General features: G+C 54.7%; 6 protein-coding genes across 13 annotated transcripts; 3 read left to right on the top strand and 3 right to left on the bottom strand.

Moving 5' to 3' along the window:
* Positions 1-3,654: 3,654 nt before the first annotated feature.
* Positions 3,655-7,613, bottom strand: NMUR1 (neuromedin U receptor 1). 2 transcript variants are annotated; one of them, XM_008259306.4, is made up of 3 exons: positions 7,512-7,613; positions 6,186-7,057; positions 3,655-4,860 (listed from the first exon to the last, which is right to left on the bottom strand). In XM_008259306.4, the coding sequence occupies exons 2-3, from the start codon at positions 6,988-6,990 to the stop codon at positions 4,481-4,483; spliced, it is 1,185 nt and encodes a 394-aa protein (XP_008257528.2). In that variant the 5' UTR covers positions 6,991-7,057; positions 7,512-7,613; the 3' UTR covers positions 3,655-4,480. The 2 variants fall into 2 exon arrangements, with proteins under 2 accessions (XP_008257528.2, XP_051704057.2); XM_051848097.2 differs by lacking the exon at positions 7,512-7,613 and having other exon boundaries at positions 6,186-7,489.
* A 46,118-nt stretch (positions 7,614-53,731) lies between these two features.
* On the top strand, positions 53,732-55,109 carry TEX44 (testis expressed 44). Its single transcript, XM_002712450.5, has one exon. The coding sequence runs from the start codon at positions 53,828-53,830 to the stop codon at positions 54,950-54,952; it is 1,125 nt and encodes a 374-aa protein (XP_002712496.3). The 5' UTR covers positions 53,732-53,827; the 3' UTR covers positions 54,953-55,109.
* A 47,130-nt stretch (positions 55,110-102,239) lies between these two features.
* LOC127491831 (uncharacterized) lies at positions 102,240-117,912 on the bottom strand. Its single transcript, XM_070071569.1, has 4 exons — positions 117,851-117,912; positions 116,717-116,787; positions 107,776-109,042; positions 102,240-103,393 (listed from the first exon to the last, which is right to left on the bottom strand). The coding sequence occupies exons 1-3, from the start codon at positions 117,910-117,912 to the stop codon at positions 108,093-108,095; spliced, it is 1,083 nt and encodes a 360-aa protein (XP_069927670.1). The 3' UTR covers positions 102,240-103,393; positions 107,776-108,092.
* A 20,953-nt stretch (positions 117,913-138,865) lies between these two features.
* On the top strand, positions 138,866-141,878 carry PTMA (prothymosin alpha). The gene is made up of 5 exons (XM_002712451.5): positions 138,866-139,128; positions 140,484-140,555; positions 140,822-140,915; positions 141,032-141,105; positions 141,191-141,878. Exons 1-5 carry the CDS (start codon positions 139,084-139,086, stop codon positions 141,236-141,238), a joined length of 333 nt encoding a protein of 110 aa, XP_002712497.1. The 5' UTR covers positions 138,866-139,083; the 3' UTR covers positions 141,239-141,878.
* Positions 141,879-153,957: 12,079 nt separating this feature from the next.
* Positions 153,958-218,252, bottom strand: PDE6D (phosphodiesterase 6D). Of its 6 annotated transcripts, none has more exons than XR_001793659.3 (5): positions 217,981-218,240; positions 159,809-159,897; positions 159,116-159,241; positions 158,315-158,479; positions 153,958-154,505 (listed from the first exon to the last, which is right to left on the bottom strand). XR_001793659.3 is itself a non-coding variant. In XM_002712452.5 (5 exons), exons 1-5 carry the CDS (start codon positions 218,028-218,030, stop codon positions 154,424-154,426), a joined length of 453 nt encoding a protein of 150 aa, XP_002712498.2. In that variant the 5' UTR covers positions 218,031-218,252; the 3' UTR covers positions 153,958-154,423. The 6 variants fall into 6 exon arrangements, 5 of the variants coding, with proteins under 5 accessions (XP_002712498.2, XP_069926169.1, XP_008257530.1 ...); XM_002712452.5 differs by having other exon boundaries at positions 158,374-158,479; positions 217,981-218,252; XM_070070068.1 differs by having other exon boundaries at positions 158,374-158,479; positions 159,809-159,907; positions 217,896-218,189.
* Positions 218,253-218,596: 344 nt separating this feature from the next.
* COPS7B (COP9 signalosome subunit 7B) lies at positions 218,597-253,743 on the top strand. Of its 2 annotated transcripts, XM_070070064.1 has the most exons (8): positions 218,639-218,801; positions 222,851-223,077; positions 225,380-225,557; positions 229,834-229,909; positions 232,329-232,417; positions 235,076-235,278; positions 240,284-240,389; positions 252,390-253,743. In XM_070070064.1, the coding sequence occupies exons 3-8, from the start codon at positions 225,396-225,398 to the stop codon at positions 252,546-252,548; spliced, it is 795 nt and encodes a 264-aa protein (XP_069926165.1). In that variant the 5' UTR covers positions 218,639-218,801; positions 222,851-223,077; positions 225,380-225,395; the 3' UTR covers positions 252,549-253,743. The 2 variants fall into 2 exon arrangements, with proteins under 2 accessions (XP_051704059.2, XP_069926165.1); XM_051848099.2 differs by lacking the exon at positions 222,851-223,077 and having other exon boundaries at positions 218,597-218,801.
* Positions 253,744-278,227: the final 24,484 nt, after the last annotated feature.

The raw sequence follows: 278,227 nt of genomic DNA, 5'->3' as shown, positions 1-278,227 counted from the left end.
TCCATTTCCGATCCAGCTTCCTGCTATTGTGTCTGGGAAAGCAGCAGATGATGGCCCAAATGCCTGAGCCCCTGCCAGCCATGTGGGAGACCGGATGGAGCTCCAGGCTCCTGGCTTCAGCCTGGCACAGCCCTGGCTGCTGCAGCCATTTGGGGGGTGAACCAGTGGATGGAGGATTGCTCTCTATCTCTTCCCTTCCCTCTTTGTAACTCTAACTTTCAAAAACATACATCTTAAAGAAAGGAAGGTCAACCAACACCTTTCTGTCCAGCCTGGCTTTGACTGAGGCCATACTGACTGGCAGGGTAGCCTGCAGCAGGAGTCACCCTGGGCAGCCTGAGGCCGGTCTCCTTGCTCACCACCTGCATTGTTCTTTCCTTCTGCCAGAGGTTTAGGCTGTTATTAAAAAAATAAAGTATGTTTGTAATGATCAAATTCCTTAAATCTGTCTTCATTTTTCCTGCCTCTGAAACACTGTGTCCCTACCTTTTAAAAACAGAGAGAGAAGAGAATGAGAATGATTGTTAAGTGTTACGGACGGTAGTTGGGGACTTTAAAAAAAGCGATGATAGCATCTGCTCCTCTCAGGCGTGTGTACAGATAACCATTAGAGCAAACAGGATGTGCAGCCCTCACACCAGCGGCAGATGGAGCTGTTAAGGTTCTTGGGTGCAAACGACTTCAGCTGACTCGAGCAGAAAAGGAGTTCATCGAAGGACTGTGGGTAGCTCTGCTCAGCCACAGGGCGGCTGGAACCAGGGCTGAGAAGACAGCAGAGCCGGGGTGGAGGGGCGCAGGGCAGGATGCTGCTGGCTGCCCCGACACACCTAAGCCTAGAGCCATGGGCCTGGCGTCACCTGCTGCAGATACAAGTTCTGTGTGGAGCCGAGTCCAGGTCACGGGCCACGTGCTGGACATGGGTGACGGGTGTTTCAGCGCCTGTCGGGGGCTCCCAGCTGCCAGGAGTGATTTGGAAAGCCCACCAGCTACGCAGAGAGCAGAGATGATGAAGCACCACACAGCACACGTCTCTGCGCAGACGCTCGGCAGACGGGAAGCTGGAGGGGCCCATGGCCTAGGAGGAGGAGGAGGGCTGTGACGACTGCCATCATGAGGGGAGGTGACTTGAGCCCAGGGAGACAGACACTTCCTTTCTTATTATTTACTTATTTTCATTTCACTCTCCAAATGTCCACAACAGGCAGGGCTGGGCCAGGCTGAAGCCCGGAACGCCATCTGGGTCTCCCATGTGTGTGGCAGGGGCTCGAGTGCTCGGGCCATCTGCTGCCCCGCAGGTGCACATTAAGAGGGAGCTGGAATTGGAAGCTGAGGTGAGACCCACACCCGAGCATTCCTGCATGGGAGGCAAATGCCCCAGGTGGCAACCTCACCGCCCCTCCGCCAGATAAGAAAAGCTGAGGGTTCCTGGTCTAATGGGGACACTGGGGACCCAGGAGGACGCTGCCCAACCCTGACCAGTGCAGAGGAGGGGCAGCTCCACCAGGTGCCGGACAGGCAGGCTGGGCGCAGGCCCTCAGCTGAGCCTCACTCCCTTCCTCTCAAGCTAAGCTCAGAGCTGCAGTTTCTGTTTTCCACGGGCACCTGTGACCCGAGACAAACGAACATACGCTGGGCTCATGCCCAGGGGCTCCCTCCTGACTGAGCCCGGACCTCCCCCGCCTGCCCGGCGTGGGTCACCTGTGACTGCAGGTGCATGGGAGTCCAGGGCTGGTCTTTGAGAAGAACTTCAGCCAGAAGCCTGGGGTCTGGCAGCCCCCACCCCAGCCCGAGGCTCCCTGGGAGTTTGTTTCGGAGCTGGCCTTGGGCACTCCCAGCTCTGCCCAGTCCCCTCCCACCAGCTCCTTTCTCCCCACAGTCCCTCCCTTCCCTGTGGTCGCTCCCCGGCCCCCGAGGCCCTCTGCCGCTCAGGCCCAGGCTGCGTCCGTCAGGACAGGCCCCGGGCCTGCTCTGGTGCAGATGTGGTTGGACATCCCCCACGGGTTCCCACGTAGGAAGCACGTCCCCGGGGTGAAGCGGCAGCTGAGACGTGAGGCGAGTGGGAGGTCTCTGGGGGTACTGTCCTGGGAGGGGGTTAGTGTCGTCCCTCCAGGGACCGCGGTCAGGTCTCGAGAGGCAGCTGTCAGAGGAGCCCGGCACCGCCTGCCCCAGGCTCTGCTTCCTGTCTCGCTGCGTGTTCTCCCTCTCACCATGCGCCAGGCCCTGGGCTCCCAAGACCTCTTTCCTGAACACTACCCAGCCTCTGGGGCTCCGTGAGCGATGGAAAGCAGACCAGTCCGCTATCCCCCGACAGCCAGCCTTCCCGCAGCTCTGCCTCTGTGAGACCCCGCTTCTCCCCTTGATCTCAGGGTCTCCCCAACCCCAGCCTCTGCTGCTCTCTGTCCCAAAGCACCCATGCCTCCCCCTGACACGTACTAGCCCCAGCTTGTCTGACTGGCAGCACGCCTCCTCCTTCCCTGACAGCTGGGGACCTGCAAGTAGACAGCACAGGGCCCTCCTTACCCTGCACCCGGGAGCCACCCACCGTGGCTTGTGTGAGACCCAGGGCCCTCTCGCAGGGCTGGCCAAGGCCCATCGGCATGAGAGCCACCTTGAACTTGGATAGAACGTCTGCTGGGGAAAAGGAGAGATGCAGAATTGTGTGCAGAGCATGAACACAACCACATAAATCATTAGAAGAAAACACGCCAAAAGCAGTGGTGACCTCCGCAGGGTAAAGTTATGAGTGGTTTTAAGTTTTCTGTCTTCCTTTAGATTCAGTCCTCACAATACATAGAATATAAAATTTACTGTCAACCATTTACATTCTACACTAAGTATATTTGCATTGTTCTGCAACCAAGCTTCTGGGTTTTTCATCTTGCAAAAGTGAAACTGCCTGTTAACTGTCCCTTTCTCCCCTCCCTGAGCCCCTGGCAAGGGTGGGTCTTGGTTCTCTAAGTTGTTTTCACTTGTGCTCGTTTGCATTTTTCAAATTTCCCACAAGGAGCATGCATCTCGATAACTGGATTTTTGAAACAAAACGACATCACCTGCAATGCTGTCCCACATCCTCCACCTTCCGGGTGGGGAACCCGGGCTGTCCGCAGGGACCACCTCGGCCCTCACCCGCCAGGGTGCCCCCTACTTGTCTCTTCTCAGCCAACCAGGGACTCACGGCAGCATGCATCTCGTTCTTCCACTGAGTCCTGACGGAGCACAGAACTGGTCCCCAGGGATGGACGTACTCATCCCCGTTCCTCTCCTCGCTCATAAAGCCCAGCAGAACGGTCCCCAGAGGGTCACTCGCTGACTTTGGCCCAAATCTCTTGGCTCCCCTCTCCCCCAAATCATCTGGTCAGCTGGGCCCAAGGCTCTGCACACTTGGCGTCCCAGGGCCAGCCTGCATGCAGGTGAGGAAGGCGGCAGGCAGGGGAGGGCCCTGCTCGCAGGACTGGCCGAGAACCTGCCTGGTAGCCGGCGGAGGCGGATGTGGGGGCCGGGAGGAAGCAGGGCTCGGGGTGATGCGGGCCTGGAGAGTCATCACCTCTGCGTTAATCTGAAGGCATCAGTCAGTTCTGTGATGAGCGGTGACTTACAGACTCACAGGAGAGGGGAAACCACAGCTAAAGATAAAATAATATTTATTTATTTGAGAGGCAGAGTGAGAGAGAGGGAAAGACAGAAAGAGAGAGAGGTCTTCCATCCACTGGCTCACTCTCCAAATGGCAGAAACGGCCGGAGCTGGGCCAATCCAAAGCCAGGAGCCAGGAGCTTCCGCCAGGTCTCCCACGCAGGTGCAGGGACCCAAGCACTTTTGTCATCTTCTTCTGCTTTTCCAGGCCATAGGAGAGAACTGGATGGGAAGTGGAGCAGCCGGGTCTCGAACTGGCGCACATATGGGATGCCAACACTGCAAGTGGCAGCTTGACCTGCTACATCACAGCACCGGTCCCAGTGGGGCCTTCATTTTGTCAACCAGGAACCAAGGCCCAGAAACTGGGGCTGGGGGCTGCGTTTGCTTGAGGCAGCAGGACTGGGACTGGAACCAGGTCCCTGAGTCCCCAAGAACCCTGCCCCCAGCAGCTCCGCAGGGTGACGATCCCAGAGCAGAAGGGTGGCCAAGGAGGGGTTGGGTCAGACGTGGGTCCCAGGAACAGGCACAGAGTGGGCCAGAATTCAACAAGAAATGGGGAGGCCAGCTGGGCTCCATGGGACCCCTTAGAGACAGGGGAAATGGTCCCCAGGTGGAGGACGGCCAGGCCCAGCCACCTGTGCTGTCCCTGCAGGGGAGGGACTTCAGCTGAGGGCCCTCAGAAACCAAAGTCCAGTCTGCTTTCTCGCGCCCTTTCCCTCAAGCTTGGAGGACACAGGTGGATACAGGAATAACTCAGGTGCTGTTCTGAGATTCTAGGTGGAAGTGTGAGGTCCCCTAGTCCCCACCCCCCACTCCTCTGCCGGCAGAGGCCACTTCTGGGTCCACTCAGGAGAGGTTGGTCTCCTGCTGCCCCTCTGGGCCACCGTTCCCAGCCAGGGGGGCCCTGTTGCCCGGGCAGCCCAATTCATAGAGGGTGCTGCCCACGGTCCCCCTGCTGAGGCTGTGGGAGCCGTGCTGGGCCCTGTGGCGGTGGCGCCAGGCCCCCAGGCCCAGGGCTTCCTGAAAGGCCTCCCGGAAGCGGCTGGACATGAGGCTGTAGAGCACCGGATTGGCAGCCGAGCCGAGGTAGAAGAAGACGCCGGAGACGACGTGTAAGTACTGGAAGGCCAGGACCAGGTCGTCCGTCCACTGGAACACGAAGCTCCACATGAGCCGGTCAGCGTGGAACGGTGCCCAGCAGATGGCAAATACCACCACCAACACAACTGCAGGGACAGAGAAGGGAGGCCTGGGTGCCGCAGCCTCTCTCCTCTGCCCACCAGGCTCCCTCCTCCCATCCCACAGGCCATCCTTCTGGAAGTTTCTAGAAGGTTACCTGTCCTGCCTGCCTGTTTCAGAGAGACTGCACTTAGCTCTATCACCAACTGGACAGAGAGGGTCACGTGCCCTGCCCTGGCCACAGCCTATTGGATCAGGCGTGGATCCCTGAGCCCAGCTGGTCCAACCAGATTCTCCTCCGTGGGATCTGGAACGGGGGCCTCCTAGCCGTGGCTGCTGAGTTCCAGTAAGACACAGACTGTGGGCTAAGGCCCACTCTGGGGGTCACTCTTGCTGACGTGTTCAGTGTAGGGAAGCGGGCAGCCAGTGAGACACACGCGTTCTTAGACGCCTTCACACGCCACGCCGTGCTGGCCTGGGCCCTGGGCCCTCCCAGCTCCAGCCCCAGCTGAACAACCTGGGCTGACACCCCTTTCCTTGAGAGGTTTCCCCCACCCCTGGCCCAGCTAAGGGCAGGCTGGGCTGGCCAAGTCCTCCTCCCAAATTCCTTTCTGGCCTGGTCTTAACAAGTCATGCCCTTCTTTGGGGCTCTGCTCCCAGGCACACTTCGATTTTTGCTGCTTGTGTCTTATGTTTGCTTCTCCCCTGCAGTGTCTTCTCACCATACCCTAGCGTGGTTTTGCTCACAACCCTGGATTCAAGCAGCATGTTGCTTGCAAGAGGTCCCAGCCCTGGCCTCCCTGGCACTCTCCTGCCCCTCCTTTGAGGACTCGCGCCCTGAAGATTCCACTGCTCCCCTAGGGGTTGCATCAGCATGCTGCCGCTTGTGGCCCAGTGGTGGGCCAGACTCTGCCTGGGACTTTTCAGGAACCTGTAAGGGACCAGGCCAGCCGTGCGTGGCCAGCTGCTGTGGGGAGAACAGAGCTGGGTCACGTTTAGGTGAAGATGAGCGAGCTGGAGGGTCCGGGTCCCTGAGTCTGTGCCGCTGCCCCTCCACAGTTTGGCCCCACGAGCCAGGGCCAGCGTCACGGTCCCAAGCTTGGCGGGGCCCTGGGCTTGGCTTATGCTCTGCTGTTGCTGTCTTGACACTCTTTTGAATCTCTGAACCAAGAATCCCGATGATTAGTTTAGCAGCGAGCCTCACAAACTGAGCCACTGACATCTTTGGCGAAAGCTTCCAGCTGGGAGAGCTCAGATCGCCCAGCCCCGCAGGGCAGAGCAGGACATGGGGGCATGGGGTTCCTCCAAGCCCCTCCCCCAGGCCTCATACCCCAGCTGAGCCCGGCCCCTCCCCGCCGGCGGAGACACTTACACAGCATCTTGGTCACCTGTCTCCGGCCCCTGTCCTGCTGCTGAAGGCTTCGAGCGTTGCCGGCCCTGGCCCCCTTTCCCGGCGTCAGCAGCAGCCTCTCCCGGCGCAGCCGCAGCCCGATGAGCAGGTACAGCACGCTGATGGTGGCCATGGGCAGGCAGAAGAAGAGTAGCGCCGTGGTCTGCACCACCAGGTTGTAGAGGGTCTGGGGGCGCACCAGCACGCACATGGCCGAGTCGGGCACAGGGCCCCTGCAGGGCACGTGCAGCTGCCGGATGCCGTGCAGGCTGGTGTTGGGCAGAGAGCAGAGCACAGCCAGGCTCCAGATGACCCCAAGCACACGGCGCACGTGGGCGTGCGTCACCACGGACCTGGCCCGGAGTGGGTGCACCACGGCCACGTAGCGCTCCACGCTCAGGGCCGTGACGTTGAGCACTGAGGCCAGGCAGACCGTCTCGAAGAGCAGCGTGCGGAAGTAGCAGCCGCCGGTGCCCAGCAGGAACGGGTAGTTGCGCCACATCTCGTAGAGCTCCAGGGGCAAGCCCACCAGCAGCACCAGCAGGTCGGACACGGCCAGGCTGAAGAGGTAGCAGTTGGTGGGCGTGCGCATGGCCGTGTGGCGCAGGATGACCAGGCAGGTCAGCCCGTTGCCCACGGCTCCCACTGCGAAGATCAGCAGGTACGTGGCACAGATGGGCACGAACAGCTCCGTCTGCTGCGGCCCCAGGTACTTGAGCCGCAGCTCCTCGTCGGTCAGGTTCAAGTCCTCAGAGAGCCCCCTGGCCTCACTGCCATTGCAGAGCATGGGGCTTCGGGCACCCCTGGGGCACAGGTCTCCAGGGAGGATGGAGCAGTTGAGGCCAGACAGGGTGCTGTAGGATGGAGGAGAGAGAGGCCCCAAAAGTCCCTTGGGGAGCCCTGGCTCTGGGCCGCGTCCTCTCCCCGCCGACGAGCGGCACTCCTTTAACCACGGGGAAATCAAAACCCAGCCATGGGGTGTGCGTTCAGGCTTTCAGCGATGTGCAAGGGCCCATCTCACAAACTGGAGCCCTGACTCCAAACGTCCCCAGCTACTGAAACCTTTGACCTGATGACACACCCTGTCCAGCACTGGCTTGGCCGACAGCAGTCTCCCCCTTAAGCCACGGACTTTAGGAGAGGCCCTCAGTTTGGGCATCTGTGAAATGGGGCCCAAGTGCCTTGTCCCTGGGTCCTTCTGCGCACAGGGCTGTGTGAGCTTTCCCGGGTGACTTTCCCTAAGGCTGTTCTGAATGAGGCAGCTCCGGGGAGTTTAAGCCCAATCGGAGTCGCTTGGTTGTCACCTACCTTGCTGTGGGACAGCGTCACCGTGGCGGCCGGCGGAGGCGGTGGGACGGCTGCTCACCGCAGAGCTGCATCGGAAAGTCGGGGCTTGCGTTTTCCGTCCCCGGAACCGCTCCAAACCTAAATATCCCGGGGCTCCCCCTACCGGGCTCCTCCTCCGGCTCCTCCCGCCGCCCCTCGGCAGCCCCAGCGCGGGCGCGCCGGTGGGGGAGCCGCGGGGTAGGGGGCGGCGTGCGTCCTCTTCCACCCGGAGGAGCCCGCAGACAGACACAGACCCCCCAGCCCGCGCCCCTGCCCCGGGCCCGGCCCACCCTCGTGCCAGCCCGCGAAGCGCTCACTCGCTGCCGCCCGGCGCCGGGAGCCGTTCCCCTGGCCGGCAGCGCCGCGGGCCCGGGGACCTGCTGGCCCCGTAACCTGCACAGCCACGCACCTCCTGGCTGACCGGAAGTTCCCAGGGACGCCTTCATTTCACAACCACCCTGCGCAGAGAACACTGAGCCCCAGGAGTGACCCAAGTCCTTGTCACCGGGTCCTTCCAGCCCCTGTCGCTCCTGCTTGGCATTTCAGCCACACTCCCGTGGACGCCACACTCCAGTGGACACCACACCGCATGCTGGAAGTCCGGGGGCCCAAGGGCTCACGCCTTGCCGTCCACACTTGCCCTCCCACCTCCAGCCCCAGGGCAGTCCCCAGCTGTCCCACCTGACTCAGGTCCACTCCTCCCACGGTGGGGTCCCCTTCCTGAGCCCCACCGTGGTTTGGTAGGTTAAGCCTCTAAATGGGGCATTGGCATCTGATAGAGGCGCTGGTTGGTGTCCTGACTGCTCCTCTTCCCATCCAGCTCTCTGCTGTGGCCTGGGAAAGCAGTGGAGGATGGTCCAAGTCCTTGAGCCCCTGCACCCGCATGGGAGACCCGGAAGAAGCTCCTGGCTCCTGGCTCCAGATCTGCACAGCTCTGGCTATTTGGGATGTGAACCAGCAGATGGAAAAATCTCTCTCTCTCTCTCCCTCTCTCTCAGTCTGTAACTCTGCCTCTCAAATAAATCATTTTTTTAAAAAAAGAACACCCCAGAGTCCAGTGTGGGTTGGACCCTGCACCCCCTGCATGCCCCGGGGGTTCCCCTCCTCTCCCTGTGTTCCCTCAGCACCTCCCCAGTATCCACTCAAACACCTTGCCTGCCCCTCCCCTCACCAAGGGGGCTTACAGGCAGGGATGGGGGGGTGTAGGGACGAGCCAGGAATGCCTGCCCAGCTCCCTGCTCCCCCAAACAGGGGCGCCTTCCGACTGGCACTCAACTCTTGGAAGGGAGAGCCCACCCTAGCTAACATGCTGGCCCCTGGGCCTGCCTCTGGAGTCTGATGCCTTAGTCTGAGTGAGGTCCAGGGGCCCTCCTGTCAGCTGATGCCCTGCAGAGAGTCCCTGCACCAAGAACCAAGCCCAGGACCCAGGAGGCTGCTGGGAGCCGTGTGACTGAGCTGCCCTTGTGAAGAGTGAGCTAACCATCACTACCACTTCAAACGCAAAGATTTAGCACAGGGTCTGGTAAGGGGCCGGCACCCAGGAGGGGGTGGGTGGGATTGTCACCATACAATGGCACCTGAGGTGCCACCGTCTCCTCCAGGCTTCTGCTCCCTGCTTCCCGCCCTCTGCCTGTGAGTCACGGTCTGGCCTTGGAGACAGGGAGTTAGACACTTGAGGAGCCTCCACCAGGCAGGCCTTCCCAGGAACTCCACATGTAAACACAGTTGTGCATTGTTCTCAGGGTCTTGGGAGAAGGATTCTGGGGCGCCCTGGGAGTTCATAGCCTGAGATGAGCTCGCCCACGTGGAACCTTCCAGAATGGGGCTGCTGTCCTGTGGGGTCAGCGTCAGCCTTGCACCATCCCGGGAACACATGAGCACACGCATACTCTACCTGCCTGGAACCCGCTGGGGACACTTTGTTGGTGATCGGAGTCCCGGCAAGGAAGGGGCCGATGCACTCCTGCCTTCAGAGGCACACAGCTCCCAGCAGCAGGAATTCTGACAGTCAGCTGCATGGTATGGCCAATCATAGACTACACTGGACTAAGGGCAGCGTCTGAAAGGCGAGAGCCAGTGATCGTCATGGCTGTGGCCCCCACCGCTGCACTCACTGTCCAGAGGACCCTGGTGCCCTGGCCTCTGGGCCTGAGCTCCAGAGCAGCAGGGCAGGTGCCCCCTAGAACCCGGTGACTTCCTGCTGCTTCCCTGCCCCGTCCAGAGGCAGCTTCCCCAGGTCTTGTGAGTGGACGCAGCCAACTCCTGGGCTTGGCAGGTGGGCCTCAGCCCAGGCTGGGGTGCCAAGGACCCAGCCTGGCACAGAGTGCTGCTGGGACCTCCAGAGCCAGCCAGGAGACCTCCTAGGTCCCAGGGCTCCCTGGCCTCTCCCTACCCTTCCGACTCCCTGACAGCCACGGTGGGCAGGTGCCCTGGGCCAGGCCCACAACAGGATGTCCTCAGCTTGGGCTGACCCGGAGCTCCTACTGCATCCGCCGCTCCCCATCTCACACTGCTTCCCTGCCTGCAGAGAAGAGACAAGGAGGAGGGTGATAGGAGCTCGGGGACCCTGAGGCGCTGGACGGAAAGCAGGGGCTGTTCCGTAGCCTGGGCAGTGGGCACAGCCCAGGACCTGCCATCAGGGGGCTGCACCAGGCAGGCTGCAAGGACGGCTGGGAACAGCAGGCATAGGAACAGGGGAGTTGCCCAGCTCCTCTGGGCCCCACTCCAGGTCAGATCTCTCCACCTGGCTCTGCTCAGCTGGGCAGGCCTGGACCGTGACAGGAGAGAGAGGAGGTGGTGAGGGGATTCCCACTTTGGGGGCAGGGACTGTGCCGCAGGGAGCCAAGTGGCAGGTGTGTGATCATCCGCACTCGTGCACCCAGGCCTGGCTCACTCCCAGAAACTGGGACCCCTAAAAGAGAGATGGTAATGGCAGACGGGGCATGGCAGATGCAGGGTGGGGTGGGGGGTGATGCTGTCTGCCCGCTGGGTGGCCTTGGGTAAGTCTCTCTACAGCAAAGCCCCGCTACCTCCTCTGTAAAACAGCAGAAATAGGTCCTGGCTCCCAGGAATGCCGTGGGAACTCAGCGAGCTCGCGTGGGTTCAAGTGCTCAAGAAATGGTGGCTGTAGCCGTGCTTAGGAGTCTCTGAAGGAAACCAGGAAGCTGATGGGGATCAGAGCTGGGTGAGACCTGTGCTAGCAGGGTTGGCAAGGACAAGGACCCAGCCACCTGGGAAAGGGGAGCTGAGCCCCAGTGGACAGGGAAATCCAGGCCCAGACCCGGGATGGGGGACCAGCAGCGTGGGAGACCGGCATTGGTCGCCTCTGGCTGGCCTGCCCGTGGAGAGGGCCGCTGGAACTGCCTGACCCCTGCCCCTCTGAGGGCCTTGACCTCTGTTCGGAGAGAGCCCAAGGAGCCTGCGGGCCTCAGACTGGGCAGGGGAGCACAGGGAGTCTCCCGCCTCCCTGATCAGGGCTGAGTCTGTGCACCTGGCCAGGTGACCGACTGCGGGCCGCAGGATGCATGGTCCGGAAACAGCCTGGTTTCTCTTGTCCTGGGGTTGGGGTCCATTCTTACGGGGTGCCCACGGGGTGCTCCTGCCACCTGTTCTTCCAAGGCGACAGATGCTCCTCTCTTGTCCCCCCAGCCCTCCCGGGCAACCCAGCACAGGCACGTGTGCTGCAGCAGCTCCTCCAGGCTCTCCCAGTCACGGATGCGGCCGCCGTTGCCATCAGAGCTGGGCTTCTGACTGGTCGGTCAGGGTTCAAGAACTTGTTAGACGGCAACGCTGCTGTGTCCGGTTTGGGGCTTTTGATGGAGCAAGGAATAAAGCAGACCCTTGCGTTCTTTCTCAGTCAACTCAACGCCACCTGCTGCACTCTTGAGACGTCTCCCCTGCTATCTCCCTCAACCAGCTCAGTTACGGCATCCTGCACACGCGACTGAGACCCCCAGTCCTCATGCATCCCTCCCCAGCCAGCCCCCGGGAAGGCAGACCCAAGGAGTTGGAAAAGCCTGTGCCGGCTAGCGTCGCAACTCACTAGGCTAATCCTCTGCCTGCGGCACCAGCACACCGGATTCTAGTCCTGGCTGGGGCGCTGGATTCTGTCCCAGTTGCTCCTCTTCCAGTCCAGCTCTCTGCTGTGGCCCAGGAAGACAGTAGAGGATGGCCCAAGTGCTTGGGCCCTGCACCTGCATGGGAGACCAGGAGGAAGCACCTGGCTCCTGGCTTTGGATCTGCGCAGCGCCGGCCGTAGTGGCCATTTGGGGGGTGAACCAACGGAAGGAAGACCAGTCCCTCCTCACGCCCTCCCTGCCCTGCCGCAACCCTCGGCTGCTTACGCCACACACACCCAGCCTGCAGGAGGGCTCTCGCTGTCTGCCGTGTGTTCTCTGCTGTCTGCTGCGTGTTCCTCCCGCGTGCACGAAGGCAGGGAGCCCCTCTCAGGTTTACTCCCTGAGTAAGCTTGTTCTGGCCTTGAGTTCTCACCCTGTCTCCTCTTTGTCCTACTCTTCTTTCCTTGCAGTTTTAGAACTTTTTTTGTGCTCATGACCTACATTCAGACCTACAGAGAGTAGTACTCAAGAATTCCTGTACCCCCCACTCAAGAGTCTCTGGGTATTAAATGTGGTGGAATGAGGAGGCCATGCCAAGATGGCCACTGATAACGGAGCCTGCCTGGCAACAGGCTGTGATTGGTTAGGGCATAGACTGCCCCTTGACCGGATTGGCTGCCTTGGCTATATAAGCTGCTGTACCAACTGAAATAAATGAGTCTGCAGGCTATTTGCCTCTGGCCAGCTTTCACCCGACTCCCGGGGTCTGTGTGGTGACTCTGTGCCTCTTGCCCCCACCACGCTCCTCCTCTCAGAACGAATCCACCTCAACAGTTACAATGTTATGGCATTTTTGCATTGTCTGGGCATTGTACACCTGTGCATGAATACATTTTTGCATGGTCTGGACTGTAAGAGACTCCATTGCAGACACGAGGCCCATTCTGCTTTAGTTTCAAAGTGTCTTGTGATTATCATTAATTCCACCTGTCTGGTAGCCAGCGGTGTACCAAGGGGTGGGTGCTGAGGGGGCCGCCAGCTGGGCCGGAGAAGTCCTTGGTCACTGACCATGCTGAGCAAGGCCAGCACACGGTGATACCACACAGGCAGACCGTGTGTAGCTGGTCTGATGACTGCTTTACAGTTCTTCCCCATGACAGCCTGTCCCCACGGCAGGCTGCGTCCACGGCTAATAGGAACAAACGTTGACAAATAAAAGGAGGTTTAGAATCACCAAGGACATAGCACTAAGCTGGAGAAAATAAGCATGCGGAAGCCGTGACAGGATGGGATGGCAGGTGTGTGCACGCATGGGAGACAGATGAGACCTGTTAAGGCTACAGCGTTCTCAGGAGCAAAACTGAGTCTAAGGTAAGCAGAAAGCGCTGAGCTTGCTACTAGCAGATGCTAGACACAGGCACGAGGGACCAAGCCAGGAACCCTGCCCATGCAGTGGGCAAGCAGGCAGCAGCCGGGGCACAGCTGGCCTGCAGCTTAGCGAAAGCCAGGCTCTGAGAATGGGGATGCAGAGTGCCAGGGCATGTCACTGCTGGAATTTTTGTCACAAGCGATGGTGGCTACCTATACAGGGTAAGGATCTTGGCTTGCAAATATCAAAACCGGCCCTGGCAGTTCTAGGCCAGGTTTCCTGAAGAACATTGGGTGCTTAGCGAGGAGGCTGGAGGAGGGGGAGACCGCGTGGCTGCAGCTCCCGCCTCATACCGCAGCCAGAAGAGCCCCTAGCATGGACCTGTGTCCCCTGAACACCACTGCAAGGCTGCGACCGTGTTCCTGCTTCTTTGAGGCACTTGCCTTGGACACCTGCCCCAGGTGAAACACAGGACACAGGGCTGCATGGGGTGGGGTGCTGGCCTCTGCACCCATGGGTCATCCATAGCCCCGAGCAGACAGCCCAGGTGCCAAGCAGCCAGAACAAACCCCGGATGTCCCTGCTTTTCAGAGGCTCCAACTTTGTCAAAGGCACCCGAGAGGGGGTGCACAGTGAGTGTGGGCACCACAGAGCCAGCAAGCATGCTGGGCCACACGTGGGATCCCATGCGGGGGGCAGCTTGTCCTGGCAAAGCCATTGTGATACAGGTGCCTGTGAGGAAGAGAACAGAGCCCAGATTTTATTTTATTTTTAAGATTTATTTATTTAAAAGGTGGGGAGGGAGACAGAGAGAGAGAGAGAGAGATCGATCTTCCATCTGATGCCTTTGCTGGTTTACTCTCCAAATGGCTGAAACAGCTGAGGCTGCTCCAGGCCAAAGCCAGGAGCCGGGAGCTTCTTTTAGGTCTCCCACGTGGGTAGCAGAGGCCCACGCACTTGTGCCGTCCTCTGCTGCTTTCCCAGACACACTAGCAGGGAGCTGGATCAGAAGTGCATCAGCCCCAAGATAACCCAGATTTTAAAACCCTGAAAAGCCAGTCTGCACTCCTATTCATACAGCTGGGAACCGGAAGTTTAGACCCTTCTGGGTCCATTTGGACCCACAAGACTCCCAGAAGCAGGCGTATAAATAGCCCGAGACAGCGTTGCTGGGGGACTGGCTTTGAGCCGGAGGAAGCAGCAGGTTCGCAGTGTCAAGTGGCTTGCCCGAGGCCTGACACAAGGCTGGAGCTAGAACTCCACCGTAAATCTATCTGGGAAAAGAGCATTCCGCCTTTCCCCCTGCAGCTCCGACCCTTCTTCCCCCGTTTCTGAAAACGCTCAGGTCTCGAGAGCTCGGCGCCAGGTGCCCACCCAGCACTGTCGGAGAGCGGGATCGAGACCGCACCTGGCCTCATCTCTCTGAAGCTGCGCTCGCTGTCTTTCCCCCTCATTGTGTTTCGCTGGCCTGAGTTCTCCCCGAGAACTCTCTGTGAACTGCGTCGCCTTCCATGGGCTAGCCTGGAACCTTTCAGCCCGGGACAGCCGCTCTGCCGGGACTAGGGAGTTGGCCGTTCCCCAGGGAGCTGGTGCTGCTGGTGAATTTGCTCTGGAATTTTGGGCGGAAATCCCGGAGCTCCTTCGTTGGAGCTTAGTGTATTCTAGAAGGCAGCAGTGTGTGTGTGTGTGGGGGGGGGGGGGGGTCGCAGTTCAGAGAGGTTGCGCCGTGAGTTTCCACAGTGGCAGTGGTAACCTTCTTCACCCTTCGGGGGCCTGCTCGCGGTGGGCAAGCGGCTTAGACTTTCTCTGCCTCAGTCTCCCAACCGAAAAATGGGCTGACTGCAGAACCTGCTCCGCAGGGCTGTGGTGAGGAGCTAGCGAGTGCCCCAGTGGCCCTGGCAGGCTCTCCCCAGCTATTTTCCAAATAAGCGAGAGGAGGTGCGCGGCTCAGAGGCTGGGCACATTTCCTGAATGAAAGGGTGTGATCTTAATACCTTTCGTCCCAGGCTGCAAGCGAAGATGACCCAGGGATTGCTCCCCGCATCCCCTGGGGAGCAGGCACAGAGACGGACACTGCACGCATCGGCAGAGGCCCTCCTTGTCCCACTAGGACCCCGCCTCTGGCCACTCACATTTGCAGAAAGCTGTCAAGTGTGTTTGTGCGGACAAGCCATAAACAAGGAGGCCCGAGGGGGTGGCCCCTAACGGGCCGGTACTAGGGCAGAACGACGGACACAGGCCTGTGCCACCACTGCTGTGGGAGAGGGTCCCAGCCTCTCGGGCCCAGGCAGGACTCTGCGCCTGCACCTGCGCCTGCACCTATGCCTGCACCTGCTCCAGGCCCTGCTTTTCCCTGGAGCAGAGGGGACCTGTGCCCAGGCCAGGCCTCTCTGCAGTGAGCGGGGCAGGCCTAAGCCACAGAAAGGACTGAGACGCAGGCCAGCCCCTTTCCTCCTCCCACTCCTCACGGAGCTGGGCAGAGGAGACTGGCTGCAGCTGGCTCAGTGGCTGTGCCGTGGCCTGGGTGCCATCGGCCAGACTTATTCCTAATGCCAGGTAGACCTGTGGGAGGAGCGGCTGCCGTCTCTTTGGGAGTCTGATTCCTTTATTCATAATTTTTTCCACTTTATTTGAAGGGGGTGAGAGAGAGAGAGAGAAAGAGATCTCCCACTATTTATTCAATCTCCAAATGCTGGAAGGACCCAGGTATTTGAGCCACCTGCTGCAGGAGGCTGGAAATGGAAGCAGAGCTGGGGCTCAAATCTGGTCTTTTTTAATTTTTTTATTTTTTGACAGGCAGAGTGGACAGTGAGAGAGAGAGACAGAGAGAAAGGTCTTCCTTTGCCGTTGGTTCACCCTCCAATCGCCGCCGCGGCCAGCGCGCTGCGGCCGGCGCACCACGCTGATCCGATGGCAGGAGCCAGGTGCTTCTGGTCTCCCATGGGGTGCAGGGCCCAAGCACCTGGGCCATCCTCCACTGCACTCCCTGGCCACAGCAGAGAGCTGGCCTGGAAGAGGGGCAACCGGGACAGAATCCGGCGCCCCGACCGGGACTAGAACCCGGTGTGCCGGTGCCGCAAGGCGGAGGATTAGCCTAGTGAGCCGCAGCGCCAGCCTCAAATCTGGTCTTAACCATTGCATTGCACACCTGGGGTCAGAGTCCCAAGTCCAGAGACCAGGCTGCAACCAGGGGAAGTCCTTTTGTTTTCAAAGTGTTTTGTTTACAAAGTGTCAATAGTCAGCATCTACTCCCCACCCCGACCCTCAGGGTCATCCCAGGGCACCTGCGCCCCGATCCTCCAAGAGTGGAGTGGCGCTGCATTTGCATGGAGCCCACGCCCATCCCCTACCACGCACTTCCAGTGACCTCTGGGTGACATCACATCAAGCACTGATTTTGTTTAGGGAAGAGGGACAAAGACGAAAGTTGGTTTATGCTCACACAGCCTCGACTCTCAGTGGGTTGAATCTGCAGACGCGGAGCCCGGGAGCCGGAGGACTGGGCGGATGGAGAAGTGGTTGTCTGCTTCACGCCGCCAGTCTGTCTCTGGGCAGGGTCTTTCCTGAGCCCAGCACTAGCTCCAGGCCTGGTTTGTTCTGGAACCTCCCAAGGGTGGCCCAGGAAAACGAATTCTAAGACACGCTCACCACACCACGCCTCCCTCCCTCTCCTCTCCACAGGAATGCCATTTATTAAAAATAGGAAATTTTTTTAGATTGATTTGTTTATTTGAAAGGCAGAGTGACAGAGAGAGGGAGAAATGGGGACAGGAAGAGATCTCCCCTCCCCTGGCTCACGCCCCAAATGCCCTCAACGGCTGGGCCTGGGCTGGGCCGAAGCTGGGAACCCAGAACTCCATCTGTGTCTCCCATAAGGGTGGCAGGGACCCAAGCACTTGGGCGTCATCGACTGCCTCCAAGGACGCATTAGTAGGAAGCTGGATTGGAAGCAGAGCAGCCAGGACTCAAACCGGGCACTCCAGTGTGGGATGCCAGCGTCACGGGCGGTGGCTTTAACCCCCTAGCCACGACGTGTGAGAAATGAGCGGCTGTGTGACAGCCTGCCCCCCTCCCCCCGCCAAGTGTCCTGCCCCTCTCCCAGGGCTGTATGGAACCAGACTGGGAAGCCCAGGCCAAGCACGGGTGCCTCGGCTCTTGTCCCTGCTGTGGTCCGGGGCTCTGTGGGCACGCCAGGCTTCGGTGCTGTGTCAGTTTGGCATGAGAGGAGGGTGGGTGGTTCTCCCCCACTCCCAGCCCTCCACTCCTGCTCCCACTGCAGAGTCTGCTCTGGGCCACGCCCCCTCTGTGAGTGACCAGAAAGGCCAACAGAGCATGAGCTGCTTTGGGGTCAACACAATCCCTGCTGGACCCCCCTGGGCCTGACTGCCTGTGTGAGCTGCAGGGCCCAGGCGCCCTCTCTGGGCCAGCCTTAGCTTGTAGCTGTGATGAGTACATGAGACTGCTGTGACATCCGGGCACCTGTGGTGTTTTGTCTTTTTTTTTTTTTTTAAAGATTTATTTATTTACTTAAAAGACAGTGTTACAGAGAGAGGAGAGGTAGAGAGAGAGAGGTCTTCCATCTGTTGGTTCACTCCCCAACTGGCCGCAACAGCCGAAGCTGCGCAGATCCGAGGCCAGGAGCTTCTTCCGGGTCTCCCACGTGGGTGCAGGGGCCCAAGGACTTGGCCATCTTCCGTTGCTGACCCAGGCCACAGTAGAGAGCTGGATCAGAAGTGCAGCAGACAGATCTCGAACTGGCGCCCATATGGGATGCTGGCGCTTTAGGCCAGGGCATTAACCTGGTGAGCCACAGCGCCGGCCCCACCTGTGGTGTTTTGAATGACAAAACCCGCTGCAGAAAAATGGCACAGAATAGCACACATACGTTTTGGTCCTGAAGTGCTGATGAGTGAGTTGCTGGCGTGAAGCCCCAGGCTCCCTGAATAGCGCAGGGGCATGTCCTGCGTGGAGCCCTCTGCTCCATCACAGGCCGGCTGTCGGCACTGACCCTGTCAAGTCTGCTGCCTGACCCGATCCGGAAGCGCTCCCCAGGCTTCCCCGTCGTCAGTGAGCTTGGTTGGTTCTTCTCTACGACTACTGGCCTGTTTCTTGTAGGGTTTCTCCCTCGTGGTTTTGCCTACTGCTTCCTCGGGATAGCTCGGGCTACGCGTTCTTTGGGGGAATATCGCAGGCAGGGCTGTGCATTCTTCCATTGCTTCTCGTGAGATGGCCCAGCTGACTTCTCCCAGCGCTGCAGACGCTGCAGACATTAGCTTCATCCCCTGGGGCACGGCGGGACCTGCCAGCTGTCTCCTCCTCCGTTATCACTTCCCCTTTGGGAATTAAGATGTGTGTTGTTGGTGGTACTTTGAGATTACGTAAATCTCCCATCTTCATCCCGTTTTACCTACTAGTTTTAGCATCCATTTATGATTCTTCACATTGATTAGGTTTTTTGTTTTGTTTTATTTTGTTTTGACAGGCAGAGTTAGAAAGAGAGACAGAGAAAGGTCTTCCTTCCGTTGGTTCACCCCCCAAATGGCCACTATGGCTGATGGCTGGTGCACTGCGCCGATCCGAAGGCAGGAGCCTTCGGTGTTTCTCCTGGTCTCCCATGTGGGTGCAGGGCCCAAGCACTTGGGCCATCCTCCACTGCACTCCCAGGCCACAGCAGAGAGCTGGACTGGAAGAGGAGCTACCGGGACAGAACTGGTACCCCAACCGGGACTAGAACCCGAGGTGCCAGCACCGTAGACAGAGGATTAGCCTAGTGAGCCGCGGTGCCAGCCCACATTGATTAGTTATTACTCTGATGGTTGCAAATGATGACTCTAATCCCAATGCATTTATTAGCTGACATTGACTCTGAAGAAACGCTTTCTATCACTACCATGTTTTTATACTGCAACTCAAGATTTCTTATTTTATTCAAGGGGTAATAATTCATTATCATTATTGTTCCCAGGTTTGACCAGAGGGCACCCTTCAAACTGACTCTCTGAATCCGTTTGCTATGTCCTCAGCATGCATAGTTCTGTATTCTCTGTCACAGTAAATATTCTAGCCCATCATCTGGGCAGCCTGGCGTGAGCCGTGTTTCCAAGGAGCACTTGGAAATGGTGTTTAGAAACCAAGATCTGGATGCTGGGTGTGCTCAGAGCCAACGGGTGCTGTCAGGGGCAGAGCTAAGGACCCTTTGCATGAACAAGCGTAGTAGATGTGTATACACACATACGCAGATATCAATATAGGTAGCCACACATTTATATCCATATTTTTATGTCTATCAGTATTAAAAATCACGAATTGGCATCAGTACCCCTCGTTCCAACCTGGAACACAAGCTTCACCCTCACCAGCTCCCTGAGAGTGGGGCGCTTGCCTGCCGTTGCCCATGTGTGGTGCTTCAACCCTGGAATGTGTGGGTCTGAAACTCAGTCCCCAAAGCTGGAGTGAAGGGTGTCTGTCTGGGTGAAGGCGTCTGGGGCCTTTGGCAGACTCATAAGTAGGGTTAGATGAGGTCATAGGTGAGCTCCCAAGGTGGCATCAGTGGCTTTAGAGGAAGAGAGACTGCACAAGCTTGCTCCGTCCTGCCACAGGACGTCTCCGCCATGTCCCGGCCAGCAAGGAAGTCCTCACCCGAGGCTGAGTTGACCCCAGCACCATGCTCCTGGACTTCCGGGCCTGCAGAAGCGTGAGCTAAATAAACCTCTATTCTCTTCAGTTATAGCAACAGAAAACAGACCAAGCCAGTAACCGATCTCCCACTGCCCCCGTCAGCACCCAACACCAATGTCCTCCTCACCCACTCGGAGTCCTCACCATGAACCCACCCCATCCCCTGTGTGGACTCTCTCCTCTCAGCACCCTGGCTCCCAGAGTGAGAGAAACACGCGTCCTCACTGTGGGTGCGAATGACAACAATTCTGGGAGACGAGTTTGGCAACAGCTACCAAAATACAGACGTCTAGGAGAGGGCTTTGGCTGTAGTTGGTTAAGCCGCTGCTTAGGACGCCTACAGACCATATCTGAGTGCTGGTTCTGGTCCCGGCTGCTCCGCTTCTGACCCAGCTTCCTGCTAATGCACCTGAGAAGCAATAGATGACGGCTCAAGTACCTGAGCTCCTGCCACCCACGTGGGAGACCTGGATGGAGTTCCTGGCTCCTGGTTTCAGTTTGGTCCAGACCTGGCTGTGGCTATTTGGGCAGTGAACCAGGAGGTGGAACACCTCTCTCTCTCTTTCTCTTGCTCTGTCTCTCTTTCCCTCTCTGTCACTGCCTTTCAAATAAATAAATAAACATTTGAAAAAATGCCTAGAGAAATCTATTACTTTGGTTCTGTGGCTGTAACTCTAGAAATGAGTGGAAAAGAGTAGTAGCTCAAATATCTAGAGATGAGTAAGAGAGGATACTAGTTACAGCCTTGCTTTGTGATACTGAAAAAGTGGAGACCACCTGGGTTTTTTGGAGATCCCTAGAGTCTTTTCCTTGTCTTCAGTCTTGAAAGCAGAGCCTGTTGCATGCCTTCCAGAACCTTCTGCCTGAAGACTCTCACAACTGGCGGGTGACTGGCCTCCCCTAAGGATGTGAGCTCTCCAGCACTGCCTGGCTGTGTTTGTAAAGGGCCCGGAGAGCTTCCAGGTGGCAGGGGAGGCACCGGGGTGAGGCAGAGGAAGGAAAGCACGTGTTCTAGGAGCAGCTGGAATCGGAGACAGGGAGACGCTGGATCCCGAGGCACCTGCTGCCTCCATGCGCAGGGAGTGGCCAAGGATGGGGAAAGGTGCGTGATGGACAATGAGCCACATGTGTTGCCATAAAAGACCCGTGAGGAGCGTGTCCACATGCGGCGCTGGGTCGCAGCACGTGCACTGCCATGTTGGGGGTCACGCACGGAAAAGCGGCGGTGACATCTGTCCAGCAGGCAACCGTGGTCACGCCCACAGAGTGGGATTACAAGGTCCAAGCTTTGACCTGGACCAATCGCAGTCATTGTGATCATTTGAGAAATGAACCAGTGAGTGGAAGATCTTGCTTTCTCTTTTTCTCTCTCTCTCCTTCTGTGTTTTCAAATAAATAAGTATTTAAAAATAAATCAGAAACAAACAAAAAATAAAACACGTTCAGTGAGTGCTTGCAGAAGTCCTGTGGCATCAACAGAAAGAGTTGCTGAGCAGTCAGCAGAGAAGCAGGTTCCAACCAGAAGACCGGAAATGGAGGCTGGGAGGGGACGGGCACTGGCGTCAGGCAGGGGCGGGTGGTGGGGCCTCAGCTAGGAAGGAGGAAGGAGGAGGCCTCCAGTGGGCTCCGTGTGAGCGTGGGTCGGTGCCCTGCCCGCAGCTCCTGGATCATTCGCAGACACGGCTCCTGCGGGCTGTCAGCTTCTCCCTGCCTGAGGTGTTCTCCAGGGTACGGGAGGGTCTTCACTGTGTGCTGGCCTGGGGCAGCAGTGCCTGGGAGCTAACAGGCCAGAGCGAAGCTTGTTCTGAGGGATGGGAGTGGATGGATCAGTGCCCCATGTTGTAGCCGGCACCCATGGTGGCCCCCAGTAATTTTGCATCCTGGTATTCACACTGTGTGGGGTTGCCTTCCACACAGAATGGGGTGAAGCAGTCTATGGAATGCTGTGGACATGGAAGTGCACGCCATGCGAGGCTGTATCATAGAAGCACTGCGAACAAGCAACCCATACAGTGGGGGTTTGGTTTGGATGTCAAGTCACTACTCCAGACACCTGCATCCCACGTTGGCGCGCCTGGCTGGAGTCCTCACGGCTCCACTTCTGGGCCAGCTTCCTGCTCATGTGCCTGTGGGGAGGCAGCAGATCATGGCTCAGTACGGGGTCCTTACCGCCCACATGGGAGACCCGGATTGAGTTCCAGGCTCCTGGCTTTGGTCTGGCCCAGCCCTGCCTGCCTATTGGGGTCATTTGGCTAGTAAACCAGTGGCCAGTGGATGAAAGACATCTCTCTCTCTTTCTCTCTCTCTCTCTGTTGCTCTGCTTTTCAAAGACATCTTTTGACCAAATACATAAAAATAAAATAAAAACAACCAATTTAAAAATTTCCAATGTGCTTGAATGAGCAATTTTTCACAGAAGATATACAAATGACCAGAAAACACAGTAAGAAATTCTCGCTATCACTAGTCATTATGGAAATGCAAACTGAAACCACAAGGAGACACACATCACACCGACTGAGATGGCTATTAAACAAACAGAAACAGTGCTGATGAGAGGTGGGAAAATTGGCACCTCCTCATGGGGAGGTGACATGATACCACCGCAATGGAAAACAGCGTGGCAGCTCCTAAAAAATAGTAACAGAATTGCCATGTGACCCAACTATTGCGCTTCTGGACATTATCCGTGAAAGATCTGAAAGTAAAGATTTGGGGCTGGTGTTATGGCGTAGCGGGCAAAGCCTCCACCTGTGATGCCGGCATCCCATATGGGCACTGGTTCCAGTCCCGGCTGCTCTGCTTCTGATCCAGCTCCCTGCTAATGCACCTGGGAAAGAAGCAGAAGATGGCCCAAGTGCTTGGGACCCTGCACCCACGTGGGAGACCTAGAAGAAGCTCCAGGCTCTTGACTTTGGGTTGACCCAGCCCCTGCCATTGTAGCCATTTGAGGAGTGAACCAGCAGATGGAAGACCTCTCTTTGTCTATCTCTCCCCCCTCTCTCTGGAACTCTGCCTTTCAAATAAATAAATACAACTTTACAAAAAAGAAAGAAAGCAAAGACTCGAAGAGGTGTTTGTGCACCTGTGTCCACAGCAGCAGCCCAAGGTGGAACGGACCCAGGTGTCCACGGACGGGAGGGGCAGGTACACACGTGTGGTCTGCACACACAATGGGACACTGTTAAGCCTTAAGTGCGAGGGCGATTTACGCACGCGCTACAGCGTGAATGAGCAAACACCGCGTGACTCCACTTCTACGAGGTGCCCAGCGTGGTCAGGTTGAGAGGCCAAGAGCAGAATGGGGGTTTCCAGGGCAGGGGAGGGCAGAGTGGGGGGCAGCTGTTTCGCAGGCACAGTTTCGGCAGAAGACGAAGAGTGAGGCAGTGTGAATGTGCTCCGTGCCAAGGGATAGACACTTCAGGATGGCAAGATTGAGAGCAGGTATATTTTACCAGATATTAAATTTTTTTTTTGACAGGCAGAGTGGACAGTGAGAGAGAGAGACAGAGAGAAAGGTCTTCCTTTGCCGTTGGTTCACCCTCCAATGGCCGCCACGGCTGGCACGCTGCAGCCGGCACACCGCGCTGATCTGAAGGCAGGAGCCAGGTGCTTCTCCTGGTCTCCCATGGGGGGCAGGGCCCAAGGACTTAGGCCATCCTCCACTGCGCTCCCTGGCCACAGCAGAGAGCTGGCCTGGAAGAGGGACAACCGGGACAGAATCCGGCGCCCCAACCGGGACTAGAACCCAGTGTGCCAGCGCTGCTAGGCAGAGGATTAGCCTGTTGAGCCGTGGCGCCGGCCCAGATATTAAAATCTTGAAGATAAAAGCATCTCAACTCTGCCTTCCTCTCTGTTGTACTGCTTGCTGATGTGGAAGGCGGCTGCCATGTTGTGAGGCTGCCCAAGCAGCTCTGTGGCAAGGGGCAGGGACAGCCACCACCCGCAGCCAGCACCGCCTGCAGGCCGCGTAGCCAGAGCCCCCTCACCCCACCCCCCACCCCCCGCCCTAGTGAAGCCTTCGGAAATTCCAGCCTCTTAAGAGATCCTGAGCCAGAACCACCCAGTCCACAGCCCGCAGCTTCCCGACCACACGGCGTGAGAGTGGGGCGCTCTGGGGGCAGCTTGTTATGCGGCATGAACAGTGAACATTGTCACATGGTGTGGCCCCCTGGGCAAACAGGCTGCCGACCTCAGTCGGCCACACACAGCCACTGTGCGATCCGGCACACGCTCGCTCGCGGGCGATGAAGAACCTCCCGATGTAAAACGGAAGTGATGCAGACGTCCCCAGACCCAGGACCCAGGAGAGGATAAAGACGACGTGGGGGGGTCTGTAGGCGGACCAGCGTCTGCCCAGAGGCAGGAAGGCGGCGCCCACACCTGCTGCAGCTCGGCTGGGCCCGGAGGAGCCGGCCACAGAAGCGCACGTGGCGTGTGGACCTCCTTCTAGGGAGGGTGCAGAACAGGCACCGCCGTGGTCGGGAATGCAGGTCAGCGTCGCTTCCGGCTGAGGGAGGGGGAGATGGCAGGTGATGGGGAACGGGTGTGTGTGTGTGTTTTTTTTTTTTTCTTGAGGGGCTGAAAATGCCCACAGTTTAGTGTGGTGTTGGCTGCACATATCTGTGAAAATATTGAAAGCAACTGTTGGCGGCCGGCGCCACTAGGCTAATCCTCCACCTAGCAGCGCCGGCACACCAGGTTCTAGTCCCCGTCGGGGCGCCGGATTCTGTCCCGGTTGTCCCTCTTCCAGGCCAGCTCTCTGCTGTGGCCCGGAAGTGCAGTGGAGGATGGCGCAAGTCCTTGGGCCCTGCACCCCATGGGAGACCAGGAAAAGCACCTGGCTCCTGCCATCGGATCAGCGCAGTGTGCCAGCCGCGGTGCGCCGGCCGCGGCAGCCATTGGAGGGTGAACCAATGGCAAAGGAAGACCTTTCTCTCTGTCTCTCTCTCTCTCACTGTCCACTCTGCCTGTCAAAAAAAAAAAAAAAAAAAAAGCCACTGAGTTGGACACTCCACAGGGGTGTGTCCTCTGGCGTGTGAATTAGATCACCCAGCCACAGCCTCCAGCCCCCAGTCTGAGTGTGTCCTCAGGGCTTCTCAGAGAGTTCCCGGGGGCCCCCCTGTGGCCCCCCAGTCCACGTGCACTTCCCTCCTCTCCTCACCTCTGTGCCCCGCTGCCACCATCATGCTTCCTGGAGACACAGAGCCAACAACTCAGCTCCTGCAGCCCTGCCTCCAGGTCAGCTTTGGGGAGACCCCACCCCAAAGCAAGCACCCTTCCCAGAGACTAAGCCCCACCTGCAGGGAACCCGGGCAGGGCTTGTCCCGAAGAATTCAAGAACGGCCAGAGAGCCGGCATCAGGCTGACGCAAGCTGTGTGCGCTCACACATATGCGCACGTGCACTCACAGGTACACGCATGTGCACATACGTTGTCAGAGCTGGAAGCAGCGGCAGGGACCGTTAAACCGCCGAGCCGCTGTGGCACCCTTTACCCCGGAGCCGAGAAGCAGCCGGGCCGAGCCGAGTTGTCCTTTGGTTTATTTTGCTTGCACCTGCGGCTGGGCCTCCTCTGACCACACAAACCACGAAGGAGGGGAACAGGAGGCCACAGTGGGGTGGGGTGGGGCGAGGCCAGCACAGCCAAGAGCCAGAGACCAGCAAGGAGGGCTGGTCCATGCCGGCCTCCAGGCCCACGCTGCGATGTGGACGCGGGATTTGATTCACTCACAAATTCAGTCCTGCTCAGCCCCGGTCAAGTGCCCCCATCTACAGCCCAGGACCCTGGGCTGATACGAATGTCCCCAACCTTCCTTCCCCGCAGGGGTGGCTGGGGCAGCAGGTGGCTCGGCGGTTCCGTGAGTTGAACAGAGAGTAGGAACTTTGATTTTGGCTTAGATATACTTGACTGAGACGGTTACTTTGCTGTGTCGACTTGCTGGTCGGCTGGGCCCACTTATGAACTCTAACCCCAGCCTAGGGCTGTGGCAAAGCTAGTGCATACATGTGGTTAACGTCCACAGAGAAGTGACTATCGGTTTTAATGTTTGTTTATTTATTTATTTATTTATATTCCATTTGCAAAGCAGAGAGAAAGAGAGACCTTCCACCTGCTGGTTTACTCCCCAAATGCCCATAGCAGGGGATGGGCCCAGCTGAAGCCAGGAACCTAGAACTCAACCAGGCTCTCCCACGTGGGTGGCAGGGAAACCCATCCGTGAGCCAGGAAGACTGGAAGGCAGAGCCCAAGAGCTGACACAGAGTCCCAAAAGCAACATGGGCCATTGCACCTGCTGAAGGCTAAGAGGTGCTTCTGAGATGAGGCGGGGGGGGGGGGGGAGAGGGGTACTTTACTGTAGTATCAGCTGTTGGGGAAGAGCTGTTTTTACGTTCTTGCTAACTCCTGTCTCCTATTTCCTTTCTGGGCTGTGGCTGTGATGGCCGGAGCTCCAGTAGCCATCAAGGAGCCTGAAGCAATCTGGAAGCTGGGAATGGCAGAGCTGAACGGCAGAGCGGAACGAGTCTCTGGTGGTTCTGCGGAGCTTCGGCCAGCTGTGGACAGAGGAAAGGTTTATTTCTTTCTCAGGAACAAAAGGAACGTTCTCACCTCCAGCACTCCGAGACTGATGCCGACGGAACCACGGCCATCGCGGACACTGTTTTGTTGTGGGCATTTGGGGAGTAAACCAGCGGGTGGGAGATCTCTCTCTTCTTTGTCAGGGTTCCGGAGGGTTTCACACTGCCTTTAAGAACACAGCTGATGCTGTGGCATAGTGGGTAAAGCCGCCACCTGCAGTGCCGGCATCCCATATGGGTACCGGTTCAAATCCCAGCTGCTCCACTTCCGATCCAGCTCTCTGCTATGGCCTGGAAAAGCAGTGGAAGATGGCCAAGTCCTTGGGTCCCTGAACCTGCACAGAAGACCTAGAGGAAGCTCCTGGCTTCAGTTAGGCCCAGCTAACGGCCAATTACGGCCAACTGGGGAGTGAACCAGCGGGCGGAAGACTCTCTCTCTCTCTCTCTCTCTCTCCCTCTCTCTTTCTCTCTCTCTCTCTCTGCCTCTCCTCTCTGTGTAACTCTTACTTTCAAATAAATAAATACACTTAAAAAAAAAAAAAAACAGAACTTACCTGGGCGTCACTCAAGTCGCTTCTGCTGTTAGCCAGAAGTAGTCACAAGGCCTTATCTGATCCACTGCAAGGAGCAGAGATGTCCCAGCCCAGGGCCCAGGGACAGGGAGCTGGAAAAAGATGACCTAACTGTCGGTAGGCGGTCGGAGTTCACCGCTTACTCTTCTGGATACACGAGGAACTGAACACACGGGAAACAGTCAATGCCTTTGTGTTCTTCCAAACAACACGAGGAATGCAGAACCTTTTAATGCCGGTCTCCTCTGTCCCCAGGCGGTCATTGCTGGAAAGTGAGTTAACTTGCAAAGTGCTTACGGCGGAGCTGGATGCCGCGAGCGCCATGCTAGCGTTTTCTGCTATAAGTGGCTGCATCCAGGTCACGTCAGTCCTTTTCCTCGCTTGTTTTCAATGATCCAATACTTGCTTATATTTATTTAGCGCCGCTTCGCCCGGTTCTAAGTCCTCAGACGAGAATTCTCCCCATTCTCTTATTCACTCCCTCTGGACCTCGGTCGATGGGACTGTGCCATTTTGTTACGTCTTCCAATGCCATTTCTTTATCTGTTGGTTCTTATTTATTTTTATTTATTTATTTATTTATTTTTTTGACAGGCAGAGTGGACAGTGAGAGAGAGAGAGAGAGACAGAGAGAAAGGTCTTCCTTTGCCGTTGGTTCACCCTCCAATGGCCGCCGCGGCCGGCGCGCTGCGGCCGGCGCACCGCGCTGATCCGATGGCAGGAGCCAGGAGCCAGGTGCTTTTCCTGGTCTCCCATGGGGTGCAGGGCCCAAGCACCTGGGCCATCCTCCACTGCACTCCCTGGCCACAGCAGAGGGCTGGCCTGGAAGAAGGGCAACCGGGACAGAATCCGGCGCCCCGACCGGGACTAGAACCCGGTGTGCCGGCGCCGCTAGGCGGAGGATTAGCCTAGTGAGCCGCGGCGCCGGCCAATCTGTTGGTTCTTTATTCTAGGAAATGTCACCAACCTTTTTAAAAAATAATTAACTAATTAATTAATTTGAAAGAATTAAAGAGAGAGAGAGAGAGGGAGAGACAGAGGGAGAGATCTTCCCCCTACTGGTTTACTCCCCAAATGGCCACAATGGCCAGGGCTGGACCGGAGTGAAGCCAGCTTCATCCTGGTCTCCCACACGGGTGGCAGGAACCCAAGCACTTGGGCCATCTTCCGTTGCCTTCCCAGGCACATTAGCAGGGGCCTGGGTTGGAAGTGGAGCACCTGAGACATGAGCTGGTACCCATATGGGATGCCGGCATCACAGGTGACAGCTTCACCCGCTATGCCACAGCACCGGCCCCGAATGTTGTTTTCTAATTCACTAATTCTCTCTTTGGCTGTATTTAGAACCTTGTCTAACCCACCCAATGAAACTGCTTCATTTTCTTTTCCATAACTAATTTTTATGGCTATAATTTCACTTGATTCTTTTTAAAATCTGTATCTTTTTTTTCCATGTTATTCTGTCCTTGCCTTCATGATCTAGAGTCCTTTTTAAAATGTTTGTTTAAGATTTATTTTATCTATTTGAAAGGCAAAACAACAGAGAGAGAGGGAGAGGGAAAGAGGGAGAGACGAGAGAATCTTTTGTTCACAGATTCACTCCCCAAATGACCAGTGACTGGTGGTGGCCCAGGCTGAAGCCAAGAGCCTCATCCCCATCTCCTGTTGGGGTGCAGGGACCAAGTACTCGGGCCATCTTTTGCTGCTGTCCCAGATGCATTAGCAGAGAGAGCTGGATCAGAAGTGGAGCAGCCGGGACTCGAACCAGCATTCTGATGCTGGCATCCAGCGACACAGGCGGCGATTTAACCCTCTGCGCCATAATGCTGGCTTCTTTCTTTAAACAAATAAAAATAAAAATAAATCTGTGATTATTTTGAACATTTGAGTTAGGGTTTTTTTTTTTTTTTAGATCTTTCTATGAATCTCTCCCTTGGGAGGCTAGCTTCCTGTTTCCCTCAGTGAGCTCCGGGCAGCCCCGCCAGCCCTGCGACAGCTTCGCCTGCGCCTGCCCCCAGCGCCTGAGACCGGCCAGGTGTGCTTTTCTTGGCTCCTCACAGGCATCGGAGCCCCTGCCTGAGCCCTGAAGGCCAGCCTCGGCTCCCTGGCCCCTCCCCGAAGCCTCTCCCTGCGTTCCCCCAGCATTCCTGGCACCCGGGACTTCCTGCCCCTGCTTTAACCCTGGCTGGGTGCCCAAAGCCGTCTTCAGCCTCTGACCCCGAGTCTCCACTGGAGCCACTTTTTGGGCTGTCTGACTTTCCTGTCTGTCACTGCACATACCCCGCGTGAACGTTTGTCTCCAGCCCGCGTGGGCACGCGCCCTGTGATGGGACGTGCCTCAGGGCGTGTGACCGTATGGATTACAGGAGGTCATTGGGTGGGCCTGAATCCAACAGGACTGGTGTCCTTATGAGAAGAACAGGGTTAGGGGGCTGGCATTGCGTGTGGGGTCCCATATGGGTGCCAGTTCGAGTCCTGGCTGTTCTACTTCTGACCCAGCTCCCTGCTAATGCACCTCAAGGTGCTCCAGCGCCTGGCCCCTGCACCCACGTGGGAGATGCAGGTGGAGCTCCTGGCTCCTGACCTTGACCTGGTCTGGCTCTGGCTATTGCGGCCATCTGGGGAGTCAAGCAACAGGTGGCAGATTCTGTGTGCGTGTGTGTGTGTGTGTCTCCCTCTCTCTGTAACTCTGCCTTTCAAATAGATAAATATTTTTTTTTTTTAAGGAAAGGAGGACAGGAATAGGACAAAAACATACACAGAAGGAAGAGGGTGTGAAGACCCATGGGAAGACAGCACCCAGAGGAAGCCGGTCGTGCTAACTCCTTCCAGGTAAAACCAGTGCCTGCTGTTGGCGCCCCAGTCCGCGGTGCTGCGCTGGGGCGGCCTGAGCCCACTCGTGCCCTCCCTTCGCTCGCTCAGTCGGCTCACACGCCCACACTGAGTACTGCTGCCTCAGCTCGCTGCCCACCCCCGACCCCCAGGTCAACACCGTGCACACAGCTGCTATTTATGGGCACCCAGGGCCCCTCCCCGGCTCCCCTGCCTCAGCCCCCTAAATAACACACTCAGCTCTCACTGCCACCAAGGCCCCCGGCCCCTCCCCGTGGGACACCTCCAGGTTCCGCCCCTGCCACCAGCCCAGCCCTCCTGTGCCCACAGCCCGGCCTGCATCACTCTCCACACGCAGAGAGCTCTGGGGACCGGCCGTCCTCCTGTCCTCACCTTCCGTGAGCCCCCGGGTCCTCGCCCCGGCCCCGCCCCGGCCAGCCCCTCTCCTATGAAGGTCCTCTGGCCTGCGTTCTCGGGAGAACCTGGAGGGGAGGCAGCAGAGCGTCAGCCTGGAAGCATCCGCCGCCCCCCCCCCCCAGGCAGACGAGGGGAGGCCAGGGGAAGCGGGGATGAGCAAGTGAGTCCGAGGGTGGGGGCCCCCGTGAGAGATCAAAACGAAACAGGCACAGTCTCCACATCAGGGGCTCGACCTGCAACGGCTGACACAGCCTGCAGAGATGCGCTGATGGCTCCAACATCCGGGGTTTGCCTCCCGTGACCCCGTGGGGGGACCGCCAGCTCCAGCCTCCGTTCCTGGGTGGCTTCTTCATGTCTCCACCTGGGAGGGTCCTGGCTGTCCAGCAGGGCAGGTCCTCTGTGGTCTCCAGCCCAACAGACAATGCGTGGACAGAGGGGCCGGCTGGCCCAGGCTGGGGGTGGGGTCACCTGCCTTCTGTGTTGCCAGGAAGCTACACTAGTTCACCCAGAAAAATCCCTTCGAGGGACAGTCCTCGGGGCTTCCCCTTGACTCTGGGTGCTCCTTCCTCTGCCCCCCCACCTCTGTCCCTTCCCCGAAGTCTGTAGCCCAGGCTCTGACCTCCTAGGCCTCTCTCTGACTCCCATTCCTCCTCCTCTAGCCCCAGACCTTGCAGTACTCACACAGCTCCCCCACTGCAGACCAGGGACCCTGTGACCCAGGGGCTCTAGACCTTGCACAGAATATTGTGTGGTGGCAGTGGCATTTGGCGTGGGCCCCTGAAGCTGGGTGGGGCAGGGGTAGCATCTGGTCTGTGTCCAGCGGGCAGACAGCACACCCCTCGACCAGGGGGGCAGGGGTGGCACAGGGCTCAAGGCACCTGCCTGGTCTTGCAGGGAGATGGAGCAGGCTGTCTGGTAGACCAGTTGTCAGTCTTTAGTGTGTCACAACTCAGAGTACCGGGCTCAGCCCCACTGAGGCCAGGGGCAGGCCTGAGAACACGCGTTTGTGAGAGGTGTCTCGGTGGTGCCAGTGCAGTGGGTGGAAGACCAGCTCTGAGAGCACCTGCCAGAGGCCGGGGGTTTGCTTCCCACCTCGGGCCTGGTTGGGCATCCTGGGTTCTGAGCCCATGCCTGCCCCCTGCTGGCAAGACTTCAGCCTACACCTCGTCTCCAGCAGAAAGAGAAAACGGGCTTAGCTCCTGGGGCAGCTGGAAGGGCTCAGCGAGATCATCCCAGGAAACTGTCCAGCACAGCTCCTGGCACTGCGTAAGGCTGGAGAAACGCGCTTTAGCCACTGACGGAGCGCGGCGACTTGAGTGGGAAGAAGCTGCTGTTTGTTTCTGCGAGTTATAAAAACACCTGAAATGCTAACCGCGGTGAATCTCAAGGCCTCAAGGCACGGAACCGAAGGGCGTGGTTATTTTCTTGATGCTCCTGGGTGCTTCCCAAGTGACAGGTGCTGCTTTCACCTTTGAGACAGCAGTGACACTGTGCAGGCGTGGTTGACAGCATTAGAGGGGAGGTAAACGTTCCTGTATCTCCCAGCAGAGTGCCTGGACTCAACACCCAGCCCTGGCTCCTGACGCCAGCTTCCTGCTCATGCAGACCCGGGGAGACAGCAGCCAGGGCTCACGCAGTTGGGTTCCTGCCACCCACGTGGGACCTGAATTGAATTCCCAGCTCCTGGCTTTTGCTCTGGCCCAGCCCTGGCCATTGCTGGCATTTGGGGGGTGGGAGTGAACCGCGTTGGGAACACTGTCTTTGTCTCTCTGCTTGCAAGTGAATTAAAAAAAAAAAAAAAAAAACTTCAAAAGGAATCAAGATTGTGGGAAAAAAAAAAAAGAAAAAGACTCAACTGTCGATGGCAGTGCGGAGCAGCTGGAAGCCCGAGGATGGTGGGGCCCAGAACCCACAGCACCTCCTCAGGAGGGCAGAAGGGGCTCCCCAGCCACCGTAGATTCAGGTCTCCCGGGCCCAGACCTACAAGCAGCATCGTCTTAGGGTCCTGGGAAAATGGTTTGACTTGAAGAAAATTAATTGGTCCCAAACATAAAAATCAAAATGTGGGGGGCCTGGGGCTGGCACTGTGGTGTAGCGGGTAAAGCTGCCACCTGCAGTGCCGGCATCCCATATGGGCGCTGGTTCGAGTCCTGGCTGTTCCTTGTCTGATCCAACTCTCTGCGATGGCCTGGGAAAGCAGTAGAAGATGGTGCACGTCCTTGGGTCCCTGCGCCCACATGGGAGACCCAGAAGAAGCTCCTGCTCCTGGCTTCTGGCTTCAGCCTGGCTCAGCGCTAGCTGTCGCAGCCATTTGGGGAGCGAACCAGCAGATGGAAGACCTCTCTCTCTCTGCCTCTCCTTCTCTTTCTGTGTAACTCTGACTTTCAAATAAATAAACAAATAAGTCTTTTTTTAAGAAAATGTGGGGGCCGGTGCTGTGGCATGGCTAGTTAAGCCGCTGTATGCAGCTCCGGCATCCCATTTGGCTTCCAGTTTTGAGTCCCAGCTGCTCCACTTCCGATCCAGCTCCCTACTAATGCACTTGGGAAAACAGCAGAAGATGGCCCAAGTGCTTGGGCCTCTGAACCCACATGGGAGACCCAGAAGAAGCTCCTGGCTCCTGGCTCTTGGCTCCTGGCTCCTGGCTCCTGGCTCCTGGCTTTGGATTGGCTAAGCTCTAGACGTTACAAGCCATTTGGGGGGTGAACCAGTGGATGGAAGACCTCTCTTCTGTCTCTCTCATTCCCTCCATAACTCTGCCTTTCAAATAAAATAAATACATCTTAAAAAATTAAAATTTAATATCAAAGTTAATAGGTGCTCAAATGACTAGAAATTGAAACCTTGTCAAAAACTCAAACACCAAGTTGGCTGAATGGGTAGGAACGCTGTGTGGGGTGGTGAAAAGTTCTGGAACAAAACCAATGCTGATCGTACAACATTGTGAGTTATGCACTTTACTACGTTTAAAATGAGACGTTTTAGGTTATATACGTTTGACCACAAAAAACAAAACAAAACAAAAAAAACACACCCAAAACACAAAAACAAAACCCTCAGTTGCAATGCAAGTAATCTCTTCTGTAATTACACAGAGTTCACTTTAAAAAAATATTTTCTTTATTTATTTGACAGGCAGAGTTACAGAAATGAGAGGGAGAGAGAGAGAGAGAGAGAAAGTCTTCTATCCGCTAGTTCACTCCCCAACTGGCTGCAATGGCTGGAGCTGGGCCAATCTGAAGCCAGGAGCCAGGAGTTTCTTCCAGGTCTCCCATGCAGGTGCAGGGGCCCAAGGACTTGGGCCATCTTCCTCTGCTTTCCCAGGCCATGGCAGAGAGCTGGATGGGAAGAGGAGCAGCCAGGACTAGAACTGATGACCACATGGGTTGCTGGCCCAGCAGACAGAGGATTAACCTACTGCACCACAACGCCAATCCCCGGAGCTCACTTTTAATGTGGGATTTGGACATGGTGTTGAAGGAACCCTGATCCATGTCCTACTGTCCCTGGACGTGTTGTGGGAGATGGTGACCGCACACCTTCTGGGGTGGGGGCATAAGTGATGGAGAGAGCACAAACCCTGGGCTCACCTGGGCTCGGGATCTGGGACTCAGACCCCACCCCACAGTTCAGTTGTGCACCACACAGAACCAGCACTAGGGGGCAGCAGAGAGCTGGGCTTCTGGGTACTCTCAGCCTGGCCAGGACGCCCCTCCAGCCCCCTGCCCTGGCCGGAGGGCTGGCTTTCAGAAGATGGTGCCATTTCTCTGATGGAAACTGCCAGGAAAGCCCGGGTGTTTCTCCAGCTTATTCCAGCGGGACAGTCACGGCAGCTCAGTTTTTACGTTTAACCCACTCCATCCTCTGAAATGTGTCTTGAGTGTCTCTGTAGCCAGTCTGTGGCTAATAAGGGGATAATAAACTCAAATCTATTGTAGCAAAGTATCACTTTAAGACTTTCACCAGTTGTTCATCATGCTGACATCTTTGAGAGCCTAGGGAGGGGCCGACGCTGTGGCACAGCAGGTTAAGACCCCAGACTGCAGCACAGGCATCCTTTATGGGCGCTGGTTCTAGTCCCAGCTGCTCCACTTCTGATCCAGCTTCCTGCTAACGTGCCTGGGAAAGCAGTGGACGATGGCCCAAGTCCATGGGCACCAGCAGCCACGTGGGAAACCCGGAAAAGCTCCTGGCTCCGGGCACTGTGGCCATTTTGGGGGTGAACCAGCAGACTTGTGGAAAGACGGAATTAACAGCTAAGTTTAGGGGTAGGCGTTGGGCTTCAACGGTTAAGACATCGAAGGACACCCACGTTCCGCACCGGAGTGACTGGGTTGGGAGTGGAGGCTTCTGACGCCCTGAGAGGCAGCAGGTGATGGCTCAAGTACTCGGGCTCCCACCACAAAGGAGACCTGCACTGAGCCCCAGCTCCTGGCTTCAGTCTGGCCCAGCCCTGGTTTTGCGGGCATTTGGGCAGTGAACCAGTGGATGGGAACTCTCGCTGCTTCTTTTTCTACTTTTCAAATAAATAAACAATTTTTGAAAAAAATGTTAATTTGGATGCCAAAAAATTTTGAAATCCATGTAGTTTTTCATAAAATGATTTTCCATGAACTTTTTGAAAACCCTTCAGATATACATATTTCAAAATATAATGCACCAAAATAAGTTTATCTTTAAAAACTCTTTCTAGAAGAGTAAATAACATGGTTTTTAGAATATATATTTATTGCATTTATTTGCAATGATGAGTTACAGAGAGAGAGAGAGGGAAAGAGAGAGATCTTCTACCCACTGGTTCATTCCCCAAATGGCTGTAACAGCCAGAACTAGGTCAGACTAAAGTCTGGGTCCTAGAACTTCATCTTGCTCTCCCACATGGGTGGCAGGACCCAAGTACTTGGGCCATCTTTCCAGGCACGTTAGCAGAGAGCTGGATGGGAGAAGCTGGGTGCTCATACGGGATGCCGGTGTCACAGGCAGCGACTTGGCCCACTGTGCCCAATGTTGGCACCCACGTGGGTCTTAGTTGTATATTTATTTGAGAGGCAGACTTACAAAGAGCGAAACAGAGAGCACTCTCATCCACTGGTCTGTTTCCCAAATGCCCTGAACCTGGAGCCAGAAACTCAATCCAAGTCTCCCCTGTGGGTGTCAGGAACTCAGTTACTCGAGCCACCACTGCTACTTCCCGTGTCCACGATAGCAGGAGCTGGAATCCAGAGCCAAGACAGACTCCAGCACTCTGGGAAGGGCTGCAGGCACCTCAGTGTCCTGCTAGACCAAACAGCTCCTCTCTGTGAGCCTTCTGCAGAGCCCTCTTGCTGAAAAGGTTACATGGTACAGATAGGAGCAACCTGAGAAGACCACTCTGTACAAAGCAGTGACAGTCACAGGTCTCCCCTGAGATGCTGGGTACAATTAGCCACCTCTGTGTAACAGACACCTCAAAACCAAGCAGTTTAAAGCAGCTGCTATTATTATTCTATTTGGCTGTGCTCAGCTGGGTGGTTCTTCTGCTGGTCTCCCCTGGTTCACCCTGTGGCTGCAGTTGGCTGGCAGGTGAGTTGTAGCTGACTGGTCCAGGTCCCACATGACCTCACTTAGAGTTCTGTGGTTGGCTGGGCTGATGGGGACACTCCAGGCCATGTTACTCTCACCATCAAGTGGGCCAGACTTCTTCAGCTGACAGCTGGGCTCCCACAGGATCACGAGAGCCCAGGCACCAGTGCACAGATGTTGTTAACGTCTCTGTCCATATTGTGTTCTCTAATGTCCCCTTCACCCAAGGGAGTCACACAGACAAGCCCTGACTCAGGGAGTGGAGGAAATAGACTTCAAAATGAGCAGCAAAATGTTCTGGGCTTCAAAAACCATAGCTAGGGGGTTGGCACTGTGGCATAGCCAGTTAAGCTGCTGCCTGCAATACCAGCATCCAGATGGGCACCAGTTCAATTTCCATCTGCTCCACTTCCAATCCAGCTCCCTACTAATGCACTTGGGAAAGCAGCGAAAAATGGCCCATGTGCTTGGGCTCCTGCACCCATGTGGGAGACCTGGAAGAAGCTCCTGGCTCCTGGCTTCAGTCTGCCCCAGCTCTGGCTGTTGAGGCTATTTCGGGGTGAACCAGTGGATGGAAGACCTCTATTTCTGTCTCTCCATCTCTCTCTTTGTAACTTTTTGTTTCAAATAAAATAAATAGATCTTAAAAACAAACAAAAAACTGAGCTAAGAGTGGGTGTTTGGCCTAGTGGCTAGCCACTGTCCCATACCAGAATGTTGGGTTGAATCCCAGCTCCAACTCCTGGTAATATTTTCTTAAAAAGATCTATTTTTTTTTATTTGAAAATCAGAGTTACAGAGAGAGGCATAGACAGATGGAGATCTTCCATCTGCTAGTTCATTCCCTAGATGGCTGCAATGGCCAGCTCTGAGCCAGGCTGAAGCCAGGAGCCAGGAGCTTCCTCCAGGTCTCCTACATGGGTAGCAGGGGCCCAAACACCTAGACCACCTTCTGCTGCTTTCCCGCGCCATTGGCAGGGGGTTGGATCAGAAGCAGAGCAGTTGGGACTTGAACCGGTGCCCATATGGGACACTGGTGTGGGCGCAGGCGCAGCAGCTCTACCCACTATGCTAAGACACCAGCCCCTGTATAACAGCTTCTCGCTAATGCAGACGCAGGGAGGCAGCAGGTGAAGCTTCAAGTAGTTGGTCTCTGTCATTCATGGGTACTCAGACAAAGTTCTGGGCTCCTGGTTCTGCCTGGCCCAGCCCCAGCAACTGTGGGCATCTGTGGAGGGGAGAGCTTTCTCTCCTTCTCCCTGTGTTCGTCTCTAAACTTGGAAAAAAAAAAAAGGCAGCATCTAGAATGTGCTCTCTCCTCTCCTGCCACCTGCCACTGCCAAGGACATCGTTACAGAGGCAGAGAGATGGCAGGCACTCGCCAGCGAGCACTGCCCCCTCGCCGCCCTGGGGCCAAGCTCAAGACAATTAAACGTGTTTCCAGGGCCAGCATTGTGGTGTAGCTGGCAAAGCCACTCCTGTGATGCCAGCATCCTATATGGGTGCTGGTTTGTGTACCGGCCGCTCCGTTTCTGATCCAGCTCCCACTCAGTGGCCTGGGAAGAGCAGCGGAGGATGGTCCCAGTGCTTGAACCCCTTCTGCCCACATAAGAGACCTGGAGGAAGCTCCTGGCTCCTGGCATCAGCTTGACTCAGCTCGGGCCATTGCAGCCATCTGGGGTGTGGACCAGCAGGTGGAAGATCAGTGTGTGTGTGTGTATAAAATTCCGACTTTCAAATACATCTCTTCTTTAAAAATGTGCATTCCCCAGGTATGCGAAGGAGTGCACACCTTGCAGCTGATTGTTTTACATTATAGGAGTTTCGCAGCAAACGCTGGCAGAGGTCTCCTCCTCTCTTCTCCGCGTCTGCCCAGACTCAGCAGAGGAAACAGTGACCCGAATCCCTTCCCCAAGCTGAACTGAATTCATACCAGGGGAAGAAACGCTGGCACCTGTCACAGGCAAGGCGGACTTCCACCACACACCATCGTCCTCTGTCTTGGAGAGTCATTTGCAATCCACCGTCCCTTCTGCAGGCCCGAGGGACTTTTCCCCACACCTGGGTTTGTTCTCAAGCCCACTGAGTTCCTAAACGTAATTTGCTGTGGCCTCCCACTCCTCTACATGGACGTGGGGCCTATCCGCTTCTAAATAATTTGGGGTAGCCTGTGATTCTCCTCTGTGCTGTGATTTTTCTCCTTTTGCACCTTAATAGGTTTGTTCACCTTTTCCCCTATTCAATGTTTTCGTCAGTTTATTCCCGCAAGCTTTCAGAGCGGGCAGAGGGAAATTTCTGGGGGAGCATCAGTCCCCCAAAGTAAGGTGCTGTGGACTGAACTGTCTGCCCCCTACAACTCAAACTTTGCCGCCTTAGCTCCCAACGTGACTGTATTCAGAGATGGGGTTTTAAGGAGGTAGTGAAGATTAAATGAGGTTGTACAGGCAGAGCCTTAATGCAAGAGGATGGGTGTCCTTAAGAGAAGAGATATCAGGCTTGGACAGGTACAGAAAAAGCACCCCACCCACCCACCCAGGATAGTGAGAAGGCTGTAGCCTGCAGGCCAGGAAGGAAGGCCCCCGCAGAAGCCAGCCCCGACGGCGCATCCTCACGCAGCCTCCAGGACTGGGGGAAGATGCCCGTGTGCTGTGTAAGCCCGGGTCTGTGATGGCAGCCCAGGCTGGACAATGCACAGGGTCCCTTGGTTCACTAAGTCTGGGAGACACCGAGGCTGCCCTCCCCACCTTGGGAGCTCCAACGAGCGCTTTGGCCCTTTAAAGGCTCTGCGAAGGTCCTGAGTAAAGGCACCCACAGTTTGACACGGTGCTCCCCAAGCCTGAGGTAGGAAGCCGGAGCGGTGTCCGGCGAGCTGTGCACCAAACTAGACACTCAGTGCTGGGTCTGCTGAGGCCTGAGGCTGCTCACTGTGCGTCTGGCCTTCTGGGCTGTGTGGACGACAGGGCAGTGACGTGGCTCTCAAATCCAACGACACTTTTTTTTTTTTTTTTTTTTTTTGCAAGCAGAGACCTGTCTGGAATCTGTTTTGGATTCTATCTGAGGGCTCCGTCTGGTGCTTGTAGACTCCCAGGGAAGGAGAGAGGGAGGGACACAGCATCACTGTTGCCAGGGCCACTGTGCGGCCAGCCCAGGGCTAGGCAGCTCCGCGAGGGTGGCTCACAGCCCCTGGCAGGCAGAGGTCAGAGCGGGCCCTGGCGTTGGGGGCGGGCTGGAAAAGTTGACCTTCGGGCTGGGGCAGTCAGGGGGTGCATACGCATACGTGGCGTGGGGAGGGCTGAAGGGCCCCTTTGTTTCAGAAGGCGGAGGTGGGAGAGAGGGGCTCCTCGCTCTACTCACTTCCCCACTAGGGCGGTGTTGGGGTGGCCCCAGGAATCTTATTTGCATAAGGAACACGGGCTTGGGGAGGCTGGGAAGAAGGAATGTATTTTAACTTGCAAATCAGTTCTTTTTTTTTTTTTTTTTTTTTTGACAGGCAGAGTGGACAGTGAGAGAGAGAGACAGAGAGAAAGGTCTTCCTTTGCCGTTGGTTCACCCTCCAATGGCCGCCGCGGCCGGCGCGCTGCGGCCGGCGCACCGCGCTGATCCGATGGCAGGAGCCAGGAGCCAGGTGCTTTTCCTGGTCTCCCATGGGGTGCAGGGCCCAAGCACCTGGGCCATCCTCCACTGCACTCCTGGGCCACAGCAGAGGGCTGGCCTGGAAGAGGGGCAACCGGGACAGAATCCGGTGCCCCAACCGGGACTAGAACCCGGTGTGCCGGCGCCGCTAGGCGGAGGATTAGCCTAGTGAGCCGCGGCGCCGGCCGCAAATCAGTTCTAATAATTAAAGTAATATTCACTCCTTGCAGAAACAGATACATGGTCTAAGTTTTAAAATGCACAAAACCCCAAAGAGGAAAACTCACCACGCATCCCACATGGCTGCAGTCTCCACGCTGGCTCCTCCTCTCTTGCTTGACAACTTCTGTCATTGTCTGATTTCAGCCAGGAGCGTCTTCCAGGTCTCCCACGCAGGTGCAGGGCCCAAGCACTTGGGCCATCTTCCACTGTTTTCCCAGGCCATAGCAGAGAGCTGGATCGGAAATAGAGCAGCTGGGACTCGAACCAGCACTCCTATGGGATGCCGGAGTCACAAGGTGGCAGCTTAACCCGCCGGCCACGACACCGGCCGCATGGAACTTCTTTACCAGCTTTTGTATTTAAAAAGCATTTGTCTTGGGTGGGCATTTTGTGCAGCAGTCAAAATGCAGCTCACCTTCTGACCCAGCTTCTTCTTTTTTTTTTTTTTTTCAAAGATTATTTATTTATTTGAAAGGCAGAGTTACAGAGAGACAGAGGCAGAGAGAGAGGTCTTCCATCCGCTGGTTCACTCCCCAGATGGCCGATCCAGATCTCCCATGTGGGTGCTGGGAACCAAGGACTTGGGCCGTCTTCTACTGCTTTCCCAGGCCATAGCAGAGAGCTGGATCGGAAGTGGAGCAGCCGGGATTTGAACTGGCGCCCATATGGGATGTCAGCACTGCAGACTGTGGCTTTACCCACTACACCACAGCGCCAGCCCCCCCCCCCCCCAGCTTCTTGCTGTTGTAGAATTTTGAGAAATGTTACAGCTCTTTTGTGTTCTAACACTTTCTCCCCACTGGGTTCCTGGTCTCCCATCCACGAGGACTTAGGTACACAGCAAGGAAGTGTTAGGTAGGAAGTCAGAAATGTGTGTGACAAAGGCCTAAGGAATTGACATCTGCAGGGGTCCAGCATCCTTCTCAGAGTCCCCATAGCCTTCCAGGTACAGCCCAGTGTCTGCACTTCAGAGGTCCTGCCCAGACCCTGATGACCTTCCAGGGGGTCCTGGCCCTTCTACCCAATAACCATCCTTCCTCTAAGGCAGGGCCAGCCAGGCTTCCCCTGTCTGATAACTTCAGGGGGAAAAGTATTTACATCCAACAAGTCCTTTGTTCTGGGAGGAGAAGAAGAGGCGGGAAGGCAAGACCTATCCCCTTAAAAGCCCCAGCCTAAGTGTGAATTGCGCACTCTCTCTTGTGGCTACATTTTTTCTGTTTTCAGATGGGGGAGCTTTCCCAGATTATATGCTAATAAGGTGAAAGATCTGGAAGCCACTCCGGAAGCAGCTGCCAGAATCACATTTTTTGCATAGAAGCAGCAGGAGGGAGTGAAGCCGTTTTGCCGCGGGAGGTTCGCACAGCGCTCAAACAAGTCCGCAGTGGCCAGGGCCTGGCTGGTGCGACCTCATCCGGTGACTCGGGGGATTGCCCCGGTCCCTCTCCCCCTGCGTGTATCAAGTGTCTCAACCACTGCTGACTTACACCCTGGAAGCAGCAGGTGATGGCCCAGTAGTGGGTCCCTGCCACCCACGTAGGAGACCTGGACTGAATTCTGGGATCCTGGTTTGGGGGCAGCTGTTACAGACATGTGGGGAGTGAGCCAGCAAATGTAAGCGCTCGCTCGCTCTGTGTCTCTCTTCTCTCTTCTCTCTCTCTCTCTCTGCGCTTCTTAAATACAATGAAAATATATTAATGAAATTTAGATCAATTCCAGAGCCAGGTGTTGTGTGCAACAGGCTAGCCCACACTGGGAGCCCCGCACCCCACATCAGAGCGCCTGGCTCGGGTTCTCACTGCGCGGCTTCAGATCCAGCTTCCTGCCAGCGTGATCCTGGGAGGCAGCAGGTGCTCAAGTGTTTGGGTCCCTGCCACCCACACGGAGACCCAGTAGGAGTCCCAGGCTCCCGGCTTTGGTCTGACCCCGCCCCAGCTGTTACAGGCATCTGGGGAGTGAACCAGGGTATAGAAGATCTCCTTCCCTTTCTCTCTCTCTCTCTCTCTCTCTCTCTCTCTCTCTCTCTCTCTCTCACTTTCAAATGAAATGAGAAGAGAAAGTCCCTCTCCTTCCTGGCCTCAGACGTGTGTGTAGTTTGCTTCCGTCGCCCTCTCTCCCGCTGTGTCTCTGCTCGCCCACTCTCTCCTGCTCTCCCCGCCTTAATCTGGAGGGGAAAGTGAGAAGTGAGGCTCAGCACCTCCACCGTTGCCCTCTGTGTCTCCAGGGACCCATAGGGGAAAACACTCCCTGGGGTGGCGGGCGGTTCCGCCCGCCGCCCCAGGACACCTGCACTTACACCAAAACCCTGGCAAACATGCTGCACGAGGAGTGAGGGGTTTACCGCGGAGACCGCAGCACAAACAACCTGAGCCGTCCCCGGAGGCGCTCCTGTTCTCCTCCAGCCCCGGGGCGCCCCGCGGGACGGCCGGCCTCTCCCCCAGCTCACTGCTCCCCTCCAACACTCCAACACGCAGCTTCCAGGGACCCGGGCATCTTCACCGTCACTGCGCCCAACGAGCGGACTCCACCTCGCTCCGGCCCCAGCCCTGCCCCTTCCCGACAGAGCCCTGGCTCTCCTTAGAGGGCAGGGTGGCAGCAGCCTCTGTAACCCGAGAATGCCTTGGGGTCCCAGCCTCTTCCCCCGGGGCCTTATTAAGCGGTTTCTTCCAAACAAATCCAGGGGCTGCTCCAGGAGGAATTCCTGTGCCACCTGCTCCTGCAGCCCTCGCTCTCCTTCCTCTCTTGACGCGGAAAGTTCCAGAAAACATGGAGTCAGGACTGTGACCCCTTCGAGGGCTGCCCTGGGCTCCCAGGGCCCTTTGAGGGGCCCTCCAAGAGGCCTCAGGGGCAGGCAGGAGCCACAGGCATTGCCCTCCACCAGGTGGGCGTGGCCACGGGCTCCGTGGGCAGGGAGGGCCCGATCCCTGGACCTCCCTGGGGTGGCTGCAGCCAGAGCTAGGACCCGTCACAGCAGCTGCAGGAAGAGGGGACCGCTGGGGGAGGGGTGCGCCCCAGCTGTGATCACACGGTGTGTGGAAGCCCGGGTCTGAGCTGGGTCGGCAAGAGTGGGTTGTGCCACGGACGCGGCAGTGGTCGGGCTGTGGCCAGGTGGCCCGGCTCCGAGCCCCGCCCTTCCCACAAAGCCTCAGAGTCCGTGCGCTTGTAAAATAGGATGGCAACAGCACCGGGCTGGGCGCGGCTGCTCAGGGTCAGCCTGGCTGGGTGAAGGAGTGCCTGGGAGGAGTGCCCAGCATGGACGTCTGAGCCTGGGTGCGGTGGCCCCATCATGGCCTGGGAGCAGCGGGTCTCCTGCCCCGAGAGCTGGCCTTGGGCATCGGTCGCTGGTCTTCGGAGTCCGGGAGAAAAATCAGTGCCCCCTCGCCAGCCTCAGGTTTTCAGCCCGAAACTAAGAGCTGCACCCTTGACTTCCACACTCAGCCTGAGCCAGGCTGCCGGCATCTTGAGTCTCAAGGCTTCTCTCCTTCTAGGATCGCATGAGCCAGCCCACCTGAGCCACCCCCCTCTTCCAGCCGTATCCACACCGCGGTGCTGGCTCTCTAGGGAACCCTGACTAACACCCTGGCGCAGAGGGAGGATTAAGCAGGATAGTGGGCAGGGCTTCCGGCTCAGCAGTTGACACACCACTTGGAACACTTGCGTCCCAATATCAGGGTGCTGGGGTTCAAGTCCCGGCTCCTCTCCTGCTTCCAGCCTCCTGCTAAGGCAGCAGTGACCGCTCAAGTGCTTGTGTCCCTGCCCCTCACGAGGCAGACAGAAACGGAGTTCTGGGCTCCTGGCTTCGCCCTGGCCCGGCTCTGGCTGTTGCAGCCTCTCGGGGAGTGAACCAGCGAATAGAAGATGTCTCCCTCTCCATGTGTCTCTTTCTCTGTCTTTCAAATAAATAAATGAAAATTAAGAAATAGAACAGCACAGCGTTGGTAGCGAGGAGCCAGTGGTTGGTCACCGTTGTCATGAGCTATCAGCTCCCTGGGGCTGCAGCAGTGAACGCCCACGGGTGGGGGGATGCACACAGAGGGACAACAGAGGTGGACCACAGCGGGTCTCCCCCACAGTTCTGGAGGCCGGAAGCGGAAATGAAGGCACCGGCAGGGCTGTGCCCCCACAGAGGCTCCACTCCCACCTCCTCTCCTAAGACGCGAGTCATCAGATCGAGGGTCCGGGTTTGGGGCGATCTCTTCATCAGGTTCCTTAACCACTTTCCCTGGAACAAGGTCGCATGCGCAGCTTCCGGGGTTGAGGACACGGGTGCATCTCTCGGGGCCACGATGCCGCCCATCTCAGACGCCAGCTGACTGGGTTGGTTCACCAGTGGGGGCGGGGGGAGGGGGAGGTGATGACAGCTGATGCCCTTTAAAGTGAGCGTTTCAAGGCTCAGCCCACTGGGACGGCTTGATCTGTGGTTGAGTGGCTGTGCCAGGGAGGAATCTGAGGGCAGGAGTGGGAGGGAGCCAGTGGGCGGGATTTGTGGACTGATATGGGCGGAGGCCGTGGGATGGAGAGGTCTGAAGCCCAGGGCAGCAGGGCGGTGGCCCTGGCAGCAGAGGAGCTGGGTGCAGAGCCCCACGGCTCAGCTTCCCTAGTGATTTTCAGGCTGGGGTAGGTGTTTGTTTGTTTGTTTGTTTTTCCTTGACAGGCAGAGTGGACAGTGAGAGAGAGAGAGACAGAGAGAAAGGTCTTCCTTTTGCCGTTGGTTCACCCTCCAATGGCCACCGCACCGCACTGATCCGAAGCCAGGAGCCAGGTGCTTCTCCTGGTCTCCCATGGGGTGCAGGGCCCAAGCACTTGGGCCATCCTCCACTGCACTCCCTGGCCACAGCAGAGAGCTGGCCTGGAAGAGGGGCAACCGGGACAGAATCCGGTGCCCCGACCGGGACTAGAACCCGGTGTGCCGGCGCTGCAAGGCAGAGGATTAGCCTAGTGAGCCGCGGCGCCAGCAAGGAGTAGGTGTTTCTTCAGGTGCCTTGTACTGGAGGGAGCAGAAAGCCTTGGCTCACCTTGCTGAGAGCACTTGGAAACAACTCCCCTCCCATCACAGGACGTCTGATGGCTTAGGTGGCTACAAGTGCAGGGATCACGGCTGGGGTGGATTCCTAAAACCGAAGTCTGAACGCCTGATGCGCAGCAAGCCGATTACCGACACCCCAGGTGGTGGAAGAAGCTTGGCTTTATCTGCAACGCTCTGAGCGAGAAGTCAGGCAGCTGTCGCTCAATTTCCAAACTCCCCGAGGAGTAAAGAGTAAAGTGGGAGTCACTGGCTTGTGTGAGAGTCGCTGTCTGGCCCACAGTGCTCATGGCCCTCGGCTGATTGGCCTGGGACGGGCCAATGTGCTTCTTTTGTAAGGGCAAAGTGGGCTCTGTCTGGGGTCTGCCTGCAGATGGGTGTTAGTTGTTTGATCAGAGTTGTTTGATCGGAGTAGTTAGCAACGGGGTGATGTTAGCAGAACAGGGGTGAGTGTTGGGGCACAGTGAGCTAAACCACCTCTGGGCACGCCTGTATCCCGTGTCAGAGTACCTGCGGTTGGGTCCTGCTAACAAGACTGGGAGGCATCTGTTGATGTTGTGGCTTAGCGGGTAAAGCCACTGCCTGAGAAGCCATCATCCCATATGGGCATCGGTTCGAGTCCCGGCTGCTCTACTTCCGAGCCAGCTCTCTGCTATGACCTGGGAGAAAACAACAGAAGATGACCCAACTGCTTGGGCCCCTGCTACCCATGTGGGAGAACCAGAGAAGTTCCTGGCTTTGGCCTGGCCCAGCCCTGGCCATTGCAGCCATCCGGGGAGTGAACCAGCGGATGGAAGATCTCTGTTTCTGCTTTTCTCTCTGTAACTCTGACTTTCAGAATAAATAAATAAAACTAAAAGAGAGAGAGAGAGACTGGGAGGCAGCAGGCGGCTGCTTAAGTTCCTGGGATTTCTGCCTCCCATGGGGGAGACCCGGATGGAGCTCCTCCAGCTGCATTTGAGTAGTGACCATGGAATGAAGACCACTGTCTCTCTGTCTCTGTCTCTCTGCTTTTCAAACATAAAAATTAATCTAAAAAAAAAAAAAAAACAGGAGTGATCGCTGAATTCTGAGTCTGTTTCGGGCTGGCCAACGTCACTCCCTTAATTTAGGGAGTTAATCTTTAGCAAAGGGAAGACAGAGAAACTGGAAGTGAGGGAGACCAATGGGCTGATAGAGTTGACGGCAAAGGCATGGGGGGGCTCCACTTCCTTTCTCTGCTGCCTCTGGCTTCACTCCTCTCCATGGGGGGCTTCTTCTGGGGGCTTGGGTGTCTTCGTGGTCCCAGGAAGCCCAGCTAGCCGTGACTGTGTATAGCTGCAGAGTGGAGGACCATGTCTTCCTGGGTCTGCTAACGTGAGAAAGCCCCCAGTGTCCCCAGCAAACCCCGTCTTCATCTCATGACTCCGTAGCCGGGAGCGCATCAAGGTCTGAACCAGTGACTGCCCTGAAAATGGCTTAGTCCACTGGGGCCCACCGGTGGAGCTGGACTGGCGCCAGGTCCCCTGAAATGCTGGGCCACTAGTTCAAGAAAACCTGGTGTTTAAGAACTGGATGAGAAAGGTAAAAGGGGGGGGGGGGGCGGCACTGTGGCATAGCAGGTAAAGCCACCACCTGCAGTGCCAGTTCCATAAGGGTGCCAGTTCAAGTCCCTGCTGCTCCACTTCCCATCCAGCTCTCTGCCGCGGCCTGGGAAAGCAGTAGAAGATGACCCAAGTCCTTGGGCCCCTGCACTCACATGGGAGACCGGGAAGAAGCTCCTGGCTCCTGGCTTCAGATCGGTGCAGCTCCGGCTATTGCTGGGGAGTGAACCAGCGGATGGAAGACTCTCTCTCTCTCTCTCTCTCTCTCTCTCTCTCTCTGCCTCTCCTTCTCTGTATAACTCTTTCAAATAAATATTTAAAAAAAAAAATAAGAGGTAAAGGGGCTGAGAGACCAGAGGAAGAGGCAGATAAACCTAGGATTACACAGAGTATCAAATATCAGAGGTGGGGGGGGAGGGACAGAAGTGTAGTCTTGGGCAGTGGAAAGACGGAGGGTTCCCCACACCCCAAGGCAGTAGGAAGAGATTTATGTGCTAAGCTGGACAAAGGTGGCGTGCGCGTGGCCAGCCAACTCATACCTGGCCTTGCTCAAGTAGTGTTACATTCTGAACAGCAGCGCCAGGACGATACGCTCGGCCAGCCACCTTAACTGCTTTGTTTATCCCATAGGGTTTGGGATGGGTGCCAGGGTCACCTAGTGGGCCAAGATGGTGATTGCAACCAAGGTGGCTGTGGTCGCATCCAACTGGGCCCCCGGCCACAAAAGTGGGATTATGTGCAGGGAGGACAGGGTATGGCTTGTTGCTGGGCACCCAGGCCTCTGAGATGGTGGAGCGGCAGCACGCGGGCTCGGCGTCCGCAAGGCCAGCGCCCAGACTGTTGCCCGGGGCAACGCCGGCTGGAGTCTAGTGAAGTTTCTACCAAACCCTGACGTAGTTTCCCTTTGAGAACGGAATTTCTGACCCAGGCCCACTGGTTTAAACAGGTGAGATCCAAGATGGCTGCCAACATGACCTCTACTCTCCTTGGAATCTCATTTCTGTGCAAACACTCACTCCACTGGCACCATGACAATAGACAGGTGTCACAACAGTGGCAGAAGAGACCATAAGACTAAAAGAAGGCAGCTCCCGGGCCCCAAGAAGGACACTGAGCCTCCTGTGGAAAACCATGACTGCTCCCCCCATTCCTGTTGCCCCCCCACCCCCACACGTGACGACTCGTCTCCAGCACGCGGAGAGGTTGATTCACCTGCTGGATTCTCGCCTCTCCGTAGCTCGTGCTGCTTACGCTCAGCTTCAGCTTCATCATTGGCTTTGGGACAGCAGATAGACAAAGGACCAGCTTTTGGGGTCCCTCACCCCTAAGGAAAGTGGGTAACAAAATGAGAGGCCACACGCTCAGGGGAAGCCTCCCAGGAGTAGGTGGGAGGGCTCCTGTGCACGGCCAGGCCATGGTAGCTCCATGGAAAAAGGTGTGGTGAGGCCTAACTTCCTGGCCAGGGTTGGCATTCAAAGGCGGGGACTGAGTTCGGGTCTCAGACACCCACTACATCCTGTCCGGGAAGAAGCAGTGCCCAGGAACCTCCTCCCCGCCGCCTGTTCCCCTCCCCCATTCTCTGATACGGGTGCTCGTAAGTGTAAGAAACTGTGATGGGGGGGGGGAGGGGCTGGGGGAAGCAGCCTTCTGCTGGGAGAATCTTCTGCTCAAACAGCGTGCGCGGGGTCCAGTCCAGCCTCTGCCCTGACCACTCCAGGTTCCTCTGTAAGATGGGGGTGAAAATGTTAGATCTCTAAATCCCCTCCTAGCTCTGGAGAGCAGATGTTTCCTTCAAGGGAATCCTGAGCTCACTTGGGGAAAAAAAAAAAAAAGCCCTTGAAAGGACAAGTTATTCATAAACCCCGATGGCAGGCAGCCTGCCACAAGACAGATCATCACCATCATCACTATCGTCATCCTGTCCGTGACCATCACCACCATCTTCATCCTGTCCATCACCATCACCATCACCATATCATCGTTCTGTCCATCATCATCACCGTCATCATCTCATCCCGTCCATCATTATCACCATTGCCATAATCACACTATGATCCTATCTCTCACCATCACCACCATCATCACCATCTTCATCCTGTCCGTCACCATCACCATCTTCATCCTGTCCGTCAGCAGCAACACCATTGCTATCACCATCATCACCGTCTTCATCCTGTCCGTCACCATCACCATCTTCATCCTGTCCATCACCATCACCATCACCATCATCACCATCACAATCATCATATCACCATCATCACCATATCATCATTCTATCACCATTTCCATCCTGTACAACAACCCGAGGGCACTGTTGCATCAGAAGAGTTCACCTCCACCATCTCCTTGTCTTCTCACCTCAGTGCTACTGGTAGAGTTTGGTTTTCCTGGACAACAACCAGTTCTCCAATTCTCCACCACTAACTGGGTGCCCAAAATCCCATTCAGAGTTAGTGCAGTCCCCACAGGTTAAGGGCTCAGCCCCACTTCTGCAACCAGCCCCAGAAGGGGTCCCCTGACCACCTGCCCTTCTATCCAGCCATTCCCAAGTTGAATAATGTGCTATGATGACTCACAGATCTCAGGAACTTCTACTTCCAAGTACAGGTTATATGAAAGATGCAAATGAACAGCCAGATGAAGGGGTGCACAGGGCCAGGCCTGCAGGGATCCTGAGTATGGGAGCCTCTGTCCCCTATGGAGTCATTGGCCACCTCCCAAGACACAGAGGTGTGTAGCAACCTGGGCACTCGCCAGACCGTGTTTCTTGAAAGTTTTCATTGATGTTTCGTTATGGAGGCATGCCTGATTAATTACAGGCAGGGGCAGGAAGGTGGGGAGGGGGCACTGCAAGTCCCACCAACTCCTGGGCAAGTGGTCCTTGCTTCCTCACTGACCAGCCCCCATCCTGAACTCTCTGGGGACCCTGCCACGAGTCAACCCCATCAGCCTGAGCTGAGGTTGGGCCAAAGGGATTTCTGGTGCAAAACAAAGGTATTCCTACCACTGGAACATCCCCGATTTTAGGAGCTTTGTACAGGGAACTGGGGACACACCAGATAAACACATTTTATTCTACTGCAGGCAGGGGCTATCGTTGGCTACATTTTTCAGGTGGGAGATTAATATCGCAGGCACAGAGATGTTAAATAACTCACCCTAGGGTGCACAGCTAGTTACAGCAATAGCAAAATTTGAACCCAGACAGCCCAGCTCCAAGGGCCACCCATTAGCCAAGGACACCCCATGGCCTGGTGTGCAGGACTCTGGGGAGGGAATCATGAGCACAGCCTTTCTCCAAACGTGGCCCTGAAGTGTCCCTGCAGAGGGCAAGGCACACAGCCCCCTCCCCAGGACAAAGAGTGTCACTGGACTCAGCTGGGAGCTGAGAAAGCTCTGACCGGGAGCTGCTTCCTGGTGCCAATGTTCCCACCAAGGCTGACGTCCCCGACTGCAGCGTTGGAAGCGTGGGCACAGTCAGCCGGTGCCAGCCAAGTGCACCACCCGGGGGCAGCCCTCTCGGCCTGCAGGGTTCCTGGTGCTCCGGCAGGTCCGCGGTGAGGAGACAGCTACCTCCAGCTTGGGTGCCTGATTCCAACAGCAACACCCAGCCAGGCAGAAGCTTCCGTCCAGGGGATTGGGCTTGACCTAGAGCCCGGCCTGAGCAGATGGCCTTGTGTCTTTCCAGCTTGGTGGGCAGACCACCTGTGGCTGCCCATGTCGCACCCTGAGGCCACAGCTCTGTCCTCACCAGGAAGCCTCGCACCTGTTCAAGCTCAATCAAAGGCATCTGCCGTTGCTCCCACCTCAGCTGTGCATTTAACCTCCTGGCGGCTAATTTACTACTGTTATTTTTAAAAGATGTATTTATTCATTTGGAAGTCAGAATTACAGAGAAAGAGGGAGAGAAACAGAGAGAGATCTCCCATCTGCTGGTTCACTCCCCAGATGGCCACCACGGGCAAGGTTGGGCCAAGCCAAAGCCAGGAGCCAGGAGCCAGGAGCTTCCTCCAGGTCTCCCACGTGGGTGCAGGGAACCAAGCACTTGGGCCACCTCCCCTGCTTTCCCAGGCATTAGCAGGGAGACTGATCAGAAGAGAAGCAGCTGGGACTTGAACCAACGCCCACATGGGACACTGGCTTTGCAGCTTTACCCACTGCGCCATAGTGCTGGCCCCTGGGGGCTGTTTTATCCAGCATCTCTGTGTGTTTCAAGGATCTGATTGTGTGTGTGTGTGTGTGAGAGTGTATGAGTATGTGTGTGAGTGTGTGTATGTGTGAGTGTATGTGAGTGTGTGTGAGTGCACTGTGTGAGTGTATGAGTATGTGTGTGTGAGTGTGAACATGTGTGAGTGTGTGAGAATGTGAGCATGTGTGAGTGTGTGTGTGAGAATGTGAGCATGTGTGAGTGTGTGTCTGTGTGTGAGAGTGTATGAGTGTGTGTGAGTGTGTATGAGTGTATGAGTATGTGTGTGTGAGTGTGAACATGTGTGAGTGTGTGTATGTGTCTGTGTGGGTGTATGTGTGTGTGAGTGTACTGTGTGTGACTGTATGAGTATGTGTGTGTGTGTCTGTGTGTGTGAGTGCACTGTGTGAGTGTATGTGTGTGTGTGAGTGTGAGTGTATGGGTATGTGTGTGAGTGTGTTTTGTGTGTGAGAGTGTGATCATGTGTGAGTGTGTGAGTGTGTGTGAGAGTGTATGAGTGTGTGTATGAGTATATGTGTAGGTGTGTGAGTGTATGAGTATGTGTGTGAGTGTGTGAGTGTGAGCATGTGTGAGTGTGTGAGTGTGTGTGAGAGTGTATGAGTGTGAGTGTGTATGAGTGTATGTGTAGGTGTGTGTGTGAGTGTATGTGTTGTGAGTGTGTTGTGTGTGAGAGTGTGATCATGTGTGAGTGTGTGTGAGAGAGTGTATGAGTGTGTGTATGAGTATATGTGTAGGTGTGTGTGTGTATGAGTATGTGTGTGAGTGTGTGAGTGTGAGCATGTGTGAGTGTGTGAGTGTGTGTGAGAGTGTATGAGTGTGAGTGTGTATGAGTGTATGTGTAGGTGTGTGAGTGTGTGTGTGAGAGAGTATATGAGTGTGTGTGTATGAGTGTGTGTGTGAGAGTGTATGAGTATGTGTGTGAGTGTGTGCTGAGACAGCAGGCTTCCCACTCCATCACCAGCACGCTTAGGGGAATTTGTTTAAAGGTGCTTTTTTAATTGTATTTTTATAATTGTCGAGGTATTTATTTATTTACTTTTTGAGAGAGAGAGAGAGCATCCACCCACAGGTTCATTCCCCAGCTGCAATGACTCCGGCTGGCTCTGGAGCCAGAGCTGAGAACGGAGTCGGGTCTCCCCCAGGGCGGCAGGGACCCATCCACAGAGTCACCCTCACATGCTGCTTCCCAGGTCTGCGTGGCCGGAAGCTGGAACCAGGATCAGAGCCAGGCATGGAACCAGGTATTCCAAGACCCAGAATACCAGTTAGGAGACTTAAACAGCCAGTCCAAATGCCCACCATGGCAATATTTACTTATTATTATTTGCTTATATCTATTTTCTGGTGTTAACAAGAATCTGAACCTCCTCTAAACATTTTTTCCCTAAAGATTCATCTATTTTTTTAAAGCAGAGTTAAAAGAGAGAGAAGGAGAGACAGAGAGATCTTCCATCCACTGGTTCACTCCCCAAATGGCCATAACAGTCAGGGCTGGGCCAATCCAAAGCCAGGAGCTAGGAGCTTCTTCTGGGTCTCCTACTCAGGTGCAGTGGCCCAAGCACTCGGGCCATCTTCCACTGCTTTCCCAGGCTCATTAGCAGAGAGCTGGATTGGAAGTGGAGCAGCCGGGATGTGAACTGGCATCTGTATGGGATGCCAGTGCTTCAGGCCACGGCTTTGACCCACTGAGCCACAGCATCAGCCCCTCCTGTAGACACTGGGCCGCATTTCTGCCGGGCTTTCACCAGGAAGCCGAGGTTCGTTCACACTTCTGCAGTCACCGTTGGAGGACTTTGCTTCCCACCCAGCATCTGGTTCACCTGTTTTGGGAACAGCAGCACAGCTCTCCTTTGGGAAAACCACGCCCTCTGCTGGCGGGGGGGGGGGTGCATCGTGTCCCCACGTCCCCACTGCAGGGGAGTGACTCAGGCCTGAGCACTCGGGATGGTGTGCCCCAGGCTGCAGGGACGCGTCACAGATGGGCAGCAGCCAGAGAGCCTGTCCTGAGATTTGCTGTCACCACAGAGGACCAAGGAGGGCTTCCAGTGGCTTGAAGCCACTAGGCTGTGTGTCTGGAGCTGTTAGCCACCCCTGTATTGAGGAAATCTTCCCGAATATCCAGCCGTCAGTGAAAAAGATGAGCAGAAAGATAGAGACAGACGGAGACGGCCAGTGAGAGAACTGACTCTTGAAGGCATGTTTGGGAACCCACAAGCAGAACCTGTCCCCTGGACCTTGCAGAGGGACAGGCTGCGTGGGGCAGCGGCTGGGAAGACAGCCTTAGCATGAAGACAGTGCCGCCGACGGCACAGAGCTGGGGCCTGGGTTAGTACAGTGGGCCTCAGAACCCCGTTAACCAGCCAGTCAGTGTACTGAAAATCCCTCCTGGGTGTGAGAGAGCACTGGAGAGCTTAATCCAGACTCAGGGCTCAATCACAGCAAGACCGAGAATTAGCTCCTTATTCCCTCAGCTTCCCCAGGTGTAACATGGGCATCGCAGGCATCGCAGGAGATCTGCAGCTCCCTGGTGCCGTTAGCTGATAAGCCTGGAGGAGCACAGACACAGAGCCCGGAACCTTCCACTGCAGCCGGCTTCTTAACAAAGGCCATCACGCAGGGAGGTGTATGCGGGCTTTTCTGAGCCACACAGATCTTTCCCGGCCTGGTTGAGCAAAAAGAATATGGAGAGGGTTGGTCCTGTGTCATAAGGGGCTGACCCCACAGCCAAAGATGTCCAGGGCTAGGAGAGGCCCAGGCCCTGGCCTCTACAGCTTCCTACTCATTGCCGTAGGGGGACACAGCCCCTGCAGAAAGAGCGGCTGAAGTGGGGTCCGGAAGCCTTGGTGTGGACAGAGAGGTGCTGGTGTGGTCCCTTTATTTTTTATTTTATTTTATTTTATTTTTTTTGACAGGCAGAGTGGACAGTGAGAGAGAGAGACAGAAAGGTCTTCCTTTTGCCATTGGTTCACCCTCCAATGGCCACCGCGGCCAGCACACCGCACTGATCCGATATCTGGAGCCAGGTACTTATCCTGGTCTCCCATGGAGTGCAGGGCCCAAGCACTTGGGCCATCCTCCACTGCACTCCCTGGCCACAGCAGAGAGCTGGCCTGGAAGAGGGGCAACCGGGACAGACTCCGGCACCCCGACCGGGACTAGAACCCGGTGTGCCGGCGCCGCTAGGCGGAGGATTAGCCTAGTGAGCCGCGGCGCCAGCCTGGTGCGGTCCCTTTAAACACGGATTCAAAGCCAGCACCTGTGTCATTTCCTCCCTCGCCAGAGCCACAGCCCCCGTGACCCCTCACGGCTGCACCTGCACCAGCATCCACACCTCCAGCTGTCCCAACACACCTGTTTCTCTCTCCACATTCCTGCAAACTCACCTGCAAAGCGCCCCGCAGACTCAGCCCTCTTGGGCAGCGGCCCAGCAGGTGCATGTCCTTGCTCTGAAGGTACCTGTGACCTCACCGGCTGCCCACAGCCTCCTGTGACCTCACCGCCTGGCCAAGTCAGCCCAGCAGAGCCATGGCCACTCCCCTGAACCACCACAGCTGGCAGAGGGCATAGATGAACACCGAGGCCCCGGGAGAGGCCCAAGCTGCCATCAACCCCCACCATGGCCCTCCCGAGGCCACCCTGGGCAGCGCGGCACACAACAGGTCTGCAGATGGCCCAGCAGCAGGGGCCCAGGGCCAAGACGCCGCCCGTGCAGATGGCTGGTCGGCCCGCAGCGCCACAGCACCCGACAGCCTGCAGGATCTAGACCAGCCCACTTCCCAGGCCACGTCACCATCTGGGGACAAAGACAAGAAGGGAGCTGCTCCAGGTGATGGACAGGAGCCTGCACAGGTCACGTCTCTGCTTCCCCAAGAGCCTGGTGCCCTGCAGGTGCCCGGGAGCCCCCAGAGTCCGGCGTGGGACCAGCTGCCTGAAGACAGGCGGGCGGCTTGGAGTCCCGCGGTCTGGACAAGTGACACCCAGGGCGAGGAAAGGACCCCGCAGACGGCGAGTGTCCTCGGGCAGCTGGAACCGGCTGCAGCCACCCCGGGAGCTAAGGCTCCTTCCGCCCCCGATGCCGACGCTCAGCCCCTGCAGGCCAACAGCCCCAAGGCCTTTGACCCGGACAGCGGGGCTCTGCTGGCCAGTGAGTCCCAGCTGGTGATGGAGGAGGACTCGACGGACAGCTCGAGGGACCTGCAGTTCCAGTCGTTCCCTCCCTCCCCGGGGGGCAGCTCCCCGCCCTCGCCGGGCCCCCGGCAGCGGGGCCTGGGCAGGCCTCTGGACTCGGACCTGTACGAGGCGGACGAGGAGAACGACTACATGCGCTCCATGAGCAGCCTGCTGGGCGGCGGCGAGGGCTCCATCAGCTCCCTGGCCGACCTCCTGGTGTGGTCCGAGTCCACCATGGGCATGGGCATGGCCGTGGGCTTCCTGGCCTCGGGCCACAGCTCCCCCACGGACCTGCTGCACAGCACGGGGCCCAGCCTGCGCTCAGTGTCCAGCATCCTGGGGAACGCCAGCTCGGCCTTCTCGTCCGGGCTGACTTCCGGCACGGGCTCGGCTCTGCGCTCCGTCACCCACGTGCTGGAGACGGTGGAGCGGCGGACGATGGAGGGCATCCGATCCGCCATGCGCTATCTCACCAGTCACCTCCCTCTGCGCCGGGCCCACGCCGGCCCCAACGGCGACTAGACTCCGCCCACTAGACCCTGCCCACGGAACCCCAAAGGACTGGCACACGGCTCTGCACCTCGGACAGCCCTGGGGCCCTGCTGCCTGGCCCGCCCCTGCCCTGGACGGCTCCCGCAACACCCAATAATAAAATCACCGGAGAGCGTTTATTTTCTAAGCGCCAGCCTCACCCGGTGTCCATGCGGTGGGCAGCAGGGCGGATGGACACGAGGGGCTCAGCTGTTCAGGAAGCAGACTGTCCCCTGGGGACTTACGCGTTGTACAAATTTAGGAGCCAGGGGCAAAGCTGCAGAATTAAGAGTGTGGCAGGGCTGGGGGGAGGGTGTTGGGGTCTCAGACCTGCAAAACCCATCCCAGCTGGACCACCACCAGGTAGGTTCCGAAAGAACCCACACCTGGGCCTGCCCCAGGCTGAGCTGGCCCAGCAGGCTGCGGTCACCTCGGTGTGGCTCTGAGAGTCAGTGGAGGGTGGAGGGTGGAGGCGCCAGGTCAGACGGGCGTGTGTCGGGACCTGCGCACCGCCACTTGCCCTATGCCGGCGCCTCACTCTCTCTCTGAGCCTCTGTTCCCCAGCGTGGAACAGACAAGCTTCCCATCCCAGCGGTGCTAGGAGCCAGAGGAGTGGCGCATGCCCCGCACGGAGTCTGGCTCTTTATGAGCACCCACACCGCAGCTGCTGTTATCACCACCCTCCAAGGACTGGAGACGGTGGGACAGTGACCCATGTGAGGGCCACCAACCAGGATGCCTTGGACTAAGGGGGTTCCTGGGATGCAGGGCTTTCAAATTGAAAACTGGGGCTGGCGTTGTGGCCTAGCTGGTTAAGTCGCCACCTGCAATACCTGGATCCCATTTAAGTGCTAGTTCGAGTCCCAGCTGCTCCTGATTCCAGCTTCCTGCTAACACGCAACCTGGGAGGCACCAGTGATGGTTCGGTGGTTGGGTCCCTGCCGCCCATGTGGGAGACCAGGACTGAGTTCCTGGCTCCCGGCTTCAGCCTGGCCCAGCCCCGGCCATTGCAGGCATTTGGGGAGTGAACCAGCAGGGAGAAGTGCTGCCTGTCTTTCTCTGTCTCTCTGCCTTTCAGATAAATAAAACAGAAAACTGCAAACCAGATGAGTTTAGACCTAGGTCTCTTCTTGCAGTACTAACTGTTGTCTTCAAGTCTTGGTATCTCAGAAAGTACTAGCAAAGGCAAAACGTGAGCGCAGGCGAGGGGGAAGCTGCTAGCTCACTTCTCTGAGAAGAACAGAGGGGTATAAGAGAAAAACCGAGGGGCATAAGCTGTTCGGGATCACGGGCAGCTGAGCCGCCACCCTGGAGGCACAGGCTCACTACCCGCCCCGCCTCGCCAGCTGTGTTAGTGGCTGACGTCACCAGCCTGGCCCTTGCTGCAGGTGGCTCACGTAAGGAAGTCAACGCCAGGCCCCAGGGGGCTGTGGAGATGAGCCAGGTGTACCCCGTTTCCTCCAGCAACTGCCACTTCCTGTGGGTGCAGCAAGGACCCACCTCGACAAAGCAAGTTATTGAGGGGCACAGGATGGAGCTGGATCCCAGCAAGAAGGGGCCTCCGACACGCAGAGGCAGACCCCAAGAGAAGGGAGAGGATGCCCCAGACAGAGGCGGCAGCGGGCTGGACGAGGGGCCTGCTGGGCGGCCGATGGGGGAGGGGAGGGCAGACTGGGGCCCCCTGCAGGGCACACAAAGCTGCCAGGTGGACCCCGAAATGGGCTCGTCCATACTTCCCGCCAATATGTTTTGACATTTGCCACATGCCAGGTACTGCTAGACACTGAGTCCACAAAAGGCGACCCGAAGGTCAGAAGGCACAGAAACCAAATCCAAGCCATGTAAGGAAACGGATGGTGTGGCGGACATTGTGGTCCAGCCCGTTAAGGTGCCGCTTGCGACACCAGCATTCCACATCTGAGTGCTGGCTCCAGACCCAGCTGCTCTGCTCCCAGTCCAGCTCCCTGCTCGTGCACCTGCGAAAGCCGCGGAAGACGGCCCAAGTGCTGGAAGCAGCTCCTGGCTCCTGGCTTTGGATCGGCGCAGCTCCAGCCATTGCAGCCATTTGGGGAGTGAACCAGAGGATGGAAGACCTCTCTGTCTCTCCCTCTCTCTCTGTAACTCTACCTCTCAAACAAATAAATAAAACCTTTAAAAATAAAAAAATCAATCAATCTCTTTCTCCATATCACTCAAATAAATAAATCTTTAAAAAAAGGGGAGGGGATGGCCCAGCTGCCTAGCGGGGGTGTGGCTGGATCCAGGCCCGCCCATCTCCTCATCTCCTCTCTCCTCGTCTCCTTGTCTCCCGGGACTTTGTCTTTCCTGCTCTGCTCACCTCTGCTGGCCTCTTCCCTTCCCAGCTGACTCGGCCAAATTTCTAGAAAAGGAGAGAAGCTGCTCCCGCACCCCCGCCCCGCCGGCTCTGGTAGAAGAATCCTCAGGGCTGGCCGGGCCCTGCCCCCCAGCCAGGTGACAAAGTGCCCTCCCAGGACCAATCACCGAGGTGACAGGAACACAGCACCTTGTCACCTGCCTGGGGCAGGGCCAGGCCTCCCCCCCAGGCAGTCCTCCTGGGCCAGCAGAGGGTGGACGTGCTCTGCTCCACAGGGCCTGGGCTCCCTCTCTGCGTGAGAAGAGGGAGTCAGTGCCCCTTGGGAAGCAGCCCGGTTTTCCACACCAGGAGGGGGAGCACAGCGGGGTCCCCCTGGGTCTCCCAGGAAGAGAGAGACTTCACTAAGCACCCCTGGTCTGCCATCAGGGCCCCGCCCTGAGCTCAGTCCCTCCCCTTTGCCTTTCTCTATGGGGTTGTGCTTAGAACGGCACCAAAGCCCCGCAGCCCGGCCATGTTCCTCCCTCCGCAGCACCTTGTGCGTATGAAACATTCAACGTCAGAGAAAATTTGTCGGCTTGTTGTCCAGACGCAGTGCAGTGTTGGATTTGTCCTCCCATCGTGGGAATTCAGAGCTTAGTCCCCCAAGTCTTACACTGATGCACCAAGGGGGTGGGAACTCCACATAATTGCGGGGTTCAGAGGGAGGGTCTGGGGGGGTGATTCAATTCCATTGCTTGGCTGGGGCCCCCAAGGTTGAATCCTGGTGATCCCAGAGTTGAGAGTCCCCTGCATGGAGGGGACCGAGCTGGTGCTGAGAATTGAGGTGCTGTTAGGTAGGAAGTCAGTATGAGCTTATGCGTGTGTGACATAAAGGCCTAAAGAGAAGACGTCTATGTCCAGCACATGCATCTGCTGACAATGTTGCAGGGGCAGCCCGGTATTCACATCCTGCCCTGCCCCCTTCTACCTGATAACCTGCCAGGTGGGGGTCCCCGCCCCTCTGCCTGACAAATCTTCCACAGCCCCCCAGATGCAGCCCAGGGTCTGCATCTCAAACACCCTGCTCCGATCCCCATTCTCCAGGGGGTCCTGCTCACCCTTCCTCTGAACCCAGGACGGCGCCAGCTAGGCTTCCTCCTGTCTGATACCTTCAAGGGAAAACTCAGATGGGAGCTTCTTAGTATTTACAGCCATAAAGTCCTTTGTTTCAGGAGGAGATGTGTGAAGACAGACCCATCTCCTTAAAAACCCCCGGCCTCAACCGGACTGCGCGCTCAGCCCTCTGCCCTCTGCTGAGCCGCCCGCCTGGTCTGGCCAGGTGTAATCTCTCCACTCAACCATGTAACCTCCACCCCCCCGCCAGTGTCTCCCCATCCATCCTTACGGATGTCCCTTCCCTAATAAACCTTGCTATTTTACCTCCCACTACTCTCTGTATCACGCCTGAATTCTTTCTTGCACGAAGACAAGAACCCTACAATTTCTCTGGTAACAGTGCCACACCTTCTAGATCCCCCGCCCAAGCCTGGGGCCTGCTCACCACCCCACCCCCACTGTGTGTGAGCAGGCAGCCTTTCTCTAGGCGGGACAGCCATCCCTGCGGACGGCCAGGAGTCCACGGCAGGTTCAGGGTGCTAACACCCCAGCTCGCCAGGGCTCGGCTAGCCCAACATACCAGCAGGGCCTGGCAGACGTCACGAGGCACCACGTGGCCTCCGCCTCCAGTGTGGGCTGCCAGACCTCCGTCAACAAAGGCCTTGTCCCCTAGTGCTGGGGGGGGGGGGGTGTGGAGCTGGCAGGGGTCAGCTCAGAGCAAGCACCTCGCCCAAGGCCGTGCTGCCCCGTGGCGCCAGCAGGGGCCGGCGTTGAGCCTTGGCGGCAGGCTGCACGTCCTCGGCCTGCCCCTGCGGCACACTCCTCCTCCCAGGGTGTGATGGGAAATAAACATTTTATTTAAAAATAAAGCACACCAAATCCTGGCTCAGGCCCTGTGCTCCAGGAAACCACAGCTCCGAGCAGAGGCAGAGAGGTGTGTGCTTGGGGAGGAACCCACGAATTCACATGATGGGAAAAGTTCAAAGAATTTTTTTTTGACAAAAGGTAAGAAAATTGAGGCCACTTGGAGGATGATAAAGGCCTGAATGTCTGTCACTGTTTGTGCGCTGGAGGGACCGTATTCTTTGACCCGCTGGTTAAAATCATCAGGTGACCATGGTCCAGTTTACAGATGTAGGCGCAGGCTCTGTCAAGGAAAAGAAACAAAAAACCAAAGTGATCACAGATAAGAGCAGACCCCAAGGAGGGTGTGATGAAGCGGGAAGGTAAGTTGAGTGACATTTAAATATTCAGATGAAAGGTGGGAGACCTCCCAGGGCTACCGAGAGGTTCGGAACTCAGAGGCGCCCTCTGCTGGAGGGAGCAGCTCCACGCAGACGGGCAGCAGCACAGGCCGGGACTTGAGGGGTCACCTGCTGGTCCTCTGGGCTCTATTCCTTGTGGAAACTTCTTGAGGCTCCTGGCCCACAGGCTCATTCCGAGTCCAGAGTGGAAGGCGTGCGGCAGAGGCTGGCCCAGGCTCCAGTGCCTCTCCACCTGGAGCCTGCTCCCCCCCACCCAGGAAGGAAGGGCCAGGGGCAGCCTGACCCCTTGGCTCCCCGGGTCCCTGCTGCTCCATCGCCTTTCTGAGCAAAACAGGCCGGGACCCCCGATGGGGTCAGCCAGACGGCGCCCACTCACAGGCCCTGGGACAGGAAGCTGGGCCACAGCTCTCTCCAGCCACGTGCTTGGGCAAGAGCCGAGTTATTCCGATCTTCGGGCGCTCCCCCAGACTTCACGGCTTGACAATGATTCCTGCGCAGCGCTGAATTTCAAATGTCAACCAATGAGGAAGTAAGTTTCTCCTAAAACACTCGCTTTGCTACCAGCCGCCTGTATTGCATTAGTGCTTCTCACAATGCAATCCTTGGCGAGGAAAGACGCCGCCTACAGATGGCCTCCGCCGCGTTGAACTTGGACAAGGCCGGCGAGGTCCTCCCAGAGCGACAGACTGGCCCCCGGCCCCCATGGGGTGGTCAACTCAGGCAGAGCAGGACAAGGGCCCCTGCCACGGTGTGAGAGGGGCAGGGAGACGGGACACCCTGAGCACCAGCAGCGTGGCCTGGCCTTGAGGAAGTGAGGGGCACACAGCACAAAGAGCGGCCGCCCAGGTGGCCAGGCCCAGGAACTTCCTGAGTGACCCGAAGGTGTGCTGCCACCTGCTCCGGGCAGCATGGCAGGAACCCAGGCCGGCGAGCACACGAGGCTGGAACAGAAAACGGGGCCATCAGACACGGGCCGAGGGCGAACAAAGACCTCTCTCTGAGACAGAAATCCCGGCTGGTGGGGGCGGGGGGGGGGGGTATCGCTCAGGCCACAATGGGGCTTTCTCCGGCCAGCCTGGGGGCAAGGCAGGGTGTCTGGGCTGCAGCGGCCCAGGCGGCGCCGTCTCCTCGGAGAGAAACCGGTCTGGGGGTCCCGGCTGCCGCTCCGGGGCGCGGGGGTCCCGGCGGGGCCTGCGACGGCGACAGCGGCCCCCACCGCCCGCGGCCCCGCCCCAGCCCCGCCCCGGCGTCTCCATGGCGACCGTGACCTCAGCGCCAGGGCGGGGCCGGCGAGTCGGCCCGGTTGCTGCGCAACGGCCCGGTGACGTCAGTCAATTGAGTTTGGTTCCCAAGGCAACCGGCCCGGCAGCTGGGCCGGGAACTATTTGTGTCCGTCCCCCGAGGGGCCGCGGAGCCTCCGGGGTCTGGCGCAGCTGGGGATGCGCGCTCCCGGCGGCCCGACACAGAGGCTCCTTCAGCGCCCGGGGCCGCGCCCCACGGAGGGGCTGCCCGGCTCTGCCCCGCGGCCCCCGGGCTCCGTCGGGGAAGCCCCTTGAAGAATGGGCCTCCTGTCTGCAGCTGCCCGGCCCGCACCGCCCCTTAGCCGACACACAGTAGGCGCGCAGCGCGGCGGTCTCGTGGAACCCAGCGTGTTCGCTGCCCCCCGGGAGCTTCCACGCGCCCCGAGCACCCCTGAGAGCGAGGGCCCGGTCACCTGTCCTCGGTGCCCTGGGGAGCGGGGAGATAGAGACGCTGGGGCCACAATGCAGAGAGAGCCCCTTAGTTCACGAGGGTTAGAGACGTGCTAGAGAGCAGGCCGTAGCCCTGCCCGCTGCGAGGCAGGGAAGACCCACAGGTGTGGGACCATAAGCAGTGACCAGTGACGTAAATTCGGGCCTGACCCACCACTGGGTCTCCAGCGACGCGGTGTCCTGGGTCCCCCTGGCTTGCTGTCTCCCGGCGCTGCCGCCACCTCCTGCAGCCCAGGAAACCGAGCACCTGTCTTCCGACCAGCCACCTGCCCTGGCCTTGGCGCAGGCGCTCTGCCCCTCCCTGTGGTCAGGGACTCTGAGCAGGGAGGGTGCCCCGCATCTCCCGGGCAGCTGCTCTACACAGCTGGATCTGCAGCTGGGAACACTCCCACTCTGGGCGGACCCGAGCGAGCCATGTTCCCAGTTTTGTGCGCGAGGACATCAAAGCCCAGGGCTTGGCCAAGGATGCACCTGGGACCACCCCCAACCCGGGTTCCCCAGACTCTGCCAGCCAGTCCCTCAGAAAGCAGCGCTGGGCCTGGGACTCAGAGCCAGCGAGCAGGACCAGACGCAGAATCTGTGCGGCCCAGTGCACGATGAGAACGAGGCCCCTGGTTCACCAATCAAAAACGTCAAGACAGTGAGAAGAGGGCATTAAAGGAGGGTTGGGAGGTGGGGGCGAGGGTTGAGGTGCAGCTGGCTAGGCGTGCCCAGAGTGGCGTCCCATCTCCACTTCTGATCTCACCTTCTGCTAATGCAGCAAGTGACAGCTGAAGTATGTGGGTCCCAACCACCCGCTTGGGAGGCCCGAATGGAGTTGCAGGCTCCCAGCTTCACCCTGGCCTAGCCGAGGCTGTGGCAGGCATCTGGGGCATGAGCCAGCAGATGGAAGATCCTCTCTCTCTCTCTCTCTCTGTGCATATAGGGTGGGACCTGTACAGTGGACCAGCTTGTGCTGCTGGCCAGGGTGGTGCATGGTAGACACCAAGCCAGCCTCCTTCCCAGACACATTCCACCTGGTCCCCCTCTCGGTGTCCATCTACTGGACTCTCCCAGGCGGCGGCTGCTGCCATCTCCCGCTCCACACGGCCAGCCAGGAGGTCCTCGGAGCAGCCCACTGCACATCACGTGTGGGGAGGTGCCAGTGCTTTTCCGACATAGGGCCTCAAACAAAGAACACTTCCAGAAATGTTGACCCTTGGCTTCCGTTTCCAGCCGCAGGGTACCTACATAAAGTGATAGAATCCGAGGTGTAGTATCTAACTGGTGAGACTGGGACATCCATTAGCATGTAAACAGCAAGAGTCAAGGCAAGGAATGAGCCTGGCGGCCCATTGTGGAACAGCTGTTAAGCCACCACCTTAGATACCTGCATCCCATAGGGGCACCAGTTCGAGTCCCGGCTGCTCCACTTCCAATCCAGCTCCCCCCTATGGCCTGGGAAGGGCAGCGGAAGATGGCCCGAGTGTTGGGGTCCCTGCCACTCACGTGGGAGACCCAGAGGAGGCTCTTGGCTTCTGGCTTCAGCCTGGCCTGGGCAGGGCCACTGCGGCCACCTGTTGTGGGCCAGTGGCTGGAAAAGCTCTCTGTGTGTGAATGCCCCTCTCTCTGAAGCTCTGACTTTCAAGTGAATGAGTCCACTTTAAAAGACAGACACCCCCAAAATCCCAAGGGCCTGTTTGAGGCCTCCTGCCGTCTGCATCAAGCCCATGACCCGTCTCACTCTGGCCTCCAGGAGCCACAGGAGAGAGCTTCGGCCTCAGCCCACCTGGGCTCCTCTCCCCCTGCCCGGCCCCGAGCCCTCCTTCAGCTTATCCGAAGCCCACCCTCCTGTCCAAGGGAGCCCCCCACAGCAGGCACTGAGCTGTGCCGGCCAGGTCCCTGCAGGCCAGAGGCACTGAGCTGTGCCGGCCAGGTCCCTGCAGGCCAGAGGACCTGCCCCAGTGCGGCCGACCCCAGAGCAGAGGGCTGTCAGCCCCCGCTGGAGACGGGCTCAGCTGCAGAAAACTCCTGCCTTGTGCTCACGCCTTCCCTTCCTGGGGGCAGCCCAGGAACACAGGACAGTTCCCTTGCTCCACTGGGGACGATGACAAAAGATGGCCCCGGGGCGGCTGCTGAGGCGCAGTGGGCTGGGCGGCAGCCTGTCCACGGCTCCACTCTGCCTTCCCCCAGGCTGCATCCGGCCCCACTTTTCCCTCCGCAGCGCCGGCTGGCTGCCTTCCGGCGCCTTCCACGGCTGCTGGCCCGCGAGCACTTCCTGCCAGAGCTGTGTATGGCGCCTCCCGGCGCGGGCGGCCACGCTGCGGCCACAGAGCCTCCTCTCGCTACCAGAGCCTGAGCCCTTCGAATGCCGTGGAACCGTCACTCTTCCATTCCGCAGAGCCTCGTTGAAGGCCCTACTGTGCAATGATGCGCTGAGGATAAAGAAAAACAAAGCAAACACCCCTGCCCTTACAGGGCTCAGCCCCGCAGAAGAACAGGCGAGAGGGAAGAAACGTATCCCACAGCAACACAGACCCTGGGCGTCCTATAAAAACAGAGGCGTGGGCCTTTGGTGCAGTGGTTAAAATACCACTGGGCCGGCTGGCGCTGGGGTACAGCAGGGTAAGCCGCCACCTGCTGTGCCGGCTTCCGATATGGCCAGCGGTTGGAGTCTCAGCTGCTCCACTTCCGATCCAGCTCTCTGCTATGGCCTGGGAAAGCAGTAGATGGCCCAAGTGCTTGGGCTCCTGCACCCACGTGGGAGACCCAGAAGAAGCTCCTGGCTCCTGGCTTCCATCTGGCCCAGCCCTAGCCATCGCAGCCATATGGGGAGTGAACCAGTGGATGGAAGACAGATTGATCTCTTCTCCCCACCCCGCTGTAACTCTGCCTTTCACATAAAATATCTTAAAAAAAAAAAAAAAAAAAAGACCACTTGCGATGCCCATATCCCATAACCAAGTGACTGGGTTTAAGTCCTGGCTCTGCTTTCGACTCCAGCTGCCCACCCCCTGCCCTGGCATCCATGTGGGAGACCCAGACTCTGTTCCAGGCTCCTGGCTTTGGCCTGGCCCAGCCCCAGCTGCTGTGGGCACCTGGGGAGGGAACCAGCAGACAGAAGCTCTGTCTCTCTCTGCCTTTCAAATAAAATGATCAAAACCCAACAGAAAGATACCATAGAGAATCTCTCTGATCACCTCTGTGGAAGCTGCTTTACATCCAAGATCCCTAAACCCAGGACAGCGTCTCGGAGGAGGCAACGTCGGAGATGAGGCCAGGCACCCGTGAACTTGAAGGGTGGACGTTCACCAGCCAAGTTCAAAGGCTCTTTGCTGGGAAGGATGCCAGGAATGTTGGACCCCAGGGAGCAAGAGATACGTCTGGAATGAAGCTGAGGGGTCAGGAGACAAGGTCGGAGCAGGACCAGATGGCGCTGGGCACAGAGAAGCCGTGAGTCCACTCCCAGCAGGGCGCTCATCGGGTCGCCACCTGTTTACAGGCTGCCAGGCAGAGACTCATCACGTGCCGCACCCGCCGCTTGGCACATGAGCCTTCCCACGAGCTCTGCTCCGAGTGCTCTGTGGCCTGGCCGGCAGTTCGTCCACGGCCTTGTCTGCAACAGCCTGCCCGCGGTCAGGGCCGCAACCCAGCCCTTGACGTTGTCTGGAGCGCTGAGCAGGTGCTCACTAAATGCGTACGGGTGGCTCACCTGCCCCTGTCCCTGCGATGCTCTTCCAGAGCCTCGCGTCTCGCCAGGTGGTCCTCACACCTGCGTCAACCCCACCTGGGAGCTTGGAGGAAGTGCAGACTCCGGTCCCATCCAGACCCAGCGAAGCAGAACCTGCGAGTTAACAACGGTCCCCAAGAAACCTGGATGCATGGTGAAGTTTAGGAAGCACTCCTGGGAGGGTGGTCTAACTCGGAGACCTCCAATAAAGCAGTCGCCGGCTGCGGACGGAAGGAGGGACAGTCCCTGAGCCCAGCTGGGCTGGGGGCAGGGGAGGTACAGATGTGCAGACGCCCTGCCAATAACCTTGGCTGCGCATCGGCTACAGCCAAGGACAAGGTGCTGGGGGGTGGAGGGCCAGCTTCCAGGCTGGCAAAATGAGAAGGTAGAGATTCCACAGAAGATGGGAAGGCCGTGCCTGGGAGCAGCCCTCGCTGGTTAGACAGCACTCGGGACTTACGCTGCGTAACTCTGAATCCCAACTTCACCTCTTACTGTCGGGCGCCCTGGGCCGTCACTCACTTCCGTGAGCCTCCTGCCTCCTCCTCCCTAGGCGATGTGGGGCTCACAGGGACGTCCCGGCCAAGGTCACGGGAGACCAAGATAGCACATCTCCAGTGCTTACTCAGCAGGGCGCTGGCACGGGAGAGATGCGGGCAGCACTCAGTCGTGGGTAAAAAACATGGCTTAGCACGGTGTGGGCTGGACTGGGTGGGCTGGGCTGGGGCGCCGAGAGCTTCGGGGATGGGACCTACTAGGAGATGGGTGGGCGGGCTCTGGGGGGAGATGGCTGTGGGAAGCTTCTGGCTTGGGACCAGCAGGGGATTCAGGTGGAACAGAGGTCTGGGGCACAAACCAAGGCTCAGGTCAGGGCCAGAATTTGAGGGGAACCAGTCAGCCGCAAGAGCGGTTGGCAGGTGCCCTGGGGTAGGTGAGGCCACTCCAGAGAGAACAGAGAGACGAGCCCAGAAGCAGGTGGGCCCTGTGTGCAGATGGCGGGCTCCCGTAACTGCCCATCACTCTGAGTCCTTGTGCCAGGTGTATATGGATCTGGTTGTGGCTGGTATTTATGGCAGACTCCGGTCTGATTGGTCCCTGTCCGGCCTGCTTAGTCAATGTTTTGAATGTCGCCATGGTTACGCTACTGGATGGCAAGGCAGAATCCAACCCAGCCCTGGGTGCAGGGGGCATGCCCAGAACCAAGCTCTGGCACGGCCAGCACCCAGAAGCGGCACACACGGGACAAGCAAGTCCCCGGCTGAGGCTGGGCGCCGCTGTGGCGCTCCACCATTCCCTCTGCTCGCTCGCTGCAAGCGCGAGAGGGAGTCAGAAGGGCCCGCCTCCCCAGCGAGGCCCTAACTTGCCAGGTCAGCCTAGGGCTAGTCTGCAGGTACACCACAGGCCATCCCGGAACCGGCCACCAGAGGGCGCTGCTCCCCCAGCCTTCCTCCCACCGGACCCCACCTGCCCACAAGAAACCCGGCCTGGAGGGGGCCCTGGCAAGCCAGCACCAGGGGGCTTTGAGAAGCAGGAAACGCGGGCGGGGTGGGGGGGGGGGATGCTGCATGCTGGTGAGAGTTGGTCCCCACCCCACTGGGCAGAAAAGCCGACTGGAAGGGGGACTTAGAAACTCATTTTCAATTCCCAAAGCAGCCCTGCGGAAGGCGTTTTGTTCCCATTTCACAGACGGGGAAGCTGAGGCCCAAAGTCCTTGGCTGAGAGCGGCAGGCCAGGTAGGGCCAGGACCGGCTCATTCGATTCCAGGCCTCCTCCGTTCCTGTACTGGACGCTTTCTAAGCCCTGGCCCCCAGGGACACCCCTACCAGCCGCCCCTTCCCTGCTCCTCATACCCAGGCTGGCAGCCTCCGTCCTCGGGAGCGCCTGGGCCTCTTGTGCTCCCAGAAGCTGCCCTGGGCCCTTACAGCCCCGTGGGGTCAGGCTGCACCCCCTGGCGCCCCCAGGCAGGGAGCAGAACAAACAATGGGATGTGGGCCTAACCTGACGCCCAGGCTTCTCCCAGCTCCCACCAACTCCTTGTATGGCCGCTGGGCCCAGTCCCGCCTCCCGCTCCATCAAGTCAGAACTGCAAAAGGCCTCAGGAGCCGTCGGGTGCAACACTTTCCTTTTCTACAGAAACCCCGTGGCGCCGCCTCCCCAGGCTCACAAGACCGGGCTAGCTCGGGAGGGAAACTCTAGCCCTCGGGCGGGAGCCGGGCCCAGGCCCCGCACCTGCAGAAAGTGGGGGGCGGGCCTAGGCCCCGGGCACCCGCCCCAGCGAGCCTGCGATCGGCCCCCTCCCCTGGCGCGGGGCGGTGGGCAGCTCGCGTGTCTGGGCGCACGTGCGCGTCGGCGCCCCGCCGTGTGCCCGAGCGCGCGCGCCCCGCCTCGCCTCTCGCCTCCGCGCGCGCTCGGGCAGCCCCGTGCGTGCCGGCGGCGCCTGGCCGAGCCGCAGCGTCCGCGGGCCGGGTGGCCGTGCGCCCCGCGGGTCGCGGCCCGCCTTCTGCCGTGCCCAGCATCTGCGGCGTGGGTGGGGCGGGGGGCTTCTGGCCGCTGGCCCCGGGCCCCGGCAGCCCCCCAACCCGGCATTTTGTTGTGCGTTGTGCCGGGGCCTCCCTCCCCCCGGCTTCCAGAGGCGCGCTCCGGGGCGGGGGCCGAAAGCAGCCGCGCCTGGGCCGGCCGGCTGGGGTGGTACCGGCCGCCCGCCCCCGCCCCCGCCCCCGCCTCGATGGGTTTTTCCATGACTGCATCCGGCCGCGGGCCGCCTTTGTTCCCGCCGTCCCTGGCCCCTGCCCGCCTCTCCCCTGCGCGCCGGGGTTTTTCCAGGGCTCAATTGGAGCATAGAGGAGCCGCCTCCCCCCTCCCCGGCAGGCCCCCCGAGCCCCTTTTCGGGGAGCCGATCCCTCCCCCTACGCGGCCTCCAGGCCTGCGGCTTTAACCCCACTTTGCTGCGCAGAAGTGGCCGCCGTGCCGCGGACGCGCGCGCCGCGGCGCCTCTGAAAGGCGCAGCCGGGGCCCCGAGCCCTGCAGGCCTGGACGTCGGCAGGCGGGGACCCCCCCTGCCTCGGGGATCCTGGAGGGCCTCGCGTTGCCCCTCAGGGATCGGGAGGTCGCGGCGGGTCCCCCGCGAGCGGGTAGCTCCACCCCCACGGGAAGACGCGCACACTCGCGGGCTGGAAGCCGCGGAGCGCCCCGCTGTCCGGGAGGAAGGGGAGGTGGGCCCAAGAGGGGCCGGGGGCATGGGATTCGAGAGCGAGGGCAGGCGCAGGGCCCGGGGGTCCCCAAGTGCCGCGAGGCGGCGAGTGCGGGCTGTGTCTGCGCGCCCGGGCGCCTCTCGGCTTTGCCCGGCCATGTTGGCGGGAAAAGTAAGACCCGCCGGCCCGCGTCCAGGGGCAGGGCGGGCCCGCGGGCTGGGGGGAGCGTCCGGGCGGAGGGAAGGGGGCTTGGGTAAGGGGTGGCCAGGTCTGGGGCTGTGGAATCCCCTTCTCGCAGCCGGCAGGGGGCGGCACTCCGGGGCGAGGACTCCCGGACCTTCCGGCTGTGCGGGGCGGGCAGGGCGCCCCCCCCCCCCTGGGCCCCCTGAGTGACCGCTCCCGGCCTGCGGGGCCAGCCCCTCCCCCTCCCAGTGGAAGATCTCGTTTCGGAGCCGTGAAGGCCGCCAGGCAGCTCTGGAAAGCCCCTTCCTCCCAGCCCCCGAACCATCCCAGGGTGAGAAATCCTGGGTCCCACGCGCCCGGGTTCCCTCCCAGGGCACTGTCTCAGGCCCTCGTGGAACTGGTGGGGGATTCCAGAAGCCAGGCCCAGCCCCTCCCGCCAGGGGAACTTCACCTGAGGCACCTGTGTCCTGCCTCAGAACGGTCACCATGGGGACCGGCCCTCCAGGTACACAACTCCCCACTCCCTGCTGCCACCCGGTATTGGTCGCACCTGTCAGACCAGCAGGGCCTCCTCAGCCCCACCTAAGAACCAGGGGTGAGGGAGCTGTGAGCAATCCAGGCCTGTCCCGCGGCCTGCAAGTCCCTGGTATACCCAGCAGTGCACACAGGCGGTCAGTGGGAGATGGGTGCTCTGTGCAGGCCGTCTCTGGCCAGGCTCGGCCTCTGGGGCAGCAGGGCAGACAGAACGAGGTGTGGAATCCAGGTGTAGAGGCGACCTGGAAAAGTAGTGGGAAATGTGCTTGGGCCCTGCACCCATGGGAGACCAGGAGAGGCACCTGGCTCCTGCCATTGGAGCAGCGCGGTGCGCCAGCCGCGGCGGCCATTGGAGGGTGAACCAACGGCAAAAAAAAGGAAGACCTTTCTCTCTGTCTCTCTCTCTCACTGTCCACTCTGCCTGTCAATAAATACATAAATAAATAAATAAATAAATAAATAAATAAATAAATAAAAAAGAAAAAGTCGTGGGAAATGTGTATTCTAGGAAAAAAATGTGGGGGGGCTGGCGTTGCCATCTGGTTCCCAGGAGTCCCTGCTGCTGTGCTGCGGACCAGCCCCCTGCTGATGGGCCTGGGAAAGCAGCAGAGGGTGGCCCTCGTACCTGGGCCACCAGCAGACCAGGATGGAGCTCCTGGCTCCTGGCTTCAGCCTGGCCCAGTCCTGGCCGTTGCAGTCATTTGGGGACTGAATTAGTAGATGAAAGATCTCTCGCCCATGGTCTTTTAAATAACGTTTTAAAAAATATTTATTTTTCATTCTTTATTTGAAAGTCGGGGTTACAGAGAGAGAGAGAGGGAAAGACAGAGAGGGAGGCTCTTCCATCTGCTGGTTCACTCCCCAATGGCCGTAACGGCCAGGGCTGGGCCAGGCCAAAGCCAGGAGCCAGGAACTCCATCCGGGTCTCCCCCATGAGTGGCAGGGGCCCAGGCACTTGGGCCATCCTCCTTTGCTTTCCCAGGTGCGTCAGCAGGGAGCTGGATCTGAAGTGGAGCAGCCAGGACTTGAACTGGTGCCCACATGGGATGCCGACACTGCAGACGGCGACTTTACCCACTAGGCCACAGCACCAGCCCCCAAATATCTCTTGACAGGAAAAAAAACATATGCATGAGCTTCAGCGTTTTTACACCAGAACCAATGCATCTTTTACTTCTGCCTTCCACACACTTTAAAGTCATCACACATTCCAGGGCGTCCCTGGAGGTCTGAGTAGCTTCTCTTCCGTGGACAGGCGGGGGCTCGCAGAGCAGGCAGGGGGCGGGCCTTGGCTCCGGTGGGTTCCAGTGGAGTGACACTGCCTGTAGTGACAGCAAGTGGTCATCTAATATTTCCGTATGCCTGGCCCTTTTCAACCCACAGAACCGTCCCGCTGGGCAGGCCCCGCTGTTATCTCCATTTTACAGACGGGCACATGGAGGCACGAGAAGTTAAGCAGCTTGTCCAAGGTTACACAGGAAAAGGCTGACTAGGGCCGTGCCCTAGTGCTGCGCCTGTGCGATTTCGGGTGGCAGAGCGGGGAGTGGTCATCACGGGGGGGGGGGGGGGGGGCTCCCCTACAGGAAGCTGGAGAGCGCTCCTGGGGCTGCGGCTCCGGGGGTCCCCGTGCGTAACAGTGCAGCGCCTGCTCTGTGACTGCTCACGGTGATGTCAGTGGGGGGTTATTAAGTACAGTTCTCAACGGAGGAGTTCACGGCCATCCAACAACCACCTTGCCGGGAGGAAAACCCAGGTCCGTCTGGCGCATGCCCCTTTCATTTTCGTTGGCTCACTTGTTTGTGCTGGGTGCTGTGGCAGATGCTGTGAGGGGACGGGTCGGGGGGAGCCCTCTTGGCAGGAGGGGCCTTGGCTCTGCTGTCTTCTTGGGGTGGCGAGATGTCCGTTCACGGAACAGAGGGACGAGTGAAAGGCTGGCCACGAGGAACAGTCAGCTAGCCAGCAGCTAATATCCGAGGAGCCCCGTGCAGGGAGGAGAGAGCAGCCAGGGATGGACCGGGCCACAGCCGGGAGCCGGAACGCCATCCAGATCTCCTGTGTGACCATCTCAGGGGGTCGCATGACCCCCTCTCCTGGCCTCCACGCTCTCCGCTTGCGTGTGGGGCCGGCCCATGAGCTTCTGACTGGTGGAATACAGCGTGGGGAGGGGCAGCGTGCGGGGCGTGGCGTGTGCCTGGTCACGTTCTGTATGTACCCTTCCCTTGCTGGCTTTGCAGAAGCCAACTCTCATGTGGCCAGCTGCCTGGAGGGAGGGGCTCACACACCAGCCAACCTCGAGCTGGACCCAGCCCTCAGCCTGACAACTGCAAGGACTTTGCCCATCAAGGCCCAGGGGAAACCCCTGCGCTGGCCTCCATAAAGCCTTGTAGCAGACCTCCGGGAGCTTCCTGGCGGCCGAGGAAACAGGACGCAGCCTGGTTTTACTTTCCACACAAGGAGATCAGTGTGGCTGAGATACAGCTGGGGAGGTCATTGTGGCGCAGCGGGTTAGACTACCACTCAAGACACGCCTGGGCCGGTGCTGTGGCGTAGTGGGCGAAGCTGCCACCTGCAGTGCCGGCATCCCATGTGGGCGCTGGTTCGAGTCCCGGCTGCTCCTCTTCCAATCCAGCTCTCTGCTATGGCCTGGGAAAGCAGTGGAAGATGGCCCAAGGCCTTGGGTCCCTGCACCCACATGGGAGACCTGGAGGAGACTCCTGGCTTCGGATCAGCACAGCTCCGGCCGTTGCGGCCAACTGGGAAGTGGACCAGCAGATGGAAGACCTCTCTCTCTCTCTCTCTCTCTCTCTCTCTCTCTGCCTCTCCTTCTCTCTGTGTAACTCTGACTTTCAAGTAAAATAAATAAATCTTAAAAAAAAAAAAAAGACTCTATAAACAGGCTGGGCCGCCTTGCAGTTCAAATCCCACCTCCTGCTGCCTGTCTTCAGCCTCACCCCTCCCTTGCCCGCCCTTCCTCTTGCCACCCCACTCCCAGATGGGGCCTTTCCTCCTCTATCTGTGGGACCTACTGGGACCTGGCACCTCCTCTGGGAAGCCTTCCTGAATTCACCACTTCCTCCCTGAACTCCAGCTCTCTGTTCCGGGGCATCCACGTTGCATTAGTCATTTCTTACTGAGTTCCTACTGAGCGCTAGGCCTCCTGTTAGAGGCCAGCAGAGACACCGTCACAAACACAGCACGGGCTGTCTCCGGGGCCCACAGACTGCTGGCAGCTCCGTGGGCACGGACCAGTGCTCTCCTCCACACAGGCCCAGGGCTCTGTGCCCCCGGGGGCTCAGCGTAAAACAGTCTCGGTGGTTGTGAACTGAGTGATGGCGCTGGGCAGAGAGCCTCCGGGGTCTCGTCAGCCATTGCTGCCTGGTGGGCCGGTTTTGGGAATGCGCGAGTCTGTTGCGTCCCTGAGTTGGTGACGTCCGTGTGAGCCCATCGGTCAGCGTGTTGACCGCCAACGTCAGCAGATGCTGACTCCGTTTACCTGTCGTTGACCTGACTGTGGTTGGTCAGGGTGTTCTGCGTGCGCATGCAAAGAGGAAACAGCATGTGCCAGCGATGGGGGGTTTATGCAGCTAATTTATTTGAAAAGTGAAGGATTTTAGCAACGAACTGGAAAGAAAGCGGGCCCAGGCCCTACCCGTGCTGGCCCCTCGGCACCGCACTCCTGGTCTGTGAAGATGGGCTGCTCGCCCCGTCACCCGTGGCATCCCTGCTGGACAGGGCCTCAAGGGCGTGCTGGCCACACTGTCGGGAGTGCCTCGGCCTGCGTTCCTGCACCTGGGGTCTCCGCTACCCCGCTCAGAATGCCCCGGGCACTCCAAAGTCCTGCAGCAGGAACCCCCCACCGACGGGGGCTTCTGGGGGTCTGTGATCGCCGAGGTCCCTGGAAGCCGCCTGGGGCCGTGCCTCGTCTGGGGGCCGTGCCTTGTTACCCCGCACCTGTTTGCCGCGATCACAGCCTGTCCCTGGGGGGCCGGGGCGCCTTCTCCCCGACGTCGGAACCTAGTACATTTGCGTCCTCCTGCCCGGGTTTGCCCCCCTTTCTCTGGGCAGAGCTGGTGCCCCTTTTAATTTCAGCTGGGGGGGGGAGGTGATCTCGGGAATGTCCCCCATCTAAACGTCCAGCATCGTGTGAAACAGGCACCCCTCCCCCACCCCCTGGGCCCCGGCTGCTTCTGTGTCCTCTCGCCACACTCATTCTTCTGTTTGACCCTTGCGGTTTGGGTGGCCTCAGCTTTGGCCTGGCCTCCTAGCCAGGGCCCTGGCACAGGTTCTGGAACGACGGTCTGCACACGCACACTGGACGTCCCCGGGCCCTGCCCCTGCCCGGCCCCCAGCCCCAGTCCCAGGACGTCACTCCGCGGGGCCACCTCGATGCCACCTCTCCAGGCTCTGATCTCTTCCTCGAAAAGATGGCTTGGCCCCAGGAAGTTTCCAGCTAAAGGCGTGGGATTAATACACACTGCGGAAGGTCTCGGTTCTTAAAAAAGGAAGAGAAAACCAAGGACCCCACAGAACTCTCCCGGATACCCTTGCTCCTCAGTTGCACGCTGCGTAGCTGGCTTGGTACGGAGCAGCCGGCCACTGGCCCTGGGGTGGAAGTGCCCACCGTGCTTCCCTCGAGCTGCCAGTGTGGCACCGGTGAGTGTGGGTTGAGAAGCGATGTACACAGCTGGCCAAGGTGAGAGCTGGCTCTAGTTTACCACAGTGAGATGACTAGAGCGCCTTCAAATATTAGTGAAAAAAATGGACTTACGGAAAAGATAAAGTTAGGGCCCCACACTGTGGTGCAGTAAGCCGCACTCTCGCCTGCGATGCTGGCATCTCATAGCAGAGCACCAGGGTTTTTTTTATTTGTTTGTTTGACAGGCAGAGTTAGACAGAGAGAGAGAGAGAGAGAGAGACAGGTCTTCTTTTTCCGTTGGTTCACCCCCCAAATGGCCGCTACGGCCGGCGCCGGCTGCACCGATCTGAAGCCAGGAGCCAGGTGCATCCTCCTGGTCTCCCAAGCGGGTGCCTGGGCCATCCTTCACTGCCTTCTCGGGCCACAGCAGAGAGCTGGACTGGAAGGGGGGCAACCGGGACAGAATCCTGCCCCCCAACCGGGACTAGAACCCAGGGTGCTGGCGCCACAGGCGGAGGATTAGCCTGGTGAGCCGCGGCGCCGGCTAGAGCACCAGTTTGAGTCCCGGCTGCTCCATTTCTGAGCCAGCTCCCTGCTAATGTGCCTGGGAGAGCAGCCGAGGTGGTCCAGGTGGTCGGGCCCTGCACCCATGGGGGAGACCAGGATGGAGCTCCAGGCTGTCTCTGTCTCTCTGTCATTCTGCTTTTCAAGTAAATAAGTACATCTTAAAAAAATAATAAGTTTAGAGTTGGATGTTTAGCCTGGCAGTTAAGATGCCTGTATTCCCTGTCGGAGCCCCTGGGTTCAGTCCTCAGCGTCAACTCCAGCTCTCGGAGGCGGCAGGGACGCCTCCAGGGACTGGGTCCTCGACACGCACGGGGGACGCCTGGATTGAGTCCCCGACTCCTTGCTTTAGCCTCGGCCCAGTCCCAGCCATTGCAGGCACCTGGGGAGTGAACCAGCAGACAGGGAAGCTCTGCCTGCCTGTCTCTCTGCCTCTTAAATAACTAAAATAATTTTAGAAGTTTGTTTAAAGGGGTTGTGGCGCAGTGGGTAAAGCTGCTGCCTGCAGGGCCAGCATCCCATTTGGGTGCCGGTTTAAGCTCCAGCTGCTCCACTTCCATTCCAGCTCTCTGCTGTGGCCTGGGAAAGCAGTAGAAGATGGCCCAGGTCCTTGGATCCCTGCACCCACGTGGGAGACCTGGAAGAAGCTCCTGGCTCTTGGACGCTGGCTTTGGATTGGCCCAGCTCCAGCCTTTGCGGCCATCTGGGGAGTGAACCAGTGGATGGAAGATTCTCTCTCTCTCTCTCTTCCTCTGTCTCTCAGTAGCTCTGACTTTCAAATAAATAAATAAATGTAAAAAAAAAAAAAAAAAAAAACCTGTGGTTTGAGTGAACCTCAAAGAAACAATGTTTGAATTTGTAATTTGAGTTAAATGAGCCCTTAATTTGGGGCAGGATTTAGTCATTCTGCCATGAATTGAAAGAAAGAAAGAAAGAAAAGAACCTAATTCCTTTTCAAAACTTAAAGCACTTGATTACATTTTCCAGCCAGAGAGAATTCCAGAAGCTACAAAACCTGGAGAGAGGAGCCCAGTGGGACCCACTGGTAGCTTCTGCCCCAGAGGGGTGTCCCCGAGCTTTCCCAGTGTCCCTTAGGAGCGGGGACGACCCAGCTGGCCGCCACCGTGGCTGCCCGGGACTCCCTCGGCACTCCCACACGTTGGCTTTCACCTCCGGGCTTCCGCGCCTCCTCCGTCACTGGTGGACACTCCACCCGGCATCTCTGCCTGGTGTTCCGGGCGTCCCCACGGGCTCCGTCTGAGCGAGATCCACGGCTGGCGGCGCCCTGGGCTCTGTGGGCCCCTGGCTGCTCTGGGGTAGCTGCTCCTGTTGACAGGTGAGATGCGGGGGCCAGAGCCCGCGTTGGCCTCGTCTCCCGTCTCAGTCCTGGGAGCAGTGGCCCAGGGCACGATGCTTGGAATCCTGATCTTGGGTGTTTGGGAAGGGAGAGCTGCCCAGCTGTCCACACCGTGCGGGGGATTCGTTCCGAATGCCTGGGCATGCAGCGTAGGCACACCTGTGCCTCTCGCTGGCCCTTCTCAGAGACGGGAGGTTCCAGGACTGAACCCCTTGAGCAGGCGGCTGCGCCCCCACAGCAGGGGTGGGGAACCTTTCTTCCTATGGGTGGTCATATGTCATTCCCAGTCCATACAAAATTACCGGCTTAAAAACGGGCCTGCTGGAGATGTATTGAGCTTCAAGTTCCAACTGTGGTTGCCTTGGCATGGCCAAACCCAGTGACGTTCCCCGCCCCCTCCCCACGGGGTGGGGGTAAGGGAGCATTCCCGCAGACCCCCTTCCCGCTCGCAATTCATCTCAGGCAAAACCACCATTCCTGGGTGTGTGGGAATGCACAGAATGGGTCCGCAGGGCTAAACTTAGGTACAAGGTTCAAGGTGGGAACCGGAAGGGAGCCAAGGATTAGGGGGTCGCAGCGGAGTAGGCAGCAGCAGGATCAGGGCGGGGCATCGTGGAGGCTTCCAGACTCAGAGCCGATCCGCTGTGATGAGGGAACTCAAGATACAGAGGCACCGCCACAGCGGTGCCCTAAGGAGCCAGAAACCTAGGATGGGCGGGCGTTGGATGCAGCGGTTAGGCCGGGGCCTGCATCCCGCACCAGAGTGCCTCTGGATGAGATGAAAATAGAAAATGATGAGTCTATTTTTTAAAGAATTATTTTATTTATTTGAAAGAGTTACAGAGAAAGAGGAGAGGCAGAGAGAGTGAGGTCTTCCATTCCGATGGTCCACTCCCCAAATGACCGCAACAGCCAGAGCTAAGCTGATCTGAAGCCAGGAGCCAGGAGCCTCTTCCAGGTCTCCCACAAGGGTGCAGGGGCCCAAGGACTTGGGCCATCCTCTACTGCTTTCCCAGGCCACAGCAGAGAGCCAGATCAGAAGAGGAGCAGCCGGGACTAGAACCGGTGCCCATATGGGATGCGGGTGCTGCAGGCCGGGCATTAGCCCACTGCACCACAGCGCTGGCCCCATGATAGGTACATTAAGAAGGAAACAAAACCCAGAAAGGAAGAGGATTTGGATCGAAAAGCCAGAGGGGCAGGTGAGGGGAAGGGGGCTTGTCCCGAGGAGAGAGGCCGCAGCCCCGCGCTCCGGAAGGGTTCTCAGCGCCCCGCCAGGCAGGTTTCAGGGTGCGCTCCGGGGCTTTCTCGCAGCTTGGACTGGGCAGCTGCAGCGTGGATCTGCTCACACGCCGGCGTCAGCGCTGCCTGATTCACTTAGGCTAAAGGGTAATCCTGCCTCCCACGGGAAAGCCGGCGCTCATTCCAGGGCCTTCTGTGGGAAGAGCAGAGTGCAGGACCGAGGGCGGGGCTCCCTGGGGGCTGCTGGCTGCCCAACTGCGCGTGCGTGGAGGACAGCAGCCGGGCAGGGGTCCCACGGCTGAGCACACAGGGCCGTGGAGACTTTGTCATTCAGGGTCAGGACATAGGCGCCGTACCAGCTGCACAAGTGTTGGAGAGAGGACTTGGGCCGGGCCTTTTGCCTAGTGGCTAGCACATCCCTGCCCCACAGCAGAGTGTCTGGGTTCTGTGGCCGCTCCAGCTTCCTGCTAATGTGCAACCCAGGAGGCGGGGGTCATAGCTCACGTAGTTGAGTTCCTGCCACCCATGAGGGAGACCCAGGGTACACTCTGGCTCCTGGGTTTGGCCCAGTCCCAGAAGTTAGGGCATTTGGGTAGTGAACCGGCAGATGGGAACCCTCTCTCTCTTTCTCTCTCTCTCTCTCTCTCTCTCTCTCTCTCTCTCTCTCCCACACACACACACACACACACACACACACGTCTCTCTGCCTTTCCTATAAATAAGTAAAATATTTTAGAAAGATAAGATTTGGAGCAGGACAGGTGAACTGGAAAATATGTAAGAAAATCCATTTTTTTAAGCCTGCACCGCGACTCACTAGGCTAATCCTCCGCCTTGCGGCGCCGGCACACCGGGTTCTAGTCCCGGTCAGGGCGCCGGATTCTGTCCCGGTTGCCCCTCTTCCAGTCCAGCTCTCTGCTGTGGCCCAGGAGTGCAGTGGAGGATGGCCCAAGTGCTTGGGCCCTACACCCCATGGGAGACCAGGATAAGCACCTGGCTCCTGCCTTCAGATCAGCACGGTGCACCGGCTGCAGTGCGCTGGCAGTGGTGGCCATTGAAAGAAAGAAAGAAAGAAAGAAAGAAAGAAAGAAAGAAAGAAAGAAAGAAAGAAAGAAAGAAAGAAAGAAAGGAAGGAAGGAAGGAAGAAAATCCATTTTTTAAAATATAGTGAATCTGGGGCTGGCACTGTGGTACAGCAGGTAAAGAAAGCCGCCATCTGCAGTGCCAGTATCCTATATGGACACTGATTCAAGTCCCGGCTGCTCCATTTCTGAACCCGCTCTCTGCTATGGCCTGGGAAAGCAGCAGAAGATGGCCCAAGTCCCTGGGCCCCTGCACCCACGTGGGAGACCAGAAGGAAGCTCCTGGCTTTGGATCAGCTCAGCTCCAGCTGTTGCGGCCAGCTGGGGAGTGAACCAGCAGATGGAAGACCTCTCTCTCTCTCTGTCTCTACCTCTCTCTGAAACTCTTTCAAATAAATAAAATAAATCTTAAAAAAAAAAAAAAAGTAGAGGAGGAAACCAAACAGCCAAATTCTGCTGCCAGGCTGTGTCTTAGGGTCCAGCTGATCCCGAATGGCAAATCACAGCCTCTGTACCCATAATCATGGCTTAAACTTTTTAAAATTAATTTTTATTTGTTTATCTTGCATTTACTTGAAAAGCAGAGCAAGAGAGAGAGAGAGAGAGAGAGAGAGAGAGAGAATCTTCCACCTGTTGGTTCACTTCCCCAGGGCTGGGCCAGGCCGCAGCCAGGTGCCCAGAACTCCAGCCTGGTCTCCCACGTGGGTGGCAGGGACCCAAGCACTTGGCCATGATTTGCTGCATCCCAGGACGCACGAGCAGGGAGCTGGGTGGGACGTGGAGGAGCCGGGATGCTGGCGTCCCCAGCAGCAGCTTGACCCACTGCACCACCACAGCGGCCCCAGCTGGGACCTCCCGGAGGAAACAGGGGCACTCTGGGCCAGGGTCTGACGGACAGCGTCGTGCTGTTGGGGACATTCCCGGAGTCTGCTTTAAGGTTGCAGAAGTAGCCCTGTACAGAGGCAGGGAGGAGAGCCCAAGATCACGGGTGCGGATGCCCAAAACACTTTAGGAGAAAGAAGAAGGAAGGAAGGGAGGGAGGGAGGGAGAAAGGAGGGAAGGAGGGAGGGAGGAGGGGGGAAGGAGGGAAGGAGGGAAGGAGGAAGGGAGGAGGGAAAGAGGGAGGGAGAGAGGGAGGGAAGGAGGGAGGGAGGAGGGGGAAGGAGGGAAGGAGGGAGGGAGGAAGGAAGGGAGGGAGGGAGGAGGGAAGGAGGGAGGAGGGAAGGAGGGAGGGAGGGAAGGAGGGAGGGAGGAGGGGGGAAGGAGGGAAGGAGGAGGGGGGAAGGAGGGAAGGAGGAGGGGGGAAGGAGGGAAGGAGGGAGGGAGGGAAGGAGGGAGGGAGGAAGGAAAGGAGGGAGGGAGGGAGGGAGGGAAGGAGGAGGGAAGGAGGGAAGTAAGTAGGGAAGGGAGAAGAAATAAAGTGGGGCCAGTGCTGTGGCGCAGCAGGTTAAAGGCCCGGCCTGAGCACCGGCGTACCATATGGGTGCCGGTTCAGGTCCTGGCTGCCCCACTTCTGATGCAGCTCCCTGTGAATGTGCCTGGGAAAGCAGTAGAAGACGGCCTGAGTGCTTGGGCCCCTGCACCCACGTGGGAGACCCGGAAGAAGCTCCTGGCTCCTGGCTTCGGATCGGCGCAGCTCCGGCCATTGCGGCCATTCAAGGAGAGAAACAGCAGATGGAAGACTTTCTCTCTCTCTCTCTCTCTCTCTCTCTCTCTCTCTCTCTGTAATTCTGCCTTTCAAATAAATAAAATCGATCTTAAAAGATATAGCAAATCTGAAAACACCGGGTGCTGGTGATGCCGTGGGGAAATTCCATGGAAAGGGATTGGGTCTCGCCCACCCACGCGGAAGGCCTGGGTTGAGTTCCTGGTTGCTGGTCTGGCATTTGGGGAGTGAACTAATGGATGGAGTGCTCACTCGCTCGTTCTCTCTCCTTCTCTCTCTCTCTTTCTCTCTCTCTCTCATTTTCTCTGTGTCTCAAGTAAACGTAAAAGTTAAAAAAACATCTGAAGAAAATAGTGCAAGCGGTCGGCATCGGTTCTGTGTGTGTGTGGTCTGTACACGCGTGTCTGCTGCATTGCATTTTACACCTGTGGTCCCGTGCACGTAGCAAAGGGATGTGGTGCAGGGTTGAGCTGGGGAGATCGATCGTTCTGAGTTGCCTGGCTGGGCCCAGTGTAGTCCGAGGTCCTTGGAGAGAAGGGCAGGAGATCCGAGACCGAGAGAGGAGAAGTGGCCAGAGGTGGAAGTGGGCGTCCTGCGTTTCGCTGAGGCAGGAAGTGGCCACAGCCAAGGAATGCAGACGGCTCCACGCAGCTGAAGAAGCCAGGGACGGCGCCCGGCCCTGGTAGCACCTGGCTTTTGGGCTGCTGGTCTTCAGAACCGTAGGGGACCGAACTTGTGCCGTTGTGGGTCACTGCATGTGTGGTCATCCGCCACAGCAGCCACAGGAAACTAATCCTCTCCTGACCTGGAACGTTTCGTAGTTAAAATTGTGGGGTTTTTAAAGTTTACTTATTTATTTTCATCTGCTTACCAGAGAGAGAGAGAGAGAGAGAGAGAGAGAGAGATCTTCCAATCCACTGTTCACTCGCCCAGACCCTTGTAACATTGTAGCACCTGGCTGAAGCCAGGATCTGGGACTCCATTCAGGTCTCCTGCGGGGGTGTCAGGGACGCAAGCACTTGGCCCAGCATCTGCCGCCTTCCCAGGAGCATTAGCAGGGAGCTGCACTGGGAGCAGAGCAGCCAGGACTCAGACTGGCACGCCGGCTCTGGTCAACGAGCCTATTGATTTCCAGTCCAGAGTCTCGTCTTCTACAGAGAGAAAAACATTTAGCTAAGCGGGAGCCACCAGTGTGTGCACATAGGACCAGGATTTACTGGACAGTTAGGGAATAAACAAACATTCACACGTGAGCGTGGGCCACCCCGTGCAGAGAAACGCCCATCAGGAGTGGGCCAGAGGGTTGCCTGTGAAAGACAAAATGCAAGCGGTACCCCCGAGCGTGCTCCGTGGTGAGGAGACCACTCCCTACTCTCTGCCTTTTTTTTTTTTTTTATGAGGCCAGGGGTGGTACCTGATCGGATATACAAACAGGGTCGGGTCTTAGCATCTAACCTGATCTCGGATGTGACAGGTGCATCTGGGGAAGGCAGGTGTATCAAGCCTTCAGCTAAAGAAACAAACACTGCTTTGCAGGAGGAGCGAGGCTGGAGTGGGCCCTGAGGGAGCCGCAGGCCCTGCACCACCGGTCCCTGGCCGGGGCATCTCGGCACTGGTGGTGAAATAAACAGTGCAGGGGTCGTGTTTGTACTAACCTCCTGCACGGCCCCAGCAGGCCAGGCTAAACATCACGGTGCAGTCCGACTCAGGCTAGAGTCCCATCCTTGGAGAAGCCAGGACCGGAGAGAACAGACAGATTTCCCCGAGGCACCCGCCTTGGCGCATGCGAACGAGGGAGACCTGAGGAAGCCCCACGCTGACCAGGCGGTTGTTTTCCTGTTCTGAGTCCCCGCCCCGGCCCTTACCAGACAAGCGGCTTTGCAGGGCCCGGTCTTTGCCACTGCTTCCTTCAGCCCCTTTCTTTCCATAAAACCAGCCTCTTGTGGATCCTCTTCCCAGCGTGCTGCTTGATTCTAGAATTGAAAAGAAAGCCAGTGAGGGGCTTCAAACCCTCAGGCGTGATGTGGGGGCAGGCACTGGGCGCAGTGGTTAAGATGCCTCTCAGACACCCACATCCCACATCCAAAGTGCCCGGCTGCAGGTCCCAGCCCTGCTGCCGATGCCAGCTTCCTTCACAGTACCTGGGTCCCTGACAATCCCTGGAGACCTGGACTGACTTCCGGGCTCCTGGCTTTGGCCTGACCCAACCCTGGCTGTTGTGGGCATTTGGGGGAGGAACCAAAAGGGTGGAAGATAGAGCACCTTGTCTGTCTCTTTGTTTCTCTGCCTTTCAAATCGATTTTTTAAAATTTTACGAATGACCCACAAACCTTAATGTTTCAGATCTTATCTGTGAGTTTAAAAAAAAAAAAGATTTATTTACTTGAAAGGCAGAGAGAGAGAGAGAGAGAGAGAGAGAGAGAGAGAGATGTCTTCCTTCCACTAGTTCATTTCCCAAATAGCCATAATGGCCAGGTCAGGGCCAGGCTGAAGCCAGGAGCCAGGAGCTCCATTCAAGTCTCTGACATGGGTGCGGGGACCCCAGCACTTGGGCCGCCTTCCGCTGCTTGCCCAGGCGCATTAGCAGGGAGCTGGATCAGCGTCAGAGAAGCCAGGACTCGAACTGGTGCCCTGAGAAGGGATGTGGACACGGCCGGCCTTGACTTAACCTGCTGTGCCACAGCGCTGGCCCCCATCTCAGGAAGTCTTAATAAAGCGTTTGTAAGACAATGATGGCGTTCAGGACACACTACTCCAAGCCCTGGCCCCTGAGCCTTCGTGAGAATCCACACTCTGTCTCCCCTGCAGCAGGTCATGGGCCCTCATGTGAGAGGAGCCCTCCCCATGCCTGGAGCGAAGGTGCATTCTTATCTCTGAAGCCGCAGGGAACCAGAAAAGAATCTGGACTGGCAGGCCTTGCCGCTAACCCTCTGCCATCCCCCAGCGCACGTCTGCTCCAGCCTATTTCACCAAGCCCAGGGAGCACCGGCCCCCCTGGGGCTGCATCTACAGGGCTCCTGCGAGTGCGAAATGCCTGCCTGCCGGGGGTCTGTCTTGTCGTCTGTCCTTTGTGATGGGGCCTCAGCCAGGACCCCACTGAGAGCACAGACATGCGTACACCACCTGCCTCCTCACAAAGGAGGTCGAGCCAGGGTCCCGTGCTGCACTGTCCAGATGTCAAAGGCGGGGCCGGCCTTGTGACACAGCAGGTTAAGCTGCCACCTGCAACGCTGGCCTCCCATCTTGCAGCACCAGACCAAGTCCCAGCTGCTCCACTTCCGGTCCAACTCCTAACTGTGATGCTCCAAGTACTTGGGCTCCTGCCACCCACTTGGGAGAACCGGATGGAGTTCCAGGCTCCTGCGTTCAGCAGGGGCTCAACCATTGCAGCCCTCTGGGGGTGAACCAACAGATGGAAGATCTTTCTCTCCTCTCTCTGCCTCTCAAATACATAAATATTTTTTTTAATTTTAAAGATTTGTTTATTTATTTGAAAGACAGAGTTACAGAGAGGCAGAGACAGAGGCAGAGAGAGAGAGAAAGGTCTTCCACCTGCTGGTTCACTCCCCAAATGGCCGCAACAGCCAAAGCTGGGCTGATTTGAAGCCAGGAGCCAGGAGCCAGGAGCTTCCCCCCAGGCCTCCCACATGGGTGCAGAGGCCCAAGGACTTGGGCCATCCTCCACTGCTTTCCCAGGCCATAGCAGAGAGCTGGGTCGGAAGAGGAGCAGCCAGGACTTGAAGCGGTGCCCTTATGGGATGCCAGCACTGCAGGCGGTGGCTTTACCTGCTGCACCACAGTGCCAGCCCCCAAACATATAAATCTTAAAAAAAGATATTTTAAAAAGATGTTGAAGTTGTAGTGCTTATTGTTTTTCTATAACGGAGTTAGGATTTTAAAAATCCCTGAGAGCCAGTAAGTTTGCCTTTCCCCCACGCCCAAAGACTGAAAACAACCCAAGCTCGTGATTTGTCTGTTAATGCGCAAAGTGGTCCTCTAACTGTGTTTGCAGGGCTGAATTTGGAAACAAAGGCGAGGCATTGTTTGCAACGCACTAAAGACGATTTCCAAAGAACAATCCTTGGCTAACGCTTGACAGGTACAGAAATAGACTCGGGCCACTGCACGGAAAAGCCCAGGTTTTCCAAGAGGAAACAATAGAGGCGAGGAGTCTGGGACGACTGTGCGCGTTCCCGAGGCCCCGCAGGAGTAGGGGAAACTTGTCTGGACGCAGTCCAAATCCAGGCCACATCTGGGCTGTGGGAGGGGGCTCCCCGGTTACCCACCGCTGCTAACATGGGGCTTCCCCTGGGGGCACGTTCGCAGGCGCAGAGTCTGCACAAAACAGCCCACTTCCTGGGATCCTGCCTGTGCCCAACAGCACCAGGGTGTTGTCCGAGCCGGGTGTGGCGCTCCGTGTTGCTGCCTGTTGCCCGGCAACCCAGTGTGCGGGGCGTGTCCCCCCCACTCCTGGCATCCAGGGCTGTGCCTGTGGGGTTCTCCCACGCTGCTGCTGGGAGGTGGCAGCTGAGGCTGGGAGCTTCCACGTGGCCACGTGTGTGCGGCCCTCCGTGTCCCAATGTGGGACTGTCCCAGGGGTCGACCCCTCTGAAAGCTTCCAGGGGTTCTCTCCCTGGGAGCTGACCTGGGCCTCGGCCAGACTTGGCTGAAGAGACAGTGTCTGCCCAACACTCACACCATCCTCACAAGAATCTTTTTATCTTTTCTTTCTTCCTTTCTTCCTTTCTTTCTGACAAGCAGAGTGGCAGTGAGAGAGAGAGACAGAGAGAAAGGTCTTCCTTTGCCGTTGGTTCACCCTCCAATGGCCGCCACGGCCGGCGCGCTGCAGCCGGTGCACCGCACTGATCCGAAGGCAGGAGCCAGGTGCTTCTGGTCTCCCTGGTCTCCCATGGGGTGCAGGGCCCAAGCACTTGGGCCATCCTCCACTGCCCTTCTGGGCCACAGCAGAGAGCTGGCCTGGAAGAGGGGCAACCGGGACAGAATCCGGCGCCCTGACCGGGACTAGAACCAGGGGTGCCAGCGCCACAGGCGGAGGATTAGCCTAGTGAGCCACGGCACCGGCCTTCTTCTTTCTTTAAAAAAAAATAAATTTGGGCTGGTGTTGTGGCATGCTGGCTTGAGCTGCCGCCTGCAATGCCAGCATCCCACGTGGATGCCAATTCAGGTCCCGGCTGCTCCACTTCCTATCCAGCTCCCTGCTAATGCACTTGGGAAGGCAGAGCAAGATGGCCCAAATCCACGAGCCCCGTCACCCACGTGGGATACCCTGGTGAAGCTCCAGGCTCCTGGCTTCTGCCTGACCCAGGCCTGGGCGTTGCGGCCATTTGAGGAGTGAACCAGTGGATGGAAGAGCGCTCTGTCTGTCTGTCTGCCTTTTTCTGTAACTCTGCCTTTCAAATAAATAAGCAAAGCTTTTAAATAATAAATTTTTAAAATTTAAGTTGAGAGGCAGAGAGAAACCTTCCATGTACTCACTCACTCCCCCAGAGGCCCAGGACAGCCAGATGTGTCCAGGCAGAAGCCGAGAGCAAGGAGCTCCGTCCAGGTCTCCCACGTGGGTGTCAGGGACGAAACTACCTGAGCCGTGGGTCACCTGCTACCTCACAGTGTGCGCATCAGCAGACACGGAGTCAGGAGCCCCAGTGTGTACGGAATGAACCCAGGCACCGTGGCACGGATCGCAGGATCCTAAACCAACATTTTTTTTTTAAGATTTATTTATCTATTTGAAAGGCAGAGATACATAGGAGAGGGCGAGAGAGAGAGAGAGAGAGAGAGAGAGAGAGAGATGTTCCATCTGCTGACTCATTCCCCAGATGGCTGCCACAGCTGGAGCTTGGTCAAGCCAATTCCACCCGGGTCTCCCACGCAGGTGCAGAGGCCCAAACCTGGCCGTTGCGACCGCTGGGGGAGTGAACCAGGTGAGAGTTCTCTTTGTGTGTGTCACTTTGCCTTTCAAATAAAATTTAAAAAAATATATTTATTTGAAAGGTAGAGCTAGAGAGCGAGAGAATGAGAGGGGGAGAGAGGTCTTCCATCCTCTGGTTCACTCCCCAGATGGCCGCAAGGGCCGGGGCTGGGCCAGGCTGCAGCCAGGAGCCAGGAGCTCCATCCGGGTCTCCCACGTGGGTGCAGGAGCCCAAGGGCTCGGTCCATCTCCCCGCTGCTTCCCCAGGTGGATCAGCAGAGCTGGATCGAAGTGGAACAGCCGGGACTGGAAGGGGCGCCCATGTGGGATGCTGGCGGCAGCTTAGCCCCCGTGCCACAACTCCAGCCCCCAAATAAATAAATCTCCAACAAATATATTTTGATCGAAGAGAAGCATCCTCGGGCGATTCACTCAGAACTCTGTTCCTTCATGGGGCAGAGGCGCGAAGAGGGCTTGGGGTGGGGTGGGGGAGGACCCGCTCGTGTTCTGCGGCGCAGGGAGCCGGGCGGAGCCGGGAGGGTCGGGTCGCTGCGTGTTTATACCGGGCGCGCCGGCTCCCAGGGAGGGGGAAGTCCAGGGGCTGGCCCGCCGCGGCTGCGGTGAGCCGTTATTTCCTGGGGAGGAAACCGGCTCCCAGCCAGGAGCGACAGCGTTTCCACTCCGGGAGGGCGCGCGAGGCGCGGTCGCGGGAGGCCGAGCTGTCCACACCCAGGCCTCCAGACGCGGGTTAAATTTAGATCTCCTATTCTGGTCCTGGCTGCGCACGCGAGCGCCTCACCTGCAGCCGCACGGTCGGCCACGCCCCCTCCCAGACGTGGACTACGCAGGTGTGGGACTGCCAGGTCGGAGGAGCGGAAGAAAGACCCAACCAGAAAAACCCAGCGCCCTAACGCACCTGGGCGACCCTGGGGCCGGGAGCCCACACAGCCCACTGCGGCTGCGCCGTGGCCACCCGCGGAGCCCGCTACCGAGCACGGGGGATCTGACTCAGTCCTGGCTGCCTGTCTACTGGAAACTCACACAAGGACTGGGAAGTGGGTGTTTGGCCGGGCGGTGGAGACGCCTGCGTCGCATGCCTCGGTGCACTTCCCAGCTCAGCTCCTGCCTCCAGCTTCCTGCTAGTGTGCGCCCTGGGAGGCAGCAGGTGATGGCCAAGTACTTGGGTCTCTGCCACCCGCGTGGGCGACCTGATGGAGCTCCTGGCTCCTGGATGTTGTGGGCATTTGGGGAGTGAACCAGCAGATGGGAGCTCTCCGTGCCTCTCAAATAAGTAAAATAAGTTAATTTATTTTAAAAATACACTGCATTAAAAACAAAAAGATGAAAAGGACTGATTAAGTGCCGTGGGGAGCGTGCGTGCGTGGAAACAATGCGGCCCACTCTACTCTGTGCCCTTCCCCCGCCCTGCAGACCAGCCGGCACCTCCCCGCCTCCACCGGGATTCGTTTTCCTCCTGTTCCACAGATTCTGATAAGGGTGAAACTTCGCTTGTCAGACAGGTCTGTCTCCAGAATGCAAACCCCAGGAGCGGGAGCGGAGGGGGAGGTCCTGCCCACTGCCCAGGTGCTGCGCACCACCAGGTCCCCAGCGCCTAGGGAATTGAACTGTATTAACGCCCGGCACTGTATTAAACGTTTCAGATGATCTAACTATACCTCATGACAGCAGAACGAGGGTTTTTATCAAGCAGGAAACAAAGCCCAAAGAAGCTGAGTTTTGTTTTGTTTTAAGATTTATTTGTTTGAAAGGCAGCAGGGGAGGGGAGAGAGAGAAATCTTTCATCCACTGGCTCATTCTTCAGATGGCTGCACCAGCCCGCGCTGGGCCAGGCCCAAACCAGGAGCCCCACGTGGGTGCAGGAACACAAGCCTCCCAGGAACACAGCAAGAGCAGGACGCTGGATTGGAAGCAGAGACTCAAATCGGCAACTCCCATGTGGCGTCCCACACTGCGGCTTAACCCACTGCCCAGCGGTCGCCCCAGAAGTTGAACCCCGTGTGGGAGGACACACTGGAGGTCTCAGACAGCCTTGCCCACGCCTGCGCCCCGGGCCTGCCCATGCCTTGCCCAGGCAGCGGCCCTCTGCTCAGCCCCAGCTTGCTGAGCTCCCCGGCCTGCTGCAGACACGCTGGGCCAGACCCTTGACTCCCACGGGCCACCCAGCCCAGCCTGGCCTTCTTGGGGCGGGAAAAGAGGTGCGTTCATTGGCCAGCGCCGCGGCTCACGAGGCTAATCCTCTGCCTGCGGCGCCGGCTCCCCGAGTTCTAGTCCCGGTTGGGGCGCCGGATTCTGTCCCGGTTGCTCTCTGCTGTGGCCTGGGAAGGCAGAGGAGGATGACCAGCAGGAAGCACCTGGCTCCTGGCTTCGGAGCCGCCATTTGTGGGGTGAACCAACAGAAGGAAGATCTCTCTCTAACTCTGCCTGTCAAAAAAAAAGAGGTGCCTTCATGCCAAAGGGGTAGATCACCCTGAAGACTCGTGCCACCCCGGTTCCCCTTATCTGAAAGCAGAGCCTCCAGAAAGAATCCACACACACTCACACACACACATTCACACACCGCACCGCCCGGGTGGGTTTCGTTTTCGCAACAGGGAAGGTTGAGAAGTCAGATCTAGGATGAGAAATTGCCTAAACAGACCTGCTGTAAAGCTGGCCTATCGTCCATCTGCTGGCCCACTTATCTGTGCTAAATGTCATTGTTTTCCCATATCCCCCCCCCCCCCCATGAAAACAGCAGTAAGCCCTGGGTTCCAGCCCCCTCTGCAGGTCCCACCGGCCCACATACCTGTCTCTGCCCTTGCAATTCTCTCTCTCTCTTTTTTTAAAGATTTATTTATTGATTTGAAAGGCAGAGGCAGAGAGAGAGAGAAAAACAGAGAGAGAGAGAGAGAGAGAGAGAGAGGCTGGTTCACTCCACAAATGACCACAATGGCTGGAGCTGAGCCAATCTGAAGCCAGGAGCCAGGAGCTTCTTCCTGGTCTCCCAAGTGGGTGCAGGGACCCCAGGACTTGGGCCATCTTCCACTGCTTTCCCAGGCCATAGCAGAGAGCTGGATCGGAAATGGAGCAGCTGGGACTTGAACCAGTGCCCATGGGGATGCCGGTGCTACAGGCGGTGGCTTTCCCCACTAAGCACAGGGCCGGTCTCCCTTGCAGGTCTCTCTTCCGTCATTTGACTTGCAGCCTCCCAAACCCTGAACCTGAGAGGGTAGAGGAGCGCTTTCCTCCTGACAATGCTGAGTTCGCTGCAGAGGGAGCGGCACTGCCGGTGCCAGCCTAGGGACAGCAAGGGACCCGCTGACCCCCAACCAGTGGTGTGGTTAGGGTGGGTTTGGGCTAACTTATCTCCCCACTCGGACACTGTGATCTGTGTAACCGAGTGGCCCTCACGTGAAGCTGTCATAACCTGGAACCCTCTCCCTCAGCCGCTCAACAAGGAAGGTCCATCAGGGTCAGCACCGTGCCGTAACAGGCTAAGCAGCCGCCTGCAGTGCCGGCATCCCATATGGACACTGGTTCTAGTCCCGGCAGCTCCACTTCCGATCCAGCTCCCTGCTAACGCACCTGGGAAAGCAGAGGAAGACGGCCCAAGTGAAGACCTGGGAGACCCACATGAAGCTCCTGGCCCAGCTCTAGCCATTGCGGTCATCTAGGGAGTGAACCAACTGTTGGAAGATCTCTCCCCCTCTGACTCTCCATATCTCTCTGTAAGTCTTTCACATAAATAAAACTTTTTAAAAAAAGAAAGGCCCACCAAGGGGGCCACTGGGCCAGCCGCAGAGGGCATGGAGGCACTCAGCCTGTGGAATTCACCCGGTTCTGCAGTGCAGCCCCTAGCTCTGTGAGGACCAACTCACATTAAACAGACTCACCAAGCACCAATGAACAAACCAGAAGGCCAACTTACTAATTTGCAAATGCTGATGGGATCATGACACGTCAACACCGAAGCACGGGGGACTGCCCTGGGTGGGCAGAGGGATGCCCATCCCATGGCAGGGGCTCTAGGGGAAGCTCTGAACTTTGATCTTTCTGTCCAGTGGCTGCCAGTTTGCCTGACTCATGGCGTGAGGGAAACTGAGGCACAGACCTGGTTGGTGGCCAGAGGGTTTAGTATTAGGAAGGTGGCGCTGACACTGTTTTTTTTTTTGTTTGTTTTTTTTGTTTTTTTTTTTTCTGTTCATTTGTTTGTTTTTGTCTTTTAAGAGTTTTTATTTATCTGAAACTCAGAATTACGGAGAGAGAGAGAGAGAGGGAGAGACAGAGAGAGATCTTCCATCCACTGGTTCGTTCCCCAAATGGCTACAGCAGCCAGGATTGGCCAGGCCGAAACCAGGAAGCAGGAAGCTTCATCGAAGTCTCCCATGTGGGTGCAGGGGCCCAAGTGCTTGGGCCATCTTTCACTGCTGTCCCAGGCCATTAGCAGGGAGCTGGATCGCAAGTGGAGCAGCCAGGACTCGAACCGGTGTCCATACGGGACGCTGATGCTCCAGGCGGCGGCTTAACCCACACTGGCCCCAGGGTCAGCTTGAGAAGGCAACGTTAGACTCAACAGACAGCGGTCACAGTACTCCAACACTTGCACACGGGGACCCCACAGATAAAGTCCTCTCCCCCAAAACCGATCTGCCTCTGTCCTCCTGCCCAGAATCCCCTACCCCCATGCAGTCCTGTTTTGAGTTAAGGTACCAGTGTCCCAGGGAGTCCCTCGTGAAACGCGACTCAGCCTGAAGATACAGAACTGGGGGCACAGGTGTGGGCCGGCCTGCTGCCTGAGACCCACCTCTGCCTCCCATCCAGCTCCCTGCTAATGCGCCCGGGAGGCAGCAGGTGATGGCTCACATCCTAGGGCCTCTGCCGCCCACGTGGGACAGCCGGATGGAGTTCCTGGCTCCCCAAATCAGCCTGGCCCCGCCTTGGCTGCTGTGGGCATTTGGGGGGAGTGAAGCGGTGGCTGGAAAATGTCTCCCTCTCTTTCTTTCTGCCTTTCTGATAAATAAAGTTGAATAAACATACAAAAGAATGTGGGATGATTTAACTCCGTATCCCGGGAGTCCTGGAGGTAAGAAAGGAATCCCCGAAATTCCTGGCCGGGCTGGGTGTTCCTATTTTGTGGAAGGACGCCGTTTTGCAGTGAGTTGCTTGGGAATGAGCTGAGGGGAAGATAAAAGAACACGGAGGAAGCTCCCGCGGGGGGGTGTGGGTGCAGCACCCACCCTGTGTCAGGCACAGGCAGAAGCCCGAGTTTCCAGATTCTTCCCCGTATTGGAAGCCTTACATGAAGATCCAAGGATTCAAACTGTGGTCCAAGTAGCTCAAAATTAATTCTTTTTCAGTGTTTTAATTTTTAATTAGCTTTTAATAGATTCAATATGGTTCACAGATACATTTCTAGGAATTTAATGATATTCCCTTCTTCCCCCTTCAAAACTGATTCTATGACACATTAATATTCTAAAATTATTCTTACTTGGAAAGTGTAAAGTTTGGGGGACTCTTTGTATGCTTGGTGTTTCAGAGACACTTCCCAAATGGTTCACTTCCCAAATGCCCACAGTGGCCAGGCCTGGGCCAGGCTCCAGCGAGGGGCAGGGAACTCAGCCCAGGTCCCTGACGTGAGCAGCAGGGACCATGAGCCATCACGGGGCCCACATTAGCAAGAAGCTGGAACCAGGCGCAGAAGCCGGCATGGAAGCCAGGCATTTGCATCTGGGACATGAGCATCTCATCCGCCAGGCCAACACCTGCCCCCTGAAGCATTTTCACAGCTGGAATGATTCCCCCAAGTTGAAATGCACAAAGAGAAAAAGGCCGTACAACAGCTGCACTCCCTGCGAGCCCACCCGCAGTGCCTGAGACGCTGCTGTCCAGCACAGCTCAGAGTCCAGACGCCTGGTAGTCTGTGAAAGCCCCCCGCCAACGCAGTCTGTCGGAAGTCCTGCCGGATGTGTCCTTTGGTTTTCCTTCTGCAACGCTGCTTGATCCGATAGAGGTCGCTTTCTACTTGCACCACAGTCTACTCAATCGCATAATTCTTTTTTTAATCAGCGCTGTGGCGCACTAGGTTAATCCTCTGTCTGCAGCGCCGGCATCCCATATGGGTGCCGGTTCTAGTCCTGGTTGCTCTTCTTCCAATCCAGCTCTCTGCTGTGGCCCAGAAGGTCAGTGGAGGATGGCCCAAGTGCTTGGGCCCTGCACCCGCATGGGAGACCGGGAAGAAGCACCTGGCTCCTGGTTTTGGATTGGCACAGTTCCGGCCATTATGGCCATTTGGGGAGTGAACCAATGGAAGGAAAACCTTTCTCTCTGTCTCTTTCTCACCCTCTGTAACTCTACCTGTCAAATAAATAAATAAAATCTTTAAATAAAAAAAGATTTATTTACTTATTTGAAAGTCAGAGTTACACAGAGAGAAAAAGAGAGGCAGAGAGAGAGAGAGAGAGAGAGAGAGAGAGAGGTCTTCCATCCACTGGTTTACTCTCTAATTGGCCACAACTGCCGGAGCTGGGCCAATCCGAAGCTAGGAGCCAGGAGCTTCTTCTGGGACTCCCACATGGGTGCAGGAGCCCAAGCACTTGGGCCATCTTCTGCTGCTTTCCCAGGCCATAGCAGAGAGCTGGATCGGAAGTGGAGCAGCTGGGACTTGAACCAGTGCTCATATGGGATGCCAGCACTGTAGGCAGCAGCTTTACCCACTATGCCACAGCTCCAGCCCCAAATTTATTTATTTATTTGACAGGCAGAGTTACAGAGAAAAAGAGGCAGAGGCAGAGAGAGAGAGAGAGAGGTCTTCCATCCACTGATTCACTCTCCAAATGGCCACAGCGTCCAGGGCTGGGCCAGGTTGAAGCCAGGAGTTCCTTCTGCACCAGCCCCTTCACCTCTGGTCTTACTGGCCAGACACCCAGCTGATTCTGTTTCTCTCAATTCCCATTCAGCCTCAAGTTGTATATTTCTTTGGAGCCTTTCTAAAAAAGATATATGGGGGCTGGCGCTGTGATGTAGCAGGTAAAGCCGCCACCTGCAGTGCCAGCATCCCTTATGGGCACCAGTTCGAGTTCCAGAACTCCTCTTTCGTTCCAGCTCTCTGCTATGACCTGGGAAAGCAGTAGAAGATGGCCCAAGTCCTTGGGCCCTGCACCCACATGGGAGACCGGGGATAAGCTCCTGGCTCCTGGCTTTGGATCAGCCCAGCTCTGACCATTGTGGCGATTTGGGGAGTGAACCAGTGGATGGAAGACCTCTCTCTCTCTCTCTCTCTCTGGCACTACCTCTCTCTCTGTAACTCTACCTTTCAAATAAAGAAATAAATCTTTAAAAATAAATAAAAATGTATTATTTATTTGAAAGGCAGAGTTAGAGGTGTGTGTGTGGGAGAGAGAGAGAGAGAGAGAGAGAGAATCTTCTATCTGCTGATTCACTCCCCAAATGGCCACAATTGTTCGGGCTGGGCCAGGCGAAAGCCAGGAGCCTGGAACTCCATCTGGGTCTCCCACGTGGGTGCAGGGGCCCAAGGAGCTGGACCATCCTCTGCTGCTTTCCCAGGCTCATTGGCAGGGAGCTGGATCACAAGTGGAGCAGCCGGGACTGGAAACGGTGCTCACATGGATGCCGGCACTGCAAGCAGCAGCCTAACCCACGACGCCGCGGTGCTGCCCTCAACCAGCTTAAACACGCTCCTTACCCTGCGGTTCCTCCGAGCTGGACTGTCATTCCAGACCTTCCCGGGACTCCATCCACGCTGGGGCATTCACTCCCAAGTCTCACGTGAACTGCTTGGCGCTCGAACTGGGCCACAGAACTGTTGACACATTCTTGCCATGCATTGATGTCACTTATCTGCCCTATCACGTAGCCAGTCCTTCAAAGTCACCTCTCGTTATGTCCTGTCACAGGCAGAACAACCCAGGGCTCTCAGGCCCTGAGCCAAAGCCAGCAGGTGCGGCGTGGGCCAACCCCAGCAGAGGGCAGCGCGAGCCCCCTGGCAGCTGACCCACTGGGGACTGGAGCAGGCGGGACACCAGAGGGGAGGGGGCAGGAGGCAGTCTGAGCAGGGCTGCTGCTTGCGATACCCATGGGGACTTCTCAAGTGATGTTTGTCAAGGAGTAGAGCAGAAGCACCCAGGATTACCAAGGAAACCAATCATGCAAAACACGCTTGCTGTGTGCTGCATAATTAAGTTGAAATAAAAAAAAACTTTTAACATTTATTTTCATTTTATTTTGAAAGGCAAAGAGACAGAGAGATATGCGATCCCCTGGTTCACTCCCCAAACGCCCACAGCAGGCAGGGCTGGGCCAGGCCAGGCTGAAACCAGGAATCTGGATCTCAGTTTGGGCTCCCACGTGGTGGCAGGGGCCCAAGTTCTTGAGCCACCACCTGTGGCCTCCCAGGATGTGCATTAGCCGTGGGCTGGATCAAGAGCAGAGCTGGGGCCAGCGGCGCAGCTCAGTGGGTTAATCCTCCGCCTGCGGCGCCGGCACACCGGGTTCTAGTCCCGGTTGGGGCGCCGGATTCTGTCCCGGTTGCCCCTCTTCCAGGCCAGCTCTCTGCTGTGGCCAGGGAGTGCAGTGGAGGATGGCCCAGGTGCTTGGGCCCTGCACCCCATGGGAGACCAGGAAAAGCACCTGGCTCCTGCCATGGGATCAGCGCGGTGCGCCAGCCGTGGCGGCCATTGGAAGATGAACCAACGGCAAAGGAAGACCTTTCTCTCTGTCTCTCTCTATTAAAAAACAAAACAAAACAAAACAAACAAACAAACAAACAAACAAACAAAAAACAAGAGCAGAGCTGGGACCGAGACCCAGGCACTCTGACGCGGGATGCTGGTGCCCCTGTGAGGCTTAACTGCCGTGCCCAGCGCCCGCCCCGAGGTGATTCCTGATACAGGTGCCAAGACGCCAGGTCCAGTCTCAGAGCTGACGGCTACTTGGATTTGAAGTCGCGATGAGGTTCAAGCTGTCTTCCACAACACGGTGTGGTAAGAAAATGCCTGGGCTCCCGTGGGTGACAAGGTCCCAGGAGCCTCCTGCCCTCCTGGGGAGTGACACCCACGTGCACAACAGCAAATGCTGATGCTCAGGGAAAGCTGCGTGAAACAGCCACGTCCATGTTTCCCGTCCTGAATTCACCCAGGCTCCTTCATCAGGAGAAGACAGCTGAACAGGGAACAAAGAAGGGATTTCTCTCTCTCTCTCTCTCTCTCAACTTACTTGAAAGGTAGAGATACAGAGAGAGAGCAAGAGAGATCTTCCATCCACTGGTTTGGTTTGCTCTCCAAATGGCTGAGCCAGGAGCTTTTTCCGGGTCTCCCACATGGGTGCAGGGGCCCAAGGGCTTGGTCCATCTTCCCCCAGGAGCATCAGCAGGGAACTGGATGGGAAGTGGAGCAGCTGGGACTTGAACTGGCACCCCTATGGGATGCCTGCGCCGCAGGCAGCGGCTTTACCTGCTATGCCACAGCACTGGCTGCAAAAGAAGGGATTTCTTGGCAGAGTCCCTGGACCTGCATTTTCCTCTGCAGTGGTGAGCGTGAGCCGTGGGCGCGGCGGCGCCTGTGATGTAACTGTCAGAGTGCTGGTTCTTGAGCCCCAGCTCTGTCACTCGGCCTTTTGAACAAATAAATCTTTAATAACCCAAGAGTCGGGGTGGGAGGAGGGCAGGGGACAGAGGCCGCTGGGAACTGGCAGGTCAGGCTGCTGCCCACACTTTGCCCTGCTTGGAGGCCGTCTGCCGTCTGCACGGTCGGTTGGACGCTCCGCCCGATGCCTCCAGGCTCTCAGGTGACAAAAGAAAATCAGGTCGGGCAGCCCAGGCCCGGAGGACCGGGAGGACCAGCTGGGGCTCCCCGGTTCTCCCATCTGCAGCTGCCCCGGTCCATTTCATTCCGGGGAGACCCTGCCCGAGCCTCTGGAAGCTGGCAAGCGTCCCAGGGCCCTGGCGAGAGCTCCCCCTCTGCCCTCTGCTATCTGCGCAGGAGCCTGGAGTGTGAACCCCAAAACGGAGAGCCCCAGGTTGGCCCCTTCGCCCAGGCAGTGCCATTTTACCCCTGTGGACCCAGCATGGCTTATCTGGTTTGCTTTTCACTTTGTGTTACAAAGAAAGTGTGAAACACACACGAGTGGGAAAAGTAGTAACCTAGACCCTCATTTGCCGGTCACCCGGATGTTTACAGTGTTCAACCTTTCGCCACATTGGCTTTCCTTCTTGCTTCAGCACAATTCTGAGCAGTCCCACTTCCACCCTCGGGATCGGACCCAGCCGGGATCCTGCACTTCACAGCAAACCACCGCACCGCGAGGTGATGTCCAGGACATCTCGGGGGACTGACAGAACTGGGCTGTAGGCTCCACAGGCTCAAGCTTTATTTCAAAGTCGAATTTTCTGAAGCTGATTTTTTTTAATCCTGTTAGAGTTACAGAGAGAGGGAGAGACAGGGAGAGGTCTTCCATCTGCTGGTTCACTCCCCAAGTGACTGCAAGGCCAGAGCTGAGCTGATCCAAAGCCAGGAGCCAGGAGCTTCTTCCAGGTCTCCCATATGGGTGCAGGGGCCCAAGGACTTGGGCCATCTTCTACTGCTTTCCTAGGCCACAGCAGAGAGCTGGATTGAAAGAGGAGCAGCTGGGACACGAACCGGCGCCCATATGGGATGGTGGCATGGCAGGCAGCAGCTTTACCCAGTATGCCACAGCACTGGCCCCAGACTTTTTTTTTTTTAATTTATTTAATTATTTGTAAGTTGAGTTGCAGAGAAAAGGGAGAGACAGAGAGAGAGATATATATTTTCCATCTACTGGTTGTCTCCCCAGATGGCCACAACAGCCAGGGCTGAGCTAGGCCGAAGCCGGGAGCCAGGAGCTTCGTCCAGGTTTCCCATAAGAGTAGCAGGAGCCCAGACAGGGCTATTTTCTGCTGCTTTTCCATGCCGTTAGCGGGGAGCAGGCTCAGAAGTGGATGAGCCACGACACAAACCGGTGCTCCTATGGGATGCCAGCGCTGCAGGCAGCGGCTTTACCCACTGTGCCACACCAGTCCCTAGAGGTGTTCTTACACTACGCATATTCTTGTAACATTCCTGCAGGTTTGGAATTATTTCTAGAACAATTTACCCAAACAGTTCACATTAGCAAACCAAGGAGAGACACTAGCACAGACAGTGATCCACACGGCCACCCCACCTCAAGTTCACGCAGTCCAGGATGTCCTGGCAGGTTTGACCAGGAGGAGGGTGATTCTGGGTCCCAGCGCCGCATCTGTGTGAAAGGCTGCAGAGGACTGGATGGCACCTGAAGGCACATGCAGAGCCCTGGGCAGGGGCGGTGGGGCGGGGCCAGCTGCATGGGCTCCTGCCCTCAGGAAGCTGTTCAGGGCTGGGGGCTCCTGCACAGGGCTGGGGGCTCCACCTGATGGGAGGGGCTCTGCAGGCCCCGGGCCAGTGCATGGGGCTGGGCCTGCAGCAATCTGCCTTGGGCGACAGGACGAGGCTGCCCATTGGAATGAGCCAGAATAAGGGCTGGCTGTCCACGGCCCTCATCATGGCTTCAGCTCTCTTAAAGGTTTAGGCCCTGTGAGAAGTTGGAGGTTCAAGAGAAAGATTAAAGATTTTTTCCTGATGCAGCTCTGGATCGGACTTTACCATATCCACTCTAATCACCTGACGTCTGTCCTTTAATCGCACTCCTCCCTCTGCAATCTTCCCTCAGCCTGAAAGCCACAACCATAGTAACAATATCCATGGCAAACAATTACCGATACCTTTGTCATCCCAGCACCTGATCCTCCCTGGAGCACAGGGTGGCTGAGACGTCCACACCCAGTATCAGTGCCTGAGCGGGAGTCCTGGCTTCAGATTCAGCGTCCTGTTAAGGTGCACCTGGGAGGCAGCAGATGCTCGGACCGGGGGTGGGGGGAGTGGGGGCAGCATTGTGGCATAGTGGGTTAGGCCACGGCCTGCAGTGCCTGCATCCCACGTGAGCCTGTATTAGAGTCCTGGCTGCTCGACTTCTGATCCAGCTCCCTGCTAATGCACCTGGGAAAGCAGTGGAGGATGGCCACGGTGTTTGGGCCCTGCCACCCGGGGGGCAGACCAGAACAGAGTTCTAGGCTCCTGGCTTTGGCCATTTGGGGAGTGAACTAGCGAATGGAAGATTCTCTCTGTGTGTGTGTGTGTGTGTGTGTGTGTCCCCTCTCTCTGTAACTCTGCCTTTCACATAAATAAGTAGACCTTTGAAATACAAAACAACAAAACCGCTTGGGTCCCTGCCATGTATATCGAAGGCCTCGGCTGGGTTCTGGGCTCCTGGTTTCAGCCTAGCTAAACCCTGGCTGCTGCAGGCATTTGGGGAGTGGATTTTTTTTAAGATTTATTTATTTAATTGAAAGTCAGAACGCCTCTAAGTCAGAATCCTGCCCAGGCAGAACGAGGTGGCAGCCCTGAAGGAGCCTCAGTTGGCCTTGGATAGCCGGTCCCCTGCAGTCCCCAATGCCCCCCCCAACCCGTGTGTTTGGACTTGGGTCCGGTGCAGAGAGCCCTTTGTCTGGGGAAATGGGGCGTGGCTGGAAAGGGGGCCGCCCTCTCAACACTGCCTGTTTGTGGGGAACCTGGCAGTAAACCGTTCATGGATGACCTGCTTCTGGGTTGGAGTTTCGCAGGTAGCAAAGCAGCTCCCTCACGGCGATCTATTGAAAGTCAACCCTCAGGGCCGGCACCATGGCTCACTTGGTTAATCCTCCACCTGCGGCGCCGGCATCCCATATGGGCGCCGGGTTCTGGTCCCGGTTTCTCTTCTTCCAGTCCGGCTCTCTGCTGTGGCCCGGGAAGGCAGTGGAGGATGGCCCAAGTGCTTGGGCCCCTGCACCTGCATGGGAGACCAGTAGAAGCACCTGGCTCCTGGCTGCGGATTGGTGCAGCGCTGGCCGTGGCGGCCATTTGAGGGGTAGCAGAAGGAAGACCTTTCTCTCTGTCTATAACTCTACCTGTCAAATTAAAAAAGGAAAGAAAGAAAGAAAGAAAGAAAGAAAGAAAGAAAGAAAGAAAGAAAGAAAGAAAGAAAGAAAGAAAGAAAGAAAGAAAGAGAGAGAGAAAGAAAAAAAGAAAATCATAGTTACACAGAGAGAAGGAGAGGCAGAGAGAGAGAGGTCTTCCATCCACTGGTTCACTCCCCCAAACGGTCGCAATGGCCAGAGCTGTGCTGATCCAAAGCCAGGAGCCAGGAGCTTCCTCCAGGTCTTCCACACTGGTGCAGGAGCCCAGTGACTTGGGCCGTTGTCCACTGCTTTCCCAGGCCACAGCAGAGAGCTGGATCAGAAGAGGAGCAGCCAGCACACGAACCACAGGCCATATGGATGCTGGCACCACAGGCAGAGAGGCTTAGCCCACAGCACCTGCCCCAATAAAAGGTTTTAAATGTGGCTGCCAGGCAGTTTCTGGTAGGTTAGTAGGAGCTGGACCACCCGACCTCTTATTCTGATGGACGCTCTTGTCATCACAGGTAAGACGGGCAGGGTCTGGGGCCCACTCACCGTGCTGCACGTGCAGGCCCTCCCGGGTGGGCACTGCTTCCCAGACCTGGCCCCTGAAGTGGTTCCCGGGGGGATCATCAGCCCTCCTCCCTCCCCAGCCCTCCGCCACCTAGGCAGGCACACAGTTCTCAACCTGCCCTAAAACCAGTTCCCCCAGGTCCTTGCAAGACCTGCACTCGGGTGTGCCTCCCCCAGCCAGCTGTGGAACAAAAAGCCTGTGTCAAGAATGAAAAATGGGGGCTGATGCTGTGGCATAGCAGTTAAAGCCACCGCCTGCATTGCCAGCAGCCCACATGGGTGCTGATCAAGACCCGGCTGCCTCATTTCCAATCCAGCTCTGTGGTGTGGCCTGGAAAAGCAGTAGAAGATGGCCCAAGTCCTTGGGCCCCTGCACCCATGTGGGAGACCTGGAAGAAGCTCCTGGCTCCTGGCTTCGGGTTGGCCCAGCTCTGGCCATTGAGCCCATTTGGGGAGTGAACCAGTGGATGGAAGACCTCCCCCCCACCATAACTCTGCCTTTCAAATAAATAAATAAATTTTTTTTAAATTGAAAAATGGAAATAAATGTTGGAGGTACATGGAGAAGCACGTTCTTTTAGGTTGAAAAATTCATTAAATTTTTAAAACATTAAAGCTGTTTTGGAGGTAGATGATCCTAAAAGTACACGTGCAGAGTCAGTCTCTCGGTCCGTTGTCACTCATGGTAAAATTAAGAGCCTGCAAAAACACACAGCCCTGGGGCTGACGCTGCGGCACAGTAGGATAATTGCCGTCTGCAGCACCGGCATCCCCTATGGGAGCCGGTTCAGCTCCCAGCTCCTCCACTCCCAATGCAGCTCCCTGCTAATGTGCCTGGGAAAACAGCAGAAGATGGCCCAAGTGCTTGGGCCCCTGCACCCACGTGGGAGATCTGGAAGAAGCTTCTGGTTCCTGGCTTTGGTCTGGCCCAGCTCCAGCAGTTGCGGCCATTGGGAGGGTAGGCCAGCAGATGGAGGATCTGCCTAAGAAAGGCGTAGGCTCCACTGCCTTCTACCCTCTTACTGGGATGCACCCACAAGTGAAACCCACTGGTGCCCCTGCATCAGGTCTCCTCTTGACACCCTGGGAACCAAAGTTGCTCCCCAGCCATGGAACCAAAAGCCGGAGAATGAGTGGAAACACAAGAGCCGGACAGCTCTAGGAAGGGAGGAGTCTGGAGATGATGATGCTGACTGGGCTGCTCCTACCCATTCACACATGCCCTGCCCCAGGCTTAGCCACTCAGGACTGTCCTGATGATGTGGCCACAGCCTGACCACACAAAACTTCCCTTAGGGGAGGGCATCATGGCGCAGCAGTTGGACTGCCATTCATAACGCCGGCATCCCATACTGGAGCCCCAGTTCACATCCCAGTTGCTCCAATTCCGCTCCAGTTCCGGGCTGATGCACCTGGGAAAGCAATGGAAGACGGCCCAAGTGCTTGGGCCCCTGCCACCCACGTGGGAGACCCAGATGGAACTCAGGGCTCCGGGCTTCAGCCTGTCTCAGCTCTGGCTCCTGCAGGCGTTTGGGCAGTGAGCCAGCAGATGGAAGATCTCTTCCTGTCACTCCATCTTTCAAGCAGATGAAAATAAATAAACATTTTAAAAACTTCCGTGCCCTCTGAGAACTTTTTTTTTTTTTTTTTTTTTTTGATTTGAAAGATACAGCAGCAGAGAGAAAGGGAGAGACGGAAAGAATCGTTCATCTGCTGTTGACTTTTCAAATGCACACAACAGCCAGGGTTGGGCCAGGCTGAAACCAGGAGCCAGGAACTGCATCTGGGTCTCACGTGGGTGGTACGGGCCTAAGCACTGAAGCCATCATCTACTGCCTCCCAGGCACATCCGTAGGAAGCTGGAGTGCAGTGGAAGTGAAACTCGGTGTGGGAAACAGGTGTCCCAGGAGGGCTGACCCAGTGTGCCACAACGCTCATCCCGGGGGCAGAGTTTTGAACACTGCCCATGACCCCTTGCTTGGCTGCCCCGTGATAATCTTTCTCCCTGCAAAAGCCCTTGGCTTCAGGTTTGGCCTTCTGTTGTGCAAGGGAAAGGGACTCACCTTGGTTTGGCAATGTAGGTTCCAGTTTCATAAAGCAGCACCCCTCATGGAGCCACTTGGAAGAATCCGGAACAAAGGGCACTGTGCTCACTAGGCAGCCAGTAGAGTCAGCATCCGCCAGCCTTTTCCCATAGCAACAACTGGAAATTCGTACCAGGCTCTTTTCTCAGCATCTTAATTGCAGTAACTCATTTAATTCCTGGATGTTACAAGAGTTACAGAGATCTGAATCTGCCTCCTCACATGTAATAAGACTTTGGCACAAAGATCATCTTGAGCTGAAGGAAACTAAGAAGTAGACCCAAGAAAAGCTTTCGGCTCTCCCCCAGCTGCCTGAAAACAGGGCACAAATTTCCCTTTGTGAAGGGGCCCACCCGCCACCTGTTACTGGGACAGGAACATAACGGATCACCAGAGACAGCACCAGGACGTCTGCATAAACGTTACTCAAGGGGCGGACGCTGTGGCTTAGTAGGTTAAGTATCCGCCTGCAGCACCAGCATCCAGTAATGGGCGTTGGTTCGTTGGTCTGCTATTCCACTTCCGATCCCACTCCCTGCTGATGGCCTGGGAAAGCAGCAGCAGATGGCCCAAGTGCTTGGGCCCCTGAACCTCTGTGGGAGACCCAGAATAAGCTTCTGGCCCCTGGGTTCAGATAAGTCCAGCTCCAGCCATTGAGGCCATTTGGGGAATGAACCAGCAGATGGAAGACCTCTCTGTCTTGTAACCCTGCCTCTCATGTAAATAAATAAATCCTTAAAGTTACTCAATAACTTCTTCTGTTTAGCTTCCTCCATATACCTTCCCACAACTTACGGTTCCTAGAATCCCAAACCCTTATCACATCTCCACAAATTTACTGTCTTTTGTGAAGATGGTATGTCAGTGCCTGGGTCTAACCACTTCTTCCAGTTTTCACTCCTACGAAGGCCTCCTGTGTGTATATTATTATTCCCACTTACTGGGGGAAATGAAGCACAAGTGATTTGTCCAGGTCACCAGCCAGCAAGGGCAGTGCCCAGGCAGCCCAGCGCTCCAGCCCCAGCCCAGTGCTTCTCAGACCAAAGCTCAGCACAAATCACTTATTATTCAGGACACAGATGTGAACACTTTCATTTCAAGAGTCTTTAAAAGAAAAGATTTATTAATTTGAAAGGCAGAGTTACAGAGAGGCAGAGACAGAGGCAGAGAGAGTGAGGTCTTCCATCCACTGGTTCACTCCCTGGATGGCTGTGATGGCTGGAGCTGGGCTGATCCAAAGCCAGGAGCTTCTTCCAGGTCTCCCACGTGGGTGCAGGGGCCCAAGGACTTGGGCCATCTTCTACTGCTTTCCTAGGCCATAGCAGAGAGCTGGATTGGAAGTGGAGTAGCTGGGACTCGAACTGGTGCCCATATGGGGTGCCGGCATTGCAGGTGGCAGTTTTACCTGCTACACCACAGTGCCAGCCCTCCAAGAGTCTTTTTTAAAATTGGCTTGAAAGGCAGAGAGACAAAGAGAGAGAAATGCCCATAACAGCTAGAGCAGAGTCAAGCCAAAACCAGGAGCCGGAACGCTATCCAGGTCTCCAGTACGGAGGGCCGGGACCCAGGGACCTTACCCATCACTGCTGCCTCCCAGGGTGCACACTAGCAGGAAGCTGGATCAAAGTGAGGGATCTGGGACATGAACCAGGCACCCCCACGTGGGATGAGAGTGTCCCAAGCGGCGACTTCTCCGCTGCACCACATGTCACCATGTCATGAGTCTTCTCAGACATATGCTTACGGTGGGACATTACTGAGCCACAAAATTACCTCCCAACACAGCTGTAACACCGAACTCCAGAGTGAAACAGCCAGACAAAGCACTACGTTGTGTATGACTCTGTTTACATGAAACGGCCAGAAAGGGCAACTCCACAGGACAGAAAGTGGAGGAGGGCCCAGGGCTGGAGGACTGGGCAGGTGAGCACTGACTGCTCTTCAGTATGGATGGGGTTTCTCTTGGGTGATGAAAACCCCTGGAGTTAGCGGTAACAGTTGTTCTACTTATGAATATATTAAGACCATTGACTTGTATACTTTTTGAGTTAACCACTTTTTTAAAAAGTTTTTTTTAAAAAATTGATTGCAGGGTCTTAGTCCACCCAAACGAGGGTGGACTGGGTCCGAAGAAAGGTAAGTGCGCCGCTCGCCCGTTCCCCAGCCTCCCGATCCCGGAGACAGTCAGACGCAGCGGGGAGTCAAGTCGAGCAAGCAAGAACTCCGTTTATTTCACGTGTAGCAAGACCTGTTAAAGCACAAGACCACAGGATTACTGGGGCAGGGCATGAGGACCAACCAGTTACTTAAAAGGTCATTTTGCAGGGTGATTTTCTACAGGACCAGCCACACGTCTGCACACTCGTCATCAGTTGTCACCTCCCCTGATGCTGCACAGGCAGTCAGCTTCGCTGGTAGACAACTTTGGATACCGCCCACCTTACTTCCTTTGGGCACCATCTTTGAATTGCCTCCTGTGCCTAATTTCCCCACAATTGACTTATGGGGCTGGTGCTGTGGCGTAGCAGGTAAAGCTGCTGCCTGCAGTGCCGGGATCCCATACGGGCACTGGTTCAAGTCCCTGCTGCTCTACTTCCGATGCAGCTCTCTGCTACGGCCTGGGACAGCAGTGGGAGATGGCCCAGGTCCTTGGGCCCCTGCACCCGCGTGGGAGACCTGGAGAAGCTCCTGGCTCTGGGCTGGCCCAGCTCTGGCAGTTGCAGCCATTTGGGGAGTGAACCAGCGGATGGAGGATCTCTCTGCCCCTGCCTCTCTGTAACTTTCAAATAAATAATTATATCTTTTAAAAAATGTATTTATTTGAAAGGCAGAGTGAGTGGGGAGAGGGGGAAGGGGCGAGTTTGACTCTACCCGCCCAGGCCCAGTCCTTCTGGACTTGTCCAGTTCCTCCAGGTTGATGTGCTCTCTCGTTCCCCTTGAAACTGCTGGGCTCACTTGACGCATCACTGCCTCCAGGAAGCCTGCATGGCTTGCAAGTTAGGGCCAGTCTCCCTGTGTATCACCTGCTCCCAGCACCCTGGACTCAGCCTCTCCGGCTAACCACCGTGCCCCATGAGGGCAGAGCTCTGCTCCTGGCAGCAACACCAAGGTCGATGCATCCTTTCAGATCCCGAGAGAGGTGGCTGACAGACACCGCTACTTCAAGAGGGGTTCTGCCCTCTCAGGGTGGCAGCTGACACAAAGCCCCTTCCTTCGGGCCCCAGTCACTGGCAGAGTTAGAGAGAGGCAAGGACAGACAGGACACCTTCCGTCCACTGGTGCACACCTTCTGGGCCAGGCAGAAGCCAGAGCCTGGAGCTCCAGGTCTCCCACGTGAGCCATCTTCCACTGCTTTCCCAGGCACATTAGCAGGGAGCTGGACCAGAAGCGGAGCAGCTGGGACTCACAGGGATGCTGGCATCACAGGCGGAGGTAACCCGCTGCACTACGGTACCTGCCCCATTAATGTTTTCTACACAGCAACCAACCAGTGGACCCTGCTCTGTTCCTCCACTGCACTCCCTGGCCACAGCAGAGAGCTGGCCTGGAAGAGGGGCAACCGGGACAGAATCCGGCGCCCCGACCGGGACTAGAACTCGGTGTGCCAGCGCCGCAAGGCGGAGGATTAGCCTAGTGAGCCGCGGCGCCAGCCTAGGCACTTTTATAAATATTATCTCCTGTTATCTGCCTAAGCCCTGCCAGGACACATTCTTGCCCAATCCACTTTTTCCAGATGGACAGAGTCAGGATGTGAGTCACCTGGCAAAGCCAGAAGCTAGTAAGTGTGAAGTACTTGCTTTTACAAAATGTAAGAAAAAGTAATTATCTAGGAAGCTTTTCCCAGTTGCTGGAACTTTCTGGATTTCGTAGGAACACTTCAAGATGTTTGTCAGGAATGTGTGATTCACTGAGGAGAGGAAAGAAGACAGGGCACCTCTGTGTGCAAGACTGAAGTCATATTCCAGGGCCATGGCCTGCGGTTTCCACTTCTAAAATTTAAAAAAAAAAAAGAAACAAACAAACAAACACACACAGGGTTTCCTCACACTAACGAAGCTATGATTAATCCGCGTAGGTGGTTTATTCTACTTGGAAGCAAGAGAATTCCCACCAGGATCAGCGCTGCTGGCTGTTGGAGTCTTCACCTTAACAGTTGAAAGTAGACACAGACGGGGGAGAGACGCACACAGAGAACAGGAGCGCCAGCCAGCTTTCTGGTTTGCTTCCTAAATGCGCCACCAGCTGAGGCTGGGCCAGCAGGAAGCCTGGAGACAGAGCTCAGTCCTCTCTCTCACATGCTGCCAGGGACCCACCTACTTGCCCATCCCTGGGGCCTCCCGGGGTCTGCGTTAGCAGGCAGCTGGAGTGAGCAGTCAAGACTGGAGTCAGGGTGGGATTGGGTCCCGAACTCAGGCACTCTGATTTGGGCTGCAGGTATCCTAGCTGCTAAACACTGGTTCCTTGATTAAAAAAAATTTTTTTAAAGGAAGCCCAGTTTGTGGTGCAGCGGGTTACACACCTGCTGGTGCCAGGCTCCCACACTGGAGTGTGGTTCCAGTCCTGGCTGCTCAGCTCCGATTCCAGCTTCCTGCCAAAGGACTTGAAAAGGCAGAGGTGCTGACCCAAGCACTTGGGCCTCTGCAAACCACACAGGAGAGCAAGATGGGGCTCCGGGCTCCCGGCTCCCACCTGCACTGGCCCCGGTGGTGTGGAATTCTGGGGACCGAACCAGTCGACGGAAGGTCTCTGCCTTTTAATTAGCAAATCTTTCAAGACATTTTTTTAAAAAAAAGCAGAGGACTTGGAGTCTGAGGTTTTAAGTCTAAAACCTCAACTTGGATGAAGGATTTCTGTTCCCTATTCGCTGGTCAATTTGGGCAAGGCTCAGTGACCTCAAATTTCAGCTGCTCGCAGAGTCAATGGGAAGACTGACCCTGCCGGGGCCGCCCTACCTAACACTGACCCTCTCCGGACCTGTGGAAATACCCTTCCCTGAGTCTGGGAAAGTAAAGAAAGCCAACCTCGATCGGAGAGCGCGCTCGCTGCAGACAGCGCCGCGACACCCACGGGGAGAAAGGCCCAAGGCTCTTCCTCCCGTGCCCAGCGCCGACAGAGCTCCCTCCACCCCGTCACTAGCTGCGAACATTCTAGAACCAAGTGCGTCCGGACCGCCTCCCCGCCGGCCTGTCAGGGGCCGAGCGGACCCCCGGCCCTCCAGCCCTCCGGCCCCAGCCCGTCCTGGGCGCCCAGCGAGCCTCACTGGCCCTCCACTCCAGGCCCCCTGGCCACTTCCGGGCCTCGGCGGCTGTGCCTCGGTTTCTCCAGCTGCACCGTCGACGGAGACAAACACAGCAGGGCTAAGTAAGCAGCGTCCGCTGTCGTCACTTCAACCTTGCTACCAACAACTTTTTTTTTTTGCTAAAAACTTTTGGGAGACCGTTTTACTGATCTTTGCCTCTTTCAGGGAGAACTTGGACTTCTTTCTCTTTGCCTCTCCCAAACCCGCAGTCCCAGTCTGCAGTAGCTGTAAATCACGGAATTAATCTGTTCCTTCCCCCATGAAAAACTCAGAATCGCGTCCTAAAAAGTGGGGCCCTGTCCGGAACGTGGCGGCCCGCCGCTCCCGCGCCCAGGGAGCACTCGGCAACGAGCGCCTCCGGCTTTCCCGGAGGCGGGCTCCCTCCTCAGCGGCCACCGCGCCCGCCCCGCCATTACGGGGCGCGAGGGAAAATGGAGGCGCCTCGTCCGCGCCTGCGCCCTGCGGCCCGCGCGCCCGCCTCGCCCCACCGGGCCCGCCCGGCCGCCGCGGCCGTTGAGGGCGGGCGAGGGGCGGGGAGGAGCGCTGTGCCGCCCCGCGTCCGAGCGCGCGGCTCCGGCGAGCCCGGCTCCGGCCCTGAGAGTCCGCTCCGGGCCGCACACGAGGACGACCCGGTCCGTAGGCCGCGGCCGCGCTCCGTGCTTTCCCTCCAGCCCTTTGTGTCCCGGCGCGCGTCGGGGGGAACGCGGGAACGCGCGCCACGCGTGCGCCTGCGCCAGGGGGCGGGCGGCGCGCCCCGCCGCGAGCGCAGAGTGGGCGCGGCTCCCGCTCGCCCCGCCCCCCGCCCGCCATTTCGCGCTCGGGCCCTCGCCTGGCCCCGGCGTGCGCGGCCTCCGCGTGATGGACGCCCGGAAGCCGCGACAACAAAGGCCCGAGCTCGGGCGCTGCGCGTGCTGCGAGTCCTTCCGTCCTTCCGCTGCCCGCGGGCCGAAGATGGCGCCCAGAGGCCGCGGCGGCGGCCACGTACGGGGGTCAGAGGGGCGTCCCCACCGCCTCCCGCGGGGCCTCGCGTGTGCAACCCTGGGGCGTGCGCCTTTCCGCGTGTGCATCGCCGCGTCCGCGCCGCCCGGGCCTCACGAGCTCCTGGTTTCCACTCATCCCTGCGTGGACGACCTCGAGGACGTGTTGGGGCCCGAGGATGTCCGCACTGTGGCTGTGTACACGGATCCGGGCGTGCGTGAGCCCGCTTGTGCGCGCAGCCCCGCCCCGCAGTCCGTGCTGCTGGGGGTGCGTGCACTCTCGCCGAGTTTCCACGCGAAGCACAGCCCCGCCCGCCCCCCTGCGCCGTCCTGCCGCTTTGCGGGACCCCTCACCTAGTGTTGGGGCTCCCGGCTGGGCCGGCGGATAGGGGGCGTCGGGACGCAGAGGCCTGGCCCGCTGCGAGGCCGGGACAGGCTCCCCGGGAAGCCCAGGGCCGCGCTGCGGTGGGACGTTAGGTGGCTTCTGCGAGGAGCGGGTGGCAGCGGAGGGGCGGTGAAGAGGAGGAGGGGTGGCCCCCGGGTCTCCCGGCCTTGGCACTGTCCCGCCTGTGGCTTTCCGAGGGTCCCCAACTCCGGCCCCTCCCTGGGCGAGGCTGGGGGCGTTGCGCCAGCGACTCCTGCAGGGCCCCTGGCCTGTCCCCACGGTGACCTTAGGGCAGACCCCCAGCGCTCCCCAGGGGGCGCCGCTCTGGGGGAGAACATTCTGGATTCCGGTCCCCGATCTGTGGGGCCCGGATGAGCAGCTCTGGACACGGTTCCTGACGCTCAGAACTGGGCCCTGCGGCGCGGGGAGCGCCCTGAGCGTCTTGGTTTAAAGTGGTGGTGGCGGGGGGAGGGGATCGGGTAGCTTGACCCCTCCTGTGTGTGAAGGCGGTGACCGCCTTGGGCACAGCCCCCCCATCTCCTAGGACTGGCGTCAGCCACCCTCCCAGCTCCTGGGGGGCCCATCCCGGGAGGAGGGCCCGGGGGACCGGGTCCTGCTGTGGTTGCGGGGTCACCCGGGCATGGGGCGGGTTTGGCCGCGGCTTGGCTGTGGCTTTAATCCGCCGGTAGGGCCAAAGGTCGGCGCCCCAGGAAGCCCAGCCTGCCCCCTGGTGTCGGTAGGGACGGTGCCCCCGCCAGGAGCTGAGGGCCCCTTGGCAGCTTCCGCGCTGTCCCTGAAGCCGGGACCTGGGTGATGTCACCCTCGAGGGCCCTTTCCTGCAGTGCAGGCGCCAAGGCCAGCTCTGCTTCCTGCTCGAGGCCAGGCTGGGGCAGAGGAGCCCGCTGGCCCCCCCAGGACAACCCGCCAGGCTGGGGCAGAGGAGCCCGCTGGCCCCCCCGAGGACAACCCGCCAGGCTGGGGCAGAGGAGCCCGCTGGCCCCCCAGGACAACCCGCAGGAACCTGGAGAGTGCCACCTCCTGCGGCCTCCCAGCGCCAGCAGCGCCCACCCCGTGCCTGCCCACTCACTTCCGGCACAGTCCCCGCGCTCGCCGAGCGCTTCTGGGCCTGACTTAGTGGAAAACTCCAGGGGGAAGGCAGCCGTGGGAACCTGACTTCTGCCGCCAGCAGGCAGCAGGGCGGGAGATGCTGCCCCTCCAAGGGTGCTGGGCCAGTGCCTCAGCAGAACCCCGAGATGGGTGGGATTTCCTCCGGGTGAGGTCCCCCAGGGGCGGCGCAGCCTCCTTGGCTGTGCACACTCTCAGGTGTCAACGCCACCAAGCCTGCTGTCCCCACCAGTGACGCCCCGGCCCAGAGCAGTTTGCTTTGAAGGGGAGCAGGGTGGGGGAGGCTTCCCTGGGGCTCTGGCACAGCCGGGCAGGGTGTCCCCGCGGGCAGCACAGTGGGAGGACCACGCAGCCTTCCCTGCACCCGGCCTCAGGGCGGTGCCTGCTGGGTCCAACCGCCCCAGCCCCAGCCTGTGGGGAGGTGGCCTGGGCGGGGACAGCAGGACTGGAGGGAGGGAGCCACTGCCCAGAGGCTGTGCCGGGCAGCTGAAGACAAACATTTCCTTATGTGGTGGCTCCGAGGGCCTGGGTGGGCGGGACCCAGGGGGCCGCTGGAGATGGCCAGACACACCCTGGGTGATCCATGATCCAGTGACCCCAACAGGATCTCGGCCTCACCTTGTGGATAAAGCCAGCCGCAGCCCCCCCCCCCCACCAGCCTGCTCTTTGTCCCCTGGAGTGGATCCCAGGTTCCCCAAGAGGAAGTGGTCACTGCTCAGCCAGGCCCTGTCCCCAACTTCCCCTTTGAGATCAGAGGTTCAGGCAGAGCCCCTGGGCCTTCCAGGGAGGGGCCAAGGGTAGGCTGCGAAGCCCCCACCCCTCCTAGACCCACAGGCACAATACGGGACCCTGGCTTCTGCGGGCCTTGGGAGCTATATTTGGCCGCGGAGGGATAACAGGGTGACTCATGGTGGGGACGCCGGGGATGGGAAGTGGAGGAGCCTTCTGCCTGGACCTGCGGCCCATCTCTGGTCCCAGGCCTGCCGCGGGGCGGGGACCTCCGTGGGCACTCGCCCGCAGAGTGGCTGAGATGGCGGTTCCCGCGGGCTGTGTTCTAAGTGGGGATTTTAGGAGGCCGGGTGCTCGCCCAGTGCCTAATTGGTCTCATTTCAGGGAGTATAATTGGAGGCTGCATCTGTAAGATAATCTTGGTCCAGGAGGCTTTGCGTGCCAGCGCCGCCCCCACCAGGCTGCGGGGGAGGAAACTGCCAGGCTCCGGGTGTCCTCTCCCCTCCCCTCCTGCTTCCCTGTGACTCCCCTGTGTCCCTGGTCCCTGAGTCAGGTCCACTCACCCCGGACTGCCTCCCCCGAGCCACTACCCTTTACTGCCAGACTCTGGGGAAGTCACCTCCCGCCCAGAGCAACCGGGGACCGGGCAAGACCCATGCCCCCGATGGGAGAGCCACTGTTGTGGGGCTCCTGAGGGCTGCAGCGAGGGATCCTGTCGCTAGGGCCGATGGCCAGCCTTGCCCAGGGCACTGAGGGCAGCAGTGGATCGGGGACTGTCCTGCAGTAAGACTGGGCTCCACTGTGGCGTAGCGGGTAAAGCTACCACCTGTAGTGCCAGCATCCCATGTGGGCGCCAGTTCAGGTCCTGGCTGCTCCGCTTTCCAATCCCGCTCCCTACCGGTGGCCTGGGAAAGCAGTGGAAGATGGCTCAAGTGCTCAGGCCCCTGCACCCACGTGGGAGACCCGGATAAAGCTCCTGGCTTCCGCCTGGCCCAGTGCTGGCCACTGTGGTCATCTGGGGAGGGAACCAGCAGATGGAAGATCTTTCTCTCTCTCTCTGTAACTCTTTCAAATGAATAAGTAAATATTTATTTTTAAAAAAAAGAAAGACTTTCCATCCTGGGGAGGAGTCTCCAAGGAGTCTGAAGAAGGGAGTGGGGGAAGTGGACAGTGACAGGTGTGAGACACTCCACAGTCCAGGCACTGCTGAGATGGCCAAGCTGCAGCATGAGGACAGAGCTTGGCAGCCATCTCAGTCAACCCAAGCAAAATCTCTTCTGTTGCATTCGTTGAGTTGGTTGCTTCCAGTGGCGGGGAGCTCACTTCCTCCATGTGTCCTGTTTGATGTAGGATTAAGTCTCTCCTTTTTTTTTTAACAGGCAGAGTTAGTAAGAGAGAGAGAGACAGAGAGAGAGAGAGAGACAGGTCTGCCTTCTGTTGGTTCACCCCCCAAATGGCTGCTACAACCGGCGTGCTGCGCCAATCCGAAGCTAGGAGCCAGGTGCCGCCTCCTGGTCTCCCATGGGGTGCAGGGCCCAAGGACCTGGGCCATCCTCCACTGCCTTCCCGGGCCACAGCAGAGAGCTGGACTGGAAGAGGAGCAACCAGGACAGAATCCTGCACCCCAACCGGAACTAGAACCCAGGGTGCTGGCACTGCAGGCAGAGGATTAGCCTGGTGAGCCACGGTGCCGGCAAGTCTCCCTTCTTTAATGTCTGTCCTGGTGGGCCTTGTTCTGTTGCCTGGGTGTTCTATGGAGACAGGGGCTGGGACAGGGGCTGCCCCCCGCAGAGCCGGGACGTGGTGGTGGTCAGTAATTGTTGTCAGCAATGATGAGGCAGCATTGCATGGCAGCCAGGTGCCACTTCAGGGCCATGCACCGTGGGCTGACACCAGCTTTGCCTTGACGATGCCCAAGTCTGTTTCCAGAACACTCCTTGCCCTTTCTACCCCACTCCTGTGTCCAGGCAGCAGTGAACACTGGAGGTGGGCTCAGTGTGCCCTGGGCAGCATGGAGGCAGAGCAGGGCAAGCCCCCTCCCACGGGGACCCTGTGCAACCACTGTGCGGCCGGCCCTGCGAGGCCTGAGCCCCCGCTGCTCCTCTGTGGAGCCCAGCCATCACGTGAATCCCACGGTCTTGACCAAGAGGAGGGCTGCTCACTGCATGTGGCCGCTCCAGCTCCAGGCCTCAGATGGCACCAGGGGGCTGCGACCTGCTCAGGGTGCCAAGATTCTGGTGGTGGCAAAGGTGCCGGGTGCGCCTTTTGCTTGATTTTCTCCGTGGCCTTGGGACTCGGCAGGTGCCTGGAGGTGGCTGGTTCTGGACGCTGTGGCTCAGCGTCGGCTCCCGCCAGCTGTGCAGGTGCGGGGTGGCTGTGAACACACAGCTCTGCTTCCCCATGGCTGGAGCTGGGGAGCAGCTGCTGGCCGACCCCTCCCACCACCACGGCTGGCCACCCCCTGCTATTTGGGGCCAGGTCAATCTCAGGGTGCTCACCCCAGCCCACAGGTGGTGGTCTGATGAAGGGCGGTGAGGGGAGGCTCTGCCCCTGCAGCTGCCTGCAGTAGCCTTGAGTCTGGCTGGGACCAGACCTGAACTTGGAGATGGAAGGCAGATGGAAGGTGCAGCCCACAGCCCAGCCCAGCCCAGGGGGGACCAGAGGCCTCTGCCCAGAGGGTGCTCCAGGCTGCAGGGGCCTGAGGCCACAGAGAGCCTGCAGCTAGCCCGGCAGGGGTGGGCATCCTGCCAGGGTCCTGGAAGCTGTTGGGGATGGGGGATGGGAGGGAGGAGATGCCAGGAACCAGCAAGGTGTGCCCAGGGCAAGCTTCACCTGGGCCTGAAAAGGGAAAGAAAGGCTTGGAGAAGGCCCTTAGCGTGGTGCTTTCCTGGCCCTCAGCCGCCCACGGGCCTGTGGGGTCAGCAGCTCTGCCAGCTGAGGCTTCCTGGCTCAGCCCAGCTCCGAAGGACCCCAGCTCGGCCTGCACACCCCGGGGGCCTGCCGGGGCCCCTCACCTGCCTCCCCCAGCCTCCCAGGCTAGCCCTCGGGCTGGAGACCCCCAGTCCTACCCCACCAGGGGCTGCTCGTGTGTGGAAGGTGCCCGGCACAGCGTGATCTAGCCAGGTGGCCCTGCTGCTGGCCCTCAGTCCCGACCCAGCCGGTAGGTGTGTCACTTTTCTAATTCTGAGAAGCCAACTGAGCCGGCCAGAGCGGGACCACAAGACCACAGCCCGGTGTGAAATGCAAAGGAGGCCCCCATATGCAAAGCAGCCAATGTCTGTGCCTTCTCTTAGGACCTGGCCCAGCCACACCCAGAGGCCCCCAGGGGTGCGCACTACCTGGCATCTGTCTGGGTGGGGCATGGGGACACTGGCCTGCTGGGGACAGGGACCAGCAGGAAGCCTCCCCTCCCCTGAGACACAGCATTCTGCCCCTTCTGAGGCTGCGTGGGTCCCTGGTCCACCGACTGTCAGGCTGTCTGCCCGGGCTCAGGGGAGGAGAGCACCTTTGAATCAGGCTGAGGCCTGCTGTGGGGCTGAGGACTGGGGTGCCACAGGTCTCTAAGGGACCACTGCAGGTCTGGGAAGGAATTGTAGGCCAGACCCCAGGCTGTTGCTTGCATGAAAAACCCTGAAGGTGGGTGGGAGCCGGCTTGGGACCCTGCCTCAGCGTGGGGGAGGGGAGGCTGGTCCCTGAGCTGCCCCGGCAGGCAGCTGGGCCGCGGGGGCCCTGGGGAGACCCAGATGTTGTCTCTTTCAGCTCACTGCTTCCCAAAGTGTGGGGGGGGGGCTGGGGGAGGCCACGGGGAGGAGCCGAGGGGCCCCTGGGGCTTAGGGAGCGGCCAGGGAGGCAGAGGGCTGCCATCTGTTCCCCAGGCTGCAGGGGCAGAGCGGCCACCCCCCCCCCCCCCGGGCCTGGTGCTTCCAGGAGTGGGTGGGGCGGGAGCGATCTGGATCCCTGCAGCAGAGTGAGCACCAGTTAAACCCTGGGAATTGGGGCGGCGGGGTGGGGGGGGGACACAGGTCTGCAAAGTGGGGTCCAACCCTAAGGCACAGGGGCCTTGCAAAGCCTGCTAAGAGGGGGCAGAGCCTGCGGGGGAGGGGCTACAGAGCCGGGAGGCCTGGCCTAGGCTGTTCCTGGGGCCCTCACATCTGATGCCCCGACCCCAGGACAGCTAGAAACTCCCTCCCTTCTCCCACCCCCATCCAGGTCCCCCTCAGGACATCCCACTTCCTCCCCTGTCCTGGGGACACCTAACACTGCCACGGTCCTCACAGGCCCCTCTTGAGAGACGTCCGTCCACGCATCCATGGCCACGGTGCCACTGTGCCTCCTCCCTCGGGCCTCAGCGCGTCCGTGGGCTCAGCTCCACTCTGCGCTCACTCAGTCCTCACTGCCGGCCCCTCTGTTCCCTGGAACTCCTCCTCCAGGAGTGGCTGTGGTGGGCAGGCTGGGGAGGAGGGCACCAACCTTGGATCCCCAGGCCCCAAAGAGGCCCCACTCCCCACCAGCTGGGTGGCCTTGGGCAAGTCCCCGCCCCTCCGTGCCTCGGTTTCCCAGCTGTGAGAGAAATGAGGCTAACATGGACACAAGCAGGGGGGTCTAGACACGGGGCAACTGCTGGGAGGGGCTGAGGGGCACCAGTACTCAGCACTGGCCAGCCAAGGGCCCCAGAACCAAGCTGAGGCCTGCCCAGGACTTGCGCATCCAGCAATCTGGGAGCTCATACATGCCTGCACCTTGCTTCCTGAGCACATGGTGGGCACCCTGAGGGGGGCCCGGCCGCGCCTACAAAACAGTGTTCTCCCTGCTGCTGCAGCTCCCCGCCCCGGCAACTCTACCCAGAAGCCTGGGCCAAAAGGGGCGGGAGCTGGCAACAGAAGAGTTAACTCGCGCGGCTCCTGGAGGAGGCCCTGCGCCCCTCCCCTTGCCGGAGTCCCCTCCTCTCCTCCCACCGAAGGGGACAGAGGGCTCCCCCACGTGGCCAAATGTGCCAAGGCCGGAAGCTGGGGCGTCCAGCGCGCCTGGCTGCAAACATCTGGCCCCTTGGGCCCAGAAATACATCTGCCTGGTCGCACCAGCTGTTGGGCGTTGGAAAACCAGGTCACCTGGCGTGTGTTTGTGCCTGCACGGGTCGAGCGCCGTGTGCAGCCCAGGAGCTGTATTCTTAGGGGTCCGTGGGAACTGCTTGCGGCCGTTCTAAACGCTGCCGGGCCTGGTCTGCTGTGGGTCGTGGGACAAGGGCACAGAGCACGGGGACAGGAAGTGCGGTGCCCAAGTGCAGCTAGAAGCTAAAAACATACCAGGAACCCTTGTGGATTTCAGGCCTGTGTACCTGTCACCATGCTCAAGCCTTCTCATACTTTGTTTCATTTGTGTGTGTGTGTGTGTGTGTGTGTTAAGGTTTATTTTATTGATTTGAAAGGCATAGTTAGAGAGAAGGAGAGACAGAGACAGGAGAGAGATCTTCCATCCTCTGCTTCACTCCCCAAATGGCCGCAATGGCTGGGCTGAAGCCAGGAGCCCAGAGTTTCACCTGCATCTCCCGCATGGATGCAGGGGCCCAGGCACTGGAGCCGTCTTCCGCTGCTTTCCCAGCGCATTAGGGAGCCGGATGGGAGGTGGAGCAGTCGGGACTCGAACTGGTGCGCACAGGGGATGCCAGCACTGCAGGCCAGGGCTTTAACCCACTGTGCCACAGCGCTGGCCCCTGTTTAAGTTCCTTGTCACAGCCACCTGGGAGGGAGACAGTCTTCTTGTCCATGTTTGGCAGATGGAGAAACTGCGGCTGGGTGAAGCTACAGCCCTTGTCCGGCACAGTCTCAGCCGCGCCTGACTCCTCCGTAAGCCTGCCTCGGCTCAGGATGGCGAGGAGGGACCGCGGAATCCGCTGAGACGCTCACGGACGAGCCCAGCCCCTCCTCACCCCCGCAGCCTCAGCGCGTGCTTCCCTAGAGCAAGCGGAACGAGGCTCGGCTGGGACCGGCACAGGGAAGGCATCCACGTGGAAGGAGCGGGAGGGGCCCGGCTCGCCTCCCAGGCTCACACGCAGCCCGGCGGCCCCACACCTGCCAGCCACAAGGTGTGTGAGACAGCGTAGGGCTCGGGTATTGGTTCCCTCAGATTTCAGACACCCAGAGAAGCCCACGGCCACTCAGATCCAGATGTCCAGCGGCAGGATGTCTCGGGCCCCCTGGCAGCCACACACGGGCAGGGGACACACACATGGGCTCCACCACATGTGGCCCCGCCCACGCATACATCTTCTTGCCGCTGCCGTCTTTTCTGTGCAGATACAGCTGGGCGCTTGGCCCCCGGGTGCTCAGCCCAGCCACCCGGCAGGTACGCGCGCGCACACACACACACACAGGGGTCTCAGAAGGGACGGCAGTGGAGTTGGTGGAGGAGCTGATGCCCCTGAGGCCCCACAGACACGGGGGGTGGGGGCGTAAGCCCTGGCCTCAGCCCCAAGCAGCGCTCCCACCTGCCCTCACCCTCAGGCTGTCTTCTCTCCTCCGCTGGCCAAGGTTGGGCCAGGGCCTGGAATGCCTTTATTGACCACCAGGGGGCGCATGAGCATTGACTAATCCATCAGCCCAGCCTCCTTCCAAAATTCTCACTCATTCATTCCTAAATATGCATTAAGAACTCATTTTGTGTCAAGTGCTAGGACTCAGGGAAGAAAATGGGGGAAGGGGAGGTGGAGGGCAAGGGAAGAGACTTGTGCCTATAGTTTAGTGGGCAGGTGTTAGCAAGAGGGACTGAATCAGAAATACAGCTAGAACGCACGGAATAGCCGCTGTCTCAAGCTGTTCTGGATTTCTGACGGGCACTAAGGCGTTTCCTCCAGGCTGGCTTGGGCTGGGGGATCTTTCTACTTTATTATGCAGGCAGTAAGGCAGACCTGGTGGTGGTTAGCACTTCACGGGGGTGTCGTAGGGTCGGTGTGCAATCGTGTGCAGCACTCGGAACACTGCCCAGTCGTGACAGAGGGGAACTGAGGCACAGGAGGCCTACGGAGTAAGAGGCCACCCTGGTTCCCGAGTGTGGGCTCACCCAGCTCCCAGGCCTCCTGGTAGACCCAGTCGGGGGTTCTGGGGACACTGGGGCCAGGAGGCACTAGAGAACTTTAACAGGAGAGACACGATCGAGTGCGCATCTCACGCTGGCTGCAGAGTGGGCCAGCCAGCTGGCGGGGTAGCAGTGGAGGGCCGGAGCCCCGCACCATCTGAGAGAGGCCCAAGAGGCAACCTGGAGGGGCGGAGCCGGGGGAGGAAGAGGCAGAAGCCAGGATGTGGAGGGGGAGAGCTGGCGGCACCCAGGACACCCAGGTGGAGAAGCCTGGGAGGTCCAGGCCTGTGGGGCTGCAAACGAGGGAGAGCGGCACCAGGACCTGCCGCCTGTCTTTCCTGCAGTTACTGTGAGGGCCAGGAACGCCCAATTCCGGCTGCCTTCTGTCCCGGGCCTGTGGGGCTCAGGGCTCCAGGGGGGTGGGCACTGAACCAGTCTTTCATCCCAGCAGGATGAGACGGACCCGCTGTTGGCAGCTGCCAGTCCTCAGCACAGGGCAGAGTGCTAATGTCACAGGAAGCATGCACACACACGCGTGCACACGCACGCGTGTGCCCCTCCCACACGCGTGCACACACGCGTGTGCTCGCTGAGGCTTTATCCTCACAAAGCCCTCTCTGCAGGATCGCACTTAATCCTCAGGCCACCTGGGAGGCAGGCCCGTTCGACCTCCGCTCACTGCCCCGGGAGCTGGCCCGAGCTCACGAGGTCGCCGTCCGCACCAGGACTCTTCCAGGATTTTTGCCGCAAACCGCGGGCTCCTGTCTCCCACCCACTGCCTGCACCACGCCGTCCGGGGGGTGGCGGTAGCTGTCCCTTGCCGGCTCTGATTCCCGCGCAAGGCTCGGGCTGGGGCTGCGCCCAGGGCGTGGGGTCCGAGGTGCCGGCTCTGGTAGGGCCAGGCCCCTCTGGGGGCTCCAGGAGAGCAGAGGAACCAGCCCGGCGAGGCCTGGAGCCTGCGGGAGGGTGGGGGTGGAGAGGGACGGGCCCGGGCAGGCGAGCGGGGACAAAGAGGGAGCCGGCACACCTGACGGCCCGCGGCCCGCGCCCGCCAGCGCCGATTCAAAGTGCAGCTGAGCCTGTGATTGGCGGCCCGGCCCAGCCCCACCCCTCCCTCACCTCCCGGGCGGCGACCACGGCGGCGGGAGTCGGGAGGGCGGCTCGCGCAGCCCCGTGGCCATCGACAGCCGCCCGGCGAGCCTGGGCTCGTGCCCCGTGCCCTGCGCGACCCCGTCCGGCAGCCCCGGGCTCCGGCCGTCCAGCCGCCCCTCCCCGAGCCGTCCTGTCGCCCGCGGCCTCCTCCGCGAACTCGGCTGGCCCCCAGCCCGTCCTCCCCGAGTGTCCCCTGACTCCAGGCGGCCACCAGCCCGGGCCTGTTTCCACTCCGTGCCCGTCGGGCCTCACCATGCGGCGGCACGAGGGACGAGCAGGGTCCGAGTCGCGGGGGGCTGGGCGAGGCCCCGGAAGGGTCAGCGACTTGGGGGCTCGGGTTTCGGGGCGGGCGCTAGAGGCCCCGCGCGGGCCGCGACCAATCCCCGCCCGGCCGACGCCCCCGAGCCCCGTGGCCGCGGACCGGCGTCCTTTGTTCCAATGCGCTCTGCGCCCCCCACCCTGCCCCGGCCTGCCCCAGCCCCCTGGCTTCCGGGCTGGGCTGAGCGGGGACCTGGTGGGTGCAGGGCCGGGCCCCACCCGCGAGGACTCCCTCTTGGCCGCCAGGCTGGGGCCTGCTCGTGGGCGCCCCAGGGGCTCTGGAGGGCTGGTCAAAGAAAGCCCCGGAAAATCCCTTGGGGAGGCCGAACTGGACCGTGGGCGGGGCCCCCTGGCACCTGGATCTGGCAGTGGTCCCGCGCCGGCCCCACCTTGGCACCCCGGCCTCCTCGCCCACTCACTGCCTTTGGGTACATTTGCCTAATGAGCCCCAGCCTCTTGCCGGGTCTGTTTTGTGGGTGCCTCCTCTGAGACGCCCCTGGGAGTGGCAGGTGCCTTCCTCCACCTCCTCCGGCCCACCCTGCAGTGCCTAGCAGCTCTCCCCGGCCCAGTGTCTCCTGGGGACCCACAGTGAGGTCCAGGCAGGCGGCCGAGGCTCCTCCAGGCCCGACACTGCGTGAGCTCTGTCACTCAACGGGAGTCACAGATTTCTCATCTGTGAAATGGGACCAAGCCTTGTATCAGTGTCAGCTTTTTATCCCACGTCAGGCTTGTTTGTTGTTAAAGATTAAGAGGAGCCAGTTGGAGTCCCACCTGCCCCACTTCCGATCCAGCTCTCTGCTGTGCCCTGGGGAAGCAGTGCAGGATGGCCAAGTCCTTGGTTCCCTGCACCCATGTGGGAGTCCTGGATCAGCCCAGCTCCAGATGTTGCAGCCATTTGGGAAGTGAACCAGGGGATGGAAGACCTGTCTCTCTCTCTCTGTCTCTCTCTCTCTGTAACTCTGCCTTTTAAATAAATAAATAAATCTTTAAAAAAGAAAAAAAGCAAAAAGTATCATTCTTGGATACTTCAAAGTTAATTAAGTTTCTAAAAAAAGTGAAATTAACTTCAAGATGCAATGACTTTGAATGACCCTTGTCTTGACTGTTGAGGAACGGTTTTTTTGTTTTGTTTTGTTTTGCATTTTCATGCAAACTGTTGAACTCTTTAGCATAGAGTTGGTCTTCTGTGTATAGTTAATCGAAAATGGATCTTAGTGGAGAATGGGACTGGGACTGGGAGAGGGAGGAGGAAGGGGTGGGAGAGTGGCTGGGAGGGTGGGTATGGTGGGAAGAATCCCTATATTCCTAAAGTTGTACTTACGAAATGCATGGAGTTTGTATTCCTTAAATAAAAGGTTTCTTTGGGGGGATAAATAAATAAATATTGAAAAAAAAAAGAGGGGCCAGCGTGGTGACACAGTGGGTGATGCCCGGCGTCCCGTATGAGTGCTCAATCAAGTCCCACCCGCTCCACTTCCGATCCAGCGCTGATGGCCTGGGAAAGCAGCAGAAGATGGTCCAAGTGCTTGGGCCCCTGCACCCGCGTGGGAGACCTGGTTGGAGTTCTGGGCTCATGGCTTCAGCCTGGCCCATCCCTGGCTGTCCCAGCCTTTTGGGGAGTGAACCAGTGGATGGAAGATTGTGTGTGTGTGTGTGTGTGTGTGCGCGCGCATGTGCATGTGTGACTCTGCCTTTCAAATAAGTTAAATAAATAGATCTTTTTAAAAGCGATTGAAAGAACTAAAACTCGCAAAGAGGGAATGGAGTTGTGGTGTGGCAGGTTAACCCTCCCTATGTTTCAAGCATTTGGGGAGGATATCAGTGGATAAAACATCTTTCTCGGGCCGGTGCCGCGGCTCACTAGGCTAATCCTCCACCTAGTGGCGCCGGCACACCAGGTTCTAGTCCTGGTCGGGGCGCCGGATTCTGTCCCGGTTGCCCCTCTTCCAGGCCAGCTCTCTGCTGTGGCCCAGGAGTGCAGTGGAGGATGGCCCAGGTGCTTGGACCCTGCACCCCATGGGAGACCAGGAAAAGCACCTGGCTCCTGGCTCCTGCCATCAGATCAGCGCGGTTCGCCGGCCGCAGCGCGCCAGCCGTGGCGGCCATTGGAGGGTGAACCAACGGCAAAAGGAAGACCTTTCTCTCTGTCTCTCTCTCTCACTGTCCACTCTGCCTGTCAAAAAAAAAAAAAAAAAAGAAAAAGAAAAAGAAAATCTTTCTCTGTTTCTCTATTTATTTATTTGAATGCAAAGAACAGAGACCTTGGAGGAACCACAGCTCCAGGCAAGCCCAGCCCCCGCCCCCAATTGCAAATCTGGTGGCTGCTCCTGCTCTCCCTCCTCCCCTCCACTCAGAACTCCACCCTCAGCCCCTTCTCCCCTTATTCCCTCCTCCTGTGGACGCCCCTCCCTCTCAGACCCCACCTGCCCCGTGGCCACCTCTCTCCTGGGCCCCTGGAGCCACCTTCCCTGGAAGCATCTGGAAGCCAATTTGCTCCCAAGTTCTTCCTCACTACCCCACCAGCCACACCTGCACTACTTCCGTGCTGGGCTGTCAGGGCTCACCATGGCCCAGGCCAGGGCCCTCCAGTGGTCCTACCTCCAGCACTGTGGGGACCGTGGCTCCCAGGAGTGGTCCGCCCTGCCCTCCCAGGGCCAGCATCCCGGCTCATGTTCTCCTGCCTGTCCCTGGGCTCCAGTCAGCCTCCATGCCCACAGAGCACTCAAAATGCAGGGCCCACCTCCTCCCGTTGCCCTGGCCATCAAGTCCTAGCTCCTGGTGTCTTGGGCAGGGCCCCACATCTGGCACCAGCTGCCTTCCTGTGGCAACCACAGGCATAGGGCGCATCTTCAATGAGAGCCCCTGCTTTGGACCAGCAGGTTAGGGAGTGGGTCCTCCCTCCCGGGGTCCAGAGGCCGTGCCAGGCCCCGAGGACAAGCAGGGGAACAGCCGAGGCTGGGGAGCACACTGCTCCTCAAAAGGCACACGGGGTCCGAGTCCTGGCTGTGCACAGGTCCGCTTTGTGGCTCTGGCTTAGGTGGCCACCCTCTCTGGTGCAGGGAAGCGCAGGGTGGGGGCTAAGAACAGGCAGGGGCTGCCTCTCCTGGGGGGTCCCTGGGCCCATCTTCTAAGTCACCTGGGGGGGGGGGAAGGGAGGGGCGGGGGATGCTGAGAGAGACCAGCTGCTGTCTGCTTGGGAATTCCAGGCTGATGATAAGCGGAGGAGCCGGGCCAGGAGGGGAGGCTTGGCCTTGGCCCCCAGTCATGCCAGGAGGGCCCTGTGTGGCCCATTGGGCAGGAGGTACTGACGAGGCCAAGGAAGGCCAGCCAGGACCCCAGCAGAGCAGGACAGCACCCCCAGTCCCGCTCCTGGAGAGCCATGGGAGGAATTTCCCTCCCGCACCCGGGGCCCTGCTCTGTGGTCTGTGCCAGGCTCCCCTGGCCCCCTAGGCACGGAGCTGCCCTGTGCCCACAGCCAGCTCCTGCCATGTGGGCCGTGGGCGCAGCTGACAGGCTGTGTGTGCGTGTACGCAAGCGCGTGCTCCCGCTGCTGCGTGTGCCAGCCTAGCAACGCTCCCAGGGCGCCAGCGGCAGCGCCAGGAGGGGCTGGCAGCTCTCGTGCGCTCCCCCCGCCTCCTCGTTTCCCCGGCTGCCTCCGCTCCCCGCCAACACCTGCTCCAGGGGAGGCAGCCAGCACGGCCCCCAGGCCTGAGGCTCGGCCACCTGCACCTCCCAGCCTGGCCCCGCGGAAGCCCACCCCTCAGGTGCCAGGAGCGGAGCTTTGTGGGGAGCAGCAGGGGGCATGGCATATCCCAGGAGCCCCGGGCCACCTTCCCCCTCAAGCCTGAGTGAAACTGGGGGCCGTGGGAGGGTAGAGAGGGCAGACCAGGGCAGGGACAGTCCAGGGGGGCGGGAGAGCCAGGCAAAGGATTGGAGGGGCAGTGAGGGGGCCACGTCCAGGGGCTGTGCGGGGCCAGGCCACTAGGGTGGGTGAGCTGTGTATCCCGGGGCAGCAGGCACCGCAGGACATGTTGTGCAGGAGCTCTTGATCCAAGGGGCACGGGGAGACTGTGGCCCGGAGCAGGGAGAGGAAGCCGGGGCATCGGGTGGGGTGCAGGGGGTGACGCCGCGGGCCTGGGCTCCAGCCCTGACCTACGGCGCCTACAGCACCACTGGCCTCAGCTCTGGTCCAGGAGCCGCACGGTGACCATGTGCAGGTTCGCTGGGGGTGACGTGATGCAGGGTCGATGTGGGCACCTTTGCTCACCTCTTCCGGGCGCTGGTGTGCAGACAGCGCTGTGGCCCGCCAGAGCAACTCTGTCTCCCCTTGTCCCTTCCTTCCTTTCCCGTACCTTTCCTGCCTTCCCTCTTTCCTTCTCTTTCTGTATGATTTGAAAGGCGGGGGGGGGGGGGAGGGAGAGAGAGAGGGAGGGGGAGAGAGAGGCATATCTCCCATCTGCTGGTTCACTCCCTAAACGCTTGCAACAGCTGGGGCTGGGCCAGGCTGAAGCCGACAGCCTGGCACGCAATCTGGACTCCCCCTTTGCGGGTGACGGGGACCCAACTACTTGAACCATCACCTACTGCCTCCCAGCGTGCAAATGAACAGGAATCTGGAATTGGGGGCCCCAGGATGGGACTCGAACCCAGGGACTCAGATATGGGATGTCCCAAACAGCGTCTTATCTTCTCCAAACACCCGCCCCCGGGATCTGTCCTGGAGCCCACGCCTGGCAAGAGGTGCTGGTGGTGGAGGCCTCAGCCGGAGCAGGCAAGCGAAGGCAGGAAGGACAGGTGTTGCAGCAGTGGCCGGCAGAGGCAAACCACTCTGAGCACCCCCGAGAGGCCTGGACGCCACCAGGGGAGAGGCGATGGGGCCAGGAGGCAGGACCCCACCACGCTTTGGATGGCAACGGGGACTTGGTATCGAAGGCCGTCAGAGTTCAGAAAAATAATGCTGCCCCCACCCCGCTGAGCCCGCCTGGGTGCTCGGGGTTTCCCCTAGGCTCAGGGTCACAAATGGGCAGGGGGTCCAGCCTCAGGGAGGGGCTTTGCAGACACTGGGCCCCGAGGGCGGAGAATGCCCACTTAAGACCCCGAGGCCAGCGCCGAGGAGGCCAGCTTGGTGCCACCCGGCGAGGGGACCAGGCTGGCCGGGGCCCAAGGCCCTGCCCGGCCCACCCTCCCTGGCCACAGTGGAGCCATTGATGCACAAGAGGCGTGCAGAGCTGCTGCAGCTGGCGCAGCGTGGGCACTGCCGGCCTTGGGAGGGGAGTCACGGTGACCCCGCTGTCCCCAGGCCACTGGAAGGCAGGCGCCAGGACCCGGGGTGGGCATCTCTGGTGTGCGGCAGGCTGGGGTACCTGAGTGGCGGCCACGTGCCCTGGAAGGAAAGGCCTGGTGCCGGCAGAAGACGGGCCCTGTCTGCCCTGGGCCCTCGGCGCACGGCTCCTCTCTGCCCAGGCTTCCCGAGACCCTGTGGCCCCTCGCTGGGCCTTCTGGCCCCCCACTGCACTCCCAGCAAGCCCCTTGCTCACCCCCGCTCCCTACCCCACTTCCGAATCTCTGCTCTCCGTGCACTGAGCCCACTGGGCACTTCCCCACCCAGCTCGCCCACCTGTCCAGGGCCCAGCCCACCCCCCAAGCCTCAGCTGGACGTGTCCCCTTCGTAGGGGCCCTGCAGGGTGGCTCCAGGCTGACTCAGGCCCCACTAGGCTACCCAGCATTTAAAAACATTTTATTTCTTTTTTAAGATTTATGTATTTTAAAGACAGAATGATGGGGGGAGGGGAGACATACACAGACACGCACACACAGAGAGGGAGAGAGAGGGAGAGAGGGAGGGAGAAATCGCGTGCGTGTGAGAGAGAGATCTTCCATCCTCTGGTTCACTCTCCTAACTGCCCACAGCAGCCAGGGCTGGGCCGGGGCAAAGCCAGGGGCCGGAACTCAAGCACCCAGGCCATTCCCTGCTGCCTTCCAAGGTGCGTTAATGGGAAGCCGGGTGGGAAGCCGGGTGGGAAGCGGAGGAGCCCGGGACGGGGAAGCCGGGGATGCGGGCCTCCCAGGTGGAGGCTGAGCTCGCGGGGCCACGCTGCTGCGCCTCCCCCGGCAGTTTGCAGGCCCTGCAGCGAGGTTTTCATCTTAATTACCCTGCTAGATTATGAAGGTTCCTGGCAGAGCTCCTTAGGGGAGGAAACTCCCGCTCACTGGCCACCTCCCTACCTTCCTTCTTCCTGCTGGGCCCCAGGGAAGACGTCCTGCAAGGGCCACTCGCTGTCCGCAATGCAGCCTCAGGTCAGTGCCCACCGTGCAAGCCTGGCTCCATCCACCCACAGAGCTGAGCCCGGGCGGATGCCCGTGTGAATGCACACCCGCACTCACAGACGTGCACACACACACAGACACTCAGAAATGCAGGCCCAACAGAGTTCTTTGGCCTGGCCCAGCCCTGGCTTTTGCAGGTATTTGGGAACTGACCCAGCAGATGGAAGACCTGTTTCTCTCCGCCTTTCAAATGAAATAAGTAAATAACTTTAAAGAGAAACACGGGCACACAGACACGTGCCCACTCTGGCAAGCACAGATGAGACCTGCACACGTGCACGCGCGCACACAGGCTCACGCACACCGTACCCACGCCACACACGGGCATCCCTGGAGACGTCTGCAGGCACGTGCACTCACACGCAGGTGCACACGCAGGGACCATCCTGTCACTTGCACACAGCCCAGCCCACCGCCCCCCACCCCCCGCCAGGCCTTCGCGGAGGGAGGGGCACGGAACCCCGGCGGCCATCTCCGTGCGCGAGGAGCCCCCGAGCCGGCAGAGGGCGCCCGAGGCTCCTTCCCGCCGGGCCCGGCTCGGCGCGGAGGGAGAGCGCGTGGTCGCCACCTGCCCTTCCAAGCCAGGTCCCCTTTGTTCCCCCTGCGGACAGTCGGTCACCGAGCCCCGCAGGCCTCGTGCGGTGGCGCTCGGCCCAGCCCCGGCGACGGGGCGGGAGGAGGGGCGGGGGCCGCGAGAGGAGCCGGGCTTGAAGCGGGTGCCCAGCCCTGGCACGGAAGCCGCCCCCGGGTCTGCCAGCAGCTCCCAGGGCCCTGCGAGCCGCCCCCTCCCGGCGTGACGCCCAAGCCCAGGCTCGCACCCCCCCACACCGAGAGCTTGTGAATATTTTCCCTGGGAAGGGGCCCCCAGAACCCCAAGCCAAGCCTTCGGCCCTGGCTGTCTTTCCAGCGGCATAGCTGTTGGTGAGGTCCTGGATCTCTTAAGGAAAGATGCTCCGGCCCACTCCCCACCACCCTAACCCGGAGTCCAGAGACCTTCTCGACCCTCTACTGTTGGCAATGTAAGAGCCTGGGGTGAGTGATTTAACCTGAGCCTCGGTTTTCTCATCTGTAAAATGGGCCGTCTTAACAGCATTCTCCCTAGCCCCACCTTGCATGTAGATTTCAGGGCTGAGGCCTTCCCTGGCTGAGGCTTTGGGCAGAGTTTAGACGCCAGCAGAGAGCCAGAGAGCTGTGTGGGACGCGCTCACTAAGCCCTGCGCCCCGAGAGAATGAGGGGACCGGGGCGGCCCCGGAATGCCCACCTGTGCCATCAGCAAACAGCCGGCGTCAGGAAGGGCCTGGCCAGATGTGAGGCCTTGTTTTGCAAGTGGTTTGTTTCTCGGGGACTCGAGTTTCTATTCCTGGTAGGGCGAGCCCTCGGCCTGGCCCCACGCCATGGCTGAGCAAGACGCTCCTCCTCCGCCATCAGGGAGGACTGGCTGGCCCGCACCCCCCAGGGGCACCACCGCCGCCCAGCAGGGGTGGCGCACCTGCTCTCCTCCCCCGGCTCCTCCCCCGGCTCCGTGGGCCCCAGGGCGGGGGTCTCTGCCCCTGCGGAGGACAAGCCTGCGGCGGGGGTGGGTCCTCCTGCCCCCCACCAGGGCCCCCTTGCTCAGTGGGCAGCCGCACACGGGGCTCGGCAGGGCCAAGCCGCCTGCTGTCCTCATTAGCGGCCGGCCTCACTCCAAGTGAATTAGTTAGTCCTCAGGGAGTGAGCGCAGAGGCCTGCAGGCTCCCGGCGCTGCCAGTGAGTCATTCCTCACAACCTCACCCCGGCCGGGCCGGCCGGAGGCCAGTGGAGTCCCTGCCCCCAGCCCACCGGCCTGGGCCACCTGCCCCTGGCGCCCTGTGTGCCGGGCTGCTCTCTGCTCTGGGGCGGCCACCTGCACCTGCAGGCCTGGGACCTGGGGCTGTGCCCGGCCCGGCCTGCCCCGCCCCGTCAGATCCCCCTGCTCCCTTAGTGCCCTGGCACCTGGAGCGGGCCCGGCCCCCGTGGTCGTCCCCCCTCCTCCTGTGTCTTCTTGCTGCCCCCTCAGCTGCAGCTCTGGGATCCACTAACTGGCCTTGATGGAAAGCAGAGGACTGGCCTGCAGAGCAGGCTCTGGCCGCCTGCCCAGGGCCTGGCCGCTGTCAGCCTCCGATGCAGACGAGGTCGGCAGCACCTCGAGCAGCCCCTCACACCCCCACCCGGTGACCCCGCCTCATTCATTCACCCAACGGGAGGCAGGTGCTCAGCGCATGTGCGGATGAATGAATGAATGAGCGGTGGGTGAATGAATGAGTGGGTGGGTGAGGAATGGGTGAGTGAGCCGGGCCCTTGCCTCAAGTGGTCCCTGGTCCTCTGGGGCGTCCTGTCCCCGCTGACAGCCCACCTGCCATAGCCACAGAGAGCGGGGTGGCCGGGAGATCGGAACTCCCACCCGGGCCCCTTGCCTGGATGCAGTCTCTGAGCCACACGTCCTCAGGTTCCTCCGCCGGGACTGGTGCCCCTCCCCCAGGCCAGCGGCAGGTCCCACCCCAAGGCGGGTGTGCCCAGAGCGCTCCGTCCACACGTGTGTGCCGCTCCCATCCCCCCCATCCACTGCGCTCGCGTGGCCTCACCACAGGCCGCTCGGTTCCTCCTCCTCCTCCCGTGCCCACCTTTGCCAAAAGAGGCCGGCGATGGCTCTGAGGCCACCCGGAGCGGAGGAGGCCCGGCTCACCCCCGCCCCAGCCTGTGGGGTCTGCAGGGGAGCCGGGGCAGGGAGCGGCTCAGCAGGCGGGAACTGCGGGGACCTCCACACGGCAGGAGGCTTCCCGGGGACGCCCAGTGTGGGTGCAGGATGGGTGCTCCCTCGGGTGCTCACCTGGGTGCAGGGACTTGGGCGGAGGTGGGGTGACCCCAGGAGGCGGCCGTGGAGGGACTGCACCTGCCACAGTGGGAGTGGGACCAGGTTAGCGCCATAAACCCTTTCTGTCCTTGGCTTGGATGATGCAGAAACTTCTAGAAAGAGACGTGGGCCCAATGACGTAGGCCTGCGCTGGAACAGAGCGCAAGGCTCGGCAGAGGAAAGTAGGTGGTTAGGGAAGTGGGGACACCTCGGGGCCTGGGCTTCTGGACCCTTGGAGAAAGGGGCGTGGAGGAACCACAAGAGGGGAGGCCCGGAATCCACCTGGATGCTTAGCCCAGGCCCTGCCTGGAGCAGCACTTCTCATCCTCAAGTCCCTGCTTCAAGGATGCCTCCCCTGGGAAGCCCTCCAGAACCGCTCAGGCAGGCCCACGCTGCTTATTCCCTCTCACACTTAGATGGCCCTGTGCCAGTGCCTGCCGCCTGCACGGGGCAGTGCTCTGGGCAGGGAGTCGTGTGTGTGCGTGTACATGGGCGCATGCTTACGATTTTGAAAAGTTAAAAATATAGAAGAGTACTCACACAAGGGAGAGCAAAGCTGACGCCCTGGACCCAGCCTCGAGGTGGGACCCCGCTGTGAGGGCCTCAGGCGTGTGCTCACGGGTGCACGGGCACACACTCACATCTGGCCACACCTGGAAACGCCCCCTGGCAGGAGCTGGCTGCTGTGCTGTGGCTACTGTGCACCTGCCGTGCGCCTCTCTGCTGGCGTCTCCGCTGTGCCAGGCCTGCTTCCCATCCAGGCCTCTGTCGGGCCAGGCAGCACAGGCTCTTTTGTATTGATTTTTTTTTTTTTTTTTTGACAGGCAGAGTGGACAGTGAGAGAGAGAGACAGAGAGAAAGGTCTTCCTTTGCCGTTGGTTCACCCTCCAATGGCCGCCGCTGCAGCCGGCGCACCGCGCTGATCCGATGGCAGGAGCCAGGATCCAGGTGCTTTTCCTGGTCTCCCATGGGGTGCAGGGCCCAAGCACCTGGGCCATCCTCCACTGCACTCCCTGGCCATAGCAGAGAGCTGGCCTGGAAGAGGGGCAACCGGGACAGAATCCGGCGCCCCGACCGGGACTAGAACCCGGTGTGCCGGCGCCGCAAGGTGGAGGATTAGCCTATTGAGCCACGGCGCCGGCTCTGTATTGATTTTTTAAAAAGATTTTATTTAGGGGCTGGTGTTGTGTTGCGGTAGGTTGGGTCACTGCCGGCATCCCATGTGGGCGCTGGTTCCCGTCCCAACTGCTCTGCTTCTGATCCAGCTCCCTGCTAATGCACCTGGGAAAGCAGCAGAGGATGGCCCACGTGCTTGGGCCCTGCACCCACGTGGGAGACCTGGAAGAAACTCTGGGCCCTTGGCTTTGGCTTGGCCCAGCCCCGGCCGTTGTAGCCATTTGGGGGAGGGAAGATATTCTCTCTCCTCTCTCTCTCTCTCTCTCTTTCTCTCTCCCCCCTCCATGTGTGTGTGTAATTCTGCCTTTCAAATAAATAAAAATGAATCATGAATCTTTAAAAAAACTATAAAGTCTTAAGAAAAAAAAGGATCAATCCATCAATTCCCCTTCAAGTGGCTGCACTGTGGTTTGAGATTTAGAAAAAGAGAGGCAGATTTTATTCCTCTGAAGAGCAGAGTCACACAGGGGAGTCGGGGGAGAGAATCTCCCATCTGCTTGTTCACTCCTCAAATGGCCACAACAGCGGGGGGAGGCTGGGCTGAAGCCAGCAGCCTGAAACTCCATTCGGGTCTCCCACGCGGGTGCAGGGCCATCTTCTGCTGCCTTCCCAGGCACATTAGCAGGGAGCTGGATCGGAGGTGGAGCAGCCTGGATTCAGAGGCGCTCCATTATGGGATGCCGGTATCACAGGCAGCAGCTTAACCAAGATTGTGCCCGCCTAGGCACAGTCCTTTAACCATGGGATTTGCACAAGTGAGCATGCGTGGCCAGGGCCCTCAAAACTTGTTCCTGGAGTCTCAGGTGTGGTTTCCACCCAGCCTTTCCTGCTGGCCTCTCTGCCAGACTAGCTAGGGACGCTAGCAGCCAGATGCAGCAGGCAGCCCAGTTCCCGGTGCACGACTGTGGGCGTGGTGGCCCTGCACACACACACACACACGCACACACACACCAAGTCACATGGCCTCAAGAGGGTGGCCCTGGTGAGTCTGCTTCCGGGGAGTCTGGGGTGACAGCTCAGGGCCCCAGAGGCCAACACGTCCAGTGGCAGGGGGCCACCAAGTCCCCAGACCCCCTGAGACCTCCAGATGCCTGAGGGCCCCCCCCCCCCCAGTGCAGACCCGTGGGCGCTGCCGTGCGTTCTTGGAGAGCAGCAGTCGGGGGCTCTGTGTGCCGGGGGCCACCACCGCCGCGTTAGAAACTGTGGGCAAGTTTCTGGAAAAGCTCACACGTGCCCCGTGGTGCCGCGGGCTCCCACTGACCCCAGCAAAGCTTCGGGTCTCTGCTCAACACAAATGCCCCCAGCCTCAGTGCGGGGGGGGGGGGGGGGCCGCAGCGGGGGTGGGGAGGGGAGGGGTGGGGTGGGGGTGGGCCACTGCATTCCACTGGGATATGCAAGCCCCTCGGGGCCCAGGCCCGCCCTGGAGAGCTTGCTCTGTGGACTAGGGCTTGCCAGGCAGCCTGCCTTTGGGTCTCCAGGGTGCTGGCCTGCACCCAGCCCGGCATGCTCAAGTCGAGGGGCCCAGGGAAGGGGCAGTGGGGTCTGGGCCTCTCCTGCTTGCTCTGGGAACATGGTACTGGCTTCCTTAAGGCTGGGCTGATCCCCAGGGCCAGGTGCGTCTGTGTGGAGGCAAAGGCCAAAGCCGAACTGTTTGGGGTAGACACCATGGCAGGGGTGGGGATGGTGGATTTGCCACCCCTCCCTGACTAAATAATGCAGTGAACTTAAAAAAAAATTGTTTATTTGTTTATTTATTTGAAAGGCAGAGTGACAGAGAGAAAGAGAGAGAGAGCTATCTTCTATTGGCTGGTTCACTTCCCAAATGGCCACAATGGCCAGGGCTGGGCCAGGCCAAAGCCAGAACCTGGAACTCCATCTGGGCCTCTCACGTGGGTGCAGGGGCCCGAGGGCTTGGGCCATCTCTGCTGCTTTCCCAGGCCGTCAGCAGGGAGCTGGATTGGAAGTGGAGCAGCTGGGATTAGAACTGGCGCTCTGACAGGGTATGCCTCAGTACTGCAAGTGGCAGCCTAACCTGCCGTGCATAGCAGAGTGGACTTGACAGTCTCTTGGGAAGTACCCACCCCGCCCCTCCCCACCCTAGGATGGAGGGGAAATGCAGGAAGGGACAGAGCCACCAAGCTCTGTAGGGTGGGGGTGCTGGGGAGGGCTGGGGGCGGTGGCCCCCGGAGCTCCTCTTCCCCACGGCGGGCCGCCTCCCTGGGTTAGTGTGGGTTAAATGACAGAACCTGGGATAAAGGGCTCTGGTTTGGTTAATTAATCACCACTTTAATTAATTTAGGCCTCGGTTCTATAATTTATAGAAATACTTAACAGGGAAAAAAATGACAAAGTTGGGCTAAGAAAGAAGGGGAGGAGCCCCAGGGGAGCTGGGGTAGGGCCAGGTGCTGCTGTCAGCCTTGGGGTGCAGTGGAGCTGGGAGCTAATACCCAAGGGGGGCTCTGAGCTCCCTGCCGCCCAGACAGACGCCTTCAGCTGCAAGACCTGGAGAGACCATAAAGCAAACATGAAAGCAGTTATTCAGGAGAAGCTCAGCTCTTCCCAGTAAAAATAAATGGCAGCTGAAGATCAAGAGATTTTTTTAAAAAACATTTTTATTATTTATTTAAATTGATACTGCTTTATTGGGTGCAACATGATGTTTGGAATTCTGCATACATTCCCAGCTAGTTAACCAGTGCATTATACCAAAAGACTTCTGGGACCTCCATCACACTTTATCTACTGTTACTTATCTTAAAGGCAGAGAGAGAGAGAGAGAGAGAGAGAGAGAGAATCAATCTGCTGTCCACTGCTTTACTCCCAAAAAACTGCAACAGCCAGGGGTGGGCCAGGCCAAAGCCAGGAGCCAGGAACTCCATCGTGGTCCTCCCCATGGATGGCAGAGGTCCAAGGACTGGGGCCCTGGTCTGCATGGGCCCGGGGTGCAGAGCAGGAAGCTGGAGGGGAGGGAGGCGGGACTTGATCCACTGATGTGGATGCCGGCAACCCCGGGAGGTGACTCAACCTGCCGCACCACAGCGCCTGCCAGAGGTGAGAGGGCTTGCAGCGCCAAGCCCTGGAGGAGGCAGGCGAGGGGCGGTCCTCAGAGGAGGGGCTGCCCTTGGTGCCCATGGCTTCCTTTAAAAGGAGCATTGCACAGGGCTGTACTTCCAGGTCTGCAGCCCTAGAGCAAGGCCATCGGGAACACCAGCCTGGGAAAGGGTTCAGGGCAGAGGCCCCCACCTGTCTCCGGACGCCGCGGAGTACCTGGTGCTTAGCAGGCTTTCTGGCTGCCTTGGGTAACGCACAGCTGCTCAACACCCTGCCCTCTGCCACCAGTGCCCGGAGGGGGCTTCAGCGTGTGAAGGGAAGTCCTCACCGGCAACAGAGGAGCCCCAGTGCTGTGAGGGACCAGACCTGACGGGGGTGGGGTAGCTTCTTTTTTTTTCTTCAAGATTTATTTATTTGAAAGGCAGCGTTAAAGAGAATCTTCTGTCTGCTGGTTCACTCCCCAGTGGCCGCATCAACTCAGGCTGGGCCAGGCCAGGCTGAAGCCAAGAGCCTGGAGCTTCTTCCAGGCCTCCCACCTGGGTGCAGGGGCCACAGTACCTGGGCCTCTTTCCACTGCCTTCCTAGGTGCATTAGCAGGGAGCTGGATTGGAAGTGGGGCAGTGGGGACTCAAACCACTGTCCATCCGGGATGCCACACCCCACGTGGCACTTAACCGCCTGTGCCACAGTGCCGGCCCCAGCCGTGGGCTCACTGTTGACCCAGGCAGTGAAGGAAGCAGCAGCCGCAGTGCCAGGCTGCCTGGGTTCAAACCCAGCGCTGCTGCCCACCAGGAGCTCGAGAGTGCTGTGAGGCGGGAGGGGGAGATGGACAACGTCTCTGCTTGGAGTTGGCCTCGCTCACCCCTGGGCTCTCTCCCCAACTCTTACCTAAGACCCCCTTGCACCAGGAAGGACTCTTGGCTGCCCTGGTCTCTGAGTTTTCAGGGCTGATGTCAGTGGCGGTGGGGGTGGGGTGGAAGGCGGTGTGGAGCGTGGAGCAGCCAGGCCCAGGGGCTCTGTTCCTGAGCAGGGCCAGGACCACGGGGCTCCGTTCCTGAGCAGGGCCAGGACCAGGGGCTCCGTTCCTGAGCAGGGCCAGGACCAGGGGCTCCGTTCCTGAGCAGGGCCAGGCCCAGGGGCTCCGTTCCTGAGCAGGGCCAGGCCCAGGGGCTCCGTTCCTGAGCAGGGCCAGGCCCAGGGGCTCCGTTCCTGAGCAGGGCCAGGCCCAGGGGCTCCGTTCCTGAGCAGGGCCAGGACCAGGGGCTCCGTTCCTGAGCAGGGCCAGGCCCAGGGGCTGTGTTCCTGAGCAGGGCCAGGCCCAGGGGCTGTGTTCCTGAGCAGGGCCAGGCCCGGGGCTCCGTTCCTGAGCAGGGCCAGGACCAGGGGCTGTGTTCCGGAGCAGGGCCAGGCTTTGGGCTCAGCGTCTTCACCTGGACACTTCCCACCGCCCCCCTGCAGGCAGGTGCAGTCGGTGAAACAGGCTGGGGTCACCTCCATTCTCCTGTGGTACTGAGAATGCCCCGGGAAGGGGACTTAGTGCGATACTAGGAGCAACTGAGCAATCATTTCCTTTTTTAAGATAAAATTTAAATTCTTTATAAAAGATTTATGTTATGTATTTGAAAGGGAGAGAGAGAGAGAGAGAGAGAGAGAGAGAGAGAGAGAGAGAGAGAGAATCTTCCATTTGCTGGGCCAGGCTAAAGCCAGGACCAGGAGCTTCTCCCAGGTCTCCTATGTGGGTGCAGGGGCCCAGCACTTGGGCCATCTTCTGCTGCTTTCACAGGCACATTAGCAGGGAGCGGGATCAGAACTGGAGCAGCCAGGTCTTGAACTGGTGTCCATATGGGATGCCGGCTTTGCAGGTGGCAGCTTTACCCACTGTGCCACAACTCTGGCCCTTACATGTTTACAATTTATTTGAAAGGCAGAGAGAGACCTCCCATCCGTTGGTTCGCCGCCCAAATGCCTGCAACAGCTGGGACTACTTGGGCCATCACCTGCTGCATCCTGTAACATCAGGAAGCTGGAACTGGGAGCGGAGCCAGCACTCGAACCCAGCACTCGGACATGGGATACAAGTGAACTGAGCCACATCTTAACCACTGCACCACACGCCTGCCTCCAGCCCTCTTAATGGGGGAAACCTCCAGCATATGCCGCAGGCCCCCAGAGGACACGGATTAATGTGGAGGTGATTCACACCGCCCTGCTTGGCCAAGGACTCGGTACCCCAGAGCTCCGCGCCCTGAGCAGTCCAGGTCAGGGTGGACACGGCAGCTCTGCTGGGATCTGAGCCTTACGCCTTCCGTTCAGCAAGCTGGGGGTTCGGAGACCCTGCCGGCAGCTGAGGCCTTGAGGTAACGCTTGGAGCATCCCAACAGCAACAAGGCGGCACGGCCAGGAAGAGATCTGCACGGGGCGGCCGGTCAGGGGTCACGGCGCCAGGCCTGGCCCCGACTGCGCGCTGGCTCTGGAGAGCTGGCTACAGCTGGGGAAAGCCCGGGGCGGCCCCTTCAGGTACAGGAGCGCCGGCTTTCCTCTCTCTGAGCCCCCTCGGCCCCCCGGGGACCCCTGGACCAGGAGGTTTGTTGAGATGAGCCTGAGACATCTCCTCCGGGTACTAGAAGTGCTTGCCCGCCCGGATCCCCGCCCGGATCTGGAGACCAGTGGGTCTCTGTGAGCAGCCCTCCAGGCTGGGAGGCGACTGACAGGCCTCCCGGAGCACGTGGGAGGTCCCGCTGCCGCCGGCTCTCTGTGATCTGCCTAAGCCCCTCAATCCTTCCGCTGTGCCATGTGCTGGCCAAATGCTCTGGGGTCCTTCCAGCTCCAGCCCCCGGGCTCTGAGGGCAGGGCACGCAGCATCCGTTGCTGCATCCAAGGCCGTGGGCCTCCTCCTGGCAGTGGTTACAGATTCCTTCAGGAATGTCATTCTTCCCAGCACGAATAACGACCGGACCACAGTGACCGACAAACACGCCCCGGGTTGCCGCGGAGTCTGCTGGCTGCAGCCCGAGGCCCCTTCGTCCCTGGCAAGCTGGGACGGGGTCACCCTGGGTGTGTGTGCCCCTTAGCTAAGAGGGGACCAAGTCCTGGCGGGTCCTGTGACCCCAAACAAGAGTGGAAGGGACCTGTCTGCCTGCGGTGGAGGGAGGTGGAAAAAACTGTCTCAGGTGAGCAGGGAAGGGTGAGCTCCCTGGGCTGGGCCTGCCGGCCTGGTACTTCACTGGGGGCCTCCCATGGCGCGGTGGTGGGGGCAGGTGGCAGCGAGGGGCGGGGGTGGAGGTTTGCAGCCCAGTCCGCTGGTCCGCAGAGGCATCCCGCCCTGCCTCAGGTGCGCCGCTCTCCCAGGTAGCGCCCAGGTGCGTGCCAGCTCTCACGCTCCTCCCAGCAGCGCCTTCTGCCACTGAGAGGCTGGGCCCACCCACTCGCAAATGGTAACCAAAGCTTAAGCCAAACTCCACGGAGCGTGAGCCGTGCCACCGGCACGGACCTGTGGAGGGGACAGGGATTCCCAGAGCCGCCAAGGTATCGCAGGCACACTCACCTCCCTGGCTCCTTCCCGGGCTCCACAGGCCTTGGCAGCGGCTTGCAGGCCGGCTCTGAGTGTCCAGAGATGGTCCCCACCCACCCACTCCCTGCCAGGCAGGAGCCTCCCGGGGTGGCCAGACCTGTGCGGGGACCAGGAGCCGGGCCTCTGGCCCAGCTCTCCAGGAGAACGGGCAGGCCCGGACGTGTGCAGAGAGGGCGGCTGGGGGGGGGGGGGGTGGCTCTTACGCAATCCAGGCCGCCAGGCGCGCCAGGCGGGAGGGTTGAAAGGCCCCTGGCAGCTCGAAGGCCCTTACGCCTGGGCGAGGAAGCCACAGCCTGAAACTCCTGGGCTCTGCCAGGGCGGGAAGGCGGGGTCCGAGGCTGGGCCCACTCCAGTGGCCTCCTAGGCTCGCTCTCATTCCTCCGAGGCCTGCGGGGCTGCCAAGCGTGTCGGGCACCGCATCGTAGGATTCGAAACCCAACGGCCAGCACCCTCCATTGCCACCGAGCGTGGGGAGAAGCTGTGGAAGACATTGTTCCTTTGTCCAGAGCCCTGCAGACACGGAAGACCAGCCCACTCAGGTACAGATGGCCTCTGGACGAGGGAGTCCCCAGAGCACGGCCACCTCCCCGCTACATGAGCCAGACACTTTGCACATTTCTGCACATTAACTCATTCGTGCCCACAGGGACCCCGCGAGGTGGGTACTGTCATGCCTGCCCAGTGTTACAGGTAAGCCGGTTGCACACAGCTCACCTGTGACCCGGTCGGACGTCGAACCCAGGCAGTTGTAACCAGCATGGACAGTTTGGCCTGGTTTTCCAAGAATCAAGCAGATTTGCGAGCTAAGCAATTAGGAACACACTGGAGCAGCGGAGGAACGGGCCTAGGTTGGACATTTCAGTGCCCACAGGGCAGGCAGTTGAGACAAACGTGACCGGGGCTGGGCAGGGACAGGTCTGTGGGCCTGGTGGACGGAATGCAGGTAACCCAGAGGTGTCCCCGTGACGATTCCCTGAAAGCAAAACTGGCCTGCAGGCCATCGGGGCCTCTCACCCAAGTCCAGTGCTCAGACCTGGGCCGGAAATGCAGCCCAGCAGGGCACCGCGGTTCAGAGGGGCAAGGCCCCCAAGCACCTGACCTGTGACACATGCACCCTGGGGAGCAGCGGCTGGACCTTTCCCAGGGTGGGGCTGGATGAAGAGCCCCTGCAGCAACAGAAGAGGGGCCCAAGGACCCCACCAGGCAGGGGCGGCCAGAGCCACACCCCCCGGAGAGGAGGCGCCAGGGAGTCCACTTTCGCCAACCGCAGCTCCAGGACCTTACTATACCCCCTGCGTCTACTTTTTCAATTTGTGACAAGCAAGTGGACACCGTGTTAAGAGGCTGGAACCGGCAGAAGTGGGTTTCAGCTGGTTTTGACTCAAGAAACATCAGTGGGGTCCACTCAAGCCCGTCGTGCCCCCCCCCTCCCCGCCGTGTAAGCATACAAGGCTCCCTGCGGTGCCTGCGTAACTGGGTGGCCTTGGGCCTTGCGCACCCATTTTGTAAGCACAGCGGGGTGCTCCGGCGAGGTCAGGCAAAGCAGCTTTCCGAGGGAAATTCACATTCACCCAGCCCCCACAGCGGCCGCGGCGACGCCCCCCTCCCCGTCCCGTCGGGGAGGAAGCCTCCAGGGCCGAGATGTGGCGCGGGCCCAGCCCTCGCCGCCTCCCGGTTCCGCGGCCGGAACAATGCCCCGGCGAGGAACCGGAGCTTCGTGTCGGCGGCGCGGGGACGGGCGGCCCGAGAGCTGGGGCTCGGGCGCGGCGGCGGCGGTGCAGGAACAGACAGCCGCAGCGAGGGCGCCGAACAAAGAGCGGGCTGGGCGCGCGGCCCTCGGGGACACCGGCCGCAGCGTGCTCAGGGCTGGCGCGCGCCCACCCCGAGGAGAACCCCACCTCCAGCCCGGGGGCGCCTCGGGCCAGGGCGGGGGCTCGCCGGGACCGGACGGCGCCCGCTGGGCGCGCGCGCGGGGGGGGGGGCGGCACCTGCCCCTCAGTCAAGTCTCCCGGGAGCGCCCCACGGGCCCGCAGCCAGACTGGCACACGCGGGAGGCGCTGCGGCCCCGACGCGTGCGGGACAGGGGGCGGAGGGCACCCAGCCTGGGGGCGCCCGGGCTGCGCGCCCGTTTCTAGCGCAGCCCAGGGTGGGGGGCTCGCGCTGGGGGTGGGACCAGCTCGCCCGTGACCTAGGGAAGCACACAAGGGCGCCTCCGTCTCTCTTTTCGCCCTAGACTTCAAGCCCCGCGGAAATTTGGCATCCGTCCTCTCTCCACGATCCCAGGCTCCGGGTTTTCCTCACTCCCAGATCAGCCGCCCCAGGAGACGGACGGCAGCGTCCGCCAATGGCAGGACGCAAAGCGTCAACTTTGTGTTCGCCCGCCACTCTCAGCCAGTGCGAGCTCGTTTCTCCGGAGTCCCGCCTACCGTGTCGGGCGCCCCCTTCTGGCAGCACAGGGACGATCGCCATCTGTCGCCATCTTGTGTGTGGCACAGGCATTTTTCTGGACTACCTTCCCACCTATTCCAGTGTTTGCTTCCACACAGCAGACTTCGTAGCTCGACAGTCAGCTGCGGTGGCGATTAGCAGCGGCTGTCGTACGGTTTTCGGATCGTGTGCGTGGGTTGGATCGCCACGTCACGCCACGCTTGCCGAGCTCGACGCCATCTTGAGTGTGGCTACATGATGGTTCCCTTCTCGGGGCTCCGCGTGGTCCCCTCAATGGCTCCCCAAATTTCAAGGAGCCCCCAAGGACTACCCCAGCTTGTCTGACGGACGGCCGCCCTCCGCCCGCCTCCCCGCAGTGTCCCCGTACTCGTCGCAGCCCCGAAATGGGACGGGAGGGGGGCAGACTCGATGGCCGGGCGGGACCCCGGGAGGCGGCTGCCCTCAGGGCTTCGCGACGGCGACGGCCGCAGCCCATGGCTGTGGTGCCGGGCGCTGCGAAGCGCGGGAGTCGTCCCGCTCGAGGGCAGGATCCCGCACCCAGCATCGCGTCTCTGGCACGGGGCCCGCTCGTCGGCTGGCGCGGGCGACGGACGGCCGTCTAGGGACGGGCGGGGGGCGACAGGGTCACGGTCCCGCACCCTCGGGACGCGGGCGCCGGGGCGGGAGGGGGCGACGTGAGACGCGGACGGGGCGGCCCGGGGCGCGCGGGCGGCCCGCCGCTCGTCGTGAGGCGTCCGTCCACTCGCGCGGGGACGGGGCCCGGCCGACGGGGCCCGGCTGTGGTGTCGCGGGGGCGGGCGTCCCCGCAGGGCACAGCCCGGGGCGAGCGCGGCCCGCACCCCTTCCCCTCCCCCTCGCTGGCAGCCGTCGTGCGCGGCCGCCGCTCCCCTCCCCCTCCTTCCGAGCAGCGGCGCGGGGGGCTGGGCGGGCCGCTTTGCCGCGCTTTGGCTTTCTGCGTCAGCAGCCCCAGCGAAAACAGCGGCGGGAGCGCGCGCCCCGAGCACGCGCCCGCGCGCGCAGCCCCTCCCCCGCGGCCGCGGCGGCGCCGCCGAGCCCCGGCCGACTCGCGCCCTGAATGACAGGACGGCCGGCGACTGCGCAGCGCGGGACGCGCCGAGGCACTGCCGCTTTAAGCACGCTTGCCCATTGTTCGGATTCGAGCCAATGAGCGGACGCCCGCTCCCCGCGCTCAGCCAATAGCGTGCGGGCAGAGGGCGCCGAGGGCCGCCCACTAATCTATATTAAAGGTTCTGGCGCCGCGTGAGTCCCCCACTGGCTGCTCTGAAAAGCCATCTTTGCATTGTTCCCGGGCCCGGCTCCCCGCTCGCCGCATCCGCCTCCGCCGCCGCCGCCGCGGACTCCGGCAGCTTTGTCGCCAGAGCCCCCGAACGCCCGCTTTCTCTCGAGTCCGCTGCCTCGGATCCCCGGCGTGCCCCACCATGTCCGACGCGGCCGTGGACACCAGCTCCGAGATCACCACCAAGGTGAGGCTGGCCGCCGCCCGCGCCCTCGGGGTCCGCGGTTCGCCTCACGGCGACGGCGGCCCCGCGCGTCCCGCTCTTTGTGTGCGCGGGGGAGGGGGCGGCGCGGCGGGCGGGCGGCGTGGCCGGCGGTGCGGGCCGGGGCGGCGCGCGGGGCTCGCGGCGGGGACCCGGAACTTGTGTGGCCGGCGGCCGGCGGCGTGAGGAGAAGGGGCGCGCGGGAGGAACTTTGAAACTCGAGCGCGCCGGGAGTCGGAAGTGCGCGGGGCGCGTGTGCAGCGCGGGCCGGCTGCGGGAAGTGGCGGCGGCCGCGCCGCGCCGCTCTTTGTTCGGGCGCCGGGCCGCCGGGGTTTGGCGCGCTGCGGCGGGCCCGTGGCGGGCGGGCTGGGACGGGGCGCGGAGGGGCTGCCCGCGCCGGGCGCGGCGGCGGCGGCGGGACGTGCAGCTGCGGGGCCCCGGCGCCCAGGTCCCGCGCTCCCGCTCCCCACCCTGCGGGGCCCGGCGCGAGTCACCTTGGCGTCACCTCCGCCTCTCCCAGGGGCGACTCCCCAGGCGGAGCGCGCCGCGGCCGGGCGCGGGGCCTCAGCGGCCGCGGGCCTGCGGGGTGAAGCCCCGCGGGAGGCGCCGGCCCCGGGGCGCGGGCTGTCTCCATCCCCGCGACTCCGGCGCGGCCTCCCGCGGGACTTTGCCCGCCAAATGCAGAGGCGCGGGCGGCGGCGGGGGGCGCCCCGGGCCCGGTGTCCCGCGGGCCGGGGGTGCACTTGGCCGCCCGGGCCACGTGCTCCGTGCGCGCGGTGCGTGCCGAGGCCCGCGCCGAGTGCGCCGGGCGGGGGTGGCGCCTGCGCGCGCCACGACCTCCCCGCCCCCACCCGCTCCCCGGGGCCTCGGCCGCCAGGGGGCGGGAGCGGGCGGCGCCGGGGTCCGGGCCGGCAGGTGCCCCGGGGCGTTCGTGCGGGAGAAGTTGGCGGGGCGCGGGTGGCGCGGGGCCTTCCGGGACGCGGGCCGGGTGCAGTGCGGGGCCGGCCGGGGTGGGAGCTGCCTGGCCCTGGGCGGGGGGCGTCCCTCGACGACGCGGGGGCCAGGGTCGGTGTGCAGGGTCCTGCCGCGGCCGAGGGCGGGAGTCTCCCCGCAGCGGCGCCCGCCTCGGTCGCGGGCCTTATTTGTGGCGCGTACCTGTCGCCGTCCCCGCCGGGCCGGGGGCGGAGCGAGCCGGCGGGGGGCGGGTGCAGGTGCGGGCCGTCCGCCCGGCCCGGCGGGTTCGGGGCTGCGCAGCCGCTGGGCGCGCGGGACGGGCGCGCGGGATCGGGGGGCAGAGGGGACTCCCGGGCCGCTAAGCCCCGGCTGCCCTGTTCCCGAAGGACTTGAAGGAGAAGAAGGAAGTGGTGGAGGAGGCGGAGAATGGGAGAGACGCCCCCGCCAACGGCAACGCCGTGAGTGTGCGCCGGGGCGGGGGGCCGGGGTGGACGAGGCTGGGCCGGGGCGGGGGGCGGCGGGCGGCGGGCAGGGGCCGGGGTCCGCTCGGCGACGCTGACGCGCGGGTCTCGTTCCGCCGCGGCCACGCCGTGAGCGTGCGCCCGCGCTCGGGGGAGGAGGACGGCGGGGGCCGGGCTGGACGAGGCTGGGCCGGGGCAGGGGGCGGCGGGCAGGGGCCGGGGTCCGCTCGGCAGCGCTGACGCGCGGTCTCATTCCCGGGAAGAATGAGGAGAACGGGGAGCAGGAGGCGGACAACGAGGTAGACGAGGAAGAGGAGGAAGGTGGCGAGGAGGAAGAGGAGGAGGAAGAGGGCGATGGTGAGTAGCCCCGGGGAGGGCGGCCGCACGGCCGAGACGCGAGCCCTGGCCCTGGGCTGGGGGGCTGGGGGGACTCAGTGCCGCCGGCATCCGGCGCTCACCTGGGCCTTCCCCAGGTGAGGAAGAGGACGGAGACGAAGACGAGGAGGCCGAGGCGGCTACAGGCAAGCGGGCAGCTGAGGATGACGAGGTGGGTGCCCCCCGGGGCAGGGGCGGGCTCCGGGCCTGTGGGTGTCCGAGGCCCGAGCTGAGTGCCACCCCGCGTCTCTGCCCAGGAGGACGACGTGGACACCAAGAAGCAGAAGACCGACGAGGATGACTAGACCGCAAGGCAGAAGGCACCCGTGAACCCGAGGCCGCCGTGACCTTCCACCCTCACTCCCGTCTCCCCCAACGTGGTCACCTCCGAGTAGAGGCCGCCCGCGCCCCTGCGGACGCAGCGCTCACGCCCACAAACCCAGTGAATTCGCAACAGGGGAGGGACAGCACCAAACTCCAGGCCCTGCTTTCTTTCTTAAAAGTACTTTAAAAAGGAAAATTTGTTTGTATTTTTTATTTACATTTTATATTTTTGTACATATTGTTAGGGGTCAGCCATTTTTAATGATCTCGGATGACCAGACCAGCCTTCGAGCGTCCTCTGTCCTACTTCTGACTTTACTTGTGGTGTGACCATGTTCATTCTAATCTCAAAGGAGAAAAAAAACCTTGTAAAAAAAGCAAAAACGACAACAAAAAAACAATCTTATTCCGAGCATTCCAGTAACTTTTTTTGTGTATGTACTTAGCTGTACTATAAGTAGTTGGTTTGTATGAGATGGTTAAAAAGGCCAAAGATAAAAGGTTTCTTTTTTTCCTTTTTTTGTCTATGAAGTTGCTGTTTATTTTTTTTGGCCTGTTTGATGTATGTGTGAAACAATGTTGTCCAACAATAAACCGGAATTTTATTTTGCTGAGTTGTTCTAACAGAGCTGTCTCTGCCTGCTTCTTTGGGGAGGGGGGTGGGACCTGGGAGGGTCCCCCGGGGGCCTGGGGGGCTGCTTGCTACAGGTTGTGCTGGGGCGACGGGAGTCCCAACGCCCAGGCCTAGGAGGTGTCCGCAGCCCCGGCCACTTGTTGGGCCACGGCTCCGCAGAGCCCAGGCTGAACCGAGGCCTCGCCCTGTGGCTCCGCCAGGCAGTGGCTCCCCCTGGTGGTGGCGCGTGGTGTCTGCTGTCCTGGCTCCCCCTGGTGGTGGCGCGTGGTGTCTGTCTAGGACTTGGCTTTCCTTTCCTGGGCGCCCTTGGAGCCAAGCTCTGGTTGCCCTGGAGGAAGGATGAGTTAACGCCCCTTGGTGTGTGGGCAGGCCCACTGCTGAGCGGACACGGGTTGTGAGTGGGAGGACTTGGCCTCAGGGAGGTGGTGGGAGCCCACCAGGGATGACGGCCCCGGGGGTCGCTTAGGCAGAGTCCCCCCTGCTGGACTGAGGCACAGGATGGAGATCGGGGTTCCCAGGGACAGGCCTCAGCTGGGAGGTGAATTGTTCACAGCTCCTGGGAGCCTCCTGCCCAGCGTGTGGAGGGGCTGCGGGGGGCCCAGAGAGTCATCGTGGGGGTGGGGGTGGGGGTACAGGAGGGGCCCAGGGTGCTCCTGTCTCCCGCAGGCAGTGGGCACTGAAGCCGCGTGTGCCTGGGCCTCCGACCTCCAGTCCCCACAACTGGTCTTGCCTCAACAGCTGACGGCTGTGGTTGGGGGGAAGGCGCAAACGGCATTATGGGTAGATCCCGGCATCCCAGCCCTTCCCCCCCACTACCATCCTGGGTCCCCACTGTGTGCTAAGTGCCAAGCCCCTGCTTAGCTCCTGCCAGGCAGGCAACTGGTGTGTGCCTTGGGCAAAGGGTGGAGGCTTCCCGGGGAAGGAGGTGCTGAGGGTGAGGCTAGCAGGCAGGGCGTCAGCGGCCCAGAGAGGCAACGCTTTCAGGTCAGATCCAAGGTAGCAATGGAGGATGCCGTGGAGTGCAAGCGGGAGAGCTTTGCAGCGTGGTGTCTGCAGCGTCAGGGTTTGGGGAGAGACGGGTGCACTTGAGACAGCAGCAGGCGCCGATGTGGTGGGTGGCAGAGCGGGTTAAGCTGGAACCCCATAGAGTTCGAGTCCCAGCTGCTCCACTTCCAATCCGGCTCCCTGCTAATGCGCCTGGGAAAGCAGCGGAAGATGACCCCAGTGCTTGGGCCCTGCCACCAAGCTCCTGGCTCCTGGCTTTGGCCTGGCCCAGTCTTGGCTGTTGGGAGCACTTGGGGGAGTGGAGATCTCTCTTGCTCTTTCAAATACATAAATCTTAAAGAAAGGAAAAAGGCGACACAAGGTCCCTGCATCTCCCTACCTGTTCAGATCAGACACCAGAGTTCTGGGGGGCCCTGTCCAGCGATCGGGGACAGAGAGGCTTTGGGGGCAGGGACCCTCGACCCTGGGCGCCCGGCCCCCAACCCTGCACAGGCGGGGCTCCTGCAGCCTGGCTCAGATCAGAGATGTTCCCAAGGCCAGCGCCCACCACGCAGGCCTCAGGCAGGCAAAGAGCCGCGCAGGCCCCACGTCTAATGCAGCCCTTAGGCTGCCGCCTGCGGGCACTGTTACCCAGAAAGAAGGTCAGGGCCGCCTTGCTGGGGTCCCCGGGCTCACCGACGTCTGTGCTGAGCCAAAGGCAAGGTTTGGCCTCCAGAGCCCTCGCTGCTCCAGCGGAACGCACTTTCCCCCAGTGCAGGGCCTGGCACGCCATGACCACCGCCTGGAGACCTGCCTGAGGGCCGGGGTCACCTTCCCCGGCTCCCAAAGCGCCTACCACGGGCAAGGACAGAGCCTCCCAGAGCCCGTGTTGGAAGGGCGCCCGGGGCTTGCGAACCTCCCAAGATTTGCGAGGGGCGGGCGCCCTCTGGTGGACGCAGGGGAACTGCAGGGGGTTCCCCTGGGTTCTGCTGGGCCAGGAGAGAGCCTCAGCCACACTCCCACCCTCGTCCTCCAGGCCTCCATCCCAGTGACATGGCCCTTTCTTTTTAAAATGTATTTATTTGAAAGGAGAGAGAGAGAGAGATCTTCCATCCACTAATTTACTCCCTAAATGACTGCAACAGCCGGGGCGGGGCCAGGTGGTATGTCAGCGTTTCAAGAAGTAACCTGCAAGGGCCAGCGTTGTGGCATAACGGGTAAAGCTGCGGCCTGCAGTGCTGGCATCCCATATGGGCGGGCGCTGGTTCGAGTCCCAGCTGCTCCACTTCCGATCCAGCTCTCTGCTCTGGCCTGGGAAAGTAGAAGATGGGCCAAGTGCTTGGGCCCCTGCACCCACGCGGGAGACCTGGATTGAAGCTCCTGGCTCCTGTCTTTGGATCAGCGCCGCTCTGACCGTTGTGACCAGCTGGGAAGTGAACCAGCGGATGGAAGACTCTCTCTCTCTCTCTGCCTCTTAAATAAATAAATAAATCTCTCTTTTTTCTAAAGAAAGAACCCGAAAACTGCACCACGAATGCCAGACCGCTGGTTTTTCTTTTCCTGGAGGGGAGACCCCAGGCCTTCCCAGAGCTGGGGCCAAGATGGGCTTCTGTGGGGTCTGGGCCTTCCCTGGGTTGCCGATTCCTGGGCCCCCTCAGCGCACCTGCCGCCTTGCTAGACACCGTTGCTGTGGTCCGGTGCGGGCTGAGTTGGGTCTCACGTGTCTCCTGTCTTCGCTCCCACATTCCCGTAGCTCAGCTCCTGACACAGGTGTGGCTCAGGTTTGCAGTATGGCTTCCTGTCGCCTCATTCCCCAAGCCCTTGTAGCCTGGGAAGGCACAGGGCTGCCCCCACCCCCACCCCCTGGGCCCACCACTCTGACCCCTAGCTTTGCTGGCAAGGTCTGGCCCCAGCTCAGAGAGGCGATGGCGGCCCAAGTTAGCAGCCACAGCTGAGATATTTTAAGGTTGCCTGGCCCAATGCTATTTTTTTCCTCCTAGCTACTAGCTGGTGGCCGGCTTGGATTCCAGGAGCACAGCCAGGGACCCTGGCTTGGTGGGTGCGTGGTCCAGGGGCTCCCCATCAGGCTACCATCACTTGAAGCCACCTCAGTTCACGCACACCTGTGCAGGGCCCAGGTGTTAGGCTCTGGGTGGGCAGAGAGCGGAGCCCTCACAGCCAGGAGCCGCTGGCCAGGATTCCAGGAGCTGCGAGGCCACAGCTGTGATGTTTGCCACTGGCAGCCATCGCTTCACCCTCCTGGCAATAATCCCCCCCCCCAGCAGCAGGGTCCAGTTTTCCTCTTCTCTCCCTCTCAGTGGAGCCCCAGGGGCAGAACAGATGGCTCCGTCCTGGCCAATCAGTGCCCTGAGGCCCCCTGGCCCGAGCAGTCACATGGCCCAGGTCATCCAATCAGAGTGAGCCTTGGGATGCTTGGGTTGTTGGAATGGGGGTGGCACTGAGGCTGAGAGCCGGGCCACCCACAGAGGTGCAGAGCCGAGCCCAGGGGCGAGGGCGACCCCGGGTTCTGGTGCCACTGCTTGGGCTCCTGGCTGCAGCTGAGCCTGAAACCTGGGCTTGCCAGTGACAGGCACACCCGCGTGGTGGTGACGTGGTGGGCACTAATGGACTGTGTGTGGCTGTCTTCATGTGCCCGAGCACGCCCGGTGGTGTTTGTGCGAGGACAAAACTGCCTAACGGTGCATTTCTCAGAACCTGCTCCTGTTAGGGGTCGATGCCTGACTGTATGTGGCTGGTTAATTCCCTCCCTCCTAGGCTGTGACAGGCTGTGTGTTCTTTCCTCTGGAACCCGGAGGCCCGGCTGCAGACCCCAGGCTCCCAAGCTGACCACCTCCCCAAAGACAGCTGGGGGGGGGTTGCACAGAGGCTTCTGATGTAGCCAGTCAGGGCCCCACTGGCCACCCTGGTTCAGAGCTGGCACATGACCCCTGGTTACCCAGACGGAGCCCTGGGACGCTTGACTGAATTGCACCTGCTTTTTGTAAGAGATTGGGAGGCACACAGAGAAGCGAAGAGTCCCGCCGGGACGGGGCATGGCTGGGGTCACCTGCCTCGCATCTCTGCCGGTCCAGCCCCTGGTGACCTCTGACCTCACAGTGCTCTCGCTGTGCCTTGGCGGAGCAGGCTCAGTGAACCAGCTCCATTGCTCTGGGGGCTCCTGGACAAGGGATGAGAGCCCACCCCCTGCAGCCCGGAGCCCGCCCGCCAGTCCCCCAGCTGTCTGTCTGCCCCAGCGTGCGCCCGAGAGAGGGTAGGTGTGATCCCCACTGTTTGGTGCCGTGCTGGGCTAAGCCACACTAAAGGATTTTCTCCTTGGGGACCCCCTGGGGCCTTCACATGCCAAGGGGCGCTGAGTTTCCAAGAGGAAGACTCCCTCTAAATTTATTTGACCTGGATTTTTTTTTTCACGGAGAGCCCACGAACATCTTGAAGGACACCTGTGTCTGGAAAAAGCTGATCTTGCACAGGGGCCCTCGCGAGGGCTCAGGGAAGCTCTGCTGGACGGAACAGATGGGCGATGCCTGTGGGAGCCAGTTCCACCGTGTGGCTGTGGGAACCCTGCGTGGGGCTCCTCTCTGGCGGCAGGCAGCCTGGGGCCCTGGGCTCACGCATGCGCGGCAGTGTTACAGAGGAGGTCACTGGCATTAGCAGGTGGGGCACAGCGAGGCAGAGAAACTGGTGCTGACCTTTCTGGGAAGCATTTTGGGCCCTGGATATTAAGATGTGCCCTTTAAAAAAAATGCATGTATTTATTTTTGTTTATTTGGAAGAACGACAGAGAGGGAGGGAGGGAGACATACACACACGGTTCTTCCGTCTGCTGGTTCACTCCCAAATACTTGTAACAGCCAGGGCTGGGCCAGGTCAGGTCTCCCGCATGGGTGCAGGGGCCCAAGCACTTGGGGCGTCCTCCACTGCCCCCCCCAAGCACATGAGCAGGGAGCTGGATCAGAAGCGGAGCAGTCAGGATCGGATTGGGTGCTGGGCGCACCGCCGGCACACCTGCTCTGACCTAGGAATTCCACTTCCAGGAAGCCACCCCAGGGCAGAAAATGAGGTGAGTGGGTGGCATAGCCCTCGATCTCTGCGTGGGACATCCGCATCCCGCCTCGCAGAGTGCCAGGGCCAGAGTCCTGGCTCCTCTCCGGATTCGGGCTTCCTGCTAACACACACCCTGCAGAGCACAGGAATGGCTCAAGTACTTGGGTCCCTCCACCCGCGGGAGAGATCTGGATTGAATTCTAGACTCCTGGCTTTGGCTGGCCCAGCCCCTGCCGTCCTGGGCGTTTGGGGAGTGAACCACCGGATGGGAGATCTCTCTCTGCCTTTCAAATAAAAACAAGTGACAATACATGCATTTTTCAAAAGATTTATTTATTTGAAAAAGCTATAGAAAGACAGAGAGAGAGAGGCCTTCCATCCTCTGGTTCACTCCCCAAATGGCCCCAATGGCTGGAGCTGAGCCAAGCTGAAACCAGGAGCCAGGAGCTTCTTCTGGGTCTCCCACAAGGGTGCAGGACTTGGGCCATCTTCCACTGCTTTCCCAGGCCACAGCAGAGAGCTGGATAGGAAGTGGAGCAGCCAGGTCTCGAACCGCTGCTGCAGGCGGTTTGCCTGCTATGCTGCTATGCCACAGTGCCGGCCCCAAATAAATACATCTTTTAAAAAAGAGTTAACTTATTTAAAAAATAAATCAAGAAATAGCCAAGTAACTTACAGTACAAACGCTCAATGGATGGAAGAATGTCCACAAAGGACTTTGAAAATTATTTTTATTAGCCGGTGCCGCGGCTCACTAGGCTAATCCTCCGCCTTGTGGCACCAGCACACCAGGTTCTAGTCCTGGTGGGGGCACCGGATTCTGTCCTGGTTGCCTGTGGGCAGCCACAGGTGCTCCCTTTGTTTATACTTAAACATATGGATGGAGACTTCCCCCGCACAGACAATTAGACTAAGGAGATCCCGGGAAGAGGCAGAAGAACCTCATCTCACTGCTAAACCTCTCACAAGAGAGGATATAGATAATCAGTCACACCTGAAACCTGCATTTATCACCTAAGTGTTTTATTGTACCCTTGTAATCAATAATTAAGAACCTTATCGGGAACTCTTTGTAACCTTAAAAGCCTTTTTGATATGTAAATATTTTGTGCTCCTTCTTGTAAACAACTGGTCATGTTTAAATACTGCTGGATTTGCTGATCAGGACTTGTCTTGGCTCCATTCTTTGTGTCCTTGTCCCTGCATTCCCACTCTCTGTTTCAGGAAACCTGGTTCTTTGTGCTGCAGGCCGGCACAGTTGCCCCTCTTCCAGGCCAGCTCTCTGCTGTGGCCAGGGAGTGCAGTGGAGGATGGCCCAAGTGCTTGGGCCCTGCACCCCATGGGAGACCAGGAGAAGCACCTGGCTCCTGCCTTCGGATCAGCGTGGTGCGCCAGCCGTGGCGACCATTGGAGGGTGAACCAACGGCAAAGGAAGACCTTTCTCTCTATCTCTCTCTCTCACTGTCCACTCTGCCTGTCAAAAAAAAAAGAAAGAAAATTATTTTTATTTTTCTATATTTTCATTTTATTTGAAAGGCAGAGAGAGAGAGGTCTTCCATCCGCTGGTTCACTCCCCAATTGGCCACAATGGCCAGAGCTGCGCCCATCCAAAGCCAGGAGCCAGGAACTTCCTCCCGGTCTCCCATGTGAGTGCAGGGGCCCAAGGACTTGGGCCATCCTCTACTGCTTTCCCAGGCCATAGCAGAGGGCTGGATCAGAAGTGGAGCAGCCGGGAACCATCGACCGGCGCTTCAGGCCAGGGTGTTAACCCACTGCGCCACAGCACTGACCCCACCAAGATACCTGTTAATGGGAGGGCCGTGTCCTTTCTGTTAGTGAAATGGGGCTGAGGCACCATCTTAAGCCCCAGGCACCACCTTAGGCTCTGGCCCAGTCACCATCTGGTATAGTAAGTTCGGCCTGGCTTACTGGAAGTCACGTGACCAAATGGCCCAGCCACAAGTGTCAACTGCATGCCCACCCTAACGGCATTCGCTGCTCCCTGCAAAGCTAAGACCTGCTTTCCCGCACACACTCTTTTTCTCTCTCCCCTCTCCAGCCTGTTGGTTCCACCCCCTCCCAAATAAACCTTCCTTTTAACTCCGGTGTTCCGTGTGTTGTGTGGCGGCTTTTCACTTTCTTCCAGAACTACAAGTAGCTTTGCGTACGTAGGGAGAAGCTTATTTAAAAATGTCAAGAGAATAAAAGGGTGGGACGGAACTGTGTCTACTGCATAATCTGATGACCAAAGAACAGAGTCCCAAGGAATCCCACCACAATGTTACCGGCCAGTGGCGGGATTATTTTTTTATTTTTTATTGACAGGCAGAGTTAGACAGTGTTAGAGAGAGAGACTCAGAGAAAGGTCTTCCTTCCGTTGGTTTACTCCCCAAATGGTTGTTATGGCCGGCGCGCTGCGCTGATCCGAAGCCAGGAGCCAGGTGCTTCCTCCTGGTCTCCCATGCGGGTGCAGGGCCCAACGACTTGGGCCATCCTCCACTGCACTCCTGGGCCACAGCAGAGAGCTGGACTGGAAGAGGAGCAACCAGGACAGAATCCGGCGCCCCGACCGGGACTAGAACCTGGGGTGCCGGCGCCGCAGTAGGAGGATTAGCCTAGTGAGTTGCGGCCCTGGCCGGTTTTTCTTTAAGTTTCTTTAAGGTTCTGTCTTTAATTTCTTCTTCTTCTTCTTCTTTTTTTTTTTACAGGCAGAGTGGACAGTGAGAGAGAGAGAGAGAGAAAGGTCTTCCTTTGCCGTTGGTTCACCCTCCAATGGCCACCGCGGCCGGCACGCTGCGGCCGGCGCACCGCGCTGATCCGATGGCAGGAGCCAGGTACTTATCCTGGTCTCCCATGGGGTGCAGGCCCAAGTACTTGGGCCATCCTCCACTGCACTCCCTGGCCACAGCAGAGAGCTGGCCTGGAAGAGGGGCAACCGGGACAGAATCCGGCGCCCGACCGCCGCACGGCGGAGGATTAGCCTAGTGAGCCGCGGCGCCGGCCCTCTTCTTTTTTTAAAGATTTATTTATTTATTTGAAAGAGTTACAGAGAGAGGGAGAGACAGAGCGAGATCTTCCATCGGCTGGTTCGCTCCTCAGATGGCTGTAATGCCAGGGCTGGGCCAGGCCGAAGCCGGGAGCCAGGGACTGCATCCAGGTCTTGCATGCAGGTGCCGGGGCCCAAGCACTTGGGTTATCGTCTGCTGCTTTTCCAGGCCATCAGCAGGGAGCTGGATCGGAAGTGGAGCAGTCAGGATACAAACATGGTGCCCATAAGGGATTCGTGCCTTGCAGGCAGTGGCTTTATCCACTATGCCACAGCGGCCGCCGTCCCCCCAGCTCCACCCTGTTCTGTGTTTTCTAAATTTTCCACGTTTGGAAGTGTATCAGGTAAACAAATGAACAGTAAATAAATAGGAAGAAAAAGAAGGAAAGGAGAAAAGGCAAGGCGGCAATCTGCATATCCATGAGATTCCTTTCAGTTACAAGTGACAGCAATCCAGTTCAGACTGGCTTATGACTAGAAGGTTCTGCGATGTCAAGGCCGTGTCATCGGGAGCCTTTTCCCTCCTCCTGCCGGCTCCGTCTCCCTCGGTGTGCATTTGTTCTCTGTTGGTTTTGCAGCTCCTGTCGGACGTGGTGACTGCTGTCCAGAGCGATTTCACAGCAGCCTAGTTCGGTGGCGCAGGATGACAGTGACAGGTTTAGTTTCAGCTGCTCGTGGGGCAGGAGGACCATGTGACAGATATGACTTGGGAGAGCTGAGGGGTCCCATCAGGGGGACAGAGGGTGGGACAAGGGGTATCTTAGTACGTGCAGCTGCTTGTGACCCACACACATTTATTGCCTACACTTCTGGAGCTCAGAAGTCCAAGATCAAGGTGCTGGCAGTCTCTGGTGAGGGCGCGTGGGGGAGGGGGAGGGTGCTTCCTGGAGTCCCATCCTGAGGGCTCCACCGCCATCACCTCCCTGAGGCCTTAGGCCACCATCACAGCGGGGGTCTAGTTTTTACATCCAGACCGCAGCAAGGGAGACGGGATCGAGGGAGGCGGCCCAGGAGCTCTGCTGCACCCGAGCGCCGACTTCCGAGCTCAGGGGTCCCACAGTGAGATGTCTCAGATGTGGCCCTCCCTGGGGGTGACCTGCCTGCCCCGGAGGTGGCCAAGCAGGCGCCTCTGGGGGTGCCGGGGGAAGGTTCCTTAGAAAACCTCCTCCCAAAATCCTACTAAATCCACAACGTGGGTCCTGGATTCAGTGCTACAACAGCATCCGGGGCCTGGAAACGCTGCTGGGTGCCCGTGGTCAGAAGACCCTCTCAGTATCAGGAAAGCACGGCTATTTTTACTTCCTCGGAATCCTCCGAGATAAACTGGGTGTTTCCTGGGTCCAATGTGACCGAAGGAATTACCAGTTATTGCTGAATAGGACCCAGTGGATGGGGAGGCAGGGAGACAGGTCGTGCACCACCACCTACAGGGTGCCCTGGGCCCCGGCGTCTTCAATGTGTCTCCAATGTTCTCAGTCTACCCTGAGTGGAACTGGTGATCCCAACAGACGTGGACCATCCCAGCCACAGGGGTTGGCTGATCCTCTTACTACTGAGAAGAGCTATTTGGGCCTGGTCTGTGCATGTCATCACTAAAAAGCCAGTGTAAGGGATCTGAGCAGACGCCATCTTTGAATACATTTTCTTTAAACAAAAAAAGTACAAGAATTCAAAAGCACCCCATCAAACCAAGAGCTGCCTCCCAGCTCAGAAGTCTGTGGCTGCGGCTGCCAGTGGGGGTAACGTGTCCAGGGGAGGGGCCCGGAGGGTCTCCCCCAACTCCAGTGTAGGTGCAAAGCTATGGGCTTCCCAGGGATCCCCACACTTTCTCTGCTTGCAGAAATCAGGCCAAACCAAAGCCCTAACTTCTTTGCATTAAGTCATTCGTTGCAAACAACAGAAGTATTTCTGTCCCATGTTGGAAGCTGTCATTATCACCTTTTGGGAAAAAAGCCCACATACATGGAGAGAACAGTTTCACTTTTCATCACAATGAATGGTTTACAAATGAGGCGAGCGTGCCTCCTGGGTACCGGCGGCGCAACACCCCCACGCGTGGTTCATGTAGACTTTCTCCTGTAACTCATTTTCCTTTTAATTTTGAAATCCATACATAGTCCTTTAAAAAAATGTTTTTGAGGCTGTGCTGCCTGGCATTCTCTGTGCAGGCCCTAAAGCTCCTTGTGACTGCCCAGAGAGCTGAAGGTCAGGAATGGGACTACCCTTTGGCCCGCTAAGAAGCACACGCGGGAGACCACAGCCGCCCCCGTGAGTGCACGTGTGTTCCTGATTCATCAGATGCCTCTCCTCACCAGTGTTTCTCAATGTCTGGCCCACAAACGCCTGCGTCCATCTCCTCCAGGGCTCGCACCTGCGGACTTCGGGACCCCACAGCTCCTGAACCAGGATCCGCAAGTGGGGCCGGTGCCTTCAGGGTCCGAAAACCAGGGCCTGTGGATTTCCTGCCCACTGTCACCCTGAAGGGCCGACCTCTTGCATTGCTTGTTTGTGATGAAGCATTGACGCCTTCGAGCGGGGCACTCTCACCCGCAGAGATGGGAGGCTTCTGAGAACACCCAGCCTGTAATTCTTCTGTTTTCCTCAGAGTGGCTAGCTGACAGCCTCGGGTGGCACTCCTCTCTTCCCTACAATGTGCCCCGTCCCTCTGGGAGCACCCCCACCCCCAGGGGCGGAATTCTGGGGAGCAGGTAGGGCTCAGGAAAAGGGAAGGAGCTGGGTACACTCTGCGGAGAGAGCTGGCATTTCCAGAAGGCAAAAGGAAACCGACTGTTACCACCGTGTTTCCTCACGCGCTCTTTGGTATCTGGTAAACAGCCCTGGAAGACGCCAGGTGTGCCAGGAGGAATGGAACCCGCGTGCAGCGCTGGCCACCAGGAACCTCCTGCCTCTTCTCCCCACCCCGGCTGTAGGCGATCCAGGCAAGGGGCAGAGACGCGGGGCAGGAATCTGGGAGCACGGGTGACACCGGAGACAGCTGTGTCCCCAGCGGCCTCTCCTGCTCTGTCACCTCAGACCTTGCTACTTTGGTAACCTTGGGGCCAGCACAGTGGCATAGAAGGTTAAGCTTCTGCCCGCAGTGTCGGCATCCTACATGGGCTGCTCACTTCCGATCCAGCTCTCTGCTATGGCCTGGGAAAGCAGCAGAAGATGGCCCAAGTCCTTGGGCCCCTGCACCCGCATAGGAGACCCAGAAGAAGCTCCTGGCTCCTGGCTTCAGATCTGCCCAGCCCCAGCCATTGTGGCCATTTGGGGAGTGAACCAGTGGATGGAAGACCTCTCTTTATCTCTGTCTCTGGCTCTTCTTCTTTGTAACTCTTTCAAATAAATAAGTAAATATTAAAAAAAGAAAAAGAAACTTGTAATTGTTGGCATTTTATAAAGGACCGTGAAGGTTACCAGTAGCTCACAGGGGAGTTCCTTAAAAAGGGGATCTTTATGGTTTCCTTGTATGTTAGGGCTGACAGTGCAGCCCAGGTAACCGCCGGCCTCCTCTGACCACTGCCCGAGAGCCGCCTGGCCTCCCCCTGCCCAGACGCCTTTCTGTCGTCCTGCAGTTAGGGTCACTGTTTAACTTCTAGTCTCTCACGGGGGATACAGGACAAAAGTCCCTATTCTAAAACCGAGAACTTCTACCCTTTCTGGAAACCTCTTGAACAAACGAACATTGTAAAGGAATGGATAAAGTTAAAAGCAGCAAACCAAGGGTGTGTGTGTGTTGCGGATGAGAACCACTGAACATCAGGTTTCAAAGACTAACGTCAAGGTCATGGGTCTTGTCCACGTACGTTCCCCATTCATGGAAGGTGGCAACTGAGGCATGCAGGAACAAGACGGACCAGTTGATGCCCACACTAGAAGGCAGCTGTCATCCTCCTTCTGAGAAATCTCTTTCTTCCGGTCACGGGGGCAGGCTCAAGCCCCAGAAAGGAGGAGAGAGAAAAGCAATGCCATGCTAAAGACTGCAGGAATTTTTTAATTCATTTGTTTTAATTACAATCCGTAATAATAATATCAGTCTATTTTACAAGTTAAGTGTATGAGAATGTATGAAATAGAAATGGTAGGAAAAAACTAGGCGTGGGTCAGGAATACGAAGTTTTCCAAAACCAAGGGCCCAAGGAAGAGGCAGGGAGGCAGCAGGTAGGCATCTGCTCGTGGTAGGTCCTCCCTCGTGTCTGCACGGGAAGTAGTCGAGGCACGGCCCCTGCCTCGGTCTGGGGTTGGGTGTTTAGTCTGGTCAGTGAGAAAAAAGCCATCTGGTTACCTACACTGAGCTGGTCCCCTGGTGGCCGCAGGTGGGTTCTGCCATAGAGGGAATCAGGGGTGAAGTGCCAAAAATCAAAGGTGTGGAGGAAAAAAGAGTAGTTTCCTCCTCCCTCCCATGACCCCCAAATCTTGAAATGCACACACATTCTTCTCTCAGACGTAGAAAAGTCTCACTCTGGATGTGCTTACAAGAAGATCGTCGTCAAAAAACTTTGTTTCTATGATAACGTTCCCACTGGAAGCAGGGGGAGAAAAAGGGTGAGAGAGTGAGCACGTTAGGCACGAGATTCCACTCCCACACACCAGTCTCTCTCTGGCTGCGCTGGACCCGTATTCACCCAGAGCCTCAGCCTGGGGACACTGAACTCCCAAATCCTGGCCTAGATGGGGTTGGAAGCCTCACGTGATGTCTAACTTACGTGATGGTGCTAGCCCCTCAAGCCAGTGCGTGTCCCGGGGGTACTCTGAAGGCCTTGCTGGCAGGCCCTGCACGCAGGGAGCGCGAGGATCTGACTGCCTGACTTTTGGACACCGGCTCCGCGGACAGTGCCGGCTGGATTACGCACGGAAGCCTGCAGACCCTGGCGTGGTGCCTCCCCCTACCATGCCTGCTACAGTGGACAGCTGGGGTTTGGCGTGTCTGCTTCTCTTCTCCTGACTTTGGGTAACAGCACTCTGCTCTCCATTTGGGGGACACTCCCCATTCCTCCAGTCCAGGTATCAGCTGAGTGGCTCCTCCCTTCCTTGCCCGAGGGGTGGGCCCAGGACCAATCTGGGCCAGTCAGACTCTCTCCTTGAGCAGGGTCCTTCCCACGCCCGCTCCTCCAGGAAAGCGCCATGGATTCCTGCCCTGCATCTTCCAAGCTGTCCCAGGTTGTCCCCTTCCTCCTTCAACTAATAGTCAGAGCCTGTTTCTGTGGCTTGCAACGAAAGGGGCCAAAACAATGCACCTGCACTGTGATTCGTTTTCCTTGGGGGTTTCTCAGTGACCTCACCAAACCACTCTTGAGCTGAGTTAAGGGCAGCTGTTTTGTGGGCTTCTACAAACTATCATGTTTTAGGGGCTCTGAAAAGTGAGACGTGACTTAAAGACATTATCAAGGCTGGTGCTGTGGCATAGCAGTTAAGTCACCACTTGTGACGCCCGCATCCCAAATGGGTGCCTGTTGGAGTCCCAGCTGCTCTATTTCTGATTCGGCTCCTTGCTAATGCACCTGGGAAAGCAGTAGAAGATGGTCCAAGTGCTTGGGCCCCTGCATCCGTGTGGGAGACCCAGAAGAAGCTCCTGGCTCCTGCTTCCATCTGGCCCAGCTCTGGCTGTTGTGGCCATTTTGGGGGTAAACCAGCAGATGGAAGATCTCTGTCTCTCCCTCTCTCTTTCTATAACTCTGCCTTCAAATAAAATAAATCATAAGAAAAAAAGAAAGAAAAAAAAAAATCTACCTCACAACACCACCACATTAGTTTCAGGGGAAAAATGTATTCAAACCATAGCATAGCATACACATAGGTAAATACGTAGTTATAAAGACATTAAAACAATGTTATCACAGACTTCCTGGTTTTATTTCCTGAAAGAAATCAGGCCTGACCAAGAAGAAGTCTAATGAAGATTAATAAAATATAAACACAAATAAAATGCCCTTTTATACTACTCGGTACTTTTCCAGAATAGTTAATAACTAGTAGGTACATTTCTGCTTGTAATTAATTGTTAAACGGGTAAATAAGGTAATCAACATCTGACTGGCTGACAGAATATAAAAATATATTCTGCTGTAATTAAATCTACTAGGGTACGCATTTAGCCTAGCAGTTAAGATGCTGGTTAAGACCCTCGGATTCCACGTGGGAGAGGCTGGGTTCAAGTCCCCACTCCGGTCCCAGTTCCAGCTTCCTACTAATGCATATCCTGGGAGGCGTCAGGTGACGGCTCAAGCAGTTGGATCTTTGCTACGCATAAGGAAGATCTGGGTTGAATTACCAGCTCCAGCTTTGGCTTCGCTTAAACCCTGGCCATTGTGAGCAGCTGGGGAGTGAGTCTGCCTGCCTGCCAGCCAATCTCTATCACTCGAACAAAAACAAAAACAAACAAACTATGACCGGCATTGTGGCACAGTAGGTAAAGCCACCACCTGTGACACTAGCATCCCATATGGCGCTGATTAGAGACCTGGCTGCTCCATTTCCAATCCAACTCCCTGGTAATGTGCCTGGGAAAGCAGTGGAAGATGGCCTAAGTGCTTGGGCCCTGCACCAACGTGGGAGACCCAGAAGAAGCTCCTGGCTTCAGTCTGGCACAGCCTTGGCCACTGTGGCAATTTGGGGGGTAAACCAGTAGAGGGAAGATCTCTCAGAGTTACAGAAAGGCAGAGAGAGAGAGAGATCTTACATCTGCTGGTTCACTCCCAGCCATAGCTAGGCTGATTCAAAGCCAGAAGCTTCCTCCGGGTCTCTTAAACAGGTGCAGGGGCCCAGGGACTTGGGCCATCTTCCACTGCTTTCCCAGGCCACAGAGAGAGCTGGATTGGAAGAGGAGCAGCCGGGACTCAAACCAGCGCCCGTATGAGATGCTGGTACTGCAGGCTGGGCTCTAACCCGCTGCTCCACAGCGCTGGCCTCCTGTGTAACTCTTTCAAATAAATAAATAAATCTCCAAAAAAATCCATTAGAGAAAAAGCTATTAAAAAAAACACCCTATTTACAAATTCTATGTGGCTTTCACAAAGAGCCTCCTGAAAGAGATGATCCGATAGTACAGTCATCTGTGGGCTCCCTGTCAGGCCCCACCACTGAAGCACTAGAGGAAGACTAACATCAATTCCTGAGAGATGGCACGTGGGCAGTTACTATGCTTTCAGACATTTCTTTGAGCAGAAAGCACTACTATTAGATTATAATTTATTTTCTGAGAAACTGTACCCAAACAGTATCCTCTAAGCCAGAATTGGGACTTTAGCAGATTCCAGAAAAGGAAACCCAAGTCCAGAGACACCAAAAGCATGACAATCAGGAAAGGGAAGAAATTAGAATGAATTTGGTATATATAAGCTTTATTTTTCGATTTGTTTGAAAGGCAGAGTGACACAGCAATCGATCTTCCATCTGCTGGTTCACTCCCCAAAAGCCCACCAACATCCAAGGCTGGGTCAGGCCAAAGCCAGGAGCCATGGGGCTGGCGCTGTGGTGCAGGAGTTAACCTTCAGGCCCTGGCCAGAAGCGCTGGCATCCCATATGGGCGCCGGTTCTAGTCCCAGCTGCTCCACTTCTGATCCAGCTCTCTGCTGTGGCCTGGGAAAGCAGTAGAAGATGGCCCAAGTCCTTGGGCCCCTGCACCCACGTGGGAGACCCGGAAGAAGCTCCTGGCTCCTGGCTTCAGATTGGTGCAGTTCCGGCCGTTGTGGCCAACTAGGGAGTGAACCATTGGATGGAAGACCTCTCTCTCCCTCTCTCTGTGTAACTCTTTCAAATAAATAAAAAAATCTTAAAAAAAAAAAAGAAAAAAAAAAAAAAAAGCCAGGAGCCAGAAACTCCATCCTGGTCTCTCACATGGGTGGCGAGAACCCACGCCATCACCTGCTGCCTTCCCAGGTGCTTCAGCAGGAAGCTGGATCGGCGTGTGAAGCAGCCAGGACTCAAACAGGCACTCTGATGTGGGAATGGGGTCCCAAGCAGTGGCTTAACCTGCTGTGCCACCCACCTGCCCCGGATCTGGTGTCTATTAAACACCAGCTTCCTTCCATACCACGTCATTTTATGTTCACCACACCTCTGTGGGAGAGAAGTATTCACGCCGTGTGTGGAGATGGAAGACGAAGGCTCACAGAAGTGCAGTACATCCTGCCCAAGATGACTTAGCTGGTCAGGGTGAACCAGGACTTTACAACTAGGTCTAATCCAAAGTTTTGGACTCTTTCTCTCTGTCATGCTGTCTTTTTCATAAGACAAAGGTCAGTAACCAGTAAACTAGGATACCCTGGATACTCTCTTCCCATCACAGCTCAACCCAGTTCCCTGCTCACTGAACAGAACCAGGAGTCCCACCTGCCTGGGATGTCTGCTTCTAGACACACTTCACCGTTTCCTGAGACCTGCGCACTCACGTTAGGACGCTTGCTGGCATCATCTGGGACTCGGGTGCTGCCTCTATCAGGGACTGCCAGGTATTTGTGGAGTTGGGAATCACAAAGCCAAATTCGAAGAACCATTCTGAAGGAAGGAAAAGCTGGGGTGAGCAGGTGCCTCCACGTAAAACTTAGGGATCTTTGTCTCCTTCCTGTAAGATGAGCCTTTCCTGCCCCGAGAACCACCAGAGGAAGCTACCAGAAACCTCCCAGATCAGAGGCATAAAAAGGGACAGTAAGTGTGGGTTCTGATGCGCTGGCGTCTGCAGCCCAGGGCCAGCCAGCAGGATGCGAGGCTGGGTGTGAACACCAGAAGTAGCCTTCTCCCTTGGGATTTTAGCTTGCAGGTGCCTGGGTGCCCTCGTCTACGCCACGGGGAGGACTCAGCACAGGGTGGCAGAGCCAGGTCCACCTTAGGAGACTGTGTGCAGAGCACTGCATGCAGCCCTGCTCATGGCCACGGCCGCCATGACCACACGGCAACACCAGAGCAGTGCCGAACCATGCGCCCACAGCCAGGCTCCGAGCGCCAGACCCTGAAGCCCCTGGTGGTGGCCTGGTTTGGCTTGGCTTGACTGGGGGTCCCCAGTCTTGCAGGGTGTTGAAGTCCTACTACAAACTGACGTGAGAGGAGAGGTATGGAAGCCCTGCCTTGCCCGCTGGCCCTGCCGCCCACCGCCCTGCGCTCAGACATGCAGGGCCATACGCATGTATGCAATACCTTCTAGGCACTGCCCTTTGAAGTAAACTTTCTGCTCCAGGCGGAATTTCTCCATTTGCTCTGCTGAAGAGAAGTTCAGCTCTCGGGACACTGCTTTGCACTTGAGGATTTTCTTGGGGACACGGGCTGATAAGAGAAAAAGAAAGGTTGAAGCCATTCTACATAAAATCCACATGCCTACGATGCTTCTAGTTTCCGGGCGTCCCTTACAGCTCATGCAGGGACATATTCCGCATGTGCCATTTCTGACAGTGCCTTGGGAACTGCACTGCGCTTCTCAGTGGAAGGCAGAGGCCTCTGACTGGAAGATCTGGGGGAGCCCAGCTTAGTCACCCCAGGCCTCACCGCTGCTGCCCTCGGGCCCAGGGACGCTGGGCTATCTTTGTATTCCACTCTGTTGGTTTCAACCTCTTAGTTTTTCTTTTACTTCATGGAGATAAAAATGCAAGGTTTGGGGAAGAAAATTGAGGTCTTAGTTTATATATGGAGGTATTTTCTAATGCTAAAATTTCAGTACAAAATGGGTTTTGGGAAATGGATAAAAGAAATGTAAAAAGGAACAAAAATGGCAACAAAACGTGAACCAGCAGCTGTGTCCTGGGAGCTCACCCCCTGTTAGGTGAGCGCTGGCTTAGCTCCCCGTTGCCCAGGCTCTGTCCTGGTGTTGGTCACAGCCCTACACACACAAAGTACCTTCATGTTCCACCCCAGGGACGGACAGGTCTTCAGTTCCTTGCCAGAGTATCTTCCCTGTCTCTGCATCCCGCAGGTTCATCCAGTTTCTGATCAAGCCTGATTAAGGAAAACAAGCTCTGAGAACGATCCTATGCAGTACTCTGGTGTCTCATGTCTGCCCTTCCTCTCTCTCCGCAAGTCGGCCAAACTGCTAAGCAGACAGAATGGAGGAGTCCAGAAGATGTCTAAAGGCAGAAGCAGAGACCAGATGTTCTATTTACAACACACAAGGAAGGTACTTCAATAAGTTTGTGGAAAAAAGGAATTAAAATGTAAGTTTATTTCGATATACAAATTTTGAAATACATGTGTAGTTTTTTTCATGTTACACATTTTCTTTTCTTTCTTTCAGATTTGTTTATTTGAAAGGCAGAGTTACAGACAGAGAAGAGAGAAGAGAGCAGAGAGAGAGAGAGAGAGAGAGAGAGAGAGATCTTCCATCTGCTGGTTCACTCCCTAGATGGCTGCAATGGTCAGGACTGGGCCAGGCAGCAGCCAGGAACCAGGAGCAAGGAGCCACACCGTGTCCGGCTTTAACCCACTTCCAAAGGGGAGTGGTTAATTAACCCGATTGGCTGGTGGGCACCCAGGTGTGGCCAGGTAGGGGAATGAGGTCACACAGGGGCATGGCAAAGGCATCAGGTAGGGGCATGAGGTCACACAGGGGCGTGGTGAAGGCGTGGTCTTCCAGTTCACAAATCTAATCAATTTTAACCTGTATGCCTGCTTACTTCATAAGTACTTGGGCCCCTGCACCCAGGTGGGAGACCCGAATTAAACTCTGGGCTCCTGGCTTCAGTGTGGAACAGTCCCAGCCCTGGTCACTGAGGCCATCTGGGGAGTGAGCCAGAGGATGGGAGAGTTGTCTCTTTCTCTGTAACTCTGCCTTTTAAATTAATTAATTAAAAAAAATTCCCCACATTCAAAGTGTCCAGCAAATGCCCAAGTCATATTGCAGTAATCTGCAAAGCATCAAGGATAAAGAGAAGCTTCCTTCTGGAGGAAAACAAGTTACTAGATAACAGTCAAAGTCAGAATGGATTAAAAAAAATCAGAATGAGACTTTTTTTTTTAAAGAGAAATTGATGGAACAAAGACATAAGCCTTAAGCCGTTCTGGCTCATTGCCCAAAAGTCAGATAAACACTGGAATGTATTCCTTGCCCTTAAATCTCAATTGGGTCTCACACCCTATTGCCTTCATACCCACCCCTCAGGGCCACTTCAAAGACCAGTTCCAGGACTTCACCTCCGCCTGCTGCCCCCTACCCCCCACCCCCAGCCCTCCTAAAATATAAAAAGGCCCGACCCCTGTGGTCAGGGCCTTCTGCCACGTGTTCCATCAGTGTGCACATGGGCAGTTGGTCACCCACCTCTGCGCATTTATTTTCTCTGAATAAATGCAGTCTGGCTGTAAATTCATATACTGCCTCCTTTCTATTCTGAACCTGTTTTCCTAACAGATTCCTGGAAGATAGAAAATCGAGTAGTGCCTTTAAAATTCCCAGAGAAATGATTCCTGAAACAAACTAAAAAAAATTTTATTGTCTCAATAAACTAAGGATGATACACACTCCATCAACATGACTGGGAGAACCAAGGAAGACAGTATGGGAACCTAATACAAGAAGCTGGGGAAGGGAGACCCCAAGTGACAGTGGAGGAAGGTCCAAGACAACAGGTCGTTGCCTACTGGCCCCGTGTCCAGACGGGAGCAGGGCAGAAGCACAGGGAGAGGTTTGTTTCTAAGCTGAAGTTCACGGAATAGCTAACATGTTTATGTGGAAGGGATATTTATTTCATTAGGAGAGATTTGGGGGTCAAATTAAGTACAAAGTACAGAAAACCTCAGCAAATGAATTGAAACACAATATAATTATTGATATTTGGGAAAAACCAAAGCTAGTACTGGAAGAAAAAAGTAGTCACGGTACACTGCATGGCCTTACTGCAAAGTGTTGACGTAGCCATAATGAGAGAAATGCAGGCTATAGTTCCAGAACAATAATCTGGGTGTGCCGTGCTGGAAAACCAAATACCACATCTCACAGTGGGAAGCTGAGGACAGGGCCATAGTGCTCTTTGGGAATATCAAGATAGGGATGGGGGCCATTGCTGTGGTGTAGAAGGTTAAGCCTCCACCTCCAGTGCTGTCATCCCAGATGGGCGCCTGTTCGAGTCCCGGCTGCTCCACTTCCAATCTAGCTCCCTGCTAACGCGCCTGGGGAAGCAGCATATCCTGCACCCATGTGGAAAGACCCGAAAGACGCTCCTGGCTCCTGGCTTTGGCCTGGCCCAGCTCTGGCTGTTGCGGTCATGTGAGGAGTAAACCAGTGCATGGAAGATTTCTCTCCTCTCTATTTCTGCCTTTCAAGTAAATACATAAATAAAGCTTCACATACACACACACAAAAATCAAGATAAATTCCAATTAAATTGGCTAAACATAATTGAAAATACAGAGTCTTCAAACAACGCCCTGAGGAGTAGGTGGGCATTTGGTGTGGCAGTTAAGACGACCGCACTCTACCCTGGAGTGCCTAGGTTTGAAAACTAGTTCTGCTTTTATTATTTTTTTAATACATCTTCTATCTGCTGGTTCATGCCCCAGATGGCTGCAGTGGCTGGAGCTGAGCCAATCGGAAGCCAGGAGACAGGATATTCTTCTGGGTCTCCCACGTGTGTGCAGGGGCCCAAGCACCTGGGCCATCTTCCACTGCTTTCCCAGGCCATAGCAGAGAGCTGGATTAGAAAAGGAGCAGCAGGGACTCGAACCGGTGCTCATATGGGATGCCGGGGCTTACCCACTACACCACAGGTGCCGGTAAAGGGCATGCTGCCCTTTCCCTAACCCCTCCACCCCCTGGTTCCTCCCTCTTGTTGAGACCCTTGGTGCCAAACCAGACCCTTCCGGACTCCTTGCAAAGCAACTGGCAAAACAGATAAACTGCACAGGGCAGCTTGTGAACCAGACAAGAGGAAAGTTCCCTGAGGCTTCAAATACCTAACCCCACCCCCACCCCCGCACTGGCAAATTCCCTCCTTAACCAGATAAAAACAGCTCTACCTGCACCCTGTGCACAGTGTCTTTGAAGACTATCCCCACCTTTTTGCTTCAATAAAGCAACCTGTCTCTGTTGAGGTCGGTCTCCTTCTTCCGTCTCTCCTTTCTGGGGGTGTGAAAGGCCAGAACTATTCCAAACCTAACAGCAGTCCCTAGCTCTTCTCTTAATTCCAGCTTCTTGCTGGTGCAGACTTGGGAGGCAGCAGCGGTATCTCAAGTGGTTGGTTCATGCCACCCCCACGGAAGACCTGGACTGAGTTCCCTAGCTCCTGGCTTCAGCCCAGCCCAGTCCTGCTTGTGTGGCATCTAGGAACAAAGCAGTAGATGGGAGCACTCTCTCTCTGCCTCTCATGTAACGCTCATGGAAAATACATATTATGAAAAATCTATGCATGCCTTTCAAAAAATTTTGCACCAAAGTAAACAGCTCCAGGTCTCCCACATAGGTGCAGGGGCCCAAGGACTTGGGCCATCTTCTGCTGCCTTTCCCAGACCATTAGCAGGGAGCTGGATCAAAAGTGGGGCAGCTGGGACTTGAGTCAGAGCCCATCTGTGATGCTGGCACTGCAGGCAAAGGCTTAACTTACTATGCCACAGCACTGGCCCCAATACAAACATTTTAAAAAGTAAAAAGGTAGATACTGAGCTCTAGAATTAATATAATTAACATGTTGGTTTTTTTTTTTTTTTTTTTTTTTTTTGGCTGTCTGGCAACCAAACTCTCTTCCCAATGGCACCCTGTAACCCTGTAGCCTCAAAGATGGCCCAAGCACTTGGGCCCTGGAACCCACATGGGAGCCCCAGAAGGAGCTCCAGGCTCCTGGTTTTGTTTTTTTATTTTTTTTAAATTTTTTGACAGTCAGAGTGGACAGTGAGAGAGAGAGACAGAGAGAAAGGTCTTCCTTTGCCGTTGGTTCACCCTCCAATGGCCACCGTGGCTGGCGCACTGCGCTGATCCAATGGCAGGAGCCAGGTGCTTCTCCTGGTCTCCCATGGGGTGCAGGACCCAAGCACTTGGGCCATCCTCCACTGCACTCCTTGGCCACAGCAGAGAGCTGGCCTGGAAGAGGGGCAACCGGGACTAGAACCTGGTGTGCCGGCGCCGCAAGGGGGAGGATTAGCCTAGTGAGCCGCGGCGCCCGCCTCCTGGTTTTGGTCTGCCCCACCCCCAGCTGTTATGGCCATTTGGAGAGGGTATCAGTAGACGGAAGATCTCTCCCTCTCTCAGTGTCACTCTGCCTTTCAAATAAAGAAAAAAAATAAATGTTAGGAAAAAAAAAAGAATGGGGGGGCCAGCGCTGTGGTGCAGCAGGTTAATGCCCTGGGCTGAAGCGCCGGCATCCTATATGGGCACCAGTTCTGGTCTCAGCTGTTCTACTTCCAGCGGATGGAAGACCCCCCCCGCCCCCCCGTGTAATTCTGACTTTCAAATGAATAAATAAATCTTAAAAAAAAAAAAAAAAAAAAAAAGAATGGGTATCCAGTAAGGGATGCTGGCGATGTGAGTGGTGGCTTAACCCACTGAGCGGGTCCCATGTGCTACTATTTTATTGCTACAAATATGCCTGCCATCTCTATTCGTGAACAGAAAGCTTCCCTGGCTGTAGAAGGAAACAACACATAGGACTGCTCCCTCAGCCTCCCCTGAACTCGTGTCTACCTAGAACAGTCTGGACCTCCAAGCTCAGGGCTTTACTGTCTTCTTCCGCTTGCTCTGCACGGGCTTTCCATTCTCTTTACCCAATATGGCAATGCAGGGCGTCATTCTCAAACTAAACAAAACAAAGCTAACGCTACGTGTGCAGTTCCAGGCTCACAGGCAGGTGAGGCATTCTTGTTAGTCAAATGGCGCTGCCTTACTTGTGGTGCCACCTAACCCCAGACACCATCTTAGGCCCTGGCCCCTGTCGCCAGTTGCAGGATAGGCCTTGGCCCTAAACCTCATGGTCCAACCACTGGTGTCAAGCTGCACCCTCACCCTAATGGGATTTGCTACTCCAACTTCCCTATGCCCCCCTGGAAAATGGATATCAGGACCCGTTTCCCGGACACGTGTCTTTTTTATCCTTCTTCGCCCTTTCCCTCGGGTCTGTCGGTTTCCCCCAATAAACCCTTTCCCTTACTCCGGGGTTTGGTGTTTTGTGGGCCTTACAATTCTAGCACAGGTACTGCAAGAAACAGGAGTCCCCCAACAAAGCCACAGCTGGATCAGAACTAGCAACCTGCAGAAAAAGCAGTACTGCCACAGGCCCAGGTGAGCAAAGACAAAGCATGGGACCAGGGCTTACTCTTCAATTAAGTGATAAAATCAAGAAAGCTTTAGAGTCTTCTGATGCCTAGTAGACAGTGATTTTAGGATTCTTCCATTTTAGAGCAGGGGAGAGAAGCAGCTAAACATGTGATCACCACTACACACCTGTCTCTTTTCATAAACCATCAGCTTAAGGACGCAGCAAAATACATTTTATACAAATATCGCTGGCCAGTTTAATTATTCACTTCTCTTGCATGTACTAATCTTGGAAATTACCTGTCAATATTTATATTATGTGCTTCATTTTAAATCCTAACAAGACTTGTAAGATGTTATCCTCAATAAATAACACAAAATTAGAGAAATACAAAGATTCCCATCCACCGATGTTGGCTCCTACGGCCCCTCCAAGCTCTAATTTTAGGGGTGAAAAGGAAGGCTCTTTGTACCCTGTGGAGAAGCAACACCATTTGGGGAAACATAAAAATCATAAATCATAAAAATGCAAACCCTTAATAGCCCATTTGAATAAAGAAATACAAATGACTGAGCTAAGTGTCTGAAAGCAACAAAGCTGTCCTCAGAAGAGGAAACATTCAGCTGGGAATAGTTGAAAGGAAAGGCAAACTTTGGTGTCTCAAGGCCCTCTGGCTGAAAACATTTTTGTTCCAATAGCTTTTGGCTAGCTAGATTTTTCAGACAAAAGAAGCCCAAGTTTTAAGACTCAAAGGTCAAGTCACTTCCAATCCTGAGAGAGGAGGATTAGGTGGACAAGCTTTAAAGGGGAAAGGGGGGGCTGGGTACTATTTATAAATACCACCCTCTGGGTCAGCTAGGTCTTTTCTCATTTAAAAGCTCCCTGGTGATTTAGACCCGGGATGAGCACAAAGGAACACTCCTAGACAACAGGAAGCCTCCTGCTCAGCACAGGCTGTCCCTTGTCCCCTCTAATTTAGAACTGGGCTCACCTAAAGAAGCACTCGCATATGTAAAAGTAAGACAGCTTAAAAATAAGCTTGGGGCACAGCCAATAGTATGCAAAGTATTAAGCCCTAGGAAAGGTGGAAAAAGGAAGTGAACATTCCCTAGACATTTGGCAGAATGGGGGATCCTTACTTCAGCGTGGAAGGCTACTTGAATTCTCTTATATTTTATTTTTTAAAAAAGATTTATTGTTTATTTGAGAGAGTTACAAAGAGAGGGAGAGACAGAGAGAGAGGACTTCCATCCGCTAGTTCATTCTCCAAATGGCCACAATGGCAGGAGCTGGGCTTGATCTGAAGCCAGGAGCTTCTTCTGGGTCTCCCACGTGGATGCAAGGACCCAAACACTGGGGCCATCTTCCACTGCTTTCCCAGGCCTCCAGCAGGGAACTGGATGGGAAGAGGAGCCGCTGGGACATGAACCAGCACCGCATGGGATGCTGGCACTGCAGGCAGAGGCTGAACCTACTATGCCACAGCGCCAGCCCCTATATCTTACTTTTAAAAAGATTTATTTATTTGAAAGGCAGAGAGGCCAGCACTGCGGCTCAATAGGCTAATCATCTGCCTGCGGCACACTGGGTTCTAGTCCCGGTTGGGGCACCGGATTCTGTCCTGGTTGCCCCTCTTCCAGGCCAGCTCTCTGCTGTGGCCCGGGAGTACAGTGGAGGATGGCCCAAGTGCTTGGGCCCTGCACCCACATGGGAGACCAGGATAAGTATCTGGCTCCCGGCTTCGGATCAGCGCAACGCGCCGGCCGCAGCAGCCATTGGAGGGTGAACCAATGGAAAAGGAAGACCTTTCTCTCTGTCTCTCATTGTCCACTCTGCCTGTCAAAAAAAAAAAAAAAAAAAAAAAAAAAAAAAAAAAAAAAAAAGAAAAGAAAAGAAAAGGCAGAGAGAGAGAGAGAGGAGAGAGATTGATCTTCCGTCCACTGGTTCACTCTCGAATGGTTACCAGGAACTCCATTCAGGTCACTCACATGGGTGGCAGGGCCAAGCACTTGGGCCCTCTTCTGTTGCTTTCTAAGGCACATCAGCAGAAACACTGGATTGTTAGAGGAGCAGCCGGGCTTGAACTGGTGCTCTGATATGGGATGCCAGTGTCACGAGCAGTGGTTTAACTGCTGTAGCACAACGCTGGCCTCTCTCCTGTATCTCAAAGAATAGGTACGCTCAAATGCAGCCAGGGCAGGAGCTGGGGACAGAGCTGAGGTTGAGGAGGCAGTGAGGGGCGGGAGGAGTGTGGGAAGGGAAGGCCTGGGGACCGGAGACACCAGGTAGAGGAATGGGGTACTCCTTAAGACACGCTGTTGAAAGGGCGGCGAAGGGAAAGAGAGAAAAGGAGACTGTAAGAGAGAGACAGAGAGGAGAGAGAAGAGAGACGAGAGGAGGAGAGGAGCCAAGAGAGAAGAACCAAGAGAGCATGTGTTCAGGAACAGGCCCTTTTAAAACTTCGCCCGAGGGCGGGCAGGGAAGCAGGAGCCCGAATCCCATTAGGATGCGGGTGGAGCTTGACCACAGGTTGGGCCATGTGGCCACCTGGCTAAAACTGTGCCAGTTTCCTCACACACACAAATGTAGGAAAGGGGGTACAAGGATTTAAAGTATTTTGTAACAAGCCTCTAGAATTTTTGGAATCAGTATACTAGTTCTGGGAGTCTTAGTTAGTTTTAAATGGAAACAGTCAACATCTTTTTTTTTTTTTTTTGCTTTGCACCCTGTCCCCACCCGACTGCCCAACTTTTCGATAATGAACAGACCCACTGCCCATGCTGAAATTGGACATGACCTCCTAAAATTTACACAAAAATGTGGCCCCTTAAAGTTCCCCAGAAGCACCATCTGGAGTGCCACATGTGCTACCAGAATTTGGGGTGCCATACGATTTCACCTTATGCTTATTAATAAATCCCCAATGTTAATAAGCCCGAGAGGGTTCTTGCCTAATATTTAGAGAAGAATTCTAAATACCAGCACAGATAAACAAGGCAGCATGGTACAGTCTAAGCCTTTATTTAGTGAGAAAGGTGCATAGGAGAGTGAGGGCTTTATCTGAGAGAGAGGTAAATATGGGTTCATACCAAGCACCAGGAACCAGCCACGCGGAGGAGCATCTAGGCCAAGAAGCCTAGGGCAGATGGCCCAAAGGCCATGCGCCCTGGAGGCGCAGGGCTATAGCAAGCCCCCTCCTGGCAAGAGGCCAGGGCGGAAGCAAAGGGGCCGGACACACCGTGTCCCAGGCTTTTAACCCACTTCCAAAGGGGAGTGGTTAATTAACCTGATTGGCTAGTGGGCACCCAGATGTGGCTAGAAAGGGGGATGAAGTCACACAGGGGCGTGGTGAAGGTGTGGTCTTCCAGCTCACAAACCTAATTGATTTAACCTGTATGCCTGCCCACTTCAGGTGCCACTTACCAGGTGCTATTGAACATGACTACCTCCGTGAAATTAGGGTTAAATTTCTACCTCTTAAGTCTTCACAGGTGAATACGAAAGACATGCCTGACTGTTCCAATAAGCCAATCAGAAACCTTCAGTACTTCAAAGCAAAAAGGATAAGTAAAACTTTTGCCTTTGTCTTCTTAAGGCAAACATGCTGTACCTGCCTTTCTTGATTATCCCTGGGAACTGTTATTGATAATAAAGCTACCTAATGACTTCTTCTATTATAATTCTCTATACTCAAGCCAAATGGGTTTCTAATCTACATAAGGGTAGCCTATCACTACCCACTATCTGGGAATCTGTAAGATATGCTGTTTTCATCTAAAGGGGCACCCCACCTACAATTGGTTTTGCTCCAGTTTTGCCTTTGCTAATTAATTTATGTTTCAGAACCTGACTTCTGGGAGCAACTGACCATGCAGGGGACACAGACGTTGGCAGTGACTGAGACTGCTCCAGCTCACAGAGCAAATTTTTTGGAAAGGATAGGCAGAGACTTCCAGACCCTGGACAGGCAGGGCCTGCACTACACCCCTCATAAGCTGGAAGCAGTTACAGAAGAGATGATTCGACGTCCATCAACTCCCCTTAGGATTAAGGGGATGGAGTCTCTGAGGGGGGAATGAAGTGGGCAGGCATACAGGTTAAATCAATTAGGTTTGTGAGCTGGAAGACCACACCTTCACCACGCCCCTGTGTGACTTCATCCCCCTTCCTAGCCACATCTGGGTGCCCACTAGCCAATCAGGTTAATTAACCACTCCCCTTTGGAAGTGGGTTAAAAGCCTGGGACACGGTGTGTCCGGCCCCTTTGCTTCCGCCCTGGCCTCTTGCCAGGAGGGGGCTTGCTATAGCCCTGCGCCTCCAGGGCGCATGGCCTTTGGGCCATCTGCCCTAGGCTTCTTGGCCTAGATGCTCCTCCGCGTGGCTGGTTCCTGGTGCTTGGTATGAACCCATATTTACCTCTCTCTCAGATAAAGCCCTCACTCTCCTATGCACCTTTCTCACTAAATAAAGGCTTAGACTGTACCATGCTGCCTTGTTTATCTGTGCTGGTATTTAGAATTCTTCTCTAAATATTAGGCAAGAACCCTCTCGGGCTTATTAACATTGGGGATTTATTAATAAGCATAAGGTGAAATCGTATGGCACCCCAAATTCTGGTAGCACATGTGGCACTCCAGATGGTGCTTCTGGGGAACTTTAAGGGGCCACATTTTTGTATGAATTTTAGGGGGTCATGTCTGATTTCAATGCCAGCCCCTCACTGGCCAGCTGAAATTATGATAAAGGAAGAGAGTGGAGTGAGAGGGAATGGGGAAGGCAAAGAGAAGAGACAAACACGGGACAGGGACACACAGAGAGGGAGGAAAAGACACAGGCAGGGAGTGAAGCAAGGAAAAGACAACGAAAAAAAAAATACTCAGCTCCGGCTGTTGCAGCCATCTGGGGAGTGAACCAGAGGATGGAAGATCTCTCTCTCTGCCTCTGCCTCACTGTAACTCTGCCTTTTAAATAAATAAATAAATAAATAAATCTTTTTAAAAAAGAGATATAAATAGAAATGCTCCACCGGTGCTGCGGCTCACCAGGCTAATCCTCTGCCTGCAGCGCTGGCACTAGTCCTGGTTGAGGCGCCGGCTTCTGTCCCGGTTGCCCCTCTTCCAGGCCAGCTCTCTGCTGTGGCCCGGGAGTGCAGTGGAGGATGGCCCAAGTGCTTGGGCCCTGCACCCCATGGGAGACCAGGATAAGTACCTGGCTCCTGGCTTCAGATCGGCGTTGCGCACTGGCCATAGTGGCCATTTGGGGGGTGAACCAACAGAAGGACAACCTTTCTCTCTATCTAACTCTGCCTGTCAAAAAAAAAAAAAAAAAAAAAAAAGGAAATGCTCACATACAACTCCACCAGGAGACAGGGCCAGGACAGGACGGAACAAAAGGGGCTCAGGAGATTTGGGGATGAGAGCCCACAGTCTTCTCTTTAATATTGACGGCTGCATTTGGTTGTGGCATTCATAGAATGGTATGAAACTGATGGGCAGAAGAGAAAGATGAAGGAGACTGAGCACTCCAACTATTAAGCTTCTTCCCTTTTCTTATTCACTCATCTACATGAGTCCAGTTAGTTTTATTATCAAATACCGATACCTGTGGGGAGCAACTGAGACTAAATTACTGGAATTAAGACTTATTCTATGCATCTGCTCTCCCACAATATGGCGCTGAGAGAGAGACCAAACAACCTCTACGCAGCTGCCTCTCGCCAGTTTGACTGATAAGCTGCAGGAGCTGATCCTGCTCCTGATTGGAGGAGAGCAGCGTGCTCGGCGTGTGGGTAGCAGAGTTGGGATTGGTGGAAGAGGACTATAAAGGAGGAGAGAGACAACATGCACCAGGAACATCTGAAGGAACATCTGAGCAGCCCCCGAGAGAGCCGGCGGTGTGCCGCTCCTCCGCAGAAGCGGGGAAAGTGGCAGGGGGAGCCGCCCCTCCATGGAGGTGGAGAGGTCGGCAGCCAACCCGGGAAGGACCAGCAGCAAACCAGGAAGGGTCGAGTGTGGGGAGCAGCTCGGACTAGACTAAGTTACTGGAATTAAGACTTATTCTATGCATCTGCTCTCCTCTGTGGGGAGCAGCTCAGACTAGACTAAGTTACTGGAATTAAGACTTATTCTATGCATCTGCTCTCCCACAATATGGCGCTGGGAGAGAAGTAAACAGCTTCCGCACAGCTGCCTCCAGTTCAACCAATTAACTGTAGGACTTGCTCCTGATTGGAGAGCAGCGTACTCGGCGTGTGGGCAGCCGAGTTGGGATTGGCGGAGGAGGACTATAAAGGAGGAGAGAAACGGCATGCACGGGGAACATCTATGGGGAACATCTAAGGGAACCTGTGCAGCCCCCCGAGAAAGCCGGCCGGCGGTGTGCCGCTCCCCTGCGGAAGTGGGGAATGCGGCCAGGGGGAACTGCCCTTCCACGGAGGTGGAAGGGATAGTAGCCAACCCGGGAAGAACCAGCAGCAAACCCGGGGAGGGCCGAGCAGACGAAAGAACAGCGCAGGGTCCTGTGTCGTTCCTCCACGAAGAGGGGGAGCGACATAATGGTGCCGTGACTCGGATATGAAGCCTAGGCAGGGTTTAGTGTCGTTCCTCCACGAAGAGGGGGAGCGACAGTCGAGCAGACAAAAGAACAGCACAGGGTCCAGTGTCGTTCCTCCGCGAATGGGGGAGCGACAGATACCCAAGTTTTTATCTCCAACATGAAAATATTTCAACACTAAGCAATAGCTTAAAAATACTTATTTGGTGAGTGAAGCTGAGAAAAAAATTTACTTGGGGGGCCCACATTGTGGTGCAGCAGGTTAAGCTGCCACCTGCAGGGCAGGCATCTGATATGAGCAGCTGGCTACTCCACTTCTGATCCAGCTCTCCGCTAAATATGTCTGGGAAAACTGGATGGCCCACGTCCTTGGGCCTCTACACTTGTGTGGGAGACCTGGATAGTTTCAGGCTCCTGGCTCTAGCCTGGACCAGCACTAGCATTGCAGTCATTTGGACACGACTCAGCAGATGGAAGATCTCTGTCTCTCTGTAACTCTGCCTTTCAAATAAATAAACCTTTTACAATTTTTTCTTGGGACCGCTACATAGGAGTCCTAGGAATTAATTTGGTTTGGGTGGGGCTGGGAGAGGAGACCAGAGGGCATGTTGATGCAAGGCAAAGCTGGGAGGGGCAAATACAATTGGCTTAGGGCAGAACAGACCTGCCGTGTAGTCCATGTTCTACTACCTGGCAGCTATGTATTGAGATAAAGTCATTTAACTTGCCTGGGTTCTGGTTCATAAATAACAAATAATATATGATTGTTATATGAAAAGCCCACAAATGATATCTCCTGAACTATTTCAAATTCTTTAATAAAAGCACATATCATCTTATTGTCTTTTTACGTAATCTTCAATAAGGGAAAAGTGACTGAAAATGAAGTTGTAATAATTAATGTTCGACTTTGGTTTTATTCATCTGAAACCAGTAATTCCCAGAAAATCTACTGCAGTTTTTGTGCTACTCATATAAGAGTACTTCACAATGCTCATGGGGGCCGGTATTGTGGCGTAGTGGTTAAATGGCTACCAATATGGGCACCAGTTTGTGTCTCAGCTGCTCCACTTCTGATCCAGCTCTCTGCTAACGTGCCTGGGAAAGCACCAGAAGACGGCCAAAGTGCTTGGGCCCCTGCCACCCAGGTGGATTAAGATCCTGGCTCCTGGTTTTGGTCTGGCCCAGCCCTAGCCATTGAGGCCATTTTGGGAGTGAACCAGTGGATGGGAGATCTCTCTCTCTCTCTGTAATTTTGCCTTTCAAATAAATAAACAAACCTTAAAAAAAAAAAAAAAAACAGTTCATGGAAAAGGAATTAAAAGATGAGCTTATTTTGGTGTAAAACACAATTGTGCCATAATACTGGCCCCAAGACCTCTACTTTTTTTTTTTTTAAAGATTTATTTTATTTATTTGAAAGACAGAGTTACAGAGAGAGGTAGAGCCAGAGAGAGAGAGGTCTTCCATCTGCTGGTTCATTCCTCAAATGACCGCAACAGCCAGAGCTGAGCTGATCCGAAGCCAGGAGCTTATTCTGGGATTCCCATGCAGGTACAGGGGCCCAAAGATTTGGGCCATCTTCTACTGCTTTCCTAGGGCGTAGCAGAGAGCTGGATGGGAAGTGGAGCAGCTGACTTGAATGGATGCTGGCACTGCAGGCCAGGGCTTTAACTCGCTGTGCCACAGTGCTGGCCCCAAGACCTCTACTTTTTTTTTTTTTTAAAGATTTATTTATTTGAAAGTCAGAATTACACAGAGAAGAGAGGGAGGGAGGGAGGGAGAGAGGGGGGGAGAGAGAGAGAGAGAGAGAGAGAGAGAGAGAGAGGTCTTTCATCCACTGGTTCACTCTCCAGATGGCTGCAATGGCTGGAGCTGTGCTGATCCTAAGCAATGAGCCAGGAGCTTCCTCTGGATCTTCCATGTGGGTACAGGGGCCCAAGAACTGGGGCCATCTTCCACTGTTTTTCCAGGCCATAGCAGAGAGCTGGATCGGACGTGGAACAGCTGGGACTTGAACCAGCGCCCACATGGGATGCCAGCACTAAAGGCAGCGGCTTTACCCACTGCACCACAGTGCCGGCCCCAAGACCTCTACTTTGAAAAAAAAAAAATTTCTCTGATCTCTTCATACAATTAATTTTTTTTTCATTTTTTCCCTGTAAAGCCAAAGAATTTGTAATGCATCATGGTTGTTATCAAGGGCACTTCACAACAAACATAAATGTTCAATATTACCTCAAGCAAGGGTTAAGACCAAACTAACTGCATCTGAAACAACACAGCAGTACTAACTCCATACAACCAAGAGAGCATGAAATTCTATAACGGTAGCAAGAGTTGGCAGAGGTGGCTCTGTCAATTTGTTCCTGTCGACATTATTTCCCATGGTTTCAGTCAGCAGCCACAGGGGAGGGCCACAGGGTGTGTTCTGACTGGTAACAACAGCAGAGGCCATGGAGTCCCTCCCCGGCCTAACCTGGCTCTGTTCCTTCCCTGGAAACAGGGTAAAACTGGGGACACGCCAGACCAAACGGAACGAGTAATTAGCAGTGTCTTGACACTTTTGGTTGGCTACTTGGGGAGCATGGAACTGTCCATCACAAGAAGGAATAAAATGAAATTCTTTAGAGCTGCTGCTGGCAGGGAAGTCCACTAAGTGTCCCTGTTTTCTTTGCTTGGTTTCTCACTTTATTCTTTTTCTGCCTAAAGCTGGGCCTGGCTGGAGGTAAAAGCTAAATAGCAGCAGGCTCCTTGACACTCAGAATAATCATAGAGCATTTTATCCAGGTAAAACAGTGGCTAATGGTGCTGTGCCAATGTGGATCCCCTAGTTTTGATATTATACCATGGCTATGTAAGATGTTATCTATCATCATGGAACTCTGGACCAAGGTACATGCAGATTCACTCTGCTATTGTTGCAGCTTCTTATGTGTCTAAAATTATTTAAAAAATAAGTTTAAAAAGTTTCAGGGCTGGCACTGTGGCGCAGAGGGTTATGCTGCTGCTTGGGACACCTATATCCCATATCAGAGCTCCGGTTCAAGTCCCGCTTGCTGTGGACAACAGACCAAGTACTTGAGTTCTTGTCACTCATGTGGAAGACCTGGAAGGGGTTCTGGGCTCCAGACTTCAGCCTGGCCCAGCCTTGGCTGTTGAGGCCATTAGGAGAGTGAATCTGTAGATTTATTTGCCTTTCAAGCAAATAAATGGATATTTAAAAAAAAAATTAAAAAGTAGGGTGAGCATCGTGGCACAATGGGTTAAGCGGCAGCTTGGAGACACCTGCATCCTGCACTGGAGTGCCTGGGATGGAGCCCTGCTTCTCCTTCAGGTCCATCTTCCTACCAGTGTGCACCCTGGGAGGCAGCAGGTGATGGCCCACATACTTGAGTTCCTGCCTTGCATGTGGGAGACCTGGATGGAGTTCCTGGCTCCTGGCTTCTACCTGGCCCAGCCCTGGCTAATGCAGGCATTTGGGGAGTGAACCAGTGGAAGGAATCTCTCTCTCTCTGTCTCACTCTCTCTCTCTGTTGCTCTTTAAAATGAATAAATAAATAAATAAATCTTAAAAAAAAAAAAAAAGGCAGCCAAAGACACCCATAAGTACATCCATACCAGAGGGCCACTTGCTTTTCTTAAGGTTTATTAATTTATTTGAAAGTCAGAGAGAGGAGAGGCAGAGAGAGAGAGAGAAAGAGAGAGAGAGAGTGTCTCCCATCCGCTGGTTCACTCCCCCCCAGTTGGCCACAATGGCCGGAGCTGTGCCGATCTGAAACCAGGAGCCAGGAGCTTCTTCCAGGTCTCCCACGTGGATGCAGGGGCCCAAGGACCTGGGCCATCTTCTACTGCTTTCCCAGGCCATAGCAGAGAGCTGGACTGGAAGTGGAGCAGCCGGGTCTCGAACTGGCACCCACATAGGATGCCGGTGCTTCAGGGCAGAGTGTGAACCCACTTCGCCACAGCACCGGCCCCTGGCCACTCGCTTCTAAGACAACATTTCAAGACTCAGAGGATGCATTTTTCTTTATGGCCTTCACTTGTGCTTAAAACACAGTAGGTTAGGCTTTCACTTATGGTGCCGGCATCCCATGTGGGCGCCAGTTCGAGTCCCAGCTGCTCCACTTCCAATCCAGCTCTCTGCTAATGGCTTAGGAAAGCAATGGAAGATGGCCCAAGTTCTTGGGCCCCTACACCCACATGGGAGACCAGAAGAAACTCCTGGCTCCTGGCTTCGCATCAGCCCAGCTTTGGCCGTTGTGACTATTTGGGGAGTGAACCAGTGGATGGAAGACCTCTCTTTCCCTCTCTCTGTATAACTCTGCCTCTCAAATAAATAAATCTTAAAAAAAAAAAAAAAGCATTATCACTCAACTTTTTTCATTAATAATATCAGAAAAGTGACCAGTGCTGTGGCACAAGTGGGTTAAGCTGCTGCCTGCAGCACTAACAGCCCATATGAGCTCCAGTTCCAGTCCTGGCTATTCGACTTCCAATCCAGCTCCCTGCTAACGTGCCTGGGAAAGCAGTAGAAGATGGCTCAAGTCCCTGGATCCTTGCAATTCACCTGGGAGATCCAGAAGTTCTTGGTTCCTGGCTTCAGAGAAAATGATATTTCAGTACAAGGGTATTTCAAAAAGTTCATGAAAAAATACAATTAAAAGATAAATTTAGTCTTATCTTTTAAAAAAAGATTTATTTTGGCCGGCACCACAGCTCACTAGGCTAATCCTCTGCCTGTGGCGCCGGCACACCGGGTTCTGGTCCTGGTCGGGGCGCCAGATTCTGTCCCGGTTGCCCCTCTTCCAGGCCAGCTCTCTGCTGTGGCCCGGGAGTGCAGTGGAGGATGGCCCAAGTACTTGGGCCTTGCACCCCATGGGAGACCAGGAGAAGCACCTGGCTCCTGCCTTCGGATCAGCGCGGTGTGCTGGCCGTGGTGGCCATTGGAGGGTGAACCAACGGTAAAAGAAGACCTTTCTCTCTCTGTCTACTCTGCCTGTCAAAAAAAAAAAAAAAAAAAAAAAAAGATTTATTTTATTTATTTGAAAGACAGTTACAGAGAGAGGTAGAGACAGAGAGAGAAATGTCTTCCATCTACTGGTTTATCCCCACTATGCCACAGCGCCAGCTCCTATTATCTTTTTAAAGATAAAATGAAATAAAATAAAAAAAGAAAAAGATAGGTTTATTTTTATCTTTTCAAAACATTGAAATTATATATACAGGGTCTTCAAAAAGTTCATGGAAAGTACATATTATGGGGGCCGGTGCTGTGGCATAGCGGGTTAAGCCATGGCCTGCAGTGTCAGCGTCCCATATAGACACCAGTCGAGTCCTGGCTGCTCCACTTCAGATCCAGCTCCCTGCTGGTGCTCTTGGGAAGGCAGTGGAGGATGGCCCGAGTGCTTGGGTCCCTGCACCCACATGGGAGACCTGGAGGAAGCTCCTGGTTCCTGGCTTTGGCTAGGCTCAGTCCCAGTTGTTGTGGCCATTTTGGGGGGGTGTGTGTGTGTGAAATAGTGGATGAAAGATCACTGTCTTTCCTCTCTCTACGACTCCACCTTTCAAATAAATAAATCTTTAAGAAAAATAACAAAAAAGTACGTATTATGAAAAACAAGACACATTTCAAAAGTTTTTGCACCCAAATAAAATTACTATCCAATTTTCCATGAATTTTTTGAAGTATCCTTGTAACATCATATTAAAGATTTCCATAAACAAGTGGAATTAAAGAGAAACTGCAGGAAGGGCCAGGAGAAGGAGTTTTTGGACTTCTTATTTCTTGTTCTCTGTTGTCAAGGGGATTATTCTCATCCTGAGAAATAAAAGTTTTGAGGTGGAGAAAAGTGCTGGGGGCTGGTGCTGTGGCACAGCAGGTTAAGCCTCTGCCTGCGGCGCTGGCATCCCACATGGGTACCGGTTCTAGTCCTGGACATTCCTCTTCTGACCCAGTTCCCTGCTAATGGCCTGGGAAAGCAGCAGGAGATGGCCTAAAATCTTGGGCCCCTGTACCCATGTGAGAGACCAGGAAGAATCTCCTGGCTCCTGGCTTTGGGTCAGCTCAGCTCCTACCATTGCAGCCATTTGGGGAGTGAATCAGCGATGGAAGACCACCTCTGTTTCTCCCTCTCTCTGTAATTCTACCTCTCAAATAAGTAAGTCTTAAAAAGTGCTGATGGTGGTGATTTTGAATCCAGGTAACTAGACAAGCAAAGGGATAAGGTCTCTAATATGTAAGGCGCTTCTAAGATGAGGACGAATGGATAAAGACCTCCAAAGAACAGCAGCTGAAGGAAACATGAGGGCAATGTAACTCTTCACCTGTCAAGCTGGCCCGAGCCTGGCCCTTAGACAAGGACAGCTATTCCCTAGGGGGTTCCTGGGCAGCTGCCTCCAAGGGGGAGTCAGGTTTCCCAGGGTGCAGGAGGCTCTGTGACAGCTCCCGGGCATACAGGTTTTTGTTAACAATGAAAAAGGGCTTTCTGCCAGGGCAGTGGAGGTGTTGGAGAGACCTGCCTGGGTGGAGGTCAAGGCAAGGACATGAGAGCCCAGAAAGGACTGACCCTCGAAGGACTCTGTTTTGGGAGGTGCACAACGTTTATGGGAAGAAGAGGCACGGAGTCAGAGGCAAGCCTTAAGGTTTCCAGCTGTTGAACAAAGCTATTCTGGCGCCGACACTGCCTGAGGAGGTTTTGGCTCTCTGGACGCTGCCTTTCCCGAGCTCTTTCCAGACAGCCCCCAGGTCCTAACGTTCTTCCACTCCGGGCACTGTGGGCACTGTCGGGTTCCCACTCCGGGCACTGTGGGCACTGTCGGGTTCCCACTCCGGGCACTGTGGGCACTGTCGGGTTCCCACTCCCGGCACTGTGGGCACTGTGGGGTTCCCACTCCGGGCACTGTGGGCACTGTTGGGTTCCCACTCCTGGCACTGTGGGCACTGTCGGGTTCCCACTCCGGGCACTGTGGGCACTGTCGGGTTCCCACTCCCGGCACTGTGGGCACTGTCGGGTTCCCACTCCCGGCACTGTGGGCACTGTCGGGTTCCCACTCCGGGCACTGTGGGCACTGTCGGGTTCCCACTCCGGGCACTGTGGGCACTGTCGGGTTCCCACTCCGGGCACTGTGGGCACTGTCGGGTTCCCACTCCCGGCACTGTGGGCACTGTCGGGTTCCCACTCCGGGCACTGTGGGCACTGTCGGGTTCCCACTCCCGGCACTGTGGGCACTGTCGGGTTCCCACTCCCGGGCACTGTGGGCACTGTGGGGTTCCCACTCCCGGCACTGTGGGCACTGTCGGGTTCCCACTCCCGGCACTGTGGGCACTGTCGGGTTCCCACATTGCCGGACTTCTGCAAGAACTTCCTGACTCCTTTGTCTCCCTTCCTACTTCCATGTCAGAGAAATCTTGCTTTTCTTTTTTCAAGATTTATTTATTTACTTGAAAGTCAGAGTTTTCCTTAAGTTGCACGTGGCTCACGTCACCTCCCTGAGCAGCACTTTTCAATGCTCTCCCTCGCCCTGGATCAGTTCCAAATCTCTTAACTCTGAGGTGGTCACTCCCCTCAGAAAGCATCTGCTCCAGCCACAGCAGGTCAGCGGCTGGCCTGTCCTGCTGGTGACAAACCCTCTCTATGCGCTTCTCAACCCTGACTTCCCACCTGAACATCTTTTCCCTTTCTCTTTCTTCCCCATTTCCCAGCATTCTTTCACGGTCTGTCTGTTCCATTCTCTCTCCTCCTATCAATCCACGATGTGGTTAGACTACAGGCATGGACTCTCCCAACCCTGGACATATCACGGCTCTGCCATTTAGCAGTTCTGTGACTTTGGGCTGAGTTTCTTAGGCTTAGTATGCCTCAACTCCAAAGTCTAATAAATATTTCCATGATTTTTGTGAAGATTCAGTGAGATTCAATGTATGTAAAACTAATAGAGCGCCTGGGACACAGCAAAGTCCTCACTAGCTTAGTATTTGTGTTATTGTTCACTGGCATCTCAGAGCATAAAGCCTTTCTCACTAGCCTGTGTGCACTGTTGTTTTCCCTTAAACTTTTTACATTTAGCTCTTGTTTCCTCACACATTATGTATTTCACATCTTAACAGGTGTGGGGGTTGGCACTATGGTGTAGTGGGTTAAGCCGTTGCCTGCATCTGGGCGCCGGTTCGAGTCCTGGCTGATCCACTTCTGATCCAGCTCTCTGCAAATGCTCTAGGGAAAGCAGCAGAAGATGGCCCAAGTGCTTGGGCCCCAAATCCATGTGGGAGACCCAGAGGAAGCTCCTGGCTTCAGCCTGGCCCAGCCCCAAATGTTTCAGTCATCTGGGGAGTGAACCAGCCGATGGAAGACCTCTCTCTAACTCTGCCTTTCAAATAAATAAACCATAAAGAAAGAAAGAATTTGATACATAAAAAAAAAAGTAGGTGTGCCAAGTCCTGTATTAGATGCTTTATATACACAGACCCTGCAGTGTTAGGTCTTCTGTCTCCATTACTTCACTATCTGGACGGGAAAACCCAGTTTTGGACATATTAAAAACTTGATCTAAAATTAAGCAGCTAGTGAATAGGGGGATGAAGATACAGGTGCTATTTATTTTTTATTTTTTTTATTTTTTGACAGGCAGAGTGGACAGTGAGAGAGAGAGACAGAGAGAAAGGTCTTCCTTTGCCGTTGGTTCACCCTCCAATGGCCGCCGCGGCCGGCGTGCTGCGGCCGGCGCACCGCGCTGATCCGATGGCAGGAGCCAGGAGCCAGGTGCTTTTCCTGGTCTCCCATGGGGTGCAGGGCCCAAGCACTTGGGCCATCCTCCACTGCACTCCCGGGCCACAGCAGAGAGCTGGCCTGGAAGAGGGGCAACCGGGACAGAATCCGGCGCCCCAACCGGGACTAGAACCCGGTGTGCCAGCGCCGCTAGGCGGAGGATTAGCCTAGTGAGCAGCGGCACCGGCCTACAGGTGCTATTTTTGATTGAGTGCTTTTAAATCTTAAACATCCCTCGGATTTCCTTGAGTTATCACTGGGCAGTACTAAGGAGTTCTATGGCTCCTCCCTCACCAGATGTCCCCCAGAACGGAGCTGGCGCTAGATCGGGTGTCAACATCTCTCCCCAGACGGCCAGAGCCTGTGCTCCCCACCAAGGATTGTCATTACTCTTTGGCTTTCAGAAAGAAGCTTCATGCTTTGTTGTAAGAAGAGAAAGATCCTTTCCAAAGTCAGAAATCATGCCATCAGGCATCAAGAATAAAACAAATTTCCACCACCAAAAAGCACCCTTTATCTTCTTGTAGTTTTCTGAGAGAAAAAAAGGGATAGGCTCTTAACAGAGAGCCAACCCTCCTGAGTACAGAAAAGGCCAACTTTTCCCAAAGGTAACACTTAAAAGAGTGTGATGTTAGGAGTCAGAAAGATAAAATCTTTTTGGGGCATGAGAGGACAAACCCCATTCTTATTTATTCTTTTGTCTGATCTATTAAATGATAATGCCATTGGACACAACTGAACTTTTTAAGTTGAGGGAATACATAAATAAACTGATATCATAATTATGTTTACAAGCTGATTTTCAGTTGAATCAACATAGTTTGGGCCTTTTTAGGAGCCTGTAGCTTCCAAACTGTGAAAATGCATGGCCTCTGAGCTAACATGGATTTACTAACTCTCAAACTGCTTTGGCTGACATAGTTTAAAGAATCCCTCCAAAACAGCCTAGCAAGGGAAGCCAACAACCATAAAAGAAAACAACAAAAAGTACAGGCTTAAAGGATATAAAAAACAACAGTTCTGCTACCTGCGAAATAAAGAAACACACTTTCCCTGTTATACTCTCTCTAACCATCTGGTATATTTCAGCAGTCAGAGAGTGGAATATACACCCCCAACAGTGGGGATGTCGGTCTTTGGAACACTCTGTGTGTGGATGCTCTGGTTAGTGTTTCTAACTCCCAGGGTTAGGAGACTGGGAGCGATGGCTATCAGGGGTATTGGGGTATCCCCATTTGTTCCTTCACTTATCATTTCCCTCAGAGGCTGTTTGTGGGGGAAGGGCAAATAACTTTACAATACCTCTCATTATTCTCTCCTGTAGGTTAAAAAAGATTTGCACCGTTGTGGTGCAGGGAGTTAGACTGCTGCTTGCCATGCTGTCATCCCATATCGGAAAGCAGGTTTGAGTCTTGGTTGCTTTGCTTGCAATCCAGCTTCCTGTTAATGTGCCTGGGAAGGCAGCAGAAGATGGGCCAAGTACTTGGGCCCTTGCCATTCACATGGGAGACCTGGGTGGAGTTTTTGGCTCCTGGCTTCATTCTGGCCTAACTCTGGTTGTTGCGGCCATTTGGAGAGTGAACCAGCAGATGGACGATCTCTCTGTGTCTCTCCCTCTGCCTTTCACATAAATAAATCTTAAAATCCTACCTGATTTCTTTGCAGAAATTGACAAACAGATCCTAAAATTTACATGAAAATCAAGGGACTCACAGATGCTAAACAATCTTGAAAAGGAGAACAAAGTTGAATGATTCACTCTTCTGGATTTCAAAACTTATTACAAAGCTACAGTAATCAAGATAGGGTGGTAGAGGTAAATGGGCGTATACATGCAGATCAATGGAATAGAATTGAGAGTCCATAAATCAATCTCACACTTCCACTCTATTGATTTTTGACAAAAGTGACAGCCAAGACAATTCAATCTGAGAAAGGATAGTCTTTTCAACAAATGATGCTGGGTCAATGGGACTGTTACATGAAATAATAAAGTTGGGCCCCTACTCTCACATCCTATATAAAGATTAACTTAAAATGGCTCATAGACTTCAATGTAAGAACTACAGTTATAAAACTCTTAGCTGAAGCTAAAGGAGTAAGTTTTTGTGACCCTGAACTAGGTAAAATTGTCTTAGATAGGAAAACAAACACAGGCCACAAAAGAGAAAAAGTTGGGGGCAGGCATGGTGGCGTAGTGGGTAAAGCCACTACCTGTAGTGCTGGCATCCCATATGGGTGTCAGTTCGAGACTGGGCTGCTCCACTTCCAATCCAGCTCTCTGCTATGCCCTGGGGAAGCAGAAGATGGCTCAACTCCTTGGGCCCCTGCACCCGCATGGGAGACCCGGAGCAGGCTCCTAGCTCCTGGCTTTGGATCAGCGCAGCTCCAGCCGTGCCAGCCATTTGGGGAATAAACCAGTGGATGGAAGATCTGTCTTTCTCTGCCTCTGCCTCTGCAACTCTAACTTTCAAATAAATAAATAAATCTTGAAAAAATAAAGTTGGACTTCATCAAAATTAAAATTCTTATGCTTCAAAGGATACTATCAAGAAAGTGAAAAGACAAGACAGAAAATGGGAGAAAATATTTGCAAATCATGTATCTGATACAAGGATCTATCCAAATTATACAAAGAGTTCTTAGAACTCAATAATAAAAAGGTAAATAATTAAAAATAAGCCAAGATTAGGGCCAGCACTGTGGCGCAGTGGATTAAAGCCCTGGCCTGAGGTGCTAGCATCCCATGTGGGCGCTGCTTCTGGTCCTAGCTGCTCCTCTTCCAGTCCAGCTCTCTGCTGTGGCCTGGGATAGCAGTGGAGGATGGCCCAGGTTCTTGGGCCCCGCACCCACGTGGGAGACCTGAAGGAGGCTCCTGGCTTTCGATTGGTGCAGCTCCGGCCGTTGCGGCCATCTTGCGGGGGCTGAACCAGCGGATGGAAGAACTCTCTCTCTCTCTACCTCTCTCTGTAACTCTTTCAAATAGATAAAAAATAAATCTTAAAAAAAAATAAGCCAAGGATCTGAATGAACATTACACACACACACACACATATAAATGCACACAAAATCTGATAAACACATGGACACATGCTCAACATCACTAACCAACAGGGAAACACAAATCAAGACCATAATGAGAGGGGCTGGCAATGCAGGTGGTGGCTTTACCAGCTATGTAACAATGCCAGCATCCCTTACGGGCACTGGTTCAAGACCTGGCTGCTCCACTTCCGAGCTAGCTCCCTGCTAATGTGCCTGGAAGAGCAGTGGAGGATGGCCCAAGTGCTTGGACCCCTGAACCCACAAGGGAGACCCAAAGGAAGCTCCAGGCTCCTGGCTTCAGCCTGGCCCAGTCCTGGACATTGTGGCCATTTGGGGAGTGAACCAGTGGATGGAAGATCTCTCTATCTCTCTGTTATTCTGCCTTGCAAATAAATAATAAATAAATCTTTAAAAAAAAACACAATGAGATATCCCTTTATATCTACTAGGATGGCTATTATCAAAAAGAAATAATAACAAGTGTTGATAAGGATGTAGGGATATTGGAACTTTCAAAATTGCTGGTGGCAATGTAAAGTAATACACCACTTTGAAAGACAATGCGTCAGTTCCTCAAGCGGTTAAACATAAACTTACCATTTGGCCTAGCAATCCCACTCTTAGGTATTTATATATCCATGAGAAATAAAAACATGTCCACGTAAAAATGTGCCCATGGGTGTACATACATAGCAGCCTTATTCATAATAGCCAAAAAGTGCAAACAACTCAAATATTCATCAGCTTATAAGAGGGTAAAATGAGGTATATCTACAAAACGGGCTTTTCAATCATAGAAAGGAATTAAGCACTGATACATGCTACAACAAAGATAAACCTTGAAAACATGCCAAGTGATTCTATGATTCCATTTATATATAATGTCCACACCAGGTAAATCTACAGATAGAAGACAGACAAATGATTTCTTTGGACAGATATGGGAACATAGGGAAGGTGGGAACTGATTGCTAATGGGTACATCTTCAGGGTGATGAAAATGCTCTAAAGTAACTGAGTGAATGGTTGGACAACATTGGGAATATATTGAAAAAAATCAATGAACTGGATACTCCAAATGGGTGAACTGTATAGAACATGGATTATATCGCAATAAAGCCTTTATATATTTTTTATTTAAAATTTTTTTAATTTGAGAGGCAAAGAGACAGTCAGAGCTCCCATCTGTGGTTCACTCCCTAAATGCCTGCAATGCTCTGGGTTGGGCCAGTTGCTGAAGCTGGGTACCCAACCTAGGTCTCCCACGTGGGTAGCAGGAACCCAATCACCTGAGCTGTCATTGCTGTCTCCCAGGGTCTGCATTAGCAGGAAGCTGGAGTCAGGAGCTGGGTACTGGATATCAAACCCAGCTGACACAACCACAAAGCATTTTTGACTAATGACTAAGAAGTATGTTTTAAGGCAGTAACTTTGCCAGGCATTCAAAACTCAAAAATGTGTTTCACTCATCCACCTAATATTTTACTATCAGTGGTCAGAGAAATCTTTCCTTAATTTGTATTTTCATATTTTATTTAAGATTCAACTCACTATGATGACAGAATTACAGGGTATACACAACCCCCAAAGCATAGTATCCATTTTGATCATAAATACATTTGGTCTAAAAATCTAATCCTGTGGCTGGTGCTGTGGTGCAGTGGGTTAATGCCCTGGCCTGAAGCGCTGGCATCCCATCTGGGCGCTGATTCAAGACCCGGCTGCTCCACTTCTGATCCAGCTCTCTGCTATGGCCTGGGAAAGCAGTACAAGATGGCCCAAGTCCTTGGGTTCCTGCACCCATGTGGGAGACCTGGAAGAAGTTCCTGGCTCCTGGCTTCAGATCAGCCCAGTTCTGGCCGATGCAGCCAATTGGGGAGTGAACCATCGGATGGAAGACTCTCTCTGCCTCTCCTCTCTCTGTGTAACTCTTTCAAATAAATAAATAAATCTTTAAAAAATCTAATCCCCAAATTTTGATATAATTTTAGATTAAAGTTTCACAATTACTTTCCTTTCCCTCCAGAATATGCATGACAGTTACCTATTTTACAGTTGTTATTATATATTAACTAATATTAACTTATTATATATGATCAACTTATAATAAAAACACAAACTAATCCAGATTTGAATATGACCAAAGGGTTTTGGTTCCCAAGACTAAACTGGACATTTCACATGTCCAACATTTTCTGAACACTTAGGAGTGTTAGGCTCATGGCTAGGATATACAAGAATTAAAAAAATATGGCCCCTGTACATGGTCTTTGGAGTTCTCCTCCAGGTAGGGAAAATCACCAAGTAAAAAAATAATTACAATGCAATATGAGAAGGACTATCTATAATGGAGGGTTTGTACGAAGTACCATCTCCAGCTTGCCTGTGATAAGGTCTTGGGAGATAAGATAAGCATCAGTGTCTAAAGCATGTCTCTGAAATTGAATATCCACTCACTAAATTGTATCATCTTTCAGCACTAGGCTATACTCAGGTGTCTCCTCTCTTTCTCATTTGCATACCCAGACAAGATTGCCAAGATGGATAGGGCTCCAGGCTCAGGTTAAGGTATAAGCTCAAACACTACTCAAAGAAACACACACGCTGTCACAACCTTATTCAACAGGGACAGCTCCTGAAATCTTTAGGCAGCATCTTGTAATCTTTGTCTTTGGAGGAAATGCTAAGTTTATAAGCTCTGTGGCAACTTCAACTCTGTGAAAAAAAAAAATCTACCTTATTCCTCTGAAACTAAAAACCACATACTTCTGAACCTTTTATACCTAGATTCTGATGCAGAAAAGGTAAAAAGGGATAAAATTATGACAGAAAACCATTTCTCCTGCAAGCCATTGTGCATCTGGAGAATGTATCTTAGCCTGCAGTGCCGCAGGGTAGGCCCCAATGCCTCCCGTTAAACATCTCCTCTGCTGTGGATAGAGCTTCCAAACACTAACTTCCTAGAGTTAGCAGGTCTCTTAAAGATCTCACATCAATACGTAAATGTATTTTTTAAGGTAAAAATCCAGTCATCTTGGATAAAGAGTATATACACATACATATATATATATGTAAATTATATTTAATGGATGAGAAAATGCTTATAATGATATGTGAAATGACAGGATAAACTTTTATAAATTAAGAAAGTTTATAAAACATGTATAATGTGATAGCGTTTATTTTATTTATTTGAAAGACAGAGTTACAGAGAGAGAGGTCTTCCATCTGCTGGCTACAATGGCTAGAGCTGAGCTGATCTGAAGCCAGAAGCCAGGAGCTTCTTCCAAGTCTCCCACATGGGTGCAGGTGCCCAAGGACTTGGGCCATCTTTTGCTGCTTTCCCGGGCCATTAGCAGAGAGCTGGATCGGAAGTGGAACAACTGGGACATGAACCAGTGTATATACGGGATGCCAGCACTGCAGGCTGGAACTTTAACCCGCTGTACCACAGCACTGGCCCCATGATTGCATTTATTAAAAAGTATGTATGGACGGTTGTTTGGCACAGCAAGTAGGCTGCTGCTTGGGACACCACATCCCATATCAGAGTACATGGTTGCAGTGCTGACTCCACTTCAGATGCAGCTTCCTGCTAACGGTGTCTTGGGAGGCAGCAGGTGACGGCTTAGGCAGTTAGGTCCCTGCCACCCATAAAGGAGACCTGGATTGAGTTCTGGGATCCTGGTTTTGGCCTGGCCCAGCCCTGGCTGTTGCATGTATGTGGGCAATGAACCTGCCACTGTGCATTTCAAATAAAATTAAAATTTAAAAAGTTCATTCTTATAATTCCTAACAGGCTTAAAAAGAAATAAATATACACATATAAGAATTCTTTACCAAATACCATGAGCTACTAGAGAAAGTTTGGAAATTAGAAGCAAAAATATATAAAATAGCTATAATCCTATAACACTGATTACAATCTAGTATTTTGATATATATTTCTATTCTGTATGCATATATACTTCCTCCCCTAGATATAACTGTAAAAATGTTTTTAAGTCATTAGCTTTGTATCAATTAATCTATATGACAGTGTAAGAAACCAAGGCAAATTATGAGATTCATGTACAACAGTGCTTCTTAACTCGTGTGCAAGCTAGAATCACTTAGAAAATTCAAAAAATTTTATTTATTTAAGAGGTAAACAGGGCCGGCGCCGCGGCTCACTAGGCTAATCCTCCGCCTAGCGGCGCCGGCACACCGGGTTCTAGTCCCGGTCGGGGCGCCGGATTCTGTCCCGGTTGCCCCTCTTCCAGGCCAGCCCTCTGCTGTGGCCAGGGAGTGCAGTGGAGGATGGCCCAGGTGCTTGGGCCCTGCACCCCATGGGAGACCAGGAAAAGCACCTGGCTCCTGGCTCCTGCCATCGGATCAGCGCGGTGCGCCGGCCGCAGCGCGCCGGCCGCGGCGGCCATTGGAGGGTGAACCAACGGCAAACGAAGACCTTTCTCTCTGTCTCTCTCTCTCACTGTCCACTCTGCCTGTCAAAAAAAAAAAAAAAAAAAAAAAAAAAAAGAGGTAAACAGGGAGAAAGAGAGAAACTATATATATATATAGAGAGAGAGAGAGAGAGAGAGAGCGCGCGCGCGAGCTCCCATCCACTGGTTCACTTTCAAAATGCCTGCAAAAGCCAGGACTGGGCCAGGCAGAAGTCAGGAGCCAGGAACTCAATTCTGGCCTCACACTTGGGTGGCAGAGACACGACTACTGGAGCCATGAACGCTGCCTCCTAGGGTGCACACTAGCAGAAACCCGTAATCAGGAACCAGAGGTGGGTATCAAACGCAAGCACTCCAACTGCATATTAACTGCTTAGCCAAATGGCCACCTCATAGGGAACTTTCTTCTATAAATGTTTATTTATTTGAAAAGGAAAGAGACTGAGATTTCATCTGCTGGTTCATTCCCCAAATGCCTGCAACAGCTGGGGCTGGGTCAGACTAAAGCCAGGAGCCCGGAATTCCACCCAGCATGCATGTCTGCAAGTGTCTGCAATTGGGAGTGGAGCTGGGACTCAAACCCTGCACTCTGACACCGCGTGGCATCACAACCAATGCGTAAACACCAACCCCTCCCACTGCATGTATACCTGACCCTGCAGCCCAATCAAATCAGAGTCTCTGGAGATGGATCCCAAGCACCGATATTTTTCAAAGTTCCCTGGGTGATTCCACTGAAGCCAGGGGTAGAGAACACCCACTGACAGTTTCCCTGACCTTGAACAAAAGACGCTGTACAGCAGTGCATTCTTGAACTTCCGTGTTCCTATGAAGCACCTGGGGATCCTGGCTCGGTAGGTCGGGGGCAGGACCTGCGGTACCTGAGATACTGACGTTGCAGCTCACAAGCAATTCAGTGCTGCTGGTCTAGGGACCGCACTGAGTAGCTTTAGGGTTCTGGGAAAGAAAACTCTTAGAGAACAGAAAGAAAAAATTATCGCCACTGAAGCCCACACTCTCCATCACTGGGCAGAGTGGGTGTAGTCTATAGCAGATTCAAGAGGCAAGGTTGGGAATCAAATCAGGCATTTCTAAGAAATAACATTCTAGCACTGGAAAGGTTTGAAACAACAACTCACTTTTGTAGGGAAAAAAGTTATTTGCGCTTATGAATTTGCGTGCACAAAGACGGGCAGGCGGGCATGGGGAAGAAGAGTGGTGGGCAGTGAGAGAAAATGATCGTGTCTAAAAACACCACAGTGGACAAATGAAACCTGTGGCTACAGAGCTGGAAAGGGACACAGAAGCACTACAAAGGGACCTGCAGAATATATTTCTCTGCCAAAAACATGTTTGGGAGGCAGTACAGCTAATAAACTGAAGCTGGTGTAGATTAATAACTACCTTCCATCAACTCCCTCCTGGGGAAAGAAGAGGCCCAGGAGTACAATTCTCCCCTGGCAGTGCTCTGGGAACCAACAACAAACAGTGAGCTGTTTGCCCAAGCGCTGCTCTCCAAGCACAGAAGAACGTCAAGCTCAAACATGGGGTCCCACTGCAGCTGCCTGGCAATGCCTGTCTGAATTTCTAAACTCCAGACTTCACCAGAGCTAGAACCAAAAAACAGGGGCAGGAGGGTGTTTTTTTTTTTCCCTCAAAGACTTTTCCATGGAAATTGGAAATTACAGTACGTTGTTTAGAATGACAAAGTAAATATTTAATATAGAAATACTAATAAGTCACCACAAGACCTTTTTTCCTCCAAAATAATTTCTATAAACAATATAATAGGAAAGCTTTCATGTACAATTATCTGAGGCAATTATATAAATTGGCTGGTATACTTTATCAGGCAATCCTTACCAAATGGGGCATATCTAACGACGTGAATAGGAACTAAATGAACAGAAGAAACTAAAAAAGACTCTACCAAGAAACAAACAAACAAAATCTCTTGTCAGAAGATTCATGGTACATATCTCTTGGATGCAGGCATCTTTGGCAGAAAAGCACCAACCTCTACATCCAGCACTTACACACTGTATGGTAACAATGGCTAACAAGTACTCACACGCAGATACTACACCATGTGCTTTTTCTACATCTAAATCTGAATTCGTTCTCACAGTTCTATGGAAGGGACATTATTACTGAAGTCCTTAAATGGACAAGGAATCCATGGTTTGAAGATGGTAAGCACATCGCTCAAAGACTGCAAAGTGGTAAAGTTGGTAAAGTAAGTGGTAAAGTTGGTTTTTGCCTGATTTCAGTGGCTATGTTTTTACATTTACATACCACCAGCCATCCTGCATGCTCAGTTTGTCCCAGGGAGAGACAATGTTCAAGACTGCAGGACCAAGAGAAATAAGTCATGATCCCTAAGTTTATGACACAAAACAAGCAGTCCCTCCAGGACGTGAGGGTAGAAAGACACTTCTAAACACTGCAGAGGGGCTGGCGCTGTGGCGAAGTAGGTTAATCCTCTGCCTGCAGCGCCAGCATCTCATATGGGCGCCGGTTCTAGTCCCGGCTGCTCCTCTTCTGATCCAGCTCTCTGCTATGGCCTGGGAAAGCAGTAGAAGATGGCCCAAGTCCTTGGGCCCCTGCACCTGTGTGGGAGACCCAGAAGATCCTGGCTCCTGGCTTTCGATCAGCCCAGCTCTGGCTGTTGTGGCCATTTGGGGAGTGAACCAGCAGATGGAAGACCTTTCTCTCTGTCTCTCCCTCTCACTATCTATAACACTACCTCTAAAATAAATAAATAAAATCATCAAAAACAAACAACATTGTAGAGGTCTTTTGGTGCCATGGAAAGACAGCTCGGACTACATTGCTAGTGTATTCCACAGGTCAGAACTCATTTACTTTTAGGGTTCCTGATTCTTGATCTTTTCTATTATCCTTGATAGACAAAAAACAAATTTAAAACGAGGACATGCTCCATGTCTAGAGACACTATGTTCTAGATGGGGCAACCTTTCCAGAAATTACTGAACCACATCAAACTATCTAAAATTGATAAAGCATAAGAATGTCCAGATAACAGAGCTAGTAGCAGCTGAGGGGTTAGTCTCTTCCACATGCAAATGACAGAGCGCTGCCTGACAACCTCATCCTTGAATACACCTGTACTGAGAGCACAGAAACCAACCTGGGACTGAAGTTCTCATCTCCAAGTTTCCATTAAACCTCCAAAGGTTAAGGGAAATCCCATCGGTAATAAAGATTTACTTATTTATTTGAAAGTCAGAGTTATCGAGAGGGAGGGAGGGAAGGGAGGAGGGAGGGGGAGGGGGAGGGAGATAGATAGAGATAGAGAGATAGAGATAGAGACAGAGACAGAGACAGAGAGAGAGAGATCTTCCATCCACTGCTTCACTTCCCAGATGGCCAAAGCCAGGAGCCAGGAGCTTCTTCTGGGTCTCCCACGTGGGTGCAGGGGCCCAAGCATTCAGCCCTCTTTTGTTGCTTTTCACAGGCCATTAGCAGGAAGCTGGATTGGAAGTTGAGTAGCTGGGATTCGAACTGGTGCCCATATGAGATGCTGGCATCGCAGGCAGCAGCTTTATCTGCTATGCCATAACACTGGCCAAAGGTCAATAACTCTTAATCTATGTTTCATTATCAATGAAGACCGTCTTTTTTTTTGCACAACAGAGGGTTAGCTTCCTAATAATCTTGCTTAATAATTTAGAGTTATAAGGTCAAGGGAGAGATGGACAATAATTCCAGCCTTTTCAGGCTTCTATCTATATGTAGGCCTTACCAGTAAACCTCAAACAAAGAGGAAACAGAGTAGAAAAGCTAATATTTGAGTACCAGTGTTCACTAGATATGCCAAGTGCCGTGTTGACAGCTTCCTTATTTCTGTTTTTCAATCTTATTTCATACGCATCCCCAAATGAAGTAGTGGTGCTCCCTGGGAAATAACATAGCTAGCACTCACACAGAGGTCTGGCTACACGGCATGCCCTTGGGAAGTGCTGCAGGCAGTTGCAGTGTCTTGGGAACTTTTAGAAGGACGTGTGTAAAGAGCTGGAAACTGCCGAGGGAGCTGATGAGAGGATGAGGAGGAACAGTTAGTGGACTCCCAAACACACCATGGAAATGGTCCTTTGAAGGCTCCTATGAGTATTCTCTTGTGATATACTTAGTAGACAATGAGATGATATATTGAGTTACTGAAGCTGTGCTTATCCACGTGGATAACAAAATCCTATTTTGAATTTTTTTTTTTAAGATTTATTTTATTTGAAAGAGCTACAGAGAGGTAGAGAGGGAGAGAGAGAGGTCTTCCATCCGATGGTTCACTCCCCAGGTGGCCACAACGGCTGGAGCCGCGCTGATCCAAAGCCAGGAGCCAGGAGCCTCCTCCGGGACTCCCATGTGGGTGCAGGGGCCCAAGGACCTGTGCCATCTTCTAATGCTTTCCCAGGCCATAGCAGAGAGCTGGATTGGAAGCGACAACCGGGACTAGAACTGGCACCCATATGGGATGCCGGCACTTCAGGCCAGGGCTTTAACCCACTGCGCCACAGCGCTGGCCCATATTACTTGAGTTTAAATAATTCAAAATAATGATCTCCTTTGAGTATAGCTGTATGTTTGACAATTAAAACATAGATTCTTTTTCTATCCACTGAATGACACCATGAATTATTTTATTTGAAGGAGATTCAAAAACTTACAATTTGGTTTTAAGAACTTAAGATTTTGGGCCAGCACTATGGTGTAGCAGATAAAGTTGTCACCTGCAGTGCTGGCATCCCATATAGGCACCGGTTCAAGTCCTGGCTGTGCCACTTCCCATGCAGCTGTCTGCTACTGCACCTAGGAAAGCAGTGGAAGATGGCCCAAGTGCCTGGGCCCCTGCACACACATGGAAGACCCGGAAGAAGTTCCTGGCTCCTGGCTTTGGATCAATCCAGCTCTGGCTGTTGAGGCCATTTGGGGAGTGAACCAGCAAATAGAAGTGCTCTCTCTCGCTTTCTCTCTCTCTGTGTGTAATTCTGCCTTTCAAATAAAATACATCTTAAAAAATTAATATTTAAAAAGTATTATAAAACAATCTGAAATTATCTTAGTTGACATAGAAGACTTGTTACAAAGGTTTTGGTAAAAAGACTTCTTAACCTATTCAACTAAGTTTTTTTTCAAAGATTTTTTTTATTTGAAAGTCAGAGTTACAGAGAGGGAGAGGCAGAGATCTTTTATCTGCTGGTTCACTCCCCAGATAGTCACAAAAGCCAGCAATGGGCCAGACTGAAGCCAGAGCTTCATCTGGGTCTCCCACAGGGGCAGCAGGGGCTCAAACACTTTGGCCATCTTCCACTGTTTTTCCCAGGCCATTACAAGGAGCTGGATTGGAAGTAGAGCAGCCAGTGCATGAATCAACGCCCATAAGAGAACAGCAACACAGGCAGCGGCTTTATCCTTAAGCCACAATCCTGGCCCCTCAGCTAATCTTCTGAGAAGACACAGAGAAAACAAGAAAATCTCAGGCAGGGAAAGAATGTGACAGTAGGGTCCACATCACACTGATCTGAAGCCAGTCTCAGTCAATCTCGATCTGCCTGGGACAAGAAGTTCAGATAAGCCAGCTGACAGCTTTCTGTAGTCATTTACAGTAAGTTTTATATGCAGCAAGATCAAAACCTGATTTCTAAGAAATTCATGCAGGGAGTTTATTAGTATGTATCTACCTCTCAGAGTCAGAGGAAAGATGTTTGGAGTTAGCAATGAGAAAAAGTTGTATTCAGAGGGTAATGTTATCATAATACTTTACTTTTTCAATCATTTCCCTGAAGGTCTCCAAAGAGAGCATCTGTCCTTTTTCTTTTGCCTACTACTATAATCACGTTCAAGCACAAGTTGTATGGGGATTCCACAGCTGGGCTACTCCAAATGTGACCCACACACTGGTATTGGTCTGTGAATCCCTTTTGTGACTAATCTGAACGAGAGTTGAGAGAGAAAGAAAGAGGTCTTCCATCTGCTGGTTCACTCCCCTAATGGCTGCAAGAACTTCTTCCAGGTCTCCCACATGGGTGCAGAGGCCCAAATACTTGGGCCATCCTCCTCTGCATTTTCCCAGGTGCATTAGCAAGGAGCTGGATCGGAAATGGAGCAGCTGGGACTTGAACGGGCACCCATGCAGGCACTGAGACAGCAGCTTAACCTGCTATGCCACAATGCCAGCCCCTTGATTCTAATAAAAAAAATTTTTTTTTAAGATTTATTTATCTGGGGCCAGCGCCGTGGCTCAGAAGTTAATCCTCTGCCTGCGGTGCCAGCATCACATATGGGCTCTAGTTTGAGTCCCGGCTGCTCCTCTTCCAATCTAACTCTCTGCTATGGCCTGGGAAAGCAGTAGAAGATGGCCCAAGTCCTTGGACCCCTGTACCTATATGGGAGATCGGGAGGAAGCACCTGGCTCCTGGCTTCGGATCGGTACAGCTCCGGCCGTTGCGGACATTTGAGGAGTGAACAAGCGGATGGAAGACATTTCTCTCTGTTTCTTCCTCTCGCTGTCTGTAACTCTACCTCTCAAATAAATAAATAAAATCTTATAAAAAAAGATTTATTTATCTATTTGAAATGAAAAGTTACAGAGGCAAAGGCAGAGAGGTCCTCCATTGGCTGGCTCACCCCCAACATGGCCACAACAGCTGCGGTTGGGCTGACCTGAAGCCAGGAGCTAGGAGCTTCCGCTGGGTCTCCCATGCAAGTGCAGGTACTCAAGCAGGGAGTTGGACTGGAAGTGGAATGGCTGGGACCCTAACCGGTGCCCATACGGGATGCTAGCACTGCAGGTGGTGGCCTTACCCACTACGCCACAGTGCTGACCCCAATCCTAATAACTTTAAAAACTTATTTCCTATGTCATTTTTCCAATAATTATTTTTACTGTATTTCACAAAAATATTAGTCTGTGAAGGATTAGAAGAAAAAACCTGGCTGTTCACCAGCTCTACTCTAGGGGACAGGAAGAATAAGACACGACTTCTACTCTTTTTTTTTTTTTTTTTTTTGACAGGCAGAGTGGACAAGTGAGAGAGAGAGACAGAGAGAAAGGTCTTCCTTTTCCGTTGGTTCACCCTCCAGTGTGGCACACCACACTGATCTGAAAGCAGGAGCCAGGTGCTTCTCCTGGTCTCCCATGGGGTGCAGGGCCCAAGCACTTGGGCCATCCTCCACTGCACTCCCTGGCCACAGCAGAGAGCTGGCCTGGAAGAGGGGCAACCGGCAAAGAATCCGGCACCCTGACCGGGACTAGAACCCGGTGTGCTGGCGCCGCTAGGCGGAGGATTAGCCTAGTGAGCCGCGGCGCCGGCCACGACTCCTACTCTTGATAAGGCCTGTCTAGCCTTGTATGTCCCCAGAAAAGGTCCTTCCACGGTGGTATTTTGGCACAAGGGTTAAGCTGTCCCTCAGACACCCACACCTCATATCAGAGTGCTGATCTGATTCCTAGCTTCTTTCCTGATTCCAGCTTCCTCCTAATGCACACCCTTGGAGACACCAGGTAATGGCTCTAATAGCTGGGTCCCTACCATCCATGTGGGAAACCTGGATTGAGTTCTAGGTCCTGGCTTTGGTCTGGCTCAGTCTTGGTTGTTGCGGGCATTTGGGGACTGAATCCGTGGTTGGGAGATTTCTCTCTGCCTTCAAAGAAGGAAAGAAAGAAAGAAAGTCAGGGCTCAGGCTGTTCTTTTTGGTGCAGTGGGTTAAGCCATTACTTGAGACACCCACATCCCATATTGGAGTGCCTGGTTTGAGTCCTGGCTACCGCATGCTTCTCATCCAGCTTCCTGCTAATGTGCATGGGAGGCAGAGGATGATGCCCAAGTATATGGGCCACCTGTGTGAGACCTGGGTGGAGTTTCCAGCTCCTGGCTTTGCCCTGACACAATAAAACATTTGGGGAGGGGCTAGCACTGTGGTATAGTAGGTTAAGCCTCCTCCTGTGGCACTGGCATTCCATTTGGGCACCAGTTCAAATCCTAGCTGCTCCACTTCCCATCCAGCTCCCTGCTAATGGTTTGGGAAAGTAGCAGCAGATGGCCCAAGTGCTTGGGCCCCTGCCACCCACACAGGAGACCCAGAAGCTTCTGGCTTTGGACTGGCCCAACTCCAGCTGTTGCGGCCATTTGGAGAGTGAACCAGCAGATGGAAGATCTTTATCTGTCTCTCCCTCTCTTTCTCTGTAACTCTGCCTCTCAAATAAATAAAATAAATCTTAAAAAACACTTGGGGAGTAGATTAGTGAATGGAAGATCTGTGTCTCTGCCTCTGTGTTATGTTTTTCAAATAAATATATGAATAAATCATTTTTCTAAAATATTTAATTTTCTTTTTTTTATTTTTATTTTTTTTTTGAAAGGCAGAGTGGACAGTGAGAGAGAGAGACAGAGAGAAAGGTCTTCCTTTGCCGTTGGTTGACCCTCCAGTGGCCGCCGCGGCCGGCGCGCTGCGGCCGGCGCACCGCACTGATCCGATGGCAGGAGCCAGGAGCCAGGTGCTTCTCCTGGTCTCCCATGGAGTGCAGGGCCCAAGCACCTGGGTCATCCTCCACTGCACTCCCTGGCCACAGCAGAGAGCTGGCCTGGAAGAGGGGCAACCGGGACAGAATCCGGCGCCCCAACCGGGGCTAGAACCCGGTGTGCTGGCGCCGCTAGGCGGAGGATTAGCCTAGTGAGCCGCGGTGCCGGCCTAAAATATTTAATTTTCAATCCAAGCACATTTTATTTTTCTTTATTTATTTGAAAGGCAGAGTTACCAAGAGGCAGAGGCAGAAGCAGAGAGATATTTTATATCTACAGGTTAACCCCAAAATGGCTGCAATGGTGACAGCTGGGCCAAGTTGAAGCCAGGAACTTCATTTGGGTCTCCCACACATGTGTAGGGGCCCAAGGACTTGGGCCATCTTCTGTTGTTTTCCCAGGTACATTAGCAGGGAGCTGGATTTTAAGTGGAGCAGCTGGGACTTGAACTGGCACCCATGTGGGATGCCGACATTGCAGGCTGCAGATTTACCTGCTGTGCCACAGCGCTGGTTCCTGAACAAATAAATCTTAAAAAAAAAAAAAAAAGTCCTTCCATCCTCAGATATACTTTTCTGAGGAACATATAAGGCCTAGGATTTATAACCAGGTTTGGCGAGTACTGATTTTTAAGAAATGAGTTGCAAACAGTTTAAGAAAATGAGAAAGAAGGGTAGGACAGGGAGGTAGTGACAGTAGGAAGGACTGTTTGATAAAGAACAGGAAATCAACAGGCAACCAGGAGGCCATTAGATTACCAAACTGCTATAAACTTGGCACAAGAAAGTCAAGATAGCAAAGCAAGGCTTAGAGCAGGGGGAAAGTCTCTGCCATCTATTCCGTTTTCCAGAACGGAGAACTGTCTCTGTCTGTCCCAGCAACACCTCCCACCATGGCCGCTTGTCTGTATCTGCACCGTGTATATACGTGTTTGCAGGTCAAAGTCCAGTGATACAGTATTACTTTTCTCTTCCTAGTGCCCTGTACATAACTGACACTCAAGTGTGTATTGAAACTGAACACTGAACATCAGAGAGCATGTCAGATGGTTGGTCAGAATTCCTTCAGTCTGAGCAGCCAGAAAGTAAGGTTTATTAAAGAGTGTACATGTGCTAACCCAGCACAGCTGCTCATTCAAGATCCAGCAGGCTCTGGAACGAGCACCTTAGAGATGGAGATTAGCTAAACACACACACACACACCACCCTCTCCAAGGAAAACAGCCAAGTCAGACAGCTGAACTGTAGGCAAAACCAACATATTAGAATTTAAAAGTCCACTCTGCATTAAGTTTAGATCTCTGACTTTGCAGGGCATTTGTAAATTATATATGGGTATGAGGCTCTAAGTAATTTTAAGGTAAGTAGATTTTCCAGGCAAAATGACTGACTCAGCATATAATGATATATGCTAATGTCTACCCCAGCAGACCAGAAAATATGAGGTAGAGCTTTAATACCGAGGTCACAGGCATAAAGAAAAACCTCTCTTCTCATTCCTTTGGGGGTAGAAACAGCTGCTCCGACTAGCATCAAACAATGGCGTTTCTATTTTGTGGTATCCTGAACATTTTCATCAGAGGAATGCCTTTCCTGGCTCTGCTTCCTTGATTTTGGTTGTGGCTTTTTCTTCTTGTTCTTTTTGCCTTTTTACACTGTGCTTTCATGACCCCTCCCCTCTCAAACTCTCTCTTCCTTGTTCACTTTCTGAACTCACTTCCTTCTCTTACTTCCACCTTCACTAATTCTTAAATACTTCTGCAAAAGCCCTTCCGCTACACTTTTTCTGCCCTGGTGTTGAATTATACAAAGCATCTGGTCCTTTAGTACATTTATTTATTTTTATTTTTTTTTTGACAGGCAGAGTGAGCAGTGAGAGAGACAGAGAGAAAGGTCTTCCTTTTCCTTTGGTTTACCCCCCAATGGCCGCTGCTGCCGGCGTGCTGTGGCCAGTGCACCGCGCTGATCCGAAGCCAGGAGCCAGGTGCTTCTCCTGGTCTCCCATGGGGTGCAGGGCCCAAGCACTTGGGCCATCCTCCACTGCACTCCCTGGCCACAGCAGAGAGCTGGACAGGAAGGGGGCAACCGGGTCAGAATCCGGCACCCCGACCGGGACTAGAACCCGGTGTGCTGGTGCCACAGGCGGAAGATTAGCCTAGTGAGCCGCAGCGCCAGCCTTATTACATTCTTAAGAACCAATTCTGGCCCATGGGAGACCAGGAGAAGCACCTGGCTCCTGCTTTCGGATCAGCGCAGTGCCGGCTGTGGCAGCCATTGGAGGGTGAACCAACAGCAAAGGAAGACCTTTCTCTCTGTCTCTCTCTCACTGTCCACTCTGCCTGTCAAAAAAAAAAAAAAAAAAAAGAACCAATTCTAACTCACAGATATTTAAACATAGTCATTTCCCAGTGATCTTCCCATTTATTGGGAACAAGGTGAGAAAATACAAATGGATCCCCGAGCAGGCAGGTTTCGGTATCCTTGACATACAAGAACTGTAATCACTGGTGATCTCCCTGTGAAACAGTACTCTGGCCTGGAGTCACTGTGCTTGGACAGTGTACAATCAGAATCCAAACTGGCCTGGGCAACGGCGGAGGCAAGTCATTTAGTAAAGAGAAAAGGTCACTTACGACACACAGTCTTCTTCAACAAAGTCGGACAATGGAACAAACCTTTCTTTTTCTAGCAGCTCCATTATTCTTATATGTGCAGTTACACACCCGAAACTGGTCAGAAACAAGTTAGAAGAGACTTCTCCAAAGAGACTCGTAGAGACTCCCTTTGCATTCTTTTTCTTCCCAGCATCTCCTGATGGAAAAGATAACACAAGGCCCTTTCCCCAGTGTTTCCAAAAGGGCTACAGTTTCCTTTCACATTTGGAGGTACAGGGGTGTTGCCTTGAATCCTATCAAAATCTACATTCAGATTTCTGAATTTCACTCAGTTTTAAAAAAATATTGAGAGGGAAATCACCTTCTTCAAATTATAACTCTTAAAAAAAAAAAAAAAAAAGCAAAGCCAACGTTGATTTTGGTTTTCAAACAGAAACTAAGTGTCATCTAGGGGCTTCCTCTGTCACTCCCACAGCCACAGAGTTAACTTCCAAAACCGTGAAAAAGGGCTTTCAGATATCTGAACAGCAATAAGAAGAATCACTAAGACTTTTTAAAAAAATATTTATTTATTTCTTCATTTGAAAGGCAAGGAGGCCGGCGCCGCGGCTCACTAGGCTAATCCTCCGCCTAGCGGCGCCGGCACACCGGGTTCTAGTCCCGGTCGGGGCGCCGGATTCTGTCCCGGTTGCCCCTCTTCCAGGCCAGCCCTCTGCTGTGGCCAGGGAGTGCAGTGGAGGATGGCCCAGGTGCTTGGGCCCTGCACCCCATGGGAGACCAGGAAAAGCACCTGGCTCCTGGCTCCTGCCATCGGATCAGCGCGGTGCGCCGGCCGCAGCGCGCCGGCCGCGGCGGCCATTGGAGGGTGAACCAACGGCAAAAGGAAGACCTTTCTCTCTGTCTCTCTCTCTCTCACTGTCCACTCTGCCTGTCAAAAAATAAAATAAAAAAAAAAAAAAAAAAAAAGAAAGGCAAGGAGTTACAGACAGAGAGAAGAAGGGGGAGAGGGAGGTGGGAAGAGAGAGAGATCCTCCATCTACTGGTTCACTCTCTAAATGGCCACAATGGCCAGGCCAAAGCCAGGAGCTTTATCCAGGGCTCCCATGAGGGTGGCAGGGGCCCAAGCACTTGGGCCATCTTCCTATGCACTTCCGGTTGCATCAGCAGAGCGGGATCGGAAGTGGAGCAGCCAGGTCTGGAACTGGCACCTATTTGGGATGCAGCACTGCAGGCAGCAGTTTAACCCACTGTGCCACAGCACTAGCCCTGACTGGCTTTTCTGCCATCCTGAAACATTAAAACTACAAATTTGCAAAATACAAAGCAATCCTGAACCTCAAAGCAAAGATAAATAAATGTAATAATGCAACAGCAAGCATAATACATTAGAAAAAGCTATAGTTTTTGAAGTGAGTTGGCATGTAATATTTCATACAAATTGCACATCTATGTAAATCAGACAGAACATCAACCTTGTTTTACAGATAAACAACCTGCACAAAGTTGGATGGTTTAAATAAGTAATTTCCATTATTAAAAAAAAAATCTTGGGGCCGGTGCCATGGCTCACTTGGCCGGCATGCCATATGGGCTCCAGGTTCTAGTCCCAGTTGCTCCTCTTCCAGTCCAGCTCTCTGCTGTGGCCCAGGAAGGCAGTAGAGGATGGCCCAGGTCCTTGGCCCCTGCATCCGCATGGGAGACCAGGGGGAGGCACCTGGCTCTTGGCTTCAGATCGGTGGGGTGTGCCGAAGGTGGCGGCCATTTAGGGGGTGAACCAAGGGAAGGAAGACCTTTCTCTCTCTCTCACTGTGTAACTCTGCCTGTCAAATAAAAAAACAAAACAAAACCTCTGTATTCACTCAAGCTATTTCCCTAATCTCTTCTTTCCTAGGTTACCATTCTTTTTTTTTTTTTTTTTTAAAGAAAAACCTATACTCATTGACTTAATTTCACCACCTATCATCCATTTTCTTTTTCTTAAGATTTATTTATTGGGGCCGGCATCGTGGCATAGCAGATAAAGCTGCCACCTGAGACAACGGCATCCCATATGGGTGCTGGTCCAAGTCTTGGCTGCTGTACTTCCCATCCAGCTCCCTGCTAATGGCCTACGAAGGCAGAAGATGATGGCCCAACTCCTTGGCCCTCTGCATCATATGGGAGACCCAGAAGAAACTCCTGGCTCCTGGTTTCAGATCAGCCCAGCCCTAGTCATTGCAGCCATTTGGGGAATGAAGCAGTGGATAAAGATCTCTCTCTCTCTGTGTCTTTCAAATAAATTAAAAAAATTTTTAAATTTTAAAATATTTTTTAAAAAGATTTTTTAAATAAGACACCATTTAAAAAAAAAAGATTTATTTATTTATTTTGAAAGGCAGAGTTAAGAGAGTGGCAGAGGCAGAGAGGTAGTCCATATGCTGTCACTCCCCAGTTGGCCACAACAGCTGGAGCTGGGCAGATCTGAAGCCAGGAGGCTGGAGCTTCTTCCGGGACTCCCACATGGGTACAGGGGACCAAGGACTGTGTCAGGCTGAAGCCAGGATTCAGGTGCCTGGAACTCCATCTATATCTCACAGGTGGATTGTGGGGACTTAAGTCCTTGGGCCATCTTCTGCTGCTTTCCCAGGCACATTAGCAGGGAGCTGGATTGGAAGTGGAACAGCTGGCACTGAAACTGGCATCATATGGGATGTTGGGGTCATGGGTTTTTGTTTAATCCACTGCGCCACAAGGTATGCTCCTATTACCTACTTTCTAATCTTAGCAGATTATAATTAATTAGTTTCTTAAAATACTTGTATCTATTATCCTTAAAAAGATTGCCAATGACCTAGAAGGAAGGTATCGGGGGACTCTCAGTTGATTTTCAAATGTTTGTGGGATGAACGAACCTTTCTGCACTTTCAGGACTTGTTTCTGAGACTCACTCTTCCTCATTCTTGAGTAAGACTCACTCCTGGGGCCGGCGCCATGGCTCGCTTCGCTAATCCTCCACCTGTAGCGCCAGAATCCCATATGGGCCCTGGGTTCTAGTCCTGGTTGCTCCTCTTCCAGTCCAGCTCTCTGCTGTGGCCTGGGAAGGCAGTGGAGGATGGCCCAGGTACTTGGGTGCCTGCGCCCTTGTGAGAAACCAGGAAGAGGCACCTGTCTCCTGGCTTTGGATCGGCGTAGCTCCGGCCATAGCGGCCATTTGGGGGGTGAACCAACGGAAGGAAGACCTTTCTCTCTGTCTTTCCCTCTCACTGTCTGTAACTCTACCTGTCAAATAAATAAATAAAAAATCTTAAAAAAAAAAAAAAAAGAAAGAAAGAAAAGAAAAGACTCACTCCTGAAACTCTCCGCTTCCTCATTTTGTAAGAGTCACTTTTCTTCTCTGTTATCTCCTGGTATTAAAAAAAAAAAAAAAGTTTAAGTTGAAAGCTGGAGTTATAGTGAGGGAGAAACCAAGAGTGAGAGGTCTTCCAACTGCCAGTTCACTCCCAAAATGGCTATAAAGAACAAGGCTGAGCCAGGCTGGAGCCAGGAACCTGGAGCTGCTGCTTCCAGGTCTCCCACATGGGCACAGGGGCCCAAGGACTTGGACCATCACAGCTGCTTTCAAAGGCGCATTAGCAGGGAGCTGGACGGGACATGGAGCAGCCAGGACTCGAACTGGCACCCATATGAGATGCTGGCGCACAGGCTGGGGGTTTTAATCCACTGCATCACAGTGCTGGCCCCTGCCCATCCGCATTTTTAAAAATTACCTTTAATTTACTTGACAGGCAGAGAGAAAGAGAGAGAGAGACTGACCGACAGAGAGCTCCCATCTACTGGTTCACTCCCTAAATACCCCCAACAGCTAGGGCAGGGCTGGGGCAAAACTAGGAGCCAAGAACCCAGCTCAGCTTTCCACATGAGTGGCAGTGACCCAACCACATGAGCCAATACCTGACGCTTCCCAGGGTATACATTAGCAGGAATCTGGAATTGAGTGGAGTGGGACTTGAATCCAGGCATTCTGATATGGGTTGCAGACATCTTAACCACCAGGTCAAACACATGAACATTCATCCATATTTTTTTATCAAAGAATTACAGAGAAGGATATAGTCTGTTAGATTCTAAATGCATATATACCTATCGAAACCTTTCAAATTAACCCTGCGGTGTGATGGGTAAAGCCACCATATGGGTGCCAATTTGTGTCCTGGCTTCTCTACCTCGGATCAAGCTCTCTACTAATGGCCTGGGAAAAGCGGCAGAAAATGGTCCAAGTGTTTGGGCCCCTGCGACCCATGTGGGAGTCCTGGATGAAGCTCCTGGCTTTGGTCTGGTCCAGCTCTGGTCATTGCAGCCACCTGGGGAATGAGTCAGAAGATGGACAATCTCTCTCTCTCTCTCTCTCTCTCTCTCTCTCTCTGTCTCCCCCTCTCTCTGTGTAACTCTGATTTTCAAATAAATAAATAAATCTTAAAAACAAACGAAAAGCTAACTCTAAAAACAGTAAAAAAAAATACAAAAACAAAAGAAGGAAAAAAAATCAAAAAACCGAAAACAAAAACAAAAAAATCAACACCTAACCCTAAATGTGTAACATTCTATAACAGAAACCCTAAAGCTGGTTCCAAAATTTACCCACAACATACTTTCCATACAAATTTAAGGAAAGATTCCAGAACAAAGCTGAAATAACTTAAGCTACAGGGTAGCTCTGTCTGGTCTGACAAAAGCCAGGAGATACCTGCTTATCTGTGCTAACATCCAAATGGGTCTTGTGAGATTCTCTCACCTTTTCCTATTAATGAGATGATCAGAATTTCTCATCTGAAGACCATGTCCTTAGGGATAAATTTTGTGAGTAGCTTTCCTAGATAAAACTATATGGATACCACCTTGTGTTCATCAAACTTTGGGCAACAAACTCCTACATTAGATCACAGTGATAGTTGTTAATCAGATTCCTGTGAATAGCTACTTCTTGACAACAAAGGATTATGTTTAAGATGGGAAAGATATTCAAGCAGAATATATTCACCTGCTGCTTAAATACTTTCTGGAAAATGTGTTTGTTCTCAGGCAACTCTAAAATAAACTCTGCCCCACTCTTGTGAAAGTAAAGAAAAAACAAAGACCAATATAGGGTATCTGAGCTCAATGGAAGAGAAAAATTTTCAAGTGAAAAATAAATCTGACTGTGAATTAAACATTAAGGAAAATTTTAAAACTCAAACTCAATAATATAGAGACAATTGTATAGCAATAAAAACAAACTCTCCAGAGATGCATCATAGTACATCATAGAAAATGTAGGCTTTGTAGGGAGACAAATCAAGTTTAAATGAAGATTTTGGGGCCCAGCAGTATGGTGCAATGGGTAAAGCTGCTGCCTGCAGTACTGGCATCCCATATGGAGGCCAATTCAAGTCCCAGCTGCTACACTTCTGATCCAGCTCTCTGCTATGGCCTGGGAAAACAGTGCCCCTGCACCCACATGGGAGTCCCAGAAGAATCTCCTGGCTCCTGGCTTCTGATTGGCACAGTTTCAGCCATTGAGGCCATCTGGGGAGTTAACCATTGAATGGAAAACCCCTTGCCAGCACTGTGGCGCAGCAGGTTAATGCCCTGGCCTGAAGTGCCGGCATCCCTTATGGGCGCTGGTTTGAGACCTGGCTGCTCCACTTCTGATCCAGCTCTCTGCTATGGCCTGCGAAGACAGTAGAAGACGGCCTAAGTCCTTGGACCCCTGCACCCGCATGGGAGACCTGGAGAAGCTCCTGGCTCCTGGCTTCAGATCGGTGCAGCTCTGGCAGTTGCGGCCAATTGAGGAGTGAACCATCAAATGGAAGACCTCTCTCTTTCTCTCTGCCTCTCCTCTCTCTGTGTAACTCTGACTTTCAAATAAATAAATAAATCTTAAAAAAAAAAAGTAAAACCCTTCTCTGTGTGTCTCTCTCTGCCTCTACATTTCAAATAAATAAATAAATCTTTAAAAAAAGTAAAAATAAATAAGATTTTGCTTTTATCCCAGAAACAACCTTGATAATTGTCAATTTTCTCATTTATAAAATAGCGATAATAGTACACAATGTTGTTGAAATAATGCCATAAAAATATATCAAAGTACTTTGAAAAACTTAAACACACTATAGGAATATCAGATATTATTAGGCCACCTCTTTTCTTCTTGTGGTTGTATTTGTAGTATTATTTACTTTCTATTTATGTCAAGTTCTCTAGACTTTATATTCAGGGCAATAATTTCTCTAACTCTGAATCAGTGTAATCACAACACACTCAACAACAAAAACTTCATCAATACTGAAATCTGAGAAAACAGTTGTCTTCAAAACAGAGGCAATGATATGTTTTAATTACATCAAATCACAAAAAAATACTTCGCCTATTTTAGGAGTAGAACCTCTCTCAGTAGAAATACCTGCTGGAAAGAGTCCTTGTCGGTTGAGGGAGGTTATCACTACATCAAAGAATTGCAGTGCTGGAGAGGAATTTCAGTCTTTCTGGAGATCACTGACTTGAAAACACACAAATTTGATGCAAATGCAATTTCCTTCTGCAACACTCTTGATGGACAGCCATTTATCTGCTGTATTTTACGTCCTGGAATTTTTTTGTTTTTTAGGTAGCTCTGTTAAAAACTAGGCTAAGTTCTGTCTCCTATAATTTCTACCCTTGTGTCTTGTACTCTGAGAGCCACACAGCTCACATTTTTCCTTTTTAGAATAGTTTTTTAAACTGTACATGAGAACACACACATCCCTTGCCCTAAACTCTTTCCATCTTTAAGTTCAATGCCCCCAGTTCCCTAATTACTGAATATATTGCAGGCTCCTTTTAAATGCTCCTTATCTGGGTCGGATCCACATGGCTAAGCCCTGTTCACTGAAGACTAAAAGGCTCCCAATTATGGGGCAGCACTGTAGCATAGTGGGTAAAGCAGCCACCTGCAGTGCTGGCATCCCATATGGACGCTGGTTCAAAACCCAGCTGCTCCACTTCCGATCCAGCTCTCTGCTATGGCCTGGGAAAGCAGTAGAAGATGGCCCAGGTCCTTGGGCCCCTGCACCCACATGGGAGACCCAGAAGGAGTTCCAGGCTCCTGGCTTCAGATTGGCCCAGCTCCAGCCATTGTGGCCACAGGGGAGTGAACCAGCAGATCGAAGACTTCTCTCTGCCTCTGCCACTCTCTAACTCTGCCTTTCAAACAAATAAACTTAAAAAAAAGGGGGGGGGGGCTCCCAAGTATGCTCATTTAGTAGACCATCACTTTCACCAAAAATGTGCTTCTTTAACCCAACCCACTGAGATCTGCATGGATATTGGAGAATAATATATTTGCTTTTCCTCTCAGCTTCAAAATTATCAGCAGGTTAAAAGCAAAAAGAGAATGCTGCTCTTGAAATCTTGACAATTTGAGTTGTGTGTTTTTTTTTTTTTTTTTGGACAGGCAGAGTGGACAGTGAGAGAGAGAGAGAGAGAAAGGTCTTCCTTTTGCCGTTGGTTCACCCTCCAATGGCCGCCGCGCTGATCCGATGGCAGGAGCCAGGTACTTATCCTGGTCTCCCATGGGGTGCAGGGCCCAAGGACTTGGGCCATCCCCCACTGCACTCCCTGGCCACAGCAGAGAGCTGGTCTGGAAGAGGGGCAACCAGACCAGGACTAGGACCCGGTGTGCTGGTGCCGCAAGGCGGAGGATTAGCCTAGTGAGCCGTGGCGCCGGCCGATAATTTGAGTTTTAAGCATTCACACAGTGGTTAGAATAGTCGAGCTGCTGGACAAGATGATCTTTAAAATCCCTTCCTGGGGCCGGCGCTGTGGCGCAGTGGGTAAAATCCCTTCCTATGATGCTAAAGCTCAGGAATAGAGAGTTCTATACATTCAGAAGTCTTGTCCTCCCCTACCATGGAGATTTCAGATTGAGAACGCTGACAAGTGAGGTCTTCAAGCCCAATAATAAGCTAGAGGGCTGATGTTATGGCACAGTGGGTTAAGCTGACTCTCGCATCAGAGTGCCAATTCGAGTCATAGCTACACTGCTTCAGATCTAGCTTCCTGCTAATATGCCTAGGAAGGCAGTAGAAAATGGACCAAGTACTTGAGACCTTGCCATCTACACCAGAGACCTGGATAAAGTTCTTGGCTCCTAGCTTCAGCAGCCAGGAGGTAGTGAAGGAGTGGATGGAAGATTTCTGTGTCACTCAGCCTTTCAAATCAATCTTTTTTTTTGACAGGTAGAGTTGTAGACAGTGAGAGAGAGAGAGACAGAGAGAAAGGTCTTCCTTTCGTTGGTTCACTCCTCTAATGGCTGGCGCTGTGCCGATTCAAAGCTAGGAGCCGGGTGCTTCCTCCTGGTCTCCCATACAAGTGCAGGGACCCAAGCACCTGGGCCATCCTCAGCTGCCCCCCGCCCCCCCAGGCCACAGCAGAGAGCTGGACTGGAAGAGGAGCAACCGGGACTAGTACCCGGCGCCCCAACCAGGACTAGAACCCGGGGTGCCGGCGCCGCAGGCAGATTAGCCATGTGAGCCACAGCACCTGCCTATCAATCAATCTTAAAATAAAAACAGAACTGCCAAGGCTCAGCACCAAATTCTATCAAATATAGTGATGGTACAAGTGCAATTCTGCATGAGTCTTCCTATAATTTTTGCAGAAGCTATTATAATGTTTCACTTATAAACACAATCCTGGAAAGAAACTAAGAAGGTCTGATCTGAAGAAGACTATAAATATCCAAGCAGGCATTTGGTGCAGCAATTAAGATACCATTTAGGATGCCCACACTCCATATCAGAATGCCAAGGACTGAGTCCCACCTGCATCCGCCTAATTAGCACCCGGGAAGCAGCGGTGATGGTTCCAGTATTGCATCCCTGCCATACACACGCTCCCAACTTCAATCTCGCCTAGCTATGGCATTGCAGGCATTTGGGGAGTAGATGGAAGATCTGTGTCTTAGTCTTATCTGTACCTTTCAAATAAAATGGAGAAAAAACAACGAAACCTACTCCAAATTCCTCTTTAAAACACAAAAACAGGTTGACACTGTGCCACAGTGGGTTAAGCAGCTGTCTGAAAGTTCATATCCCATATGGGTGCTGGTTCAAGTCCCAGCTGCTCCATTTCCAGTCCAGCTCCCTGCTTACATGCCTTGGAAAGCAGTGGAAGATAGCTCAAGTGCTTGGGAGTCCGTATGCACGTCTGAAACTGGGTGAAGCTCCTGGTTTCAGCCTGGCCAGCCCTGGCGGTTGTGGCCATTTGGGGAGTGAGCCAGCAGACGGAAGAGCTCTCTGTCTCTCTCTCTTTCTGTAACTCTTTCAAATAATAACTAAATTTTTTTATTTTTAAAAAATTTTAAAGATTTACTTATTTATTTGAAAGTCAGAGTTACACAGAGAGAGGAGAGGCAGAGAGAGAGAGAGAGAGAGAGAGAGAGAGAGAAGTCTTCCATTCGCTGGTTCACTCCCCAATTGGCTGCAATGGCTGTGCCAATCCGAAGCCAGGAGCCAGAGGCTTCTTCTGGGTCTCCCACACCGGTGCCGTGGCGCCAGCGTAAATTCATCTTTTTTTTTTTTTTTTTTTGACAGGCAGAGTGGACAGTGAGAGAGAGAGTCAGAGAGAAAGGTCTTCCTTTGCCGTTGGTTCACCCTCCAATGGCCGCCGCAGCCGGCGCGCTGCGGCCGGCACACCGCGCTGATCCGATGGCAGGAGCCAGGAGCCAGGTGCTTTTCCTGGTCTCCCATGGGGTGCAGGGCCCAAGCACCTGGGCCATCCTTCACTGCACTCCCTGGCCACAGCAGAGAGCTGGCCTGGAAGAGGGGCAACCGGGACAGAATCCGGCGCCCCAACCGGGACTAGAACCCGGTGTGCCGGCGCCACTAGGCAGAGGATTAGCCTAGTGAGCCGCGGCGCCGGCCCGTAAATTCATCTTAAAACACACACCACACACACCCAAAGCAGGAATGTCTGTGTAAAAATCTTAAGCCAGGGCCGGCGCTGTGGCTCACTAGGCTAATCCTTTGCCTTGCGGCGCCGGCACACCGGGTTCTAGTCCCGGTCGGGGCGCCGGATTCTGTCCCGGTTGCCCCTCTTCCAGGCCAGCTCTCTGCTGTGGCCCGGGAGTGCAGTAGAGGATGGCCCAGTGCTTGGGCCCTGCACCTCATGGGAGACCAGGATAAGTATCTGGCTCCTGCCATCAGATTAGCGCGGTGCGCTGGCCGCAGCGTGCCAGCCGCGGCGGCCATTGGAGGGTGAACCAACGGCAAAGGAAGACCTTTTTCTCTCTCTCTCTCTCATTGTTCACTCTGTCAAAAAAAAAAAAAAAAATAAATAAATAAAAGAAAGAAAGAAAAAATCTTAAGCCAGGGAGTGCAGTGGAGGATGGCCCAAGTGCTTGGGCCCTATACCCCATGGGAGACCAGAAGAAGCACCTGGCTCCTGCCTTCAGATTAGCGCGGTGCGCCAGCCGCTGCGGCCATTGGAGGGTGAACCAGTGGCAAAGGAAGACCTTTCTCTCTGTCTCTCTCTCTCACTGTCTACTTTGTCAAAAAAAAAAAAAAAAAAATTTAAAATCCTAAGTAACATAATAAATGGTACATTATACTCACTTAATCCACTCAGAATAACCATAACAATTTCTCTAAGTCCATGCACGAGGAAAATACGCTACCAATCACAATATACATGGCATCCATGACTAGACAGTCTGTGATCAGTGTTCATGAGCTGTATGGATTGTATGTTTTGGTTGCTGTCCAAGAACTTTGGTTGATAGACAAAAGCAATATTTTTTTGAGAAAATTATATTTTATTGGCATTTAAGTCTAGCAGAGTTCAATTCAAATAAAGTGGAACAAAAACAAAACAAAAGCAATATTTGAGGAACCAAAGAACTCAAATCCATTTCTTAACACTAGGTCAAGGGATTGTATTGTGTAAAACTGACATTCAAGAGAAGTTGAATAGTCGACTACTTTCAATAAGGAAACTTAAGAGAATAGAAGATGTAAAGCCAACAGTTGTTGACTGGAGAGTCAAAGTGCTATGAGGAGGATATGGGGGGCTGGCGCTGTGGCACAGCAGGTTAATGCCCTGGCCTGAGGCGCCGGCATCCCAAATGGGCGCTGGTTTGAGACCCGCTGCTCCACTTCCAATCCAGCTCTCTGCTATGGCCTGGGAAAGCAGTAGAAGATGGCCCAAGTCCTTGGGCCCCTGCACCCCCGTGGGAGACCTGGAAGAAGCTCCTGGCTCCTGGCTTCAGATCGGCACAGCTCCGGCCATTGCGACCATCTGGGGATTGAACCAGTGGGTGGAAGACCTCTCTGTCTCTACCTCTCTCTGTAACTCTGTCTTTCAATTGGCGCAGCTCTGGCCGTTGTGGCCAGTTGGGAAGTGAACCATCGGATGAAAGACCTCTCTCTCTCTGCCTCTCCTCTGTCTGTGTAACTCTTTCAAATAAATAAATAAATCTTAAAAAAAAAAAAAAAAGGCTATAGGGAACCAAACTGTAGGACAGGAAACGCAAGAATACAAGAGATGTTGCTTTCAGAAACCTTCTAATCCAAACAGGTTCTTTTTTTTGTGTGTGAACTTGCATTGAGTTGGAATGAGATTTGTTCCTAGACAACAAGATAAACCCTAGGCATACATCAATGCTCATTAATTACATCACTTACTCAGAGACACAACAGAAATATTATAATTTCTTAGTAAGAAAATAATAGGAACAGGGGCTGTGTGTAGGATGTTAAGCTTCTGCCTGTGGTGACGGCATCTCATATGGATGCCGATTCAAGATCCAGATGCTCCACCCAATCCAGCTCCCTGCTAATGGCCTGGGAGAGCAGTGGAAGATGGCCAGAGTATTTGGGCCCCTGCACCCACATGGTAGAGCCACAAGAAGCTCCTGGCTCCTGGCTTTGGATGATCCCAGCTCTGGCCGTTGCAGCCATTTGGGGAGTGAACCAGTGGACGGAAGATCTCTCTTTCTGTCTTTCCCTCTGTCTGTAACTCTGCCTTTCAAATAAATAAATAATTTTTAAAAATAAATCTTTCTTTAAAAAAAAGGGAAAACATGGGGCTGGTTCTCTGATGTAGTGGGCAAAGCTGCTACCTGTGGTGCCAGCATCCCATATGGGCGCCAGTTCCTGTTCTGGCTGCTCCACTTCCGATCTAGCTTTCTGTTGTGCCCTGGGAAAACAGTGGAAAATAGCCCAATCCTTTGGGCCCCTGCACCCATGTGGGAGACCCGGAGGAAGCTCCTGGCTCCTGGCCTCAGATCAGCCCAGCTCCGGCCGTTGTGGCCACTTGGGGAGTGAGACAAAAGATGGAGGACCTCTCTCTCTCTCTCTCTGCCTCTCTGTAACTCTGCCTTTCAAATAAATAAATAAATACATCTTATTAAAAAATATATAATAGCATGACGGCATGTTATATCTCAGAAAAGTGACTGTATGGTCATATTGACATCATTATTACTAATATTAATAATAAATGACAGCAGTTAACATTTATTATTTACTGTGGGCCACGCACCGTGCCAAGCATTTTGTATGCAGTCTCCCTGAATTCTCTAACAACGCTCTGAAGATGTAAGCTGAGGCCCAACGTGCTTGAGGCTCTGCAGAGTTATACCTGGTCTGAACTTAAGGTCCATGCTGCTCACTAGTGTGCCCTATGCTCTGCTGCCCTGAAGTGTAAACTTTGGACAGATGCCAACTACTTGCCATAGAGCCTACACACATAATCAAAAATACACACACAGCAAATGAGAGTAGCTCCCTTAAAAGTTGCCAATACTGAGTATTGTCAATCTTTTAAATTCTTATTAATTGGGAATAAATATTTAGACTATTTTTTAATTATTTATTTGAAAGAGTTACACAGAGAGAAGAGAAGAGAAGAGAAGAGAAGAGAAGAGAAGAGAAGAGAAGAGAAGAGAAGAGAAGAGAAGAGAAGAGAGAGATATCCTCCATCTGCCATTCACTCCCCAATTGGCCACAGTGGCCAGGGCCGCACCGATCTGAAGCCAGGAGCCTCCTCCAGGTCCCCCTCACAGGTGCAGGGACCCAAGCTCCGGTGCCTTTCCACTGCTTTCACAGGCCACAGGAGAGAGCTAGATGGGAAGTGCAGCAGCTGGGACTCGAATCAGCACCCATATGGGATGCTGGCACTGCAGGCAGTGGCCCCACCAGCTACACCACAGCGCTGACACCTGGACTATTATTTTAATAAAGGTATCTCTTCATTTACTCATTTTTCATTCATTTTTATTCTTCTGGGGACCTTTCATATCATTTGATCTTAAGTTAAATATATATTTTATTGATCTGTATTCTCATTTATATTGAGGATATTATATTAATATCTGGAGCACAAGTAAATGAAGACAATTAGCCAACCATTAAAAAAAGTTGAGAGGCTGGTGTTGTGGTGCAGTGGGTTAGCCACAGCCTGCAACATCAGCATCCCATATTGGTGCCAGGTTGAGTCCTCACTGTTCCACTTCCAATCCAGCTTCCTAATGAACCTGAAAAAGCAGCGGCAGATGGTCCAAGTGCTTGTGGCCCTGCACCCACATGGGAGACTGTGATGGAGTTCCAGGCACCTGGTTTTGGCCTGGGCCAGCCCTGACTGTTGCAGCCATTTGAGGAGTAGACTAGTGGATGGATGGTCTTTGTCTCTCTGTACTTTGTCTTTCAAATAAAAAAAAATCTTTAAAAAAGTTAAAAAAATGTTAAAGCACTACTTCATCTTTTATCAAAGCAAATTCCAGATAGATTACAAAGTATAATCCACCATTATGGCAGACTGCTGCCTTTTTTTTTTAAAGATTTATTTATTCATTTGAAAAATTTACACACAGAAAAAAGGAGAGGCAGAGAGAGACAGAGAGAGAGAATCTTCCATCCACTGCTTCACTCTCCAATTGGCCACAACAGTCAGAGCTGCGCCAATCTGAAGCCTGGAGCCAGGAGCTTCTTCCGGGTCTCCCACACAGGTGCAGGGGCCCAAGCACTTGGGCCATCTTCTACTGCTTTCCCAGGCCACAGCAGAGAGCTGGATTGCAACTGGAGCCCATATGGGATGCCAGCACTGCAGGCGGCGGCTTTACCCACTACACCACAGCGCTGGCCCCAAGTCTGCTTCTTTATATTAACTTGATAAAGCTAAATATTTATGTTGATGAAAAAGTAACTTGAAAAGGTAAAACGGTGCATTACAGATCATACAAGAAAGCTAGTGTAAGAGCAATATGGATACCAGCACTGTGGCATAGTAGGTTACGCCTCCACCTGCAGTGCTGGCATCACAGCACTGGTTTGAGTCCCAGCTGCTCCACTTCTGATGCAGCTCCCTGCTAATGGCCTGGGAAAGCAGTAAAAGATGGTCCAAGTGCTTGGGTCTCTGCATTCACATGGGAGATTCGGAAGAAGCTCTTAGTTCCTGGCTTCAGATCGGCTCAGCTCCGGCCATTTGGGGAGTGAACTAGAGGATGGAAGACCAATCTTGCTGTCTCTCCCTCTCTGTCTGTAACTCTGCCTCTCAAATAAATAAAATCTGGGGCCGGTGCTGTGGTGCAGTGGGTTAACGCACTGGGCTGAAGCGCCGGCATCCCATATGGGTGCCGGTTCTAGTCCCGGCTGCTCCTCTTCCAATCCAGCTCTGTGCTATGGCCTGGGAAAGCAGTAGAAGATGGCCCAAGACCTTGGGCCTCTGCACCCGTGTAGGAGACCTGGAAGAAGCTCCTGGCTCCTGATCGGCACAGCTCCGACCCTTGTGGCCATCTGGGGAGTGAACCACCGGACAGAAGACCTCTCTCTCTACCTCTCCTCTCTCTGTGTAACTCTGACTTTCAAATAAATAAATAAATCTAAAAAAATTAAAATAAATAAAGAAAATCTTTTTAAAAAAGAGTAATATGACAGGGGCTGGCACTGTGACACAGCAGGTAAAGCTGCCGCCTATGATGCTGGCATCTCATATGGGCACCAGCTCGTGTCCCCGCTGCTCCACTTCCAGTTCAGCTCCCTGCTAATGGCCTGAGAAAAACAGCAGAGGATGGCCCAAGTGCTTGGGCCCCTGCCACCCACATGGGAGACCCAGATGAAGCTCTTGGCTCCCGACTTCAGTGTAGCTCAGTCCCAGATATTGCAGCCATCTGGGGCATGAACCAGTGGATAGATCTCTCTCTCTCTCCCTCTTTGTAACTCTTTTACATGAATGAATGAATAAATAAATAAATGAATTTAAAAAGGAGTAATATGGCACATCTATGTCACTGAAAACAATTGGAGGGGCTGGCACTGTGGTGTAGTGAGCTGGGCTTCCACCTGTGACGCTGGCACTCCATATGGACACTAGGTCATATTTTGGGTGCTCCTCTTCCATTCCAGCTATCTATCTGCTTATGGCCTAGGAAAGCAGTGGAGGATGGCCCAAGTGATTGGGCCCCTGCCTGATGTAGGAGACCCAGAAGAAGCTCCTGGCTCCTAGCTTCGGGCTGGCCCAGCTCCGGCTATCTGGGGAGAGAACTAGTGGATGGAAGGCTTTTCTCTCTTTCTCTCCCTCTATGTGTCTATAACTCTGTCAAATAAATAATAATAAATTGGAAATAACTATCTCAGAAATTATGAACATGGTAATTTATTACATTAAAAAGTATGTTACAAAATAATACTCATAATCCCATTTTAATAAAAGCTTTAAACATTAGCCATATTAGGCTATATTAAAATGTTAAGAAAGGTCATTTTCTAGGTAGTTTATAATAGAAAAATTAAAAACTATTTTCCAAAATACACTGCTTTTTAAGGTATCTCCTCTAACCAGACATAAAAATAGTCTGCATAAAAATGAAAAAATAGTCTGCATAAAAATGAAATGAATTCATTTTTGTATTCTTCAAATACACAGTACTCTCTTCTTAACAGACACCTTTGTTGAGTGAATGATACGGAGAATGTGGGATTACAAATAACAACTGAAGCTGCTTAAAATAACCAAACCCAAAACCTTTGTAGGAGAATTACATTTGTCCCCCAAGTCATATTTCACTCATGGTTTTAATTTACAGCTAGGAAATGTTGTACTTTTAACAAACAGAAAAGAAACACAGATAATGAGTGTCAGTTAAAAAATGGTGGGGTGTAGATGACATGGAAATCTTACAAATATTTTATTTTTGAAATAACAAGGCAAATAAAAAAGCTTACACTAAATTTTCTCTGACCATATCTGATTTATGTAATTTGTAATTCACATTTATTTGGTTTCTACTTGTATAATGGACAGATGGGCAATGTTCTGTGTGAATAAAAGGAACACAAATATTTATGGGGCCTTTACAATGACTTTAAACACATGTACTCTGTTCATGAAATGCCAATCCTTCTGCGGACTATACTAAGTCATACTATAAAACTATAGTAATTAAACTAAATGTGCACAGATGGATCAATGAAATAGAAATATTCTAAAAAGAAAATCCATTTCTTATAGAAACTTTCTATAAGACAAAGATGGCATTTCAAAACAGTGAGGAAAGGACAGAGCAGCTATTTAGTGAATAGTCCTGGGACGACTATGGAAGCAATGATTAGATCTCCACCACACACATGTAAACACCCTGCAGTTAGGCTGAGGAGCTAAATATTGAAAAGAGAAGAAAACAGGCTATTTGATTAATCTTGGGATAAAGAAGTTCTCTTTAAACGATATGCCACATGCAGAAGAAGGAAATACTAATAAATCTGGAATGATAATTTAAAAATCCTGTTCAACAAAAGAAGGGGACAAGCAATACATTGAGAAAAAAATACTTGCAACATACTTCATAGGCAAAGGATCAATACTAAAATGCAAGAGAAATGATCTGGAATTTCTCTCGCAACAATAGCTAGCACACGATGCTTACACCAGGTGCTTTTCTGAATACTTTGGAGATCAATTCATTTCATCTCACAACCAGGTATTATTATTCTTATTTTTACATGAGAAAACTGAGGTAGAGGTTACAGAAGTTGTGCAGGGATATGGGGTCAGGAATGTAAAGCTAGAATTCCAAGGCAGCAAATCCTATGGTTCTTGCTTTCCTTTTCTCTCTTAATCCTCAGATGCCAGTAAAGGACACGGAGGACCAGCACTCTCACTTCACTGCTTCCCAACTTTATGCGGCTGCTCTCCTGTCTCAGGGCTTACTTAGCTCCACTCAAACTTTCCCTGAAAGCCTGTTTGTCGACGCAGCAACATCACGGCTGAACTGGTTAATTCCCCATTCCTGCCAGTGGGCTGACACCTCCTGCTCTCTACTCTTTCATATTTGTCCTCCGCTTCTTTCTCAACAAGTTCAAGAGCCAAGACTGAACGAATGGTGAGAAGCTCAAGCATTCCTTTTCTGCCTTGCTCAAAAGCCACCTTCCGGGTTTTCAGAAATACATTAATTGCAATCCAAAATCTCAAATTCTCTGGTTTACTGTCTGCAACACATATGTTAAGTATAAAGTATGCAAGAGAAAAAATAAAATCCATGTCATAGCTCTCCGAACACTTGAGCTATGCCTATCCCTGTCGAGGCTCCATTATGAAGAGAAACCCAGAAGGGAACATGGAGCTTTGAGAGGTTGTTCCTAAACTCCACCACATGAAAGTACTGAAAGCTGAGCACGGATGAAGTCTGCAAGGCTAACACAGCCTTGGGTTTTTAAACAAGCCTAACAGGATTCCACTGGAGATTTTCATCTGTACATCCCAAACCTCCTGACCCTCTTCTCGCACTGTGTTCTACTACCAACTTGGTTTCTGGCTATGACAAAATAATTCAAATGTGTAGGGGTGAAATGGGCACTGTGACAACCCGACAGGTGGGGGTCAGAGAACAGTGCTTTGCTAAGCACCCAGGGGAGGGGCCCCAAAGCGATGCCGGTATTTTCACCCAAAGCGATATTTAAGAATGTTCCTCACTGAACGGATAGGGTGCTAAGAAGAGATTAAGGTCAGTAGGAGAATGTAAAATTGGAATATGCAAGATCACATTGGCCAGACTAACCCTCCACGAAAACACAAAGCTCTCTAACTACCGGCTCCACCCAGGCCCGAGGCAGGGACTTCACACCTGACCGGGTCCCCAGCGCAAGCCAACCCTTGCTGGACAGCTCCGCCACGACCCGGCGGCAGGCACCCCTAAGGCACCCCGGCCAAGGCACCTGGAGGCATCCCACCACCCGCGAGCTCCGCGTCCTCGCCGGGCTGCAGGGAAGACCCGAGGGGCCGAGAGGCGAGCGGCGCCCGCCCCCCCACCGCCCTCTGCTACTCCAGCCCTGGAAGCCACAAGTGAGCAGAAGAAGTTGTGGCAACCAGACGGGGTGAGGCGGGGTGAGGCGTGGAGGGGGGGGGGCGAGAGTATTTAATGCCAGGCATCGGCGCTGGTCCCACGCAAGGTCGTTCACTCCCAGTCACTTCTCTGCTCCCCCGGGCGGGCTTCCCGCCAAAGACGCCGCCGGGCTTCGAGGCCAGCCCGCCGCGCCCCCTCAGCCCTCCCCGGCGGGCCGCGGCCCCTCCCGGCCGCAGCTCCGAGCCCAGCCCGCTTCCCGACACCCCTCGCCGGCGCCCGGCGCCCCTCGCAGCCCAGGCCCCGGGGCTCCTTCGCCCCCGTGCCCGCGGCTCCCGCCAACGTCCCCCTCCGCCCTCAGGACGCCCCCGTGCCCGCCTCCCGCGCCCCGTGGCGCCGGGGCCTGGGACCTCGGCCCCTTCCTGTCCCCCCTCGCTGCCCCTCTCCTCGGGGGCCCACCTGGCGCCCCAGTCCCCGGCCGGTCTCCTCAGGGAGCGACCGCCTCCCAAGTCCTCCCGGCCCCTCCCCGCTCCCGGGCGGATACAGTTTGAAGCCTCTCAGGATCTCCCTGGCCCGCTCGTCCTTGGCTGACATGTTGCGGCGGCCGCCGCCCGCGGCTCTCTCACGCTGCCCTGCGGAGCCTCGCGGACCGTGCCCAGGAAGCGAGCACAGAGCCGCAGCCCGGCCTGGAGACCTCGGGCAAGCAGAGGCAGCGGCCAGACCCGGACCGGCCTCTCCCTCCCCTCAGCTCCCGCTCCTGATCCTTCTCCTTCCCTCTGGTCTCGGAGCGCCCGCCCCTAAGCCAATGGAAAGCCCGCCTCGGCGATTGGCATTCTCACCAGCCAATAGCAACGCTCAGCGGCTTCGCAGGGGGACGAAGAGCATCCATGGGAAGCGCCCTCCCCGAGAAGTCCCATAGGACAAAATTTTCACTGGGTGTTGTTGCCTAGAGTTAGCCCCAGTGGGGGCTTGGCTTGACATCTGCAGAGGCTCTAGGGGCCTGCTCCTGCTGCTGGGCTCACTAGTCTCCTGAGACGACCGCAGGTTGCATTGTGCGAAGGGGCAGAGGACTACATTTCCCAGAATTCCAGTAGAGCGCCAGGGGACCACAGATCCCAGCACGCAGCAGAGAGGCCCAGGGACTACAAATCCCAGCATTCGTCGCGTCCCGAGGCTCTGTAACTTAGGCTCCAGTGTGCCGCGCAGTGTGCGCAAATTCGTAAACCTGCCGGCAAGGTCGGTGGTTTCTGCATCCCGAGACTGAAAACCAGGCGGGAAGACCCTGTGGCCCGGTGAAAGACGATGACAGCCCACAGAGAATTAACTTCTGTTTACATGGAACTCAGAAATCGCCTGCAAATCATGGTAAGGTTGCAAACAACAAAAACACTGATTAAACCACGAAAGAATGTAACAAAACGACTTCTTCAAACCGTGCTTGTTTGTTGGACGGGGGCGCCGTTTGCGTGTTTTGCGGGGACCTCTGGTGTGTTCCTGCCTCGGACCAGGAGAGCTATCGATTGTGTGCTCTGTCAATACGGGAAGGTGCTTGAAAGAATTTGCTAATCCTGCCCCTGCTGTTTTTACGTGCGAGGGAATTGAGGCCCAGAGAGGCGAGAGACCGGCCTCAGGTCACTGCAAGTTGGGGCAGAGTTAGGATTCGGCCCCGAGTCTGTCGCCCGCAGCCTGGGAGGTGATATTTTTAGCAGTATGGCAGTGCGATTACTGCCCGCCTTGTTGAGTAGTTTGCCCATCCAAGGTTGGAACACCCAGAGGTTGGGTAAAGCATTTATTCGGTGGATTTCTGGCAGATGAGGAAGTGTGTGATATTTGTTTTGGTAGGACTTGGTCTTTTGATTTGTTCTTTCTTTGTCACTCAAGGTGACATTTGATGTGATTTCAGGAAGTGGGTAAAATCGCAGGGTGAGCCCGGGCTTGCTGGGAGATGCTCTGTGTGTTTTCCTAGGACTTTCTTCCTCTCGTCCCCCTCTGCACCCAGCTTTTCACCAGCTTGTCACCCTCTGCACTCAGCTTTTCCTTCTGGGTAATTCAACAAACGTGCTTTCTGCTTCTGTGATTTGTCGGGCACTTAGTGGGTAGAAGACATGGTCCCCGCCTCCACAAAGATGACCGTCTATTTGAGTTAGGGAGACTCCACTGAGAATCAGGATGGAGCGTGACAAAGGGCATCAAGGTGACAGCAGTATGCCACGGGGGGCTCTGGTGGAGAGATTGATTATAGCTGGCCAAAGTTGATGGAGGAGGTGGCCTTTGAGCTTGAGGGATGGGTAGGATTTTCTGTTAAAAATTTTATCTAAAAATATTTTGTTAATGAGATAGAATATTACATATGGTAAGGGAACACTTTTCACGTATGTGAAAACCCCTGTTGTCATCCTCCAAATCAAAACATGGAAGATTTCCAGCCATGCCTTCTGCCAGTTTGCAATCAGTATTGCATCCTGCCATCCGGAGAAAAGCAATGCTTCTGGCTTTATTTCTGTAGATCAGTTTCATCGGCTCTTGAGTTCCACTTTAAATATAATCATACAGTATGGACAATATGTGTCTGGTTTGTTTTGTTCATCAGTATTTTTGTGAGATTCATCCTTGTTGTGTCCTTTTTTTTGAGTAGTATTCCATTGAATACACACACACACACACACTGTATACCACAGTTTATTCTACTGTTGGAGGGCATTTGGGTTCTCATCCTTTTTGTGGCTATTTTAAAGCTGCAGTGAGCATTCTGGCTTCTCTTTGTGGATGTTTGTCTGCTTTCCTGGAAGAGCTGCTGGCCTGCAGGCTACGTGCGTCCCCACTGATAGCAGATACTGCCAGTTTTCCAAAGCGGTTGTAACAGTTTTGTGCCTGCACCAGCAACGTGGGAGGGTTATGGTTGCCTCTGATCCCTGTCAACCCAGAGTGTTTGCTGTCACTCTTGTTGGCATTAGTCACACCTTTCCTGAGATTAAGCACCTTTTCATTTGCTTATTGCTACCTGAATGTCTTCTCTTGTGAAGTGCCTGCTTTTCACAGATTGGGCTGTTTGTCTTCCTATTAATTTGTGGTTCTTTACATAGTCTGGGTAAGAACCCAGTTGTCTACACGCTTCCAGTCTTTGTATCTTTCCCAAGACTGTGCCTCGTCTTTTCACTCTCTTTTCAAACAGAAATTCATGGCTTTAATGTAGTGCAAAACTCAGTGCTTTTTGCATGAATTTAAGAAGTTGTTGTCTGTGGAGTTGGTAGGATTTTTACACCCAAATATAAGAGAAAAGCATTGCAAAGAACAGAGAACGAGCCCGAGCACAGGCTGGTGTGGTCAGGGGAGGTAAAGGCCTGGAGCTTGGGCTGGGAGGAGGGTGGCGCAAGGAACAGCTGGGAGGGGTAGGAGGGAGGACCCCAGGAAGGGCTTTGCCTGGAGCCTCGGAGCCTGGACATCACTCTGGAGGAAGCAGAGGCTTCGCTGGGACATTTGAGAGCTCACACTGGACTCAGTTGCCTTCTTCCCACCCCCAAGTGTTGCCCCTTCTCCACCACGTACTTTGTTCACTTAGCACCTCCAGGTAGCCCTGGCCGCCCAGGCCAGAATCCTGGGGCACATCCTCCTTCCTTCTCCCTGAGTTCAACTGATCACCAAGTCTTACAGTTTGTGTGGCTTAACGTCTCCAACAATGCTCCTTCTTTTCCATTCCCGGCTGCCACTGTCTTTGCTTGAGATCATACGATATATATATATATATATATATATATTTTTTTTTTTTTTTTGACAGGCAGAGTGGACAGTGAGAGAGAGAGACAGAGAGAAAGGTCTTCCTTTGCCGTTGGTTCACCCTCCAATGGCCGCCGCGGCCTGCGCGCTATGGCAGGCGCACCGCGCTGATCCAAAGGCAGGAGCCAGGTGCTTATCCTGGTCTCCCATGGAGTGCAGGGCCCAAGCACTTGGGCCATCCTCCACTGCCTTCCCGGGCCACAGCAGAGAGCTGGCCTGGAAGAGGGGCAACCGGGACAGAATCTGGCGCCCCGACCGGGACTAGAACCCTGTGTGCTGGCGCCGCAAGGCGGAGGATTAGCCTAGTGAGCCGCGGCGCTGGCCAATCATATGATATTTTATCCTGAATCACTCAGTCACCTCCGTGGTTGGTTTCCTTGGTTTCCTCTCTCTCCAGTCCCTTCTTACAGCACCTAGTGTGATCATTCCCAGATGAAAAAAGCCTAAATAGTTCCGCAGTGCCCTGATAGAGTGAAAACCTCATGCATCTGGCTTATGCCCTTTGCAGTTGCATTCTTTCCCCAGATTCGGTGTAAGCCCCAGTCTTCAGAAGCCTGCCCTGAATCATCTTTCCCCGGGGTGCAGTCAGGAGAGCTTCATCTGGACCCCCAGGGTGGTTGTGGCAAGCCTGTCCTGGCCAGGCAGCTCTGTCTCCCCCCGGGGTGCTAAGCTCCTCAAGGTGGGAACTTGGTAGCATTTAGGTTTTTCCTGGCATGGGGACTCCAGCTCTGTGCCCCTCATCGCTCACTCCTGAACCCTGGGTTCCAGCTTTGCTGGGTTTCTTTCCCCCATCAGTGTATCCTGTACAGTGCAAGCGTCTGGGACTATGGGCACCCCTCCCCTTTCTCCCACTTTATGTCTGAAAAATGGTCCTTGTTTTCTTCCTTAATCTCTTCTCTTCGAGTGCTTCCAAAGTGTTTCTCTCCATAGCGCTCAAGCACATGGGAGCTTTCTGAGCACAAGAATCTTATGTTATCTTCACGTAATCTGAACATGATAGGCACCAAGCACATCAATGAAGGGGTTGGCCCCAGGCTGCCTAGCATCAGCCCTGTCTGATCTCTGTCAGGCACAACAGGCAAATAGGGCTCTTTCCTTCATGTTCAAGATGGGAAAGTCTGGTGTATATTTATTTAGCTGACCGGTTTCCCTGGGGAATTGGTAAGCACCAATGCAAAGCCATGTATGTCATTTTGCTCACAGACCCATTGCTGGCTCAACCCACCCCTTGCTTATTTTAAGATCTTTTCTGAATAGCGCTCAAGAGCTATTTGACTTAATATAGCCTGGGTTCCAGTGCCGGCTTTGCTACTTACTGATTTTTGGATTCTTAGGCGCAGGCATCTCTCTTGAAAAATGGGACTACTATTTCAGGCCAATAGAGTTAACGAGAATTCAGTGAGCTAATACATGTGCAGTACTTGGCACATGGAAAAAGCACTCAACACACGACGGTGGTTGTTGGGCTTAATATTCCGTAGCAAGGGGTGGGTAGACCAGTTGCCTTAGAAAACTCCCGGGGTGGACTTTGGGCCCACGATGGTGGGCCCCAGTACTAGCTAGACCGCATTCCTCTGCTCGGGCCCCTCGCCAACCCCGGCTCAGTCCAGTTCCCCCGCCGGCCGGGACCCTCTTCCCAGGCCCTTGGCCCCACTGGCGGCCGAAGGCTGCGAACGCGGCGGGGGAACCTTCTGTGGGCGGAACTCGAGTGCAGCGGTGGGAGGCTTCCGGGGGAGCCGCACGGGCGACGGGTCGGCGGAGGCAGAAAAGCGCCGGACGCCGGGCCGATCATGGACGCTTGACAACCTGCGGGCAGCGCCGGGAGGCCGAGCCAGAGACGAAGAGGACCGAGAGGCGGCGCGGACAGGTAGGGGCCGGCGTGCCAGTCTCGGCCGAACAGGGCGGCTTCGCGCCCGCCGCCCAGCCCCCGGCCCGGGGAGCGCGCCGCGCGGCTCCTCGCCCCACGCCCGCGGCCCTGCCCGGAGCATGCCGCCCGCACTGAAGTCCACCCCAGCTTCCGACCCCTTGGCTTTCGCGCGGTGCCTGCTCTCGCTGCCCCGCCCCCCCAAATCTACCCCTGCGCCAGCGCCAGTCCGGCAAGTAGCGCCCTCCCGGACGGGCATTCGTCTCCGCCGGGTCCCCAGCCTACTCCTCTGGTCCTCCAGGTCCAGAAGCCCCCGGGCGTCGCTCCTCAGGCCGAGCTCTTTGGAGGGGACTGAAGTGTCCCCATTTCCCTGCCCCCCTCTCCGCTCCCAGCTCCCTTCCGTTCAGTCCCGTGGCCGGGATCCCCATTCGCCCAGCACCCTTCGGAGAGGCGTTTGCGCGCCTCCTCCCCTAACTGGTATCACCTGCCGCCCTCCCCTCGCCCCTTCCCCCTGCCCTCAGAACCCTTTGTTCCCTAGCACGCCGCTGTCTGTGTTTCTTGGGTAACCCCAAGCCAGGCGACCAGTGTGTTTCTCCAGTACTGCGTGCGCGCACGGGAAGACGCGGGTTCTCTTGCATCAACTGCCTTCCCGGATTGTCCTCTGCTTCATTGTGCTGTACATGCCTGCCAGCCTGCATTGTGTTGGTCCGCCCCATAGGGATCATTCTGCGGGGCGGGAGAAACCTTTCCTCCGTGGGACCCCTGTGGTCTGCGTCTGCGTGCACTCGGTGGTCGTTAGATTGCGCAGGTCGGGGAGCCTCATGACTTCGGTGTTTCCCCAAGTCCGTTTATTGTTGGCTCGAGGTCCTGTACAAGTTCGTTTTAAAGATGATGCTTCCCGTTTTGTATACCTAACCGAGTTCTTCGAATACACCAGGCGTCTTGTCTGCTTTTTACGTCTCAGCTGTGTTGGACGTAGATGGGGTTCTGAGGACGGGCTGGATGTCGCAGCCGACTCCTTGTGCTTACATCTGCTGCCTCTGTGTGTGGGCAGCGGCTCCTGGTTCTTAACCAGAGTCTGTGGGTGAGGTGGACATAAACAGCTGTTGAGAAACTTCTTTGTTTCTTTTGTACTTGCTATTTTTTTAAAAAAGATTTATTTGAAAGTGACAAGAAAGTGATCAGTCTTGCATCTGCAGGTTCGTGCCCCAAATGCCTGCCGACCAGGTGAAGCCAGAAGCCAGGTTCTCCACCTGGGTATCTCACGTGGGCGGGAATCCAAGTACCTGGGCCCTGGTCTGCGGCCTCCCAGGTGCATTAGCAGGGGGTTGGATCGGAAGTGGAGATGGGACTCAGCCCCAGACGCTCCAGCGTGGGATGTAGGCATCCTGAGCAGCAGCTTAACCACTGTGCCACAGTACCCGCCCCTGTGCCACAGTACCCACCACTGTGCCACAGTACCCGCCCCTGTGCCACAGTACCCGCCCCTGTGCCACAGTACCCGCCCCTGTGCCACTGTACCCACCCCTGTGCCACTGTACCCGCCACTGTGCCACAGTACCCACCACTGTGCCACATTACCCGCCCCTGTGCCACAGTACCCACCACTGTGCCACAGTACCCGCCACTGTGCCACAGTACCCGCCCCTGTGTCACAGTACCCACCACTGTGCCACAGTACCCGCCCCTGTGCCACTGTACCCGCCCCTGTGCCACAGTACCCGCCCCTGTGCCACTGTACCCACCCCTGTGCCACTGTACCCGCCCCTGTGCCACAGTACCCGCCCTTGTGCCACTGTACCCGCCACTGTGCCACAGTACCCGCCCCTGTGCCACAGTACCCGCCCCTGTGCCACTGTACCCACCCCTGTGCCACTGTACCCGCCACTGTGCCACAGTACCCACCACTGTGCCACATTACCCGCCCCTGTGCCACAGTACCCACCACTGTGCCACAGTACCCGCCACTGTGCCACAGTACCCGCCCCTGTGTCACAGTACCCACCCCTGTGCCACAGTACCTGCCCCGTCCCTGTCATTTTTAAGGACTCAGAAGGTGGTGTCCCCAGGAGTGGGACAGATGGGGAAGAAGTGGCTTTTACAGCACGCTTCACAGCTCGGCACTGAGGCCGAGTTCCAGGTTGGACCCTGCCCGTCAGCAAGGTGGTTGTTGCCTCTGCTCAGGAGCTGCTTCGTCTGTAGACGCTGTAAAACTGAAGTGTTCCGGGGTCCGAGCCCGCGTTCAATACAGACAGACTCCGCAAGGAGAAGGAAGAATGACTGACTCGCCTTTTCTTTTGGACAGACCTCAGCGCCAGAGAATGGCGGGAGAACAGAAACCTTCAAGTAACCTCCTGGAACAGTTTATCTTACTAGCCAAAGGTACCAGTGGCTCAGCCCTCACTGCTCTCATAAGCCAGGTGTTGGAGGCTCCTGGAGTGTACGTCTTCGGGGAGCTGCTGGAGCTGGCCAATGTGCAAGAGGTAGGAGTGGTTTCCAAGCAGTTTCTCTCCTCTTCTTCATCGCAAGCCTTTCTGTACTCCTGGTTTCCAAGGACCTCGGTGCTGAAGTCCTGTGGACCTGTGAGCTGCTCGGTCGAGGGACGGATTGGACTTGGTGAGGCAGGGAGGAGATGAGGATGATGACTTAGGCACCTTTCATTCAGTATTTGCATCTGAACTTGGGGAGGATTAGATTGGCTTGCTAGGAATATGAAAGATAGTGAGAAGACTGAATTATCCTGATAAATTAGAAAAAGTTGTGCTTTAGGCATGGGCTGCTGTTGAATAGGAGTAGTTTCAGGGATTCTTCAGACCAAAACTGCACCTCTAGTGCAATACAGATAAGGAAGATTGGTCAGGGACCTACAGAGCGGAGAGGCATTGCTGTTGCATAGGAGATGGGCGCGGATAGGACTGCGTTGTTGTGCTGAAACAGATGTGTAAAGATGGATGTGAAGAGCTGGGAAGTAGTCTAGTTTTCTTTGCTTGTTTATTGTTAGGACCTTGAGTTTCCAGTTCTGGTCATCGTGTCTCAAAAATGAAAAGATTCCCTGAAGAATGACCAGATAGAACAGAGATGTAAAGCAATGTGCAGTGCACTTTCCAACCTCTAGCTCTCACCTGGGACACCTGTGTTTTTATTTGCTTTTGAGGGAAGTCTGCAGACACCTCTGTTGCTTGGGGGTGGTACTCAGGCGCTCTTGGTGTGGTGGTGGGCGGGTCTGCCTCTGCAGTACCACAGGCTCTGCGGGCCGTCACAGGCGCAGACCTGGCTGGTTGTGCCTTTAGATCGTGTGCTGGATGCTGCTGAGAGTGGGTCTGGCATCCTGTTGAGCGTGTCTGCATACGCGTGGTGGCTGACTTGGCTGGGCCGTTCATCGCCTTCATGAGCACCGTGATGCCTTTGCAGCTGGCTTCCGGTGTGATGCCCGCAGTCAGTTCTCCATGACCACCTATTGCACAGGCCCATGCATGGCTCCTCTCCCGATGATGGCCAGAGATGGAAAGAGGCACTGTAATTTTTTTTCTTTTTTCCTTTCTTAAATATTTATTTGAAAGTCACAGTCACACAGAGAGAGGAGAGGCAGAGAGAGAGGTCTTCTATCCACTGGTTCACTCCCCAGTTGGCCACAGTGGCTGGAGCTGTGCTGTCCAAAGCCAGGAGCTTCTTCCCAATCTCCCATGTGGGTGCAGGGGCCCAAGGACCTGGGTCGTCTTCTGCTTTCCCAGGCCGCAGCAGAGAGCTGGATCAGAAGTGGAGCAGCTAGGACTCGAACTGGCACCCATATGGGATGCCTGCACCACAGGAGGCGGCTTCACCCGCTATGCCACAGCGCCGGGCCCTGCCCTGTAATTCTAAATTGTTTTATTATTATTATTAATTACTCACAAGTTTCATGTTTTATTTAGCTTTCTGACTTTGTGCTTTGCCTTCAACACTTTCACAACAGTTTTCTGCTCCTCGATAAAGAAAGCACGCTTGATCCTGTCTCAGACGCATTTAGCACACACGGAGCCACCATAGGCCCTGCTGACATGTTTTTTCGTTTTAGACAATCTCATCAGGACTTTAGGTCTCACAACACAAACTCTGCCTGGGCACACGCCACATGCAGAGTTTGGTGCCTTCCCAACCTTCTTAGTAGAAAGGTAAACAGTCTGTTCCCAGGAGTTGGGACAGTCTGGTTTTGTTGGAGGCCGTATTGCAGGAGAGCCTCCGGTGGCGTGTCGAATGCTGGACCGTCGTGGCCGCCTCTGAGCACCGTCCCGGAAGAGGAAGTTTATTATTTTTTAGAAAAGATTTTATTTATTTGTTTGAAAGGCAGAGAGAGAGAAAGAGAGAGTTACCTTGCATCCACTGGTTTATTCTCCAAATGGCTACAACAGCTGAGGCTAGGCCAAGCAGAAGCCAGGAACCAGAAACGCCATCTGGGCTTCCATGGGCAGCAGGGTCCCAAGTATGGGCCATCCTCTGCTGCCTTCGCTGCCACATGAGCAGGGAGCTGGATCAGAAGTGGAGTAGCTGGGACTTGAAGCAGCACCCCAGGACGGGATGCCAGTGTTACAGGTGGCATCTTACTCCCCTGCTTCACAAAGCTGGCCTGGGGAATCGTTAGCCTCGGTGTGCCTTGCTTGCAGTGAGTGAGCTCTGTGGAGATCTGCTCTGCTGTGGTCACCATTTCCTTAGGGCTGAATACATGAGCTGACATGCAGTAGGCTTTCAGTGCAAACTGCTTGCCAGAGATGGAAATCAATCCTGTAAGGAAGAGTTAAGGAAACTGGGTTCGTCTTCAGCAGAAATGGCAGAAGGGGTAATATGTTCGTTCAGATTCATAAAAAGCCTGAACAAATATGTACAGGTTTTTAACTGGAAGATTGGCTAAGAGGAGATGGATGAAAATTAAAACTGGAAAGATCTTATTGACTTAGACCAGCGGGAGAAGTTTTAGAATATCTGCTCTAGAGAAAATGGTCTGCTCCGGCTGGCTTCGTAATGTTTGCCTGAAAGATGGTAACTAGATTTGATGCTCTTTGCCAGGCCAGCTCTCTTCTACTTTTTTTTTTTTTTTTAGATTTTATTTATTTATTTGAGAGAGTTACAGACAGTGAGAGGGAGAGACAGAGAAAAAGGTCTTCCTTCTGCTGGTTCACTCCCCAAATGGCCGTGATGGCTGGAGCTGTGCTGATCTGAAACTAGGAGCCAGGAGCTTCCTCTGGGTTTTTCACCCCGGGTGCAGGTGCCCAAGCACTTGAGCCATCTTATACTGCTTTCCCAGGCCATGGCAGAGAGCTGGATTGGAAGAGCAGCAGCCAGGACTAGAATTAGCGCCCATATGGGATGCTGGCACTGCAGGCAGAGGATCAACCTACTGCGCCACACCGCCGGCCCTCTCTTCTACTTTTAATTCAGGGACCTCACGAAATTTGTGGTAACCTGGGAAGGTAGACTGAGGTATTAGGATGCCACACTCTTACTGGGATGCTTAGCAAATCACCTTTCTCTCTCCATGCTGTGTTTTTCCATATGTGAACCAGGAGTGTAGCTACCAGTTGCTTTTTAGTGGTCTGAAATTATGAATGCAGTTCTTGGAACTTCTTTTAGAAAGTGGCTACAGTAGAATAGTCCTGCTGTTGGTAGCTGTAGAACCCTACTTGTCATCCTGTCTAAACTGTAGAGTTTGCCAGGTTAGAAGAGGACAGGAGTGTTTTTCTGAGTGAAGGAGACATTCAGTTAGGGCAGTTGAGAGCGGAGCCGTTCCAGGCAGTACAGTGGCTCCTTGCCGTCAGCACCAGTGAAGAGTAAGTCATTTTAGTGAAAATTCTTACTGAGAGCAGCCTGATGTGTTGGTTGCCTGTCCCAGCCTGGCTTTTCTTCACATCGTATGCTGTGCTAATCTCTCCCAGGGTTCACAGTCCACATGCAGTCCTGACACGTGGAATCAGCCATAACCCTTGTTCAGTTTAGGTTGATAGGGACTCATGCTGCACCTCCTGAGCTGATGTGAGGACAGGGCTGTTTCAGTCTGTGTTCTAATGCAAAGGGGATCCTGAGAAAGTGTAAACTGTTTGCAGTGCTTAATGCTCTGCGTGTGTGAGTGACACACACAGAGGCGGCTATTGGGCATGCCATGTGGCGTGTAAGAAATCTTCCTAAGTGGGAAATTTTAAGTTTAGGGCTTTAATAATCTGATTTTTAAAAAAATATTTAATTATTTATTTGAAAGAATTACACACAGAGGTGGAGAGGTGGAGAGGTGGAGGGAGGGAGAGAGAGAGAGAGAGAGAGAAAGAGAGAAAGAAAGACAGACAGACAGACAGACAGGTAGGTCTTCCATCCTCTGGTTCACTCCCCAATTGGCCACAATGGCTGGAGCTGCACCGATCCAAAGCCAGTAGCCAGGAGCTTCTTTTGGGTCTCCCAAGTGGGTGCAGGGGCCCAAGCACTTGGGCCATCCTCCACTGCTTTCCCAGGACACAGCAGAGAGCTGGACTGGAAGAGGAGCAGCTGGGACCTGAACCGGTACCCATATGGGATGCCAGCACTGCAGGTGGCGGCTTCACCGGCTACGCCACAGCACTGGCCCCCGATTTGTTTTTCTTCCCAAGAATCAGAGAGCTGGAAGGGACTCCACCTAATGGAACAGTATGGAACAAACGGCCAGGGCATCTTGGCAAGGGGGTCCCCCATCTTCGGCTTAATCACTGCAGTGACTGGAGACGGCTTGATCTGTGCTGAACACTCTCTTCTTCTCTTCAGCTTGCGGAAGGAGCCAATGCTGCGTATTTGCAGTTGCTGAAGCTGTTTGCCTACGGAACGTACCCTGATTACCTAGGTGAGTTGGTTAGGGTCCTTCTAAGATCTGTGTGCTGCATGTCGCTGTGTGGAGGCTCGCTGAGGTTCCAGGGTGAAGGGCAGGGGAATAGTTTCCGTTCTGCCGAGCTCTGTGGGCGGCTCCGGGAGGAGTGTCCCTTCTCACCTTGTGTTTTACCCAGTGGGGACTGTCTGTAAGCTCGCCTGTGATTAGTGCCCCTGTTTACTTTCCAGGTGAGATTCTTGAGGACTGGTGTTTGTAGGGTGCTAGCAGTGCTGCGAAGTGTCGGAATACCCGCTTGTAAACTCCTTCAGCATGTTATCAATTCAGTGTGTTATCAAAACAGTCGCTGTGTTTAAGGACACTTGGAAAACAAATTAAGCAGTGACTCACAGCTGAGCCCCCATTAAGCTGCCATTAGCACTGCAGCTCTGGGCTTGTTCCCCTTTGGCTCATGTGTTCTGTTATGTGAGTGCCGTCAGGTTGTGTGGACAGTTCCTGTCTTGTTCTCCCACTTAGAGGCGTCTAAGTCCTTGGAATCATTTTTGATGTACTGTAATCTTTCCTGGCCTGTTCTCATACAGAGCATGGGAGTCATTATACATTAGAATCTTGCTATCAGGAAAGTCCAGATCCTAGCTTACCTTCCGCCCTCACATTTTTGCTAGATGTTTCTGGTGCTGTGACAGCCCTGAAGCTGAAGGCCTTCCCTGCCACATCCCTGATGTTCTCTTCCTTCACTGTACTCACCTCTGCTTGCTGCATGCTGCTGTTGGCCTGGAGTTTGCTGCTTTTGGGATACCAGTTTCTCCTGGCCCCCACTTTGTTCCATGAGTGGGTCCTCCGTTTCTCCCCGTCACTGAAGAGGCAGCATTGCAAAGCTTTGGAACCAGACTGCCTGCATTGTGTTCTAGCTCCAGTTCTGCTAGTTGTGTGTCCTTTAACACTTAGTCTTTTCACTTCAGAGGCAGAGAGAGCAAGATAGAGCTCTCCCATCTGCTGATTCACTCCCCCAAATGCTTGTAACACTCCCTCAGGCAGGGACCAGAGCTAGGTGTCCCTCGTGGGTGGCAGGAACCCAATCAGTTGGGTCATCAAGTTTGTCTCCCATGATCTTCTTTAGCAGGAAGCTGGATTCAGGGGCCAGAGCAAGGAATCAAACCCAGCCACTCTGATGTGGAATGCAGGTGTCTTAGCTGCTGGGCCAAATACTTCCCCTTCATAATCTTGTGTACTTCAGTTTCCTTACCTGTAAAATGGCAGTAGTAACACAAGTCTGTAATTCTTTGTGCTCCTGGAGATTAAGTGATTGAGAATTTAGAGTTGGGAGACTCTAAAAAGGTAATATATATATGCCTTTTTATGTAACATTCCTGGAGGAATGCAGGCAGCATCTGTTACCAAACACTTTTGTAATTTTGCTGCAAATCAAGTGAATATTCCCAGCACATTGGGTGAAAAGCCTGCCTGAGTACAGGTCAGGAGTTGCCACCAGATGAAGTTCAGCACCATGCTTTTTATTTTTCATCAGTCAGGATTCAGCTTTTTTGGAATCCAAATTTATGGCTAAGGGATTGAGGCTACCTGGGCTCTGTCTTGTGGGGGGGTTGTGAGGATTAGCTGGGGGTGTGTCCACGTGGACCGGTGTGTGATCCACACGCCGTGAAGTCAGTGCTATGTGTTAGCACAGCTGTTAGTGTGACTGTCGGTGCTGACATGTTGCCCGTCCTGCGAGTCTCAGACCAGTCTCTGCCATGGAGCTTTTCATTCTTGCAGCTCCTGCGCTTCCAGATGAGGCTGTGCCCACTCCCTCTTGCTCGCTCTCTCCTTTTCTCCTTCCCAGATGAGGCTGTGCCCACTCCCTCTTGCTAGCTCTCTCCCTTTCTCCTTCCCCTCTCCTCCACCCCCAGCTCACCCTCCTTTTTCCCTCTTCCTTCCTTTCCCCCTCCAGCTTCCCTCTCTCTGGTAGTTTATTCAGCCTTGCGTTTGCAGCTATTGAAACATCTGATTGAAAGGCTGAGGACAGCTCCAGGGCCACTGAGTTGCTCCTGCTGGTGGTTGTGCAGTGTAGCGGCCCTGACAAAGCCCGTCTTATTCATCCTGATTCCCTGAAGACGGTGCATTGCACAGAGCACCTGCTCACTGAAGATGTGTTGGACTGAACTGGACTTCACAAGGGGCTCAACCGGTAGTCCGTTCAGATAATTGTCGTATCATTGTGTTTGCATGCTGACTTTTCAGGAGACTAGGGGTACGAGACTTAAGTCTTGTCTTCCAGAGGACGAGAGTTGCTCATAGAGTGTTTGCCCAGTGAAAAAAGGCAATGTCACGGCAGTGATTTACTAGCAGATTTGGCTTGGGGTGTTGGTGAGCTGATTCCATAAAATAAATGCTAATTTTATTTTGTGTCTTGATTTTTGTGGTGGGTGGGACTGAGCAGCCAACAAGGAGAGCCTGCCAGAACTGAGCACAGCTCAGCAGAACAAGCTGAAACATCTGACCATCGTGAGCCTGGCCTCGAGAATGAAGGTACAGTCCTGACCCCTTTCCCGTCTTCCTCCTCACCCCGAGTCAGGGCTCTGTGGGTGTCATTGAGGGAGCTCCCAGCCACATACAGGAGAGTCGCATCGTCAGTGCACAAGAATTACTTGGCAAAGGAAAAGATAAGATTAAGATGGTGTACACAGTTCCTCCACACCCCATCCAGGAAGAGCATGCATGGCAGTGGTTGTGGTCAGTGTGTGCTGTGGTGCCTGTGAGCTTCTTGCTGTGCTTATATGAGGCTGCTGTTTAAAGATTCCCTCTTTTCAAACAACAAAGTATCTCAGCAAGTTCACAGCTTCATCTGCTGCTTGGTGCACAGTGAATTGTGCCCTACTGGAGGAAAAACTTGCTGTGTTGGATTCATTTTTAATATACTGCCTTTTTCTGAGATTCCCCAGGTTTGTTGCACTGTTTGGAGAACGCCTTCTTCGTTGGCTTGAGGGCTAACTTGAGGGTATCACGGTTCACTTTAGACCCTCTCCTTCCAGGAGATGCCACGCCCCTACCCCTGCGCACGCTCTGTCCCGGTTGGTTTAGAAGAAGCTTGCGGCTAGCTACTCACAGCTGTTAATAAGAGGGTCCGCATTCTGTTGATTAACGTTTGGTTTTGGCTCTCTGCCTGACCTCAGCCTAGCTGTGTAAGATTTCCTGGGGCTATGTGGAGAAGGTTTTCTGTTTGCATTTCCCCTCAGTGATTGAGCTTGAGCATTGTGTATTTGTTCGTGGGGTTGCCATTTCCATTGTACCTGGTCTAGTCACAGATTTCTGACTCTGGCTGGCATTTCAGGTGGGAGGCCTGCTTTCTTGTCCTGACTGTGGGCTCACAAGTAGAAGTAGGAGTGACTTTCCCTCATTGCCGCAATCCGTCGTTGTAAGCCCCTCTGCCGGCCCTGGTTATCACACCTTTAGCCTTAGAAAACCCTTATGGGTTTGTTTACTGTTAACGACTTCTCTTTGTACATCTTTCTTCTGTTTCTACAGATTTGATCACTGTGTTAATTTCAAAACTAGTTGTGATGTGTTGGAGGATTTTTCAGACAACTTGCTGTGTAGATCTGTTTTCTGGGAGTCATGCAGAGTGTTAGTACAGTCTCTCTCTCTCTCTCTCTCTTTGCATTTTCCTATATTTATTGTTATTTTAAATTTTAGTTTCCTTAGGACTATTTTATAGTTTGTTTAATCATTGTCTTTTTTTTTTTTTTTAATTTGACAGGTAGAGTTATAGACACAGAGAGAGAGAGAGAGAAAGAGAAAGGTCTTCCTTCTGTTGGTTCACCCCCCAAATGGCCGCTATGGCCGGCGTGCTGTGCCGATCCGAAGCCAGGAGCCAGGTGCTTTCTCCTGGTCTCCCATGCAGGTGCAGAGCCCAAGGACTTGGGCCATCCTCCACTGCCCTCCTGGGCCTCAGCAGAGAGCTGGATTGGAAGAGGAGCAACCGGGACAGAACTGGCGCCCCAACCGGGACTAGAACCTGGGGTGCCGGTGCCGCAGGCGGAGGATTAGCCAAGTGAGCTGCGGCGCCAGCCTCAATCATTGTCTTAATCATTGTCTTTTTTTTTTTTTTGACAGGCAGAGTAGACAGTGAAAGAGGCAGAGAGAAAGGTCTTCCTTTTGCTGTTGGTTCACTCTCCAGTGGCCGCCATGGCTGGCGCGCTGTAGCCGGCACACCGTGCTGATCCGAAGGCAGGAGCCAGGTGCTTCTCCTGGTCTCCCATGGGGTGCAGGGCCCAAGCACTTGGGCCATCCTCCGCTGCCTTCCCGGGCCATAGCAGAGAGCTGGCCTGGAAGAGGGGCAACCGGGACAGAATCTGGCGCCCCGACCGGGACTAGAACCCGGTGTGCCGGTGCCGCTAGGTGGAGGATTAGCCTATTGAGCCGCGGCACCGGCCTCATTGTCTTTTTAAAAAATTTTAAGTTATACAAGTTTCATATATTTCATGTATTCAGATTTAGGACATAGTGACTTAGTGGGAGTCCCTATCCCCATGGATGTTCCAACCCTTCCTCCCCCTCCCTCTCAGATTCCCGTTATTAATTTTTACAGTGATCTGTTTTCAGTAAACTTAGTGCTCGAATAGTTATCCCTACTCCAGGAGTTCAACGAATAGTATGAAGAGAAAGAAGTACAGCCTCTTAAAGGACGCGGGTGGGGAAAGAAAACAGGGTGGGCTCTGAGCTGGCAGTGCCTGCTGGTCACCTGTAGGTGGCGGTGCTGGCCTGCAAGTTTAGCTTGTGCTGTGCTGGGCGAGCCCCACTTCTCTCCACTGTGGGGTCTCTGGAGCTTTGTGACGATCTGTGTTTTGTGCAAAATCTGCAAGTTTTCAGAAGGTGGCGGAGAAGCCTACATTCTCTGCTTTGGAAGGAGTCTGGAATCTCCAGTTATGCTCTCGAGTCTGAAAGAGGAAGGCCAGGTGGAGTCCAGCAGGCAGAGGACCAGGGGGGTGCCTTCTTAGATGGCTTGAGGTCTTGTTTGAGTCTCTTCGGCCTCACAGTTCACTTTTCTCTGTGCCCTGGATAGTAATCATTACCACTCACCTGCATTGCCCACGTCCGGAGGCAGCTGTTGGGTATGTGAGTAATGCCTGCATTTTGCTTAATGCTTACCAGATGATTTTTATAACTGTCACATGGCCTTATCTACAGTGTATTCCCTACTCCGTGCTGCTGAAAGACCTGGAGATGCGGAATCTCCGGGAACTGGAAGACCTCATCATTGAGGCTGTCTACACTGACATCATCCAGGGCAAGCTGGACCAGCGAAACCAGCTGCTAGAAGTGGATTTCTGCATTGGCCGTGACATCCGAAAGAAGGATATCAATAACATTGTTAAGACCTTGCACGAATGGTGAGGCTGAAAGAGGGTCCTTTGAACCTGTGCTTGCAAAAATGTGACCTGTCGGTGTCAGCTGAGGGTTGGCCTGGGGGCTGGAGCCTAGGGACCGTGAGCCACAGAGTGTGACCACGGTGTGACAACAGCCATGCAGTCCCAGGAATCATTTCAGGCCATGCATGGAATATTGGAGAACTATGGTGTGGGGCAGTGGTTCCCCTTTTCAGTGGGGATACGTTTCAGGACTCTGGTGGATGCCTGAAGCTGCAGATAGTGCCGAACCCTGTGCGTGCAAGTGTGTGTGTGTGTGTGTGCATATATATACATACATACATACTTACTGTGCTTTGTTGTCTATACGTGCCTGTGATAAGGTTTAATTTATAGATTAGGCACAAAAGAGATTATCAACAACAACTGATAAAATAGTTACAACAGTGTACTGTAATAAAGGTCATGTGACTGGTTTCTCTGCTTCTCTCTCTCAAAAGGTCTTGCTGTTTGTACTCACCCTTGTGTTTCCCCTGATAGTGTGAGATAATCCAGAGCTGGTGTGAACGAGGTGAATGACCTAGGCATGAGACATAGCGTTAGGCTCGCACGCCAGGGTTCCTTGCACACAGCACTGCGATGCTGCAAGCGCTGCTCAGGAGACAGGTGGCTGCTCAGTGGCTAACAGGCAGGGAGTATATGCAGTGTGGAGGCCGGAGCGGCCAGACAAACGGCGATTCACTTCCCTGGTGGGCAGTAGCTGCGTGGCGTGAGGTTTCATCAGGCTGTTCACAATGGCACAGAGTTTAAAACTTACAAATTGTTTATCTGGAATTTTTCATTTAATGTTTTCAGACCATGGTTTACGGCAGAATGCAAAAAGAATGGGGGGCTGGGCATTGGCCTATAGGATAAGACGCTGGTTAGGATGCTTGTGTCATACATTGGAGTACCTGGGTTTGACCCCTGACTTCAACTCCTGACACAGCTTTCTGCTCATATGGAGCACAGGGGGGCAACGGGATGACTCGTGTAGTTGGGTTCTGCCGCCTACATGGGAGACCTGGCTTGAGTTCCCAGCTCCTTGCTTTGGCCCCAGCCAGCCTCAGCCCTTACACGCATTTGGGAAATAAATCTGTGATGGGAGATATTATCTCTCTCTCTTTCCCTCCCTCTCTCCCCCTACCTTCCCCACTATTCCCTCCCCTCCCTCTCAGCCTTTCAAGTAAAATCAAAAAGGAAAAAAATTTTTTTAAATACTTGAAACATTTGCATTTAGTCTGTTTTAACAGAATTTCATGGGCTGGTGTTGTGGGGCAATGGGTTAAGCTACCACCTGTGATGCTGGCATCCCATTTGAGTGCTGGTTTAAGTCCCACCTGGCCAGGTCCTTGTTAGAGCACCTGTGAAGGCAGTGGAAGATGGCCCACATTCTTGGGCCCCTGTCACCCACTTGGGAGGCCTGGATAAAGCTCTTGGCTTCAGCCTGGCCCAGCCCCAGGTGTTGCAGTCACTTGGGGAGTAAACCAGTAGATGGAAGATTTTTCTCTTTCTTTCACTCTTTCTCTCTATAACTTTGTCTTTCAAATACATAAATAAATAAATAAATATATAAAAACAGAAAACACTGGATTTGGTATTTGCATGAGCTGTCACACATTTCATGGGGATTTGTTGTTGGGACTTAGAGAGGTTTTTGAATTGAGGGGCTATCTTCCCAGGCAGGCATGTAGCAGATGGAGGTTATAAAACAAGAGGCCAGCCAGCTTTATCCAGAGGGATGGGGACACTGTTCTGCTGTTGTTGTCTTTTTTTTTTTTTTTTTTTTTTTTTTTTTGACAAGCAGAATGGACACAGAGAGAGGCAGAGAAAGGTCTTCATTTGCCATTGGTTCACCCTCCAATGGCCGCTGCAGCTGGCGCGCTGCAGCCGGCGCACCGCGTCTATCCGAAGGCAGGAGCCAGGTGCTTCTCCTGGACTCCCATGGGGTGCAGGGCCCAAGCACTTGGGCCATCCTCCACTGCACTCCCGGGCCACAGCAGAGAGCTGGCCTGGAAGAGGGGCAACCGGGACAGAATCTGGCGCCCTGACTGGGACTAGAACCCGGTGTGCTGGCGCCGCTAGGTGGAGGATTAGCCTAGTGAGCCGCGGCGCCAGCCTGTTGTTGTCTTTTAAAGATTTATTTATTTTACTTGAAAGTCACAGTTACACAGAGAGAAGGAGAGGCAGAGAGAGTCTTCCATCCACTGGTTCACTCCCCAATTGGCCACAACAGCTGGAGCTACGCTGATCCGGATCCAGGAGCTTCTTCTGGGTCTCCCATGCAGGTGCAGGGATTCATACACTTGGGCCAATCTCTGCTGCTTTCCCAGGCCATAGCAGAGAGCTAGATCGGAAGTGGAACAGCCAGGACTCGAACTGGCATCCGTATATGGGATGCTGGTACTGTGGCGGTGCCTTTACCCGCTATGCCACAGCGCTGGCCCCCATTTTTAAACAAACAGCATCTCTGGCTTATTCTGAAAAGAGTATATCCAGGGATGAGCAGCCTAGCTTTGTCTCCCTAGGGTCTGTGTGCCTGAGTTTGCCTCACTTAACTACTGTTAGAGACTTCCCCCGACCCCTCAACCCATATTCTGTCCCAAGTGTGGCCCTTTATAACATGTGACACAAGCCGGAGCTTTCAAAAGATTATAAAACAATAAATCAGAATAAATAGGAGCTAAATATAGAAAAAAGCCATGTAATATAAAAATGCTGACATACTGGGGCCAGCGCTGTGGCGCAGCAGGTTAAAGCCCTGGTCTGAAGCACTGGCATCTCATATGGGTGCTAGTTCAACTCCTGGCTGCTCCTCTTCCAATCCAGCTCTCTGCTATGGCCTAGGAAAGCAGTAGAAGATGGCCCAAGTCCTTGGGCCCCCGATCCGCGTGGGAGACCCGGAAGAAGCTCCTGGCTCCTGGCTTTGGATCAGTGCAGTTCTGGCCATTGCGGCCATCTGGAAAGTGAACCAGAAGATGGAAGACCTCTCTCTCTGTCTCTACCTCTCTCTGTAACTCAGTCTTTCAAATAAATAAAATAAATCTAAAAAAAAAAAAAAAAAAAGCTGACATACCAAATCTATCCTGACCACTTTCTATCCTGACCCTATCCTGGCACTGTCCTTTCTATCCTGGCACTGTCCTGACCCCTTTCTATCCTGACCCTATCCTGATCCTGGCACTGTCCTTTCTATCCTGACCCTATCCTGATCCTGGCACTGTCCTTTCTATCCTGACCCTATCCTGATCCTGGCACTATCCTGACCCCTTTCCGGCATAGTCACTGGTAGGCATTCTTTTATGTATTGTATTTGAAAGGCAGAAACAGGGAGAGAGAATGGGAGAGATAAGAGACCTTCTTTCCACTGGCTCCTTCTACCACAACAGCTAGGACTGGACCAGGCCAAGGCCAGTGGCTTGCAGCTCAGTCATCTATGTGGCAAGGACCCAGGCCTTTGCATCCCAGGTGTGCGTTAGCAGGAGGTTGGAATCAGAAGCAGAGCCAGGGCGGAGCCCAAGGGATATAGGATGTAGGTGTCCCAAGAGGCATATCTGCCCCTAGGAGAGATTTATAAAACTCCTATTTAGGGGATTGGAATTAGATAGGAAACAAAATTGCTTTATAGAGAGATCCAACAAGTATGATACAACTTTGATAACTTTCGAATCTTGAGTCATTTTGAATTTTAAATCATTGTTCTATCAACTTTCTTTTCTTTTTTTTTTTAAGCTTGATTGATTTTATTTGAAAGCCAGATTACAGACAGGCAGAGGCAGACAGAGAGAGAGAGAGAGGTCTTCCATCTGCTTGTTTACTCCTCAGATGGCTGCAGCAGCTAGAGCTGTGCTGACCTGATGCCAGGAGCTTCTTCCGGGTCTCCCACGTGGGTGCAAGGTCCCAAGTACTTGGGCCATCTTCTACTGCTTTCCCAGGCCATAACAGAGAGCTGGATCAGAAGTGGAGCAGCCAGGACTCGAACCAGTGCCCATGTAGGATGCCAGCACTGTAGGTGGCGGCTTTACCCACTACACTGCAGTGCTGGCCCCAGCTTTCTTGTTTCATTTATTTGAAAGGCAGAGTTACAACAAGAGGGAGAGACAGATTTTCCATGTGCTTGTTCACATGGCTGCAATGGCCAGGAGCTGGAACTCCGTCTGAGTCTGCCACGTGGGTGGCAGGGGTCCAGTTACTTGGACTGTCTTCCACTGCTCTCCCAGGCACGTTACTTGGGAGCTGGATTAAAAACGGAGCAGGTGGGTTTTATATGGGATAGAGCATCCGGAACCCATATGGGGTGCTGGCCACAACCCCAGCCCCTCAGTTTTTATTTCTGTTTTAAATTTTTCAAAATAAAAGTTGGGAGAATAACAAGCAGAGACATGACCATTAGAAAGTAACTTAAGCTTCTGAGGAAAGGGGCACTGCAGAACGGATGGGGACTTCAAAAACTTCACTGGAAAATGGAATTGAAAGATAATTTTTTTGGTGTAAAAAAATCTGAAATCCATGCATATGAGAAATCGTCAGAAATTCATGGAAATTCATGTTAGAAAAACACTACTCATGGATCAGAAATTTTTTTGCACTAAAATAATATCTTTTAATTTCATTTTCCATGAACTTTTTGAAGTACATGCAAAGGATGCTTTTAGAAAGTTTTTTTTTTTTTTCTGTTGAGGAAAGTAACTCATCAGTGCCACCTGTGAAGTATCTCCTCCTTCCTTCCTTTACATCCTGTAAACCATTTCGTGTGGGTGCAGAGGTTGAAAATCAAACCGATGTTCTAGGAAGCTCCCTCCAGATCGCTGTCTGTCTCCTTACGTCCTCCGCAGTGTGTTTAGATATGCTTGTCTTTAGAAGGGACTGCAGGAGGGCTGAGAGCCTTGGCTCAGGGCGTGTTGGAAGAAGTCCCTACAGGGTGCTGGGAGGCCACTGGGAGGGAGGTCTCTGGGCCCTCCGCAGCTAAGGCTGGCGTTCTGCTCGGCAGGTGTGACGGCTGTGAAGCGGTTCTGCTCGGCATCGAGCAGCAGGTCCTGAGAGCCAACCAGTACAAAGAGAACCACAACCGGACTCAGCAGCAGGTGGAAGCAGAGGTAAGGGGGCGGAGTGTTTGAGCCTCTCTCCAGGAGTACCTGGCTTCCTTTTTTTTTTGGTGTTTTTGTTTTTTATGTGAGTGTTGGTGTAGGTTAAAGAAGCAGTTAACCAACAAGCAGGCACTGGGCCTGGTGCTGGGACACAGGGATGAGTGGGATATAGTTCCCGCCCTGAGCACTGTCAGCCTCCCTTCTGATTCCTGATTGGCAGAGGATGAGCAGGCCGGCCGAGCAGAGGAGGTTGGAGTTTCACAGAATACCTGCACTTTGCAACTGTAGCACCAAAAAAAAAAAAAAAAACAAAAAACGAGTCTGGGGGATGGATCTTAAAAATGGACAAAAGAGGGGCTGTGGTTGTGGTATAGTGAGTAAAAGCCACCGCCTGTGGCACTGGCATCCCATGTGGGCACTAGTTCAAGTCCCGGCTGTTCCACTTCTGATCTGGAGGACTTATTTATTTTCATTTGAAAGTTACCCAGAAAGAGGAAGAGACAGAGGGAGAGAGATCTTCTATCCGCTGGTTCACTCCCTAAATGGCCACAATGGCTGAGGTTGGGCCAGGCCAAAGCCAGGGGTCAGGAGCTTCCTCTAGAAATCCCAGGTGGGTGCAGCAGCCCAAGCAGTCCGGCCATCCTCTGCTGCTTTCCTAGGCACAATAGCAGGGAGCTGGATTGAAAGTGGAGTGGCCGGCTCTCGAATCTGCACCCATATGGGATGCCAGCTTTGCAGGTGGTGGCTTTACCCACTACACCACAATGTCGGCCCCTCAAATAAATAAGTAAATTTTTAAAAAATGGACAAAAGGAAGGTTGGCATTTGGTGAAGTGGTTGCTGGGACACCTGCATCTCATCAATGAGTGCTTGAGTTTGAGTCCTGGCTCAGCTTCTGACTCGGGCTTCCTGGGAAGCAGTGAGTGATGGCTCAAATACTTGCTTCGTGCTACCCGTGTGAGTGGTATGGATTGAGTTCCTGGCCGCTGGCTTCAGCCTGACTCAGCCCCACCTGGTGCAGGCATTTGGGGAACAAACTGTGGAATGGAAAATCTCTCTGTCTCTCTGCCTTTCAAATAAATAAAAACAAAAACAAATATATTTTTTAAGATAGGAAGATGGTGGGTACCAGGTACAGTGGAGGGAGGGGTGCAGGTAAGCAGGGGTATGTGGGCTTCAAGGCCTTGGTAGGGTTCTGATTTTTTTTTTTTTTTTTAAGATTTATTTATTTATTTGAAAGGCAGAGTTAGAGAGGGAGAGACAGAGAGATATCCATCTGCTGGTTCACTCCCTATGTGACTGGGCCAGTCCACAGCTAGGAACCAGGAGCTTCTTCCAGGTCTCCCACTTGGGCCATCCTCCACTGCTTTCCCAGGTGCATTAGGAGGGAGTTGGATGGCAAGTGGAGCAACTGAGGACACAAGCCAGCACCCACATGGGATGCCAGTGTTGCAGTTGCTGGCTTCACCTGCTACACCACAATGCTGGCCCCAGGGTCCTGATTCTTAAGTGGTGAGGCAAGTGTATAGCCTTCTCTCTGCCCTAAAGAAGGAGAGTTTGTAATGTATGGGTATGTATTATGAACTTTAAAAAATCATGAATAAAAGCAAAAACATTGGGTAGTTGAGACTCAGTGAAGGTACGCAGGTGGGAATGGTTTTAGTGACATCTGGGTGTTCAGGACATTTTTTTAGCCTCTTGGATGTGTGCAGACTTCAGCCTTTATGTACTGGGTGCTTGTTTGTGCGCCTGTAGCCTGACAAGTGCAGTGCCCTCAGAATTTGTTTGGAACCCTTACCATCAGAAGCTTTGATCATTATCAGTAGTGGAAATCCTTTTCTAATGTGGATGGGCTGTACGTGTTAATGGTGTTTCATGAGCTTTTACAAATCAGTTGTCCGAGAGTGTGGCAAAGAGAGGCCTAGAATTGCAGCTAAGGAGCATAAGAAGTGAGTGTGAGACTTGGAGAGTTCCCCTGCCCCTTGGAAATGCAACCTGTGTCTTACTTGTCTTTGTAAATCCAGCTCCTTGTCCCACGCCTCAGCCATGCGCAGTACGCACTCAGATGCTGCACTGAATATTCCCGGTACACCAAAGAGGGTGTCAGCGGCCTGCCGGACTGGGTTCTTCATGGACTCAAGCGCATTTATTTTGAATCCACCCCCCCCCCCCATATATATGCTCTGTGGGTGTTTGGTCTATAGTGCATTTTTGTTTTTTTAAGATTTTATTTATTTGTTTGAGAGGTAAAATTACAGATATTGAGAGGGAGAGACAGAGAGAAAGGTATTCTATCCATGGTTCACTCCCCAATTGGCCATGACAGCTGGAGCTGCACTGATCCAAAGCCAGGAGCCAGGGGCTTCTTCCAGGTCTCCCACACGGGTGCAGGGGCCCAAAGACTTGGGCCATCTTCCACTGCTTTCCCAGGCCATAACAGAGAGTGGATGGGAAGAAGAGCAGCCAGGACTAGAACTGGGGCTCATATGGGATGCTGGCGCTGCAAGGTGGAGTATTAGCCTATTGAGCCGCGGCGCCGGCCCCATAATCCATTTTTAATCCTCCTACTTCTGGCCAAAGTGTGTGAACTACATTTAACAGTAGCCAAAACAAGCCTGTCGCCTCTCTAGTGAGCTGAGTGCAGTCACCCTCTCATCGAAGGTGACTTCCTCTCTGGCCTGGGACGGAGGTTCAGAGCAAGGGAGCAAGAGTTGACCACTGTCTGTTTATTCTTCCCTGCAAGTCAAAGCCTGGAAGAAGAGATGAACCACAGCCTGCCTTTCCTTGGAGTAGGCCTGAGGCAGACCAGCGGTCCTTATCCTGGCTGGAGGCACTGGGCGGGGCTGCTCCCTGCAGCTGGTTTCTGCTGCTTGTCCCCCAGGCTTGCCGATTGTGTTAGGCTATTAGCAGAGAGGAACGTTACTAGTTGTAGAATTTTTAACCGTTCAAGTTTATTTCTGTAATAAATGGCATATTGGACAAAAGAAAGGCAAATATGAACAGAACTAGTACAGAACTTGGCGCATGCTCGAGGCACACCTTACACTTCACAGCAGTGCAGATCCCTCAGCTCATGGTGATTGAGGAGGGTGCACGGCAGCACGCCCGTTTGTGTGTGTGGAAAACTCAGCTACCCTGTTGGCAGAGCTGATGCTGCCAGCAGGTGGCAGTAAAGATTCAAGTCTGAGGGAAAGCTGAGGCAAAAGCCAAGGCTGCCTCCACCACCAATGCAAACCATCTGCCGGCTTAGTAGTCTTGTAGCAGATTGCGGACAGTTCAGTGTGGAAAAAGTGAGAACATGGTGAGAGCTCAGAGCCTGGTCAGTTCTTCCATTCGGTGACGAATGACCTGGTTCCTAAGTACAGAGTGTTGATGCTGGAGCCACACAGGAGCTGTCCCCAACCATTCCTTGTCGTGAACAGGGCCAGTCTGCAGAGAGCAAAGGGAGCTGTGTCACGTTCTGCTTGTGCTCATGCCTCTGTTACCCTGGGCCGAACTCCTTAAGCCATTTCTCAACTTGGTTGGTGGTCTTTAGCATGTTCTCGGGGGGACGACTTGATGTCCCTCCTCCCCCAGATCTTAGAATCACAGCTTCCGTCTGGCGAGCTGCAGCTTCCAGTGCCCTTCCTGGCAGCTGGCAGTGCAGCCTGCCCGACCCGAAGCTGCCTGAGAGTTGGTTCCTTGTAGTGTTTCACACAAGTGGCGCAAGCCGCTTACTCACAGCTGCAGCATAGCTGAGGGAGAGAGCGCAGGCACAGCACGTGCCAGCTCGTTGTCTCTGAGCAGGCGCTCTGGAGGGGAAGCTGTGGGAGTCGCAGCATCACAAAGCACCTCACTTACCCTGGATTTTGGAACATTTGTGTCTCTGAGTGTGTCCTTGTCTGATGTTCTGTGACGTTTGTCCACAGCTGTTGCTGCGTTTACAAAGTAGAATATCTCACTCAGGTAGGCAGGTCAGGATAACCGTCGAGGAAGCGCTGTTTTCCATTAGGTAGATAGTGCCCCGGAGGGCCAGCTGGTGGCAGGTCTTGAGGCTTGCTGGCGTTACCACGTGCTGACAGCGTGCCTCCTGGGGCCTCCTGGACAGGGCTCTCTCCACCTCTCAGCTTTCCTTTTCCTGTGGGGCTTTTCCAACTGCAGGCTCTCTGGCTGTTCCCCTTTGCTTTGCCCCACAACTGAAGGAAGTCTCCTTGCTCTAGGGAGCTCCTCTCTTGTTTTAATGCATCTTTAAGTCTCTGATGGAGCGAGGCTGCATTTTTGCTGGTGGGAGCAATCCCATTTGAAAATCCCTGAGGTTCATGTTTCGAAGAGTGACAAAGGCTAGACCATCTGGGAGTGAGTGGCATGGGGAAGGCCTGCAGCCAGGCCACGCAGAAGAAAATCCGAAGGGACGAGGTCAAATTCAGGCCAGAAGACGACGAGTGTGGGGGTGGTGTTTGTCAGTTGAAGGCCGGCGCTGCGGAGGAGGAATTGGACTTCTCAAGCAAGTCTGCGAGGCTAACACGGTGTAACCGTCGGGCTGACCTAAGCAGCTGATCTGGCATTCGGAGGAGCCGTCCCCGTGTGGACCTGCCCAGCGGCTGCAGAAGCTGCTGGACTCTGAGATCCTCTTCAGCTTCGAGCATCGTCAGTGGTGCGCCAGCCCCCTTGTGCACTCTGCGTGCTGAGTGTGGTGGCAGCGATAAAGCCGACGTGAGCAGGGCACCCCTGCATGGAACCCAGCGTGACGGCACAGCCTTCTCCCACTGGGGCTGAGTCTTTGCCAAGAATAGAGGGCTTCATTTCTTAGGCTCAGGAGACACTTTGCCAAGAAGGCGTTTTTCCCCCATGCGGTGTTGTGCCTCCAGGTGATGAGGACTGTAGCCAACTTGGGTTCCTGGGGTCTTCCCGGAGGAGCACAGAGACAGGGTGGTGTATGAGTGACCGCGAGTGAGAGACTGAGGGGAGCAGGTCCGTGTGGTGGAGCACTCTGCTCTCCGGGCTGGGTCCCAGGGGCTAAAGAGCAGTGCTGCCTGGGCTGGAGTAGGTTCATGGCAGGCGGAAAGGCAGAGGGGAAATGGCTGCTTCCAGGTCTGGTCCAGGACCAGTGTGGCTTGACCCAGGATAAGGAGAGAGCAGTGTGGATGGAAGTTGCCCGATCTTGAGAGGTTCTTTCACACTGGAGAAGGAACCCGGTTCTTCCCTGAGCCAGCTCTCCTTTGTCTTTTCTTCCACACCAAGGCCACTCAGCACCCAGAGTAGCTCATCAGGAGGGTAGTTGCTCTAAAAGGACACTGCTTGAGGAAGTAAATGAACCTCTGAATGGGCATCCATGCTCTGTCTTACTTTGCTCAAAGCTTTGGTCAGGATCTTGGATCAAGGCCTTTTAACAGAATTGAGTCACTCGCTATGAGATAGGGCGACTCTGCCTCTGGGGTGGTGGGAAAGATGACAGTCCAGCAGAGCACGGGGAACTGGAGAAGAGCACTCGTGGGCTCCCGCAGGACCTGGAGTGAGAGGGAACCTGTGAGTACAGCTAGCTGCCTGTGAGGGGGGGGGAACCTGTGAGTACAGCTCACTGCCTGTGAGGAGGGGGGGAACCTGTGAGTACAGCTCACTGCCTGTGAGGAGGGGGGAACCTGTGAGTACAGCTCACTGCCTGTGAGGAGGGGAACCTGTGAGTACAGCTCACTGCCTGTGAGGAGGGGGGAACCTGTGAGTACAGCTCACTGCCTGTGAGGAGGGGGGGGAACCTGTGAGTACAGCTCACTGCCTGTGAGGAGGGGGGAACCTGTGAGTACAGCTCACTGCCTGTGAGGAGAGGGAGAACCTGTGAGTATAGCTCACTGCCTGTGAGGAGAGGGAACCTGTGAGTACAGCTCACTGCCTGTGCGGGGGGGAACCTGTGAGTACAGCTCACTGCCTGTGAGGAGGGGGGGAACCTGTGAGTACAGCTCACTGCCTGTGAGGAGGGGGGAACCTGTGAGTACAGCTCACTGCCTGTGAGGAGAGGGAGAACCTGTGAGTATAGCTCACTGCCTGTGAGGGGGGGAACCTGTGAGTACAGCTCACTGCCTGTGAGGAGAGGGAACCTGTGAGTACAGCTCACTGCCTGTGAGGAGAGGGAGAACCTGTGAGTATAGCTCACTGCCTGTGCGGGGGGGAACCTGTGAGTACAGCTCACTGCCTGTGAGGCGGGGGGGAACCTGTGAGTACAGCTCACTGCCTGTGCGGGGGGGGGGAACCTGTGAGTACAGCTCACTGCCTGTGAGGAGGGGGGGAACCTGTGAGTACAGCTCACTGCCTGTGAGGAGGGGGGAACCTGTGAGTACAGCTCACTGCCTGTGAGGAGGGGGGGAACCTGTGAGTACAGCTCACTGCCTGTGCGGGGGGGGGAACCTGTGAGTACAGCTCACTGCCTGTGAGGAGGGGGGGAACCTGTGAGTACAGCTCACTGCCTGTGAGGAGAGGGAGAACCTGTGAGTACAGCTCACTGCCTGTGAGGAGGGGGGAACCTGTGAGTACAGCTCACTGCCTGTGAGGAGGGGGGGAACCTGTGAGTACAGCTCACTGCCTGTGAGGCGGGGGGGAACCTGTGAGTACAGCTCACTGCCTGTGAGGGGGGAACCTGTGAGTACAGCTCACTGCCTGTGCGGGGGGGGGAACCTGTGAGTACAGCTCACTGCCTGTGAGGAGGGGGGGAACCTGTGAGTACAGCTCACTGCCTGTGAGGAGGGGGGAACCTGTGAGTACAGCTCACTGCCTGTGAGGAGGGGGGGAACCTGTGAGTACAGCTCACTGCCTGTGCGGGGGGGGGAACCTGTGAGTACAGCTCACTGCCTGTGAGGAGGGGGGGAACCTGTGAGTACAGCTCACTGCCTGTGAGGAGGGGGGGGAACCTGTGAGTACAGCTCACTGCCTGTGAGGGGGAGAACCTGTGAGTACAGCTCACTGCCTGTGAGGAGGGGGGAACCTGTGAGTACAGCTCACTGCCTGTGAGGAGGGGGGAACCTGTGAGTACAGCTCACTGCCTGTGAGGAGGGGGGGAACCTGTGAGTACAGCTCACTGCCTGTGAGGCGGGGGGGAACCTGTGAGTACAGCTCACTGCCTGTGAGGGGGGAACCTGTGAGTACAGCTCACTGCCTGTGAGGGGGGAACCTGTGAGTACAGCTCACTGCCTGTGAGGGGGGAACCTGTGAGTACAGCTCACTGCCTGTGAGGAGGGGGGGAACCTGTGAGTACAGCTCACTGCCTGTGAAGGGGGGGGGACCTGTGAGTACAGCTCACTGCCTGTGAGGGGGAGAACCTGTGAGTACAGCTCACTGCCTGTGAGGAGGGGGGAACCTGTGAGTACAGCTCACTGCCTGTGAGGAGGGGGGGAACCTGTGAGTACAGCTCACTGCCTGTGAGGAGGGGGGGAACCTGTGAGTACAGCTCACTGCCTGTGAGGCGGGGGGGAACCTGTGAGTACAGCTCACTGCCTGTGAGGGGGGAACCTGTGAGTACAGCTCACTGCCTGTGAGGGGGGAACCTGTGAGTACAGCTCACTGCCTGTGAGGAGGGGGGGAACCTGTGAGTACAGCTCACTGCCTGTGAAGAGGGGGGGGAACCTGTGAGTACAGCTCACTGCCTGTGAGGAGAGGGAGAACCTGTGAGTATAGCTCACTGCCTGTGCGGGGGGGAACCTGTGAGTACAGCTCACTGCCTGTGAGGCGGGGGGGGAACCTGTGAGTATAGCTCACTGCCTGTGAGGGGGGGAACCTGTGAGTATAGCTCACTGCCTGTGAGGGGGGGAACCTGTGAGTATAGCTCACTGCCTGTGAGGGGGGGAACCTGTGAGTATAGCTCACTGCCTGTGCGGGGGGGAACCTGTGAGTACAGCTCACTGCCTGTGAGGAGAGGGAGAACCTGTGAGTACAGCTCACTGCCTGTGCGGGGGGGGGAACCTGTGAGTACAGCTCACTGCCTGTGAGGAGGGGGGAACCTGTGAGTACAGCTCACTGCCTGTGAGGAGGGGGGAACCTGTGAGTACAGCTCACTGCCTGTGAGGAGGCGGGGACCTGTGAGTATAGCTCACTGCCTGTGAGGAGGGGGGAACCTGTGAGTACAGCTCACTGCCTGTGAGGAGGGGTATCGCATTGGAAGGAAAAAGCATATCCACCAAGAAAGTCTGCAAAGCAAGCAGCGGGAGTCGGCCTGAGCCCCAGTGAGAGAACGTGGCCTTGGTGGATGAGCCACAGGCAGAGTCTGCTTCCTAGGGCAGGCCTGGCACTGACCCCTCAGCTGAGCTGCACTAGAGCCATTGTGAAAGAAATGCTGATTATTCATGTCTTACCGGCTTGTGATGACTTTATATTCCAGAAACACAGGGACATGGGATTGAATATAGAACTGTATGGGGCTGGTGCTGTGGCATAGCACGTAAACCCGCTGCCTGCAGTGCCAGCATCCCACATGAGCACTGGTTCTAGTCCTGGCTGCTCCTCTTCAGATCCAGCTCTTTGCTATGGCCTGGGAAAGCAGTAGAAGATGGCGCAAGTCCTTGGGCCACTGCACCTACGTGGAAGACCTGGAGGAAGCTCCAGGTTCCTTGCTTTGGATTGGCCCAGCTCTGACCATTGTGGCCAATTGGCGAGTGAACCAATGGATGGAAGACCTCTTTCTCTCTCTCTCTCTCTCTCTGCCTCTCTGTAACTCTGCTTTCCAAATAAATAAGTAAGTCTTTAAAAAGAAAGAAAGAAAGAAAGAGAGAGAGAGAGAGAGAGAGAGAGAGAGAGAGAGAGAGAGAGAGAGAAAATAGAACTGTAGGGCCAGCCTTGTGACATAGAGGGTAAAGCAGCCGCTGTGATGCCAGCATCCCATGTGGAGGCTGGTTTCGGACCCAGCTGCTCCACTCCTGATTCAGCTTCGTGCTAATGGCCTGGGAAAGCAGCAGCAGATGGCCTAAGTCCTTCGGCCACTGCCACCCACATGGGAGACCCAGATGAAGTTCCTGGCTCCTGGCTCCAGCCTGGTCCCGTAGGCCATGTGGCAGTCTGGGGGAGTGAACTAGCAGATAGAAGAGCTCTCTCTCTTTCAGTAGAGTTAAAATAGAGTGAATGAGTCAGTACAGAAAACTGTGTAGGGTAAGCTGATTGTTTCATAAAAATTATTATAAAACTTGAGAAAGTAAGTTTTTGGTGTTATTAGCCGTGGTGAAATTAAGAAAGCTATTTTGGGGGGTTCTATTTTTTAATTTTTAGTGAAGGTACTTTGCTAACTGGGAAGGTAAGAATTAGCTCGACAAGAAGCCACTTTTGGAATCAGAGGCCTCGAAAAGAAAATCTGTTAGTTTTCTAATGTCTTTGATTAAAATCTTGTCAGCTTTGGGGAAATGCTCCCTCAGCTCATGTTAGGTTGGCAAATCTTCCAGTGCTTTAGAAATCAGAGGTGAGTGACATGCAAAGACAGAAACTTGAGTCATGCTGTTCCCACTAAGTTTTTTTTTTTTTTTTTTTTTTTTTTTTGGTAGGCAGAGTGGATAGTGAGAGAGAGAGAGAGACAGAGAGAAAGGTCTTCCTTTGCCGTTGGTTCACCCTCCAGTGGCCGGCGCACCGCGCTGATCCGAAGGCAGGAGCCAGGTGCTTCTCCTGGTCTCCCATGGAGTGCAGGGCCCAAGCACCTGGGCCATCCTCCACTGCACTCCCTGGCCACAGCAGAGAGCTGGCCTGGAAGAGGGGCAACCGGGACAGAATCCGGCGCCCTGACCGGGACTAGAACCCGGTGTGCCGGCGCCGCAAGGCGGAGGATTAGCCTAGTGAGCCGTGGCGCCAGCCTTTTTTTTTTTTTTTTTTTTTGAGAGGCAGAGTGGACAGAGAGAGAGACAGAGAGAAGGGTCTTCCTTTTGCCGTTGGTTCACCCTCCAATGGCCGGTGCGCTGTGGCCGGCGCGGCGCGCTGATCCGATGGCAGGAGCCAGGTGGTTCTCCTGGTCTCCCATGGGGTGCAGGGCCCAAGGACTTGGGCCATCCTCCACTGCACTCCCTGGCCACAGCAGAGAGCTGGCCTGGAAGAGGGGCAACCGGGACAGAATCCGGTGCCCCGACCGGGACTAGAACCCGGTGTGCTGGCGCCGCAAGGTGGAGGATTAGCCTAGTGAGCCGCGGCGCCGGCCCCCACTAAGGTTTTAATCAGTCTCCCTCCTAATACTTGCAAAACATTTCAGAGAAGCCTTGACTGTTATTTATGTGGCAGTTATACCTGAGAAATCACATTTCTTTATTTCTTTTTTTTTAAATATTTATTTATCTGAAAGGCAGTGTTAGAGAAATGGAGGGATGGAGGGAGGGGGAGAGAGAGAGAGATCGATCTTCCATCTGCCTCCATCTGATGGAGTCAGGAACTTTATCCGGGCCTCCCACGTGAGTGCAGGGGCTAAGGACTTGGGTCATCTTCTACGGCTTTCCTAGGAGCGTTAGCAGGGAGCTGGATTGGAAGTGGAGTAGCTGAGACTGGAACCAGCGCTCACCTAGGAGGCCAGCATTGCAGGCGGCTGCTTAACCCGTGATCCCCAATGCCAGCCTCAATCACGTTTCTTGGTCTCTCCTTCAAGGCCATCAAAATATGACTCGAAGTAAGAGAAAATAACCAATAACAAATGTCCTTCTTAGAGAAGGGGGATAGAGAAGCCATCCACTTGCTGCACAGTCTTCCCTGTCCCACACACCACCTGACTGCTGGATCAGAGACACCGCGCAGCAGTGAGTGCCAGAGCACGCTCTGCCTGGCACCGGGTGCCTGCCCTTGATGTTGACTGCCCAGCCCTCGGCCCTCTGTGACTCTCCTTGCAGAAATATGAGTGTGCCAAGTGAGCTTGCAGTGGTTTGGGGGCGTGGCTGTTTCCTGCATCTCAAAATGACAACAACGACAAACAACTGCCTGCAGGCTCATCGAGGTTGACTCTGCAGATGCTGGCTCTCTCCAGGAACCAAAAACTTGTCTCACTCGAAAGCACTGTTTGCTCTGCGTTTGGACCCTCTTACTTGGGTTCCGACTTTCTGACCTGTTCAGAACTTGTGGCCCTGCCCACTTCCTTCCTGTTCTGTAGAAATCCAAGCCTCTTGCCTGTCAGAGAACACGGAAGCACGTTTCCTTCCCACCAACAGACGCGCACCTCGCTCTGCACCAGCCTTCTCTAATGATTTTAAAACCCAGGCTAGCATTTGGTTGGCCCTCTCCCCCACCACCTTGCTTCTCTCCCTGCTTTCCTTCCCTGTGAGCTGAAGAGCAGAGGTGTAAAAGACCCATTAGACCAGCGTCAGGAATGTGTGTGCCACAGGCCACGGGGGAGGTACGCATCAGGGCAGTTATGCCTGAGAGGGCGATATGGCAACACGGACTCAGCTATGAGGAGTGCATCCCCTCTCCCAGAAGTGTTTTTGGAGCTGCATTCCCAGAAGTTTTGTGAAAAACAGCTGAGTACAAAATTCTTGGGTCCCCCTTTCTGTTTCCTAGGACATGGAACCATTAGTTTCTTTCACCTCCTTGCTGTATCTCTGCCGGATGGTCCGCTGCACTTGCTTCCTCTAAGACAGCACTGGTTTCACGTGTTTGCGTGGTTCATTTCCATATGTCTCCCATGAGTAGCTCCTGCTCATTGCTCCACATCTGTATTTCTTTTCTTTTGCTCTGTTTTGGTTCTTTGAAAGGCAGAGAGATAGAGACGGAGATCTTCCATCTGCTGGTTCACTGTGCAGATGTCCAAAGCCAGGAGCCCAGAACTCATTCCAGGTCTCCTGTTTGAGTGGTGGGAACCCAAGCACTTGAGCCTTCATTTGCTGCTCTCCAGAGTACACATTAGTGAGAAGGTGGGATCTAAGCAGAGGTGGGACTCGAACCCAGGCACTCCAGTATGGGGTGTGGGCGTCACGGCAGTTGAGATGAATTTCTGTAGATAATTCCCTGTTTCTTTGCAGAGCATTTTGGCTGCTCCTCTGTGTGGCCATCCTCATACTGAGATCAGGTTGACTCCAGTTCTGTGTCTTTCTCCAGGTTACCAACATCAAGAAGACGCTCAAAGCGACCGCGTCCTCCTCGGCCCAGGAAATGGAGCAGCAGCTGGCCGAGCGGGAGTGTCCCCCTCATGCTGAGCAGAGGCAGCCCACCAAGAAGATGTCCAAAGTGAAAGGTCTGGTCTCCAGCCGCCACTAGGGCTGGCTGGGGCAGCTGGTACTCACCAGGCCTGGTCAGGCGGGGAGGGGACACCAAGGGCCCATTCCTCCCCCTCTCTACCTGCAGTGAGTTCAGAGCTGCCCGTTTCCTCACCAGCGCCTCCCCACCCTGTTGGTACTGTTCCAGAAAAACCGTGACTCCTTCTCCTGCCCCTCCCTCCCTCCCAGTTGCTCCCTTCAGACTCAGGGGCTCCGCGGATGCCATCCTTGTTAACGGGTAGACACTGCCCGGCTTCCCTCCAGGAGGTTCTGGTCTCTGTAAGGGCTTGGCTCCCTCCAGTTTTTCTTTTGCTCATGCCATTTGGTCAGGCTGTTCACGAGCCGGAGTCAGCTGTAACCGGCCCACAGGGATGGCTGCGGGGTAGGCCCCGCTCTGAGCGAGGGAGGCGCTCTTTGTGCAGCCTGTGCACCCAGGGTTCCCACCATGGTGCAGGTGATCTCTAGCCAGGTGTCCATGCCCCTCTTCCCTCTCCTGCCTTGCCCTGTTGGCAGCTCCAGTTCAGGCGATGGAGGGATGTGACACTGGGCTGCATTTACTGAATCTGCAGGTTTTCAGCCTCATAAAGCCAGCTCTGGTCTCCACTATCTGGGAGTGCTGGACTGACTCAGCATACGTGGAGGGGCCGCGGGGCTGCAGGCAGAGGGGATCTCCCGGCCCGGTTGTCCTCTACTGGCCGCTCCTCCGGCTGCTCAGCTGCCCACGGGGGCTGTCTGCCACCACATGCTCTCCAGGCCCTTTCATGCCTCCCGGCTGCCCTGCAGTGGGGTTGGTGGGGCCAAGGCCCTGTGGGGAAGGACTGTGGCTGCTTCAGTCTCTTCCTCTCCACCCCTTCCTGGCCGGTGACCCAGAGCCCCTGATGATGGCATCCTCCTGGCAAGAGAAAAGGACTTGACTAGACTTTCTGAACTTGAACAGTTTCAGGTTATATTTTAATTTTTTTTTGTACAGGTTCTGATTCTAATACATTTCAACATGCTTTTTCCCCCTTGTGTCAATATTTGTTAGGACTGATCGCCGGGGGTTTCACCTGGTTGGAGGGTGGCATGTGTGTCTCTGTGTGCGTTTCGTTCTGTTTTGTTTCTTAAGGGGAGGTGGAGGTCCTGGACTGATACTAAAGTTCATTGAGGAAAAAGCACATTTTAGAACAAAAAAATAAAAGTGTAGATTTGCTGTATGTGGCTGTGAAGTGTGCAGTTGCATAGCAGGTGAACCTTGGGGGGGAATGAGGGTGGTTCAGAGGCATGGAACGCTGCTTCAGGACCGTGATGAGAGTGGATTTCTCCTTTTCCTGACGTGTCCAGCACTGCCTGCTTCTAGCTGTTCCACCTGCCCACACAACACGTCTACCTGGAGAGTAAACTCCCAAAGTGTGTTTCTTGAATCCCTTTTTCATCTGCTCTGTGGGAAGAGGTTCTGGCATTAAATAAGTGGGGTGTTCCCTGCACCCCCTGTCCTCATTGAAAGCTCATTACTAAGATCTCAGGGAAGTGCTGGGCTCGGGAGCCTTTTTTTTTTTTTTTTGACAGGCAGAGTGGACAGTGAGAGAGAGAGACAGAGAGAAAGGTCTTCCTTTTGCCCTTGGTTCACCCTCCAATGGCCGCCGCGGCCGGTGCGCTGCGGCCGGTGCACCATGCTGATCCGAAACCAGGAGCCAGGTGCTTCTCCTGGTCTCCCATGGGGTGCAAAGCACCTGGGCCATCCTCCACTGCACTCCCGGGCCACAGCAGAGAGCTGGCCTGCAAAAGGGGCAACCGGGACAGAATCCGGCGCCCCCACCGGGACTAGAACCCAGTGTGCCGGCGCCGCAGGCGGAGGATTAGCCTAGTGAGCTGCGGCGCCGGCACGGGAGCCTATTGTGTCTGCACTGACGGCACCGCTGACCCTTTTTGGGGCCTGCCTAGTGGAACACGTTTTGCTGAAGTGTTAGAAAACGTGTATTTCTCAAAAGCCCTCTGAGAAGCTGCACACCTTCCAGCCCTGTAGGTTTCCCAGCTGTGCTTTGTAGAGCTGGTCAGTCACACATGTTGCCTTTCATCTTTATTTTCCCACTGGGAAATGCAGCTTGACTTACATGAAGTGTGTGATTCTTTGTTGTTTGACTGCCCAAGGCCCTGAGGAGCTGTGGGGCCATCTTTCCCATGGCTCTGCTACTTCTTCAGGAATAGTGCGGTAACAGTACCAGCATGTGTGTAGAGCGTTATACAGTACAGTGGGTCAGTCGGTCCCTTCCATCCCCTTCCAGCCACGCTTCCGAGGCTGATGAAGGTGAGGATTGGTACAGTCGCCCTCACGTTACTCATGAGCCCTTCAGACCCAGCGTCCCCCGCGGGAAGTGGCGGAAGGTGGACTCGCAGACCTCCCGGCTTGTTCGCCTGCCCTGTGTCCTCTGTGATGTTCTGATGGAGACTGCTCTCCAGGCTGACCCTGCTTGCCCTCTGAGTACCGGTCTTGCTCACACCTGAAATCCTGCACACCTCAGCCTCTTTCCCAGGCCCACCCAGCTGCTTGATAAGGAAGCAGAGGATGGCGCTGGGGACTCCGGGAATTGTGGGGCCCACGGCCCAGCTGGAATGTTGATGGCTCTGCTGGGACTGCAGTCTGCCATTGGCGTGCCGTGACAGCTGGGCGCAGGTCTGAAGTGTGCACAGGTGTTCTGCACACACAGCATTCAGAAGAGATGCTTCTGTCACCAGTGGAACACCTCAGGTGGGGAAGGGGCCCCTGTGGCATTACAGAGGTCGGAGTGCCTGGGCTGCCTGAAGTCTGGTATTTCTGTCCCTGACCCCTCTTTGCTCTCTGCTGTAGGTTCCAACAGGAAACGTTTCCTGTTTGGGTAACAACTAGGAGACTGTCAAAGCTCCCAAACAGGGCATTCTTGTGTTCCAAATCTAAGGTGGTCGATTCTCATTGTAGGGTTCTCTTCTCCCCAAACTTCTGAGTCCTAGAAAGTGGAGTGGTAACCAAAGAAGCTAAAAGGATAAACTGCTTCTGATGTGTTTACATATTTGCTGTTTTCTCCATTTCTGAGGCGCTGGGTTGTTTTAAACCAAACCAAAGTGTTCTAATTATTGTATTAAAAAAAAAAAAAGATAAAAACTGTTGGGGCTGGCACTGTGGCGTAGTGGGTTAAGCCACCACCTACAACCTGGACATCCAATATGGGCACCAGTTCGAGTCCTAGCTGCTCCACTTCTGATCCAACTCCTAGTGCCTAGGAAAGTAGCAGAGGATGGCCCAAATACTTAGGCCCCTGCATCCATGTGAGAGACCCAGAAGAAGCTCCTGGCTTTAGCTTGGCCCAGCCTCAGCTGTTGCCATTTTGAGGGTGAACCAGCGGATGAAAGATCTCTCTTCCTCCCTCCCTCCCTCTCTCTCTCTCTCTCTCTCTTTTTTAAAGATTTATTTATTTATTTGAAAGAGTTAACGCAGAGAAGAGAGAGGTCTTCCATGCACTGATTCACTCCCTAATTGGCCACAATGGCCAGAGCTGCACCGATCTGAAGCCAGGAGCCAGGAGCTTCTTCCAGGTCTCCCATGTGGGTGCAGGGGCCCAAGGAGTTGGGCCATCTTCTACTGCTTTCCCAGGCCATAGCCGAGAGCTGGATCAGAAATTGGCCCCCATATGGGATGCCAGCGCTTCAGGCCAGGGTGTTAACCCTCTGTGCCACAGCGCTGGCCCCCTCTGGCTTTTTTTTTTTTTAAGATTTTATTTATTTATTTGACAGGTAGAATTACAGACAAGGAGAGAGAGAGAAAGGTCTTCCCTCCATTGGTTCACTCCCCAAATGGCTGCAATGGCTGGAGCTGCGCCGATCCGAAGCCAGGAGCCAGGTACTTCTTCCTTGGCCATCCTCCAGTGCCTTCCCAGGCCATAGCAGAGAGCTAGATTGGAAGAGGAGCAACCGGGACTAGAACCAGCGCCCACATGGGATACTGGTGCCTCAGGCAGAGGATTAACCTAGTGTGCCACGGTGCCAGCTCCCCCCCCCCACCCCGTCTTTCTCTATATATAACTCTGCCATTCAGATAAGCAAAAAAAAATTTTTTTTTGAAGTCTAGTTTTGAAAAGCAGAGAGAAGGAGACAGACATAGCTTTATCCTCTGATTCACTTCCCAAATTCCCCAACAGCTGGGACTGGGCCAGGCCAGGAGCCTGGAACCCAATCCAGGTCTCCGATGTGTGTGGCCATCTCAAGTACTCGAGCCATCACTGCTGCTCCCACTTCAGTGGAATCTGGAGCACAGCCAGGACTGCACCCAGGCACTCTGATGTATGATGCAGGCTTCCCACGTGGCACCTCTTCCTTCCTTCCTTTCTTCCTTCCATCCTTTCGCCACAGAGAGGCAAAGAGAGAGAGGTCTTCCATTTGCTGGTTCACTCCGCAAATGGCCACAGTGGCCAGAGCTGCGTCAGTCTGAACCCAAGAGCCAGGTGATTCTTCCAGGTCTCCCATGTGGGTGTGGGGGCCCAAGGACTTGGGCCATCTTCTGCTGCTTTCCCAGGCCACAGCAGAGAGCTGCATCAGAAGTGGAGCAGCCAGCGCTTGAACAGGCACCCACACCTGTACTTAAAAGTCTTTGTTCTAACAGCCTGAGACAACTTTGTTTAAATCATGCAGCAATTCAGTGATTTTTTACTGGTCTTGGAAGGAGCCATTGCACAACTCCTGGTATTGGAGTGCCAAGTACAGCAAGCCCTAGGTAATCTGTGTTTGTGCCCCTGTCTTCCTGGGGCTTCTGGGTGTGGCTATAAGCACCTACTTCATTAAATCTCTTCTTGTAGCTATGCTTGATATATGCAGATTGAGATATATTGTAGTGTAAGTTTCATTTTACATCTCCTTTATATTACATTTAGACTATTAAGTGAATCTTTTTTTTTTTTTTTTTTTTAACAGGCAGAGCTAGTGAGAGAGACAGAGAGAAAGGTCTTCCTTTGCCGTTGGTTCACCCCCCAAATGACCGCTATGGCCGGCGTGCTGAAGCCAGGAGCCAGGTGTGTCCTCCTGGTCTCCCATGCGGGTGTGGGGCCCAAGCATTTGGGCCATCCTCCACTGCACTCCCGGGCCACAGCAGAGAGCTGGCCTGGAAGAGGAGTGACCGGGACAGAACCGGCGCCCCGACCTGGACTAGAACCCGGGGTGGTGGTGCCGCAGGCGGAGGATTAGCCTAGTGAGCTGTGGTGGCGGCCACATTAAGTGAATCTTTTAAAATGATTGTTAAGTACCTTATCTATGACTTGACCTTGGGACAGTACAGGTGCATGATCACAAAGTGTTAGTTATGAAAAGAGTGTTGGATCGTACTCTTGGGGAGAACCACTGTCCTTGGTTAAGGATGAAACGGACAAGGAAAGAGAAGCAGCAGCCCCCCCACCCCACCCCGGGATGTATCTGAGACTGCCCACCCTTGCGTTGCACTGCCCTAGGAAGCCCCTGTGGGCTAACCCAGTGACTGCCTTCCTCCTAGTCCAGCTGCTGCAGAAGTCCCTCAGCTCACGAGTGGTGCCACTGCAGATGCCCGAGCTGTGAGCCTGTCGTGTGCCCGGGCCAGCTCGCACCATTTCCCTACAGCTGTTCCAGAGTTCCCTGTTTGCTTGGTTCCCCCTGCCGCACCCCTGCACTCTGGAGAACTATGCTCAGGGAGACCCTTAGTTTCTTTTCTCCCACCTGCAACCTTGTGCGCCTCCTTCCATTTCTCCCTTGTGAGTACGAGTCACCCCGTTCCTCAGTCCCCTGCCTTTGCTACAGGTTCAGCTCTGCACCTCTCACCTGTCCTCTGGGGTCTGCGATGAAGAATTTTACAGTACAAGGGGTCCTTTCTGTGGCTGGAGTCCCTTGCCAGCCACGGCGGCTTTCTTCCCCAGTGACAGGCTTCTTGAGACTGGTCTCCCCTTCCTGCCTCACGCCCTGAGTTCCATTTAGCTCACCGGCCGTGGGCCACGTCCTCATCAAGGAGACCACTGCTCTCCAGCTCGCTCCCCTCAGCCTCTGCCCGGCTTCAGCTTCTGTTACAGCTTGCACTGTTGAGCCCACTTCACGCTTCTCTTCATTTGCATGGGCCTGATCTCTCCAGGTTCTTGTTTGCGCCTCTGCTGTTCTACAGTGTCTCCAGGGCGTGGCTTCCTTTAGAGGCTGGTCAGTGTGACTCCTCGGCTCCACAGCCTCCGCAGGTTACACGGTCTACTCCCATGGTTCCACTTCCGTTTCCCACATCTCCCTGGCTCAGTCAGCCAAAAAGGCCAGCCAGCTCTGCATTTGCTGGCCATCTCCTGTGTCCAGTGTGCTCTCCAGGTGTGAGTACTCATTTCCTGGGACCATCCTAGCAACATAGAATAGACTAGATGGCTTGAATTGAAATTTGTGTCTCGGGGCCAGTGCTGTGGTACAGTGGGTAGAGCTACCGCCAGCAGTGCCGGCATCCCATGTGAGCACCGCTTCCAGTCCCGGCTGCTCCACTTCTGATCCAGCTCTCTGCCATGGCCTGGGAAAGCAGTAGAAGATGGCCCAAGTCCTCAGGTCCTGCACCCACATGGGAGACCCGGAAGAATCTCCTGGCTCCTGCCTTCAGATCAGCACAGCACCAGCTCTTGTGGCCGATTGGGGAGTGAACCAGCGGATGGAGGACCTCCCCCTCCCTCCCCTTTCTGTAACTGCCTTTCATATAAAAGAAATAAATCTTTAAAAAAAAGTTTGTTTCTCATAGTTCTGGAGGCTGCAGGTACAAGATCAGGGTGTTGGCAGCTTTGCTTTCTCTTGCCTTGGCTTGAAATGGCCACCCTTTCCTCACGGTCTTCACAAAGTCCTCCCGCAGTCTTTTCATCCGTGTGTCTGTCTGGTGTCTCTGTGTTATAAGGACACTGGTCGGATTGGGTGAAGGTCCTGTCCTTATGATCTCATTTGACCTCAGCTACCTCTTTAAGAGCACAACCTGTAAGTGACAAGGGATTGGACTTGAGCATCAGAACTGGGGGGAGGGGAGCCACAGTTCAGCCCATAATAGTCCAGACATCCTGATTCATTCTTAGTTACTGATTGCTTATCTGATTCAGCACATTCTGAGTGTTGTACATTTATTTATTTACTAATTTAAAGATTTATTTATTTGAAAGAGGGAGAGGTAGAGAGATCTTCCATCTGCTGGTTCACTCCCCAAATGGCTGCAACAGCCAGGGCCGAGCCAAGCCAGAGTCAGGAGCTTCATCTGGGTCTCCCACATGGTTACAGGGACCCAAGGACTCGGGTTATCTTCCACTGCTTTCCCAGGTGCATTAACAGGGAGCTGGATTGGAAATGGAGCGGCCAGGACTCCAACCAGTGCCCATCTGGGATGCTGGCGTTGCAGGCTACGGCTTAACCCGCTATGCCACGATGCCAGCTCCTCTGCTTTAGTATTGTTTGAACCAAACCATTCCTGCCTTGTCTGCCACCTTGACCATTTGAGAATGCACTCCCTTATTCAGGGCATTCCTAGGATGATACATTAAATGCCAGGGATGCAGACACAGAAGGTTAAGAATATAAGATTAAGACAAATGGAAGGAAGTTATAAAGATAAATGCAGAACTAAAGTAATTAACAAAATGGAGAGTATGAATTAAGGTTTTTGGATATAATGAACAAGGAAAATAAATGTCAAACCTAATTAAGAAAAGACAATAAATGAGTAAAGAGAATAGTTACGGCTTTAAAAATGTTACCAGCTGTTAATCAATTTGAAATTCAATGATCACAATTTTTTGGAAAGATGTGAACGACCATAATTTATTCATAAGAGATAAAATATTGGAACTGGCTAATTAATAAATGAAATGCAAAAGCCCTGGGTACCTCTCCAGTAATAAAATACCTCTAAAAAGGCTCTGGCTTCATAGTCTGTACAGGTAAGTGTTTGTCATTAAGGGAGTTGGTGATTCCTCTTCATAGTGGACTAGATTTTATTTATTTATTTGAAAGAGTGGAAGAGAGAGAAAGATAATCTTCTGTCTGCTGGTTCACTCCCTAAATGGCCCCAACAGCTGGGGCTGGGCCAGGAACTCCACCTGGGTCTCCCATGGGTGACAGGAACCCAGGTATTTGGCCACCATCCGCTGTCTTCCAGGCACATGAGCTGGAAGCCGATCAGAAGGACAGCGTTGCTGGGACCTGAAACAGACACTGCAGGATCGGATGTGTACGCGCCAAGTAGAAGCCTGATCTGCGTGTCGCAGTGTGCATCTGCTGACCAGATTTTTTTTTTTTTTTTTAATGAATGGAAAACTCGATTTTTAAAAAAATGTTTCTAGTGGCAGGCATTTGGCCTACCAGTTAAGACACCCAACGTTCCAGGTCCGGCACTGTGGCACAGCCGGTAAAGCCACTGTCTGCAGTGCCAGCATCCTGTGTGGGTGCCGGTTGGAGGCCCAGCTTCCGATCCAGCTCTCTGCTGTGGCCTGGGAAAGCAGTGGAAGAAGCCCAAGTCCTTGCCCTGCATCTGTGAGGGAGGCCTGGAAGAAGCTCCTGGCTTCAGATCAGCTCAGCTCTGGCTGTTGTCGCCATTTGGGGAATGCACTAGTGGATGGCAGACCTCTTTTTCTGTCTCTCTAATGCTTCCTTTCAAATAAAGTAAGTAAATCTTAAAAAAAAAAAAAAAAGGACACCCATGTCCCTTATCAGATTACCTGAGGTTTGAGTTTAGCTCCAGCTCCTGGTTCCAACTTCCTGTAATGTAGCAGGTGACGGGTCAAGTAATTGGGTCCCTGCCACCATGTATGAGGCCTGGAGTGAGTTCTCGGCAGTAGGCTTTGGCCTGGCCCAGCCCTGACCGTTGTGGGCATTTGAGAAGGGAACCAGCAGGAGTGCTCCCTTTCCCCCACACTCTCAGTCTCTCAAATAATAGGTTTTAAAAATGTTTCGGGACTGGCACTGTGGAGCAGCAGGTTAAAGCCCTGGTCTGAAGCACTGGCATCCCATATGAGCACCGGTTCTAGTCCCGGCTGCTCCTCTTCTAATCCAGCTCTCTGCTATGGCCTGGGAAAGCAGTGGAAGATGCCCAAGTCCTTGGGTCCCTGAACCCACGTGGGAGACCCAGAAGAAGCTCCTGGCTCCTGGCTTCGGATTGGCACAGCTCCGGCCATTGCGACCATCTGGGGAGTGAACCAGTGGATGGAAGACCTCTCTGTCTCTACCTCTCTCTGTAACTCTGTCTTTTAAATAAATAAAGTAAATCTTTATTAAAAAAAAGTTTTTAGTTTACCACTACTCCTGTCCAACAAAGACCAGGTTTTTCTGCTAAAGTAACCTTTGAGTGTAGATGAAATAATTATAAAAGTTAGACACACAAGCCCAACATGAACTCAAGATAAACCCCAAACTGAGAAGAGGATGCTTTCTCACATGTCACGTACCATGTGTCCGGGGAGTCCGGCGCTGTGGTGGAGTGGGCCAAGCATCTGCCTGTGGTGCTGGCATCCCACGTGGGCTCAGAGTCACGTCCTGGCTGCTGCCGTTTTTTTTTTTTTTTTTTTTTTTTTTTTTTTTTTTAAAGATTTATTTTATTTCTTTGAAAGAGTTAGAGAGGTAGAGCCAGAGAGAGAGAGAGAGACTTCTTCCACCTGCTGGTTCATTCCCCCAAATGTCTGCAGTGGTCAGAGCTGAGCTCATCTAAAGCCAGGAGCCAGGGGCCCTGCTGGGCCTCCCACGCAGGTGCAGGGGCTCAAGTACTGGGGCATCTTCTACTGCCTTCCCAGGCCACAGCAGAGAGCTGGATGGGAAGTGGAGCAGCCAGGACTCGAACCAGCGTCCATGTGGGGTGCTGGTGCTGCAGGCCAGGGCTTTAACCCACTGTGCCACAGCGCTGGCCCCTGCTCTACTTCTGATCCAGCTCCCTGCTAGTGTACCTGGGAATGCAGTAGAAGATGGCCCAAGTGCTTGGGCTCCTACAACCACTTGGGATACCCAGGAAAAGCTCCTGGGCCGGCGCCGCGGCTTACTAGGCTAATCCTCCACCTTGCGGCGCCGGCACCCCGTGTTCTAGTCCCAGTTGGGGCGCCGGATTCTGTCCTGGTTTCCCCTCTTCCAGGCCAGCTCTCTGCTGTGGCTTGGGAGTGCAGTGGAGGATAGCCCAAGTGCTTGGGCCCTACACCTGCATAGGAGACCAGGAGAAGCACCTGGCTCCTGGCTTTGGATCAGCGCGGTGCGCTGGCCGTGGCAGCCATTGAAGGGTGAACCAACGACAAAGGAAGACCTTTCTGTCTCTCTTTCTCACTGTCCACTCTGCCTGTCAAAAAAAAACAAAAACAAAAACAAAAAAAACCTCCTGACTCCTGGCTTCGGATTGGCCCAGCTCCATCCATTGCAGCCATTTGGGGAATGAAGAAGTGGGTAGAAGACCTCTGTCTCTTCCTCTTTCTGTAACTCTACCTCTCAAATGAAATCTTAAAAAAAAAAAAAAAAAAAAAAAACCATATGTATTTGAATCCAGTAAGCACAGTGCCATTTCAGGAAAAGCTAAGGCAGGGGTCATGACTTGCTCCTGACCACTCCGAGTAAGTATGAATTGGAATAGCTGGTGGTTGTGGTGGGAAGAAGCTGCCGCTGCTCTGCTGTGGTCCCCAGGAAAGGGCGCACCCATGCCTGTCTGTACCCCTTGGCCTGTGACTCTGCTGCTTGCTCTGCCCGGGCTTCTCCCCTCCCTCTCTGTCCTGGCACCGCTCACCCACGAAGACTTTTTCTGCCTCCCGACGCCAGGGATAGTTGCTCCTGCTGTGCACCACTTTGGTGCCCATGCCTCTTTCTGTTCGCAGCTTTACCTTTTGTTGAGGCGTCTGTCCTTGAACTACAGTCTGGCTCCTTGAGAGCAAGGGCTGTGCCCATTACCTCGCGTCCACAGAGCCTTGTGTGGCGCTCTGCTTGTTGAAGACCTGCAGGCCATACTGTGAGCCCTGCAGGTGCGTTAGGGTCCAGTGTGGGTGGAGGATGGATCTGTGCTCCCCAGGAGCTCCGGAAGTTGGAGTCCCCTCTGTCTGGCTGACACTGGTCATTACCAAAAACATCCTGTTGTTACCAACAAATGTTCATCAGGGAGTTAGTGCCAAAGGATGGACCTGTGCCTACTTAGGCTTGTCCAGGTGGAACAGCCAGCACCGAGCACTTAGCGTGTACCTGGTGCAGGGTTAAACATGTCACAGCTAGCTCTGAAGTGGGCAGTGAAAGCTGACACTAAAAATTGTACGTATTGATGGAGTAATACATGATATTTACATACGTGTGTACATTGTGTAATGCCCAAGTCAGGCTCAGAATAACTCTGTCTTTAAACATTTGTTTCTTTGAGGTGAAATCATTCAAAATCCTTTGTACTAGCTTTCTTTTTTCCCTCTTTTTCTCTCTCTCCCTTTTTGTTCATACCAGCTTGTGTGATGTATACAGTACATTGTCATCTGTAGTCACTCTGTTGTGTGAAAGAGCACCAGTCTTATGTCTCTCATCTAACTTAGTACCCACTGACCAACTTTTCCTCATCTCTACCCTCCTTTCTCTCCCAGCCTCTGGTAACCACTCTTCTACTCTGAACTACTACTTTTTTTTTTTTTTTAAGATTTATTTATTTATTTGAAAGGCAGAGTTAGAGACAGAGACAGAGAGAAAGGTCTTCCATCCACTGGTCCGCTCCTCAGATGGCGCAACGGCTAGAGATGCACCAATCCGAAACCAGGAGCCAGGAGCTGCTTCTGGGTCTCCCTCTTAGGTGCAGGGGCCCAAGCACTTGGGCCATCTTCTACTGCTTTCCCAGGCATATTAGCAGGGAGCCAGATCAGAAGTGGAGCAGCCAGGACTCAAACTGGCGCCCATATAGCATGCCGGCACTGCAGGCAGCAGCTTTACCTGCTATGCCACAGTGCCGGCCCCCTACTCTGAACTTCCACGAGATCGAGATAACTTTTTTAGGTCCCGCATATGAGAGATCATGCAGTGTTTGTCTTTTTATACCTGGTTTGGGGGGCTGGTGTTATAGTGTAGTAGTTTAAGCTTCCACCTGTGATGCCAGCATCCCATATCCAGCTGCAGCAGAAGATGGTCCAAGTGCTTGGGTCCCTGTACCCACGTGGGAGACCCACAGGAAGCTCCTGGCTTTGGATTGGCTCAGCTCTGGCCGTTGTGGCTATTTGGGGGATGAATCAGCAGATGGAAGACCTCTCTCTCCCTCTCTCTCTCTCTCTCTGTGTGTAACTCTTGTCTTTCAAATAAATAAATAAAATCTTAAGAAATTAAGAAAGTAGCCCATTTATAATAGCAATACACACATAAAATATGTAGTAATGAATTTGACAAAGAGGTGAATGGTCTCTACAGTCACTGATAAAGCAGGACACTGATTGAGGAGGACACAAAAGTGGAAGAGACACCCCATGTTCAGGGGTTGAAAGAATATTGTTGAAATGTCCATGCAACCTACTGCTTTCATTCAGTATAATCCCCCTCAAAACACTAATGGCGTTTCTCAGAAATAGCAAGAACAGTTTTCTTAAAAAAGATTTAATTATTTATTTGAAAGGCAGAAATACAGAGAGGGGGAGAGAGAGAGAGATTTCATCCGCTGGTTCACTTCCCAAATGGCTGCAATGGCTGGGGCTGGGCCAGGCTCAAACCTAGAGCCAGAAACTGCTCTGGGTCTCCCATGAGGGTGCAGGGGTCAAGCACTTGGGCCATCTGCTGCTGCTGTTCCCAGAGCTGGATTGGAAGTGGAGCAGTGGACACTCAAACTGGTGCCCATACGGCACTGCAAGTGGAGGCTTAACCTATGTCACAGCTCCTAGCAAAATCAGTTCTAAAATTTGCATGGAACCAGAAAAAAAAATAGCCCAAAACAGTTGAACAAAAGCCAAACAAACAAACAAACAAGCAAAAACAAAACCAGCAAGAGACATTGTACTTCTTGATTTCAAAATCTACTACTACTCCCAGGAGTGGGTGTTTGGTGGAGTGAAGATGCCTGCGTCTCATGTGGGAGTAACTGGGTTGAGTCCTGGCTCTGCTCACTGGCTCCCCTAGTGGCAACATTCTGTAAAACTAGCAAATGACAACCAGAATATTGCTGATTTAATAACAGATCTTCAGATCAATTCAGATTTTCTTATTGGTGCATGTGTGTTACATTCTGTATGATCTTTTTTTTTAAGATATATTTTATTTATTTATTGGAGAGGCAGAGTTACAGAGAGGCAGAGGCAGAGAGAGATAGAAGTCTTTCATCTGCTGGTTCATTTCCCAGGTGGGTATAATGGCCAGAGTTGTGCTGATCTGAAGCCAGGAACTTGGAGCTTCCTCCAGGCCTCCCATGCAGGTGCGGGGGCCCAAGGACTTGGGGCATCTCCTACTGCTTTCCCAGGCCACAGCAGAGAGCTGGATTGGAAGTGGAGCAGCCAAGACTCGAACCAGCACCCATGTTGGATGCTGGCACCGCCATCAGTGGCTTTACCCACTATGCCACAGTGCCGGCCCCCATTCAGTACAATCGTAACATCTGTGTGTTCACCACCAAAATCAGACACTGAACATTCCTTCTTGTCTCTCTTACAGCCACACCCATGTCCCTCCGTAACCCCTGGCAACCACTCATTGATCTCTGTGATTCTGTCATCTCAGGGATATTTAAACTGAGTCATACAATGCATGGCCTTTTGGGACTGGCTTTCTTCACGCAACATAGTCCTCTAGAGATTCATCCAGACATGGCGTGTATCCGTATTTTGCTCCTCTGTGTTGCTGGGCAGTGCTCCATGCCATGGGTATACTGTGGTGTGTTTAACCATTCACCTGTTGGAGGATAGCTGGATGGTTTCTGGTTTGGGGCTGTTACCAGTAAAGTTGCTGTCAAGTTTTTGTGTGAACACAGACGTCGTTTTTCTGGGGTGAATACCCAGGAGGTCAGCGACTGGGTCAAGTGTAGTATTTGTGTGTCTGGCTTTGTAGGGAACTGCCAAGCGTTTCCAGAGTGACTCGTTTTGCATTCCCGCCAGCAGTGTGGATGGTCTGGCATTTGGTATGATTGCTGCTTTTTATTTTAGCCATTCTGATAGGTGTGTAGTAATTCACTAGGTTTTAAATGTTTATTTGAATGGAAGTGAGGAGGAGACAGAGGTCTGTCCAGCTGTTCATTCCTCAAATGCCTACAATGGTCAGGGCTGGGCCAAGCTGAAGCTAGGAGTCAGGAACTCCACCCAGCCCTCCCACGTGGGTGGCAGGAACCGAACTACTTGTGCCGCCCCCTGCTGCCTTCCAGGGTGTGCAGTACCAGGAAGCTGGATTCAGGAGTAGAGCTAGGCCTCAAACCGAGGCGCTTAACTGCTGTGCCAGATGCCTGCCTGTCCTGTTTTGATCTTAATGTGCGTTATTTCCCTAGTATCTCATGACTGAAAGTCCTTCCATGTCCTGTTTAACTCTGTCCTCTGATGAAGTGTGTCTTCACATCTTTGGTCCATTTCCTAACTGCATTGTTTATATTGAGTTTTGAGAGTTCTTTATAGATAGTAGTCCTTTGTCAGATCTGGGACAAACTTGGTTCTCAGCACGGGAGTGGGGAGTATTTCACTGACACCTAGTGGGTGGAGGCCAGGGGGGTTGCTAAACTTTGTTCGATGTACAGGAGGCCCCCACATCAAAGAGTCATCTGGTCCAAAATGTCATAGTGCCGTGGGCGAGAGTCATCGCTTAGACTGGCCTCCTGGGGAGACACAGTGGGGATGCCCAGCTGGCCAGGCTGGAGGGCTCTTCACACCGCATGTCCTCTGAGAGGTCCCTGCCTGGGTGAAGTGCAGAGAGCCCCCTAGGTTTTCTTGCCTGCTGTGATATAATAAGAAAGCTGTGTTTTGTGTCCTTCCTGGTTCTGGCACAGAGCTGCTAAAACCCTGGTAATTTCCCGAGTGCCAAGGGAGAGAGGAGCATTGCTAGGGCTTGGGTATGAGTTGGGTGTCCCCCAGAGGCCCGTGTGTCACAAGCTTGGTTCCTAAAGCCCTGTGTTAATGGATCAAGGGCAGAGACTTAACTCAGTTGGGATGCTGGTGGGGTCTTTGGATTGGACCGAGCTGCTGGGGTGGAGCCCTCTCATCGAATGCTGATGGCTTTATAAAGAGGGACACCCGGACCGGGAGGGGTCGCATGCTCCCTGTCTCTGCTTCCTGCCTCACCGTGTGATCATTCCTTCTCTCACTGCCTGCCTTCCACGGCCCTCGCTAGGTAGATGCTGGGGCAGTGGAGCCCCATGGCTGTGACCCTCTGTAAAACCGTGAGCCAAACAAACCTCTTCTTTCTTTTTTTTTTTTTTTTTTTTTTTTTTTTTTTTGACAGGCAGAGTGGACAGTGAGAGAGAGAGACAGAGAGAAAGGTCTTCCTTTTGCCGTTGGTTCACCCTCCAATGGCCGCCGCGGCCAGCGCGCTGTGGCCGGCGCACCGCGCTGATCTGATGGCAGGAGCCAGGAGCCAGGTGCTTTTCCTGGTCTCCCATGGGGTGCAGGGCCCAAGCACTTGGGCCATCCTCCACTGCACTCCCTGGCCACAGCAGAGAGCTGGACTGGAAGAGGGGCAACCGGGACAGAATCCGGCGCCCCGACCGGGACTAGAACCCGGTGTGCTGGCGCCGCTAAGCGGAGGATTAGCCTAGTGAGCCGCGGCGCCGGCCACAAACCTCTTCTGTCCTAACTAGCTGCACGTGGGCATTTTAGTTACAGTGACAAAGCTGACTAACACAGGTGTCTTTCTGTGTCCATTTCAACCACACCCGAGTTTATGCTACTGAACTACTTCGTGATGAGCCCTGGACAGCTGCAGTGTGATGGTTGGTGTCCAGAGGTGCCAGCCGCGTGACGAGAGGGTTGGAACTTTCAGCCCCACACCGCCAACCTCCAGGGAGAGAAGGGGGCCGGGAATCAAGCAATGGCCAGTGATTTCATCCGCGTAGCCTAGGGACCTCCATAAAATCTGTGAGTGGAAGGGTTATGAGATCTTCTGGGTCCACGTCCCGGGAGGGTGGGCACCCTAGCCTCACAAGGGCAGAAACTGCTGTGCTCAGGACCCTCCCAGACCTCACCCTGTGTAGGCCTTCAGCCGTATCCCTGGTAACAAGCTGCCAGTAGTGAGTGAGCGTCTCCTGAATTCTGGGAGCTGGTCAAGCAAACTGAGGGGTGGTGGAAACTCGTGAGTCGTAGTCCAGGCCCGCGGGAGTGTGGGTCACGTGGAGAGCCACTGCTTGTGCTTGATGGCTGAAGTGGGGCTTCTCTGATGGGACTGTACCCATAACCTGCAGGGCCTGTGTTCACTCCAGGTAGCTGGTGTCAGGAGTGAGTTAGATCGTGACCTACCCAGTTTGATGCCCACTGGTAACTGGAAAAGGGTCGTGGTGTGGAAAACCCACTCACTTGGGTCAGAAAGTGTTGTGAATGGAGAATTTTTTCTTTCAACTACACATGTGCACGCATGCGCACACATGTACAACCCTAGCATGGGTTTTCTGTCCAGGGCACTGTCTTAGCACTTTACATGGATCCCACCACTCGGTTCTCACACGAACCCCACAAAGGCACGTATCGCCTCCGAAGGTCAGAGTGGTGATTTGACTTCCCAAGATGACACAGCTGAAGACGAGGTGGTCCCTGCTCCACCACCCAGCAGTACTGCCGCCCTAAGGTCTCTGTTATGGAAGAGAAATCCTTCCCTAAACCCAGCATACATCCAGGGTGGATGACATTCGCATTGTTGTGTAGAGAAGCAAATCCCAGCAACATTCACCCCCCTGCTTCCACACTGTGCCGAAAGCTTGTACTTGAGTTTTTCATTCAAGTATTGCGTGCCTACGATCATTTCAGACATTGTTGTAAACACTGGACAAAACAAATGACATCTGACTTCGATGAGCAAATAGACAATGAGCAGAGAAGCCAAGTGTGGATGTGTGTGCAGGGGGCTGGGGGCAGGGTTTCGGGCAGCAAAGACAGCCCCTTGGACATCAGCTTCTGCCGGTGGACAGGCCTGATTTGCCAGACTTTGAGATGGCTGCTTGGGTGCCTCTGGGAGCTGGACAGGGAACGTGGCCTAAAACATGTGACGGCAGAGCTATCTGGTCACAGTTTCTTCACCCAGCTGTCCGATAATTAGTTAGGAAAACTCTGCAGAAGTGGAGTGCTTGAGATTCCGAGTGGTTGGAGGTTTTAAAGCTATCGGTGTGAGGGACCTATCTCCTCTCCCAGGAGACTTTGTCCACCTGCACTCCCCCAGGTGTGCAAGCCATAGCTTCACTAAGGGTGCTGCCGGCATGGATGCTTCCCACTCCTAGGCCAGAGCAGCTGCCTCTGTTGACCCCAGGGCCCTGCTGAGTGGCCACTTTCTGTGTGTGTCCTGCTGTGACGAGCCACCTGTCCCCAGCCCTGAGCAGCACAGGCCTTGTCATCTTTCCCACCTGCACTGACTCGATGGCGGGTGGATGGTGTTTCAGTTTACGTTGCTTCCTCAAAAAAACATTTTAAAAAATTTACTTGAGAAACAGAATTCCCGTCCTTTGGTTCATTTCCCAAGTGTCTGCAACACCCACAGTAGGGAGTCATACCCAGGAGCTTGGTCAGGTCTCCCTGTGGGAGCAGGGACCTGAGTGATTGTCTCCCCGGGTCTGCATTAGCAGGAAGCTGGAAACAGGAGCCAGGACTGGGGGTTGAACCTTTGTACTCTGGTTATGGACATGGGTGTCCTAACCAGAGCCTTAACCCCTAGGCAGATGCCCACTCTGCATGTCTTCGGTTACCGATGAAGGCAACTATTTTTATATGCCGATCATCCATTGCATTCCTTCTTTTTGTAACTTCCTTGTTGTCTCTGAAACATTTTCCCCCTAATCCTTGTTCTGGTCTCTAATTTCAAAGCACTACCCAGGAGTGACCAGCAGAGGGCAGCAGAGCATCAGGGTGCTGAGGGACCGAGGCTGGGACCTGAGGGTTTTTGTGGGCAGGGGCAGGGCCTGGGCCCTGGGCTTTGTCATCAGTGGACTTGAAGGGTACTTAGAGCACGGGGTAGTTAATTTCCTCTCCAGACTGGAGTTCTTGAGAGATTATGAAGTGGGTGGGGAACAAGAAGATGATTTTCAAAGGTAAAGTCTGTAGGTTCCAGAGAGGTAGGTAAATTCTATCCCATAGGAGGCATCCAGGAGCCCTCACATGGAAGCTTTTATAATTATTATTATCATCATTGTTATTATTTTGTGAGGCAGAGAGCTCACATTTTCTGGTCCAATTCCCAAATGCCTGCAACAGCCAGGAGCAGGCCTGGGCTGAAGCTAAAAGCCAAGAATTTGACCCAGTTTTCCCAAGTGGGAGGCAGGGGTCCAATTACTTGAGCCATACCTGCTGCCTTCAAGGGTCTGTGTCAGCCCGAAGCTGGAGAGAGGAGCAAGAGCTGGGGTGATGCAGGCCCTCCGGTGTGGGACGTGGTGTCTTAACTGCTCGGCTAAACACCTGTGCCTTGGGTGCTTGATGCAGCTGGTGAAGCCCTGCGTGGGAAGCCCACAGCCTGTATCAGATACCTGTGTTCGAGTGCTGGCTCCCCTTCAGAACAGAATGCACACCCTGGGAGGCAGCAAAGGATACTCAGGTGCTTGGGTCCCTGCCGCCCCTGTAGGAGACCCAGATTGATTTCTGTACTCTTGGCTTTGGCCTGGCCCAGCCCTGGCTCTGACCGGCATTTGGGGTGAGAACCAGTGGGTGGAAAATCTCTCTGGTGGCTCTCTGTCTCTCTGCTTTTGAACTAAATTGAAAATAAAAAAATGAAAAATAATAAACACCTACCCTGGGAAGCACTTTTCATGTTGTTGTGACACTGTGAGTCCCAGGCTGTTGGCAGAGCGTGCGCTGTGTCCACATACAGACATGCACCAATGTCCATGCCACCACCCAGAAAGGTAGCAGAATAAGCCACCTGTCTCTCTGGACTGTTTGACTTGCAGTATCTCTTGGAAGCAAAAAGCTGCACAGGGAGGGCCCAGTGGTGATGCAACTGTGTGGGCTGTGGCGGGACAGGGCCTGAGAAGGCAGCCCCCGTCTCCTTCCAGGGGTCCAGGTGAACCTGGGGGACGTGCAGAGCCTCTGGAGTCGCATGCAGGCTGTGTGTGACATGCCAGTCAGAAACAAACCACGTGCACAACGTGTCCCGAAGCTTCGGTTGCCTGGTGATGTGTAAGTGCCTCTGTGATGGTCACCCAGTGGCAAAATCACCTAACGAGACGTTTCTCAGAACGCGTCCCCGTCGTGACGAAGTGGAAGAGCGTTGGGGCTGGTGTTGGTGCTCAGCCGCTGTAGCCACCTCTCGCTACACCAGCTTCAGCCTGGCCCAGCTCTCCTTCTGGAACACCGGTTCAAGTCCCAGCAGCTCTACCTCTCTGATCCAGCGCCCTGCCGATGCCCCTGGATAGCAGTGGAGGGTGACCCAGGTGGTTGGGCCCCGCCTCTCTTAGAGGCCCGGGTGGAGTTCCTGGCTCCTGGTTTCAGCCTGGCCCAGCTCTCCTTCTGGAACACCGGTTCAAGTCCCAGCAGCTCTACCTCTGATCCAGCGCCCTGCCGATGCCCCTGGATAGCAGTGGAGGGTGACCCAGGTGGTTGGGCCCCGCCTCTCTTAGAGGCCCGGGTGGAGTTCCTGGCTCCTGGTTTCAGCCTGGCCCAGCTCTTGCCATTGTGGCTATTTGGGAAGTGAACCAGAGGATGGAGGAGCTCCCTCTCTATCCCTTTGCCTTTCAAATAAACGTTTTTTAAAAATTTTTGAGAGGCTGGCACCATGGCTCATTTGGTTAATCCTCTGCCTGTGGTGCCGGCATCCCATGTGGGCGCCGAGTTCTGTCCTGGTTGCTCCTCTTCCCGTCCAGCTCTCTGCTGTGGCCCGAGAGGGCAGTGGAGGATGGCCCCGGTGCTTGGGCCCTGCACCTGCATGGGGGACCAGGAAGAGGCACCTGGCTCCTGCCATCGGATCAGCGTAATTCTGGCCGTGGCGGCCATTCGGTGGGTGAGCCAATGGAGGGAGGACCTTTCTCTCTGTCTCTCACTGTCTAACTCTCTCTGTCAAATAAAAAAAAATTCCTTTTTGAAATAATTACAGAATCAGGAGAGGTTGCAAAAGTAGTGGAGAGTCCCTGTGTGCCTTTCAGCTGGCTCCCCTACCAGGAGCGTCCTACAGAACGACGCAGTGCCGTGGCCAAACCAGGACACTGACATGCAGTGCAGGCCGCCTTCTTAATCCACGAATTACACGTGTGTGCCTAGGTCCATGTGCACGCACGTGTGTACTGACTGCAGTTTATCACAATCAAGGCAGAGAACAGCTCCGTCACCACAGAGACCCTCACGCTGCTCCTTCCCGTCCTGTCCTTCATCCCCAGGAACCACACGTCTGTTCTCTGTGCTTGTAATTTCGTCATTTTGAGGAGCTGCTGATGAGTGTCTTTAAAAGCACGCAGAGCAGTCACCATACTCCCAACGGCACCCACAAGATTGCAAGAGCCTGGCGTGAATGCCGCAGAAGCCAGCTGAGACCACTGTGTTCTCTGCCGGGCAGTGCCAGGTGCTCTCTGGGTGTGAGGAGCTAAGCAGCCCCCGTCGAGTGATCACTGAACGAGGTTAAGTAACCTGCCAAGGCTGCAGCGTAATTGGCAGAGGAGGTGTGTGCCCATGCCTGAGCAGGAATGGGGCAGGAAGGGGTGCACACACATGGAGGGGCTCAGCTGGCAGCTCCGGCCGTTAGAGCCAATCGGGGAGTGAACCAGCGGATGGAAGGCCTCTCTCTCTCTGCCTCTCCTTCTCTCTGTGTGCAACTCTGGCTTTTAAATAAATAAATAAATCTTAAGAAAAAAAGAAAAAGGTCATCAGGACCGGGACACAGAGTTGTGTTTTTTATAAAAATTGCAGATCCCTAGACACCATGGTTCAGTCTTGCACACTTTAGAAGCATATCTTTCATCTCTCTCTCTCTCTCTTTCTGGGCCATTTGACTGTGGCAGTTCCTCTCAATGTGCCCCTTGCCCTCTGTGCGACTCTTTGTCAGTGGGATCTAGAAGCGTGATCGGATTCCGCTTGCGCTGTGACCCTGTGCGTGGGGCATGTCCTGTCTGGCTGCCTCTCGTGCTGTGCACACTGTTGAGGCTCAGGGCCGGGGCCCATTAATTCTCTGGCGGTTGCAAAATAGTGACAACTGATTACGTATTTTTTCATTGTTCTATGAGTCAGATTCTGTTACTTCTTAATTTTGTCATTACACTCAGTTTATACGTAAATAGGCTTTGAGAAAATGGACGTGCCCAGTAGGCAGATGATGGCAGCATTAGTGAGGCCTGCCCGTGCCTTTCAGAAGGTAACACCAAGAACGCCAGTGGCTGCCACCCCAAATGCTATTTTACTTCTGCCATTTCTTTTCACTTATGTCTTGGCATCCCAGCTCCCGTGGGAGACGTGGGGTAAGTACTCCCTTCTTCCCCTATATTTACCAGATTACAAAATAATGAGCTGGTCCCTTGTTACCCTCCGGAGATAACCAGTTTACTTTTTCAATGTCATGACACATTCATGGATTTAAATATATTTGGTGGGTTTACATTTGTTGCAGCTGTCACTACAGTCAGGGCTCCTTTGGTACACATTGTGCTCAGGCAGAACCTGTCAGCCCTGACCGTCCTAGAGAAAGGGTGTTTCCTGGCCACATGCAGGTACCAGGGCTGCTCTCCGTGATTTCTCGGCCTTAGTGGACAGAGATAACGCGCATACTGAGACTAGTTGGGAAGTTCTCACCCTTGTTGTGGCTCTTCTGCGTGTGTGCCCAGGGGGCTGATGGCCAGCACACACCCTATTCTCTTCCCTGTAATCCTCATCACACACCCTATTCTCTTCCCTGTAACCCTCAGATGATTTTGGTTTGACAAGCGCCTGTGTATTTGATGCTATCCATTAGCTGTCTCCAGCGATTTGGGTGTTTGGGGCTTGTTCTCTAATGAAGGGCTTGGAGGGAACAGTTATTCCCCGAGTTCTTATACACAGGTAACATTTTGTATCTTTTTAAAAAGATTTATTTATTTGAGGCCGGTGCCGCAGCTCAGTAGGCTAATCCTCCACCTAGTGGCGCCGGCACACCGGATTCTAGTCCCGGTCGGGGCGCCGGATTCTGTCCCGGTTGCCCCTCTTCCAGGCCAGCTCTCTGCTGTGGCCAGGGAGTGCAGTGGAGGATGGCCCAAGTGCTTGGGCCCTGCACCCCATGGGAGACCAGGAAAAGCACCTGGCTCCTGGCTCCTGTCATCGGATCAGCGTGGTGCGCCAGCCGTGGCGGCCACTGGAGGGTGAACCAACGGCAAAAGGAAGACCTTTCTCTCTCTCTCTCTCTCTCACTATCCACTCTGCCTGTCAAAAAAAAAAAAAAAGATTTATTTATTTGAAAGGCAGAGTGGAGAGGGAAAGCGAGAGCAAGAGTGAGAGAGCAAGCGAGCGAGCGAGCGAGAAAGATCCTGCATCTGCTGGCTCACTCCCCAAATGCCGTCAACGGCCAGGGCTAGGGCCTCCCTCCTGGCCTCCCACACGGTGGCAGGGACCCGTGCTCCACTGCTTCCCAGGCCACAGCAGGGAGCTAAGTTGGAAGAAGAGGTGTCAGGACTTGAACTGGCCCTCGAGTGTGGGATGCTGGAGTCGCAGTGGTGGCCTAACCCACCGCGTCACAACACCTGTCCCTGTGTCGTTTGTATGTGAAGTGGTTTTCCTGGATCTTGGCTCGCAGTTCGCTCCCTTGGATACACTGCACCAAAGCTGTGCAGCTGAGAAGCCTGGTGACCTAATTTCCTTTCTTTTGTAAGCCACTTGCTTTTCTGCCCTTGATGCTTGACGTGTTTTCCCCATTAACATCCAGTAGACTAACTAAAGAATGTCTTGTCGCTGATTCTGAGTCCCTTTTCTCAGGTATTCTATGCCCTGTTTTAACACATCTGTGGCAGTTGCTAACCTGACACGTTTCAGTTCCAAGTCGGTTCGTCACCTTGGCCTGCAGTGATGCCAGCCCTGTAACGGGTTCTCTTTTCCCAGCTGCCTAATGTTAAACATTGTCAGTAGAGGGCGCTAGAGGGACACTGGCTGGGAAAGCGCTGTCTCACCAGGTTCACGCAATGCATGCTGTTGGTTCAGGGTTCAGTTCTAGCCGTGCTGGGGGTGGGGGGGGTGGGGGGCGGGCAAGCAGCACGTGGCACCTCCGTGTGGAGAGCTGCCCTTGGCAGCCCGGTGGGCAGCCATCTCAGCAAACTTCACTGCCTGGTTATCCCACAAGGTCTTGATCTCCACTCTGGGAGTGAGGGACTTTTCCTGGGCCATCTGTGAGCTTCTGAAATGAGATGGTTCAAGGAACCTTTCCTAACTTTACAGTCCCTTCTCTCCTGTTATTTTCACATGGCATTTTAAAAAGAAATATGTGTCATAGTATTAGAACTAGTTAACAGACTCAGCAAGGTTGCTGGATATAAGGTCCATATAGAAAACCACAGCAGGCCGGCCCCGCGGCTCACTAGGCTAATCCTCTGCCTGTGGCGCCGGCACCCCGGGTTCTAGTCCCAGTTGGGGTGCTGGATTCTGTCCTGGTTGCCCCTCTTCCAGGCCAGCTCTCTGCTGTGGCCCCAGAAAGGCACTGGAGGATGGCCCAAGTGCTTGGGCCCTGCACCCCATGGAGACCAGGAGGAAGCACCTGGCTCCTGGCTTCGGATTGGGGCAGAGCACCGGCTGTAGCAGCCATTTGGGGTGTGAACCAATGGAAAAGGAAGACCTTTCTCTCTGTCTCCCTCTCTCTCACTAGAACTCTGCCTGTCAAAAAAAAAAAAAAAAAAAAAAAAAAAAAAAAAAGAAAGAAAGAAAACACCAGCAGAGCTGGGACTTGAATATTTGATGCAGGCATCCTAGGCAATATATTAATCATACAGCAAACACTGGAGCTGGTGCTTTGGCGCAGCAGGTAAAGCCGCCACCTGCAGTGCCGGCATCCCATATGGGCAGCGGTTCAAGTCCCGGCTGCTCCACTTCCCATCCAGCTCTCTGCTGTGGCCTGGGAAAGCAGTAGAAGATGGCCCAGGTCCTTGGTCTCCTGCACCCACATGGGAGACCCGGAAGAAGCTCCTGGCTGCTGGCTTTGGATCAGCGCAGCTCCGGTCATTGTGGCCAGTCGGGGAGTGAACCAGCTGATGGAAGGCCTCTCTCTCTCTCTCTCTCTCTCTCTCTCTGTCTCTCCTCTCTCTGTCTAACTCCGACTTTCAAATAAATAAATACATCTTAAAAAAAAACCTGTCCCAGAAATAAATTTAGAAACAGAAGTGTAAAATGTGTATTCTTAAAACCATAAAATATTAGTGAAAGCAATTTAAAAAGATACAAGTAAATGGGAAGACAGCTTATGTTCATGATCAAAAGACTTGCTATTGTGAACATGGCAGCAACCCCAGACCGACCTGGAGATTCAGAGCAGCCCCTCTCAGAACTGTGATTCGCAGAGACTGGCGAGCTGCTCCTGAAGGTCCTAGGCGAACTGCAGGTCCCCGGACAGTCAACGTGTTGGAAAAGAAGGAAGCTGGAAGACTCACATTTCTGCCTCCCAAACTTACAACAGCAACAGCCAGCAAGACAGTGTGGTAGTGGCTTACGGATAGGCATGAAGATCATTGGCATGGAGTGGAGAATCCAGAAACAAACCCGGCATTTACAGTTAACTCATTCCTGACAAGGGTCCCACAGCAGTTTGATGGTGATAGAGGCAGGAGACATCTAAAAGGTAACCGGAGGCCGAGGGTCAGGGGTGCAGAGGCCCAAGAGATAAGAAATGCGAGCCTGGTGTCCAGAGAGAGAACTCCAGCCTGGCAGACAGAGGAGCATGCCTGCAACACAACGCTCACGACTCCAGACAGAGACGCTGCAAACAAAACAGGATGCGGTCACGGCTGGACCCCTCCAGCTCCAGACGCTGGCTGCCCGCATTGAGAAGGTCACGGGTGACTGCCATGTTAGCAGAAATCCTACGCAAGCTTGCTCCCAGCCCGGAGGTTGTAAACCCCTAGTCAACGTACCCTGGAGGTGTCCTGCTCAGGGACCACTCCCCACTGTTCCCCACCCCCACTGTGGGGATGATCCTTTGCTTCCATAAAACCTTGCTCTCTACTCACCCATCTTTGTGCATGCTCCTCATTCTCTGTGGTCGTGGACATGAACCTGAACAGCTAGAACTACAGATGGGGGACGGAACCGTCTTTTCATCCAGTGGCAACAGGGCAGAAACAACTGAAATGGTACACATACCTCACATTACACAAAACTATTTACTCAAAGGGAATCATAGACCCGGATATAAGAGCTAAAATAATGAAATTCTTAGAAAAAATATGGCCACGTCTTTGTGACCTTGGATTTGGTAATGACTTCTTATAATCCCCAAAACACAACCAACCAAACAAAATGGAGGTAAATTGGACTTCTTCCAAATTAATGGCTTTGTGCTTCAAAAGACACCAACATGAAAGTGAAAAGGTAGTCTAGGGGGGCTGGTGTTACGGTGCAGCAAGTAAGCTGCTGCCTGCAGTGCACCCGTGAGAGTCCTGGCTGCTCTGCTTCCGATCCAGCTGCCTGCAAATGCGCCTGGGAAGGCAGCAGG

Source organism: Oryctolagus cuniculus, chromosome 3, assembly GCF_964237555.1.
Source record: "Oryctolagus cuniculus chromosome 3, mOryCun1.1, whole genome shotgun sequence".
NCBI lineage: Eukaryota > Metazoa > Chordata > Mammalia > Lagomorpha > Leporidae > Oryctolagus > Oryctolagus cuniculus.
Note: the sequence above shows the minus strand (reverse complement) of the source record. Positions and strands in the feature narration are given on the sequence as shown.

Excerpts from the sequence above, each read along its gene's own strand:
- LOC127491831 (XM_070071569.1), bottom strand. The coding sequence starts at position 117,912 with ATGGCCACGGGGCTGCGCGAGCCGCCCTCCCGACTCCCGCCGCCGTGG. Across the intron at positions 116,788-117,850 it reads CCGTGGTCGCCGCCCGGGAG|TTCTCTAGTGCCTCCTGGCC; the intron begins GTGAGGGAGGGG and ends CTCCTGTTAAAG. Across the intron at positions 109,043-116,716 it reads CCAGGAGGCCTGGGAGCTGG|GCACTGGCCCAGCACCCTTG; the intron begins GTGAGCCCACAC and ends GGTTCTGCTGAG.
- COPS7B (XM_051848099.2), top strand. The coding sequence starts at position 225,396 with ATGGCGGGAGAACAGAAACCTTCAAGTAACCTCCTGGAACAGTTTATC. Across the intron at positions 225,558-229,833 it reads AGCTGGCCAATGTGCAAGAG|CTTGCGGAAGGAGCCAATGC; the intron begins GTAGGAGTGGTT and ends TCTTCTCTTCAG. Across the intron at positions 235,279-240,283 it reads GTTAAGACCTTGCACGAATG|GTGTGACGGCTGTGAAGCGG; the intron begins GTGAGGCTGAAA and ends TCTGCTCGGCAG.
- NMUR1 (XM_008259306.4), bottom strand. The coding sequence starts at position 6,990 with ATGCTCTGCAATGGCAGTGAGGCCAGGGGGCTCTCTGAGGACTTGAAC. Across the intron at positions 4,861-6,185 it reads ACAGGTGACCAAGATGCTGT|TTGTGTTGGTGGTGGTATTT; the intron begins GTAAGTGTCTCC and ends CTGTCCCTGCAG.
- TEX44 (XM_002712450.5), top strand. The coding sequence starts at position 53,828 with ATGAACACCGAGGCCCCGGGAGAGGCCCAAGCTGCCATCAACCCCCAC.
- PTMA (XM_002712451.5), top strand. The coding sequence starts at position 139,084 with ATGTCCGACGCGGCCGTGGACACCAGCTCCGAGATCACCACCAAG. Across the intron at positions 140,556-140,821 it reads CCCCCGCCAACGGCAACGCC|AATGAGGAGAACGGGGAGCA; the intron begins GTGAGTGTGCGC and ends ATTCCCGGGAAG. Across the intron at positions 140,916-141,031 it reads GGAGGAGGAAGAGGGCGATG|GTGAGGAAGAGGACGGAGAC; the intron begins GTGAGTAGCCCC and ends GGCCTTCCCCAG.
- PDE6D (XM_008259308.4), bottom strand. The coding sequence starts at position 218,030 with ATGTCAGCCAAGGACGAGCGGGCCAGGGAGATCCTGAGAGGCTTCAAA. Across the intron at positions 159,242-159,808 it reads CCCTGGGGTGGAACATGAAG|CCCGTGTCCCCAAGAAAATC; the intron begins GTACTTTGTGTG and ends TTCTCTTATCAG. Across the intron at positions 157,562-158,373 it reads ATGCCAGCAAGCGTCCTAAC|GCCACAGCAGAGAGCTGGAT; the intron begins GTGAGTGCGCAG and ends CTGCTTTCCCAG.